This window comes from Manduca sexta, chromosome 7 (genome assembly GCF_014839805.1).
Source record: "Manduca sexta isolate Smith_Timp_Sample1 chromosome 7, JHU_Msex_v1.0, whole genome shotgun sequence".
Classification (NCBI taxonomy): domain Eukaryota; kingdom Metazoa; phylum Arthropoda; class Insecta; order Lepidoptera; family Sphingidae; genus Manduca; species Manduca sexta.
In genome coordinates this window covers 7,741,705-7,996,056 of record NC_051121.1, presented here as the reverse complement: position 1 = coordinate 7,996,056, position 254,352 = coordinate 7,741,705, and the positions used below count along the sequence as shown (strand labels likewise).

The 254,352-nt window shown below is 35.7% G+C and overlaps 8 protein-coding genes across 17 annotated transcripts; 5 read left to right on the top strand and 3 right to left on the bottom strand.

Moving 5' to 3' along the window:
* Positions 1-68,149: 68,149 nt before the first annotated feature.
* On the bottom strand, positions 68,150-77,901 carry LOC115443125 (alpha-(1,3)-fucosyltransferase C). Of its 4 annotated transcripts, none has more exons than XM_030168432.2 (3): positions 77,659-77,901; positions 70,297-71,380; positions 68,150-69,526 (listed from the first exon to the last, which is right to left on the bottom strand). In XM_030168432.2, the coding sequence occupies exons 1-3, from the start codon at positions 77,693-77,695 to the stop codon at positions 69,262-69,264; spliced, it is 1,386 nt and encodes a 461-aa protein (XP_030024292.1). In that variant the 5' UTR covers positions 77,696-77,901; the 3' UTR covers positions 68,150-69,261. The 4 variants fall into 4 exon arrangements, with proteins under 4 accessions (XP_030024292.1, XP_030024532.1, XP_030024451.1 ...); XM_030168672.2 differs by lacking the exon at positions 77,659-77,901 and adding an exon at positions 76,085-76,302; XM_030168591.2 differs by lacking the exon at positions 77,659-77,901 and adding an exon at positions 75,677-76,057.
* A 26,772-nt stretch (positions 77,902-104,673) lies between these two features.
* Positions 104,674-115,383, top strand: LOC115441086 (glucose dehydrogenase [FAD, quinone]). Of its 4 annotated transcripts, none has more exons than XM_030165976.1 (4): positions 104,674-104,859; positions 111,007-111,198; positions 111,868-112,001; positions 112,832-115,383. In XM_030165976.1, exons 2-4 carry the CDS (start codon positions 111,051-111,053, stop codon positions 114,401-114,403), a joined length of 1,854 nt encoding a protein of 617 aa, XP_030021836.1. In that variant the 5' UTR covers positions 104,674-104,859; positions 111,007-111,050; the 3' UTR covers positions 114,404-115,383. The 4 variants fall into 4 exon arrangements, with proteins under 4 accessions (XP_030021836.1, XP_030021585.1, XP_030021752.1 ...); XM_030165725.1 differs by lacking the exon at positions 104,674-104,859 and adding an exon at positions 108,308-108,417; XM_030165892.1 differs by lacking the exon at positions 104,674-104,859 and adding an exon at positions 108,308-108,421.
* A 4,927-nt stretch (positions 115,384-120,310) lies between these two features.
* Positions 120,311-123,152, top strand: LOC115441003 (deoxycytidylate deaminase). The gene is made up of 5 exons (XM_030165601.2): positions 120,311-120,594; positions 120,703-120,852; positions 121,644-121,732; positions 122,335-122,548; positions 122,763-123,152. Exons 1-5 carry the CDS (start codon positions 120,554-120,556, stop codon positions 122,836-122,838), a joined length of 570 nt encoding a protein of 189 aa, XP_030021461.1. The 5' UTR covers positions 120,311-120,553; the 3' UTR covers positions 122,839-123,152.
* On the bottom strand, positions 122,979-238,272 carry LOC115440924 (N-alpha-acetyltransferase 15, NatA auxiliary subunit). The gene is made up of 16 exons (XM_037447733.1): positions 238,094-238,272; positions 237,715-237,799; positions 237,170-237,432; positions 236,442-236,749; positions 236,034-236,168; positions 234,833-234,973; positions 234,438-234,705; positions 233,111-233,267; positions 232,205-232,329; positions 231,269-231,482; positions 134,513-134,610; positions 133,860-133,958; positions 130,909-131,017; positions 130,202-130,365; positions 129,648-129,824; positions 122,979-126,775 (listed from the first exon to the last, which is right to left on the bottom strand). The coding sequence occupies exons 1-16, from the start codon at positions 238,148-238,150 to the stop codon at positions 126,581-126,583; spliced, it is 2,595 nt and encodes an 864-aa protein (XP_037303630.1). The 5' UTR covers positions 238,151-238,272; the 3' UTR covers positions 122,979-126,580.
* On the top strand, positions 214,804-228,796 carry LOC115440787 (titin). 2 transcript variants are annotated; one of them, XM_030165292.2, is made up of 2 exons: positions 214,804-215,065; positions 225,002-228,796. In XM_030165292.2, exon 2 carries the CDS (start codon positions 225,002-225,004, stop codon positions 228,278-228,280), a length of 3,279 nt encoding a protein of 1,092 aa, XP_030021152.2. In that variant the 5' UTR covers positions 214,804-215,065; the 3' UTR covers positions 228,281-228,796. The 2 variants fall into 2 exon arrangements, with proteins under 2 accessions (XP_030021152.2, XP_030021222.2); XM_030165362.2 differs by lacking the exon at positions 214,804-215,065 and adding an exon at positions 224,804-224,921 and having other exon boundaries at positions 224,994-228,796.
* Positions 238,273-238,814: 542 nt separating the features above from the next.
* Positions 238,815-241,707, top strand: LOC115441583. Its single transcript, XM_030166806.2, has one exon. The coding sequence runs from the start codon at positions 238,987-238,989 to the stop codon at positions 239,671-239,673; it is 687 nt and encodes a 228-aa protein (XP_030022666.1). The 5' UTR covers positions 238,815-238,986; the 3' UTR covers positions 239,674-241,707.
* Positions 241,708-242,675: 968 nt separating this feature from the next.
* Positions 242,676-245,767, bottom strand: LOC115440252. Of its 2 annotated transcripts, XM_030164866.2 has the most exons (4): positions 245,542-245,767; positions 245,266-245,442; positions 244,527-244,860; positions 242,676-244,227 (listed from the first exon to the last, which is right to left on the bottom strand). In XM_030164866.2, the coding sequence occupies exons 3-4, from the start codon at positions 244,850-244,852 to the stop codon at positions 243,597-243,599; spliced, it is 957 nt and encodes a 318-aa protein (XP_030020726.2). In that variant the 5' UTR covers positions 244,853-244,860; positions 245,266-245,442; positions 245,542-245,767; the 3' UTR covers positions 242,676-243,596. The 2 variants fall into 2 exon arrangements, with proteins under 2 accessions (XP_030020726.2, XP_037303450.1); XM_037447553.1 differs by lacking the exon at positions 245,542-245,767 and having other exon boundaries at positions 245,266-245,510.
* A 1,566-nt stretch (positions 245,768-247,333) lies between these two features.
* Positions 247,334-252,763, top strand: LOC115446441 (nuclear transcription factor Y subunit alpha). Of its 2 annotated transcripts, none has more exons than XM_037447551.1 (9): positions 247,334-247,468; positions 248,130-248,303; positions 250,083-250,146; positions 250,433-250,558; positions 250,743-250,834; positions 251,094-251,285; positions 251,577-251,659; positions 251,883-251,967; positions 252,579-252,763. In XM_037447551.1, the coding sequence occupies exons 2-9, from the start codon at positions 248,139-248,141 to the stop codon at positions 252,651-252,653; spliced, it is 882 nt and encodes a 293-aa protein (XP_037303448.1). In that variant the 5' UTR covers positions 247,334-247,468; positions 248,130-248,138; the 3' UTR covers positions 252,654-252,763. The 2 variants fall into 2 exon arrangements, with proteins under 2 accessions (XP_037303448.1, XP_037303449.1); XM_037447552.1 differs by lacking the exon at positions 247,334-247,468 and adding an exon at positions 247,485-247,716.
* Positions 252,764-254,352: the final 1,589 nt, after the last annotated feature.

Here is a 254,352-nt window from a genome sequence, read left to right as displayed (position 1 = left end):
TGCGCCACGTCGGCCAATTAACGGAGATTAACCAGGTAAGTAGATATTATAGTGCACAAGTGTGTGCGCAATACACAGGTGTAATCTCTGTTCCTTCACTCTCATAGTCTGGTGAGACGGCAATCCGACATGACTGGAGAGAGATCAGGCGCATAACCAACGGCTTTACGTGCTTACCGAGGCACGGGGGTATCACACCACCAATTTCCTGACCCCGAGCTGTAATTTGTATATTTTAAGATAGAAAAACCCAGTCACAGTTATTTTGGGCCCGAACAGGGTCTTTACCTAGGACTTCAGCACAATAAGCGTACTCGTACCGCGTAAGCGAACGAAACATTAATGTTAAGTCCCATAATGCCCAATATTTATTGGCTACAATGTTCTTCAAACATACCATACTTGCATAATATTGACGGCAGGAATATAAATTACTTTTATTATTGACTCTCTACATTTATAATCTGTGACTCTACCGCCGGCGGCGTAGCAATTACAGACCTAAGAAACAATAAACCGTTGTACTTAAAGGTGTTTCGCTTATTTTATACCCCGTTTGTGCCGCGGAACTTGACGCCCCGGCTCCCTTACTAATTGGTATCCACGCTTTGAACCGTTATTTTTGTTTAAATTCTATCAGACGATAATGATTGTTTACTTCAAGTCGGCTCGCTGTTTTAACTTGGAAAGATTTTGTTTTTGTACCGCGGGTTTTTATTTGTTTTGTTGGTGTTTATTACTTTATAATACTGTAGTAGTTGGAAGAATAAGAGCAGACACTCTTGTTGAAATAAATATTAAATCGGATAATTTAGAAAACCCAGGCGAAAAAAAGAACGCTATAAGCGCTCACGTTTTCTGAAATGTCATTTTGATAAAGTTGATCCTGATATTATTACATATAATAAAATTGTAACAGCCCGATGTCCGAATATTATCGACATTAAAGAAATACTAATAAGCCGGTCTATTAAAGCAACAAAAGCCAAAACAAGACATTATTTTTTTTTGGCTGTCTGTATGTTTGTACAAGCTTCGCGCCAAAACTATTTGCTGGATATGAGTTCTGTTTTTACCAATATATTGCTAGTGGTCTAACTTAAGATATAGGATCAATTTTATTCCTCGATAATATAAAAATCGATTTTTTATCCAAGAATAACCATTTTATGCGGTTGGAGCCAACAAAAAAGAAAAACAAGTACATAATTTCTAACATTCATCATAATTTTTTATAATACTGAAACCATCACAAAATTGAATTCCACGTACAGAATTCATTAACATACATAGTATTATATTTACTCTTAGTGAATGAATCATGAATAAACTTCATACATTCGCCGGTAAACACAAGGTGCATTTAAAGTTAACCTATACAGAAACACAAGCATATTGTTACGGACTGGAAGGTAGTTCCCGTTCATTATAGTTTCGTGTTCCCGCGGGATGAAACGGTAAACCGGCGGTTAAATTGATAAGGAAATTGCTCCATATACGCTGATTTGTTAAGGTTTCTTGGACGTAATTAGGTATTTGATTTAAGACTTGGCTTTTGTTCCCAATCATGTTTTATATATAATAATATCAGCCCTGTATTATATACTGACTCACTGTTGGACACGGGCTTCCTCTACTACTGAGGGATAGTCCACCACGCTGGCTAAGTGCCGATTAGTAGACTTCACGTACCCTCATAATTCCTATAGAGAACTTCTCAGGTATACAGGTTTCCTAACGATGTTTTTCTTGACGGTTGAAGCAAGTGATAATTCACAAAGAATAAACAATATTTAGAAAAGAAAGAGGTGTGTGCCCTTGGGTTTTGAATCTGCGGACATACGTCTCAGCAGTCCGTTCCACAACCAACTAGGCTGTCGTCGCTTTTTCAATAAGAATAATGTTTTAGAAGATCATAAAACGATTCAATTTTGCATTCAGGCCAAGTTCTGTATTAATGAATTGGCGTTTAATGTCTGAAGCATACAGTCGAGTTTTACACTGATCACAATTTCACGAGCTTCATCTAGTTTGTAACCTTTTCACACACACATCTCGCTTTTACCCCCAAAGGGGTAGGCAGAGAGTACAAAGGCAATCAATTTCGCTGTGTATTTTCTGTTCCAGGATGTTATAGGGATTAGGGGGCGAGCCTACCCGTATTCAAGGGCTGAACCTCCTAGCCGAATTTCGACCATGGCGACCAATCTCAACGGAGATCAGCTAGGTACGCAGGATATATTATAGGGCACAAGTGTGTGAAGTCAAGGGCTGAAAATAACACCTCCGTCCAACAAAGGGTTTCTCAGAGGATAAGTAAGGCACCACGCAGACACTGTCGCCTCCATGTGAGAAATATTACACTACTACAGATTACTATGAAATTATTAATGCTTTTAGTCAATAAGTTAACAGTTGTAACAGAAAGGGTAACCTTTTAACGGATTGCCCCTTTTCACATACGTCACGCATTTATCCCAGCAGGAATTACAAAGTACAAACATAGTACCTAATTTTCGCTTGTGTTTTCCGCCGCATGATGTGATGGCAGGTAAACCTATAGCCATATCCGGCGTTCCGTCTGATATTGAGTAGAAAAACCAACGTCACTTTGCTCGACTTGGGATTCGAACCCAGGACCTGAGCGGTGTTATACCGTGCACGTATACAATTACGCCACCGCGGCAGCAATTTAAGTAAAAATCTTTCAATAAATATTCACAATCGGGTTTTACATAAGGTCGATTTTTGCGTCAACAATTTTACTCTTCTGTTATTATTGATCAACCCTTTTTAGTGTAAGTATTAACCTGTGAAGGAGTAACTGTAAGAAAACCGGTCAACGTTTTAAACCAATAATAGAACCCTAGTTCATAGCCCAGCGTGAGAGACTACGAAAAAAAGTGTACGAAACAAAAAATATTCCACACATTGCCATCTATTTGCTGCGTAATGAGCAAAAGCTAGCTAGGATATAAAGTGTATGCTATGGTCTAAACAAGTGGAAACAATGGCGCTCCAAATGCAATTTAAACTTGAACCTGAAACTCAGTTTGGCGTTACAATATAATTAATGCTATACAAATAATATAAAGTATCAAAATTAATTATGGCGTAAATGGAATTAATTGAAAATAATTTTAATACATGGTCTCGTTAGTTGACACTGTTTTATTTCTATCGCCAGGCAGAAGTGATTAGAAGCATTCGTGTTTTTTTATTTAAAATCATTTCCACAACTTATTTTATTAGGTCTGATTTTTACCCTAGAATTGTCACAATACTATTATAAATAATATGTATCTGATCCCCAGCAGAAGTTTAGGAGACCCTTCCTAGCTGTGTAGGCTGTAGCACAGAATTGATATTATTACCTTTATTTTTAAAGTTACCATTCTTTTATATGCTTATACAAATCTTGATAATTACAAATCATATAAAAGTAAGACCAATACCGAAGCTCAAAACCCAAGTCACTAGCGATAAGGGAATCAGTGAGAAACCTCCTCACAATCCTGGAACGCGACACACTTACCTTAGCCACTATAGCGGGTTTTAACACCTTGTGTACGGTTCTCTATCCGGGCTGATATAAAATATATCCTACCGCCAGCAATATACTCTATATTACAGACTCTTCAAGAAAAGAACATAATAATATAATAATAATAATATCGGCCCTGTATTATATACTGTCCCACTGTTGGGCACGGGCCTCCTCTACTACTGAGAGGGATTAGGCCTTAGTACACCACGCTGGCCCAGTGCGGATTGGTAGACTCCACACACCCTCAAAAATTCCTATAGAGAATTTCTCAGGTATGCAGGTTTCCTCATGATGTTTTCCTTCACTGTTAAAGCAAGCGATAACTCACAAAGAATACACACATATTTTTTTAGAAAAGTCAGAGGTGTGTGCCCTTAGGATTTGAACCTGCGGACATTCGTCTCGGCACTGCGTTCCACAACCAACTAGGCTATCGCCACTTTTTAGAAAAGAACATAAAATGACCAAAATCAAAGAGTTATTTGCATGGACCCAGTTCTTTTATCACCATGTCCGATAGGAGTTAAGTGGAGTATGAACTACCACGGAGCGGTTAACACAAAGCATTCATATTTCAAAATCGTCGCTCCTATTCAGTCGATAGTACAGTCGGTGATACAAGTGGGTACGGTGTCGATTTTATTTTATGCTGTAGATTTTTAGGCGCTGTGACATTATTAGGGCGATACCGTCTTAAAATTAACATTCTTAGCAATTATGGAGTCATATGAAAAATCTGCAAGAAACAGTGTATTTTTATACGTCTTTTTTTTGTTTTTATCTTTTGGGAAACAAATTAAAATGATTTATTTGCTGAATACAGGTTACATACATGTTACAGGTGTTATGTAAAAATGGGAGGTCTCGCCATATTCTGCCATTACTGGGCGTGTAAATTTTTTTCACTTTAATTAATATTAAATATAAGGGTAGTAGAGTTACATTACGTCAGTTATTATATAATCACATTATATTACATTGACAAGATTAAACTTATTATGATTTTAAGAAATCATCATTTGAGTAAAAGAATTTATTAATGAGGAAATTCTTATTTATTTATTCTTTATTGTACCAAACAGAAAAAAGAATGATACAAAGAAAAAAAAGAGAGACAAAAGGCACATGTACAAATGGCGGTCTTATCGCTCTAGGCAATGTCTTCTAAACAACCATGGGATGGATATAAAATCGAGAAATAGAAAGGGAGATCTTACGTTGATCTTACGTTTACTTTCAAACAAATTAATCTTTTCCACGTCATCAACAGATGTGAACAGAACAGTGTGAAGTTTTTGATTACGACTAAACATAGGAAACTAAAAAGTACTCTAAACACTTTCCAGCCCGACATCACACGTATCAAAGCCGTACCCAGATTACTGTATGCATCAATTATTCGAATCTGTTGTCAGTATAATCGATCCGAATAGCTTGCCGATTTAATTCTGAACTCATATTTAGCGTTAATTCGAATTGCAATTAAACATTTATAATACGAAACGTTTGTAATGGGCTGACGTTTAATATGAAATAAATTATCGCACTAATATTTAGTATCTGATAGGGAATTGTTGCAATTAGGCGGCTGACACATGAGCTGCGAGTTCATTCTAAAATAGCATTTAATATTGAACAAATTGTATTGGTTTACGGATTAAATTACTATCAAAGAAGGTGATTAATCTCAATAGAGTCCGTCTAGAGTGTAATGGTTTTGCTTATTTATTTTTTATACCTGTACTTGATGGTAAGCAGAGTGGGGTCCAATAGGATGTCGACTGACGATAGATGATTGCTTCTAGGCAGTCGATATAATTATGTTGGCCTGTCAGAACCGGATATACACAGGCTGATTCCGGAACGCGACACAATTACGTGGGCCACTATGGTGGGCTTTAACACCCTGTGTAGGGTGGTCTGTCCGAGCGGAAATAAAATATATCCTACCACCAGTACAACTGCTTACATCAGCCTCACACCAGCTTAAACTTTCAGTAATATTGTCCTCATTGCAGGCACATGGCTACGAAGCATATTATGAGAACGTCTAATGCATCAGGAAGACTTAATTTAGAGCAAACAATACCATCACCGAGGCGTTGTCAATGGAAGCCCTAACCACTTAATTTATGCGTTATTTGTGTTCTACTAAATTCTATATTATTCTTTTTATAAATAAACTAGCTATTGCCAGCGACTCCGCCCGCGTGATGAAGTTTTTCCCTGATAAATATTATCCCGGGATAAAATAGCCTAGAGCACTCAGGAGTAATGTAGGTTATTAATGAGAAAAAAAATCAAAATACCTTTAGTAATTTCTGAGATTATCGCGCCCAAACAAACTCTTTATATATTAGTATAGATAAAAGATCTGAAAGCCCTAGTAATATTGATGTATATTCTAATGATAATACATAATATATATTAATGCTTAGTGTAAATAGAATAACAGTCAGTTTCGCGTCTGCGTAAATATTACCAAATAATTGAGGGGGAACAGTGATTTCAATAACAATACAGACATCTCCCAACACGATTTTTAAACTCCATCTCCAATCTTTAATACCTTCCATACTTCTCTTGAATTTAACCGTTCCACCAGTACACCATAACCAAGGCCTTTATTAATAAACATCTCGACCTCATGCAAACTATAATCCAATGACATCAATAACGCAAACAAAGCTAACACGCTCTGATGCAACCCATCACGGACTAACAAGTAAGTGTAACAGAATTAAAGGGCACTTAGCTGGTACCGTACAATGTCGCATTCAGTTTGCCGGACGGCTTTTCTTGTCCTATTTAATGTGGTTTTCTTTTTGTTTAGTATTACGTGAAGTGAAGATGGATGGAGAGTGCAAAGGACAGGGGAAAATGGAATTATTTGGAAGATACTCTTACTTGATGGGGTCCATGCAAACATGAAAAGTATAACAATATTATTTTTAGAATAAACATAATAAAGCGTTATTAATAATATTATTGGTCAATTCTCTTTATTGTAAAGGATTTTTTTTACATTTTTACATATACATTTAAAAAAAAACATGCATATGAAATTTAAAAAAAAATAATGACCCTCCGATGGCAAAGCTCAAGAATCAGGCCACCGGCGGTTAGGGATTCAAAGTGAGGAATCTCCTCACAATGCGCGCCGTGTCCAGCAATACTGCCTTCTGCATCTGGCCTCCGACCCAACGGCCAATTAAGAGCTTCCGAAGATGTTGGTCGAGGCTCTTTGGTATCAACGCTATTTGGTAATATTATTTATTATTATGAACTAGCTGTGCCCGCAGTTTCGCCCGCGTGGAAATCCGTGTGTCGCACAATTTTTCCCGCGTAAATCCCGACCCATGAGATTTTTTTCAACCACGCCGCCTCTTCAATGGTAATGCACTAACCTTCCCCAGGAATTGCACTATCTTTCAGTAAAAACCGTACAAAAATCCGCTCAGTACATTTTGAGAAAATCAATCACATACAGACAGACTCTCACATGACATTCGTCATGGTCACGCCCCTGACCATGAAGGCTGCAAAGTCTTCGAAACGTCGAGAGAAAATTATAATATATGAAAAACCACGATAAAATCCTAAAAATAGTTTTATTTCAATGCCTAACATTCGCATAAACATCAAAACTCATTATGAAGTAATTTTATTTGATCCTCAGCTGTCAATTTTATAGAATCGTAGTGATTGTTAGCAGCGCCCGCATAATGTCTTGTTTGTGATTTAGTTTAATATTTTATAGGATAAACAGGAAAACAAAGAATTGTGTCAACGTACTTTTCAGCATCAATTGTTTTATCATTTATTGATTCTAGACATACAATTGGATCTAATGTTGGCACTAAACTAAAAATTCTATCACCTTAACCAACATTGATAAACATTTCAGTTTCTAAATAAAAAATATCAGCAAAATAGTTGTTTTTAACTGATGTAAATACGTCAAAACCACGCATGGCTTGAGACTGCTTAACCATTGTGTACCAACATTTTTATTTATATCTTAGAGAGATTCCTGCGTATTTACATGTCAAGAACAGCGTTTGCTGACTTGTTTTGTAAGTTTATATATTGTTTTAAATATTATTTCTTTATACATTATTTCTCTAAGAAATTGTTTTTAGAGAAACATTAGTTTTTTTACGATTTTAAACTATAATTACGCGATTAAAACCTTTATTAATATACAGTTTTATTTAGCTGCGTTAATTGAAGCTGAATCTATTATATTATTTTAATTTATATTATTTTGCAGATAATTTATGATCGTGTCGGTCTGGATACCACTTTTTTAATTGTGTTCCATTTTGAGGGACATTGAAGCTAGCACAATTACTAGGAATTATGCGACTTAAAACTTTAACTTTTAGGACTCAGGGTGACAAGTGCAGTTCTTATAAAACTAAGTTCTGGGGTTTTATGGAATTCTATCTTGCGCATTAAGTTGACTTACCGTTCGATAATTATACAATGAAAAAATGTATTTAATTTTTTTTTATCACTGTTTTTCGGGAAAAGTAGGACGCGATATCCATTTGGACGTGGCTAAGTCCAAATTTATTGAGAACACGACGGGCCATTTTTTACGGATCCCTGTGGCTTGTTGCCGCGTGAAATATGACTCAAAATGGTGGGAAAATTGAATGGGGCTAAAGTACATGGGGAAATGCTATTAGCGCGAACAGCCTTACAATTAGGATAATGCTTTCTTTACGAGAATTCGTATTGATATTTCTTTTGACCGTATTTATTAAGTTGGATTTTTTTTTATATTTTATCGTTAATATAAATGTATTATAATGAAGTAATGCACTAGCAAAGGAAATACTTCGGACTCTGCAATAGATACATATTTTATACCGGCACATATAAAGTCTCACAATGGTGAGATTTTTGTCTGAGGCTGACGAGCGCAGTGCAGTGCTACGCAGTCATGTTTTACGATTCATATTTCTAGATAATATTACTCTTTATGAGCAATCGTATAGCTTATAATTAAGCGAGCAGTTACGTCGTCTCCTCATGTAGTCGATTTTTTTCTTTATTGCTTTGGTTTGAATAGACGAGCTAGCCGTTCGCCTGATGGTAAGCGATACGACCGCATAAACAGTGGGAATACTATCCAACATCTTGAATTACAAAGTGTTGTTCGGTATTCCACTGCGCTCGCCATCCTGAAACATGAGATGTTAAACCTTATGTCCAGTAGCTACACTGGCTACAATATTCCATAAAAATATACTTATTACTTTACATAGATAAGAATAATAAACAAACTCAACACCTTGCTAACCATTAGCTTAATATTAATTTCACTCATCAAGCAAACATTACAAACAAAGCAACAGATCTCATTTAAGCCTTCATTTAAATGCAATTACCGCTTAATAACACCGGCTAATCTCTAAAATGCCCAGCGTAAACGTATTATGGTGTAGCGGGTAACTAACTGTTCAGATAGCAGCTTCCATTTCCTCCCCACCACAGAACGGATATTATTGGAAATGCACGCAGATGCCGTGAATGATATTTTAAATAAACGTGGGAGTGGGTTTAAAAATATGAGAGAGGATGTGTGTTAGGATAGAAGCCAAAGGATATCGACAAGTTATCTTTTCATAGATATGGTTTATGGGCAAAATCTTTACAATAAAAGAAAAATATTACATAAATTAACTAGTTAGGTGAGGTGGAGAAAGTTTTATTGCTTAGCAGCTTATGTGGGTCATCTCCGACACGGCAAAGTACCAATGCACCTAATAATGATTTAAATTCAATCAAAATTCCGTTGTAAGTTTATTTGCTGGTGGTAAGATATATTTTATATTCGCCTGTATAGCGATCACCGAACACAAGGTGTTCAAAGCCGTCATATTTTCATATATTCCAACAGGCCGGCATAATTGTGTCAACTGCTGAGGGGTATTCCTCTCGTCAGTCGACATTCTACTGGACTCAACTTCAACTACCATCAGATGCAGTGGGGTGATATAGCCGTACACGTATCAAAACACCTCTAGATCATAAGGCACTTATAATGATGATTATGAGCATCTTTAGATATATCAAGAACACTGCTGTAGATATAGATGTACTATTGCATGGATTTCTTGATCAAACATTCCATCAATCAATATTGTTATCCTTCCTGATGGCGAGTGGTAGTTTCATTTCCTGGCCTTCGGACGCGCCTTACATTATCGACGCAGATAAATATTTTCCCGCGCCACTCCATAAATAACGCCATAATGGATTCCCGTTCCGAAACGGCTTAGGGTGATACTTTGTGGAGTCTAAAATTTCTGGACAGGGCATGATTTTTTTGTGTTTATTTACTAACTCAGTGACATTGTTTGCGTATAATACAAGTAACTTGCTCATCTTAGGTTAATCGGGTTGGACATGGTGATATTAGTTTTTCTTCTCAGTACTGACCCGATTCTCATATGCCGTATAATATTTTGAGAATACGTAAGCACGTTACGCACCGCGTCGCGTTTAAAACTATATAATTTGGCATATATATCATTCCACACAAATTTCACAAAGATACGACAAAAGGGACACCTACTATTATATGGGAGCAAATATAGCTCAGGAAATGTGGGTTAGAAAAGGGAAACAGAAAGACCTGGTTTAGACTAATCTAGGACTAAGTTTGAAGTCATTCATGCGCGTGCCCAGTATCCTACACCCTCTCTACATGTTATCCGTAACAGCTGCCAAACGGTTTTAAAGAAGAAAACGTTCACACCACATGCAAAGACGCTTGTACCAGTTACGGCGCTGTTTGTGTCCCATTTCATGCTCGTGTCTCCTAAGGAGTTATTAAGGATTACTTAATTTTCTAGACTAGATTTTAAATATCAAAGGCTTTTTATACGAGTATAGCAAGGAGACGCCACCAGCTGATGGTAAGTAAGCGCCCAGATAGCTGATTGAGTGACGACTGGCGATAGATATTCCTGCTAATATTATAATATTATCAGCCCTGTATTATATACTTGCCCACTGCTGAGCACGGGCCTCCTCTACTACTGAGAGGGATTAGGTCTTAGACCACCACGCTAGCCTAGTGCGGATTGGTAGACTTCACACACCTTCGAAATTCCTATAGAGAACTTCTCAGATGTGCAGGTTTCCTCGCGATGTTTTCCTTCACCGTTAAAGCGAACGATAAATTCACAAAGAATACACACATGATTTTTAGAAAAGTCAGAGGTGTGTGCCCTTGGCATTTGAACCTGCGGACATTCGTCTTGGCAGTCCGTTCCACACCCAACTAGGCTATCGCCGCTTTTTATTCTCGCTAGTCAACACTATTTTACCAGCTTGTTCGAAAAATTAAAAATGGCGTTTTCAAAAGACCAATCCAGTCGCAGCTGGTCTACTGAGATACGTATGAAACTGATTTTGCTCTGTCTGCGGCCAACGACGGTCATCCATTGTCATTTAAATGTGATACATTACTGAATGCCGCCAAACCTTTCTGTTATTGCTAGACGTTGACTGTTATTGATATCATACCTGAAGTCTATAAAGCTGTTGTTTAATGATTTATTGTATTCAGGGCTAGGTAGAAAAGGCTTTCTTTTAAAAGATCATAAAAGAATTTTGGTAGTGAAACATACTACATACATACTTAAATTACAACTCTCATTCATTGTAGAATTCTAGTCGGTCAAATCTAGTGCTCGCCCTGTGGTCGAAATTCAACCGTCGCATTCAATATATCTGTAAAACATATTATATTTTGCTGCATTCTTCTATATGAACTTTTCATGCTAAATCTCACACTATTCCGTGCGCGCAATGTGCCTAAAAATGAATAACGTTTTCTTTTCACGTATTAATATAATAAAGATTACCTAAGTCGCTTACATATTAAGACTTAAAGGTCCGATCAAGTATTACGTCAGGACCAAAGGGGAGTGGGAAATGCTTTGCTTATTTTGGTGTCATGGGGAGGGGGGGTCTAAATAGTGTAGTCGACAATATCTATTTCATGATTCATATGTGGGGTATTTGTCGCTACGGATATTATAGTAAGATATTTTATGTAAGTTGGCAACCCCGAAGAGACGCCAACACACACCCGCCATCAGCTCACTAGAAAACAAATAAAAACCTGGCTCATCATCTTTACCAAACGTTTTATGTTCCTTATTTATCCGACCACCATCGAAGAGTACCATAATAGGTGGAACCCACACATACAAATTTTTGAATAAGAATAGTCACTTGAACAGAATTTATAAACATTATTCTTATACTAACGTAGGCATGGAAGAGAGGGTACGAGCATTGCTTACTTATATTGACAGTAATTGGAGGGTAAAAAATACAAATTCTGCTTACATAACACTTGAACTAAAAGACAAAAATGTCGTAAGTTATTATTCTTCGTACAGTATACCATTGCAATCATCTATCCAGTTCTATAGCTGTACATACACAGAACTCAGCAGTTAATCAGCCCGTCTGGAGGCGGACGGATCTCTAAATCATTTATAAAGTCGTCGCTCGCGCGGAGAAACGGAATTTTTCTTGTCTTAAGTAAATAAAAATCCAATCAGAGGCAAATCCAATTTTCATTCCGGCGCCCGTCGGATTCACTCGGGATTTCAGCGGGCTCATTTTTTTTTACCCACTTCTTTTACATTTTCACACTATTTCGTTCCGCCGGTCCATCTTCGGGACGATTTTAACTCGTTTTGTTTGGACGCGTTGGTTAGTTTAAAATGTATTACTTTGCTGTATTGGGCAGATGGACCGCTACCCTACGTGTTTTTGTAGAGATTGGAGTGGATATATTTCGGAGTGTGTGTTAAACAATAAGTAATAACCACTTCCTTCCTAAGTTAATTACTTGTGTCGACAATTTCCCGTCAATTTTAAAGTCGTCGTAAATAAATTTTCATACCTACTAAGATAGATAGATAAGATTAGTTTACTAAAGAAAAAAAACATACATTACGCCTATCCTTGAAAGGGTAGGCAGAAGTGCTCAGACCGCTCAATTCTGCCATGTGTGTTCCGTCATGTTATAGGTGAGCCTATCGCCACATCGGGCACAATTTCCAGATTTCAGGCTGATTCTGAGTAGATAAATAATAAAACGGAAACGACCAAAATATGCATCAGCATCTAATCACAGTTTGCAGTCATCGCAATTAACATAACACAAGACTTCTAGAATTGCCGGACAAATCCAGTAACAATAAAATGTAATATGTAATTCAAAAGCCCAGCGGGCTAAGTTTCCCGCCAATAGAACTGGCTTCGGGCCGCCAGCGCCGCGGGACGCGACTTCCGACCGGCGCCAACGTGCCAAATTTAATCATTCAAACATGCACTCGAACTTGCTCTGTTCAGCTTCAGTTTTGTATTGAATATTTTCGAAATCGAGAAATCAATTTGATGTTACATTTTGGATATTCATATAGGTATAGGTAACGTGCAATACGCCTGCATTGTCTATGTTGCAGTAGATAATAAGTATTAAAGAATATCTGGTATCATGTCTTTCTGGTAACCTTTCATTGAGCGGTCCCTGCAAAATGGAACAACATAGTCAAAATTTACGTTCTCATTGCTTTGTAATATCCGTTACAGGACATTTGAAGAAATAACAAAGTTAGTGACGGCAGTTTTATCGATAACTAATTTAGTTCTAAAACATTAAAGGATTGAAATAAATGGACCTGGAGGAAAACGCTTTGACCAAAACTGTTGTCAAAGGAATTTCATCAAAACAGGCACTGAATATCACGTAGTGTGTCAACATCAGATTACCGATGTTTGGCGCGCCTGAATACGTCGAAAGAGCGGAAAAACACGGGGAAAGTCGGCGAAATTGTTCAAAATTCCAGTGAACTTTCCGAGGGGAGTCCATGAATACATTCGGTTGCATGAATATAAAATGAATAAAAATGTTGGAGAGGCGCGGTTAATCATCGCGAGTTTGAATATATTTTACTCTCCTATACACATCTTTGATAGTAAAGGTACTGTCTTCGCTGAAAAGGATTTTATAATGTGCGAAATTTATATTTTTATTGTGTTTTTTTTTGTGTCTATATTGTCTTTAGTAAACTTACTATTAAAGTAACAATGATTGGCAGCTTACATTTCAAATACAACTAAAGAAATTATAAACTACTACAGTTATATTTAGTTACTATAGTTATATATATTTGATTGATTATAATCATAATGCAAGCACAATTCTGAATGCAAAATCGGATGTCATATTATAAGTTCAGTAGTATTTCATTTCCATTATAATGGCCATGAATCGCAAATTATTGTGTGTATTGCAATGCAATCGGGCGCTATTTGATTCTGTATTTTCTCTATGAATTATGATTAGTCATTCTAATTACTCGTGGGAATTGCGTCAGGATAAAGGATTGGATGTTTTTATAAGTACACGGCAAACTGCACCTGATGGTAAGTGGAGTGGGCTCCAATACAATGTCGACTGACAAGGTGATTACCACTCGACAGTCGACACAATTATGCCGGCCTGTTGTTACTGATATATATAGGCCAATCCCGGAACGCAACACACTTACGTGCGCCAGTATGCCGGGTTTTAACACATTGTACGGTGGTCGTTATCTGGGCGGATATAAAATATATCCTACCACCAGCTTATCTATATATATAAAAATGAATCCCTATTTCCCTTGGTCACGCCATCACGCGTGAACGGCTGGACCGATTTCACAAATTTTTTTTGTTGTGTTTGTTATTGTCTGGAGAAGAATCTTCTTAAAGAAAAATTAAGGAAGTTGAGCGGAACGTTAGAAAAATTAAGAAAGTTTTAGCGATTGACAGAATGCACGCTGCAAATTCATAGTTAAGACGGGACAACGTCTGTAGGGTCAACTAGTATAATTATATTATACGGTGCTATCGCCGCTTCCGAAAATAAACACATACTTCCTAATATATACTTTATCTGTGGTACAATTAATTACAGTGCATTGATGCCGCATCATCCAAATAAATCTCTCACAAATAATTTGCATGATATTTTACCCGTTCATAAATCGGGTCATCGATACATCATCGGCTTGCGGACGTCTTCGACTCTCGATCCATCATTTTACCACAATACACAGTTTTTGCATTAATGCCGGGGCAAAAATAATATTACCATTCCCAGAGCGAGCGCTCTGATAAGAATTTCATTACGCTGCGAATGTTTTGTGAAAATATTTATATTCCTTGTCTAGAAAGATGGTGGTGCTTGTTGTATGATCAGATTTTTTGACTAAATGTCGTTTTGGCAAGCTTTGGCTGGTGGGGTTTTGATCTGGATAATAGAAATTGTCAAGAATGTAAAAAGAACCAGTGTTGATTAAGTGGGTAGTTAATTTTGCCAGATTCAAATTCAAATTAAAAAAAAAAAAAAATCAAATAGTTTATTACAAATCAGACTTACATAAGAGCTTAAAATATACAGAAATAAATAAAATTACAGGAAATTATAAACAACAACGCATTAGATTATGTGACCATTTTTTTGTTAGGCCAATAGGGGTATAACAGGTCTGTTCTGACTTCATTGTTAGATATATCGTTTTGGGGATAGTTATAAATCAGTGCTGTTTAACGTAATTGGAGCAAATACATTGTATAATATTGGTAACTATGTATCTTTGCATATTTTTTTTATATGTAAGTAAAAATGGTTTTGGTACCTTGTTTAAATGTTTACAGCTCGTATGCTTCATACCACATGTATTATTGGCTCAATCTTTTAAACTGTCAAATCGTTAGCTCACTTTTACAAGGTTCTGTGTTGTATTTGATGTGCAAATTGAATTATATCATACGTATATGTCACATTCAAAGACTTTTTCAATAAAAATTTCCTATAATCCCGAGAGATAAACAAAGGGGTAACTATGAAATATTGTCTTTTTTAATTTTTATTAACATAAAAAAATTAAATAAAATTTTTGCAACATAAGTAAATCTTAACATAGGACCTTATATTCAGTCATCGAAATATCACTAAAATAAACTATTCATTAACACACATTGTTTCTCTCTACTACACACAAAACCCACGAATATTAAATACATAGCCGCCATCTTCCAACACCTCTACAGGATTGTTGGATTATAATTCCTTTAACATTTTTCTATCTCCTGTATAAATGTAGATCATTGCGTGAACACCTCATGAATACTGTTAATGCCCGGCAGCTGAATTAATTTGCGCCGAAGCAAATTTAATAGAATCGAGGAAAAAACACGCCGCCCGTTCTGTTTGAATTAAAAATTTCACAACTTTTGTCGGGTTTTGATGTGAAACGAACTTGTTCCAATTACGTATGAGCTCAATACATTCATTCATGAATAGTGCTCATACAGACGTAAATCAGGGCTGCCCAATTTTGCCTTTGTTGTAAAATTTCATTTATGTCATTTCGGATATAGTATTTTTAGTTGCAGGTTGGAGGTAGCATTTTATCATCACATATCGACTACCGTAGTTGTAGTAACTTGCCCATGGAGTACCTTATAATGATAAGTATTCCAGATTCACCTGGTATTCGTGTTACGTCACTTAAGACAGATCTACGTTGGTGACCGTAAAGATACGAAGTGACTTTTTTTTATTGCTTTGAATGACGAGATAAGCTTGCCGTTCGCCTGATGGAAAGCGATACGACCGCCTATAAACAGCAGAAACACTATCCAACATCTTGAATTACAAAGTATTGTTTGGTATTCCACTACGTTCGCCATCCTGAGACATGAGATGTTGAGTCTTATTATGTCCAGTAGTTACACTGGCTACAACGTCCTTCAAACCGGAATACAGCAGTTACTTCACACTGTTGCTTAGCGGCAGAAATAGAGATTGCGGTGGTACCTACCCAGGCAGACTATTACATATGAGAGACTTACCAGTGTCTCGCTTGACTTTATATTTTGATGGTACTCATCAAACAACTTACAGGTCTAGAAAAGTCATTTTCCGTTGGGGAAAAGTATATCTCTAGCCTTTAATTCAGTTTCCTTTTCTAGTTCATTTTTGTAGCAGTTTTTGATCGCCAGCGGTGCGTATTAGAGTCATTCAAGTGTTAAAGAAGGCTTGCCCAAAATCATATTTTCTGCATTATTTTTTTAATTATAATGGTTTTGTATGTTTTTAATATCTCCTGAGATTTCGAAGACTGCAGCCTTCATGGTCACGAGACGGACTGGCGAAAGACGTGATAAAATTCGGAAACTATTTCAATGTCTAACAATCGCGTAAACATAAGTTTTAATTAAGGCATATAAATTCCTTCTATAAAAAAACAATAAAACTTAGCAAAATTGTCGAAAACTAAAGCGAAATCTCACAAAGAGATAAACATTTATATATGAATTATTCTTGTAACATTGCCCGTTCTTTTGCAACAGTCGTAGATTGCAATTTTACGCGGGTTGCGCGCGAATATTAAAAATTAAAGTTAATAAGCTAAAGGCCAGTTGCCGCTTTGTGCCTGCAAAGTGAATTTTTTTATGGTCACGCTCCCATCCCGGACATATTTGAAACGGGCTGACATACTCATTATTAAAATATAATGAATTTCGACTGGGTTCCTTGATTTATTGGAGGTAGGTTAATGTTCTTATGTTTAGTGTTACTCAAACCACTCAAGTAATTTATTGTAAAGTGTTATTTCCATATAGATATGTGGTTTCATTTACTAACGCAATGTCAAAATGACCTGTATAACAGTATAGATTTTATACACCACTATCTGACAATTGAACTCAAAAGTAATACATTTATCACTATACAACTCGACGCTTGAAAGGCAATTATATCTAAGCGACAAATATACCGAAAACGTATTCTATGAATATTTAGTATCGCCATATGTTTCTGCGTCATTTGATCTAGGTTTTGTAGGTCTAGGACAGTTTTAATAACATTAGGCTACATCTTCATAAAATAAAAAGTTGAATTTTTATATTCAAATCGAAACTTTAAATCACTCTACTCAAAAATTTACTGATTGTCGCTTAGATATTTTAGCCTTTTCAGCGTCGAATTGTATACAGAAATGGCGATGGAATCTGTAAAAAATTTAACGACGTTAAGTCCAAGAGTGGTGCTGAAGTGAAGTGGCTAGCGGCTATATATTTTCATTGTGAAGTGTCGCGCCGGCTGCGGACGACTGCCGGAATTATTGCACTTCAACCGACCTATGTGTCCTGACTTTGCGCTAGTGATGTTCCTTATCGATTTGTTATAAAGAACCTGCTGAGAAGAATCGTACTTGAGTTAGATAAATAGGGTTAAAAAAAATAATATGGTAGTTTATAATGTACAATGTGCATTTCTAGTTGGCATTTGTGTTAGATCGATAGGCTTAAACAAAATTATATGGTGTTATAATGTGACCTCTGTATACTGTCCCACTGTTGGATACAGGCCTCCTCTGTTAATAAAAGAGTTCACCACCTTGGCGCAATAAGTACTTCATATAACTTCTAAATTCTTATGAACAACTTCTCATGTCGGTTTCCTCGCAATGTTAAAGTACAATTAAAGTAAACGATAATTCACAAAATATACACAAATAACTTTTTAGGAAAGTCGAAGTGCGTGTCCTTTGAACCTGTGGGCATTCGTTTTAGTCCGTGCCAGTTCCAACTAGGTTATTGCCGCTTCTATGTGGTAGTTTAGGTTCAATTAGATCTAGTATGTTGAATTTTGGAGCTATAATTATGTAGAACTATCTATTTCACTGTCTTTGGAGGTTGTTAACAAATATAAACTTCAAATTCGAGTCCTCTATAGTTTTTAATACATGACCATACAATTGTATAATTGTCCGATATTGAAATGTTTTTTAATACTTATTGGTTGGGCACGTGGAGAGGATAGATGAAAGATTAGTCACAAAAGTTATTTATCGATCGAATATGATTAGCATGGTGAAAGGGGCTGCCTTAGAAGAACGTATACTGAACAAACAAGCTCTAGAAGAACATATACTCATCAAACAGATGATCTCTAAAAAGAGCAGGTCTAAAGTACTCTTAAACTCCGGGACCGTCCCGTATGTGCCCGAGTGGCCATCGCGGCTCTTGGTTGGTATGCTGGTGTGGGGTACAGGGATTAGGGACTCGGTCCAATGCTCGCTCGGATGATGCTATACTCCCGAGTGTCGACATTGAGCCGAAAGACCGGTGAAACCAACATAACCGTTCCCAAGTGATGATAGCGGAAACGCGTTTTTGCCCGGGAAAAAAAACGTCCAAAGTTTTCCTAACCGGCAAAAATATATGAGAACTATGAATGTGGAAGCGAAGGCGTGTCAAGATCGTAGCCTGTAGCGATTAATAGTCTTTGCCTACCCCTATGGGATGAGGGCGTGAGTTTGTATGTTCTAATTTCACTTGTAGTCCTTACTACATAAAGATTAAAATTCCCGATCAATCTAAACCCGGTGGTCGAGTCAACTTAGCACATCACTAGCGGGTCACGTTTTATTGCGGTTAAAAATTGTGAGGAGACAGTGCTGTAAACGGCTATAAGGCTGTGCTATATTGTGAATGAATTGCTAAAAGAATTATACACATTTTTCAAATTAGTATTGTGCCTACTTATTGCATCATATAGTATCATCATCATTTCAGCCCTTGAATAGTCTACTGCTCGACATAGGCCTCCCCCATTGAGCGCCACAGAGACCGATTCTGGGTCGCCCTCATCCATCGGACTCCGGCGACCCTCACCAGATTCGGTCCATCTTGTGGGGGGCCTGCCTACGCTGCGTCTCATATAGTATGAATCATTGAAATCAATATCATTTGCACGCACTCCCTATTTGGCACTGCTAAATTACTGCATATTATATAGAGTCAGTCGCTCTTATACTCCGCAACGAATGAGTCCTATGTAAAAAAACTTGTTACAAAATATTATGTCCTGAAGCACCCATTGTTTTCTTCTTCAATAACCAACAAAAGGCAAAGTATCATTTAGAGAATTTTATGTACAATTTGTGGGTCCGGCAGACGGTGTCTTGCCATAGACCGCATTTTACGTAAACTACTTTTCATCTTTTAGGTCTTGATATCAGCGCCATCTATCGGATCTTAAAGTCTATAACTCAAACTGGAAGTAATTAAACTCTCACAATTTTTTTGAAATTAGATGATTTCGGAGAAGCGTGTACGAAGAAAAATTTCCATACATAAATATCACCCAAATTACCAACTTGTCCCGACTTTTTCCGTGGTTTTTTCAAAAATATTCTTCGGTAAAATCTTGTCCTGATTAGGAACAAATATTAATATATACAGATTTTGTAGTTCTAATAGTCGTGACGTTCATTGGTGAAAAGTTTTATTGATATTCAGTCTTTTACTTTCACTTTAAAAACAATCAGAAATTCGCAAATCATAGCCATAACCAACATTTGGATACTTTAGGAATGATCTATGTTCCCTTTACTAGTGAAAAACTATTAAAACGGAGCCAATTGCAAATGAAGTCAGCACTTCACTACTTGACTGTCTTCAGTACTCGGCCCTGTCAGTATACATTAGCTGTACAGTCGCCGACAATACCAATATTACGGTCCCGCGACGGACGCGTTATCGAACAGTCTTATTCCACTCCATTGAATTAATGGTACTGCCGGGAACACAAGTGAGAAATTGATATTGTCATCAGGTTAGATGCAGGACGTGTAATGGAGTTTTTCACGCTGTTGAATTATTTTGGATTAGGTTCGAGGAAGTTCCAATTTTAGGTGTTGAAATTGCTATGCTTAGAAAGGTCTGTGTCTGAATTATAGAATAGTGAAACAGCTGTTAAACTTTCAAACAGACAAGGTGCAGCGCAAAGTGTACATAATGATTTCTCATGTTAACGCGATTGTTACACATCGAAATAAAACAAATTTCAGAATAATCGAAGTGACAGTTACGAAAAATTTATTATAAAATGTAAGATATTGTAACGTTGACTTTTCGGACGACCAACACCTCAATCGGTCCCGTGACCATGAAAGCCGCAGTCTTCGAAATGTCGGAAGAAAATACATATATAAAAACCACGATAAAATCCGAAAAAATGTTTTATTATTAAGTGTGCAAGCATTTTCACCAAGCTAAATAAATAGTAAGAATGGAACCTAACCTCTTCAGTTAATAAAGGTTGTCATGCCCACCTTCACTAGAGTAATATCACAGAACCTAACTTGTTTGTCTTGTATTAAATGGCATATAGTACAATAATTCATAATTGCACTTAAAAAAAATCACAAAAGGTAAATAAGACCCGAGAAAAGAAGCTCCAAACGTAAACCTCCCAAAATCCAATCTTAAATGGAAATAAACTTCCCATCACGGGAACCCAGACAATACAAATAGCTATTAGTCAAAGCCATCAAGACGAGAAAAAATATAAAACTCAAGTATCAATAATAGTTATTTATGTGGACATCGGCAGACACTTTTCTCGATAATGACACTGGATGCTCCCTCCGCTGGTGACTGGTATAATAAAAAAAGTCATCTGTGATTTTTCATCTCGTTCCGCGGCCCGCCTATGTTAGGCGTACTTTGCTCGCTGTAACACGACATACACATTTTGATACTTTCATATATAAGTCGAAATTGCATTTGTTCCGGAGAATTATTCGGTATAATAAATAAATATTTTGGTATTATTGAAGTGCCAATTCATTCAATTCCAAGCGGCGATAGCCTAGTTAGGGTGTGGAACGGACTGCCGAGACGAATGTCCGCAGGTTCAAATCCCAAGGGCACACACCTCTGACTTTTCTAAAATCATGTGTGTATTCTTTGTGAATTATCGTTCGCTTTAACGGTGAAGGAAAACATCGTGAGGAAACCTGCACATCTGAGAAGTTCTCTATAGGAATTTCGAAGGTGAGTGAAGTCTACCAATCCGCACTAGGCCAGCGTGGTGGACTAAGGCCTAATCCCTCTCAGTAGTAGAGGAGGCCCGTGCTCAGCAGTGGGCAAGTATATAAATACAGGGCTGATATTATTATTATTATTATAATTCATTCAATTGAGATTATGATTTCATTATCTGAGGATTATTTATGTAAAGAAGGTCATTTTGACATTGCGTTAGTCAATGAAACCACATATTTATCGACTTGGAAATAATACCAATAAGTTTCTTGAGCCGTGGATGTAAAATAAAAAAGTGTAAGCTTCGAACAAAATAAATATTAATGAAAAGTAATTTTAATTTTACGCTTCCTAAAGCCACTACTACTATACTCTAAGAGAATTCGTTGCATCGGCAATATCATACTATCAGTCAGAAATACATTCACGCACACACTATACTCAAATTAAACTACAAAATGATATAAAAATCAGATAACTTAAACCAGGATTTTGGCAAAAATACTCTTTATTAATGGGTGATTTTTGGCACAATGTCAGCAAAAGCGAAGACGAGTATGTGGTATATAAGTTTTATTTATTATTATGCAGAGGCAATACCATTTTTGTTAGTCAACATTGTAGTCGGATTACACTGTACTGATTTTAAGCTCCCGTACAAACCATGCCGAAAAACGAAAAATTAAGCATTAAGCAAAATCCATCACAGCTGTATACACATTACAGGGTACATATTAATTTTAAAGATTTTTTTAAATTTAATATTGGGTATACCTCCCAACAATCCCATCTGTTTCAGTATATAGTAGCAAATGGTGAAATTTTCTTCAAGGGAAGCCACATAAATGTACTAATATGCATAAATCCGGTTTTGAATCGTTAAAACATAATTATATTTTGTTTAAATCACGAAAGGCAAGCCGGCAGGTATCGAGTTATATAGACCATTGCCATTGGTATGTACTCCCTTTAGAACATTAACATATACACATATAAAACTTTAATACGTGTATATATTTGAATTACTATACAAAAATCAACCACTAAATTACACGAGAGCTGTATATCACAGATAGCCAAGCCCACTCCGCTGGGCTGGAAAAAAAACTGACACCACGCTCTCTGGTTTTCATTATCGGCGAGCAACAAATCATTGGAACAAATTCATCTATAGATTTTTAGCGTGGATAATGTTTAACGGTCTGATATTTATGAAAGGTGGCATAAATATAGTTAAATAAGTTCACGCCTTTGTACAGGAACGATAGACAAAGACAGCTAATGGATTGTTCGGCGAGTATAATTTTATAATAGTAATATGATAAAAATACCAGATATATCGCCAGAGTAAGTGTAAATTTTATTTCTTTTTTACTGGTAGGTTTCTCATATGCGAGAGTCCGGCTGGGTAGGTACCACCGCAATGTCTATTTTTGCCGCCAAGCAGCAGTGTGTAGTCACTGTTGTGTTCTGGTTTGAAGAACACTGTAGCCAGTGTAACTACTCGACATGATGAGACTTAATATCTCACATCTCAGGATGGCGAGCGCAATGGATTACCAAATAATACTTTTGTAATTCAAGGTGTTGGATGGTGCTTCTACTGTTTATGAGTGGTCGTATTGTTTACCATCAGGCAAATAGCAAGCTCGCCTCGTCATTCAAAGCAATAAATTTAATTCTATCACTCAGATAAATTGTAGGTTCTTATGATAAGTGACATAATATTGTTCCACATATTACTAATTCCTACAAATAAACTCACAATCTTACAAACTCTATATTAGTTTCGATAACCAAATAAGATTCAAGTAAATGAGTCAAACGGAGAACGCTTGGTTGGGAATGCATCGGAAAGCCGAGACGAATGTCAGCAAGTTCCAAACCAAAGGGCACGCAACTGAAACTTTTCTAAAGTTATGTGAGTATTCTTTGTGAATTATCGCTTTAATCGTGATGGATAACATCGTGAGGAAAGCTGCATACCTGAGAAATTCTCTATAGGAATTTTGAGGGTGTGTGAAGTCTACCAATCCGTATTAGACTAGCGTGGTGAACTAAGGCCTAATCTCTCTCAGTAGTAGAAGAGGCCCGTGCCAGCAGTGGGCCAATATATAATACAGGACTAATATTATTATAATATAAACGAGTCAAAAAGTTTTTGCAACATTTAGATTGTAATTGTTGCCACCGACAAGCAAAATAATGGTAGTTGTATCATGCGACCAGGCTTATATTGAGCAACTAATTGATCCCTAACCAAGATGGTGTATGATCATAAAACATTTTCTCAACCAAAAAACCGCTTGACTTCAATTTTAATGGGAAGCGTCTTTATATTTTCTTGTTTATTCACTTAAAAATCCATTACAAGCAAAAAGATCAACTAATAAACATGAGAACAGACCTTTTTACTAAAGGCAGAATGTTCAATTTACAACCTTAATAGGTTAATTTTAGGTTGAAATTCTATAGTTCCGGTCACTTGAGACATTTTAACGCTTTTCAAAGTGTGCCGGGAAGATGTCAGAATCAATTCTTGCAGCCATTTCTCAATAAAGTTGGCATAGGAAGGGAGCGCATGCATCCAGGCTTTTAAACTTTGACGTGTATTGTACGTGTATCGGGCGGCAAACTTTCTTGTGCCATAAACAATATAGACGGGCAGAAACGTCCATATCGCCTGTTTTTTTTCGTTTTTTTTTTTTATTTTTTTTTAACAGAAGGCATAATACAGAACACAAACATTATAAATAACACTTAAGGTTATAGCTTAAGGTCCATTTTTCATACATTTTGTTTCACCTTTAATCTGGGTAACTATTTTAAAGGCCGAAATATCCATGCATATTAATTATTTTTACGTTTTTCTTTCAACTGCGAGAACTAATCACTAACTAGACGTGAATTTAAATTCTTTACTTGTCAATACTTGTTTAGTTACCCAGATTAAAGGTGAAACAAAATGTATGAAAATGGACCTTAAGCTATAACCTTAAGCACTAAATTACATTAAAAATAGATTACTCTCCTTAAATCTATGCCCTAATTGAAATTATACTGCAGAAACGATTCTACAAGAAACAATTCATATTTTTTTTTAATGCGTTAAGTATGAAATGTTCCTACTTATTTTAGCAGTGTTAAGAATTATTGTAGGACTATACTAAACTATAATTTTGAGAAAAAAATACACGTAGTAAATAAATTCATCCTTACCGTCTTTACCAAGGGACAAATTTTAGTCTCATCACAGATTTTTCCCAGCGCTGGGCGTTACCGGAACGCCTATGAGCAGAAAATTACGACTGAGACTTCGACCGACATGACTTGATACTAGTATTATTATAAATACGAAATACAATTAATATTATCGAAATTGTAACCAAGACAAAGGGATTTGGTAATTTGTTTACATTTTGTTAATGCAATATCCCTCTCAGTAGTAGAGGAGGCCCGTGCTCAGTAGTGGGCAAGTATATAATACAGGGCTGATATTATTATTAATATCAATCGGTACAAATTATGTTAATTTTGTAACTTATATATATGCTTATGGGTTAATTAAATGTTAAATATAATTATGGTTTTATCTTATCCATCTTTAACTTAGCTAAGACTACATTCTGGAAAGTAGTGTGTCATTTCGTTTTGTCGTACAAGCAAATAACGTAGAGACATAATCGATCAAATGAAAGCATGAAGACTGTCCATCAGCAGTCTATCTGATGTTTTCACCGATTCAACTGAATGAATCTCTCCTAGCTGAATTTCGGCTACGTCCAATGTTAACGGAGATCAGCCAGGTACGCAAGAGATATTATAGTGCCCAAGTGTGTACACAATACAAAGATGGACTCCTTGTGTTCCTTGTTCTGCTGTTCCTTCACTACCATAGTCCAGTCAGACGGCGATCCAACACGACCGGAAAGTGATCAGGTCCTGGACCAACGGCTTTATTCGCTTTTCGAGACACGTATCACATCGCCAACTTCCTGAGTCCGAGCTGCGACGGAGTCATTTTTAAAATCCAGTCAAATTTACTTTTGGCCAGACCAGGGATTCGAATCCAGGACCTCAGCGCGATTGTCGTTATCGTACCGCGTACGCGTTACAACTACGCCACCGAGGCAGTATGGCAATTCTAAACAATGTATCATCAGATATTACATTTTCTATACAATATAATTATATCGTGTTTTCTAACAATTGTCACACAAAACTCTTATTAAAATTTAATTCCATTAACACACGAAAAGAATTTAATTAAAAACGGTACACTAAAACGAGTCCTCAAAAGTTTATCAAACAAAACTTTCGATTCAGCCACCCTTTCAAGGGTTGCTATCATAAAAAATATTATGCAATCTTAACTCCAGTAATACCCTCTCTAGGCCAAAATTACCCGAAAAATATCCCGTAACCCACCCGATAGGGGAGATAAAAAAATATGCTACGACGCGAAATGAGGAGTGGATCCCTTTTCCAAGCATTTGTAGATTAGATAAATGTATGACATTGTGAAAATGTTACGGCTTTGAGAACATCGTATGGTCTGTGTACCCTTGCTTTACTCGTAAAATTGTTATATCGATAGCGGCAAATGTGTTCGAGAATGTTCTAAAATGGAATATCTATGAAAATGTCTATGAGAATGTCTTTAAATAAATGCAAAAGATTGTAAAGTTTAGATATTAAAAGTAAACGCTGCATACTACAAGTCGTTTGTGTTTAAAAGGTTACGAAGTTTATTAACAAACATAACATCCAAATACGACATCTTTAAAAACTACGACATTTTGACCTAACTCGCCTTTACCCACGGCTGAACCCGCGTAGAAGTTATTTCTGGATAAATATTTTCCCGGGATGAAGAGTAGCCTTATAGCACCCGGTAGTAATATAGCTTTTTATTAGAAAGAATTTTCAAAATCAGTTCCGTAGTTCCAAAGATTAGTCCATACAAACAAACAAATTCATAAACTTTCCTTTTTTAACCGACTTCAAAAAAGAAGGAGGTTATCAATTCGACGTAAATGTTTTTTTTTTATAATATTAAGTAAACATTTAATATATGATATATTTTATATTTATAATGCGTAGTATTACGAATGTTTATGAGCGGCGGTGATCACTTACTATCGTATGCTCGTTTGCCTCATAAAAAAGTATAGATAAAATTGAAACCAAGTTTTAAATATTTTTTTGTTACATACTCGACTGTTATTACTGTTACCCATTCATATATATGTACAACGTACTAGATCTGGCGTTCCGTACTCATTGTGTTCGACTCAGCTGTACTGCAATCCGTACACCTGACTAGTAGAATTTTGAACAAATAGTTTGTATAGTTCGTGTCTATAGAATATACGTCAATGCTCATAATCAGTGATTAAAATCAATCCTCAACCTAAGACGCTGTTACGTGTGAAACCTCTTCAAGTTGTTACACGTCAAATATTTCCAAATAAACCCTAATTTCAGTGTTCCAAAACATTAGTTTCTTTCACCTGCACGGTTTAAAAACCAGGAAACTGACATAAAATGCTCGTAACGTAACGGTGAGTACAAGCGACAACTTTTATTTTACGGTCCCAATAAAACGTCAGCTATGGCCAAGTTTGTTACACGTAGGAGGTCGCCTTGCCCGAGTAATGTCTTGTAGTTTGCAATATAGTATGAGAGGTTATAAGTACTAGTGGTATTATAAGTATTATATTTCATGATTCCTGAGAGGGTTGTGCAGTCGTGAACATTAAAATTCATTTATTACCTATTTGAGAGCATAATCAACTGCTCTAAACAACAATAAACAAAAAAAACGAATTGCAATTTTGTCTCGGTTTTTTTTTTTTAAATCTTTTATGTAGTTTATACCTTAAATCACCGATATATATGTACTACGTACTAGATTTGGGGCATACGAACATTCACTGTGTTCAACTGAATTGAACTGCAATCCATTCAATCTGACTTTAGTATGGACAATATTTACAGCTTTATGGTTGTGTACGGAGTGACGCTCATGATATAAGAACTCGAGTCTAAGTGTAATCTTGGATTTGAATAAAAAATATTAGACAAATAAGTAAAATTATTTGTTATTCAAGTGAATAAACAGGTTAAAACAGTGGCGTTTTCTTTGCCATTTAAGTTCAGATTATTAACTAATAGTTTATATGGACGTTCGTGTCTATAGAATATACGTCAGTGCCTTAAACTGATTTTGAAAAGAGCAATACCAGAGTTTGTGCCCGCTCGTTTCTGGTGAGAACTGCTTTTCGAACTGGTGGTAATGTTAATATTGATGTAATCTAAATAATGTATAGAATAAATTATATACTTATATGTCGCGTTCCGAGATCAGCCTGCGTATATCCGGTTCAAACACGCCGTCGTAATTGTATCGACTGGTGAAGTATAATCATCTCTCGTCAGTCGCCATTCAATTTGAACCCCACTTTGACTACGACCAGGTGCAGCATATACTGTCCCACTGCTGGGCTCAGGCCTTCAATACTGCTGAGAAGGATTAGGCCTTAGTTCATCACGCTGACCTAGTGCAGATTGGCAGACTTCACATTTTTTTTATTGCTGCTTGAATGACGATACGGGCTTGCCGTTCACCTGATGGTAAGCGATACGACACCCCATAAACAGAAGAAACAGCATCCAACACAATAAATTACAAACATTTGTTTGGTATTCTACTTCCGCTCCCATCCTGAGACATGAGATGTTAAGTCTCATTATGTCCAGTAGTTACACCAGTGTAGCCAGCTACAATGTCCTTCAAACCGGAACACAACAGTGACTACACATTGTTGCTTGGCGGCCGAAATAGACATTGCGGTGCCTATCCAGGCGGTCTTTCACACATGAGAGACCTACCACCAGTAACAACATATCCTCAAAATGATTATAGGGAACTTCACAAGTATGCAAGTTTTCTCACGATGTTTGCTTCACCGTTAAAACAAACGATAATGCACAAACAATACACACATCATTTTCGAAAACTCAGAGAAGCGTGTCCTTGTGTTTTAAACCTGCGGACATTCGTCTCGGCAGTTCCTTACACTCCTAGCTAGCCTATCGCCGCTTATACCTTTTAAATAACCAGACAGTTTCTTTTATTATGTCCTCATTACAACCGTTACCATAACACGATATACCTAACTGTATAACTATACAGGAAGGTATTATATAACTAACTTAACAAGACAACTAAAGTCGCATAGTATGTATATATTATACAATTATGGCATAATAAGCTTTAACGCTACAAAATACAGAGTGCAAAACATTAATACCGGGTCGATGCGACGAAGCTTGGCTCACGCACTTTGACACAAAATAAACTGGCAATCAGAGACGAGTGCAATGTCGAGGGGAATCCACATAAATCCGGCGTCGACTTCACTCCACTCTTATTCAATCTCCGGGGGATGGAGGACGAGGGATTATAGAATCTGGATGTGTCATAACAATTTATTAAATCTACAGATCAGTGGCGGAGGGTCCAACCCAATTCCTGCAGGCTTCCCTTTAGTAATTTGTGTAAAATATAATTGTCATTGCAACGATTGCCAGACCGCATTTATGCATATTCTTAGTACCTATATGTTGTGTCGGGTTCCTTTTCGGAAAATTTCACCCTTCGCCACTGCTACAGATATCAGTTGATCTAGCTTTACAGTGATTATTTTACCTCAGTATATAAGTAGTAGACAAAAACATTACAATAATTAATCAATAAATAATATAACAACCGTTCCGATAGCTCTCTACAAATAGCGCTAAATAGAATGAGCAGCTGCAGGCATGACAAATGATGGCTTCAAATAGATCTAATTAGTCTTTAATCTGATTGGTCATTTTTACACTCGATCCTAAGATAGCAATCGCCAATGGTTTATTTAATTTGGTCGCCTAATATTGAAAGCAACATCTGTTATGCGATGAATGAGAATGCGAATAGTATTGATTTTTGATAGCATTTAGGAATATACTGCACCCCTTACCGTCTGTCTGTATTGCATCGAATTTTTCAAAATCTACCGAACGGATTTTTATAAAATTTGGTATAGAGATAATTTAAGACCGTGGAAAAGTTATCTGCTACTTTCTATACCAAGAAAATATATAGCGGGACTTTTAACCCGAAATACTCCTTCATGCGGACAAAGCCAAAGCTAGTATATATGTTGTTTTTTAAATAAATTAATAACAAGATGAACTAATCTCCCGCTTGGTAAGTTTCACAACTAACAGTCGTCTTCAATAGATGACCCTAGTGTCAACTTTGAATCCGATACCGAGAATCAATAAACCAAGAAGATAAATAGAAAAAAGCGATTGAGTTCGTTTATTGAAAAATGCGGTTAACTAATAGCAACACAAACTAAGACTAAATAGCATAAAACTGCCGAGAGCTTCCCACAGCTTATCACCCTAAGAAATAACATGTTAAGTCTCATATAGGTAATATAGTATTATCTGTGACGCTTGCGCGGTCGTACCTACTCAGACGGACTGTAGCATAAGAGATACCTAGATAATCGTATTTCGACTAAACGAATCATAGATGGCGCTGTACCCGAAGCGCATCTAGCAGATTCTAATTCCCCGTTCGTATACTTTACTGCGAGAGGTCGTGTTTCGCGGGGTCCCGATATAAAAGTCCACTCTATAAAGGCTGACCGCGGACGCTCACTTTCCTACGTTTGTCTTTATTTATACAACAAGAAAAGTTTTAATGCGGAACCCGTACAGTTTGCGTTCTCTCAATTGCTTTTACTCCTCTCATTGGACAAGCAATTTTTTAAATGGGTTATATAAGTAGTTTAAAGAACTTTTATACGTTATTTTAAGTTGAGTAAGTAGCCTTTATGGCTTTTGATATAGAAAATATAAAAATTGATAAAATGTATGTAGCTAGCGGTTCATATCGCGAATATTCTTTGTCGTTTATCATTCTAATATCTATGCTTGTGACTAATGGTCACAGAAATTAAGTAATGCGTAAGAAAGTTAAAAAAATACCACCAAAATATATAAATTATTCGTCATATTATTTTATTTTGATCGAAAGCGTATGCAACGAATCATCCTTTCCTCTCTGCTTCTATTTCAATGCTGTATGTTTTTTTTTAACTAAATCAACGTAAAAGTCTGGTAAGAAAGTTTTATTACACATTACAGAATATGTTCACAAATGCATTAATATTAGTTGGATTTAACAAGCATAAACTCACCTAGAACATTCCCAACATATTATTTTATGGCGAAAACAAAGTCTCACATATTTTTCAAGCGTTAAAAGCGCTAATGCCATAAAACATTTGACAAACTACTGACTCGTTTAACTCACTTTCGAGCTCATTCGCTATAAAACATGCCGTTGAACCCTCGCGGGGTGGGAGAGTGCTTAGCAACATGTGCGGTCTAAAAGACCCAATGTTTGACCAGCTTGAATATTGTGTTAACTGCGTTACGTGAGATTGTTAATGCAATAGTTATTTAAACTATTATCTACGTGTATTTTTCGAGCAATTAGTAATCAATAAAAACATTTATAAAAAAGTATTAAATCCATATCAATAAGATTATTAATTTAGCTTGAGTCGAAATATAAGATTTTCTAGAGATTATTTCAGACTATCTTATAGTTGTTATCTTTTCGCCTTAATGGTAGTTGTAATGCGTACGCGGTACGAGTGCGGATACCACGCTGAAGTCCTGGTTTCGAATTCCATGTTGGGCCAAAAATAATTGTGATTAGATTTTTCCATCTTAAAAATGACTTTGTCGTTCGGAATCATAGTTGCGGTGTAATACTCCCGTGCCTTTGAAAGTACGTAAAACTATTGATGCTGCGCATGATCTCTCTCTAGTCATCGAATTGCCATCTAACTAGACTATAAAGGTGAAGGAACAGAGAGTGCACCTGTGTATTGCGCACACATTTATGCTTTAAAATCTCCTGCGTACCTGGCTGATCTCCGTTGCGATTGGCGTCCGTGGCCGAAATTTAAGTAGGATGAATTCATCATTGGGTCTTTTCGACCACAAACTTAGTGATATGTTAACCCGTACTAACACTATAGCTAAGTTTAATGTTAGTGTGCCAATCTCCGTCGCTAGATGGCGGTGCGCGACACGCTCGTAAAGCTTTTACGGTCAGTCACATTGCAGCTGTCGAACGATGCGCACGTTGCCTGGGGTTATTGGAAAATCTATATCGTTAATCGAATGCAATATCCAAGAGCAAGTAAAACAGAGACTACCCATATAAGTACATGAAATATATGTTACATAAAGAATATATTTGTTTGAAATAAATATGTCAATTTTAATTTCCACCGAGTAGAATAGATTTGTAAAAGTGGGTAGATATTTGCTTTCATTTAATATGATATTTGTTTACATGTGATTTTTTTTGAAAGCGCTACACTAAGGTTTATTTTACTTTAAAATCATTAACGTAAATCAAATGAATAACAAGCAATTTCGTAAATCCAAAAAAAATCTTTAATATATTTACTTCATACATTTGTATTTTAGAACTAAATATTAAACCTAAAATCAATAAAGGTACTCCATTCCAAATAGAACGTTAATGCGTTTGATCTAAACTTAAGTTTTCTATAGTTTTTCCTTATTAAACACAAAATTACCGTGTAAGGTAAACACAATTTGCTCGCACAAGCGTGTAATAAAGTTTGTTGGGCCGCGTCGTGTGTTCTCTTTACGGGCCGCCATTCGAGGGAAATTGAATGCAGAATGTGGCCAGAATGCAAAGCGCAGCTACCTTCCATAGAAAGTGAGAAAATAGTTACATATGAAGGCGTGAACTCCTTTGGTATTGGTCATGATAGGGGCTAATGTCATCTTCTGTAACAAAAAGTAATTTAATAATGATTTCTTATGTTTACGCGAATGTTATACGACGAAATAAAATATTTTTTGGGATTTATCACTGTTTTTTACATTATGATTTTCTCCCGACATTTCGAAGATTACAACTTTCATGGTAGCGAGGAGAGCCGAGGCTTTGGTCGTTCGAACAGTCAATTACATTATAATTGTTAAGTGTAATAAACTTTGAATTAGAATTAGAATTTATTTTATTTTTACCAAAATTTTACGATTATACATTTTTTTTAATCGTTAGTAGTTGACGTATACGTTCATTCATTAATTTATGTATATTCTTAATTCTAATTTCAATCGTCATAATCGTAATGGGGTGCGTTACGGTTTGCTATGAACTGTCAAATAACGTCGGATAGAGAATCAGGACCCAGCTCGCGAACTAATCCCCCGCAAACTGTGTTAGAATCCACACAAAGTGTTGCACAACTTGCGGCTTTATTCTTTATGCCATAAGTTATTTTGATAGTATGTAACAATCACATAACGCACCGCGTCGCCTTTAAGACGATGGAAATTAGCATTTACTAGTATTTCACGAAGATAACGTAACACGGCGGTCTTAGGAGTTTACACTGTCATAGTGAACATCCAGTCTACTGCCAAATATCCATGATTCTCTCGGTATTATACTCAAAATACAATAATAAGCACTCGCTTATGAGTAGTGATAATTCAAACAGTGACCTTCTTACTCGTTTGATGGACTTTACTATAAAAATCAATTGCTCCATCCAGAACCATATTATTTGTAAATAAAATGACGTATATACGTGGTAGAGTTAATATTGACGGAATCTAAATAATGTATAACATTTTACAGATTCAATTAAATCATTTCATTTCGTTTCATTTCATTATAAAAGATCTGTTTGACTGTAAAAACTACTACTAGTGGTACTGGTTGTAGTCTTGGCAGGGTCGCCATGTAAGGTTCTTACTGGAGAACGTTTAAATGAAACGAGTGTTGGCGAAATACTACTGTTTATTGGCATACACGATCCTTTTATAAAGTATCGAACATACAGAATAGTTTTCATTATACGAGGAAGGTACATACTACATATATCTTAGAAAATATATTGGCTGAACCAAGAACAAGCCACTGTGACGATTTTGTATAGTGTACAATCGTAGATATATATCATTACTAGGGCTGCCAATCGTTCGGAATTCCCAAGATTTTTTCTAGTTTGAAGGGCATGCGGGGGCCATTCGGTAGGGGTTTTTAAAAAGGACACTTTTTTATCAGGGAAATCCATTTTTTTAATAGATAAGCGATAAATTGAAATAAGTGTTAGTTAAAAATTCATTCATTATAACCAAAATACCTATGCCCCCGCGCGTTGCTAAAATATTTTTTCTGAGGTGTCCGAAAAACCTATATTTCGCCGGATTTTTGCCGTGTTTACCCAGTTGGCAATTTAGGTGATGGCAGCCCTCATTACTATGTCACAGATTGTCTGGTGTCATAGTTCGTATTGTGCATAAAACTAGCGCGGCGGATCGTAAACCCGGCCGCGCCCGGCGCCGAACGACTCCTATAATGTGTCAAATAAAAACCTTATATATAATTGCCTTTATATTTTTATGGGGATCTAATAAAAATGATAGGAAAGAAAGGGAGCGGCTGAACGTTTTGCATGGCGTGTCAATAAGACATTTTTGTATAGTTGAGTGAAATTCTATGTTTTATATTAGAATGCTCTGGATATTTGTGACTTCGCCAAAATAGACGAAATAGGTAGGTCTCTCATATGTGAGAGTCCGCCTGGGTAGGTACCGCAATGTCTATTTCTGCCGCCAAGCAGCAGTGTGTAGTCACTGTGGTGTTACGGTTTGAAGAACATTGTAGTCAGTGTGACTACTGGACATAGTAAGATTCTCTATTTCATGTCTCAGGATGGCGAGCGTAGTGGAATACAATACTTTTAATTCATGGTCTTGGATGGTATTTTTACTGTTTATGAGCGGTCGTATAGCTTAACATTAGGTGAACAGTAAACTCCTAGCGTCATTCAAAGCAATAAAAAATATATACACTTCAGTATACATGTCAAGTCTTGAAGCATCATAGCTCAGATATTTTCTACATTGCTTAGTACTTCGTTCTAGAAGTTTCCGGAAAACATTCTATAGTTAGAAAATAAAACTCATAGGTAATACTTTAATCAATAAGTATTATATTTTTAACTTATACCCATACTCATAATCCTCATAAATAATTCGCCATCTTAATGGTATTTCACGAAGTTAAAAATGGAAAATTGTTTAAATTTTCCAGCACAGCCTAAGCCTGGACCTATCCTAGGCTGGAGAGCGCACGGTCGAATGTTTGTTCTTATGTCCCGGCTTGTTTGTCGACCACTCGTGCGCCGTGACTTAGCTTGTTGTCCGAAACCAACGCATTTCAGTGTTTTATCTTAGATAAAAACATGGATATATAACGTACGTGCGTATTCGATAATTTAATACTTAATAATAATAATATCAGCCCTGTATTATATACATGCCCTGTATTATGTTGCTGGACACGGGCTTCTTCTACTACTGAGAGGGATTAAGCCTTAGTTCACCAACCTGGCCCAGAATGGTAGACTTCACACACCCTTAAAATTCATATAGAGAATTTCTCGGGTATGCAGGTTTCCTCACGATGTTTTACATCACCATTCCACACCTAACTATCACCACTCTAATAATATTTAATACCAGGCACCAGCCCTGTACTACATACTATCTAGTTCAGAGCACGTGCCTCCTCAACTGATAGCCTTTTTTTATACACACGCGACAAAGTAACTCCACTGGATCTGATGTTAAGTGGAGTGGGTCCATTAGAATGTCGACTGACGTGAGATGATAACCTCCCTGCTGATAAAGCCTGTAGGATTTTGAAAGGTTAAAAACGTCATTCATTAATAAAAATCTAACATCCTCCTTAATCGATTTTATTTATTACTCTTACTCCAGAAAAATTGTACTAAACAGCGAAATTAATTTATTACGTATCACTATCTATTCACTGGCATGGTTTCAAGTAAAACTAAAGTATTTTACACGCAGTGATATTCTTGAAACTGGAAAAAAATATTTTGCTATTACTTATTTATATATCTAATTGGAAAATATTTCTATTGTGTGTCTATGATGTATAAAGACTAGATTTAGAGTTTTGTGAGACCTATAAGTTTAAGTAACTAACACAGTATAGCAGATAAGGGAAGACGATTGAACAGCCAAAAGCCGCGGTTTAAATCCACCCCGGGCTATCAAACAACTACATGTCAATATTTACTGCTCACTTTCCGCTATGCCGAACTTTTCATCGACCACCAGAATCGTAGGGTTGCCAAATGCCAGCATAAGATGATATGACAGCCCTGGTTTTATATTTTAATGGCTTAGTTTATATTATTTGACTACTTGGATAATTCGGCAGTGAAATATTCTTCACTTGATTCGCAGTTTGGGTATGAATTTTGTCATGTTTTTTGATGTAAGCCTAATACTGTGGTAGGCTCGTCCTTATTACATCACGGGATTACAGGTCTCAGCAAAATGATGGCGCAGTTATGGGGCAACTACTTGACTAATTGGGATATAATGAGTTACCTTATGTTTCCAGGAGCATATTTTCGCCAGTGTTCTTTTACTTTGCACTCTCGGATCTGAAAATGTACTTGACACTATAAACTATAACTCAAACTATAACTTATTTTTTTTTCGTTTTAAATCTTTATTTGTATAGATTTTTTTATAGATAGGGAAAAGTGATCACACAGCATCTGATGGTAAGTGGAATGGGATCCAATAGAATGTTGACTGACGAGAGATGATTACCCCTCGACAGTCGACACAATTATGCCGGTTTGTAGGAAATTAAAAGTTTATAAAATCATTCACTATTAAAATCTAACATTCTCCTTAACATATTTTCTTTATTACTTTTTTCTCCAAAAAAAATATCTGAACAGCGAAATTAATCTAGTAGACACGTATCCTACATAATATTGGAAAAGCCCTTAAATCTAATATATAACACTGCCTAACTATAATTAGTAATATGTATATCGAGAATATTATATGAAGGAGGGAACCAATAGATCAGAAAGGCCCTCGGGCGAGGACCGACTGCCTCCGAATCTTAATATCAAACGCCTTTTATTACTCGCAAGCTTGCAAGACATTATTGAGATTTCTGTCATGAAATAAATAAGGTCATGTTTATAGAATTATTTTAAAATCATTTGCAGTGATTTCGGTGGCCATATTTATAAAATATTTACATTGAAAAATTGAATATTCTACATGAAAATTTATTTCTAATTTTCTAAACAATTAATTAAACAATTTATATACTAACAAAATCTTTCTTCAAACTTATTTTAGACTAATATAAAATATAAATCCTTATTATCTAGATATCATTCTTACACTTTTCATTTAAATCAGTTTATTTTGCTAAATAATATCGATTATGTAGCCTCGTAGCAAAGTACATATTATTAGTGTTTACTTTTTGTTTGATTTCTTCAGTGTACGTACTACTTTTTAACATGTCTAAAAGGCCCAAGGCACCAATATCGCAAAGCGATGCTCGAAATTGGATGCAACGAGGCAAAAATCTCAATGGCACACTACAGAATTGAAACCAGAAAAGGTTCGAGTAAAGACTTTAAATAATTATTAAAAGTAGTTGTTCTATATTATTTATTATAACTATATCCTAGAATTAGTGTCAGGCTGACTAGTAAATGAAACAAAATAAGAATGAAATAACATCAGTTATTTCATCAATATTTCTTGATAAAAAATATTTTTCTGCCAAACAAAAAACTCGACTAAAGCGAGATGAACTAAAACCAATATAAAAAGACTCCAAATGAAATGACGCGGTATTAAAACGATCCAATCTCGCAATATGTAATTCTATATTTCATTCCAATTTATATATGAATGTAAGAGTTCCGTTACTTTTATATACCAAGATATAGTGGTAATAAACCATGGTCGCGTATAGATTTATTTATGAAGTGAACACGGACGGCACTCATAAATATCCAATCTGAAGATTGCCACGAACCACACGTCTACTTATAGATATTGAGCCATAAACCATGCTTAAATAATGTCTTGCATTTATCCATTTGAGTTGAGTGCATAATTCGGATGATTGAAATGGTAGTGCTTCGATTTATTCGTAATATATTTGATTAAATGTATATAAGGTGCCGCGCAGACGTTGTCGACTTGTTTCTAGGTATTGGTCTCTCATATGTGAGAGTCCCCCAGGGTACCACCGCAATTTCTATTTCTATCGCCAGCAGTGTGTAGTCACTGTTGTGTTCCGTTTTGAAGGACATTGTAGCCAGTGTAACTAGTAGATATAGTGAGACTTAACATCTCATGTCTCAGGATAGCGAGCGCAGTGTAATACCAAAAAATACTTTGTAATTCAAGATGTTGGATGATGTTTCTGCTGTTTATGGACGGTCTTATTGCTTACCATCAGGCGAACGGCGGGCTCGATTCGTCATTCAAAGCAATAAAAAAAAACTCTTTTAGAACAGACAGTTGCTTCAATAAATATAGCATCTCCAGCAGTTGTGACAGTAAAGTGTTTTAGCGATGATTTTCGGTAACTATTTGATTTTGTGCGACGCAGGCATCGGCCTTGTATAAATAAACATTTACAAAAGATTCTGGACTAAATAATTAAATTTAAATTTTAATGCCATTTAAAATGTATCTACGATAAATATTATAATTAATATCCAACTGTTCATATCATCTCAATAGATGTTACATAATTTGTAAACAATTTAATTCTTTATTTTTGTGATGATCCTGTTCATATTTCGTATAATTAAAAAAAAAACTGAAGAGAAGACGGTAACATTAAAAATTGAAGTTTATTAAATGCCTTGTTGGCTTAGTTGTATTACACAGTACGAATGGTCTGAAGTGCCGTGTTCGAATTCTGGGTGAGGAAAGGGATATTGAAATTTTGTACTCAGTATGAGCCTGGAGTCCCTAACTTGTGCCCGATATGGCGATAAACTCTCCTTCCATCACATCATGCAAAGATACATTCGGCGAAAAGCGAAAAATGAAATTTCTATCTCTAAGACCACAAAATCTAATTCGAAATTCACAAAAGAATAAAACTTTTATAGTACGTACATAATCACTAAAGAAACTAAAGTTAAAAAGTCCTCGTGTACGTGTTTCGAGTGCCAACAATTCACTAGTAAAGTGGAGTGAACTATCTCACTTTCAACGGACCTCACCTCTCACAAAATAAAGTAGCCAAGTTAGGACCCTTGAATGTCGAAGCCGCTTGAGCTACGATCATTGGATGCGGTAAGAGTTTTGTGAACAAATATTTTGTAGAAGGTAAATTAATTTATTAGATAATCATTAATAATATATAATAATAATAATATCAGCCCTGTATTATATACTGTCCCACTGTTGTGCACGGGCGTCCTCTACTACTGAGAGGGAATAGGCCTTAGTCTACCACGCTGGCCGAGTGCGGGTTGGTAGACTTCACACTCCCTTGAAAATTCCTAATAGAGAATTTCTCAGGTATGCAGGTTTCCTCACGATGTTTTCCTTCACCGTTAAAGCAAGCGATAATTCACAAAGAATACACATATATAATTGATATCTATCGAATAACATCGATATATAGACATTTAATAAAGAAGTTTTGGGGAAAGGAATAGGGGATGAGTTAAATGATCGTCATTCGTCCACTCATTGGCAAAGTGTTAGCGTCTTTCAAAGAAAGTATCTTGTTCAACCACAATGTGAATGAACTGATGGTTCTATATTCATTTTTGCTTTGCTTTCAATGTTAATCTATCATCATTATTTCAGCCGGGAATCGTCCACTGCTGGACATACGCCTCCCCCATTGAGCGTCACAGGGACCGGTTCCGGGCCGCCCTCATCCATCGGACTCCGGCGACCCTCACCAGATCGTCCATCTCGTGAGAGGCCTGCCTACGCTGCATCTCCCGGTTCGTGGTCGCTACTCCAGAACTTTTCCTCCCCGTCTCAATCATCAATCTATCATTTTATATGTTTTTATTTACATAATACGTTATACTTATCGTACGTACGTATAAGTATCTCATATTCTTTTTACTTCAACCGGTCAAATAATCTATGCGATAATTCTTAATTATAAAACATAATTAAATGTTGTACGTTTCATGTTGTAATTTGTTTCAAGCTTGGTTTATTAGTTTGTGGCGTAATTAAAAACTTTTCAACATGTGTAATGTACTTATTTCCCAAGCGCTGTAAATTTGTGTATATCGTTTTTTTAGTAACATGGATAAGTTGACGCTTTTACCATTGAAAGCGTAGGCAGATAAGGTTTAAATTGAATCAATCATTATTTTTTATGTATCTTGATCTTGAGAGAGTAAGTGTCGTGTTAAATTTTTATCTCTACATCTAATATATGCTTGTTTTGAAAAATGAGTTTTTTTCTATTAATTTTTCTCAGCATATTCCTTAATTTGATACCTATATCATAAGCGTGCATAAAAAATAACTAACCATCACCTTGGGCCGTCCGCCATTTTGGATTTAGAATGACGTCACTTAGGTAAATATGCGTTGTCATCTAAAAAAAATGTGTGTGCAAAAGTTCATTTCAATCGGTTAAGGAAAACTGGTATAATTTTAATTTGCAAGATTTGACTTAAAAGTACATACAAACACTGCAAACTAGTAATTGCCTGTAAAAATACTATCTAAAAACAAACAGGTGGTTGGTGGAATGCCGAGACGAATATCCGTAGGTTCAAAACCTAAGGGCACAAACCTCTGACTTTTCTAAAATCATGTATGTATTCTTTGTGGTTTATCGCTTGCTTTAACGGTAAAGGAAAACATCGTGAGGAAGCCTGCATACTTCAGAAAATGTCTATTAGAATTTTGAGGATAATATGTGAACCGCAATAAGCCAGCGTGGTGGACTAACTCCTAATCCCTCTTAGTAGTAGAGGAGGCCCGTGCCCAGCAGTGGTACAGTATATAATACAGAGCTGACAATATTATATAAAAAACAACCGCATCCAAGCACCTTAGTCCAACCCGTCGCCGCTCGCGATGCATCAGTATGCGCGCCGCGGATCCGAAATGCCGGACCGACTTGCAATACTTATAGCAGTTTAGTGCTGGCCCCGAGTATTGTATTACAGCGGTATTATGTGTATGGCTAGTGGAGGGTTGAGTACGTGACTCCGCGCTTTGAATACATTCAATTGAAACTAACCTTTTGTTTATTTCTTCAAAACGTGAACGTTTCGTGTGGAAGTCATTTACTGTATTTACAATCTCTGGCTGATGAGTGACAATTACTATTGTTTCAAAAAATAGAGCTGGCAGTAAAGAAGAATAATCTTATGATTGTACACCGCTCATACGACATTTGTGTGATAAGACACATATTTGCGAATTTCTGGCGAACAAACTATTCGGCTAGGCTAGCCGGTTTGATGTTCAAAACTTAACACGAGAAATTGGCAAGAGGCCTTTTTGTGGAATAATTGCAGGCTTAAACAAGAAAAACAAAATCCAACTATCCAGAAAATGTTACCTAATTGACATTACAAGGGGAAAAACTTAATATAAATATGTTGTTTATGTAGTAAATAAAGGAGGAATGCGCCACGCTGCCGCGCCGCCCGGGGCGGTCGGATCGGCAAATATTTGATTATTTTACCCTCGCTTGCTGCCCCGCATTTGATCTACCACTAAATTATATTAGCTAATAGCTAGATCCATTGTTCTATTGCTATTTTTTTTATTCTATTATGTGCTGCGTTTAGTTGGAGGGCATTTTTTAAGTGTTCGACTCAGATTATTTTTTTCATGTATTATCTAAATTTATTAAGGTATATTTTAACAATATTTTTTTTTTAATGCGACGCAATGCCTGCCTTAATGAAAAATAGTTTACATAGTGAAGACTAACCACTTCAGAAATCACTTTATGCCTACTTATCATATAGGGTTACACATACTACTCGTCCACGCAGATGGAGCTCTAATATTTAGGTTCAAGTGAAGATATATGGGAGATTGCGTAGATACCTATATGGCAAAATAATAAAAGCCAAGCAACCTCCCTTAAAACATCATAATCTGCCCTCAGCTCGATTTGCTTCATGATTAATGTTGTTTTGATCACATGACTCTGTTTCGCTATCATTACAATTGTTATTGAGTCTATTTTTGATATTTGTCTGCTTCCTTAGTTATAACGTAGTTGTGTCCACCTAGACCTGTAAGTTACTGAACCATATCATAAATTTTGTATGTACGTTATACGTATCATCTAACTATTTTATCATCTGTTGGTGGACCAAATAAAATCATAAATAAATATATATGTTTTTATACAACTGCATATCTATTGACTAGTCTCACCTTATAGTAGAACCCGATAAATAGAAATGCAACTTTTGAATAAAATTGGATTGCAAAGCCCCGCATTAGTTGTAAAGGATATTATGTGAAAACATTCAGTATTTTCCTTTATACACATGTTAATACATTCAAATGTTGCCTCTACATCGAAATTTCAATAAGTCACCTATAAAATTCTTCGTTGGGAACGTCAAAGACATAATCCGGCGTGCGGTAGACGAGAGCCAATATCTTAAAAGTGCAGCTCTCAGCCTCCGGGATATAACATTACAAACAAGCTTCTGATGTTTAAAAGATTCCGACTTCGTAAGAATTTTGGGGCTGTATTTATTTATTTTTATATAAGACCAATTTGGCATTACGCAGGAACTTTTTAAACTAATTGACGTGATTAAAATATCTTAATAGTGGAGGCACTCAGAACATTCAATTATGAACTTTATTGACTTAACTATTCTGATTTAATATTAAATGTGGTACTATATCATTTTCAGACAAGAAGAACCTAAAATAAATATCTAAGCATTTAATTGGAATCTTTTAGATACTCTCAAGATATTGAATTCTACAGATATCGTCACTTTGTCAGTTCTTACACCCTAATATGAGATATCATTAGGTTTTTTTTCCTTGTAGGATATAATCGGTAACAATTACCAAGCAACTACGCACCCACCGACACTCACGTTGTACGGAGTTATTTAAAGTTTTCCTTGAACGGGTGACGTGACGCGGGCGCAAAGGATCCCTTGCCCGAACCGTATAGATTACCTAATTCAGTTTCCTATTGTGAGTTTTTAGGTGACACCTTTACACGCACGTGACTGGATCTTTATCCTAAATGCATTATGGCGACGCGCAGATACTGTTTTTTTAACCAACAAAAGTCTGGAAAAGGATATTCTTTTTTTTATTTATTTAACAAAAGAATAGCACAGAACACAATCATTATAAACAATACTTAAGCACTAAATTACATTAAAATTCTGAATTCGACATGTATTTTTTTATGTTTGTTACCAGAACTCAGTCATTTATTAACCGTTTTTGTTATTGAAATAATATGCGTTTATATTGGTCCCTTTGAATATTTATCAAAATTGGTTCAGTAATTTGGTTCTAACCTAAAATAATTTATTGTCAGGATAATCCTCGAAAGAACTTAAAAGACTCTTAAAATCTTAGGCGGCACGCAGACACTCACCTTTTTTTATTGCTTTGAATGACGAGACGAGCTTCCCGTTCGCCTGATGGAAAGCGATACAACCGCCCAAAAACAGTAGAAACACCATATGACATTTTATACTGTAAAACTAAGGGAATTAAATGCTGAATTTACTAATTCAACTATATTTATAATAGGTAAAAATAAAGCGTCTGCATAACGCCTTAACGTAAAAATATAGGACTGAAAGACCGAGAAGCACTTTTACTTACCTTTTTAAAAACGCCGTTACATAAGATGTGCCGTACGTAGTACATATATATCAATGGGTGTGCCTGTATGTCCAATAATAAAAATCTTTTAACCCTTACACGTATCGCAATCAACAAGGGCCTATAGTAACCCTTCAGCGGGGTTGTTAACTCAACTGACCGTCTGCCTCACGTAAGCTTGTTTACTAGTTGTTTTCGGTTCGTTGGCAACGACAAACAAAACTGTCGATTGTTATATTTATATTTTGTTTACCTTTTTAATTTTCTGGACAATTTTTTTAACACATTTTAACCCTTCATTTCACAACGTGTAATATACTATACATATACTTAAAAATTACACACTCAATTTAACAAAATAATTTATTTCGTTTAACGTTTTCAAAGTTATACCTGTAAAAAAAATTTAATTATTATTTATATTTTGAAATGACATTGACATTCGTTACGCAAAAGATTTTGAATATGTAATAATGTATTATATAGTCTAGTATCGTAAGCCGATATTGGACGTAATTATCTTACTGGCGATGGGATTTGCGAAAATCAGATACAATTTCAAATGCCGTATTTTAGACTCCATTTGATTTTGTAAAATTATCTATATAAGCTATTAATTCCTTATGTTTACGCGAATGTTAGACATTGAAATATAACTATTTTGAGGATTTTTTCGTTTCGGATGACCAAATCTTCGTCCGCCCCACGACCACGATGGCTGCAAAGTCTTCGACACGTCGGGAGGAAATTCGTATAAAAACCGCAATAAAATCCGCAAAATAGTTTTATTTCAATGTCTATAAGCTATCTATAACCTCGCTTTTTATGTACCGAACCGAAAATCCTGATAAGCTGAGCTATATATTTACTACGTACAGTATGCGATAGAATATAATATAAAACGCGCAGTACCGAATTCGAACTAGAGTCATCATAAGACAAAACGCTCCCGATTTGAAATCGAATCTCTCGCAACATTCTTTCTAAAAATAATAAATTTTTAACCCTCAAATGTTGACTTTTCAGATCGTATCTGTTATAAAGAAGATATGTTTGCACAAACGCGAAAAGATAAAAACGGTTACAGCCGCGGGGGTCCGAATGGCCAACATTCCGTTTTATTGGGGCCCGCGAACGGTTGAACGCCGATGCTTGGTCGATAAGACCGGAGCAAATGTGGCGGCCACTTATCAGCTGCCGATGTCGTCCCGTCAGCTTATAAAGCGAACGGCAAAGATGTCGAAAAATAGATTGTATAATATTAAAAAAAAAAACAAGTTTTTCATATCGGCCGTTGAAGCCAATACATATTTAAAATCAGCACTTTTTTCTATGTTTTTTTATATTAGTTAATAATTTTCGAAAAAAAATATCGCTTAAGACAATTAGCCTTTCAACTATCAATATCATTTTTGATATAGGAATTTTTAAACGACATGATATATAAAATAAACATTTACAAATTCCAAAAAAGTATTAAGATTTTTTTTCCTCTTCATTTTTTTATTAAGGACTTTGAGTCGCTTAGCGACTATGTCAGTCTATTAACAATTTAGTCTAGTATTCATGGCATTGATTCCTATTTGTTGTGATCGTTTCGTATTTGAAACTTTTTATCATTTTTTACTTATTAAATAGGACGTCTATTATACACACCAGTATACTGAATATATTTGAGACGGAAAAAACAAACAGAAACAATTTAACCCTTGCAATGCCGAAAACTCGTTTCAGCCGTCCGGTCGGGTTTCGCCGAAATCGCAGCAGTAACCCTTTGTCAGTGTTTATTGAGGTACCAAACACGAAACTCTAAGGAATCCGACACCTTATATCTCAAACGACTTGATTGAAAACAATTCGACCATGATTCTTTTGTTTTATGGCGATTTTCTGATACATTATCATGAGCCAATGACAAGGCGTAGAAAGTTATTTTGGTTAATTATAGTTACTATACTGCTATGCTAAGCGCAAAAGCAATATGTCAGTGAAACCTTATTTCGAGATAATCGAAGTTTTGTTAATATAGTTTTATAGTTTGAGTGTAAAACTGAGAGAGAAACTCTTTTACGTTTTTTTAACAAGTTCTAAACGAGATACCTTTATTTAGGTACATTGATTGGATGGGTATTTCTTTAAGCTATTTGACGACATAAAAATCAAGATTTTTTTTTGAGATACCGCTTTTGAGCTTAGTACGACAGTGCCGACATACCATAATATACAACAGTTCATAACTTATACAAAATGTTCAATGAAAGTCGTTGCATAAAAATGTTTCTGAAAAAAAAATCTGATTATGTAATATTAATATCGTCAATGGTTTAAAGATGATTCGTAGTATCCCAAAAGTATATTATAAAGATCGAGAAGTCTCTTAAGGTTGAACCACAAATAAAAATATATGTTAAGTGAAAATTTTCTGTACTATAAAAGTATAAGGCACCTGGGAAAATGTATATCTATCTGGTTGTCCGCTTAGTGATACTGCGATGTGATGCTATCTTGGAATGCACATGGTACATGTTGGTATTCAAATAAAGATCGTTAACATAGGGACAGCATACAATAGTTACCGGTTTCGTTAAGTCACGGGCAAATAGTTAATTGTGTCAACAGCCAAGGGGTAATCATCTCTTATCAGTTGACATTTATTACTCCACTCAACTTACCATCAGGTGCAGTGAAGTTAATTTATCACGGTCGAATAAAAAAATACCGAAGTGCTAGTAAAGTTAATATAATTCTTACAATCTTCGAGTGTTAATGTAAATAATAGACATGAGGTTTTAATATTTAGGCCTTATCTAATACACCTCAACGTCTTGCTAAAGGACACTTACGCCTCATTCTATTATACCTCTAAGTGTTGCCAAAAACAGGACACTTGAAACCGATTAATAAACAAAACATAATGTGACAAACATTAAAGCAAAAACACGGTATAAACACATATAATACTAAATCGTGATGATATCTAAAACGTTGTTTAACGACTTAAAGCCTACACCAGTAGCGCAATTTTCAGATTGAATTTTTACGACGCATCCAACAGTCGGATAAAGTGATAAACAAATGTATAACCGGGGAGGCTGAATGACTCAACTGTGTTATAAAACGCAAGTGAAAGCGTAATGCATAAATTTATTAAACGGGCTCAAGGGGCCCACGCATCTAGCCGAGGGTTAATGCCGATTTTTGTATGTATTTTTTTTACGGAATAATGCTGCATTATGAATGTGAATGCCATATTAATAAAGGTTAATTTTGAATGACAACGGTAAGATTAAATATATTTTTAAAGATAATAGACATCATTTAATTTAAATAAATGTGTGGAAATGTATTTTTTATATCCAATGGTTTTGAGTGAGGTTATTGGTATAAGGACGTTGCTTGCCTTGAAAAATGTAGTATTAAAGTGTCAAGCCATATAAGAACAAATCTATACTAAAGTGTTTGTTACTCGGCTTTGCATGTTTTACAAAATAAACCTAATTTTAACAAAATTTTATCTCGAAATCCAAGTACGAATGAATTTGGAAAAATAATCCAATTCTCTGGTACAAGCACTCGTGTATGAATGTAAAGTAATTGTGCAATATTTCTGAACGCGGGCCTGTAGCCAATTTAATAATGTCGTCTTGTAAGCTTTTCACTTGATGTAGGTTTTTCCTTGAGGCATCAAGAACCTATTGTCTATTTATAACCTTTCAAACAAGGTGTAGTTTAAAGAAAAAGTTTATTTCCTACAAATGAGAGACATTCGTATAATGTGAACCATTTTTCTTAGAAATAAACTCTAATTGTGAATTTTAATGGTTAAAATATAGCCTTTATAATGTTCATTAATTTAGGACTGTATAACAACGCGTGGAATTTCATCAAAACCCATTCAGCGGTTATACATCAACTTTGACATTCAAATTTCCAATCATCATAAAATATCATTTACTAGGAATTTTCTAGAAAATAAACTATTTTCGGTAGCACATACTCATAAATAATTAGGCCGAATGGAATTGAAGTTATGTGAACATTTTAAAAGGTAGAAAGTAGTGTGATGCGTCTCGTTGGTCTAATTTCCCATGAGCGTTAAGCGAGCATTCGCGACGTTTCGTCGCTAAAATTAAAATTCTCGAAATACCTCTTACATCACCATCAAATTGAAGCAATTAGGTAATTTAATTTTTAATCGTGGTAATTATTTGTAAGGAGCAATTAATCAATCTCAAGTTTAGGTAGAATTTCAAGTAGACATTTTATGTATTGAACTATTTTTGTTTGTTTTTGAAGTTTATTTATTTAGTATTAGTATCAAAGTACGTAGAACTATGTAGCAAATAATGGCTTATTCTAACTTATTGTACTAGTAGCGGCTATATAATCGTGCTTAAAAGGGAAAACCTGAGCTATAAGCACCAGCATATTTAATATATTTATTTAATAAACAAAGCTTAAACTGTCCCTTAAGAACGCTCTCAGCAGAGTCAGCGATTTTTAACAAAACTCAGGTATTAATAACCGCCATATAAATAAGTTATAACTTAAGATATCATTTGAGATATTATAAATAATATTAAATAGTGATGACCTATAATACTACTTATACTTTAAATTGACAGCGTCTCAGCTGTCATCGCACTTGAGCGTGAGACTGAGATGCTATTAATACCGCCCTTAATCTAGAGTCAATCACTTATGTTAGTAATTTATATGACATCAGGGCCCTTATTCTGTATGGTAGTGTAAACGCGTAACGCGCCCGTGTCATGTTATCTCCGTGAAATGTGCGTGGAATGGTATTATGTAAGCCAATTTCTGTAGTCCTAAACATGATGCGTTGTGTTACGTGCTTGTTACGCACTGTTAAAATAACGTGCGGGATAGAGAATAAGGCCCCTGTCCTTTATTGTATACTGTCGTACTGCTGAATTTTGTTAAATAATAAACATGTTTTCCTATAAATAAAAGCGACACACTAATCTTATGACATCACAAAAGGTTTCAACAAGTCGAAATTATCCTTCTAATATAGTTTCTCCATCGAAGTCTTACAAACATTACGTAAACAATCAGTGTAAGCGAAGGTTAGTGTTAAATACAGACTGAAGATAGTAATATATAGATAGAACATACAGATTATGAAGTGGCAATAGTCTGTGGCTGGATGTCGCCCGCTCCGGCTGCAGATTAAACAAATATTACTCGGCGAGAACGTGCACCTAACAATCTATTAGAATTGGTAAAATTAATTTAAATAGTCACTTGAATTCATGGGTTCCTTTCTGTTAGCAACTAGTATTAGTTGCGTAAGTTTACTTGATATTAACAATGTCAGAAACATTTCCCGCAGAGCTTGCATCATATTCAAATATCATCATCATCATTTCAGCCGGGAATCGTCTACTGCTGGACATAGGCCTCCCCCATTGAACGCCACAGGGACCGGTTCTGAGCCGCCCTCATCCATCGGACTCCGGCGACCCTCACCAGGTCTTCAATGAGTTTGCCAAAATCAAATTAATCGTTATATAAAAATCATCACACCTTTTTCCCTTTACGTGGGAAGACAGAAAAGTTATCATACTGCAGTTATGATAGGCCATATGACAGGGGGCTTATTACCGCTTACAGGCTAAGATTCCAGACTTCGATCTAAAACTGGGCAGAAAACCTAATATTATTGCATCCTATGCGGAGTTTAAACTCGAGGCCTCTTATAACAATCCAAATGTTCAATCTCGAATCCTCGCAGCATTATAACAATCCAAATGAATGTAGTATTTCGAAAATTTTAATGCCGATTCTACGAATTAATAACACTACAACCGCCAGCAGCTTTCGGCGCGTAATACCAAGCAATATCAATACTGGAAGTCGAACCTGAGAAATGAGCATCGCCTCATCCCACGGTTCGCCAATATTATTGTAAATTTACTGCCGATCGACTACGTCATTATGTTGGGTAATTGTGGTGGATTTATTGACTTGTTTATCGTCAACTGATTGCGTTTTGATCTTTATTCATGCGATATTCAGCGTGTATTGCATAGCCTAAATTCTAACGAAAGACAACATAATTATTTATTATAGGTAATTTGTGTAATTACGTACAGTACTTATAAGTACGTATATACAATTTTGCATACCGTTGAAACGGTGAAACATGCTGCACATGTAATATATTTAACAGCATAATTTATACCATGTTTTATGCAAAATAAATTGATTTGATTTGATTTAGAGACATAGCTAAAAGTTGAGCGCAACTCTACACTATGTAGAGCTTGGAAATTTAAAATTACGTGGTGTTTGTACTATTTATTTCCAATCAGCCACGTAGCATAAGCTTGCGGCTTAACCTTCTCGTAATTTTATAGCATGTATTATTTTCTTTCGTTTTTCATTACAGTTTTTGGTCTTACAAAGTACGTGTTAAGTTTTTGTGGGTTTCAACATTATTTTGTGTCTTTAGGGTCCAGTGCCTCATATTTAGTAACTTATAGGATCACTTTGGTGTCTGGCTGTCATGACCTAACCTTTTATAGAGGAAAGGTATAAGTTAAAACTGATATCAAACACTAGGATCTACGGTCTCTTTCAGCTGTAAAAAATCTAACTTATAAGTTAACATGATCAAAAGATATGATCGTTTATTTCACATGTTTCCGAATATTATGCGATTTTACAAGGAAATCAACATCTAGAGGTTACTTTCCTTTAATCTGGAATCATGAATTTTACTAAGACAATGTGTTACAGCACAAGCAAGGGAAAAATTGGAAACCATAAATATGTACTTAGATACCTTACCTACAAGTTTGTCGAAACACTTGGCGTGAAAAAATAAACTAGACTAACTCGTATTTGTTTTTAAATAATTCGGTTTTCGTTTAGAATATATAATAGATGTTAACTCATGTAAAAAACCATTAAATTGCGTTGCTAAATGGCATGGTTTTAACTCAGTGGTGGGTAGACAAAAATCTCATTTCCTGAGGTAGAGTGGGACGTAGGCACCGACAAGATAACGAACGTAAGGTACGCCTTCCCCATTTAACATTCACATCGATTGTGTACTCTTGTATAGAAACAAAAACGGGAAACGAATCATTAAGGTTAATACTGAAGTTTTACCATTTGGTAGTGGCAAATATTGATTAATTAAACTAAGAACTTCGAATAAAAATTACTGATAACTTATCACACCGTGAAGAATGAAACCTACGTATATTAGATATACAATCTCCTCATTTACCGCCATTTTTCGAAACGATCCCAACGGCTTTTTTCGATTGATTTCAAAAATGGACCAATCAAAACAAAGCTTTTTTTGACATACTTACAAATGATTTATTTTGATTGGTTCATTCTTTGAACCGGATTAAATATTTAGATTGTGATCATGAAAACGGCTGTTAATGATACAACTATGAGTATATTATATGCACTTACCTTCCTGATCCTGAAAAAAAATTGGCATTGGCATGGTTCAAATATTGGTATTTGTATTTATATTGGCGTACAATAAAGAGTTTAATTCATTCATTCACAGAGTCCGGATTATTATTTTACAACAGATTTTAAATTTGGAAGCTTAGAAAAATATCTGTAAACCAATGAGAATTAGGGCAGTATTCTACGAACTTTTTATATTATTTTCTATCAGTAAGATTCTATTTTTAAATTATAATAAATTTCGTACGGCTTTCGTTGCTCCATAAAGTATCTGAAAAGGCATAAATAAATACAGAAGTGCCAACACTGAGTTAAAGTTTACCATCCACACAGATTTCCGCCGGAGTGCGCTGTAAGATATTTTTCTGCGGTTGGCTATAGCGCGCTCGAGACGAGCCCGCGAGACAAGTGGCCAGTAATGGATATCTATTAGCCACAGACGCATGGAGTCACCGCAGGGCTACCACAACACAAATTGGAAGTCAAACTTTTTGGGGATTTGTATGAATTGCAATGTTATTGATATAAAAAAATCGTTTTAAATCAGCCCATCCTTAATTCCACCTGTTTTAAGCTCTGCCGGATATGTTACCCACAGAACTCGCTTTATCACGTATGTTGCAAGAATTTAGATTTTACGACCGGTCGGTTGTAGAGTAAGGGTAAACGGAGTTGAAAACCTACACAATGGGCATCAAATCGAGAACTTGGTTTAATATATTGATTACTTTAGGCCGCGGCTTCGCCCGCGTGAAGGAGTTTTCCTGGATATTTTTTTCTGACTTACTTGATATGTATCGTATATATGATCAAATTACACAAAATCATTATAAATTGTAGCCTATGTGTTATTTTGGTGTATAACCAATATTACTGTCAAGTTTTATCCAAATCCGTTCAGTACTTTTTTCGTGAAAGAGGAACAAACATCATCAACATCCATACATCCATCCTCACAAACTTTTGCATTTATAATATTAGTAGGATGTTGTAGGAAATAGATCGCCTAAATTGTCTAGTAAACAGTTATTATACGTGCTTATATAAGTTTCTTGTTTAAGCAAGGAGAATAATTTACCAAGTTTGAAATAAGCCCCTTTAAATGTATAACTTGAGCCTCAACTTTGAAATTACTACGCACGTACTTAAGTCTTGAAATGCATTCAAAAAGTTTGACATACATTTAAATTTATATTGACCTGCTATTAAAACTAGTACTGTAAGACGAGAATGCCTGTTATCTTAGGAATATAATGAATATATTAATATTTAAATAACCCCCGGACAAATATCGTCTAAAAATTTAAAAAAAAATACGTAAGGGTTTTTCTTTTAACTATATTATAAGTATTTAGTAATATTTTTACCCAAGCGTTCTACGTCAGGGTATCAAACCGCGGACCGGGGGGATGAAAATACTTCTTTAGAGGTCAAACATATTTTATTTATTTTTTATAAATATTATCGTATCTTCGGTGAGACATGGGCACATTTATTAAGAAAAAAACATAAAATGAGTAAAGTATGCCAATGCGCCTTAAAAGCATCCTTTTATCCTTTGGATATATAAGGAATAACGAATGAAAAAAAAAATTTAAGATTAATATAGGCACAATAACACGATATGACTCAAAAATGCTTCAAATATATCTAGTTAAAATTTACAAAACATCCAATTGTGCCTCACCGAGGGTACGTTATGTTCTCCACAGAGAGTCTGGATCATCATTTATAAAACACCTTTTCATGGAAACCATTTTTACGAGACCAAACACGGCATATATGCCTTGTTTGATGTATTTTGCACACTATTTGATGCTAGCCTGCAGCATCAGCACCAAGCTGCTATATTGTGGACAATACGTAGCACGTACGAAGTAAACAATACAGCAAATTTCAAATCGGAGTTGTGAAAGTATGAAATGAGCTGATGAGCTTTACACGCCTGCATAGTTTTTTATAAATTATAGTAAAGGGCCCTGGATCACGCTAGATTTCAAACAAAAGAAACGCGTCAAAATCGGTCCAGTCGTTAGAGAACTACAATGCCACAGACATACACATACACAGACATATCTTAAACATTTAAAACCCCTCTTTTTCGGTCGGTGGTTAAATATGTATATGTTTATTGTAATTAGGAGTGGATGCAATGATGGGACTTCCTAACAAAACCTTATATTTTGTAGGACAAATATTTTTTCCCGTTATTTAAATAATTATCTCGATAATTAACAAAGAAAAATTCGGTAGGTAATAAATTTTTAAAATTCGTCAATTCAACATATTTTATCCTTGCTACCCCTATTAAGCTACCATTTACCAACATTACTGTAAGGAAAAACTTGGGCGTCTAATCAAAAGGAAGCTACTCACGAAAAATCAACTTGATAGTAATAAACGATGAAAAGTGTTCCAGGGATCCTGTTCTAGTATTATTTATCTAGAACAAAATTAAAGACTAACCCCCTTATTCATAAACGTGTTTTATCTAAGGACGGAGTAAAGCTGTGATAACAAGTCTGTTTTTCAGTGCTCAACGGCACTAAGAAACAGACATAGGCCTTTGTGATTGGCTAATATTGTTGTATCTCAATATTAGCCAATCACAACGGCTCTATGTCTACGCACTGCGAGGGCTGTCATGCCGTCAGCACTGAGAAACAGACTTGTTATCACAGCTTTACTCCGTCCTTAGATAAAAAACGTCTATGAATAAGGGGGTTAATGTTCAATGCCTACGCTGAATAATTCTAAATCTCTACTTACCATCATCAACATCGATAATATCATGACCATCAAGCTGGGTAAGGCTTTACAAAATAGTTTCGTTGAAAAATACACTTTTGTCAATTCTAGGTTCGTTCGAAACGAGAGCTCTCGTAGAGTTTGAAGGTGCTGTAATCCATTTTTTTTCGTGTAGTAGTCTACAAAATACTGCATCTGAAAAATGCTATAACGCTATTTTGAAATTAATAACAAAGCATGACAGTAAAAATGGTCTGAACGCCAGGCTGAGTTAACCAATTCCATGTTGTATTTAACAAGCATACACAGCATTAATACTGGTGATCTAAATAACATGACAGCTCTTTTTCTTAAGGATTTACGTTAAGAAGCCAAACTCCTATAGACAGTTTCATAATGAACTCTAAAAGTAAAAGCCATAACATTTGTCAAAACACAAACATCATAAATTTAAAAAGAGAACAGAGTCGTTATTGTTACTGACAATAAAGAAACTGGCCATTAAAACGTAAAAATATACTTATTTGTAATGTTGGCAGCCCTGCAACATAGCCTCCCATCCATTACAGTGATTTCCGACACTCAGGCCCTGACGCAGCGCTACGCATCCACTTGTAAGAAGATCAAAGAGTCTGTTTTACTCCCAACCACGAGCTAAGTGGCCAGGTAAATGAGTATAAAGGACGCTTTTTTGTGCCTTTCGCTTTTCCCTTGCGTAAAATAAATAAAAAAGATAATGTTTGAGGGAAAATTGCGGTTAATGCGAAATTTGAGATTACAACGCATTGTTTAGAAATAAGAGATGGGCGCGATTAAGAATGTGTAGTGAGAGGCAGGTGTGTTTTTTTATAAAGATGTAATAATAATATTAATATTTAAAATCCTTTGTTTGACTTTTATTTACATCCCATCTAGCATGATTAATTAGCGCATGATTCAACCAATCTATCGGCAAAAACATGTGACATGAATATTCACATGCCACCTTTCTACCGCCAAATATATTTTTAACTGATTTTATAATGTAAACTTCATTAAACTGTTAGTGAATTGCGTGTGAACAGTGAGGATGTGAGTCCAATTCCCCGACCGTCCAACGCAAAAGTACATCAGAAAATAAAAATATTTTAAACCAAAATCTTGTAGTTTCCAGATCTCTGCCATATTTTTTTTAGCTTAAGTTCTTACTTATTATATAGTTACCGTATAATACGACTGAAATAACACCGATGCTATAAATAATGAACGTACAGCGCCGCCTGTCGGTCGGTAATTGAGTTACTTGCCTTGTTATCAGAGGTTGAAAATTGTTCTACAATTGGTTGGATTACTAATTTAGAATTGTTTCTGGGAACCTCTTTGTTCAATATAATTGTTTTATTTACTAGTAGGTTAGGCAGAAGCCCAACTAGTGTGGTCACGTTTCACCTAATTTATTTGTAATAAATGTCCCAAAATATGATGCGAAACCAACCATGTATTTGTAACATATCCTTGAATTTTAGGTGTTTTTTAGATTCATAAACAGTCAGCTGTGAAAACCAACCTTAATATTTTTTATATAGATACTGAATCTTTGATAAAACGTTGCCTCGACAATTCGGAGTAAGAAAGGCAAATAGAAGCAGACTCAATATAGAATTTTTAAAGCCTCTGATACATAAAAAATAATCCGAATTTTCTGCTCTTAATATTGATGAATATATTATCTAATTTAACAGATCAATTCTTCCTATCACTATGCTGCACGCCCATGCACGGGAGGATATTTATCGCGGCTTTAGATAAACAGTTAAGCGTGTATACCTCATGTTTGCCAATTCACATTGAGGCCGATGAGGACTCGCGAACATTTCATGAACTTTTCAATTCCTACTATCCTAAAAGCGTTCCTTGTCCTTCCTCCACACTTCCTTCCCCAGATATTCTCTCCAACTTTTTTTCAGGTCTGCACCATCCTAAGAGGGTTCCTTCTCCTTCCCTCAGATATTCCTTCCAACTTTCCTTCTGAGCCCCGCAGGATCTAAGCCGGGGGATTCCGGTATCCGATTCACAGGATTCCCCAGATAATGACTGCGAACTCCGATACAAAAAAACAACACTATGCTTAATATATTATGAAATTACTTGTCACAAACATGAGTACAACAGCGTCTATATTTACCGAATGACGAAATCAATACTTAAAAGGTCCGATAAGAAACATTAATCGGAAAGCCATTAACACCTGAAACAACCGTATATTTCCGTCAAAAAAGGCATGCGTGTCGATCGACCGGAAATAGTAGCGGTCGGTATTTACAACTTCCGGTGGAGGGCCGGGGGAGACCCGGGGCCAATTAATAACTTTTATAGTTTCCGCTCCTGTCGGTCGAACAATTAGTACGGCCATAAAAATCTTCGCGGCTGATTGAGCCCGGTGATTTAGCCTTTTTCGAGCTTGTTTCGTGTCTCCAATCTAGTGTTGGGATTGCGGCCATCTTGTTTGAGTCATTATTTTACCAGCCAGGATTGCTATTTTCAGGGACAAAGATTCGTTTTATAGCGGAATTGTCGCGGAAAGAAAAACTAAACGTATCTTTGAAATTACGTTTTTGTATGCAAAGTTAATGACGCTAAATATAATAATATAATTAAAGAGTATATGATTTCCTTCCTTAAATACAATAGACAGGGTCATTTCGACATGGTTTTAATAAAAAAAACCACATACTTGTCTTTACTTCTGTTAACATTGCGCCAAAAATCATCCATGATTAACGAATATTTTCACCAAAAATCCTACTTTTAAGTATTTTGTAATTAGTGCGAGTATGACGTGTGCGTACTGCGTGGTGTATTTCTGACTGAAATGTGATGTTGCATCCTCGACATATTCTCTTAGAGTAATAGTAGCAACTTTAGGGGACGTAAAATAATTGTTTTTTTTTTGTTAATATTTATTTTGTTCGAATCTTTACTTTTTTATTTTACATCCATGATGATAATAACTTATTGTAGTGTTATATTCAAGAAAACAAGTATGTGATTAGTAACACAGATTCAAATTAACCCTGTATAGTAGTGGGGAAAAAGGATGTAATGTTCAGTGGTGCATTTTTAATTCGAAGATATAAAAATTTTGATCTATGGAGTTAGGACCTGATCAATGATTCTTTCATAAACAAACGAAGCCAGAAAGACATGTTTGCGATACTGCCCTTTAATTAGAAATAGGATTTATAGACTTGCCAGCTTCCATTCCATCTCTAAATCGTTTTATACTAGATCCTTTGACGTATATTCTATAGACGTGAACGTCCATATAAACTATTTGTTCAAAATCTGAAGTTAGAACTAAAGTTCACTACAGCGCTAAAACATCAATCGTCGTCTAACCAAACTTTTTAAATATGCAGTGCTAAAGCGCTTCAAAATTATAAGTAAAATGGCGACCAAAACGTCACTATTATAAGCTATGTATTCACATGCACAACAAATAATTTTACTAAAGTCCAAGTAGGACTAATAATTTTTTTTTACATCCAAGTTTACACTGAGACTCGAGTTCTTATATCATGAGAGCCGCTCTGTACATAACCAGACGCTATAAATATTAAAACCATACTAAAGTCAGGTAGGTGTACGGATTACAGTACAGTTGAGCCGAACACAGTGAGTGTTCGGAATGCCAGATCTAGTACATCTATCTATATATAAAAAAATGAATCCCTATTTCCCTTGATTACGCCATCACGCGTGAACGGCTGGACCGATTTCTCTATTTTTTGTTGCTGTGTTTGTTATTGTCAAGAGAAGGTTCTTATGAAAGAAAAAATTCAAAAAATTAAAAAAAATTAAGAAAACTTAACGAAAATATCTGTCAATTGTTTAAAATAACTGTCAGCGATTGACAGAATGTGCGCTGCAAATTCATAATTAAGACGGGACAACGTCTGTCGGGTCAACTAGTAGTACATATATATCGATGACTAAGATCATACACAGGTTGTACATCATCAATCCATAACTACTGTACCGGTTCAACATCACGGAATTAGTCCTTAAAACGAAGTCATAACCTTTGCTTTCAGAAGCTACTTACGCCATAGAGTATCAGCCGAAACTGATCACCATAGTTATATCACTCTCAAGTCTGACGCGGTTATCCGCGTAGCCCAAATAAAATGGTGTAATTGAATGAGAGCAACGTGGCTCCAAGGGTTGCTCGTGTTTGCGGGTGCCTCACAAATCTACTTACAAGCTCTTTGTATTGACTGCCGGTGCACACGAGGTACGAAACCACGCTGAATATAGAGAAAGAACAATTTTGTTTCCGTTCTCCATGTAAGGGCTAATTTTTTAATCGTAAAAATTCCCACAAATAAATTATAACCTGCCTGAATTAAAAGTGAGACAGTTTAACGTCATATATACAACTGTCATTTTTAATTCATTTGTATTGTATTATATCCTACGAATATTTTTTATCTAATGATGGAATAATCTGCTCTTAATGTTATTTATTTTAAGCAATTTCAAATTACGAATCTTATTTCTTATTTATATTATAAACTAGCTTTTGCTGGCAGCTTCGCCCGCGTGAATATATTTTCCCGGGATTACAAGTAACCTATTGCCTTCCTCCTATTCACTATCTCCATAACAAATTTCATAAAAAATCCTTCAGTAGATTTTGAGAAAATCGATAAAATACAGACAGAAAAAAATCTTTATTTTATACTACGTATAGATGAGAAAGCTAGTAAAGACTTCTGCACTGAATGATTCTGAGCTGAATGGATTTTATTGAATACATAGATACACTGTCCTAAATTATCACAATATTTGCCTTTATCCCATAAAAGTCCACAAGAGCCGCGAGTAACCCGACGTAAAAATATAATTGAAAAAATAAATGCATTTTTTAAAGTTTTAGTCTAAATGGAAATGCTCGTAACTCGCGTGCTATCGGCAACGCGCCCGGGGGCCTCCGTAATGACATCACTGAGCGATAGGCACTCTCCCTGTATCCGAGAGATTTTTATCTAAAACGCTGCGCGTGTACCATACATCTATTGTATTTGTGTCAGCTTTTGAAGCCATACTTGTAGTAGTTTACTTGAAGTTAATTTTTTTTTGCAGTTAGGCCCTTCGCACATTTGATATATTAGAATGAGCATAACAAAAACCTATTTCGTTGCTACTCTTGCTTTCAATTCGGCTGTAATTAGGTATTCGATAGGATTACGGTATGACTGAAAACGAGTAATTGTGCTGAGGAGGTAACGATGCTAGATTTTATTTGGACTTGAGAACTATGGTGGCTTTAGGGGATAGCGACCATGGCAATCACCCAGAGCCTCACGATCGAGAGGCCTTTGTAAAGGGCATAAAACATTACCTACCTTCGGCAATGAAAAACAAGCTTGGCAAAAATTTGTCACTCTAAGCAACGTATTGATTAAAGTCCCTACTGCTAAATAACGTGACTGCACTTCAAGGTTATGGACAGTCAGGGACTTTACAGCTCTGTCATTCACGTCACTATGCCGGCTTAACTAATTTTGATATTAATAGAATTCGTCTAAAATGTAAATAAACTGATGTTTATTCTTATTTACTTTTGATTTGTGTAAATTTCAAGATAAAAGTGAAATTAAGGGCACTTTCAAATTAGTCGCTAACACTCGGGCGCAGGCAGCCTTGCCGCAACGCGATAGCCGCACTGCAGTCGCGCATGGCTTTTTTTTAATATGTAGCGTGCAGCGCGGCAGCGGCGCGGCTAATTTGGAGACGCCCTTAGTTTTGATACGCTTTTCAAATTAAACAAGAATTAATTTTAAGCATATTTTTATAAAAATGATAAATAAGGTATCCGATATAGCGAAGCTCATAGAGTTTCTACAGGTCAAAGTTTGTTAAAGAAATACTTTTTGTTACCTGTTCCCGATCCCATAAGGAGTCCGGACACGCACGTCCATGGTATGGGATGGAAGGGAAACTTTTCTAATTAACTTGGACTAAGTTTTTTCGTTAACGTCTCGCAGCCGCCGAGTGCCTTTTGTTGTAGTTTTAATGTTATCTCTACTTTTCTAGAATAGTTGTTGTTTGTATCTCATGAGATATGAGGGTTTATATTGAAAATGTTTGAATATTAACATTCCTGTCTTTGGTATCTCTCTGGTGTTTTGAGTTCTAACACAGCGACTACTAGAGTTTCCGCATAACCGATGTACTTACAATGTTTTGGAGATTTATCGACATATGCATGAATCCCTTTTGACAGTTGTGCCATTTTATTATAGAAATCTTTAACCTAGCTCGTTTTTAGATTTCATGTAAGAATAAGATTTGTCATGGATCAAATACCCGTCCCATTTTAAAATCGTGTGCCAATTTATTGAGGGCAGTTTTTCTTTTGGTATTTTTAACTTTAGAGGCGTAATGATTTATGTTTACGCAAATGTTAGACATTGAAATACTATTTTAACATAAAAAACTGTGTTAAAATCAGAAATATATTTTTATTTCAACTTTATAGGCGGTTATATCTTTCTCTCCTCTTTTTTAATAGATAGGTATATAATAAAAAACCATATAGCACAACACCTGTTATATTTGACTTATACAAGTTCACTTTATAATCAACTCACCAACAACTTAAGGCTTATGTTTGTAGAGATTCCACAACACTTATACATATGTAAGTTATATCCTTAATTCTATATTTTTTATTTTAGTAAGTACTTATCACGTGATAAACAAACTACATACAATTATGCAACAAGGCATATCGACAAAAAAAATAATAAAAAAATATAAAGAAAATGTATATCTATAACACAAATATGAAGTTGAAAAATGTATTTTTACAAAAACATATAACATTTTACAATGATTTTTGTTCACTTAAATTAATAGAAAAGTTTGAAATATCTAATCCGCATTGCTAATAAACGCTGTTCACGCCTGTGAAAATTACATAGTGTTTTGTCTCGTCTGTTGACTGACACAACGTCAGAGGAAACGAGATAAAACATTGTATTATGTAATTTTTTTATTGATTTAGATGACGAGACGAGCTTGCCCCTCGCCTGATGGTAAGCGATACGACCGCCCATAAACAGTCGGAACATTAAGTTACAAAGTATTGTTTGGTATTCCACTGCCCACCCTGAGACATGAGATGTTAAGTCTTAGTACAGTAACACTGGCTACAATTGTTATCAAACCGGAACTCAAGAGTGACTACACACTGCTGTTTGGCGGCAGAAATAGACATTACGCTGATACCTACCCAGGCTGACTCTCACATATGAGAGACCTACAACTAGTCAGCATACATACATATTGTACTATGACAAACGTAAACAGCAATTATTAGTAAGCGAATTGAACAACATTGTGGCCGTTTTTATCTTGCGCCGAAAATCAAAAACCTTACCCCATGGTAGCAGTAAAATTAAATATCCATTGTTGTACTAAGCAATCAGTGGAATAGGTTACCACAGAAGGGCCCTATATTTGTTAGGGGCTCTCAGAGTAGTGCGCACCTTTGTCCGCCCTCTTAAATCTAACGTAGGTATGGGCTAAGAGGGCCCCTAAAGGTAGGGGGCCGTTTGATACGGCTGATACAGTAGTAGCTATGCTCCAGTAAGCAATATATGTGGGAATGCCTTTATACATTTTTCATATTTCATCCTGTATTGTTTGAGGGAGGCCAACGACTTGCCGCACAACGCCATTACTGTAATATATCTTTATTACATTTTTATTTATACAATATACATACACATTATAGGTACTTTTATACAACATTAAACATTACAACTTGTAACAATGATTACACTTATAAACAATGGAAGTACAGAACTTCGTTATAAATTGGTTCAGTACTGGCCTTAATAAATATAACCCTCTTTTTTTAGCCACCCACGAAGTTAGAAGGAAGAAGACACAAAATATCTAAAGACAAGATGTTTGTTTCTATCTCGTTCTAGAGACGTCCTTTCTCTTTCTAATTTGAAGCACACGTCATGTACTAGTAGGCAGTCCCTATTACTAAGATCTGTAAAGCAAACTTGTACTTTACTCGGTCGTTAATCAACGTTACCTAATTTCAAATTAATTTTAGCTTATACTAAACGAAATCTAAACAGTAAAATCGATAAAATCCAGATAAAAAGTTATAATGCTCTGCTCTACCACTGATTTCTTCATGAACTGTAAACGCAAACACTTAAAGTAAATGCGACAGTATTAAAAGTAAAATTCGAAAGTGTAAATACGCCTTATAGATCTCAGCAATAGTTACAAAACACACTGTCAGACATTATCTTCACCCACACCAAATATCAGTAGCAAATAACAACCAGTGGTGAGGCTAGGGTAGAGCTAGGCAGCATTGCACCGCCTAACTCCAGCGCCCAATACCAGGGGCCCCGGACCCTGACCAGTGACCTTTCTTTGTCACCGGTCTTCACATCGGTTAAGCACATTGCACACTCTAGGGCGAAAGGGCCTATTTGTGTTTGCAACTTGGCCCTTGGTTACTCGCAACAGTTGCACGCCTTTAAAAACCGTCATCTATATTAATACTTAATCGGCTTTTGTCCCTATCCTTATCAAGGCTTATCACTGATTTAAAATGCCTATTGTTTATAACACAAAACTAAGTTTGATAACCGGGCAATGCAATAGCCGTATGCACACTCCGATACTGCATAGTCTAAAGAATAATGCAGTTTCGCGGAAAGAAATGTACTTTCTTCGCGATGTGCACTATTTATTTAAGCAAGCACTTTGTAATCTTCGAAGAACATTCGAAAAATCTGTGTTGACAAACGCATTACATAATATTATCCACATCTATACTATTATATAGAGCTGAAGAGTTTGTTTGTTTGAACGCGCTAATCTTAGGAACTACTGGTTCGAACTGAAAAACTTTTAGTGTTGGGTAGCCCTTTATTCGGGTAAGGCTATAGGCTATATATCATCACGCTATGACCAATAGGAGCGGAGCAGTAATAACAAATTTTGCAAAAACGGGGAAATTTATTCCTTTTCAGAGCTTCCGTTGCGTGCACTGCGTAAAAGGTTAAAGTTATGCAATTATGATGTGTGACCGTATTGTTCCTCTTAAAAAGTTCTAAATAAATATATGATAAAGTCCCCCACCGCATCTGTCTGTCCGTCTGAACGCGTTCAACTCGAAACCTACCAAACGGATTTAGATGAAATTTGGTATGGAGACAGTTTGAGACCCTGGGAAGAACATAAGCTCCCGGGAAAATATATAGCGTTACTTTTATACGGGAAACTTTAGCCCGGAAAAACTTTATTACGCGAATGGTGCCGCGGGCAAGAACTAGTTGTGATATTTCTAGTAACAACAAGACATTGTTGTTAATAAACGGTTAGTTGTCAAACATAGAGATTAACCGATACATGTAGATATAAAAATCTACTAGAATGAGGCCTGTTATCATAATTTTATCGTTTATAAATACAACACTTTATCTGTTGTGATAAGATAGTTCGCATCGAGTTGAATTCAGAACGATAAAAGTTTTAACAATAATTGCGTTTGATATATTTTTGACATTATAATTATGCTATGAGTTTGTTAATATTCAGTTAAGTACACAGGATGGTTTTGTCATGTGTTTGACGACTTGTGTCTTAAAATGCGCACGATGTTGCCATTTTCTTAGTACAGAAACCGGTTATAACGACTCCGGTTATAGCGACGTATCGGTTATAACGACTAAATAGTAAGGTCTCTTTAAATAAATTCATATAATACTTGGTGCCTATGGGACCACTTCAGAAGTATCCGCTTTCAAACAAAAAAAATAATTTTAAATCGGTCCCAATTGGCGGAGTAATCGCGTAACAAACACAAAAAATATATATAGTGGAATTGAGAACCTCCTCCTTTTTTTGAAGTCGGTTAAAAACGCGTATCGTTTATAACGACTGTCGGATATAGCGTCACGATTCGGTGATGTTTTCGATATCGTCATAATCGGTTTTTTATTATTTTGTATCAGTTACATTGAGTTGATTTGTTTATATATATCTTCAATCGAAAAACAGCCGAATTGAGAACCTCTTTCTTTTCTAAAGTCGGTTAAAAATAGGTCAAGAATTTTACTCTCCACTCCCGCGACGCAGTATGCATGTTTTTAATGCTTTGTTTTCGTTTAAAACCGGCCACATTGAATCACGAATAACTTACTCAGAAAAATATAACTGGAGTTTGAACTCAGAACCTCCCGAATCACAACCCGTTTATCCTACCTTTATACCAGCGTCGCTTTAAAAATAAACTAAAGGACAGAAGATATATATACAGTACTAAACATTTTATGAATTATGTTTAGGAAGCATTAACAATTATCTAAATTAATTTAAAGCATATTTTGTCGGATATATCAATAAACACTTATGTAGTTATATATATTTATAAGTACATAACATTTTTAACGCAGATAACTAGCATCGTCGCGTGCGCAGCTATGTACAATCATCAACAAAAGTAGCTGAACAAATTAAAAATTTCATCGCCTATACACCATCAGTTTAATTGATGATAAAAAATTCTCCGAAGCCGTTTCCATACATCGTGGTGGTTATATAAACATCATTGCATCTATTTTTCCACATAGCTATGTAGTATATACATATATAGGTAACTTCACAGGTATGCAGGTTGTCTTACGATGTCTTCCTTCACAGTTAAAGTAAGCGATAGTTCACAAAAAATACACACATTTTAATAGAAACGTCAGAGACGAGTGCCCTGAATATGAAAAGTGAAACAATAAATATGCCGTTTAAATAAAAACTTTGGTGCAAAACACTAACCGCCTTGCTAATAAACGCTGTATACGTCTCTTAGTTATTCAGTGTTTTATCATGCTATGTTGAATGACATTTACTTTCAGAGCAAGCGAGACAAAATATATAACTATGACAGACGTATACAGCGAATATGAATAAGGTCCTGAAATATTCCATATTTATAACTTATGTGCGTCACGATTTCATAATTCATTTGGAAATATCGAATATGGCCTTCGTTACAACATTTATAACTATAAATATACGCCACGTTGATTACGTTTTTAACATAACATAACATGTATACCAGGATGTTACATTATAATTATATCGATAATAAAATTAATAGCGTTTTTTTTTCTCAACACTAAAGGTTAAAAACACGCGAGATAATATATTTTACAGGCACGGCCATGTGACACCAGTGCATCTGATGGTAAGTGGAATGGGGTCCAATAGAAGGTCGACTGACGAGAGATGATTACCCCTCGGCAGTCGACACAATTATGCCGGCCTGTTGGATCCGGATATACAGGAAATTTCCATTCATTAAATTGCTATGTTCCTCAATAATATTTTTTTGTTATAAAATGGTGACTCACAAACTACATTCGTAGTGGCTCTGCTAATCTTAATAGCATATCAGGATTTCTATCCTATGTAATTATTAAAAACGCTTTTCCGTTTTTAACATTACTTCAATAAGCTTTAAATGTTCCACTTATATATGTCATTATTGAAACAATATTTCTGGCACATTTCAATAAGGTGGAGTTTAGTATTCTTTTATTTAATATCAATAATAACATTCATAATCGCCATGTACAAAATTAACAAGTACTGTATAGCAGATGTAATTGCTATATTTAAATTAAAAAAAACATAGAGAATGAACAATAAGGACAATTTGTTATTTAACACGCTATTAAAATTATGATTTACACTTCTCTAGCTTATCAAATAAAAAAAAATATACCAAAATACAAAGGAGAATGCCCATTTTTGTATGAAAGTTGGGCTACGCTTGCGTCTGTACAAAACCTTCACTAAACTATAGGGAATATATCCTAGTTTTTATAAAAATTTAAAACAATTGGATATTCGATGGGAGTTCGGAGTAATCAGATTTTTTATAGCGCGGTTATTTTGAGGTTAAGTATGGACTGCAATAATGTACGGTAGAAAGTACTTACGTGCCTAAGTAAGTTCAATATGGCAGTATTGTTATTGCAATAAGCAATTATTGGATGTTCTTTTCACCTAGCTTTAATTGCCCTCATAAGAAACTGATAGGTACTAACATATCTGATAAGACGAAACTTCAATAAAACTTCTAAGACAGTATGACGGAATATTAGTTTTTCCACGGAGGATATGTTACCTAACCTTTTGTGTATATATTTTTCTGAATAACGACTTATTCTATTACATGGATTACGTAATCTTTTTTTCCACCTACCATTATCGCACTCCAATCGTCAATACTTGTAGAATAGATTCAGCTTAACTTTTATGACCGGCTGTATGCCTGACGCTAACCGTCTTTGGAGGATTCCGATCCCAGGCAACTCACTTCACAGCCTGATTAGGCTAATAGTTAATAATCATCGGGAAAGAACAATAAAACGAGAAATACGATATCCGATGTATATTTTTTATATAGATGTACATTTTTAATAGAGGTATATATTCTTGGCATCCCAAAATAAAAAAAAAGAATTTGATATAGCTGCAGCAGGTTTATATATACTCCTGAAGTGAGTGAATGACTTCTTGCAGCGTTGGCCAGGTCATGTCATGTTGTTGTCTGTGAACCTCTCTATTAGCTGATCTCCAGCAGGCAGCACAAACTCATTTCAGCCTTGAAACCTAAAATATAATGTAGAAGTTGAGTAAACATGTTTCTATTATTATTATTGTTAAACTGTTTTCTTTAACTTTGGCAAGATTTTTCCCACATTGTGGGTATGTTAATAATAATCTACATAACTTACAAACCGGACAGCTCGTCCAAGAAATATACTTATTGCTTTGGCACCGCAAAGGTGCAGTTAATACACCGCCGGGTTATGTCGTCTCGATTAACAGTCCTGGGTCTAGGCTCTAGACGACATTGTGTTGCTAACTAAAAGCCTTCCGTCTCAAAGTTCGAAACACACACTATACACGTTGTTTTTTAACAGAGGATTTCTCGACTCAACATTAAAATACATAAGAAAAACACTCCGATTTTGAGTAAGATAAAATATTAAAATATAATATATAATGATTTAACATTCAAACAAATCAGAAGTGTCAAAATGTCACTAATTTCAGTTGCCAGTGTAATAATAATCTGTACCCATATTTTTATAATTAAAAATAAAGTCCAGATATGTTTTAGCTGACTTTAGTATTTCTGTCAATACAAGTACAAGTCGCCATTTGTTTGTTTTTGGAACGATAAATATTTTCTCTTTTTTACCAGCTATTTGGAGTTTGGTCATAATTATTAAGTAAAATGTATTATTTTATAACAATATATTTGAGATGAATAAATATATTGTTATAAAATAATATACATATATATTACAGATTCAAGTACAAGCACATTTATCGTACTTATTTGCTTTTTTATTACATTTAAAATGGGAATTTGTTATAAATTGGTATCATTTCGCCTTATCGGCAGTAAATTATCCGGTGTTTCATTTGCAACAATTAAACAACTTTTTTTTCATATCTTTTAAACCCCATTCGCTTACGACTGAAATAAATACAAATGAAGTAATAATTAAAATGATTATTTTTCGTGGATATTTGGTTAAGACGCATGACTGACGCAAAGATAGCCTGGTTTTGGGCATTGTCCTTTAAAAATCTGATTGTTACACGAGAAAAAAGAAACTAAAAAAATAAACTTAATGTACTTCTACATCTATGTAAATGCAAAAATCTTACACTGTTTCCATTTTTACTAACAAAAAATGATTTCGTCTAATACTCAAAACATACACCGTAAGGGCCGTATTAACAAATCAACTTAACTTTTGTGTAGGATCTCAAGTACACATTTACAGTCTTACTTATAAACTTGATTTAGCGTTAGGTGGTTAAGAACTGCTCAGATAGCTGTCAAAAACATCACCGGTTCTTAGTTTAAATCTACTTAAGAGGCAAGATGGCGAGTTTTAACCTACAGCTGATCGAGTAAATATATGCTTTGAGGTTAAACATTATTGTAAAAGCGTACTGTATTTTTTATCAGAAATTAATTTCGATAATTATAATTTGCTCTGTTATAAAGTTCGCTATGTGTTGCTTGGTAATTATTAACCGTTTTTATTTTTATAGTCCAAGTTTTTGAGTAAGAAAATGTTAAGCACTGATTAAAAGTTTAAGAACAGATTAGTCAAGACTGCTTATAAGTAAGACTGAGTATTAAGGGCCATGTTAATAAATCAACCTCGCCTTTGAGTACGATCTCAAGTACACATTTAATGTATTGAACTTCTTTAGTGAAGTAAAAGTTGTCATTTAAGAGCCTCTTCTCAACTAAATCAGCGTGTTGAATAAATAAAAATCAACTGTCAAAATTCGCCATAAGCTATGACTTAAGATTTGTGATTCATTGATTTATTAATGACGACCGTAGTGTGCTGACTAATTTGATATCGTCTCATTGGTATCTCATCTCTCAGAGCGAAATTACTTTGCATCCATTAGTAGGGCTCTATATTACTTAGTTACAATATACTTGTGAAGTAAATAATATGAAAACATTCAAGGCAAGAAAATAGCCAAACATTTAAACTCTAGACTAAAAACCCTTTTAGCAACTTTATTTATAATCAACATTTAAGTAATTTCCTTTTATTTTTAAGGCATTTGATGAAGGCAGAAAGTATAAAACAATGATCACTTATTTCCATAGAGTAGTTTCCTACATTTGATTTGTACGTTATTGTAAAAATAGGATAATTATCAAAAGTAAATTCTTCTGTGAAATTTGCTCAAAATTGGTTGAAAAACAAAAGTTATTCGTACTTGAAATATTCTTGTGTGCAAAAGTGATGGGGTTATCGCGCTATCTCTGTCTAATGCCGTAGTGTTGTGGCCGATGACGCTCAATGACACAAGTAACTATTATTTGACAGCTACCCCTTCGACCAATTTTTCTAATTTGAAAGCTCTATAACAAAAAATTTATAGCGTGGATTTGAAAGTTCTTTTTCACTTAAATTTTTAATGACATAATATTTTGATAAATGTATTTTAAAAAAGTAGGTAACTGCCCTATTTTTTAATGAATATTGTAACTAATATTTCCTCTTAGCTGATCACGATTTCGAACTGACATCAGCTCAAGTAACCTTGAATTTATTAATAAATATTTGGCCATCGTACAATAAATACACATTTAACACGAACAATGTAACGTTAATCATACTAAAATCACAAATTAGACTAATGCCAGTTTGAAACTGTCATGATCAACTAAAAGGTTTACTGTTGGAAATTACCTACAGAATATTTTTTCATCCCACTCGTTTAGAAAGTCAAATATCTAATAACTTTATGTTTAAAATGTATTTTACTATACTTATATTTGGTTTATTTAATCGTTATTGTTTATGGAAGTAATTCAAGTTTTTAATATTTGGATTAAGACTGCCACTATCCCAGAGTCTGCTTCAGAACAAAGAACAATTGGCAATAAGTTAAAACTTATGATATATAATAATTAAATAATACGTAACATATCTATTTATCCTACTTGTATCTCAGTCTCCAAAATAAATACAGAATTAATATTTAAAAGAATTAAATTATTTATACAGTTTTAACAACTATCTAGTAATCATTAACATCCAAAAACCGAAGCAGCTTTTATACATACAGGATCCCTAAGATTCATGTCAGTCCTGCTAGCACCGTGATTTAAAGTAGGGATTCCACCATTGCCTGAATTTAGGGTACGTGCTGTTGGAACTCATCATGTGTTTGTTGTTCAATGCTGCACAGACTGCACAAACATTATCTGTCTCGGAAGGATCATGGTATATATAGACATTTTTCCATCTGAAGAAGTCCCAGTACAGCTTGGGATTGTTCATCAATGTTACCATGATGCCAGCGAGATCTGAACTATTGTATTTGGTGCCGTCAATGAAGGAACCTGGAGGCAAGAATCTGCAACAATAATATTAATATTACGCGTTAATGGCTTTATTAACCATATTACAGAACTTATATCTGCATGTCTTTTACATAATATACTTCAAATAAACATTTCAATTTGATAGACGAAGATGATTCACGTATCAGTTATAAGATTCAGCATTTCTTGCTGGCCGATATTTAATCTGGACTGGACTCCAAGTTGAGTCCTATATGTCCAGAATTTACAGTTATAATGACGTTCGGGCGGAAGAGTCTGTGCCCTCTGCCTGGTGACAGGAAAATACAAATCTGTGGAACCTATCCAGAGTTTTATAGAATACATATCAAATTACATTCGTTCCGAAAAGGCCACAACAAAAACTGGTTAAAACATTTGTTCCTACCATTTCGGTATCAAGGATACAAACACATTACAATGTATATATAACGTACACATACGATAAAAACTAACAGCAATTCACTTGCATCCTGTCGATAGCAAATCGGCATTTTAACACGAATTATAATCTAATTTATTTAGAAACTTGCCAAGTGCAGACGTATCAGCCATGAATACGACTGTGTAACAACTTATTACTTTCAGTGAGCAAATTGATCTATATTATAAAAACTTTGCGTCGTATGTTCCCTTGATCTATGAAATTAATTTAACATTACCAACATTTAACCCTATGAATAAGGTTCTCAGATAGGATGTGACAGCACATTCATGAAGACTACAAGTCTCATGAGAAAGTCAAGTTTTATAACAATAAGAATGATAATATTATGGAACTTACCTTGAATAATTCGCTTCACCAAAGACAATGGGCACAACATCGTGCTGAAGCGCCGTGAGAAGTTTCTCCGTGACATAATCCTCGGCAAATGAATTCTCCAATGACATATAAAAATAATAATCCCTCTCTAACAAAGTAAAACAATCAACTTTTTTGTTCCTTGGACATTTTAAAGGTCCACAATTGCCGTAAATGTCGACGGTATATCCATACACCTCCAAAGCTTTCTGCAATTTTTCAACAAACTCCTTCCTGCCACTTCTACTGTTACAATTGGAAACAAACCACGCAGCTGCCTTAGATTTATTTAACAACCTGTAAGAATACTCCTCATCGATCTCCGGTAAGTCTTCTAGCCAGTTCATATTGATCTTAGGCCCTACAATCTCGCCGAAATTATTTCTAATTTGCAAATACGCGAACGGTATGTCAGAATCGAGTTTATACGTGGCTGTCCAATTGAAAAAATTATCAAAACGCTTGTTACACACGGGGTAGTTGTCTGCTGATTCCATGTTAAAATATATGTATTTTTGTGCCATCGTTCGGTTGTTCGGCAAATCCCATGGTTTCATATTACGCCCGTTGAAAGCGATGGCGTCAAATTTGGTGAGATCACCGTCGAAGAACTTTCTATCGCCAGTCACGTAGCAGTTTATCACCGAACAATTGTTCCTAAGGAAAGCCCTCTGGCCATTCTCGAAAAAATAGAACGGCGCGAAGTCTTCTCTTGTCCACAGTAGCATATACTTGAGGTTTTTAGGAAGTTTGCTGGTCTTTCTATAAACATCTGAATAGCGGAAGTCTCGCGCGCCATTTTCGAGTGCTTCTTGGACCAGGCTCTCGGAGACGGAGTATTGCTCTGGTCTGTTGGTAAATTGTATCCACACAACAGATAACAGGAAGCTTATACTGCTGACTAGAAAGAAGAATTTGACAGAGAGCATCTGCCTTAAGATGCTTTTGAAGAAGCCCGAGATGCACGGTGGCATGTCGGTCGCCTCATATTCAGGCACGTTGGTTGCAGTTCGTATCCCGAGAGCATTTGGCCGTTTGATTTCAGACGCACCGTAATCTTGAGTACCTGAAACAGATAGAAATATTATAACAATTAAAACCAATGTCTGCTATTATCGAAAAGCATTCCGTGTCTTTTTTTATAGTGGCTCGCCAAAAAGACCTCTATGGACCTGATGATAAGGAACAGATAGAATGTCAGCAACGATCTATATGGGTCAATGTCATTTTTATCACCAAACAGCAGTGCGGAATCGCTATTATTTTCGGTTCGAAGGACTTAATAGTGGAGGATATAACAGCCAGTGTAATTATTGAACATTGAGACTTAACGTAATATGTAAGTTGACTAGCACAGTCCAGCACCATGCAATGTATTATAATTCTATATTGATTAATATTATTGTTTATGGGCAGAATGTGGTGCTTAGCATTAGGCACATGAATTTTTTATGAAAGTTTTTCAAAGTATTTTAGACCCTGTTTACTGATTACTTATCGAGACAATAATAATGTAGTAATATAGGTACTTGGTAATTAGCACTTTGAGCCAGACAGTATGGGCAACTCAATCGATATCAATTGGCCTTGATTACATTTCAACAGTTGTAACGTAATATTTTATTTCCTACTACTTCTTATTATTAAGTACTTACTAATACGATAAATGCGAAAGATTGTCAAAATATTAAATGTCAGATTAACTATTAAAACGTTTAAAATAATGATTTTTTATGTTACGCGAATGTTAGACATTAAAATAAAACTATTTTGCGGATTTAATCACAGTTATTAAGTATATTATATTTTTTCCGACTTTTGGGATGACCAACACCTCAATCCGCCCCGAGCCATGAAGTCAGCAGTCTTCTAAACGTCGGTAGAAACTTAAAATATAAAATCTGCAAAATAATTTTATTTTAAGATTTTCAATATACTATTATATATGGTTGGACGGTTGGTTATATATGGGTATTTTTTATTTCTGTAATTTGCATCCGTGGGGAATATTTTTTATATTTAGTTTTCTCAATAAATGATCTATATTAATCTAGGACATGGTCTATCTGTATGGTCAAATCCATGCAAATCAGTTCAGTGGTTTATGCGCTGAAGATAAGTTCTGATTTAAAATAAGATTTATTATAAAAGGTCATTTCGACACTTCGTTATTAATGAAACCACATACTCGCTTTTGCCTCTGCTAACATTGTGTCTAAAGTCATCTATGATTATCAAATATTTTCACCGATATCTAAGTTTAAAATTAAGTTACTCCTGCGCACGTTATGACAGAATAAATATAACGTGCGCAGGAGTGTATTTCTGACTGAAAGTGTTATGTTTTTGCCCCGACGAAATCTTTTAATGTAACAGTGACATTCCGAGGTGTAAAAGTAAAATTACTTTTATTGATAAGTCTTCATTTTGTTCGAAACTTACACTTTTTATTTCTCATGTATAATTCGAGTAACATATTGTGAGGTGTTATTTTCAAGAAGATGAGTGTTTGGTTTCATTTAGTAACACAATGTCAAAATGGCTGTATAGTAATTACAAATTATAAACATTTTCTTTACGTGACCTCCAATTAAAATATTAACACGTAAACATTTTTCGCCAAACCTATTTAAGTATTAATACACGACAACACCAACCTTGTTCATAAATCAATAGAAGCGGCTTTTGAATGACATGAAATCCGTTAATGTAGAAAAGTGATATATGCGATTTTAATGCATATACTGTACACCATCACGCGTTATTTCCTTTTAAGGGGTAGGCAGAGCACACTAAACATAAATACTTACTGTATGGACAATCAGCTTTTATACTGCATCAAAAGCAGCTTTAGGTATTTTGATTTTCCTTATTAAAAATAGCAATCGAAATTTTGGGAAGACCTAAACAAATTATAAAAGTAGGTAAGACCTAATCCATTCTAAGATGTAGTGCTGAAGAGTTTGTTTGTTTGAACGCGCTAATCTCAGCAACTACTAAAACGATATTGATTTATTTTATAAGCAGCTCTTCAGTGCTATAGGCCGCTTTATATCCCGCAAAATCTTTTCACGCGGTGGAGTCGCAGACAAAAACTAGTACTTACATAAAAAGTACTTCGGAAAGAAAGTTACAATACAACTTAAAACAATTAATTAACTACACGTTTATGAAATGTTACGAACAGCTAACAATTACATTTATGACCTCAATTGGCAAGTAAACATAATGTCTGTACATATTTCTCGTATCGTAGAACGAATCTACGTGAAATATTTTTTTAGAAAAATATGTGACATGCACACCAAATGGATTCCATTAGTGTCATGTTGTATACGTTCTATAAAATTTTACTCCATAGTTACCAGTAAAATAAAATATAATTCAACACAACATATTATGTATAAATAGAATTTTACCTGACTGTAACATGAAGAAAATGTAACAATACTGAAATAATGACACTATAAAAACACAAATTCAAACATCCAGCACTCCGCACATTAGAAATACCCACTCAATACTACTGATAAAATACAATAGAACAAAGATATACACATCCCGCCCACAACGCATGTAAAACAATACGCTTCGTACAATACTAATACGTTACTCACAAATATTAAAAAAAAAAAACTCAAATGTCAACAGGAAAAAAGAATTAAAATAAGTTCATGGTGGGGTAAAATTCACGTGATTATGTGAAGTAGCTGCCGTTTAGGAAATAATAAAATGTTACGTTTGCAGAAGTTTATTCAATAACTTCAGTTGGCGGCTTTGCGCGCGCGTCATTTAACAAGATATAAGTAGGTGCCAACTAAGTCAAGGAAAAAGTATTTTGTCATACCCTTACATATATTGTAAACCGATGCACACATACTCACGCCTTTTAATCCCAAGAAGTATGCATAGTCCCAACTGATGTACCCACCGTCGTGTGTATGCCATATCGGGCACAAATTCTAGACTCCAGACTGATATGAACTAGAAAACCTAATATCACTACACGACAGATCGAACCGGAGACATCCCTACAGTCGTACTGTAATATAACTACGCCACCGTGGCAAGCAGTCGAAGAAGGAATTTCCAGTAAACCTGTATCAGGTTATGTGACTAAATGATCATATGTATTTTGCAAATTTGCATTCAAGGATAAAGAAAAATGAATTCTACAAGGAAATTATGTATCTATAATACATTTACAGTTATAGTTACAGTTAGTCACAATCATTGTTAAGTTTGTACCTATAATATTACTAGGACGTACTTACATAATACATTTAAATAAAGGTCGGCACCCATGATTACTTAATCCTAACATGATCCAATCTATCTATAAAGGTTCGAAAAATATCCTTTGTTCTTGTAATTCCTCATAAATCTTAAAATTTACTATCATCAGTTTAAACGACATACCAGCTATTACAATAACAGATCTAACTCCGTACACGAATTTATAGATACAATTAGTAATCTAAACCTTTGTTGGTATTTAGGCAGTTCAGCTCCCATAGAATGTAGCATAAAACACGATACGAACGTGTTTAAATGTGACTCGCGCGATAGTCACACAACCAAATACATGGGGATGATTCGGATACCCCAAGGGATGCTCTAGCTTTGAACCTCCGCTTGACACTATATTTGGGACACCCTGTATAAGTACTAATCCAGGACAAATTCTATGTCCAAGGTCAATGTGCCAAATTCAATCGAAATCCTTTTAGCATTGTATGCGTTCACATAATCTAATAAACTATTTTTTATTTTTCATAATAGTAATTATTACTAAGTAATTAAGGAAAACGTATTATATTTACAAAATTAAATAAAAAATGTTCATTATTCGAGTTTTATTGTTAATGTCAAATGAATTGTAGTTGACATAATAAAACAAAATTAGATTCGAATAGGTACATAACTGAAATCATTTTAATGAATAACGGTCTAATTTCGATAATAAGTTTTTAATATTAATACACCTTGTCTTGCATCATACTTGGATCAAACAAAATGCAAAGTAAATTATTTTTCTCCTTCTGTCACCTAGAAATGCAAAAGCTAGGGGAAACTGAGTCTACCTTGCCCTAATTTAATTTTTTTTTAAATTAAACTAGATAATATTATCATGCCCCTTTGTAAATAGTAATATGGACATCCAAAAGCTTTTTCATTTTTCGAACACGAAATATAATATCCTAACACATGTTTATTCATTTAATTTCTATTAGATTTTAGTTCATGTCATTTTGGTATTATACAAACGAACAAATAATCAAACAAATACAATAAAGAAACAACATAACCTAAAAACATAAGCCTGTTACGCAACTTTCATCCTTATATCAAATATACACACCTGTTGTTATGTTGAACTCACATCATTTATTAACCGACTAAAACGAGAACCACGACACCAGCACGTAACTGTTAATCAACACGAACATCACAATTCAGCCGGGTTGGCATGCACATGCGCACTGGAGTTTCGTACAATCATTTTATCGGATATTTTCCTTGGGTTATGGAACGTGCCTTTAAAATGTCGCTTCTGTTGTTTATATTTGGATTTTTGTGTTGTTTCTTACAGCACGATGGTGTTCCGTGTATGCTGTGTTTATTGTGTTGTGTCGCGTTAATGTTCGATATGTATCCGCGTTTAAAGTAGGGAGCGCGGGGGCCGGGCGGGTAGTGGGCTTAGCGCACGCTCCGCGACTGAGCCGGCGGGCAAGGTCACCGGAATATGGACTTTACTGGGATGACTCACCTCACTGAGAAAAAACTAGTCCAAGTACACTGACGAGAGAAAAAAATTACGAGCGTCTCGCAATACGGAACAACACGCACTGCAAGTATTCACGCTAACACTGTTACGAAACTGTTTGTGGGAATCATTAACCGATCGAGTAAAACGCGTTTTATATCATTCGAGAGTATATCTAGTTTTTTATTCGATTAAATGCAGTCTGTTTAGGTCGAAATCGTGGCCATGTTTTTATGACGTAAAGTTTATAAATTGTACGTGACGTCAGATGGTAATGAATTTGTGGACCGTGTAAATTAACGATGCATTCGAAACCATGCTCTAAGTCCAATGGCAAACGAGCGTCAGTCGGTTGACAACACATTTTGCGTAGACATGTGACTAAGTCACAATAAAACATTCAAATGAATGCGGCATTAATTTTGTACGTGACGCAAAATCATTCACTCAATACTGCAATTTTATGAAGACAGAAATGTAGACGTTGAAATGCAATCATATCTAAACGACAATCAGTAAATTTTTGAGTAAAGTGCTTTAAAGTTTCGATTTTAATATGAAAATTTATAAAAATTCAACTTTTTGTTTTATAAAGATATACTTACTTAGTCTAATAATATTAAAATTATCCTAGACCTACAAAACCTAGATCAAATGACGCAGAAAGAAATGGCAATTCAAAATATTTATACAAGTCTTTTTCGGTATAGTTGTCGCTTAGGGTATGATTGCATTTTAGCGTCGATTTTTTTTTTAAATCTGTGAAACCCTTCGAGTCCCGATTAACAAACAGAAAACTATTGTAACAGATGTCTGCTGAGGTAGCCAGATACTTAATTAATTCCAAACGGCAGATTGGGCCAACGGAGCGACATTATCATAAAAATACGAAGTTCCCTAAATAAGATAAAAAAACGGCAAATTTTAACTAACGTTAGGTACCAACTGCTATAATTGCGATGGAACACACACTCATGGTTTCCTACCTTTGTGCGGTACCACTAGTAACTAAACCAACAGAGCTATTTATCGATAGGTGTTAGATATCGAATATCTAAAACAACGCCCGTACACCTTATCTATTGTATAGATAAAACAAATAATACACAAAGTTAGGCAGATCTTTCATAAACTACATTTACATTGTTAGTAGTTACACTTCACAACAGCATTAAAAAAGCAATCCAGCGGCTATTAACCCAAACCATTGCCGGTTGTCTGTATAGCAAATTAAGTGGTTGGTAGAAAAAACAATATTACAGTACAAAAACTAGACTTCTATCATAGTTGCCTTCTTGAAATAAAACAAGTTTTCAAATTTTATTCTGGCATTTTATATTTTAATTTTCTTCAGAGGTTTCTGACTGCCTTGTATTGTATAAAATGGAGGTAGATATTTTAACTTTGAATTTTTGGACGACCGATACATCAGTCCGTCCCGCAACCGTGAATGCTGAGGCCTTCTAAACATCAGGAAAATTTAAATACACAAAAACCGCGTCAAAATAAAAAAAAAATCGACGTCTAAAATTCGCGGAAACATAAATGATAATTATTATTGCAATTCTTTGACTCACCTACGAACCATAGAGGTGATTTTAATGCAGCAAGCATTCTTATGCCAATTTTACTCACTTGATTATTATAATTTTAATCATAATCCACTTTATACTTTAGATATAACATTACATCACAGAAAACACTGTAAGCCCCACTAAAATACACAGACGTATCTAATTTAACAAAATAACACGAATAATACAATAACTAAGTACTAAAGCAATGAAAGTAACATTTCCATTTCGCCAAGAAGTAAATGACAGTCCGACGCCGCACAGTCGCGACGGTATTCTTTTCAAACAATTCTGTGCTCTGATACCATTTTTATCGTCTGTATTTCTGATTTGATATAAATTATATCTTTATCATAATTTATATACCTATGTAACAAAATTTGTTGTTAGGCAAGTCTTTAATCAATTATTGTAGTTAATTAAGTATAATAATAAGCTACAGTGGCAAAAAATTGAAATAGTGTAAAAAATACAAAATAGCACTTTAAGCTGTATTGTCCATATTAGGAAATTTTGTCAGATTTAGCCGTACTTAATCTAAAAACAACGAGATTTCCCTGTGATCCGGTATTACCCCAATGCAGGGTGCATTGGGGTAATACCGGATCACAATTTAACTGTAGGTAGTGCAAATTTAATGTTCACTTAGACGTTATAATAGTAAATTATTTATTAAAACATTTTTATGTAGTTTACAGTTGGTTGCTTTATCTGTATTTTTATGTTTTTCAATTTTGTTATTTTAATTATATTCCACTCACCTCTTTGAGTTGACAACGTATTATAGGGAATTTTTTTTTTACATTATTAGTGCATACACTTTACGCGTGCATCAATACTTAGGACCCTAAACACTCCACATACCATCAGGTGCGAAAGGGTCATCAAATCCGGGCGGGCCAACGCCGGATCGTAAGGTACGGTGACCCCAACGTAACCGCTCAGTCGCCTTCCACGAAGGCTAAGCGGTAGTAATAAGAAATTAAGTAAACCCGCGAAAAAAAAAAAAAAGTTCAAAAGGGTGACTTTGCCTTGCCCTAAATTCTGCTTGTCAACCAAATCAGCCAAATTAAAAAAAGAAAGCGGATTTTATTTTATTGCTTTGAATGACAAGACTTGCCTGCTGTTCGCCTGATGATAAGCGATATGACCACCCATAAATAGTAGAAACACCATCCAACAGCTTGAATTACAAAGTACTGTTAGGTATTCCACTGCGCTCGCCATCCTGAGACATGAGATGTTAAATTTTATTATGTCCAGTGTTTCACTGGCTACAATGTCCTTCAAACCGGAACACAACAGTGACTACACGCTGCTGCTCGGCGGTAGAAATAGACATTACGGTAGTACCTATCCAGGTGGACTCTCACATATGAGAGACAATCCATCAGTAAAATACATAATAAATCCAAAAAAATACTGTGTTTTAAAAATAAAGAGTTTCTAAAACACGGCATACACAAGCCTCCAGCTAAAATACATAATAAATATAAAAAATACTGTGTTTTAACAATAAAGAGTTTCTAAAACACGGCATACACAAGCCTCCAGCTGTGGCCGATGACGTTAGTCTTTATAAGCCTGTATTAATTCAAGGCGATAGTAATTTTTTTTAATACATTGTGAAGAAATTATCATAAGTGTAATATTACCACAGTGTTTACACCTTAGTAATAAAGAAGTTAATTAGGAAAATATCAAATCAAAAAATGTAAGTAATCATTAGTAAGTTTGTAATTAATATAAAACGCATAAAACATACTAATAACTGTAAGCGGCGATAGCCTAGTTAGAGTTGAAACAGAATGCCGAGATGAATGTTCGTTAGTTTAAATCCAAATTGTATCGTAAGGAAAAATATTTTTTTAGCCTGTTTATTCAAACTTGTCAATACATACACGTCTCGAGGCTAATATCGCACTCACGCCTTTTTTAATCAAGGCGTGGTAGGCGTAGGCGGAAGCGCAATTAGTTGGTACAAATACAACATCAAATTTAAAAACTACTACTAAACTAGGAGCTTATTCGAAACTATTGAATTTTTTTTTTCCATATTTCGAATATTTCTTTTATTATAATAAACTGTAAAGTAGCTAATGTAGTGCAGGCTAATAAAAATCATTTAGATACCTATATTTTTTGAGGAAGAGGAACAAATTTCGATCTTCGTCGAATCAAATACATTTTAGGCATGTTACCCTTCTACTACTTTAACTAAATATACCTAGTCTTGCCATAAATATTGTAATAAAGAAAAAAGAAAATTGTTAACTGCAAATAACATTTATTACTTTTACAGTGTGTCAGTTTAATACATAAATATAAAACAATTAAAAATATAAAAGCTTATTCGAAGTGGTCTCCATTGGCTGCAATACAGTCCTTTAAACGATGAGGCCAGTTATCAATAGAAGCACGCACTCTTTCCATGGGAAAATTCTTCACTGCCAATCGTATAGATTGTTTTAGGGACTCCAAATTATCATGGCGTTTAGAGCAAGCTGTACTCTCTAAAACTGACCACAAATCATAATCCAGCGGATTAAGATCGGGACTAGACGACGGCCAGTCTTCAGCTCTGATGAAGTCCGAAACGTTCGATTCCAACCAAGACTGCGTGGACCGAGCTTTATGACCCGGCGCCGAGTCTTGCTGGAAGGACCATACTTGGTTATTGAACATGGTGATGTTAAGGGGCTTAACTACCTTCTCAAGAATGGTATCTTGATACACTTGTGCCGATGTTTTGATACCTTTTCACAAAAATATGGCTCAGTCACTCCTTCATAGCTAACACCCCACCAAACCATCACTGAAGTCGGATAATGTCCACGTTGCACTCTGTCGACTAATTGGGAAGCTTCCTTAGAGCTTTGAGCATAAATACGGTCATTTTGTTTGTTAAAATGTTGCTCAATTGTAAAAATTTTCTCATCCGTAAACAAAATTTTTCTGTGACCTCCCTTTGCGTACCGCTTCAGTAGTTGTTTCGATTTTACCACCCTATTCTTCTTTAAATTATCAGTTAAGAAATGGCCAGTGCGTCTCTTATAGGCTGCAAGTCCTAAGTCATCTTTTAAAATACGCGACATGGTTCTAGGTGCTATCTTCATTTCCCGAGATAAAATCTTTTGCTTTCGGACAGGATTTCTTCGAATTCTTTCCCTTACTGCTTTGACCACCTTTTTCGTACGAACACTACGTGGACGGCCAGATCTTTTCTGTCACAAACAGAGGAGGTCTCATTGTACCTATTAATAGCCCGGTACACAAACATTTTACTAATACCAAGTGTATGGAGAGTTTTAAAAATTGCATTTGGCTCCATACCTACTTTGTGTAATGCTATCACAGCGATTCGGTTCTCTTTATCACCCCACACCATTTTAATATCGCAAAATATTTTACAATGTATTGGCGCCAAAATGAGAAAACACAATGAACAATCGTATAAAAATGACAGATTCGAAATTCAAATGTAATATTTTTTTATAATTAAGTGTAACAGTATTTATGGCCAGACTAAGTATAGACGGCTAAATTGCCATGAATGAAAGCAGTTTTTAAATTAGGTTGTAAGAAGAAAAAAAACATCAGTAATATTTTTGATCTAAAGTCATTTAAAGTTTTGGAGACTATTATGCAGTTCAATAATTTTCATAAAGATTTCTCTTTAATTTGCGGAACTGTTATGATCATTAGAAAGGCTAATTTACTCTCAATTGAGTAAAAAAGGACAACTGCAAAAACGATTGGATTAAACCATTGGACTTTTATAAAAAAATTACACAAACCTAAATAAATTTTAAATTATGCAATATAGGACAAAATGCATGAGGATTAAATCAATGCACTTTGAGGACGTTTATAGACCTGCTTCAATTGGACACACACACACACAACATCACGCATTTTATCCCCGAAGGGGTATGCAGAGGCGCAACCATGGCACCCACTTTTCGCCAAGTGTGTTCTGTCCCATGATGTGATAGGGGGCGAGCCTATCGCCATATCGGGCACAAATTCCAGACTCCGGGCTGATACTGAGTAGAAAAACCCAAATATCACTTTGCCCGACTTGGGATTCGAACCCAGGACCTCAGAGCGCTGCCGTACCGCGCATGCAGTACAACTACGCCACCGAGGCAGTCAATTGTACACTCTATCGTGTTATATTTTATATCAAGTAAGAAAAGACATACACATGATAATCTAAGCTGAACCTCATTTAGACCGAGCAATAGTTTGTAAGCGAGAAATCTACGCAATTATTCGTAGCAATAATCCATAGAAGACTATCGCGTCATATTGATTAGACGCAGGCGCACTAGCAAGAACTAAAAACTATTTTATATCCTTTCAAGAATCACATGTGCGAGGCGACATTACTCCGTCTAAGTGACGCTTTAGCGTTAAAAAAAGGTATCTTGTTTGCAATAGAACACTCTTGTCACCAAAGCCATAACATTTTTTTTTTCTAAATAAAGAATCTTCTTCAATGCGTAGTATTGATTTGACGTGACACCAGCCTAAAATTCCTAAGGGGCCATGCCATTTGTGGCCCAAATAGGACGGAGAGATATTTCCCGTTATCAATTGTGGTGGATAAAAGAAATAACAATAAAAGATAATGCCTCTTTGTAATGACGAACAGAGCAGGGGACGAGAAAATTTAAATTCTATTGTACACAATAGGAAATTGTGTTGAACAAAATACTTTTTCTGGTATACAGGTGTTTGCTTCTTTATTGTGTGGCCTAAAGTTTGGCGTGTTTTGTACCTTCCATAATCTTTATCTTTTGAACAGATGTCGTCAACCTTTTGACCTGTTATGTCACTCGATCTATAGAAAAAATGTACTGAATAATTTTAGACTCAAGATGTCCCGTGGAGCAAAAAAGGTAAGATATAGATTGATGTAATCTATGATCATGGAACATCGCTTAACATCTACAAAGAGCGCATTGGCGTGCAGTATTTTGTAATTCAAACTCTGTATGGTGTTACTATTTATGCGATCGTATAATTCACCGTCATAATAACGCCATTTGTTTATTGTCTTAGTAGGCAAAGGAGCAAGCGGTCTACCTGATGAGAAAGAGTATCCATGGACTTAAGCACTGCCAGAGTCATAGTCTTTGCCTTTTTAAGCCTCGTTTAAAAACAATTCATAGCGCTTGGAAAACACTGATTCTCGCTTCGTAATTTAATAGTAAAATTGAATGGCTACAAATAAAAACATAAGGTGTGATATCCCTACATGCACACCGCCTTAGAGCAATAGTTTTAATAGTTAACGATTGTAAAGTCCAATGGAATGTAAGTAACAATACGATAAAAAATTTGACATTTAATATCGCTATAATCGCATCGCTAAGACGTTACGATCGTTAACTTATGAAATATTTAGCCGAAATATATAACCTCATTATAAGACGCAGTTACTCCATGTTGCCGTCAATGGCGAAAAGTAAAATTTTCTGAAAGAAAACCCGACACAACATATAGGTACTAATTTGCATGAATGCGGTATGCAAATCATTCTAATAATAATTAGATTTTACATTAACGGAAGCCGACAGGAATGAGGTTAAATTGAATCTTCGCCACTGCTTGTCGTTATATGTATAGACTGGCTTATTATGATGTTACCGTCACTAACTTCATTGCGATCTTACATACTGAAGTTGGTTGGCTATAAATACGGGCTTGTTTATTTACATAAACAGGAGAGAAGTACATTCAATACTAGATTTTTTTTCGTGCAAATTATTGCAAATAAAGTTAACATGCATTACTGTCGATCAACCAGTATCGTTTATATCAGGCGGGAAGTGACGAATGACGACAGTTATGGCGGCCGGATGTGACCAACGTTGCGTGCCAGTTTCCGGCGCGCGCTGTCACTACACCGGAAGTCACGGCGGCTATCTATTGCTTATCTACGTTCTGTTAGCTTTGCAATAAAAGTAGTTCAAATTGTTTTTCTTAAATGCTATATTTTGTCTCCTTCTATTGCTTATTTATAAATTTTACAAAATGTAAGATCAAGTAGATAATAATATCTAAATTGTTAACCGGATATATAAATTATTAAGGTAGTTAATATTAAACAGATTGACAGATGTCATTTTGATAGTTTACTTCGCTCTGCCATGGTTGAGACAGAGCTCAGTTGATCGCCAGCCGTCGCATCGAACAGTCGTCGTAAGGAATTGTTATTGTGGTACAAATTCTACTTGAATTTAGATGCGAGGACCTGTTTAATCCTTTTAAAAACAAAGTCGCCTTTTCTGTCTGACTGTACGTTATCGATTTGATCAAAATCTAATGAACAGATTTTTATGAAATTTGGTATGGAGATAGTTTAGGACCCTGGGAAGGTTATATATAAAAGATATTTAGCGGGACTTTAATCAGGGAAAACTTCTTCACGTGGGCGAAGCCGCAAACAAAAGTTAGTCCGGTTATAAATAAACAAGATTCCAACCCTACGAAAGCCGATGAAAAGACAAGATGTCAAAAACTAAAAAGAGACGCAATTTTATCTTTGCGACGTCATGGAAATTACGATGCGCACGAAAGAAAGAGATGAAACTATCGTTTCACTATTTGCCTAACTCATTACAGTATTTGTAAAATGAATTATTGCTACCATTTTTAAAAAACTGATAATACTAAAGACAAGGCGAGATTTCGCTATACCTACGCTTTGATAGTTATAATTATAGTTTTTTCCATTCAAGATCGTTAGTAAGCTTTCTATATTATCTTACTAATATATGTATGTGGAAATGGTCCGATGAGTGTTAGAAGTAAACGCGGAAACCGCTAAACGAATTCATATCCTGGAGTAACATATTATAGGCATTTAATTCGGATAATTTGCTCCCGTAGGATATAGTGGTATTTTTAAACAAATTTGATAAGTGGTGCTAACATCATATAAATTGCCAAGGCGATTTAAAGACTTGCAGTGGGAAAAGCTTTTCACGCGGATGAAACCGCAAACATTAATCTATAAAAAATTCTAATCTATTAAAAAAAATGGACTCCACAAGATTGAAATATCAACCGGAATAAATAATTAGTAAGCAGACCAGTTAAAACGGCATAGTGTTATTAATAACTAGCTTTTGCTCGCGGCTTCGCCTGCGTGAGAATTTTTGTCGGGATAAAGTTTTCCGGGATAATAGTCCGACTATAATATTTTCCGGGATAGAAATATTATTTGTTGCCTAATTTTAACCATTACGCAAAAGAAACTCTTCCTTTATGTAATGGTATATAGAAGTATAAATTAATGATGTAGAAAACATATTGATTGGCGTATAATTGCGTATTAATTAGAAGCTCTTCAAGAGCGCATTGTGAAATGATGTCTTTGTAAGTAGTAATACAGTTATGGATCAGTTAAATAGAATTTAACAATTAAATTTGTGCATTTTTAAGTGATTTCCAAAAGATCTCATATTATTTTGTGCTTCTTGTTAAATATATTAAATTATTAAATAATATATCCTTAGTGGCGAAGTTGTATTGCGGCACAATTGCGATACTATGTTCCGGGTTCTATTCCCGGCTCTGGTAAAAATATATTGCGTTTTTCAGCTCAGAGTCTGCCGTGAGTAAGTAATTTGTGCCCGATATAGCAACACGGTCGCCTACACATCATTAGAAGGAATAGGTATGGCAAAAACATGAAAAGGGCGCTTCTGCCAAAACCTTCGGGGTGCAAAGACTGTGTATATTTAAAAATGTCATTTTTGATAAGGTGTACAAAATAAAACTATTTTTCGGATTTTATTGTGTTTTTTTATATTATGATTTTCTCCCGAAGTTTCGAAGACTTTGCAGCCTTCATGGTCACAGGGAAACTGACTTGTTGGTTATCCGAAAAGTCAGTTACAATATCAACATCATTTTACAATTATATTTTTTTTCAATAAAATCCGAAAAATAATTTTATTTCAATGTCATGTATACTGGTGGTAGATCTCTCATATGTGAGAGTCCGCCTGGGTAAATACCTCCGTAATGTCTATTTCTGCCGCCAAGCAGCAGTGTGTAGTCACTGTTGTGTTCCGGTGTGAAGGACATTGTAGCCAGTGTAACTACTGCCTACTGGACATACTAACACTTAATATCTCGTGTCTCAGGATGGCGAGCGCAGTGGAATACCAAACAATACTTTGTAATTCAAGATTTTAATTGATGTTTCTACTGTTTATGGGCAGTAGTATCGCTTACAGACGAACGGCAAGCACGTCTCGCCATTCAAAGCAATAAAAAAAATCGCGTAAACATGAGAAATCGTCACATCTATTTGAGATACGTTATTTCGGTTCTAACTGTAGTGTGCACCAGGCTTTACTCTCGAGAACGAAGTGGCCATATCACTGGTCGGTTGGGGGACAAAGCGGTCCGACTCAGCCCGATTCAGGATTATCCACACAAAGATTTATTGTGTCCTGCCTTGCACAGTCAGCGGACTGACCGGACACTTTTGCGAGGATTATGGTCAACCCGCTTTCGGTAGAGGATAAAACTGAATTCGAATCAAATGAAATTATTTGTTATATGAAATTTATTTTACAAATACCTCGTTAGTAGTTCAATTGATTGCAATTGTAGATAAAATTTGTATTTTAAATATTACATACACTCTAAGCCTTTATTTCTGAAATAGGCAGAAGTGCAACCAGGGCCCCTACTTGTCGCCTGTGTATTCCATCCCATTATGTCATAGGGGGAGAGTCTCCTGTAATATTGGACACAAATTTCGGACTCCCGGTTAATGTTGTGTAAAAACGCCCAATTTTATTACGGGATTCGAACACGGGAGCTCAGAGCTGTATCGTATCGTGCACGCAATACAACTACGCCACTCAGGCTGGCATATATGCCATTAAATATATTTAAATCTATACTATTATATAAAGCTAAAACGTTTGTTTGTTTGAACGCGCTAATCGCAAGAACTACTGGTTCTAATTGTTTTTTTTTTGTTGAATAGCCCATTTATTGACGAAAGCAATTGGCTGCGTAAATGGTTAAATTTATGCAACAATCATGTATGACGGAATCGTTCCTCTTAAAAAGTTGTAAAAAGTATATTATAAAACAAAGATCCCAGCCGCATCTGTCAGTCTGAATGATCGCGATAAACTCAAAAACTACTCAACCGATTTCAATGATATTTTGACATGGGATAGTTTGAGATCCACGGTAGGACATAGGCTACTTTCTATCCCGGAAAATATGAAGCGGGACTTTTATCCCCGAAAAATCTTTCGCGCGGGTGAAGGCGCTAGTAAAAACATCTATATAACCTATAATATTGATACACTAGCTGACCCGACAGACATTGTCTTGTCTTAACTATCAATTTGCAGCGCACATTCTGTCCATCGCTGACAATTATGTAAAGTTAGTAGTGTCGTTAAGTTTTCTAAAATTTTCTAATGCCCCGCGCAATTTCTTTATTTTTTTCTTTCATAAGAACCTTCTTCTGACAATAACAAACAACAACAAAAAAAAGTGAAATCGGTCCAGCCGCTCACGCGTGATAGCGTGACCAAGGAAAATAGGGATTCATTTTGATATATAAGTATAGATAAACACCAATGAATATAATAATAATAATATGAGCCCTGTATTACATACTAGCCCATTGCTGAGCACGAGCCTCCTCTACTACTAAGAGGGATTAAGCCTTAGTCCACCACGCTGGCCTAGTGCGGATTGGTAGACTTCACACACCTTCGAAATTCCTATAGAGAACCTTTCAGATGTGCAGGTTTCCTCACGATGTTTTCCTTCACCGTTAAAGCGAACGATAAATTCACAAATAATACACACATGATTTTAGAAAAGTCAGAGGTGTGTGCCCTTTGGAATTGAACCTGCGGAAAAAATTTATATAATGCATTTATATTTTTAAATGTTAACCATGTTTACAAGCAAATTGACTCGCTATATAAGTTAGGGAAGTCAAGAATAATCAAAACACACATAGGCACCTATATCTTACTAGGACATCATGTGTAGATAAGAGTAATTGCCTCCCTTGGGTATCGCGAGCTCTTTATCTTGCGTCGAGCACAATAATGAGGGCTTTTTTGCCCCGCCCTGCCTCAGATTAACATGGCCCATATAATCGGATGAACTAAACTCACGTAAGTGGAAATACTCCTTGCTATGCACTTGTATAGTCGATAATATTATATTGCACACATCGGCCAGTTAATTGCGGTAAATGTTTTTTTTTTCATAATTAAATTTGCTTGCGGCTCCGTTCGCGTGATTTTTTTCCGGGACAGAGACTTTTTCTCGGGATAAAAAGTAGCCTATAGCAGTAGTAATGTAGCTAGATAACTACAAGGAATAGCTGATAAGAATTAGTGAAAAATAAAGGCCATTTATTTGTTCCTAAGGTTATCGGGTTCAAATAAACTCTTCAGCTTTATATTATGAGATAGATACTTACTGTCTTTATTTATAGTAATTATGTTAACTTGTGGTTGACTAATTGCATATACACTAATTTATTCTAACAAAAAAAAACTCATGATTATTTTATCTTGATAAGTATCACTGCGTTCTTGCGCAGCGCCTTATATATTGAAATATGATTACAATCCTTTGTGTAAACTTGAAACATGAAATCTATCCCATAAATTTTGTTTGTAAAATAAACGAATATTAGCACTGCGTCAACGCAATATGCGTTTAACCCACAAAAAATACAAATACGATATTTAAGAAAAAATTACGTGATCGGATTCGCGTGTAAATAATCGTTTAACACGTGTAGACACATCATTAGATTCGCAACAAATCCGGCAACATCCCGCGCAGCGACATCCGCGGCACACGCAGTTTATTCGTAACTTCGTACATTTTCGCAATATGTCGCCGCTCGGATAATATTCCACCTTATTTTATTGCGAGACTTTTCAATAATTTATGTCATAACACATGGCGGACGCTGACTTCGAACTGAACATGCCGATTGGCGTTATGTAATCTTTAAATCCGGCGACATGAATATCAAAATGAAAATGGCTCCAAGATCTTTCAATATCACTTTACATTGTTTTGATTTATAACAATGTTTTTTTTAATGTTTTCCAGAAATCGGTAAATAAGCCCCCAACTGTATGGGTGTGTTCTCTACCTTTCCCAAAAAACGGATATCAAGCTACTTTATGTGTGTTTCCAATAGGACATCTAATTCACCCAAAATATTCTTCGCACATAACTTTATAGTACATATTGCTTTGCTACCGTAGTGTAAGGTTTGATAAAATTAAAAATGAATGTTAGATTTTATAAATTTTTATCTAAATAAGAAAACAAATTAATCTTACACTGGCAACACTATTTGGAGACCGGCTGACCGTCGAGAAGTGGGCGAGCAACAAACGGCAGTTCAGTTTGGATATTGGAGGCCGGAGTGGACGTCCTGGATAGTTTGGTTATTGGGTAAATATTTAGTTATTGATTAATAGGATGGTTATATGATTACTTGGAGGTTGAAATTATAAGTTTTAGAACGCTGTACAGTTTGTATTTCTGAGATACCCTACAGTAGATTATTAAATTCTGTGAGGAATGACAATATTACTTAACGCAAAATTAGAGAAGAAATATAGAAATTCTTGATTATAATGTTCTTTTTAGCTCTTTTAATCCTCCTCAACGTCGGAATTGTCTAAGCAATTTTTTCGTCATAAGCATCTACAATTAACTAATAATCAAGTAAAATTAAACTATTAAGTAAAGGAATCCCGCAAAATGCTCATTTCAAAAGCGAAACGACGAAATAATTTTGTACTTTTCATCAAATACTCATAGCAAAGTGCAATCGTATGAGGCGTTATTTTTGTGGCTTCGGCTTAAAGCGGCACTATTAGGAAGTCCTGCGAACACGGCAACGAAAATTGCAGGGGAAAAGGGGAGATTTACTCTGAATGCAACCAAGTCTCGAGTTAGAGCGGCCCGGATCAAATCTACTTTAAAGCGCCCGTGAGTCTATGAAAGCATATAGTTGCTCTGTCCATAATTTGCTATGAGAAAGTGAATAGGCGTTTAACTTTAAGTAAATGCTGTAAATGCGTGAATGAAAATTAACGTGACACAACGTAATGATTTTGTTTATAAATAAAAATCTTGGGCAGCGGATGATTAACTTTAATTATAACTCCTACCTACTCTGTATTATTACTGTCCCTTCTACTGAAAGGCTAAGTAGATATTAGTCCAACACGATGTAGCATACAGTATAGGTAAATACATTATACCCGCAAATATTATTTATTTATTTGCATAACAAACAAAACATGCACCATCTATACCTATTTGTTACACGAAACTATAAGCAATTTTTGCTGTACTGTTCTAGTTACAGGCTGTCACAGCATGAACATATTACATAACAATAAACAACAGTATATTCTAAATATAAGACTGAATATAAAACTAGATTTAAGTTTCAACAAGCGAGTTCAATATTCAATCATTATAAAGTTTAGTTTTCAATATATTATATTACTGCATAAGTTTAACAGTTTATTGTAATTGTACTCATTGAACTGATGCTGTCGACACCTATAAATGTATGAAAGTGTTTTTCGAGATAAAGTCCTGCTATATATTTTTTCGTAATACAAAGTCTCCTACATCCTTCCCAGGGTTTCAAACTAGCTCCATACCTAATTTCACCAAAATCCTTTCGGAAGTTTTTGTATTTATCGTGTACAAACAAGCAGACAGATGCGGCTCGGGACTTTGTTTCATAATAGGTCCTTACTTATAAAATTGACGTTTTGTATGGGAGGAACAGTCAAGTCACAAAGGCCATTTTTTTTTTGTAAAATTTAATTATTAATCAAAGTACGCTCCGTTGATATCTATGTACTTTTGCCATCTCATAGGGAGTTTATTGATACATTTTCTAAAAAAAACTATGGCGGCGAGAATCAATTAATTCTCTGAAGACAGTTTGGACAGTAGCAAGATCAGAGTCGTTTCTTTTTCCTCGTAAAAAGTTATCCAAATTACGAAAAAAGTGGTAATCTGTTGGAGCAAGATCCAACGAGTACGGTGGATGTCGCAGACGTTCCTATTGCAGCTCATCTAGTATAGCGACCGTCTGTTGTGCAGTGTGTGTTATAGCGTAGTCCTGAAGCAACAGTGGCCTAGAGCGATTGACCAGCCTTGGTTCTTTAGCAGCTAGTTCCTCAATCATATCCGTTTGGAAATTCCGTGATAGGTACATGATTGTTGCGTAACTTTAACCGTTTACGCAGCGCACGCAATGGAAGCTCTGAAAAGATTTTTATTCCCTGTTTTTGCAACATTTTTCATTGATGCTCCTATCGGTCATAGCGTGATGTTTTTTAGCCCATAAGCTTCCTCGATAGACGGGCTCTCCAAACGATTTTTTAAATTCGAACTAGTAGTTTTTGAGATTAGCACGTTCAAACAAACTGTTCAGCTGTTGATAATAGTAAGTATAGAAGTATATAAGTAATTTTTAAATATAAAAAACACTATCTAGAAACCATTCAAGCCACGTTAAGAAATTAAATTGTATATTAGTGAACGAAATAATTGTTCTCCACGGTCTGTATTTATTACACGGAAGTTACCTTAACTCCAAGTTTAATTACGATTGTCTTGACATTTCGATAGTCGAAGCGGTTGATATTACACGAGCTTACCTCCCATTTCCCACTAATAACACCCCTTACAAGCTCCCTGCTGTAATTGAAAATTCCACTATACGTAAATGAATCGATTGTATAGAAGATCATATAGTAGGTACATTCACTATGTGTCTCATTCTGGCCCTACAAAATCACACACGCCTTTAATCCCGAAAGAGGTTTGCTATTGGTGGTAGGATATATTTTATATCCGTATACCACCGTAAACAACGTGTTAAAACCCGCCATTGTGGCCAAAGTGTGTCGCGTTCCGGGATCAGCCTGTGTATATCTGGTTCTAACAGGCCGGCATGATTGTGTCGACTGTCGAGGGGTAATCTCTCATCAGCCGACATTCTCGACCACACTTCACTTATCATCAGGTGCATTGGGGTCATATTACTGTGCCCGTATAAAAAAAATGTAGGTAGAGACGTAACAAGTGCACCCGTTTTCAGCCGCGTGTATTACGTCCTATGATGTGATAGAAGGCGAGCCCATCGCCATATCGGGCACAAATTCCAGACGCCAGGCTAATTAAATACCCAATATTAAAAAAATACCCAATATTAGTTTCCCCGCCTGAGGATCGAACCCCACACAGTACTGCAGTCGTACCGTAATACAACTAATTACTGGGGCAACCTTATAAAATGATCCTGAATAATTTCTATGTTAACTAGGTAGGTGGTGACCACGAACCGGAAGACGCAACATAGGCAGGCCCCCCACGAGATGGACCGACGACCTGGTGAGGGTCGCCGTAGCCCGATGGATGAGGGCGGCCCGGATCCGGTCCCTATGGCGCTCAATGGGGGTGGCCTATGTCCAGCAGTGGACGATTCCCGGCTGAAATGATGAAGTTATTTTGAAAAAATCAGTTTTTGGGTTCGATAGCAAGGGATAATGTGGATGTACTAAATAAATTGCAGAAAAATATTTGATTAGATACTTTAACTCCTGAAGATACCTTACATATTGACCTGCACTCCACTATGAGTTATGACACTCTGCCCATAACAAAAGCTATACCTTAGAAATATTTCAGGTTATATTTTTTTTAAACTTTGGACAGTTCTAACATGTGACGTCAGCCATTTGTTTAACTAGTCATTTAATTCTGTATAAAAATTTGGATAGATTTGTCTTTATATTAGTTTTTATTTAACTTGCAATGTTTAAGTAAGTATATAATATATCCATATATAAATGAATTTTAAGTTATCCTCAACCCATAAATGTGACTTTATGGAGACACGTTTATTTTGAATGACAATTCACGGTTAGCTAAGTGACGTCACTCTAAATTCAATATGGCGGACGGTCCAAGATGATGGATTTGTTTTTTTTGTGTAGATAATACAATATTTATATACTTACTTAAATATTTTGATGTTGACAAAAGTAAATCTGACACCACGTTTTTACTTCTTAGTACATTATGTAAAACAAAAAATAATTCGATTTAAAGTTTATTCGTCCAGAACATTTAAAAAAAAATGTTTTTTTACTATGATTTTATTTCTTACATTGATTATGACGCAGGTTAATAGTCATTCAATGGTTCTAAAGTACAAGTCGATCGTTCACTGGTACAAAGCACTCTACGAATCATTGAAGCATTTCAGTTCCTAAGCGCCCTGTACGAGCTGACATCAACCAATGTCCAATCGCGGTGCGAGCGCAATAACTCTCGCCGGATCCGTCTGCGGAACGAGGGCGGACGCGGATGCCTCCGCTTTATTTATGCACGCGCCCTTAACCGTATCACCTTGCCAGTAAAACTGATTGAATTCACTTAGCCTGTGCTAAGTGATGAGCGGAGCGGGAAAGAAAGTAAAGTAGCATGAAACTAACCATATTTTGAGACGGTAAGAAGTAGATTTTTGATAATTTGCCTGTATATATAATATGTCAGCCCGTAAATGAAAAGTCCCAGATGGAAACTGGAATGGTAATGATGGACCCGGAAACGTAGAGCTCCTGTGACATTTCTTGTACGGGTGTAAGCTTAAGTCCAGAAAATTCGTTAAAGTCTAGGATTGACCGAGTTCTAGAGCACGGCGAGGAGTCGACTGCCTAGAGTTCTGCTGTACACTTTCACGAACCGCGGCGATGTTGTCAAATCTTGCGTTCCTTGAACGTACCGAACCCGTCGTTTCAAACTTGGCACCAGTGTGAAGAGTGTGAAGAGTCACCTACCGTAAAATGGGCGCAACGATTGCATTAACGAACACTTTTTAATAATAAAGTTTTATTGAAATTGCTGTTCAATATTATAACTTTTGAAAGTGCTGTTGAATATTGTAACTTATGAAAGTGCCGTTCAATATTGTAACTTGCCATTGATTTGGCATAAGTAACTGAAATCGACAAAATAAATTACAGATGACACCAAAACAAAATGGCCGCCACGGGCTAAATCTGCCAGCACTAATTGGAAACCCCATATAAAACAACGACACTTGTATAAAAAAACGCTCGCCATTTATCGCTTGCTTGTGGAATAAAACCTTAGTACCGCGAGCGTTATTCTGCGGCCTTACATTATTCACTTCGCTGTGCCGACCCACTGGCATTGTACTTCTGTCCCCCTAGAGCTCGGACTTACTGAGCTACTAGGAACAATTGCATTGAGATAATATAACCTCTTGTAGTACCTTAGCCATGACGATAATCTTTGTATAGCTGTATATTTTACCCCACTGCTACAAAGGAAGGTAATGAGGTTAGCTGTGTGCAGTTAGCCACAAAAGTAGCTGAACAAATTCAAAACTTTAAAACCATTTCTACACATTGACTTCAGTTGAAATATTCTTTATTTATTTAAAATAAAGTAAACAATTTAAAATTTATTTTAGTGAAAAAATATTTTTGTTGATACGGAGAAAAAAGCTTAAAAGTGATGTGAAATATTCATTTTATTCAACTATGGCTGACTTTACTTTGGTGGAGGATTTTGGAAACGAATGAGCCGATCGCTATTATACCGGACAGATGATTATTAAAAGAATAATAAAGGCTACATTTTATTCCTAACATGTGCCTGAAGATGCAAAAAAAACACTAATTATAATATAATTTCAGTAATAGATATTTATATTTGTAAACAGGTCATTCAATATAACCCGATATATACCACCAAAAAAATATTTTTAAACAATAAATTATACCGCCTTCAAAAACCGCTAAAACCCAAAAAAATAATTAATTTAACATTACCTAGGTACGTACTGGTTACCAATTTTTGAGTCGGTCACTAATTAAAATTGCTAGTTAAGCTAGATATATACATGAACGGACGTACGAAAACAATGTTTGATTGTTATTAAGCACCGACTTCAAAATTGGTAACCAGTATATAGATAATAAATTATTTAATGGCTTTTAATGGTTTTTGTAAGCGGCGATAGCCTAGTTAGGTGTGGAACGGTCTGCCGAGACGAATGTCCGCAGGTTCAAATCCCAAGGGCACACACCTCTGACTTTTCTAAAAAATCATGTGTGTATTCTTTGTGAATTTATCATTCGCTTTAACGGTGAAGGAAAACATCGTGAGGAAACCTGCACATCCGAGAAGTTCTCTATAGGAATTTCGAGGGTGTGTGAAGTCTACCAATCCGCACTAGGCCAGCGTGGTGGACTAAGGCCTAATCCCTCTCAGTAGTAGAAGAGGCCCGTGCTCAGCAGTGGGCGAGTATATAATACAGGGCTGATATTATTACTATTATATTATTTTAATGGTTTTTGAAGGCGGTATAATTTTTGTTAAAAAGGTTTAATTTTTTGATTTTTGTGTTAGTTCATCATCATCAGCCGCAGGAGGTCCACTACTGAACATGGGCTACCCCCAAAGATTTCCAGGTCGACCTATTGGACTTCGACATTGTGTGATAGTAAAAATCAGTATACGTAAAGGACATCATAGTTGACGACATCGTTTTAAGAGTTTTCTGATGTATCTCTGAAGTCAAGGGTCCTACTACATTGATGGGAAGCACCACCATACAAATAAAAAAAAAATCATCAAAATAGGTTCATCTAGTCAAAAGCGAAGTAATAAATATAAAAAAAACAGTCGCTATTGAGAACCTTTAAGTTTAAGAGTTAAAAACAGGCCATTTTGATAAATAATTATGTGTAGCTATTCCTGTTCTAAACTGTAGTAATATTATAAATTGTAAAACATAATATAGCCATGAACCCGATGCATTTCCATTTCCTATACACCGTAACAGAGTACAGACAGAATCAATCTACGTATAAAACATAGCCGTTCGGCAGGTAGATGGAGAGATCAGCTCGTATTACCCCACCCAAATTGGATGTAAGGCTAGACAAATGATCGCAAGGAAACAATACACTTAGCGCGTGATCGATAGACCACTCCGCAATTCGTCTGGATTATATTTGTTACGAACGTGTCTTGCGGATTTGCCACTGCGATTTCTTATACGATTTTTCTTTATTCTGCTGTCTCAATTTAGTTACACTGAATTTAAGAGTACACAGGCTTATCATTAGTAGTACGTTAGATTTTGCACATCTATATATATAAAAATGAATCCCTATTTCCCTTGGTCACGCCATCACGCGTGAATGGCTGGACCGATTTCACAATTTTTTTTTGTTGTGTTTGTTATTGTGAGAAAGTTGTTATGAAAGAAAAAATTCAAAAAATTTCGCGGAAAATTAGAAAATTTAAGAAAACTTAACTAAAATATAAATTTTATATAACTGTCAATTGTTTGAAATAATTGTCAGCAATTGACACAATGCGTGCTGCAAATTCATAGTTAAGACGGGACAACGTCTGTCGGGTCAACTAGTTATTTTATACGTAACAGTTAATAATACAAAAAATAAATACTTCTGTGAAATCAGGATCGAAATTGGTTGAAAGATAGAGCAATTCATATTTGAATTGTGCGCAAAAATGGGTGCGTGGTGGGGTTATCGCGCTATCTCTTTCTCACGCACGTAGCGTTATGGGCGGTGATACTCGATGGTGTCACAGTTTGCTATTACTGTTATTTAACGACTACAGCTTTCACCAAATTTCACGGCTTTATAAATTTGAACTATTGCATGGATTTTAAAAATTCTTTTTCCGTTAAATTTTGGATTACATACATTTTTAATAAATGTTTTAAAAAAGTAGTCAAGTTCCCTATGATAATGTCGATCAACGAGAAGCGCTGCGTTGCAAAACCAGAATAATGATGTCTATCTAATTGATAATTTACCGGCTTAAACGGCGCAAGCTACGATGTGTTCTCACTGTGCACCAGTGGAGAAGAGTCTTTATAACCCTATTTCGGCCGGCTTCCCTTTATGTAGAATTTCTGTAGAATCTTATTATCAGTACGATTTGCAGACCGCTTTTATGGATATTAGTACCTATATGTTGTGTCGGGGTCCCTTTAGGAAAATTTTACTTTTCGCCTCTGCTATGCACAATTGGGGCTATCCAGTCGAAACGTAGCAATTTATAAAGATAGATTTCAAAGGTACGTAGCCCTATATCAACGCAGAAACCGCTGAATAGCTTTCGAAGAAAATTTCCCAACTATCCGGCGTATGCATAAAAAAGTCGGCAAGTCGGGCTAGACCTCCGAGGTTTTTCTAATGTCTTTGTACATTGAGTAATAAAGGTCAGTATAAATCTGGCAACCGAAAGAAATAACATATCTTGTTGGTCACCATGACGTTTCAAGTACACAATACTTCCTTTTTTTGGGAGCCTTCGTGAACTTCACCGGGGGTACCCTACGAACGGTATACAGCCGATAGCTTAGCAACCACAGCGGTCCCTGGGAGGCAAAGGAAGGGAGGCCAGGAAAGAAAGGGATGAAATTTATAAGGATGACGGAAGTATGGGACAATACTTACACTTAGACAAGTCAGCCATTGTTGTCAGGATAAAACAACTATGCCGAGCTGCTACTGCTTCCGTGGCGTATTTAAAGTAACTACGCGGTACAACTGCTATGCTGATGTCTCGCTTTGGTTCTCGGGATTAAGGTATTCAATTTCACTGCAAGACCGTAGAAAAAGGAAAATAGGCTCGCCCTCTTACACCGGATCTAACATAGGTGGCGAAATGTGGACATGATAAAACCTCTGCTTACCTGGCTCCTAAGAAAAAGTTTATATATTTTTTAATGGATTTAATAATACACCGTACTTAGGTAATAAAATGAAAGTCGCTGTTTTATCGGATACGATAGTTTACTAAGGAGCGAGAAGTGAATGTGTCAGTGGCGAAGCGTCCATATAAGCCGATTCCTACCAGCTTTCCTTTCATAATTTATTTAAAATCGAATTATTATAGGAACGATCTGCAGACCGCATTTATGCGATTATTAATACTTATAATATGTTGGTTTGGTTACCTCTCGGAAAATTTCACTCTTCGCTACTGGAATGTGTGATGTTATTTATTAATTAAATGATGAACGATATATCTCATACAATATTTGACAAATAAATATTTGTACATAATTTAGTGTGTAACAGAGCAGGGAAAGTTTCGCGAATAAGGTCGTTTCGACGGGACCCAATATCGTTTGATAACGTCGACGGGTGAGTCTTACGAGGTGACAAAGCGGGCGGGTGCATTTTATGCGCGCCCGGTAAGGACCCTCCACATATTGCTATGGTCGCCATCTTTGACGTCACAAAACCAGGATATCTTATAGATACCTACTTACTACTGTGAATGTACGATATACGGGACTTAGGATTTTTTTCAAAGTTTCAATTCAGGCAAATTAAAGTTCTTATGACACTGGCGAATTGCAAGCCAAAGCGAAGGTGCTGCACGCTTGTCCAGTGTAATAAGACATGAACACGAAACAACAGAAACTTATTAGCTTTTTCCAGATCTTATTTTTTTTTTTTACTTCTGACTATTATAAGTATTTTTCCATATCACATTATTATATTTTTTTGTAATTTCATAAAACTATGTTGGTAACATTATAAATGTAAGTGCGAAAAGAAAGTACATAATATGAGTTTAACAGATGTAGTATACAAGATTATTCATCTGGAACACAACATTGCTCTCAAAATATTGCTTGGTGGTAGATATACATTAGTTGTGCTACTCAGCCGGATCCGGCTATACGAGAAACCTACCGACTAGAAATTAATATATTGCACTTATTGACAACATCAAGCCTGTTGGTACCTAGTGAAGGTTTGATAAGATAATTGCACCCTATCTAACGGGCACAAGTTCCAGCCTCCGGGCTGATACTGAGCAGAAAAATCCAAACTTCGCTTTACCCGACCCGGGATTTGAACCCAGGGCCTCAGTTTGCTGCCGTACCGCGCATGCAGCACAATTACGCCACCTAGGCAGTCAAAAACAAATCACATAAAACTATATTTTATAATGCTACATACATGGTTAACAAGTTGATATTTATTTTTGCATGTATTTATAATAACTGGTTGAAATGAAATGATTTATTTGAATCTGTAAATGTTATACATTATTTAGATTCCGTCAATATTAACTCTACCACGTTCGGAAAGCAGTTCTCACCAGAGAAGAACGGGCATGAAACTGTGGTGTTGCTCTTTTCAAAATCAGTTTATTATCAGGTTATCAGGTAAAGACTACAATACATGATAAGGAGAGGGGAAAAAAATACAATAGGTTTTTTATTGTTGTTTAGAGCAGTTCATTTATTTGGTTGGTTGGCTTGGTTGTTACCTAACATCTTATGTTTCAGGACGAGCATAGCGTAGTACCTTACTTCTTTTTTATTCGAAATGAGCGTGGTATTGCTAGCGTTGGGCGGTCTTTCTTGCCATTAGTCAAGCGGATTGCTTTCTCGTCTTTCTAATATATAATATATAAAATTGGAAAAATCCGATAACATCCACACATATGTGCACCGTACGTATAGGAAACATGTGTTTGGACCGTAACATAGGTGAGGTGCTCCAGTTATTTTATTGTTCGCCTTATTTATCGGCGATATATTTGTAGACAAAGTTATGAACGGAAAATATTATATCTACTAATTAATAAAAATATATTTAAGAGAAATGATTACTATCAAATATGACATAAATACTTCTCCCTAGCCTCACGCTAACTGCCCCACTGCATTGTAGGGTCGCCGCACCATTTTTTTTCAAGCAAGTTAAGTTAACTCAAGTTAAGTGGCGATAGCCTAGTTGGGTGTGGAACGGACTGCCAAGACGAATGTCCGCAGGTTCAAATCCCAAGGGCACACACCTGTGACTTTTCTAAAATCATGTGTGTATTCTTTGTGAATTTATCGTTCGCTTTAACGGTGAAGGAAAACATCGTGAGGAAACCTGCACATCTGAGAAGTTCTCTATAGGAATTTCGAAGGTGTGTGAAGTCTACCAATCCGCACTAGGCCAGCGTGGTGGACTAAGGCCTAATCGCTCTTAGTAGTAGAGGAGGCCCGTGCTCAGCAGTGGGCAAGTATATAATACAGGGCTGATATTATTATTATATTATTAAGTTAACTTAAGTCACGTTAAATGAAGCCCAAGTAAAATGTAGGCTAACAAGGTATTTTGTTGTATCCCTAGATCAACTCAGTAATCCCGGCTTGCCTAATTGTTTCTTCGCTTCCCCCTCAAAGGACCCAATATCATAGGAAAGAAAAATGAATTTAACTAGTGTTTCAATTAGTATTAGAAAATCACGTAGTGTGTTGCTCGATGTAGGGTTCATATCCAGGACCTCCCAGCGGTCCGCCTATATGCGCTACCACGAGACTTTGCGAGGCATCATCATCATCAGCCGCAGGATGTCCACAACTAAACATGGACCTCCCCCAAAAATTTCCAAATTGACATATTAGAAGCGGCCCGCATCCTGCGACGTCCTGTGACTTTTGTTAAGTCAACGTTCCACCTGGCCGGTGAACATCGGCCACTGCGCTTGCCAGTACGTAACCTCAAGAACCTTCGTGACCCATCGGGCATCAGTTCCGCGAGCTATGTGTCCTGCCCTGCCCACTGCCACTTCAGCTTGCTAATCCGGTGGGCTATATGCGATGACCTTCGTTCTCCTACGGATCTCCTAATTTATTTATGGGGAGGCAACAATGTGACATAAATATCATCTGATACAATATCAAATCACGCCCGCTCCCTTTATTGAACTATTCTACTGCTTTGGTATGAATATAATATTAATATTCAATGACTACAATGCGATATGCATTCAGTTAGCTAGTTAGGCTCATGGCTGCATTGTTTGGCGATTTTATCAAAACTTCTGTGCTTCTAAGACGAATATTATATCCAATTAGACAAAACTTTAAACTAAAACTCAAAAGCTTACGATAAAGCCATGAAAACACAGACAGTTTACTTACTTGTATAAATATTTAAATTCGTCAAATCTCCTATATCAGTGATGGCGAACCTTTTGCACGCGTGCCAGTATAGCGCGATATAATAATTCAGTCACGCCAATGATAATTAAAAATGTATATATGCAAATAAAAAAAAAATCTTGGGACCTATAAAAAAGATCGTCAGAGAAGGGGCGCTCGATTAACTAAGACCACTGGAGGGCTTGTTAGAGAATCTTTTTTTTCATAAATAACAACACGTTAACCAAAAAAGGTTCGCCATCCCTATATTCATTAACTCATGTTAGCTGATCGATGGAGGATCAAAGTACCATCAGTTTGCTTACGACTTGTGACAAACAAAACGTAATCTCTGTAAAGTGATTTCTCGCACGAAATTAACTTTACATTTAATCTCAGATTAGTAGCGTAGACTTACACGGTAGAGCATTATTATGATGATACTACGTGTCGTGACTTACTCCGCGTGATAATAATTTCCCGGTATAGAAGTCTAGTGCTAATGAGTGTCTCGGTGGCGCTGTTGCAGTCCCCGATCTTGAATTTTTTTGGAGGCGGGGTAAAATCTGGATATTGCCGCCCCCGATCACCTATATTTTTACCTTTGTCATCATCATCATTTCGCGCCTCGCGGGAAGTATCTATGTGTTTAATGTCCTGAACGTCTCAGTAGTCAAAGTTGCGTTTATGATGAGTTTTGTATGCGTCTGGCACGTTTAAATTTGCCGCCCTATGAATTCGCCACCCGGGGCTCGGAACCTGACTTGAAAAAATCCGGGGCTGCGCTGTGGTGTTACAGTTCTCCAGTGCTGAAGTCTCGCGTTCGATCCGCGATTTGGACAAAGTGATATTTTGTTTTTCTATTCAGTAACAGCGTGGAACATAAAATTTGTGCCCGATATGGCGATAGGCTCGCTCGCATCACATCGTGTGATGGAATACATACGGTGCAAAGTGAGTGCACAAGTTGCCCCTCTCCGTAGGTGTAGACCTTCGAGGATAAAAGGGTGACCTATCAACAAATAATCATTTCGAACTAATATCCTAGTGCCTTTCAAGTTACATTATGTAACGATTTTAATCGCTTACAGGTAACATAAGAAACACATTTAAAATTGGATGCCGTGAAGTAATCCGTGGGTCAAGGCGTCGTTGTATTATTTACAGAGATCGCGTGTCTGCGGCCTTGCTTTCATCTCATACCTTCGAGCAGCTGGTGCCACCGTCGCGAGATGCTATTGTTACCAGGTCTTAGCTATTTGGGCGTCCTCAGCGAATGACAAAACATTAGGTCTATTATGATGTTTGTGCCGAGCTCTATCATCCTCTTGAACCCTCGGCATCCTTCTAGGATCATCCGTTCTGCTCTATTTCGTACTGAGTGTAAGAGAGCAGTAATTGAACTACCACCCGACGATATCCTACGCGAATATAAGTTAGGCATTCATTAGGCATACTTACTACGTACGAGAAACATTCCCACCTTAAATAAAACTGCGTGTATGGCCTAGTCTCAATATAGCATAGTACACGACCCTAGATGTCGATCGATATAATAGTGACATGTGACACAAGTGCTAATATAATATTATCTACTAGGTATGTCATTTAAAGAACATCGATAAAAAATACAAAATGAACACTCTGGGATAAAAAATTATCAAAATATTCCGGCTAGTACGCCGAGTACCGGAGCAAAAAGCAACACAGATTCAAACGAAACGGTTAATCGTCGCCATTCAATTGTAAAATAAACAACGGATATAGGATTGCCAAGAAATTAAAACGAGAGGTTGCCTTTTCAATCATAAGATAAAAGTATTTAAAATATATTAAAAAAATCATTTATACTTTTAAAAACTAAGACACCGTCAATTATCAATGTCAAATATCGATATTACAATCTTTGAGATTAAAATAGATACGTTACAACTGTCACGTTCAAAGAGAGAGACAGAAACAAAGAAAACTGTCACTTCACTTCTTTTTTTACTGCAAAGCAAAGGTCATTGCGTTTTGAATCGTATATGACGTCATTTGGTGCTTACGTCGTTTTAGAATAAAACAAAATTCAAAGTGAATATCATGAATGAAAATATCTAAATTCTTAAAAAAGAAAAAATATGTGTCTCGTAATTTTAGATCCTGTTTCATAAAATATAAATATATGAGTACGTTGAAAAAATAAAATTGCGATTTTTTTTTCGTTTTAGAGCCCGCAGTCATTATCGTGAGAAGCTCGCGAATGGCGTACTGGAATCCCCAGGCCTAGCGACTACAGGGTTCTAGAGGAAAGTTGGGAAGGAATATCTGGAGAAGGAAGTGTGGGGAAAGGAACGGAACTCTCTTATGGGAGGGGAGAAGGCCAGGAAATGTTCGTGGTCCTCATAGACCTGAATGTGTCTCATGTCGAATGGCCTTGACAAATATCTCCCCGAGCATGTGCGTGTATTCGCTGTAAAGATCGAGCGGACAAGAATTGCCTCGGGGCAGAGGGGGATATAATGGCTATTAGTTACCTAAATGCGCTAGAATCAGTATATCTTAAACTAAATGAGAACTTGTTGAACATTAGAACGGAATATGCCCCAAGTGGCATTACCAATTTCTTTTTCGAGGTTAGCTTAACCTTTCTTATCAGGATTCGTTATTTTTCTATTCTAATTTTGAACTGCAATAATCACGCTTATTAGCAACTACCAACCCGCATTAAAAACAATATGCTCTTTATTTACGTAATTTAATTTGCCTAACGATAATTATTTCATTAAGTATACATACTTGACATACTTAAGACAACCTTGGGTTTTGATAGCAATTATGAGGCTTTTATTAGTTGATGTGACGATTTCGAAATACCTATGGACCTGTATTTTAATAAATTGTTTTATAAGTACATTTCTTTCTTTACCGGTATTTGGTGCTAAAAGCGGCACTTTATCCATACTTATATAAGCGAAATATCTGTTCTTTCATGGCTAAACCACTGAACTGATTTCTATAAAACTTGGTATGGAAAGGACATAGGTTCCTTTTTTCCCAGAAATATAAAGTCACGCGAGCAGAGTCGCGAGCAAAAGCTAGTAAGCTCCGGTAAGAAAGTTATCGTTGAGTTGGAGGACGTTCGAAATATTTTTCTTATAAAATATTAAAGTGACACGAAATAACATTTTTAACGCCGTGTTTCCGTGTTTTTATATTTATATGCATATAAATGAAGTTTGTCATACTTCATTTAATTTTATTATACGTAATATCTCTATGGCTTTAATGTTGTTTCTGTTTTCAGAGCAATAACATATTGCTTTTATTTGTAAATTCTATTAATCAGGACTATTGAAATAACATATTCATGCACACTAATCGTACTAGATGCACACAAAATATTTATTTAGAGTCTGTTCCCAATATAGGATGCTAGCTGAGCTGAGTATAAATATTCATTATAAAATAGAACCGCCTTAAAAAATGCAATTGATATAAAAACAGGAATACGAACAATAATTAAATTGCTTTTATTCTAGAATTTTCTCATTAACCCATATATTATAAATTAAAATTTCAATGAAGTATTTAGTATAATTACCAAGGCTGTAAAACTAGGCGAGGCCTTGATCTTGAGAAACCAACATACGAATAATATAACATAAGGAAACTTTATTTGAGTAAATAAATGTACAAAATAAGCAATTATTTGAATAATAATATATTTTTTTATAGTGGAATGTTTTTTTATTGTTTTCAATTTTTATATACAGAAAATAACAGGAAGCTGGTAGGAATCATGTAATATGCACTCTTTGCCACAAACAGGTAGTTGACATTGAATTAAACACAACTTTCCATTTGTAACTAAAAATGAGCCTAGTTTAAAATCAGTAACGATGTGTTAGTACACTCATTCTGTTTGTATTATATAAATAAATAACACTACTTTGATCACAACTATGCTCTTTAAGGGTTTTGTAAGATAAAGTAGAAAGGCTTGTTTACTTTGAGAAATTAACTCGTGGAAAATACTTATAAGTGCAATTTAAAGTTGAAATGCATACTAATTTATCTTTGTTAGACCGCGTACAATGAAATTTATTCTTCACCTAGTAAGACTTTCGGTAAGTTATTGCTTATATAACTCATAATAAAATAATCTAATAGAAATTATTTGGAAAATAAATCATTTCCAAAATTGTCTTTTCTTAGTACAGATAAAAGTTTGTTAAATTCTTAAGTATCCTCAATACAGCGCGAAAACAGTTCATGTGCGTGACTAGTGATGCCTCTAAAAAGACCGAATCACGTTTGATGTAAGTAGGGTCGCCAGATTTTTTTTCAGCCTAAGGAACAAATGCCTAAATGGGAAAAAAATACGGGATTTCAGTTTTTTACCCAGAAAAAATAAGAAACAAAATAATTTTGTGATATTTTTCCCATGATCAAATCAGTTTAACATATTTTTATTCGTTTTAACATATTTATAACATGTAAAACAATTATAATCATATTTAAAAATCGACTCGCTTTTTACTACATTTATTAAAAACCGAGTCTTATCGATATGTATGAGAAAATGCGAACGTGCTTGCGTGAGTACTTGTCAATCGTAGATCGATCGATTTACGGGACAGTCTGTCCCGCTGGGATGTTTTAAAGTGTGCCTAAAATACGGGACGTCCCGATATATACGGGACGTCTGGCAACACTAACATTAAGTAATAAGGTGAAAAGTTAATGCTAACTTATCTTACGTTAGTAATATTGTAAATGCGATTAATGATTTCTTAAGTTTAAGGGACTGTTAGACGTTGAAATAAAACTATTTTTCGGATTTTATCGCAATTTTCTCCAGACGTTTCGAAGACTGCCTCGGTAACGTAGTTGTACTGCATGCGCGGTACGGCAGTGCTTTGAGGTCCGGGGTTCGAATCTTGGGTCGTGCAAAGTTATATTTGGATTTTTCTGTTCAGTGTCAGCCCGAAGTCTGGAATTTGTGTCCGATAGGGCGATAGGCTCGTCCCCTATCGCATCTTGGAGGGAACACACTTAGCGAAAAGTGGTTTGCACTGGTTGCGTCTCTGCATACCCTTTCGGAGATAAATGCGTGATGTGTGTGTTTTGTTTCGAAGACTTTACAGCCTTCATGGTCACGAGAGGACTAAGGTGTTGGTCCTCCTAAAAGTCAGTTACAATATCTACCTATATTTTACAATTATACAAAATGTTTAAATTTTTTCGGCTGTTGACCGCCCGATCTACGCAGTTACCGAAACGTCGTAAGAAAATTATCTATACTTATAATAAATCTGTAGAGAGGTCAATTCTGTACATGAAATATATTTCCAAAATAACTATCATGGGGTGATTAGGGATTGATACTGATGCCAAAAATGCAATTAGTAAAATTTTTGTCTGTCTGTATAACCGTTATAGAAACAAAAACTACTCGACGGATTTTAACGAAACTTGGTACAATTATTTTTCATACTCCTGTGCTGGTTATAGTATACTTTTCATCACGCTACAATTAATAGGAGCAGAGCAGTGAAGGGAAATGTTGGGAAAACGGGAGAAGTTACTCCATTTTTAAGCTTCCGTCGCGTGTGCAACCTTAATGGTTAAAGCTACACAGAAATCATGTATGACGGAAATGTTCTCCTTAAAATTATGTAAAAATATCCCACGACAGCATATGTCTATCTTTTATGGTTGACTCACAATAACACGTGTAACTCCCGATAGCTTAGCAGTTCGAAGCTTTCTCATTATATTTGTCTACTCTTACGTTTATAACACTCTCAGTCATCCCTAATTAAAAAGTTAACATTATTAAATATTCCATAAAAAAGAATCATAGAAATCGGTATAGAAACACCAAAGTTATACATGAAATACGCTAATAATAAGCCATCACGCGTGAATACTGAATCATGCTATATGTTTCCTTCGATTTCACTAGGATCCCATCATCAGACCCTGACCGGACAATCGGACCACCTGCATACAACCATACATTAAAAAAACATCCCGACAAATTGAGCACCTCCTCCATTTTTGAAGTCCGAAATCCACGCGGGCGAAGCTGCGGGCGGAAGCTAGTAATATAATTAAAATAATTTTAACAAAAAATTAAACCGCCTTCAAAAATCACTCAAAACCAAAAATAATTTCTCATAACAGGTATATATTGAACACCAATTTTGGAGTCGGTGCTTAATTAAAATTACTAGTTAAGCTAGATAAATACATGTGTAGATAGAAGAATACAAAATAAATGCAGAAACAAGAATTGTTTAGGGCTCCGTTGTATAAGAACGGATCACGTAAACCTAATGCATTGACACTATTATGCGTATCACATCTTTATTAGCATATCCTACCCTTGGACTAAAAAACACGTGTGCGCTCACCACACCGCGGTCCAAATTAGGACATTTGTATCATATTTAGTGCAGCTTGCATTACTTTACGATTTGCGGACCTTGAAATAAAGTCTCTAATATTACAATCTCAGAAACCTCCAACATCAATGAATCCTCAGGAGCCATATCCAAGATGACTTTACAATCGTTAACGCTATCGTTATGTATGGGAATGGTATATCCTAACGATTGACTTATCTATAGTAAGTACTAAGTATATATTGTACCCATACGTTTTCCTGTTTTCTCTTAGCGTTAAAGATTGGCGGCATCTTGGTTACCGGCGCACGTATGTAGGCGACGATAATAAAACTTCCAGCATTAGGAGAAAACCGCCTCCAAAATTATCCCGTGTACAAAAAAAAACCACACCGATATGATCATAATCATTGATGTCTCATCCTCTCTCAGTGTCCGTCCAGAGCCGAGGTTCGTCACCCGTTTGTAGTTTTTTTTTTTTTTTTTTTTCTATTTCCCCTCTTTCTAGTATAAGGTCTTGTTTTTAACTTTATTTTTATTATACCATACAACTATTTTATATCTTATTGCTACTGTATTTAAAACTAAAATATAATCATAAAATTTAACTCTTATTTAACCCGTTTGTGGGTTGCCCTCACCATAATTTCCAAGGGTTGTGAGCGTCTAAAACGCTCACCCAAAAGGTGTGTTTGTATAAGCCGGCCCTTGCCAAGCTATCAAACGTAGTGTCATGTTAAAAAAATCCGGTATGATCAGCAAAAAAAACCGCGATACGTTTGTAACATGTTTTAGTGATTGTTTTTACATCCATAAAACCAAACACTATTGGGAAACAATTATTTTCTAATTGAATTAAGAAAATCGAATTTAGTTATTTGGTTCTCCAGCTGACTAAACAATTATTAAAATATTATAACTTATAGCTATAATGTAAACCCAAGTAATATTATTGATAGTATTAATAATAACAGTATTGATATATGGATTTAATTATTACTTAGCTTACAGCCAGCTATAAGTTGAAAATAGCTAATCCGACAAAAAACTTACACCACTTACATTGAAAATACATTTGATTTTTTTTTCCAACTAAATACAATATCAATGTCACCATACTGCAACGATATAAATGCCGACTTATTTACTTGTGTGGCATGTCTAAGCCGAGCACAACCCTTATTATAGTTGCCGAATTTAGTTTGTGGTGAACCGTCAATCAGACAAGTTTAAAAGTCGCTTACGTATCGAAAATTTGACGAATTCGTTATGAGAGTGAGTGAGTTAGTCGTATACTTAGTTTCATTTAAAAAAGTGTTTCATATTATTTAAAATTCTTTTCGATGACATAATATTTTTATACCGTGTTTAATAATGAAAATTATTTTGTATATTTATTTTTGTGGAGATGGAATAACGATAATTCATATAATATTGTGTGTTCCAATTGTATTAATCATTTATTAGTAATGAACCTATCATTTATAATTATAAACTGACTAATGTTATAATATCTAGCAATAATAATCAGGGTTCCCAAATTAGTGGTTTCCCCCCAAATTTAGGGGTATAAGTTGTGTGAAAAGGATTTTTTAGGCTCTAAATATTTTTAGAAGTAGCTATTTTTTTTTATATATATATTGTTTCGCAATCGTATTTATTTGTTGGCCTGGTGATTAAGTGACTTAAGGATGAGTTAAATAAAAGGTAAATATTACCAATTTCACTTAAGAAATACGAGTTTATATATAAAAAAAACTGTTAACTACACTCTGTGGTGACAATTTACTTTGCTTATATTAGGAATAACCATAAATAGGTTGGTTCTTGTGTGTGTGTTTTTTTTTTGGTGCTGATGGAATAGCGATAATATGAGCACCATCAACTACCATTTTCATACCCAAATTATGAAAGTTAGGAACTAGAAGGAAACTATTTTTAAGTATTATATCGAATCTCTTTTGGCCATATTAATACTTTTTTCACTGAGCTAAGGTAAATAATTTTTCGTCTTGGTAACCCTGCTATTACTGAACCCAACGCTACGTAGTAACTTATAACAAGCTTATTTACGATGTTAAATATGAATAAATGTTAAGGTACTATTATTGATTCTTAAATAAACATTTTATTTTAGTACACAATTAAGTACTTAACATTGGCGCACAATGCATAACTGAAACCTATTCATTTATTAGTCTGAACCTTGAAACGAATTCCAAATAGCACTAAGATTTTAAATTAAATCGTGCGAGGCACAGGGATTTATAAAATAATTAATTTGAGCCCAAAAATAGCTTTAAATGTATCAGTTTAGTGTCCAATACCATAGTTTAAGTAATTTATGTTGGAATATATCCTTATACTACGCAATATACGTGGTGATGTATAAATAAGGTAGTTTCGTGTGTGCACCGCGTGAAAACTGCGTAACGAAATAACCGACAAAATACATTTTTGCAACATTGCTGAAGGACATAAGCAATTAATTTATGATTCTTTAAATAAACGATTCCACTAACGCAAACTTAAGTGTATAAATTTGTTACAATTTTATAAACAGATGCATGTAGGTTACAATGTCAGTTCCGGATTAGAGGCTATGCAAGGAAATCTTAGTAAATTGAACGCGACAATGAACAAAATTAAGCATTGCTGTGTCGAATAATATAAAACAATTAATCAGATATTATTATTTAATACAAAAAGTATGCTTTATATATTTGTATACCTACCCATTCTAAAATATATATAAAAGTATACATAACACATATCAATAGTCTTGCGATAATTCGTTATATTTTTATTTTATTCTTCCTTTCTCATTTATTATAACATATATATTCTATTGTTTTTATACGTTTACTCGTGTCTGATGCATTCCCTAAAGATTTCTAGACCGACCTGCATCCATAGTTCATTTAAGTCGGGCCCCCCAAGGCAATTCTTGTGCGCTTCGTCTCGGCACCGTATGCACGCCCATGCACGGATGGACATTTATCGCGGCCCTGGCACACAGTTAAATGTGTATACCTTATGTTTACCAATTCACATTGAGGCCTATGAGGGTTCGCGAACATTTCCTGGCCTTCTCCCTTCCTCCCATACTAAGAGGGTTCCTTCTCCTTCCCCCACACTTTCTTCCTCAGATATCCCCTCCCAACTTCCCTCCAGATCCCTGCAGTAAGCTAAGCCAGGGATTCTAGTTTCCCATTCGCAGGTACCCCAAGTATTGACTGCGGGATCTGATATTAATAAAAACCTTCACCAGTTCGTCTGTCCACTTTGTAGGTCAACGTAAAAAACTGCGTTTGCTGGAAATATGAACGAAATGTGACACATATAGACCTAGTATATACCTACAGTTATTTTATTGTTAGATAGATTTCGGAAAATGCCACGAGCAAAAACGCGCTATACATGAAACACATTAAAAGAATAACTTAATATATTTTTGTGCAACAGACGTTGGTTATCGGCATGCATCCGGAACTATGCAATGTCCGTGAACTTGAAATGTTAAGGTTAAATAACAAAACAACATCATTCACATTGACCTTCTATCTCCAAAATGAATGTTATGTAATTTTATTGCAAAATATCTATTTTATTGTTAGGTATTCGTCGGAATGTATATTCTATTGATTGAAAATAAACTAGCGTTCATTTACCGGTTAACTCAATGGGAATTTGATTTTAACCCATGTTAATTATCTGTCTTTTACTTATTGGCACACGCAATTGTTACAAAAATTCATTTGAAAATACACAGTCATGCTATATTATAATATTACTTAGGTATGTGTGTTTTTTATCAAAATATATTTAGTGGTATTGGCATCAAACTATTCCTCTTTTTTACAGATTGGCGTAACATCAAGTAAAGTTCATTGACTATTAAAGTTAAGATGTTGACATTAAACTCCGTGGCAAATGAATTTCTGAAAGTGCTGCAGGCGTCATCAGGCTCTCCTTTGGTGCGTTGGCTGCTAAATGCACTAGCTATATCTAGCGCCATTCTACCCACTGGATGGCCTGATAACTACAAACTAACAGGTATAATACATATTATCTGTACACTAGCTTTTGAAGTATTTGAGCAAAAGACGACGTAAAATCAAAAGAACAATACTTTTTAGCCAACCTATTTCAAAAACTCAAATGTTAATAATTTTATTTAAATACCATTTCTCGGATATGAAGATGCCAACGGCAAAGAGGCTGAGAGCACCCTTCCAAATGTCCCTAATATAGGCTAACCAGGTCGCCATATCGTTCACGTCGACTTATACAGGCTCATTTTAACATTACATTAATAAATGAAACTACGTACTCAGCTTTCCTTAGAGGTACCTGAAGACGAATTAGGTACTAACTAGCGTAACATTACCTTCGCCAAAAGTCATCCGTAAGTACATTTTCATCAAAAAACCCAATTTTACTTTTCTGATTCTTTGGTCATTTTGCAGTTTAGTTTACGTACAATGTGTGTTTTATTACGAATATGGTGTGTAGCATTAGTGGCATAAGAAGGCTACAAATTGAAATTACTTTTTATTTTACATTTACGTTTGGAATAAACTTATTGTAAGATGATATATTCAAGAAGATAAGTACATGGTTTCGTTTTGTTAGGCAATGTCAAAATGACCTTGTATATGTGCTTCTGTAAAATATCTACAATTTAGATGATAAGTCTATGTATTTTGTAGTACATTTATACAGATGGTGAAAGGTTCGACTTCATCGTGGTAGGATCTGGTTCCGCTGGAGCCATTGTTGCGGCGAGACTAAGCGAGTCACCATTGGTCAATGTCTTGCTCATCGAAGCCGGTGGTGATCCTCCACCAGCTAGTGTGGTAAGTTCTGAGTTCAGAGTGGGTGCTGGCGGAATCCAGGGTAGTGTATTATGAATGTGGGACGACTGCCTCAGTGGCGTAGTTGTACTGAGGTCTCTGAGGTCCTGGTTTTTTACCCCGGGTCGTGCTAAGTGATATTTGGGTTTTTATGCTCAGTATCAGCCCAGATTATCTGGAATATCTAGAATTTGTGCCTGATGTGGCAATAGGCTTGCCCCCTATAACATCATGGGACCATTGACACTTGGCGAAAAGTGCCCTGGTTGCGCCTCTGCATACCCTTTCGGGGATAAATGCGTGATTATGTGTGTGTGTGTGTGTGTGAATCTATGATCACAAACTTCTTTTTCTCACAAATTAAACGTTGACGGCAGATGTGTATCACACCTATATTTCATCAACTATGTTAAGTCACCTGATACAGCTGGAGGATTCAGGCCCAATGCCATTTACCGGCACCATACAGACCCTACTCTGATAATCGTAAAAGACCCAATATCACTTTACTTAAAACGGAGATCGTACCCCAGCCCTCTGCAGATGCAGTCAGTTAATTTCAATTGTTTACAATTACAATTACGTCACTGCTGTATATATAAATTATAAATTAGTTTCCTGTTTACCAGCAATTAATAAAAGGAATTTTCCGTTCTTTATTGTATTAATATATAACAATAATAATAAAACCAGCCCAGCTGATAACACTCTATCAATGTTAAGTACTCTGTGATTCTAGATTCCTCTTCATATAAGAAGTTTAAGAAACGTATCGGTAGTATTATGCCATTAGCCCTAAGTATATTACTTTATGGCTTAATTTGTGATTTCAGGCACCAAGCTTATTCGCTATTCTTGCTAATACCGAATACGATTGGGGTTACAAAGGATACCTCGATGATGAAGTCGGCCGCAGTCATCCCGGCAGACAGATATTCATGACGCGAGGCAAGATGCTAGGCGGCTGTTCTTCAAACAACTATGAAATATATTCTAGAGGAGCACCACAGGATTATGACGACTGGGCCCAGGAAGCTCCCGGTTGGGACTGGAATACTTGTCTCTATTATTTCAAAAAATTAGAAAATATGACTGATGCCACCGTTTTTCAAAATCCATATAATGCTTATTTACATTCCACTAACGGGCCGGTTAAATTAACGCGGCCTGACCCTAACCCTTACGTTTCAGCAATAAACGAAATTGTCCTTAATAGTTATCAAGAGTTGGGAGTCAAGGTAGTATTAGAAAATAACGGCCCAGAAATAGAAGGCGTTTCGCAACCTCACTTCACTTTTGGAAATGGTCGAAGATCAAGTACTGCAGAGGCTTATTTAAAACCTAATAAGGATAGACCTAATTTAAAAATAGCAAAATATTCAAGAGTATTCAAAATATTAGTGAATCCATACACATTGAAAGCTGACGGCGTTGAAGTTCTTCTACAAGATGGTACTTTATGCAAGGTGTATGCCGATCTGGAAATTATAGTATCAGCTGGCACTATCGATAGTCCAAAACTGTTGATGCTCTCAGGGATAGGACCTAGAGAGGAATTACAAAAACATGGTATAAATGTTCTTTTAGACTTGCCAGTGGGTAAAAATTTACATGACCATTCATACGCACCTATTTTATTCACTGGAAAAAAAGGATTAAGCAGCGTAGTCCCAAATCTTTTGGTACCTACTGAGTTAGATTCCGTACCCGTTCCAATACAAAACGGTTTCTTCCGTCTTAACAACACATTTAGCTCTCCAAATAAGCCTCAATTTCAATTCTTTAGTACGTATTTCGGCGCCACAGCGTCTTTAGTATTGCAATATGGTTGTAAAACCGTTATAAATTATGATGACGCGTACTGCACGTCATTGGCTGAAGCCAATTTATTTAGAGAGGTATTTCTAACTTCTTTGTTACTCCTGCATCCGCTGTCCCGAGGCCAAGTAAAATTACAAAGCAGCAGCCCTTTTGAAAATCCCTTAATAGAAATGGGATATTTTCGAAATGAAGAAGATTTAAAAACGCTGGTGAGAGGAGTGAAATATATATCAGGTTTGACCAAAACTTCATACTTTAGAAAAGTTGGTGGTCAGATGTCTAGACTTAACGTTCCAGCTTGTAAAGAATTTAAATGGGGTTCAGATGCCTATTGGACCTGCTACGTCAGGAACACTGTAGGATCACTTCTCCACCCTGTGGGAACTTGCAAAATGGGAATCGATGGCGTGGTAGACGAAAGACTTAGGGTGCATGGGATCCATGGGTTAAGGGTTGTTGATGCGTCTGTCATGCCTCGGATTTCTAGCGGCAACACAAACGGCCCGACCATGATGATTGGTGAGCGTGCGTCGGACCTAATAAAGGAAGACTATAGTCAACTATATTTGAACTACTTCCAATAACAGAAATAGATTAAATGAAATAAAAAAAAATCAGCGCCAAATGCCAAGAGAAGGCAACTCCTAAAAAGAAGTACACCCCATACAAGACATAGTTTCAGTTATGTTATTGCATGACCGCCTTTAAAAATTATCGGAAATGCTGCGTGTGATTCTAAGTACGCTATTAGATTTCTATTTAGTTCAATTATTGAACTCGCATTGGAGATTTTTTTACGATAGTACAGGATATGGAATACACATGTTTTCTTATAATAAACTTGTGATGCGACATATATTTACAAAATCATTCGATACAAGTCGTCTGATAAGTCTCGTTGCGCCTACAGCTTATGGACTTTACTATTTTTTTGGGATCTGCCGCGGTTATCACCGGGGGTACCCTGCTAACGGTGTACAAGCGATACCCCGGCTTAGCAACCACGGCAGTCCCAAGAGGGGATAGAGAGAAGGAAGAGAAGAGGAAGGAGTAGGAGTTTGTTAGGATGGTTTGAAGGGAGAGGGAAGGGAGAGGGAAGGGAGATGTTCGCGAACCCTTATAGACCTCAATGTGTATTTGGCAACCAAGAGGTATACACATTACACTTTGTGCCTAGAGGCGCGGCATAATGTTCCCCCGTGCAAGCTTATGGACGTTAGGCAAGCAACTCATAAAACTAAGCCAAAGTCGACGTGCAAATTATTCAAAAAGTATGTCTTTCCAACCCCACCTTGTAGTGGAAAAACAGATAGAAAATATTCTGATAACTGATAATTAGCATTTATTAATACCATTGTTGGAATTCATGTGAATAAGGAATTAAGATTTTATGTATTTAGTAGGTACGCGGTACATTATTTGTTTACATTTCGTGTTTAAGACTGCTAATTTCATTAAAAACAATTGTAAATTGAGTGAGGTAGCATGTTTAGAAGGGTTAATTTAAAAAAAATCGTTTAAGACATGATGTATTTTAAAGCTAGTCATAAAATTGTATATGATTTTAATGCTTTTTATTTTTAAACCCGTTTTAAACATAGTAATCGTTATCCTAGCGAATAATAATTGAACCAATTATTCGTACAGAAAAGCAGAATTGACGTTGAATTACTTCTATACAGTCGTTACATGATAGTACTATACGTGAAAAAGATAAGTGCCGGTGAATGGTCATTGCCAGAGTATGCAGGTGGTAGGATATATGTATTTTAGATCCGCACGGATGGCAACCAGCAGGCCGGCATAATTATGCCAACTGGTGAGGGGTATTCATCCCTCGTTGGTCGACATTCCATATGGACCCCAATAGTCCTGGATTTGTAAATAGGCCGCGACCTATGGGCGGCAGCCTCTTAGATTCGGCAGATTTCAGAGGACGCTCTCTCGATTTAATTAATTATTCGTTTATTTAACTTTAGTGCCATATACAAACAATAATATAAATAACTGGAAAATTATTAAGTATTTTAGAAAACTACATACATAAACCTACCTACGAGGGGAGGCGGAAATAAAGTGGCCTACAGTTATAAAACATATAAATCCGGCACTGGACCCCAATCTGCTCACCATCAGGTGCAGCGGGGAACTGATATACCCGTATAAAAAAGAGTTTACTGTTAAACAATTTGATGTTTTTACGCGCCTAATATTCATACATCATACGAACGAATTTTACACTTACATAGAGTACCTGAACAGGTATGTAACTTAGTAAACTGTATAGTGTATACCAAAGATTACTAGCATGAAGTGAAAACAATACTACAAATACAATTTATAAAATGGTATGTAGGTGTAGCTATTAGCCAGAGTGTCGCCGATCTCCTCTGTACATAGTCTCTACTTAACAAAGTCTCTACTTAACAAAAAATATCGGATCAGCATGCTTCAACATCACATTTATTCAGATATTAAAAAACTCTCAAACAAAAATATAAAAGCATGGCGCGACTCGCTCGTCATTACCATATCTCGTTGGGGGTCCTTTATCATGTTAATGATCGATCCTCAACCCCCTCCTCCTGTCATCTCACAGCACTGTAATGAACCTCTTAACATTCCCCTCTCTAATTACAGTATTGTCTTCTGTAGTCGAGATAGTTAATCGCACGCAAATGTTTGTTTATATAATGTATATTATATCTGCACATGGTACGTGTAGAAGCCGACTCATGGAATTGTTTTGTCTTCGCATATCGTTATTTTATCTTTATTAACAGTAGGTGCACTTCTCAAGAATATGAAGTAGCCTAGATACATCTAGGACTTGTTTTATCTGAGTGCCCAACAACAAAATTCAATATGACGTTTCTGCTTTTACATCTATCGAATATCCAGTCACCACCAGTCCAAATCCTTTTCATGATTTTATAACACAACATATGTTTGTAACACGATGAATACACATCATGATACATGAAGAACGTACTCGTTCCTTAGAAAGCTGTTTACGAAGAGGCATAGTTCTGTCGACTGGTGAGGGATCTCATAATACCTTTAAGCCAGTTGCAGGTGGCTAGGCACCACCTTAGCTATGCGAGCTAAACTAAACGAACTTAGTTTAGCTCTTGGTCTGTGACTATCCATAAAAGAATCTGTGGAAATGCAACTATCTTGCTTACGGTTTCTTTTTGTAAGCATACCTGCAGTCTACAGCGGAGGTACCTGCAAATGGGATACTGGAATTCCTCAGCTTAGCGACTTCAGGGGCACGGAGGAGAGTTGGAAGGAATATTGGCCAAGGCGCCTCTCACCCGAGCCATTACTAATATAAACGAGATGCATGTCAAAGCAGATGTTTTGACAATAAATATTATATTTGTGGGGGAACGATAGGAACCCTCTTTAGGGTAGGCGGAGGGGAGACGGAGGGGAAATGTACGCGGAGCACATTATACACCTCAATGTGAATTACCGACCATGAGGTACACACACTTTACTGTTTACTTAGGGCTGCAATAAATGGATCCCACCGTGCATTTGGTGTGGAGGTTGGTGGGGTGGACCGAGCGGTCGCTTACGGTTAGCCAAGCTTGCTTCTGTGTCTGGATAGAATAGATAGTATAGGTATCCATCATGCCTTAATATCACCATAGTTTATTGGATTTCGCCTTTTAATGAAATCATGAAAACTTGGTAGGTGATATATAAAAATTAAATCTCTAACTACTGCGCCGTAATGAATACATAACAAATATTGTCTAAATATTTATATTAAACGACGAAACTCATTAAGCAATGTTTTATATTATAATATTCAAGTCCGGTGTAGTCGGAACTCGGAAGGTTGTAAAATCGCTCGTTTACATCACAAAGACTCGTTGAGTATTCTTGTGGCATGATTATCCGGGCCTGACGCTACTACGCTTTTTAGTTTCGTTTCGTTCATGAATGACAACGCATCGAGTCCAAAACGGTAGTAATAACCGTACAAGGAGATTATTCTTACGAGGTGGACACTTTTTATTTTTTGCTTTTAATTATGAGCCGAGCTTGCCGTTCGCCTAATGATAAGCGATACGGCCGCCCATAAACAGTAAAACACCGTCCAACACCTTGAATTATAAAGTATTGTTTGGTATTCCATTGCGCTCGCCATCCTGAGACATGAGAAGTCTTATTATGTCCAGTAGTTACGCTGGCTACAATTTCCTTCAAACTGGAACACAACAGTGACTACACACTGCTGCTTGGCGATAGTAATAAACCTGCCCAAGCGGCCTCTCGCATACGAGAGACCTACCAACAGTTTCAAATAAAAACATGATTAATACAATAGTTTAGTAAAAATCAAGCGTTAATACAGACTCCGAAATTCTTAGTCATTGCAATAAATCCAAGTATGAAACCAATGCAACTTTTGGCCAATAAAATTGTTCATAACAAATAATATAACAAAAACTCTATACTTATTTGATAAAAAAAATGCGTGTGGGTGGAACGAGGCTTTATACTAGCCTTTAATATTTCACTCAGTCCGCAATTTTTCCCAAAGAGAGGCTTATCCGCGATGTAATTTGGCTGAGCCTGTTCGCCTCGATTATTCAATTTAATGTATAAATGCGCTATTTCGCCCATTATTACTCACATTAGGCAAATCTTCGGATTCCTTAATTGTTGCCTCATTTTCTTATGGATAACGCTATCCGATGCAAACGTTTCTACCTACCTGTATGGTATTAAAAGTACCTTAATTTGAATATGGGAGTTTGAATATCATTGAATATACTCCTATTAGGTAAGTACTAGTATATACTAGGTATGTTGCAGATACTTGCATCCGCAATTGTGGAACTTCCGCATTATTTTAACATCCGCATCTGCATTAACGCGGATATTGGAATATACTGGGATCCAAAAAAAAAATGTGACATATTAAACTTATATTATTTTTAATATTTCTACAAAAATCTAGAACAAGATAAAAAAAAAATTCGGACATGTCCTTTCGAATGTGTTATTAAGGATTATATTATATGCAATATGCATCACTTTCTGTCATTTTATCCAAACCATAAGTGCAGTATCGGTATTATGTATAATATGATTCCAAACTCCACAGTTTGGTCACTTAATTATCCAATAAGTTTGAAATTGGTTGAAATTTGATCGAAATAAGAACCAGCGCCCATACAAAAAGCGGACAAGTTCTTTACAAGGTTGTCGATAGTTTTCACATAGGTATTTGAAGTTTTTGTGATCTATCTCGGAATTTGTGTTGAGTATGGCGTGTGCAGTTGTATGTTGCAAATCACAAACGAGCTGCAAAGAAAATACGCCTGGGTAGGTGACTTTTCGAGCAAATTTTTCATTTTTTCTTAATCATAAAATAACAAGACTTTCAGAATAAGCTTTTAAATTAAATCAACTGTAGTTTTTACATAAAGTTCGGGCTATTTCATTGCATTTTAATGGAAATATAGGGTAAATTAAACATTTAGGCCGGATCCACACGTTGATCCCAACGCTCGAGCCAACGTTCGTTAATCTCGTGAGTCGTCCACACGTTAGCTTTTATACTAGTCTTAACTCGACAAAGTCAGCGGAAGAATGTCAGAAACAAAAATCGTAATTGCTCTAAGCGCTTTTACAGTACTCAGTTACAGTATTTTTATTCTTATGATCCATGCGAGATGCGTTCCATATTATAGGATGTGGTTGGTATTGTTCTACAAATTCTATAACTTTTTCATTTGTCCACGCGCGGGACGATTTTGTGGATGATGACATTATCGCTCGACGTATGCACTTAAGGCGTGTTGCAACAGGACTGAGCAAATAACCAATGTGTGGACGGACCGCCAACGTTGGTGCAGATTCCTTTGATCTTTTGTCAAAAAACTGACACGCGCCGGCCCTCAATCAATGCTTAACAACGCTCATAACGCTCGCTCCAACGTTGGAGCCAATAGCATTTCCTTGATCCACACGTTGGATGACTGCCGTTAGGGCCAACGTTTGGGCCAACGTGTGGAGCTGGCCTAATATATTTTACTGATTCTATGCGCTAATAGCAGCTCCATTCATCTGGCAACACTATTTAAGCCTTTAAGTTTCGGCTGAAGGACATGTATCCATGGCCAAGAATAAAGTAAAAAAAATTTTAGGTTAGAATTTAAAAGTTATAACCGCTGTCATAATAAGAATGCAGTGTTGCCAGAAGGTTACATTTCTTACATTTTTCGTTACTTTTGACCCCCTCGCATTACATGTAAGTAATTTTTATATTTAAGGCACTTTTCGTAACTTTTGAGAACAACGGGATTTGTAGTACAAATTTTTTATTGTAAACAGTTTAAGAACGCATTTCTATTCAACGCACCTAAAACTGGCGGGTCTAAAAAGTATTTCACTCCATATCACACTTAGAGATGGCTTTGCATATATTAAAACTTTTTTTTGCTTGAGTGTGCGCGCGCACATTTCTTACTTCGCGAGTCCCCGCGGTTTCGTAGCTACATAAATGCTTGCCCAAAAACGCGTAAATTTAAAAAAAAACAATAATGTAACTTTTGCAGCAAAAATGTAACATTTTAGGAAACGAAATGTAACTTACGACTCGAGGGCCCTGGCAACTCTGTAAGAATAGAAAGTAATCGAATAATTAACTGTGGACAACAATAACAATTTATTCAATTATTAATCTAAATTCTAAAACAAAATAAATTATTATGGACCTGGTGGAAAAAATCAATGACTTGTGTTTACAAACGTATGTGTCTATAAGAACTGGCGAAAGGCCTAGCTATGCAGCAAATAATACTTAATAGGCATTCAAGTTTCATTCTCTGGGTTCTATAAGTTAAATTTCATGTTTTAGTAACCAAACAGTAACAAAGAGAGAAGGATACATCGACTGGTGTGAGTATTTTATGGCGGTAGCAGTATTGGCGGCAAAACGCAGCAAAGATCCTAGTTGTCAAGTGGGAGCATGTATCGTAAACAAGGATAATATCATAGTTGGTGTTGGGTAAATACATCCATAACCTTACAAAATCTTACATACGCTTTGTAATCAGAAATAATTTGCGGATGAAAATTGTAATCTTTAATCAAAATAAAAAAAAATAACAAAATAAGGCCTTTCAAGCGTTTTCAGAATAAAGATGACTGTAATAAAACAAGAGCTTGTGTTAAAAAAATTCATTTCTTTCAGTAAACTGTCTTGCATAGAGTGCTTTGCTTGCTGATATCTTCTAAAGTAATATCCAATGCTTAGATCCTCCAGGGATTATGTTACTCCTTCTACTTATTACAGTTGGTGAAAATTATATTTTAAGTTCATACCACTCACATTCCAATTAAGTCACAATATGGGGGTTATGACCATAGGTTTTTTAGAAGACAACATAATTGAAACTATCATTATTAATTTAAAAAATCCAAGACTTAATTAAATTGCACATTAATCATTCAGAAAACAAGAAAACAGGATGATTATAACAAAATAAACATATTTTTCTTTTTATTACTGTTGGCCAAGTACAAAGTCAAAAGGGCGAAATGGTCAGTTTGTAAATTAATAATACTGGTATTATTTAATTTTTTTTCTGTCAATGCATGCTGTGACACCTTAAAATGTTGTGCATTTAAGCCTCTTATTACTGTTATATTTTATTGGAGCTAGTTATATTGTAACAACTACTGGTTGTCCCGATTATAAATAAATAAATACTGTTTAACAACTATTTTCTTTTGCACTTATTTCTGGACACTTACAATTAATCTGCGACATAAAAAAAATGTCATGGGTTTTTCCAGGTATAATGGTATGCCAATTGGCTGCAGTGATGATGAGTTTCCCTGGTCAAAGAATACATCATCACCTTTAGACAATAAACATCTATATGGTAAGAAAAAATATTTATACAATATACACTCTATAATTGACTTACTCAGAAGCAATGCGTATAATTTCTCAACCTCTTGAAATGTCTTGAATAAGATTTATTAACTTGAAATATAAATGTACTATGGTGTTCCACAAAGTAATACTTCAAAAAAAAATTTTTGTCATTTGAAAATTAATATGTAATTTTTTTTTTAACCTACAAATTATTTTATTTTAAAACAATTGAAATCCTATTTAATGTGTCAAGGAAAAGACCCCAACATAGTCCTGATTCCTTATTCATGAATGATGTGCCTGAAAATAGCAAGTAATATTGGGAAATAATTATGGCACGTCTATGTTTTTTATATTGATATGGCTTTGACTTCACTGTACCTTATGAAAAGTTCAGTGGTGTCGAAATAAAATGTTGACTGACAGATTATTATCCCTTGACTATCCAGCTATTGATTTCTTTTTCTTGGTGTTTTTTTGTCATTAGAACTTAAGAAAGTTACTCTGTATAATTTTGTACTTTTATTACTTATTAATTTCTTACTTTTTGAATCCATAGAGTAAATTTGCCTAATACGTAAAAAAATGTGTTTATTTTTTTTCTAGTATGCCATGCAGAAGTAAACGCTATACTCAACAAAAACTCAAGCGATGTTAAAGGGTGCAGCATATATGTGGGCTTGTTTCCCTGCAATGAGTGTGCTAAAGTGATCATACAGTCAGGCATAAAAGAAGTGGTATATCTTAGTGACAAAAATGCACACAAAATAGAATACATTGCTTCTAAAAGGATGTTTGATTCTGCTAAAGTTATATACAGGTACTTATTTATCATATACATAATATTATTAATACATAAATGTATTATTATAATTTTCTTCTGAAGTCTCAAAGACTTTACAGCCTTCATGGTCTCGGGGCGGACTAATGTTACATACAAATAAAATAAATGTGGCTTTAATATATCATAATATGAATTCTTTAAATTATAATCATATATTTTTTTATAATTATGGTATTTCCTTTTGTTACAGACAATTTATACCACAGAGAAGTAAGATTGAAATCAATTTTGAAGTTGACTGGGAATTAACAAGCCCTAAAAAATAATTTTAAAATTTCGTAATAAGTATCCTTTATAAGTAAAGGATAGTATGACATATTATAGATAAGAAACGTTGCTATTTTGTTTTAAAAAAATGAAATATTAACACATTGTATAAGAAATGATTATGTAAATAAAACATAAATGAATTTTTGTAAAATAAAATTTTATTACTTTATGTACAAGGTGGAACGGGTACAAATACTCCGATCACTCAACACAAATACCATAAAATCAACATGGCTTTTAACTAGTTGAACAATTGTGTGATAATTTTGGGGGTTTTCTTCAGAAATAAACATTTCAATTTTATAGGTCAATACTGAAGTTTTACTCCTAATTTTCAATATAAACGACTGGACTGTGGCAAAAAGTAAACACGATCTAAAACTATGGAGCTATTTGCTCAACATCAGAATCTGACATTGTGAATGTTCTATGTTGAAAACAGTGTTATTTTACAATAAAAATAATCAATGTTGAAATTAGTTAAGTCAGACATATTTTTTTTGTTGTTTTCATGTTAGGAGGAACATCAAGGTGTATGTATCATGGAAACATACCTAGATATAAAAAAGTACACTGTTTTCAGTAGAAAGAAAACAAAAACTCAATAGAATATAAATGAATGCCACCATTTAATTGTGATAAATAGAAGGCACACACCCCCGTCGTGCCCGGCAGCTGCTCACCGATCGCAAACGATGCCATTTCATACAATTTGGAGTATAATAATTACAATTATTGTCCAAACTTTACACATATCTACAAAAATGAAAAACTAATCCGTTACATTTGAGTCCATATTTTATCAATCAAACACGCTAGCGCCCCGCACAGTCATCGAATATCAAGTCGACAAACACTTTAGAATTCTAACCATATTGTACAATACAAACTTAAAAATAAGAATTATTTACAAAGCGTCAATTCAGTAAACAGCAATCAGTACCGCGTGGAGGTTCTACTTTGCCGCAAACTTTTATACACATCAAAACCAGTCGTTATTGAATCGATCCTAATATTACAATTTGATTATTGAACACTTGGACGTTGCACGTTGTCAACTTCGCATAGAAATTAAGAGATTACATAGATTTTTAGACCAAATCACTTATTATAATTATATTGAAATTTACACTAGTTTTATTAATGAAGACTTTATTGTACAAATTGCTGCAGAGGACGCGTCGAGACCGACGCGCCATTTCTCGTGGATCACAGAACGGACGCAAGTACCAACACTCAAGTACCGGTCCCTAACTTCTTTGGCGAACCTATTGCGTTCAACATTCAAAACAGTTTTTAAACAGATCACATGCCATTTTTTTTAAACTACTATTTTAGGCCCAACCCACGTTAAGGAGAAACCGTCAATAGTACAATATGACACGATGCTTAAGCTTTAGTCTGTGTCGGGACTAGTCTCAGCTATATCGAACAATGAAAGTTTTATAATTGTCACCTTGAAGTTGATAATGACATTACAGAAGTTATGTCCATCGGTGTGGTCAAATGTAGTGCCGTATTAATAAATGCAAACCAGTTTCGCTCTCAAATGTGATATCAGATGAGAAGCTGTCAAACTAAGTTCGGCATCTCAAGATGTCGCTATTAATAACTCATTAACATCACCTCACATGACATTATAAGTCACAATATAAGACAGATTTTGACATCTGACTTTTTTTAACAGCGCCGATCCAGCTGAAAACTATTAAATAACAGCTTAACCCTCGTTTTTTGAGTTCAACACATTAAATATTTACTTAAATTTTTGTTCAAAAGTGGGATTGATTTGTTAACACCGCCCGTTGTGTGCCGATGCGGTCTCGAACACAGCACTGTCTTTCAAAATATATACGGCCGTGATATACGTCAGGTTAGTTTATAATAACAAGTAAACACGTACATGAGTAAAGAAAGCAATAACAGTTAAGCGTACGCAAATTTTAGACGATCATAGCAAAGAAAACCTTAATATCTAAACGAAAAGGAACATGCTTGATGATGTCTATTTAAGAACGCTGGCGTTCCAACGGATTTATGAGCTGCTGAATGGATTAATAAATATCGTTTCCTGTTATATTGTGAAGAGTAATTAAAAGTACGTACATAAATGAAACGTACAACTATATACTACGCAATGCATAGCGATCTCTTTCATTGTAAATTTTTTTTTACCAGTACAGCTCAATGATCTCATTTCGATATAAAAACAAAAACCGATGCAAACCCTCAAAAACCACACCATAGTCTTTGTGACATTCTTCCAAGGGTTATTCACAACAAACGGACAAATATGTCGGCAGTCATGGAGAAAAAAAATCTTCATACATGAATAGTAACGACATAATATTATATAGAAATACGAGAGTGACCACTTAGCAGCATGTTCCGCACTAGGAACAGATAAATAACCCAAACGAAATACGGAACACAATATGGAAATTAAAATAAAACTATTTTGCTGATTTTACCGCGGTTTTTTATACTATAATTTTCTGCCAACGTTTCGAAGACTTTGCAGCCTTCGTGAGTCCGCCCCGTGACTACGAAGGCTGCAAAGTCCAATTCTAAGGCGAAAATTATAATATAAAAAACCGCCATAAAATCAGTAAAAAAAGTTTTATTTTAATATCTAACATTCGCGTAAACATAAGAAATCATTACAATATGGAAAGACTATTTTTCACGACACTTGGCATTTCAATAAAATATACTGACAGATATGTCCTCTTTATGAGAATTACCCCCTCTAATATGACAGACTCCAAACGATCGGATCCAGCATACATAATATTAGTAGATAATGTAAAATTTTATTATAAATAGGTTTTATATCGTGGTTGAGAAACGTTCCAGTATTAAAATTGCATCATTAACTTCACTTAACCTCGATATGTGAGCTCATAGCTAAATACCACTTCGTGTATTTTTAAATTAAATTAGACATGATTCAAATATATCGACTTACCGCCTTGTCATGCTATAGAATAGTTTAAAATTTATAATGATAATGGTTGAATGTGTGTTGAACGAATAGGCGGTATTAAACTAACAGTTTAGCGTATCGTGCCACGATAAAAAAATCATTGTAATTTTTTTTCTGTTAGTAATAATCAGTATCTTAGATCACGTGTAAACCCATACAATTAAGAAAGTACCTTACTTTAGGTTCAGTCGAGACCGGCACAAAAATTTGTTTTTGTTCAATTCACACAGGAATCGGAAAAGTATTAGACTACTCACACATCGAGGTCCGTCTCACAAACAGAATTGAGATCGAAGAAATAACGTACTTACATTTAGAAGAAACACGATCCATCGAATACGGCAGTCTTAAAACTATCTAACATTTCATTGAACATTTTTCCTGAACATCAGAGATATGTTTAAAAACAGTACTTACTTAACACGTTTTAGATCATATGAGAACAAACAATTTATGGATACACTGCCACTTTTTAATAATACACTATGGATAGTCACACAAAGTCAACGAAATCCGACGTTATAAAAACGGTCATTTTGACATCATTCATGTCAACGAGGTTTGAGGCTTTGGGTTAAAAAATTGCCACAAATGCTAGAAACGTAATATTATATTGTTAAAAAGCAGCCGTGCGAGAGAAGTATGAGCATTGGTACATCGGTGGACAGATCGTGCGTACGAGCGTTCGTTTGGTTAATTTCGTCCGATGCCAACTCTGCGGTGGTGGTGTGGAGATGTGGTGGTGAGGGCGGCTAGTTGGCGACGGGGTCCTTGGCGGGCGGCGCGTCGTCGGCGCCGTCCTCCTCCGCGGCCGGCGCGGGCGCAGGCGGCTTGAACGCCAGCGCGTACGGGAACTTCGCGCTGCACGCTTCCATGTACGACGAGATCTCTGTCTCGCACGGACCGAAGTCGCCGTCGCGAAGACTGTCCAATACTTCTACGCATCCCTGTAATCAATAATAGTTAAAAAAATATTTACATGGGATCATTCATTTATCAGGATAGTTCTAAACAATATTATCAACGTCTGCGGCGTTTTAAAAAAAAATACCAGGGAATAAAATTGGAGAAGTCTTCTAAAAACCTATTCTCTGTACGAATACCTTGATGTGATGGGTCATCCGCCCCATAAAAAATATGTGTGCGTGTATCTGCGTAAATGTGAATGTGTGCCTGTGTGTGAGTATTTGTGTATGTGCGTATAAGTGTGTGGGTGTACGTGCGTAATGTGACTGTGTGTGTGCGCGTGTGCGTGCGTACATGCGAGCAGCACGTGTACGTGTTTGTGTGTGTGCGTGTAGTGTGAGGTGTACCTGTATGGAGAGGTCGGGGTAGTGCAGCGCGGTGGCGAGCGCGAGCGCCTGCGGGCGGCGCGCGGGCAGCACGTGTGTGTGCGTGTAGTGTGAGGTGTACCTGTATGGAGAGGTCGGGGTAGTGCAGCGCGGTGGCGAGCGCGAGCGCCTGCGGGCGGCGCGCGGGCAGCACGTGTGTGTGCGTGTAGTGTGAGGTGTACCTGTATGGAGAGGTCGGGGTAGTGCAGCGCGGTGGCGAGCGCGAGCGCCTGCGGGCGGCGCGCGGGCAGCACGTGTGTGTGCGTGTAGTGTGAGGTGTACCTGTATGGAGAGGTCGGGGTAGTGCAGCGCGGTGGCGAGCGCGAGGCGCCTGCGGGCGGCGCGCGGGCAGCACGTGTGTGTGCGTGTAGTGTGAGGTGTACCTGTATGGAGAGGTCGGGGTAGTGCAGCGCGGTGGCGAGCGCGAGCGCCTGCGGGCGGCGCGCGGGCAGCACGTGTGTGTGCGTGTAGTGTGAGGTGTACCTGTATGGAGAGGTCGGGGTAGTGCAGCGCGGTTATCAGCGACTGAGGCCTGCGGGCGGCGCGCGGGCAGCACGTGTGTGTGCGTGTAGTGTGAGGTGTACCTGTATGGAGAGGTCGGGGTAGTGCAGCGCGGTGGCGAGCGCGAGCGCCTGCGGGCGGCGCGCGGGCAGCACGTGTGTGTGCGTGTAGTGTGAGGTGTACCTGTATGGAGAGGTCGGGGTAGTGCAGCGCGGTGGCGAGCGCGAGCGCCTGCGGGCGGCGCGCGGGCAGCACGTGTGTGTGCGTGTAGTGTGAGGTGTACCTGTATGGAGAGGTCGGGGTAGTGCAGCGCGGTGGCGAGCGCGAGCGCCTGCGGGCGGCGCGCGGGCAGCACGTGTGTGTGCGTGTAGTGTGAGGTGTACCTGTATGGAGAGGTCGGGGTAGTGCAGCGCGGTGGCGAGCGCGAGCGCCTGCGGGCGGCGCGCGGGCAGCACGTGTGTGTGCGTGTAGTGTGAGGTGTACCTGTATGGAGAGGTCGGGGTAGTGCAGCGCGGTGGCGAGCGCGAGCGCCTGCGGGCGGCGCGCGCGCGGGCAGCTCGTGTGTGTGCGTGTAGTGTGAGGTGTACCTGTATGGAGAGGTCGGGGTAGTGCAGCGCGGTGGCGAGCGCGAGCGCCTGCGGGCGGCGCGCGGGCAGCACGTGTGTGTGCGTGTAGTGTGAGGTGTACCTGTATGGAGAGGTCGGGGTAGTGCAGCGCGGTGGCGAGCGCGAGCGCCTGCGGGCGGCGCGCGGGCAGCACGTGTGTGTGCGTGTAGTGTGAGGTGTACCTGTATGGAGAGGTCGGGGTAGTGCAGCGCGGTGGCGAGCGCGAGCGCCTGCGGGCGGCGCGCGGGCAGCACGTGTGTGTGCGTGTAGTGTGAGGTGTACCTGTATGGAGAGGTCGGGGTAGTGCAGCGCGGTGGCGAGCGCGAGCGCCTGCGGGCGGCGCGCGGGCAGCACGTGTGTGTGCGTGTAGTGTGAGGTGTACCTGTATGGAGAGGTCGGGGTAGTGCAGCGCGGTGGCGAGCGCGAGCGCCTGCGGGCGGCGCGCGGGCAGCACGTGTGTGTGCGTGTAGTGTGAGGTGTACCTGTATGGAGAGGTCGGGGTAGTGCAGCGCGGTGGCGAGCGCGAGCGCCTGCGGGCGGCGCGCGGGCAGCACGTGTGTGTGCGTGTAGTGTGAGGTGTACCTGTATGGAGAGGTCGGGGTAGTGCAGCGCGGTGGCGAGCGCGAGCGCCTGCGGGCGGCGCGCGGGCAGCACGTGTGTGTGCGTGTAGTGTGAGGTGTACCTGTATGGAGAGGTCGGGGTAGTGCAGCGCGGTGGCGAGCGCGAGCGCCTGCGGGCGGCGCGCGGGCAGCACGTGTGTGTGCGTGTAGTGTGAGGTGTACCTGTATGGAGAGGTCGGGGTAGTGCAGCGCGGTGGCGAGCGCGAGCGCCTGCGGGCGGCGCGCGGGCAGCACGTGTGTGTGCGTGTAGTGTGAGGTGTACCTGTATGGAGAGGTCGGGGTAGTGCAGCGCGGTGGCGAGCGCGAGCGCCTGCGGGCGGCGCGCGGGCAGCACGTGTGTGTGCGTGTAGTGTGAGGTGTACCTGTATGGAGAGGTCGGGGTAGTGCAGCGCGGTGGCGAGCGCGAGCGCCTGCGGGCGGCGCGCGGGCAGCACGTGTGTGTGCGTGTAGTGTGAGGTGTACCTGTATGGAGAGGTCGGGGTAGTGCAGCGCGGTGGCGAGCGCGAGCGCCTGCGGGCGGCGCGCGGGCAGCACGTGTGTGTGCGTGTAGTGTGAGGTGTACCTGTATGGAGAGGTCGGGGTAGTGCAGCGCGGTGGCGAGCGCGAGCGCCTGCGGGCGGCGCGCGGGCAGCACGTGTGTGTGCGTGTAGTGTGAGGTGTACCTGTATGGAGAGGTCGGGGTAGTGCAGCGCGGTGGCGAGCGCGAGCGCCTGCGGGCGGCGCGCGGGCAGCACGTGTGTGTGCGTGTAGTGTGAGGTGTACCTGTATGGAGAGGTCGGGGTAGTGCAGCGCGGTGGCGAGCGCGAGCGCCTGCGGGCGGCGCGCGGGCAGCACGTGCAGCAGCGCGCGCGCGCCGCACAGCGCGGCGGCTTGCGAGGTGCGCGCGGCTCCCGAGACCCACTGCTCCGCCATCTGCACGCACGACCGACCCGCCACCATCTGCAACATAAACCACTCAAAATTGAAACCACTTCTCAACTAATACATTACATTTTTGCAATCTACAATCATTTTAACATACAATGTCCAACGTGTAATAACTTTGGTACTTGGTAAAATTTTAAATAAGCCTTATAACAACCAAAAGTCAATATACTTTTTGGCGAAAATTGTACCATCTAAAAATACAAGCATAAACATGATTTCATTAATAGACGCCACAGAGCTCATTCAAAATTTTACAAAGTATTGTACCTATTCTAAGTCTGTAATCAAACTATAACTTCGCAGCGTATTTATTGGCGTGTGTCTCATGTCGCGTCGCCTAAAAGCTGCCTACGACCACGTGAGATGACAATGCAAAAAATTGTACATACCGGTTGCGTCTCTGTGGTGAGTACGGTGGCAACGTCAGGATGTAAGGACGCAAGCGACTCGTCCAACCACCTCTGGAACCGCACCAGGCACTCGTGCAGGTGGTGGTGGCCGCTGTCCAGCCGCCACGCGCGCTTTATACTCTGCAGCATCAGCAGGGGCTTTTCTGCAAATGTTGTCATATAAATTATTATTTTGAACACACGTATACACGCGTGACGATCACTAGCGAATGCGCAATCAAATTGTTCAACAAATATATTTCGCCTCAATGTGATAGGGGACGGGCCTATAAATATCGGGTTCGCATTAAGAGAAAATTTCAAAACGCTTAAGTGACCCCGGGATCGAACCCAGGACCTCAGCATGGCAGAAACACCACAGCCCGTAACACAATATTGGATTGGGATAAGATCAAGTGGAATATTTATCCATCAACTGCACTTTCATTTATTCCACAATATTCAAAGATGCTGCATTCTAGCTAGACCTAAAAAAAAAAATTTCGTATTATTTTTTATGTACAATACAGATAAGACCTTAATTTAAATATTAAAAATAATGACGTATTTGAAAACTGTATATCTATTCGATTACGTTTCTTGAACACCGTAGTATGGTTAAACTCGCCTGAGACGCCTTACAAAATGGACGCGTAGATTTAACTAGTCTAAAATGTGACTATATACTCACTATAATATGACTATACCTTTTCTATAGTATATTTCGAAGGCCATTAAATGTGTGTCTATTCTGTCCGCTGCGAGCGTCCGCAGTGGTTGTAGGAACTTGAGGGCTTGCTCTAAGGGATCCTCTGCCTGCAATTATGAAATGAATACGCACTTACATTCCATGATTTAAATAAAAAAAAACGTGTGTGTGTATGTGTGTGCGTACTTATATACGCATGTAAGAAGTTATACTTGTTATATATAACTTCTTGTGTGTGTGTGTTACTGTTCCATTGAAGGGTACAGGGCACCTCTATTAGTGAGAAGGTAAAAAATTAAGAAAACCTTAGACCGCCAGGTTGTCCAAGAACTCATTATTATTAACGCCATCAAACGTTATTTAAAATAAGTAATGGATATCGATTAAATTAACAAACAACGGGCTAATGGCCGATAGATGTCATTATTGAGTGATCATTAATTAATAAGTTAGCTATTATAATTATTGTCCAATCTGATATGTTGTAAATTTAAATTTACCTATTAAATATATTGTTTAGTATCACCGAAAACCTAAAAGGGAAGCCGGTGGGAATCGGCTTGTATGAACGCTTCGCCACTGGGGATTAGGCCTTAATCCACCACGATGACCTACTGCGAATTGGCAGACTTCACACACCCTCAAATTTCCTATAAACAACATCTCAGGGATACAGGTTTCCTCACGATGTTTTCCGTTAATAATATTATGTTTCAAATACATTTTCTCCCTAATATAGCCGTGAACTAAGACAAGTACCTACTAGGTAAGGTAGCACCATAATAAGGACACAATAATTTTGTAGACGTTTGGTTATTATGTTTTTTTTTTTTTTTTTTGTTTTGTTAGTAATTCAAAATGGAAATCATTTAATAAGCTTTGTGCATATTTCATTTATATTCAAATGCGGAGGCTTTTTATTGGCAATAGTTGTTATTTTTAATCTATATATATAAAAATGAATTGCTGTTCGTTAGTCTCGCTAAAACTCGAGAACGGCTGAACGGATTTATCTTATCTTGGTCTTGAATTATTTGTGGAGGTCTAGGGAAGGTTTAAAAGGTGAGAAAAATTTGAATAATTGCCGGGAAAATCCTCAAAACAGCATTTTTCTATTTCCCATACAAACGTTTTCTAACTAATACGTAGAGTCAATTTGAGCTTTATTGCTATTGTATAAAGTTCACTGTTGTCTAAGCAATGTAGGTGTGTTCCTAACATCAAAGCAGTGTGCGTTGGAGCACAGAATATAATAATGTAATGTCGCGTTCTGAAACTCAACAAAAGTGATATCGCGGACCCGACTAAATTGAACAGTCACAAAAATTAATATATCATTAGTTATTTGGTTGGCTTCACGATATTATTTCTTTTGTTTTACTTAAAATGCATGTTTTCGTTATGGACAATTTTTGAGCTACTTTTGCATATCTATACTTATAATAAATCTGTAGAGAGGTCAATTCTGTACATGAAATATATTTCCAAAATATTTTTAAGCTTCCGTCATTTCGTGTGCAACCTCAATGGTTAAAAGTTCCTTCGATTTCACCAGGATCCCATCATCAGACCCTGACCGGACAATCGGACCACCTGCATACCACCATAAATTAAAAAAAACATCCCGACAAATTGAGCACCTTCTCCATTTTTGAAACCCGAAATCCACGCGGGCGAAGCTGCGGGCGGAAGCTAGTATTATATATTTATTTTGTTTATTAGTCTGTAAGCCTTCCTCAAAATTAAATAAGTAAATATTCTTGTATGCGTAAACAAAGCCATCCTTGCAAGCTATTTTTGCAGGCGTATGGTCGACATCGTGACTTGTCAATCGGTTTTAATTTCATACGGTCGATTGCTTATATATCAATTATTAAAAATAGTTCATATCTTTGACGTTACATACCGGGTTGAAAAAGCCAAGGAATACAATATGTAAAACATTATATAAAATTAAACTCACAATCATTATAAATATATTGATATATGTATAACCTGGAGTTAGGATCAATAACGATTAATGTCACTTGCACTGTGAACTCACTTTTGCGTGTATATAGAACAAAAATCAAAATGGATGACTATATTTTGATATTAATTGTCTATTATTTTACAATATTTAACAACTGCATGTGAATCCCTCGCAGTGGATATACAGTCCAATAACTATCAAACAGCCTTAATACTTATTGACGTCATATATTTTTAACCGTTATACTTGTCATTTCGGCGACCTATTGTTCGGTTCACTTTCCGACATCCACTTCCCCTACAGAAAGTAATTAGAGGAAGTGTATTCAAGAACACGCACGTATCGCAATCAACCGACAACACATAACGGCATATAAACTGAAAACAATATGATTGAAATTTAATTATATCTTGACATATCTAAATTAAAATTAGTTAATTAATTAATTGTTATTTGTTTATGTTATTATATTTAGATAAATGATTTCCGTGTCAAATGATAAACAGCATTGCAACTAGCACAGTATCTGAGAATTTAACACCAGTACCCTTGCAAGCGGAACCTAAGAAATGCCCAGAGAGCAGAGCAAGTTTTGTGTCATGCATGGGCGCAGTTGTAGAAGCTGGTACCGTTCGCATAAAAGGCTACGGCTGTTCGTCACCCCATCGCTGTTCTAGAACGACGCGTGCTGGCTTGCGGCACCACAAATCGGTGGTGTCTTCCATCTCTGCACGAACCAAAAGGTTCCGTAATTCATATCTGTGCCGCACCATCAGGCTGTGGAATGGTCTGCCAGCACACGTGTTCCCTCCTTCCTATACCCTGGGGTCCTTCCAACGGAGCGTGAAGAAGCAATTATGCAGGCCAGCATGACTGTGCCAACCGTCAGAAATGCTTGTGTCTTTGGTCGGTCGGCTCTTTCTATAGGCTTCACTTCGCTTAAAAAAAGACGGAACTCTGTATACTCTAAGACTCACCCTGGCTAATTTGTCTGGCACGAGCTCGTCGAGCTGCGGCGCCTCGGGGTCGCCCTGCTCCTGCTGCTGGCGTGCTTTGTGATGCTGCTCCCGTTTTACCTGCAACACGGGGTATAATTTAATTTAACCTGGAGAGTCCCTCAATGTAAGGTTTCCCAGGATCTAAAGATTATATGAAATTCGGTGTATAGTCTATATCTGTGTACCAAATTTCATTTAAATCCGTTTATGGTTCTAATAAACATCCAGAGACCAAAACATGTACGTAACATATTTATAATAATAGTAATATTTAGCTATTAAAATGTTTATTTATATGGTACACGTAAACAAACTTCTTTCAGTGCTCTAAACGCCAACCTAAAGTACATAATGACCAGAAAAACGTTAGTATCAAGAATATAAGTATATGGTTTCATTTATTAACGCAATGTCATAATGACCATGTAGCAGTCACTAAGGTGTAAAACCCGTCATAGTCCAGGATCGAACAAGTAAATCCGTTTACAATTATGCCGGCATATTTGTGTCGGCTGGCGAGGGATAATCATCCCCGCTATCTATTTCACTCACCATCAGGTGCAGTGACGTCACTCTTCCGTATCCGTACATAATACTAGATAATACTTTGGCTGTGCATGAGAGCATATTACCTGAACTTGTGCGGCGAGTGCACTCTCCTGTTCCGCTTTGCGCTTGGCTTTCCTCTGTTTGTTTCTAAGCTTTTTTAACTCCGACGGCGCCAAGTTTTCTGTGAACAATCGAAAATCACGAATTTAAACAAATATGAAATGATTAATGAATGATGAAAGATGTAAAAATATTTAATCCGCGCATCACGTCTCCAAAAATAAATGTTCTTAAAACTATTCTTTGTTAATTAATTAATAATGGTCATTAAAATTGATGCACTATAGCTGCTGATCATGTTTCATAAAGTACTAAATGCGCTTTAGGATACGATTACTCCGCTTGAGTACACAAAGGCCTGATTGTATACAAATATATTTTACCGCAGCTTTCAATAAACGCCCCCAATCACTTTTTGGTAAACGGCGAAAATGGACCAATTGAAGTTAATAATTCTTAGATGTACAATATTACTTAATTTGTTTGTTTTATTCTTGAAATCAGATCGAAGAAATAGGATCGTTTATTAAAAACGACCGTTAAACAAACTAATACACTGCAAGATGCCATGCAATTATCGATGTATCACTTGCAATTATATCACTTCATCTAGGGTCTGCGCAGGCGTCGACAACTCGACGTCCCGTTACCTCTTTCGTTTTGTTGTAGATCTTAGAAGACAACATTGAGATTCGATATTAAAACCCATTATTGAGAAACCTTAGTATCAGAAAATGCATTGAAACGAAGATTCAATAAAATTCTGAGTACTGTCAACAACACACAGTTTAAGAAGGTTGATTTCGAGGTGTGAAATTGCACACAAAATTGGCTTACACCTCATAGATGAGCATTATTTTTTTTTAATCCATCATAAATATCTTAGCAGAGGTCTACGGTCAAATTCGATCGACCATGGCTGTTTTTTTTTATCATAACGGAAAATTCAATGCACTGATTATAAAATCAATAACGTCATTGACTATGATAGAGAACAGGATGGTAAAGTCTTAAAGGAGTGATCGTGAGTGAAGGAGGGGCCCGGACACGCGCTACACCAGGCAAGGTGACAACGGCACACCCGTCGCGCACGACTCTTAAACTTATGTGACATGGCAGCTTCGTTATGTTTAATTGTCGAAATTGCATTCGTTTAATAGTTAACACGGAACATTAGGTGATTGTGACCTTAAATTATTGTCATAATACGTTATTTATACACATTAGCATTTCGCAACAGAGCATCGGTATAAATATGAAATAGGTTTTGAACTAACCCACAGCCGTGTCATGAAAAATGTCTTGTGGTAGCCAAAATAGATGCATGCACCGTATATGTTTTTTATTTATTTGCATTTTATGTACGTATATTTGCGGATTTAACGTCAAAGGCAGTTCCAAGAGGACGGTAGAGCGAAAACTTCTGTATCCACAATGACTCAATTAATATTGTCCAGTGGAACCATACCTACTATCATATCCAGTACTTTCTTCAAGTATGCTAGTTACGCTACCGGTAAACGGGACACTTTAAAATTTACAAAGTAATTATGCATCATCAAATGCCCATCACATATAAGAAACATAAATTATCATCTCTAAATGACTGCGAAAATACACACCAAACATGACATAATTTTCATTGTTTTGTATAAATCCGTTACCTAAATAATAAGTAGCTTCCAGCACTCTTGGATAGTAAAGCTTCATAATATAATTACCTACGGCGTTCACATAGTTTTAAAATTAACACAATAAGAACAGCAGTAGGTACACAACGCACTCGTAACTTGCTATATCCATGACACAAATAACTCCTCGGCCAAGGTCGCCAAGGGTCTATCGGTGGAAAGTGTGCATTTCTACGAGCTGTGTGATTATGTGTGGGACACAATGGTCCCTCTAAGGCCGCTGACCATAGTATGGAGACAATTTCGCAATGTCGCAATGACAAACCAGCACGGCGCTCGCCTGAAGTAGTCGAAGCCCGTGAGCCACGGGTGTCCATGTATATACTAAAATTACGAACTATGGGCTATATGAAAATAATGTAACTAGACTTTAAGTATAAAAGAGTAAAACGTAGTAAAGTCGACTACCTCGGTGGCGTAGTTGTATTGCGTGTGCGATACGACTTTTGCTCTGAGGTTTCGAGTTCGAATACCGAGCAACGATATTGGGTTCGTCTTATTATCAGCACGGAGCCTAGCATTTGTGTCTATGGCGATAGGCTCGCACCATATCACGTCGTGTAACGAAACACATGTGGGTGTCGTGGTTGCCCCTCTGCCTACAATCCGGGGATAAAGGGCGATGTGTTTTTGTTTGTTTGTTTCTAAGTTTTACATAGGAAACCACAAAGCTTTTCCTACATTTTAATAACGCAATGTGTTCTTTTTCAAGCATAATAAATTGTGTGTGGTGCCCCAAATGCAATGACGTTAACGGAGAGCCGGATCCCTTCTACCTGCAATATATACACTCAACCTGTACAAAATTTGAAAACTTAACACAATCTTCTCATAAAACAGATCGATCCTATTACAGACCAACAGGTTTGACGCAGAAATACTTTCAAATACTTAAAGTTGTTACGTATAAAGTGCAATGAGATCACAATTGGTACATTATGTTGGTTATCGATGTCCAGTTTGTAATATTAATGTATTTTTCTTATGCTCATTTTCGGAACAAAGGCCGTTTTTTTTTCATGCGGAAAATCCTCTTGGATCCCTACCTACTAATGGTAAACAGGATATGCCGGACTTTTACCGGCTAAAAACCCCGAGTTAGTCTCCATCTGCACCTTGGTGAAGCTCTGGGACCTCAAAATGAACACGCCAGAACTCCACCAGTGCTTTGCTGAAAGCACTGTGTCGGTGGAGGAATAAGAGCTCTTGCTAATACCCCCCACCCTCAATACAACCTATCTGCAAGCTGTTAAGCAGATGTACCAGGGCGATGGACACGACCGCCTTGGCGTCTTCGTCTTCGAACGGGGTCGGCCCTCTCCCCGGAACAAAGGCCTAGAGTCACGATTTTCTTATTATGAATAGGCATAATTTAAGACTCAGATATGTAGGGACCAGTGACGAAATCTGAAATTTTTCGAAAAGAAACCCGACACAACATATATGTACTAATATGCATCGATGCGGTCTGCAAATCGTTATGATGATAATTAGATTCTAGATAAAGGGAAACCAGCATAAATAGGATTATACGGACGCTTCGTCAATGGCAGGGACCTATAAATTCGAAAGAACTCTGTTGAAGTCCATGCACCAATGCCTTGTGATGCATTCTTGACAGGCTGTTCTCAATGTCTAATCAATGAATGTTATGAGATACCCGTGTAGGAACATGTAGTAAGAAATCTGTAACAGTGTGTTTTCCTATGTTTAATTTGTACATTATTCTATAGTTAATAGTAAATAGTACGAAAACCACTCCTATGATTACTGCATTAAATTTGGTAATATATAATATTACAATAAACTGCATCTTACAAATAAATGAAAAACTTACAAATCTTACAAATGAGAAAGATTAAAAAAAAATGTATGTTTGTTAGAAGTAAGCAAAGAAATTAAAATATGGTTAATACCCTATCTACACATATGAATAGTTATTTCCTGTAAAGCGAGCGACCTGAACTTATCATTGCATAAAATAAAAAATAAACCTTCGTGCGACGATCGTGTTGGATAAATTTCCTTTTTTGCAAAGATTTGAACCAGACAACCTGATCTAATACGGGTTTAACAGGCTCCATATCTTAACTCACGTTTGTTGTAATACCCACGTGCAAATTATTGTCTTGTTCAATGATCTACCGATTCGACACACCCACATTAGACCATACAAAAAACTAATATATCGCTATAAATCTTTCACGTTAATTAGAGACTAAAACATAATTTGCTTTATAAAAACTTTGAAACTTATAGGAACCGTGGGTGATCAAGTTTCGGCATAATATTTATTTATTTTATTCGAAACACCATTAGGTAACACAAAGTACAACTATCTAGATAACTTCTCTGATATGCAAGTTTCCTCACTATGTTTTCCTTAACTATAATAATATATAATGCCACGTGGGTTGCGTCCAGGATCAGCCTGTGTATATCCAGTTCCAACAGGCTGGCATAATTGTGTCGACTTTGGCATGCCCGTATGTATATAACTTTTTAAAATTTTAATATTGAAGAAATCGTAACAAATTCTCATGACAACAAAAGACCACAAAGAGGTTACATTCCAACGAGATGAGACAAAGAAAATGCACAGCATCCACTTCAGCGTGGTGTTTACGTAACGGTATTGTGCCTAAACTGCTTCTAGGACACGTCGCACACACAAATTGCTGCTCTAATTCGCCCGTGTTTCGCAAAACTAATGAAACAACGACCATGGAGCCAGCGACTCGGGGGCGCTCGGGTCATTCATATAATTAAACACCCAAAACGGACACCGCAATACCAAAACGCACCGTTTATTAGAACGGAAACTGTACGCCGAATAATAGATTAGTATTTAAATCTGCAAAATTTTAATCTAGGTATGAATTCCTAGTCTCGATTGGTTAAGGCCGCCAATGTTTTGAATGAAGCTAAAAAGGCAATTCTCTTATTGAAGTTATAGTGCGCCTCTACTATAATTAGTTTTTAATAACAATTTCTTATGTTTACGCGAATGTTAGACATTAAAATTAAACTATTTTTCGGATTTTATCGCGGTTTTAATATTATAATTTTCTCCCGACGTTGAAGACTTTGCAGCCTTCATGGTCACGGGGGGGACTGAGGTATTGTTCATCCGCAAAGTCAAAGTTACAATATCTACCTACATTTTACAAATATACTACTTTTTAAATTTTAGATGTTTGTGGTCTGATCTACGCGAGCTAACAGTGTCTTGAAGTCTAGCAGCCGGTCTTTTGGGTAAGTTTAATTTAAAGTTTTTAATAACGTTTTAAAATTCTAATATCCGAGGAAGTTAAGGCATTATATAAGGTTGTCAGGTGGGTATTAAGCGTATTAACATAATGTATGTTTGTTACGTACATAATGGAACTGTTGCAAAGGAGGTGACATTATATTGCCGAACCAATCCGACCATAATAAAAATCCAAAAAACAAACTGATTAAGTCCAGTAATGCACGTTAGAGCACATAACACGGAATACATAATATTTTTAATGTGACGTTTATGGTATTCGCGTATATGTAAATTCGCTTTTCCACACATAGCACACATAGCCAGTTGACTTGATAAAGCAAAAAGGATCTAATCGACAATTCGTTGCTTTTGATACGGTATTTTTTTCCTATCTAGTCTAACATAAACTATGTTATCATGCCAGTGAGACAGCTAACACTCCACAGCCAATGCGGCGCCGCTCTGTAGGGCTCTGTGTCGCAAACACTAATAGCCTACCTATAGTCCACTCGATCGGACGGCTGCTTTAGTTCGGTTGCTGCTAATATTTATATTAGCTTTTGAAACACCTTGGTATTTGTATATCGAGTATGATACTTATAGATCAAGTTATAACAATACTATGAGACGTATATCGCTTGCAATTTATAACCTATATATATTATGATTAAACATAACCATAAGACAGAAATATGTTCTACGAGATTAACAACGGCCAATAATATTAAACGATTATTTATGGTTAAAGTTCAGGAGCACAATATACCTTACATTAATTTAAGAACGACATAAAATAAATCTACGAATCAATTAGTATGCGATACGAACACACAAAGCCCAGGAAAGGTTTCCGGTTGACATTAGGCATTTATCCTCCTGGTTTTCCCTAGACCAGCAAAGGTCTGACGTGAAATGCATACAACTTCGAAACGCCCTTGTACGGGGTCAAAATCAAATAAGGAAAGAAAAAAAAAACATAAAAGGTGTCCTTAGGTGTATAGCTTAATTTTTACGTAATTTACAAAAGACGTAAACCTTTGCTTTGCAGTAAAAAAGAAGTGAAGCGATCGTTTTTTTGTTTCTCTCTCTCTTTGAAAGTGACAGCTGTGACGAACCTATTGCAATATTGACATTTGACATTGACAAATGACAGTGTATTAGTTTTTTAAAGAAATAGTAAGATGCATCAAGGAACAACTTCATTCAACCGTATGTATGACGTCATCAAGCATTTTTGTTTATTTTTTCGAATTTAAGTATCAAAAAAATATAAAAAATACATAATCAAACTCTGAGTAGAAAAATTAAGAAACAGTATTTTTGTTTTAGGCACGTTTAAATTTTGAAATGTCGTCAATTATATATATCACCGCAATAATTCAGATCTTACTACTTATTAATTCGGCAAACATTACAGTATAGATTAAAAAACATAAACTAACTGGAAGATAAATTTGAACCGGTAGTAGGTGAGATCGCAGCAGGTGGTTTCATGTCTAATGATTAATATTATGTTAAAATGACAGTCGACCGACCGTTCCTCCATTTCACCCTCTATGTACCGTTACAATACAACTTGTCTCTACAGTAAATTTATATGTGACTTGTTTTATGCGCTACGATAGAATTTGATACTTCGACATTAGAACGCAAATTCGTATGCCAGGAATACTAAAAACTCATTTTTTGTCGTAACACAATAATCTTCTAACTATCTGACTTGGAACCTTCATACCCAGCAGCAATATGATCTTAATGCACAACAAATCCAACTAAACAATTTCACTCAATAAAAACCATTAAATTATCTGTGTTAGACAAAGCTAGCAACAATTCACGAAGTATCGAACTGGTCGTAATGAAACCAATCATTTGATAAAGATGCTTATTGCGTACTTGAAGCGTGGTTATATAAAAGAGTCGCCATTGTTACAACTATATAAACGTTATAAACTTTACTAATCGTCAATTTCACTGGAGACTCATCTCTTTTATTGGAAAGACTCATCTATATATATAAAAATGAATCCCTATTTCCCTTGATTACGCCATCACGCGTGAACGGCTGGACTGATTTCACTATTTTTTTTTTGTTGTGTTTGTTATTGTCAGGAGAAGGTTCTTATAAAAGAAAAAATTCATAAAATTGCGCGGAAAATTAGAAAATTTAACGACAATATTAATTTTACATAACTGTCAATGGTTTGAAATAACTGTCAACGATCGACAAAATGCGCGCGTGCATTCATAGTTAAGACAGGACAACGTCTGTCGGGTCAGCTAATGTAAGATAATAAAAACAAATTTGAAGTACCACAAACACTGCTGCACTCACTTTCCGCTTTGTGTGTATTCTGTCGCATGATGTTATGTGGGCAACCCTACCACCTTATTGGGCACAAATTCCAGAATCCCAGCTGATACTGAGTAGAGAAATACCACTGCACGACCCGGGGATCGAACCCGAGACAATATTAAATACTTCATTATGTATCACACGGAGCACTACGTATCCAAAAAATAATCACATTTGCTCCAGTATTATTAATGGTACGAACCAATATTATAGAGCACAAATACTTAGATTTAACCGGCTACATTTATTCGATTGTAGTGTTCGATTCATTAACAAATAATAGCCCACGAAATATCGATCGTGCTTTACTGTAAAGCCACACCTGTTGTGTAGCAATGCATTTTTGTTGCAGAGCTAGCATTGCTATCTATGTAATTGTCTATTTCTGTCCCTGGGTGTCTTACTGTGTGTAAGAAGTGATGTGTTTAATTAGAATGGTATTTTTTACCAGTGTGGTTTCTGAACATTGTAAGAATTGATATCTGATATCATAGGATAACAAACGCAGTGCCAATGCTTTCTAATTCATTTCTACTGTTCATGGGCACTTTTTCGGCTTACCATTAGCAGTAGTAAACAATTTTGTTATCATTCATTAAATCTCATGCTGAAAACTCATGCTTAATAAGTTCGTTATTTTTCTCGAAGCAGATATTTATTTGACTATCAAAACACTTATTTACTTATTTTATTACACTTTATTTACACCAACACTATTTTATATAACCGTCAATTGAACTCATATATCTACTTATATTATTATAAATTGAGCCTTGTTTATAGTATTGTTTTAGTACAATGTTTACATTGTATTTATTTGTTTGACGACAGAGTAATCCGATGCTTTCTGTTCCACATACGTCGACATAGCTTCAATACGTTTTTACTACCCACACAATTATTATGCCGATTGCAGACCATAAGCTAAGTGAGCATAGTTTGGCTCGCTTGGCTAATATTTTTTTGATACTTAAGTGTAAAATGTAAACTATATAAAAATCCCCCCGAGGCAATTCTTGTGAGCTTGGTCTCCACACCGTGTGCCCGCACTGGGGGACATTTGTTGGGACCCTAGGCACACAGTTAAGTGGGTATACCTCAAGGTTGCCAATTCACATTGAATCCTATAAGGGTTCGCAAACAGTTCCTAGCCTTCTCCCCTCCTCCCATCCTAAGAGGTTTCCTTATCCTTCCTTCCTAGATATCCCCTCCCAACTTTCCTCCAGGAACCTGCAGTCGCTTAGCCGGTGGATTCCAGTATCCCATTCGCGGGTTTCCCCCTATGTTGATTGCGCGGTCCGATACCCAAAAAAAAACACTATATAAACTTAGGTTTGTTGAATGTGTTTGTTTCCTATGTGAGCTAACTTAAAGTAACTTAGCTCAGTTCGTGATCTGCAACCCGCTTTAACTTTTAGCAAGGGCCTGTATCTAAGTCATACTTCTGTCAAATGTCAAAACTTTAAACATATTTTCTGTGATTGACGAACACATATAACTTAAAAATAACATTCAACAATCAAACCACGTCGATCACCTTGCGAAAATCAAGGTCTTAAATATTTTTTAATCCATCAAACGTGCACGACACGTGATTCCGCACATCAAACGCCATGCCATAACTTCCAGCCAGGAAACACACTTGGTCCATAAATATCATTCAACATGTCAAAACGTTAAATGTCTCAAATGTATTTATATCAGAACAATCTATTTTCGGACACGTGTATTTTCAACAAAACACCACAAATTGATATTTATAAATTCATTATTTGCCAATCGGCGCCAACCGCTGGCGCCTTAATTTGACGGAATGCGTAAAACCGTTTCAACTGTTATTTTATATTTTTTTGCTAGATCATTTCTTAGGAATTATGCATATTTTATTAACCTCGGGTATAATTTAAAGTTTTTGTAGTGCGTTACTAAGGTTTTTTTTTTATAAATTGCATCTATTTGGCGCCAATCGGTTATTTATAACTAATGGTCCTTTTCCTTCGTCATTATTTGTTTTGATAAATTTTATAAGAAATGTTTTGGTCAATAATTTACTTGAGAGCTAGGTATACTATAATAATTTATTGATTTAAATAGAAACTTATCGTAACAAAATAAATAATATAAAATTGGTTAAAAACAAGATTGTAGCATACGACTAAATTCAATCCAACTTACTGTTAACTACAGTGGTATCAAATGTCAAAATACTAAACAAAGATTTTGGGCGTTCAAAATATATTTTGATCCGGAAACGGTGCCAAGGACCAGACGGCGGCTTTCTGTTTCCCGCCATCGTCCACAGAGCCGAACTATTGCGACTATTTATTGTTAAAACTAATTTGTTTTTCTCCGTTAATAAAATACATGAAGGTTTCATCAAAGTCCTCTACATTTCCGATTTGCATTTATTAGAACTTTAAATTTATTGAAGTTTAAATGACGTAAGCATGATCGTGAACGGGTTGTCAAAGTTTAAGGGAAACAACGAAAGATACACGTGTAAGTTGTAATTAAAATAAGCCTTTAAGCACAGGAAACACCACATTAAACTTGTTTAGTTCTTGACAGTCTAATAAAACGCAACGAATTATAGAAAGAATTTCGGTAAGGCTTAACAAAACTTGACATAAAAATGAGTGACGAGTTATAGACAAGTCAACCGATAATTCTGTGTGAATATTTATTTGAATAGTGCGATATTTACTGCCCAATATTGTTTTATAAGGGGACGATAGCTTAGTCGGGAATTGATGGGACTGCCGAAAAGTTTATTTAACACCCAATGCGTACACCTCACGTATGTAGTTTATCAAGTATATATCGGTTACTTTAACTGAGTATAACGTGCTTTACCACTAACAAATATGATATCAAGGAATTTTTCAACAGATCACGAGGAAACTTCGTGTCAAATGATTGTAATACAAAAATAACATTGCACCCGTCGGCGGACACAAAACCTACAACATAATTATGTCATCGTAATATATTTCATAATAGTGTACACATAAAGTGTAAAATTGTTTGGACTACAGAGCTGAACCGGAATTAATATAAATGTAAAAATATGATGAATAGCCACGTGGTTCGTATTAAAATGGTTTGTTTTTAAATGTAGATACGATCTCTGCAGCGTTTAATATTCAGTGCATCACGTAAATGCACATAAAAAGTAACTGTTACAACTTGTTATTTTTATATTATTATTTGAACAAAAATGTTAAAGCTAAATAAGACGTAATTTTCTTATTTATATTCCACTTGAAATGTTTCTAACAATTTATAAGACGCAAAAGTGATATTAGGCAAAATCTTATAAGCATTTTTAAACGATCATAATTTCGATCTAGAAAAAAACAAACAGAAGCTTTAATCTCTATGACAGTATAAACTCGAATAATGGTCCTGTTACGTTATCGTGGGATGGTATTATGTATACAAATTTCAATTGTAATAAACGCGACGAGGTGCGTTACCTGTTTGTTACGAACCGACAAAATAACGTGTGGCATAGGAAATCAGGGCCCACAATTAATAATAATAACTATAATATCAGCCCTGTATTATACACTTGCCCACTGCTGAGCACGAGCCTCCTCTACTACTGAGAGTGATTAGGCCTTAGTCCACCACGCTGGCCTAGTGCGGATTGGTACACTTCACACACCTTCGAAATTCCTTTAGAGAAGTTCTTAGATGTGCAGGTTTCCTCACGATGTTTTCCTTCACCGTTAAAGCGAACGATAAATTCGCAAAGAATACACACATGATTTTAGAAAAGTCAGAGGTGTGTGCCCTTGGGATTTGAACCTGCGGACATTCGTCTTGGCAGTCCGTTCCACACCCAACTAGGCTATCGCGGCTTTTTTTTACAAATATTTATTCGATCCGGAGTGTAGTGAGTGAGTGAGTGTGAGTTTAGTGCCTATAACGTTAATCGTGCTATTAATTTCTGCAGCGATAAATGAACATCGACAATTGTTGCAAACTTTCCTTATAGCATATATACATTTCATCGCCGTATGCGTTAATTTAGACGGCCTACTTGCATAACAAACAAATAAATTAACAATTCCACGTAATTGTTGTTCACACAATACTGCACATGTAAACAATATGACAACTATAAATTATGTTACGACATGTCTATTTCAATTGAAAATAAATAAAATGAGTTTAAGGAATTCGGCGATAGCCTAGTTGGGTGTGGAACGGACTGCCAAGACTAATGTCCGCAGGTTCAAATCCCAAGGGCACACACCTCTGACTTTTCTAAAATCATGTGTGTATTCTTTGTGAATTTATCGTTCGCTTTAATGGTGAAGGAAAACATCGTGAGAAGTTCTCTATAGGAATTTCGAAGGTGTGTGAAGTCTACCAATCCGCACTAGGCCAGCGTGGTGGACTAAGGCCTAATCCCTCTCAGTAGTAGAGGAGGCCCGTGCTCAGCAGTGGGCAAGTATATAATACAGGGCTGATATTATTAAGGAATTCTATGATTACAAATACTTTACAATCACTACTTTCATACAAGGCTATTGTTGTTTTTAAAATAACCAGAGGCTCATCAGCAAACTATGGTTTTATAGGGGGTTAAAGGTAACCCGGGTCTTAAGACCGGGTAAGGTACCCGGTCTTAGGACCCTTAGGTGATTGCCTAAAATAGCCCCAGTCGTAATTAAAAACAGCATGACATTTAAAAAATAAAAATGCAGTTATTAATTATGCAATTTTTAGAGCACGCTCGGGCGTCACAAACCGTCCCGTGTGACGATCTCGTTTTATTTGCAATGTTCAAACGGGTGGCATTAAAATATCAAGGTGAGCCTTCATAACGCCTTGTAATAATAAGTAGAGTGTAGTAAAGAAATACTATTTTTAAGTTTGTATGAAGGAGCTATGCTGTAGCCTTTAACTCCATGAACTGTCGACAGTTTTCTTCGTTGTTGTACGAAGGATAATATCATGATTTGTTACTTTAAAAAAAATCCAAGATAAACGTCGTACATATTTCTTACTCAAACCAAACGCAGTAGTTGTAAATAATCGAATAGAGAAACACAGACAGATCTCGGTCGATATTATGTCCGTATTATATATTAATGTTTGTTCGATGTTCGACAAACTAAGATGATGAACTGATCTTTAACATTACGTAAATAATATAAGAAACTAAGTAATAATTATGATATAATTGAAACAGAAAAAATTATAAATAATCATAGAAATCTACACTAGAAAGATACAAACAGAAAAACAATATTACCTTAGACACTTTAAAGTTTAAACACATTCTCGTAAAATATTGATAATATTCATATTTATGGATATTCTCATGTAATTTATACAATCAAAATGATACCTTAATTATGTTGAACGATAAATATTTCTTCTTGACGATTGTTCAATGTTAGATGATAAAATAAAAAACATATAGAGATGTCATTATGATGTTTGTGAGTGTGGAATATAATGGTTTTCCTGATGGCGTTATTATTCTCACATGTGTCAATAGAAGTGCCATCTCAATTCTTGGAAGATAATGTTTGAAGTATTAAGCACAACTAAGGTTATTATTCTGTTAAGAGTTAAATAGATAAGTTCCACTAAATACAGTCTCATGTTAGATGAGGCATTTGTACTACTTATTGAGGTATCTTTGTATTTTTTCTCATGTAAAAAGAGTTAAATAGATAAGTTCCACTAAATACAGTCTCATGTTAGATGAGGCATTTGTACTACTTATTGAGGTATCTTTGTATTTTTTCTCATGTAAAAATATTAAGTGTTGTGTTATATAATCGGCATAATAATGCCGGAATAAAAAGTTGCCTATAGAACTCAAGAGTAATGTAGTTTCCTACTAGTGAAAAAAATCAAAATCGGTTTAGTAATTCTTAGCATTAGCACGTTCGAACAAGCTAACTCTTCAGCTTTATATTAGTATACAAGTGTGTATTAAGTCCTTGGTAAGTTGAATTATTAATGAATGTCCTACGCCATCTGACAATACAAAATCACAGAACCATAAATTATTGCGCTGTATACGATTATTATTGCCTACCTCATTAAATTAATTTCAAAACCTTATTGTATATTATAATTAAATTTTTATCTCATTATTATTTCTGTTAATAAAAAGAGGGTAGGATTGTGAAATTTCACTCGTGTAAATCTAATTACCATTTACTCTTTGAGTGAAGGTCAAAAGTAAAAACGAGCGTGTATGACATTAGAACACCGGAAATCTTTGAGGCCGTACTTACGACATATATAACATTAAATTTCGATATTTTTATTATTTACATAAAATTTTATGCAACCTTTATAAATCTAACAGCATTTTCTCGCGCCTTCGCCCGCGCTAAATTCGGCTAAGACAAATATTTTAAAATGCTTATTACTTTATTCAGATTTAAACTTCGTCGAACAACATACAGACAGGGTTACTTTTGTGTATTTATAATATAAACATAACAGTAGGTTTCTGCCGGGATTTTTTTACCACAAAACTATGGAACCGATTACCGCCAGCAGCATTTCCGACCAGGTACGACCCGGCGATCTTCAAAAAAAGATCGTATTTCCCCTAAAAGGTAGACAACGCTGTCGATACCCTATCTGTCTCTCTATATTCTATGCTCCCTATACTCTGGTATTGCAGATGTTCATGGGTGGTGGTAATCACTTACCATCAGGTAAACTGTATGCTCGTTTGCCCCCTATATTTGCCCACTACAGCAACCACGATTCAATATGATTACATTCATGTCAAAAAAGTATCTCAATTGATTCTAAAAAATAAAAATAATTCCACCCGTTAAAATTAAAAAAAACATTGCAATAATATTTCATAGCTTTCTGTAACTACATTATGTTTGTTTACAAGTAAAGGCAATAATAATAGATTGTATCGGTGAGGTAATCTGTGTTCAATATTCCATTTTAGCCGGTGCACTGGTGGCCCACAACCGACTATGCCTTAAACACATTGGAGCTAAATGGTTCCGTGTTGCCTGTCGCCCCACTTTTATCTCGTTGATATCACTTTCTATAGATAAATAAACTCATCCAGTTAAAACGTCCGCGAGTCTACAACTATTATACTGCAGTGCTAAGCGCAAAAGTGGTATGTCAAGGAAACCATATTTCGAGATAATCGAAGTTTTGTAAATATAGTTTTGTGTTTAAAACTAAGATAGAGAAACTCTTTTAAGGTTTTAGTTTAACAAGTTCTAAGCAAGAACTTTCTAAGCTATCTGACGATATACAAAACAAGACTTTGATTTTTTTTTTTGAGATACCGATTTTGAGCTTAGCACCACAGTATACAGTTCTCTATCGTTTACAAATTTAATATTTAAGAATTTCGAAGACACATGCAGTGAAGTCTGCCAGCACGATCAAGGGCATGGTGTTGGATGAAGGCGGAAACACCTTCAGTAGTTGATCAGAACTCTTTCCAAAAGTGGGATAGTAAGTGCCTTTATCATACGGAAGCCTTATTCTCTATGACAGTGTAAACTCGTAACACGATTGCGTTACGTTATCTTCGTGAAATTAACGTTCTGTATTCCTATTTCCATAGTCCTACACGCGACGCGGGGCGTTACGTGCTTGTTAAGAACTATTAAAATACCGTTTGGCATAAGGAATAAGGACCCTGGCCTGGTTAAATATGCATAATTAAATGCGTTTTTAACAAAACTTGTAACATGTAGGTAATAAAAAAATAAAAGTAAGATTAACAACTCAAGCAAAAGCCCGATTTGTCACAACGCCAACATTATAATTTAGGCAAAAGTGACAATGACTTTTACTGTTACTGTTAATGAAGGAAGTGGCCGTTAGAAATAAAAGTACAATTAATATGTCTAATGCTGAATTCAGAGTTGGAATAACGTTCAACAACTATAATGCTGCGATGTTCTTAAACAAAGCATAATAAACATAAAAGCAACCCCAATTGCTCTGATTTAATACAAAAGGCATAACATTACAATGAATAAGTGATATGTTTACGTTATTCTGAAACGTTTTAAGTCATCACAGTTGGATGGTAAGTGGTGCAAAACAACAATTATGACGGATAGCCAAAATAATAAAACGCGAAACCGTTCCACAAATGAATGCTGCGACGTCGAACAGGCAGATATCTTTGGTCTCGTTTAAAATGTAGGACACACTATAATAAATCTAACGTCTATAAAAAAAAACACTAAATTATAAAGTAACTGGATTTTCTAAATAGGCCACACTAGCTTAGTGTCTACCACCTTTACTGTACTAATACATTTTTGAATATCTCAATCCACCAAATTAGTAATTTACTTATATCAAATACCTATATAAACCTGAGTAATCGATACTGTAAAAATTAATCGTTTAAAAGTTGTTTTGTATGTCCAGAGACTTCAGAAAAAAGTCCTTTGGAATATCTATTCAATATTATATAATGTGATTATTTTTTTGGCGGTAGCGACCATATCAAGGTGCAAAAGAAAACAATAATACATGTAGGAAACAGGACAAAGTAAACTCCTTTTTTAAACAAATTATGTTCCCGTTGCCCCTCTTTCACTTTGCGCGGTTTTACGAAGACCCCGTCCTCGTGCTGTCAATTTATTTTAACCCGCCAATGCACCCAGGAAGCCAAAACATTCAGCCTACATACATATTTTTTTATTAGAGGTTATCATTATTGTTCATGAGATTGTGATGATTCACATCCACAAGATGAAGTATATTTATTTTCTTCCCATTATTGGATCAGTTAAAACACGACAGAACTAAATATCCCACATAAATCACACTGGATAAAATCAAATCAAACATTAGAAATCATTACACCGGCCGTAACGTTACGACATTTGCAACCTTATTAAATATCCGTTTATATTTATTTCGTATACGCGTTACATTTTGCAACTGTTTTGTAAATAAATATGGCAATGTAAAAAAAAACATGCAACAGTAGTTTATAGCTTCTTTAACATTTTCAAATTCAATTAAAAGTAATTTATAATTGTAAAAGTGAATGACTGTGTGGCACGTACGCGAATGCAAGTTTTATATCACCTGCCTGACCTTTTGCAAGACACATTGATATAACGGCAGACTTCGGCCATTGTAGGAAACACGTAAATATTTCACACTTATCGATTACTATACAATGAACCCAAGGATGCCGTGTATTTATATAAATTAAAACTACGATCGCCTCTATCTGACGAACATTATGTGCGTTAACTAATTTATAATAAAGGTTTGTAATGACCTATTTATACGTGCTTACAGTTAAGAAATAGTTATTAACGCATTATACTTCAAAGCAAACGGTACATAACATTATAGTTCGCGTACTTATATAATTGGACACATAATTAGTTCTGAGACTTCGGAATTGGCTTCTAATTGCCAATATAATTATTTAATCTGTGCAACATAATCACGGCTTACTTTTAAAAGGTTTATTATTGAGATTGGAATAAAATTAGTCTTATGATAAGCATGAATATTAAACACCTAGTCAGAACTTAACGATCTACATATCGACAGGTTTAGGGTCGGAATCAGGATCAGTCTTAGCTATTTGGACGTCCAGGACGAAAAAAAAATTAAAGCTCTTATCCTCAACTTTTATGATAACAAATATTCTGATCCGAGGCACCGAAGCAGAAAAATTTGTTGAATTGTCATTCCTTTGTAATGAAACGTAAGGAGGTTAATCCAGACTCCTGCCGTTCAATTTGTCTTTAATATTACAATTACAACCGAGATTTAACATAATCGTAAACGGCAAGACAAATAGTTTTAAGTTTAGACACAAGTCAATTGTCATCTACATACAACGCGTCAGCGAGGAATGTTGGCGTTGGAAATTAACAACGGTTGGCAAATCTGAAAAAATACCATTACGTGTACTATGAATGTAACTACGCATTTGTGTGCAACTATACATCCGTATTCGGTTAGCAAGGGCACCGACCCCGACCAAGCTATGCAAACTTTATTTATCAATGGCTAGCTGGCCCGACAGACGTTGTCCCGTCTTAACTATGAATTTGCATCGCGAATGCTCTCAATCGCTCACAGTTATTTCAAACAATTGACAGTTATATAAAATTAATATTTTCGTTAAGTTTTCTTAAATTTTCTAATTTACCGCGCAATTTTTTGAATTTTTTCTTTCATAAGAACCTTCTCCTGACAATAACATACACAACAACAAAAAAAAATATTGAAATCGGTCCAACCGTTCAGGCGTGATGGCGTGACCAAGGGAAATACGGATTCATTTTTATATATAGATAGATTAAGGCTCTACTCGAGCAAACCTTGAGCATTCATTCCTTATATTTACAGCGCACAATTACCGACGGGTATATGCAAAAATTTACGAACAATTGTTTAAAAAAAACAATTTTAGATCGTTTTGAAAATATTAAAATACCTAAATGTTCTTTATTTATTTGTTTGTCTTATAGTGTTTGTTGCAAATAAATATCACGTGTCCTTTAGCAGATGCACGGAATCAACAACTTGGTGGCACTTACATTATAAAATGAAGGAAACAATATCTACATTACTAAAAACTTAAAACACAAAGTAAAGATCACATATTGCAAAAATGTGGTATTATTTTTTTATTTCTATACGTATTTCCTTCTTGCCTGTGTAACAGCCTTTATTTAGTATTTTTATTACAGTATTTATGAAAAATGTAACTGAAATCCCTTTGCTCTATATTGTATGTAACTTCAATTGAAATAAATTTAAAACATAAACATGTACTACAAATCCGCGGATATACGCCAACAGTTCTAAAATTACTGATGAACGTAGACTTAAATTTAAAGTCAAACGTCGTATCCGATGACAAGTGAGTAAACAATACACAGAAAAACCCACTCGATTCCTGGACGTGTCCAATGGAACACGCGGCAGTGTGTAATATGCTTATCAGGTACATTATAGACCAGGAGCCGCACTAATCAGATCTTAAAAACTGCCTTTTATTTCTTATTACTTATCAGATCTTAGACAGGGTACTTTTGAAATTGCGTTACTAAATGGAATCAAATACTTATATTCTTGTATGTTAATAATAAGTTGTTCGAACTGCAGAGGTGAAGAAGAAAACTGAGATTCAAAGGAAGTAAATATCAATAAAACATCATTTTAATATTACACGCCCGAATGCCACTATAAATACACAAGAAAAAAATTATACCTACGTCGATTTAAAAATTCGTCGCAGAGGCAATATCACACTTTCAATCAGAAATATATGTACTCAAATACCCGACATTTTCAGACGTAATTTTAAATTAATTTATTCTTTGATAGAAGTAAACTATCATGAACTTTTGGGTTCTGAAGTATTTTCTACTGCTTTGTTGGTATTTTTTAATGTTTATTTTAATGGATATACTCAAAAACAACTTAACCGATTTAAAAATATATTTTAATGATAGCAAACTACATTGCTACCACTACATTTTTACCCACGAATGAGCGTTAACACGGGCACAGCCGCGAGCACAAATTATATCTGTCGATTTTAAAATACGCTTCCACAACAACGCTAGTCTTTTTTTTATCAATTTTTGCACAATTTTGTTATTTAACATTTATTATTTTAATCTATATCAGGAACGTCTCTGGCTGCCAGTGTCAACGCGAGGCAGTACGTAGGCGACGCACGTGCCGCGCATACAGCCGCGCTCGGCCGGGCTACCGTCGTCGCGTCGTAGGCGTGACGTCGACGCCGCTCACTTTGCCAAACCGCATGCATCACGCACAGATCAGCGCCGTGTGATAACGTGTCAAGGACAGATACGCATCTTGGACATTGACCTGTTAACCAACTAATTATAAATGTATATTAATACATTATATGTGGGTACACACAAATGTATAATTAAATGTGTAAAGTATCTTTTAATTTACTTAGTAATGACACGATCAGGTCAACTAATAAAAGTCAATTGCCAAAAATAAAGAGTAGCAACAGATTCAGAATTTGAATTCGTAAAAATTCATGACACTGCATTACGCGTATCATTCTGAGGACCTCAAATATTCTTAGTATATCGAATATCAACAATAGTTATCCTATACAGCATTTTTCCTAAACGATTTAACATCATCCAAATCATGCTCATGGCAAAAAATCACAACGCACACATTTCCACGAATCAATTCATCCCGTTTGCCGAGTGACGCGGTGAAATATCCAAAAAAACAATAATGCAAACATTAGCAGTCACGCTCGCGTCTACAGACCACAATGACATCATAATCTCAAAAGCACCTGCTGTCGCACGCACGTCAGAATTCACAGCATATTTGAGTGATGAGTGAAGACAAGACGAGCCGAACTCCAGTGAGGGCACCATGACTCACGATCAGAATTACTTAAATGAAAAAAAAAATCTCAGGTGACCGGTTATGAGTAATCATAGATCGGGCTTTGTCACGGTCCAGCATTACGTAATACAAACAGTGGCGACCTTAACCGACGGGAGACCCTAGGCGAAAATAAAATAAGAAACGGCGTGAGGCGTCGGGTGAAGCAAAATACAAGTTTCCCGGTTTTAACAGTTTCGCCGGTAAGATCGAAAAAAGGTCCTCCCTAAGCACTGCGCGAGGCCCCTGTAATTGCGAAGGCCTGAGCCGCCTCCCCTAAGGCCGTCTCTAAATACAAATTACAAAAATATATATGGAGTGTTACGGATTTGATAAGAAACTCCGAAAAATTGGGTAAAAGCTCCATCACCAATTTTGCTATCGCACGATCCTGAGGCTAATTGTGTTTACTCTATTATCAACAAGTCAACATCATTAGATTTACACATTTTCACATCATATTATACACTTACAACATCATTGGATATTGCATATAGTTTCAACAAACAATGTTCTATATCATGTCATAAAACCCATTAAGAACATATAGTATTGATTAGTTCACGGACACAAGCACGGGTGCGACACACGCAACATTACCGGACGTAAATTAACTAATAAACACATAACAGATAACGTTTAGTGTAAACAAACTAATAACTGTTCATTAGGGAGTAATAAAAACAAAATATTATCTTTGGATTAACATAACATAAAAAACTTTACCTAGACAACGCATGATAGATTTCGTAAATAGTCTTTCATGTTGATGTATCCAAATTTAAGAAAAACAAAAAACGACCTATGGCACAGTTCAAGGAGCAAGTAATTTTATCCGGACATTAATATTTTATAATTCAAAAGTTAACTAACTAAACTGGGCATAAAAACAAGGATATAATTTAGTGAACCGCGCGTAGGCAATACCGACAAAATAACTTATTTATATTAACAAACGCAATCGCAACCGGTTCCCTTTGAAGGAACCATTAATTACTAAAATTATAGCATTGCAAGTGTTTACACGTCATACAAATTATAAATGATTATGATCATATGTCTATAAGGAACTACTATTAATACATATTCAAGGTATATTTCTAGAATATGTGTCACATATTATCGATTGGTATTAAAAAAAAACTATATAAGGTGAGAAGCAATGAGAAGCAATTTGCATTGGAAATAACTATTTCTAACGAACGGCGAAGAATGATCAAACGCCACACGAGACAGCCGACAGGATATAAAATGACAAATTGTTGCAGCAGAAACACGTGTTGTACTAATAGCAAGATCATCGTACACTAGTCATCGACGGTGACATCTACCTTACAAAAACACGCATGGACATTTAGAAAATGATTAAATATAAGTGAGGATAAGTGTTTTAATAACTCGTAAAGTTTGGTTTCACATCAAGTTGACAATATAACAAAATATTATTACGTGATAAGCGACATATTTACGGTAGAAATAAAATAAATATATTTAGGTAGTGCTTAATTACAACATAATATTGAAATTGTGTGTTTAAAATCAAACAAATCAAAAAAAAAAAAACAACAAATAAATTAGAATTATGTTTGTTTAAAATAAGATACAGCAGAACAAAAAAAAAACAATATAGAAACGCTCTTTCAACCCGGAACTTAATTTGCAACACATTCATATTAATGTTCACAATAACTATTATTTCAAGGAAACCTATAATTGCCAGTATGCAAAGAAGAAACACATTAACACTAAGATATGACGGAGGCAACACCTCATCGAGTCTGTGAGAAACAATTAATCAAAACAGGATCAAGGACGGCGGCTGTTATTGTTCGAAACTTAGAAAACGCATTGGATTTTCCATTTGATGCAATCCATTTGCATAGAGCATTTGCAAAGAATAACAAAAACGTGGTTATACCGAACGAAATGTCCGCATTCGTGTCTTTATTAAGGTTCGCATGACACTGACTTTGCAATGAATCACATTTCGCCTGCATCGCACCTTATTCGGAATTCAGAGACGCATTTCGTCCATAATAAAATTGTTACTTTGACACGACTATTTCGTCACTGCTGCGTTTATTTGTAAAACGTAATAAATCTAGGTACAGGCATTTTGCGGATTGTTAATTTTAACTGTAATCCTCTTTTTGAGCTGCGAAATATTTTCGTACATTGCAAAAATGTTTGTTAGGCTGAATGTTATGAGAATTACAAAATTTTACTAGTGGCACCATAAACTTTACGTTTTTTATATCGTGAGAAAAGTTGTGCAAATATTAGGTCTTACCACTACGATTACCAAAGACGGTACTTATAGCACCACTTTGTGTACTGGTGAACCAAAATATCAATTTAAGTTAAATCTTTAATCCAGCGCCATAGCTGTTATGTAAAAACTTTATAATTGCATCAAGTATCAACCAAGGAAACCAGAGTTGTTCACCAACGATCAGGAACATGATCGCCAAACAAAAGCCCTCAAATGCCAAATTTCCTAAGAATCCCACCAAACAACATGCGCCACCACAATCAGTTAACGTTAACTCCTTATTTGACAGAGGGCAACATCGATCGTGAGTTAAATATTCAATAGACGCGTGGTCGCATGTGGTCGTTGACTCCACGACTGCGATGAGTACACGGCAATCGTGATGTTTGGAACAACCATCACTCACCGGGTTTTACCGTAGGATAACAAAACAAACATACGAAAAAAAAAAATTACCTAACGGCTACATTGGAATATAACTAGAGTTTTTATTTTTCTTACAGAACTACAATTTTGATACCAAATTTTACAGACAGATATTCCAGTGTGCAATCTAAAAATGCTGCGAACATTTGTGGAAACCTATAAATGTTCGGTAGAAACTCAGAAACCAGTAAAGGATTTAGATCAAGTTTGACATCGAGATAGGTCAAATCTTGCACATTATCTTTTATTCATGTTCTCATTGGGACCTTTATATCGGAAGAATACCGTAACACAGGCGGAACCGTTAGCCAAAACTAGTGTTCATGTTTTCTAAGTCATGTCATGCTTATGTTTCATAATATAGCAAAGGTCAACATCAAGTCCAAAGTCCTATAAAATGAATGCGAAGGTCGTTAGTTGCTCACGTATTGCGTCCGTCACAGTCACAGGGGGACATAACATTAAAATTAGTAATACGCACGTTATTGCAGACGATAGGTTACTTTGTAATTAAGTGGAACTAAGCTATTAAACATTTTATACATTAATTGAAAGACCCACGGATTATTATGGTTAAAAATATAGAGTTAAAAATGTAGAATTTTTTCTACGTATTTCACCATATCTTTAAAACTACTTCATAACGAGATGAGCTCATAAACCCTACGCCCTATTCCCCAGAAAAATCACAAAGACCGGCCATGAACTGCATTTCTCTACACATTATTCTAAATAAATTGACTTCCGCTAAACACGCCACTACCAAATTAAATAGAACACTAACAAATTAAATAAATTAAAAATTGAATAAACAACATATATTTCTTAATCAACAGACATAAAATTGCTTTATGAAAAATTAAACGCGTACGAAGTCGGACCAAGATTACGCCGGATAAGTGAAAAACAATTTACATTTATATTGCAAAATAATTACAAATACAATGAATGCTCATTGTTACAATTATTAACAGTCACCTCTGTTAGTGGTGGACGCTGGATGCTGACCATCAATCATCGTCTAAGTATCTCTTACACGGAATTGTCTCAAGAACGCAGCGTTTCCTTCAAGTATTAATATGGGAAATCGCCTTTGCATACTCACGTAATGTTATTATTAATTACACTATTGAGAAAAAAATGCTGTTGAGATATTTCCCTATCATTATAAATCCCATACAGCTATTGAGAAATGTTTGTATGAGTCAACATTCACCTACATTGATATCATAAACTAATTCTGTTCGTTGCAATACAAAATCACAGTACTTTGGTTTCCATTAAACTTAACATATATCAGTGGCGAAGGGTGAAAATTTTCAAAAGGTAACCCGAGGAAATATTTTTTTCTACAGTTAACATGTAATACGCTGTTCACAATAAATTAAAATCAATATAATATCAGCCCTGTATTATATACTTGCCCACTGCTGAGCACGGGCCTCCTCTACTACTGAGAGGGATTAGGCCTTAAGTCCACCACGCTGGCCTAGTGCGGATTGGTAGACTTCACACACCTTCGAAATTCCTACAGAGAACTTCTCAGATGTGCAGGTTTCCTCACGATGTTTTCCTTCACCGTTAAAGCGAACGATAAATTCACAAAGAATACACACATGATTTTAGAAAAGTCAGAGGTGTGTGCCCTTGGGATTTGAACCTGCGGACATTCGTCTCGGCAGTCCGTTCCACACCCAACTAGGCTATCGCCGCTTTTTTTTAAAATTAAAATCAATAAAATATTATAATACATAATAATTTCCTTCTAACATAAACATTATTTCTAAACTCTAAATTTAACAAATAATCACATATTTTGAACATAGGTACTTATTTAAAAGAGCCCAACAAAATTAATAAAGCACACTATACACCAACACTAATATTATACATTCTAAATTATTAAAAATTTCGCGCCAATGGCCCAACATTAAGCCGCAAATTCTCGGGTTACCCTGAAGTACACATACACGCACGCACACATGTATTTTTACGTCACTTCCAAAAGATTAGACAAAGACACCGCGCTGCGTGTGAAAGAGACAACAATATCGCGAGGGAAGCTATGCGCGGCCGGGTTCACTTCGAACACTATAAGGCGCGAGCACTGAGCGCGAGTTACGATTTAACGAATTGATAATATGAACTATGTACCGTAATCGTTGAAGTATTGATTTAATGAAATAAGTATAGGATGACTTGTTTGAATACACTATTATTATATAGTTATGTTTATCATTTATTATTTTAAGTTAATTTACAAAAGGTAACCCGGTATGAATCGGTTTGTATGGACGCTTCGCCACTGACATATATAGGAATATAACAACCTACATAATATACATATTAATGTCACAAGAACCATTATATATTATTTAAACCATAACTGAATATTTATTAAGTTCTAAGTATTTATGTTATAAGTATAAAATCGACAACGATAGATGGGATAAAAATAGTCGAAGAAAACTTTACAAGAATTTCGTATTTCTCAAAACTACGCAATCTGTCAATACACCTATTTCAAGCGAAAAATGAACGAACGTCTTGTATTACGAAAGGTTAATTAAAAACTCTTAATTCGCATGATATACCTTTATTATTATAGTTATAGTCTTGCCGTTCGGTAACCCCTGCCTAAAAATATTCACAGTGTTTACCATCAAATAGTTAATGTAGATGTATTGTGATGTATTTTTGCTATCTACACATTTGATGACGAGTAAAATACAGCATTGAGTAATGAATATTTTAAAGCCCACAATCGACGACTCATCGCCATGCGACCACCTTACACATGTGATCAGCGAGTTAATACCACTGAGTTTACTGCAGTCGACGCGCGATACGTTCAATTAAACTATGTATTTAAAATTGTGGAAATATTTATTTGTATAAAATTTCATTTTGACTGGTGACAGGTCTCTCATATGCGAGAGTCCGCCTGGGTCGGTGCCACTGCAATGTCTATTTCTGCCGCCAAGCAGCAGTGTGTAGTCATTGTTGTGTTCCGGTTTGAAGGATATTGTAGCCAGTGTAACTACTGGACATAATAAGACTTAACATCTCACGTCTCAGGATGGCGAGCGCAGGGCAATACCAAACAATACTTGGTAATTCAAGGTGTTGGATAGTGTTTCTACTGTTTATGGGCTATTGTATCGCTTACTATCAGTGGAATAGCACATTCGTCACGTCATTCAAAGCCATAAAAATCATTTCAAACAGACGAGAATGGACCTATTGAGACAGATATACGTCTCCATATTACAGAAATCTGTAATCATTATCAAACAAAACATGACTCCGACATAATCTGACCAATCATCTTGTTACATGTAAAACAAAAAAGTATACGCCGGCAATATAACTGACAAATTTTATTCTCTATCAAATATAGAACATAGTGCAATATATTTCGCACCTGCAACATATATTTACTTAATCATCAATTATTATAGGCTTAGATACATCCAGTATATCATATAATTAAGACAGGCATGTCACAAATTGATAATAAAGCATTACGCACGGCACTCACGAACGACACAGTTGCATACACAATGGATACGCGCGACGCCGGCGTACAATTTACAACATACAATTATTTATCGAACAGGATATCCATCTGTGGGAATGTATAATTAAATACGTATAACAGATGTTGATGCGGTGTAACAACGTTGAAATGGCAATATCACACCGTATTATAAGTAATACTAGTTATCGCATGTGATTTCATGCGGTTACAATGTAGAAATGCGAAATTACTTTTTTAATTCATTGGTTATGCGTATACCGTGTAATGTCATTTTCGCATCGATATATATGTAGTACGTACTAGATTTGGCGTTCCGAACACTCACTTTGTTCAAGTGAATTAAACTGTAATCCATTCAAACTGACTTTAGTATGATCAATATTGACAGCTTTTGTTTGTGTACGGAGTGGCGCTCATGATATCTCGAGTCTAGGTGTAAACCAGGATTTGAAAAAAAAATATTAGTCAAATAAGTAAAATTATTTGTTGTTCAAGTGAATAAATAGGTTATAACGGTGACGTTTTGGTTGCCATTTAAGTTCAAATTTTGAACAAATACTTAGTTTATATGGACGTTCGTGTCTATTGAATATACGTCAATGCATTTAGATATACTAGTGGTCGTCCAGGGGAATAAATTCGACCGTCATAATTCATATATGCATTACAGATATTATACATCATTTTATTTTTCTACATTCAACTATATGAAACCTAATTATGCCGAATCACTCCTCCGTGCAAGCAATGTGCGTGAAAAAGGGCACAAAGTTTTTTCTTCACGTATTAATGTATAAATAATATATTGGACACAAATAATAATAATATGAATAATAAATTGAACAGTACAAATTATTTCGGAAATATGTATACATACAAACATTATATTTACCTTATTTAATATATCCATAAGTTATGCGCAACAAAAAGATAAGAAAATTCTTCTATTTATGCACAAAACAAACACCTCTAGGATATCATTACAAATGTCATGTATTTAAATGGCAAATCATGCAACATTATGTAACGGATACAAAACAAAATTATTGTTAAATAATGTTAATCTTTGACTTGGGAAAACAAATTCAACTGCAATAATATATAATATAATCAAGTGCTATAAAGAAAAACTCAGTAATTTGCATATTATATAAGACAAGAAAAAACTAAGTTTAGTTCGGACATGAGTCACAAATTAACAATGCTTTTAATAGTATATATAAAACATATACTATTAAAAGTTATAATAATCTATATATAAAACATCGATATAATAAGTATAACTTGGTCACAAAATTGGTATAAGTATTGCTTCATAATTTACTAAACGATATAATCCAAAAATCAACAGACGACGATAATATTTAAAACAATGTATAAGGCAAGGCAAAATATTATGAAGTCAGCCACAAAAATAGTTGAAGAAATTTAAAATCGCTTTTTACCTTTTATATCCTTATTAACAATAGTATTTAATTCAAAAATAAAATTCAAAGTGTAGGGCTTTGTTGTAGAAAAAAAATCGGTTAAAGTCAATGTTTAGAAACGTAGTAAAGTTTAAATGTGTTCAAACACTTTTGTACCTAAGTGTACAATACATGCACATAATGTGCGTGTTATAAAAAATTAAATCCGCGAAGATACCGAAATACCAAAGAATTAACAAGAAATTTAAAGATATGTTATATTTGCAAATCAGCACTATGTCAACCTAATCGACGAAAACGTAAAACCTCTCAGTAGTAAATAAAAATGAAATAACCAATAACAAGTTTATTACTTGGACATTTATCAAAAACAACATTTACAGTCCACCATTCCTACTCATTAAAGCAATAATACAAAACAGATTCGTTTAAATCATCATCAAGCAACCGTGCATTAATTATTCAATCACAGAAAATGTATTGACAAGCGCAAATGTCGCACCGGCAAGCGGAACATCCGGCTAGCTCGCTATTATAACCTACCTAGCTCTATTAGCGCCTGTCTTAGCGTCTACATGTCGGCTCTCAGCCTCGACTGTACCCCAACATAACCATAACATGTGACACGATGAATATGCAATATTTATAATGTTGGAAATTTACTGGTTCATACGTGTATGGTTTTTCTAATGTTAATTTTATACTATGAAACACCATAGGTATATAGGGTTGTCTCGTTGCGTTGTTACTTATACGTACTAATATATTATGGATGTTTGTTTAAAATTATTTTCAACCAAATTCTAAGCTACAGGATGGACTTTAGTCATTGTGTCCGAAAAAGTTGTGGATTTTTATTCTGCTGCGTTCGTTCTTAGATAGACTATTTTTCATAACATAATAGTTAAATAAAATCATTTTCTACACGAATACGTATACTCATTATTTAATAATAATCCTATATCCTCAAAATGAATCCTATAAAACAAACTGATAAAACATTGTAGAGCTATAAGGAATGAAGAAATGCATTAGGAAATAAAATTGACGTGTAATAAAAAAAAATTTACCTACATCTCAAGTTATAAAAATCGGATAGCAATAAAAAGCAAAATTTCAATTAACTGACCGCAATCATAATATTTTACGATCTTTTATTGCACTCAAAATTTGATGTGCATTCATTCGGCAGAGGTAAATTGTGATGAATAATCTTCCGAAAATTCGATTAAAAGAATATAACATATTTTTATGGTGTGAAACGTATCAGTATGACAGGTATGAAGGTAAATGAAAGTTTTTAAAGTCAAAGATCTGATGAAATTATGATTGAAAACGTTATGTCTGTCAGTCACCTTTGTGGAGAGAAAACGCGACCCAAAAAACGAAAAACAAGTAATTATTAATGTTCATTTTAAGCCTTGCCAGTAATAAAATCAGAATTCAATTCCAGTGTTCCGCAAAAAATATAAATTTTTGTATTAAAATATTTAAACTCTTTTAATTAATGCAATTTGCTCATCGGTATTTCTTATCTATCAAACTATTTTCCTCGAGTCGAAACGAGTCATGAAGCCATCACGAAAAAAATCATATAAAAAATACAAATAGATAAATAATATGGTTCATTCAGATAGAGTAAAAATACCGCTTTGAGACTGCGACTCGTCTGTACACTCATATACATATAACAACAAGATTTTACATTTTTTTTGGTCCGGAGATAGCTACTAGCTATTTTGCCATAAGCTTTACAAATTAAAAAAAATAAATAAAATGTTCAAAACAAATTAATAGTACAAGATTTATACCGATCGTTTGGGATCTCTAAAAGCAATATTTAAAAAAAAAACATTAAGAATCTTATATCATAATGATTGTCCATATTTGTTTTACAATCAAAAACGTTAATATTGAAGAGTTTCAACATGTTGTACCGTACAAGAGAATTTAAAATACATCATAAAAAGGTAATATTTTTAATTATTGTTTCCTTGCATAAACGCGTAACGACACTGAAAATGCTCTACACGACGCTTGATGTATGCTCTTCTAAGGTATTCACCCACCAGTTCCGTAATCACCCTATTTTAATTTATGATTAGTTTCATTGCATAAACAAGAAAATTTACACGAGATCGACAATTAAAGATTTGAATATAACATTACTGACGTCAATCATTATATTGGCAATAAATTAAAAATTAAATACATGTTTTTAACAGAAATAAATCAAAGTATTAGGTAGTTATCTACGTTCGTTGCCTTATAAAGCCTATCTAAGGAATTCGTTATAAATAAATAAATAATATAGAAGCCGAATGACGTTGGAGGCAGATCTGGTCACGAACTCGGCATGATGTTGACCCCACCCGTAAATTATTTGTGCCCAATTAACACTCAACGCGAAAACTTAATTTAATAAAGGTAAAATATTACACCAATTAATGCCGTCATGCTTTTCACGAACTATTCAATTGTAATAATACATTTTGTTTCTAGTAATTTCTGAGCGTTGCACGCGATTCCTTTCAATTTATGAAGTCTGTTATCTGCATTTTAAATAACTTTATTGTTTATTAAACTCGACAAGTATATTAAAATGTATATGACATTTACAAGACACGCTGATAATAATATATAGGTGACACGAAGCGATTAAATAAATTAATTTGCAATATATGTCAGTGTTGCAGCGTCCGGTTCATTCAAAACAGCAATACGATCGACTCCCAATTACCCTGCTGTCAATTCATAGACAATTTAAAGTGAGCATTACATGGAAAAATCCAATAAGCACCCAGTTAAGGACCTCATTTAAGAAAGTCCATTTAACACATATCTGCACGTGTTTTATTCTAAGGCGTCACTGGTATACCCTAAAATCCAAATAGGTCTCATCGTTGACAGTTTGTCTGATCTATATGAATATTCAACATGTTGCAGCTACAAAAGGCGTTGTTTATCTATTATGAAGATGATTATGTTGCAACTAGCGTTTAATGGTTATAAATCAGACATTTAGTCGCGATGAATGCCAGGGAAACGTGGCTGCAAACCGCCAGGCGCGGCAGATGCGCTCCAGTCAAGAACAAAGGTCAGCCCCCTCTTACAGACAGTCGCAAGAATACTGGCACCATTATTTGTAGAAACGCTTTCAATTCTTGGTAAAACTAATCCATAAATGACAATTTAGCTGCATTAATAGAGCTTTAAAATTTTATAAAAGTTACAATAGACATTCTAGCCGATAACACAATGCAATAATGTTTCTTGAATCTACACACAAAACGACAGGCGGCAAATATATGTGACAAGTGGTGCATTTAACAAATAAAATTGCTAACAGAAGTATTTGCGACTGTAACATGTCAACGGGCTATAGAATAAAATAACGATGAATCCTATAAAATTGTCACATTACTCTGCATTTGAATTTAATAAAGAAAAAGCTTACAACTTTTATTGTGGACAAAGTAAAGAAAATGTCATTCTCATTGTATTATATTTGCATTTATTGTATGTTTATACGGAAAGTAGAACTTGATAGTGTTACGAACGCGTTCAAAATCCGAGAACATACATTTCAAATGGATACACGCTCAAAATGTCTAAAGATTTAAAACCAGATATCATGTATTTTTAGACGCGAGACAAGTTTTAAAAATGATAAGAGCTTATAAAAATGCAGCCATTATGGGAAAAACCCCCACAGACTACGGAGTTTTGAAAAGTGGGACAACAAGATTATATCTGAGTAGTGTGTTCCACGCAGTAAGCCACTGTCGTCAAGAGAGTGCGTGACAACCAGCATGAAATAAAATTATAAAAAATACACAATATTTTTTATAAAAAAAATATATACTTGGTATGCTATTAAACAAACCGAGAAATTGGTAATTTCGAAGAGTTAGAATTAAGTTGTGGTTAATACAAGATGTTAAGGTTGCTTAACAAACTAATAATTACTTTTAACTTCTTTAAAGTAGTTAAAAGCAATTACTTTTTTTTAGTTATAATTGGCATGCAAATGCTTAACGGGCAATGGAACATATTTAGAATACCTACATGTGCTGTTCTTGAAATACATGTTTGTTTTTCAAAAGCAACACATATGGGAATTTCTATTGAATTTTACTTTACTAATGAGTCATTCGAAATGATTTACTTTATAATATATATTGAAAGGTTAATAAAACAGAAACTTTCCATATCAAAGCTATCATCTATTTATTAGTCTTCCGTTATTTTCTCAATGGACAAACTGGTCAAGAAAAGTTTGCAAATATATAGCCTTGCATACGCGACGTCCACAAGCTAGTAACATTGACCCGGCACTCGCCGAACAGTCTTCGTGTAACGCAAAAACAACAAACATTAGGAAATAACATTATGCAAATTACGACAAAAACTTATCAACCGCCATTGCATCAACTGATTCAATTGTCTGTTTAATTTATACAAACAGATTACAAGACGCGTACTATTAACTATATTTAATGGCAAATTAATTTGCATAAATATTAATCGGCCGTTAACATTTTATTTGATGTTCGTTCAACATTGTTTTATTGTGTTTTTATGTCGTTTTTAGAACAATGGACACGATATCAATACATGTGCGACTAGTTAGATTCTAGATCACGTTAATCTGATTAAATATGAATAATTTATTCTATAATTGTTATGTGATCACCTCATTGGTCTTGCAATGCGCTTGCGCTTTAAACCACGAGAATTTGGATTTGATTCTTACGTTCATGAACATTTATAGAGATGAAAACCGATCATTTTGTTGCACCAGCCTTAAAATTTATAATCTTAATTATATTGACCAAGATCTGCGACAAAATATGAAATGAAAATATTATGTTTGTAAATGTGGGCGTATGCACGCTGTACACTGACTGTTTCATAGTTTTTATAATTTTTTAGTATTATTGTTTTTTTTCCGTTAGTTTTTAGTTATTGCTAAATACTTTTATGTGGATTTTCTCCGCAATTTTACGGTGATGTGCGTGTATTAGCTTATATAATTAATCAGACTTTGTATAGAAAAGACTTATTAAAAAAATATATATATTTAATAACAATATTATAAAAGAATGGACAATTGATGACAAAAAATAAAGCCCGGAGTTTCTTTCTGCCTTTCTTCTTCGGGTAGTCATCGCTTAGGTAGTTAGTGAAAGGCTGGTAGGTTAGCTAGGTTAGGGCTTTTATTGTCCTCACCGGTGAGGATCGCGACGCGTTTCTCCCTTTTGCATATTAAAAAATACATACATACATAATTTTATTTCTTCTTCCCTGCCAGCCCGAGCTGGCTTCTTTGTTTACTAAGTATATTTTTCATTTATTTTATTGTCTTTGTTTATATAAGCTAATCTAATTAAGTAATAATTGAATATTCTCATGTACCTTGACTTATCATAAGTGCAACTATGTTCGCCTACGTGATGAATAAAGCATTTTTATTTATTTTATTTTATTTTATTATAAAAAGCCCACATGAGTTGCCCTATATTAGTTTGTGCGAGATGGAGCGAAACGGTCAGCACCATTTACTGATGGTAAGGCTCCTATATGTGAGAGTCCGCCTGGGTAGGTACCACCGCAATATCTTTTTCTGCCGCCAAGCAACAGTGTGTCGTCACTGTTGTGTTCCGGTTTGAAGGACATTGTAGCCAGTGTAACTACTGGACATAATGAGATTTAACATGTCACTGATCTCGTCTCAGGATGGCCAGCGCAGTGGAATACCAAACAATATTTTGTATTTCAAAGTGTTGGATGGTGTTTCTACTGTTTATGGGCGGTTGTATCGCTTACCATCAGGCTAACGGCAATCTCGTCTCGTCATTGAAAGCAATAAAAAAATAATTTGTGGGATCAACTTGAATAGTCTCATAAGTGAGTATTACTTCTAGATGGAATAGGGCCCGAGCCGATACCGACTAGGGCCACGCCTCAACCAAATCAGCTATCAAATAGAACGTGGAGACGGAATAATGTCAAAAATTGTTACAGCACATTGTTTTAACTAGCTTCTATTGTGACAACTTTTCCCATAATCTTTGTAAACAAACATTTCTTCTTTTACGTAATATATGCTAAGACGACATATTCTGCGACACACCCACGCCCGAGTGCGTTTACACAATACAATGTAAACATTTTGATAAAATTTCACACTCTCATCTAAATTAGGTAATAATTGTGTTCGGTGTTACAGTGAACGGTTGCGTAAGTATCAATTAAAAAGGCGTAATATCATGCAATTTGTTACGTGGAAAACGTTGGCGGCAGAGAGGACGTGAAAAACTGGCCAAGTGCGAATACTTTGAAAAGTTATCAGAGCGTTAGACTTCATGCAATCTTCCTAAAACTGTTATACATCAATAACACGTGTACACTTCGACTTGATGCATGCAACATACTCGAGCTGTAAACTTTCATTAGACATGAAATATATTTTAATAAGTACAAATGCAGTATTTTTATAATTATAACTACATTGGATGACTTTGTATAATAAAGCAAACATTATAATATTTATATACTTTCATATATGTATAATATTTATACAGTAGTCTATACCATAGTAACAATAAAACGATATATGAAGTAATTTTTAAAATTGTTTAAATCTTTTTTTAGGAACGTTATCGGAAAGCGTATGAGTATTAGCTGCTTTTAATCTCACAGTAACAACAATAGCCAAAACATGTTTACATTAATCAAAGTAGTTAAATAAAAAATTAAACCCAACGATGTCCTAACCACGGAAATCACTATCATCACAGAAATATTTGCATAACGTTATATTGCACAGTAAGCCTGTGAAGTACATCTATTGTGATTTCAACAATTAATTTCGTATCATGTTGTTGATATTTGATAGTATATAATTAATTGTGTAAATGGTACAAGAAAGTTATGAAATTGTCTTCAAACAAATCAATCTTTTAAGATGGGAAAGAGTTTAGAAAACAATCTATTATTTAAATATACTATACAACTGCACTTAAAAGCGACTATGAAATATAGTAAAATTTTATAACATTGCGTAATATTAGAACGATCGTTTCAAATAAAAGAAAAAGTAAAACATTTTATTATGTTTAATATATTAATTTGACGTGCTAACATTATGATAATGATAATGTGTCAATAAAAAACAAATGACCAGTAATAACTGAAAAAAAAAACTGTTTCTAATGTTGACGGTTTTGTTTTGTCGGGACGTATGAAGTATCACAAGATTAATTGTAACGAATAAATAAAACAGGATGCCAATATAAAGCATATTATTAATTGACAGATTGAATAATGGAAAATGAATAAAAAAAATTATGATAAAATAAAAAGATAATTAAAATTGAGTTAGACACAAACACTAATGGGTTTTCCAGTGTACTAGGGCTACTCCAAATTATTCGCGCGTCTGTAGCGTCATCATCTCGCGACTTAATATTTTCATAAAAAAGCCAGTGAAATAAAAGACCTAAATACATTTACCGCTTAGTGCCACCCGGGTGCAGCGCGACAGCCGCATGACTGCAACGCGGCAGTCTTTACTATATGTATTTACGTTACCGCGCGACTAATGTGAAGAAGCCTTTATTGCATAAATACTATTACGAAATGTATACTGTTTTTGATATTGAATGATATTTATATGTAGTAAGTTATATGCAGCAAGTCACATATATTGTCAATAAAAGTAAATACAAACCTTAAAAATTCATATTCCACAAATGCAACACTCATTCCACTTCACATCTCACCAACGTACAAATCATTGAGCCTAAGACATTCGCCCCATTGAGATATAAATAATTCGCATCTCTACAATTAAATACAAATATAGATGTGAGTAATTATTTTATACAAGCAAAAGTAACGATTGTTAAAGCCATGGGAAAAACTTTCCTTATATCTCTACAGTCGGGAAAGTGGAAGTCGGCTTGCAATGGCACTTTCCTCTCGCAATACTTAATAACATACAGGTTCACACTAGAGCTGATATAGCTGAAAAGTAGGTATAAATACATGAAGAATTAAATAAAATTTTATCATTATCAAACAAGCAGATCAAACAATCCGACTGTTTGAATAAAACAAAACTAACAATAAACTATGATGGTTATAGGACAGTATAACTCGTTTTATAATGTTGTTTATTATATTAAAAGAATCAGATCAAATAATCCGACTTTTTGAATATAACAAAACTTAAAATAAGCTATGATGGTTATAGGACAGTATAACTCTTTTTATTAAGTTGTTTATTACATTATAAGAACCAGATCAAACAATCCGACTGTTTGAATAAAACAAAACAATAAACTATGAAGGTTATAGGACAGTATAAATATTTTTATAATCTTGTTTATTACATTAATATACGTTTTAAACGTAGTTTAAATAACTGACAGTGCACAAGATAGGTATACTAACGAAAATACTGTTACAAGCATATGCGCTTGATATGTATCGTATGTTTAAGATGTACAAAGTTGTTTAACTGTATGTAGCTGCATACGAAAGTTTCACTTGACTCTGATGGTCAGATTGCACTCACTGTCGCGTCGTGAGCGGTTTGATATTCACAGCACGCGCGTCATGTCGAAAACCGCGCATCTTGCCAAAGTTTTCTCCGATACAGGCCGTAAATAACTATGAAAACATATAAAGAATCCGCAGCTTTTCGACTAAACGTTCTTAAGTACAATTTTATAGTTATTAAGTAAAACTGAAGTGGTAAAAACAAAGTATTAAGAAAGCCCAACCGAATAAGCATGTATGTTATTCGGCAATACATAACCATTATAAATGTAATCCTTTTATTCCAACTTTTAAGATACTATAACAATTTCCATTGTTACAAACAAAAGTCTACGCTAACAGCGAAAAATTAACACGAACTATGATTGAAACAGTAACTGCACAGCCACAACTTAAAAATGCTATTCGCTATCATCGCACTCGACTTCTTCCTATTCTCTGTGACATAACAAGTCGAATGCACGACGATTACAGGGAACAATTAACGATTTAAACTCACCATTAGTATAATTAGGACTATTGTTCGCTAGCAGTTATATGCGTTTATTAACACGTAACAAAATACATGAGCAATTAATACTAAAAAAAACTTGATAGAGCTCAAGACGTCGTAGAATAAAAAAAAACTGCACGATTTGCGTCGATTAATAAATGCCTGTCTCTAATTGTATTCTTCTATTCTATCTCTTCACTGTTATGTAGACCTACCTCAATTGACGTCTTACTGACAATGAATAGAAGTTACTGGAAAAGATTATCATCGTGAGCGATTACATATTTAATGAAGTGCAATGTAATTACATCTATTATATCGGTTCAGTATCAGACATTACTTTTCGAACATCATATTAGCTGTGTTAATAGAATACAAATAATTTGAGGCAGAAATTATTCACAAGTATTCATTTAAGTAGCAATCTTATATTAGACTTAAACATGCTAATGTGTTTATTTAAACTTCGCATAATATACAATCTATATATATAAAAATCAATTGCTGTTCGTTAGTCTCGCTAAAACTCGAGAACGGCTGAACCGATTTGGCTAATTTTGGTTTTGAATTATTTGTGGAAGTCCAGGGATGGATTAAACGGTGACGAACATAAATAATAAATAACGGAAAATACTAAAAACGACAATATAAGTTTTCAATACAAAATGTTCCTACCTGTCAAACATTTCATGTCTTTTCTCTTTTTAGAAATAAAGAACTGTAACATATATATATAGATGTATTCAGAAATAAGTCTGTTTCATAGTTGTAATATGAGGTCCGATTTCTTTGGTTTATTTTGTTCAAATACAAAACATTTCAGAAATAAATAAAGTGTAAAAGTGTCAGTGGGTTCTTAAAAATAGAAAATAAATAAATCAATTTCAAGACTATTATTAAAATCTATCATCAATTTGTCAGTGCGTGAGAACTTTATTTATTGTTATTGTCGCAAAATGCCACGGAGAAGATGACTTTGATCGTCGAAGTTAATCAAATGTGCGACAAGCTACCGCACGCGTAAACCGTACTCTCAACTAGCGAGAGACAGATAATGATAACGTACGTATTGGTATGGCAAAATTGCGTCCCACGATGAATAATAATAATAAATGTATGTAGGTGATACGAAGTTCACCGGGTCATCTAGTCATAAATAAAAAGGACAGATTAAATCAACAATCCTCCCAAACCGTCACACTTCATTGATCATGATCATTCATTCATCACGGATTTTCCGCAAACAAGACATTATCATTTTACAGCTTACGCAATTCGTCCCCGCTGAGCTATTCATTTTATGCTATTTTAAACCAATGAAAAGAAAATATTCCTTTCCTCAGAGAAAAACATAGTCTTTCTAATTGTCTGTTTGTTTGTTTTTAACTTCTTTCTAATGAGAAAGACCATCATGTTTCTTATAAAAAATATTTCTAGGCGACAAAATAAATAAATTAAGTGGAAGTCATTAGATAACTACGGAATGTGGTGAGAAGTCTCCCATGCGTGCTCGGGGCTGTCTGTTTGTCTGTCAGCAGTCCATTGTTTCTCTTTATAGACTACGCAAATATCAAGTGGACGCAGGCTGCGTGTCCAACCACGTAATTACATAAATGCGCCTCGGCATTTGCATTAGGAATAAACATTCATTAACTTTATTTTTTCGACGCAAGTACTAAATAATGATAATTATTAAACGTCAACACGCGGTTTTTGTTTGTGTTTTAATGTTTAAGTATGGAGGTTATTAAACAAATGATTATAAGTATGAATCTAATAACAATGTTTTGATAAAGGTAATTTTGACACTGTTCGCTGCAAATGTTCATACGATGAAAATAAATGTGACCTTAATTCGCTGTGAAATTAAAGCCGCTAATACCTTAAAGGTAATTAAATTTAATTAATTTCAATATCTAATCTGTTATTGAAAAAATTACCAACGTGCATAACTATAAAATAGAAACTATTCTCGTGTTTATATTATATCTGCAATCAACTTCGATTTGAAGACATCCGGCAGCATCACGGATGCTCTTCAGAATACTCAAGAAGCAGGAAAGGTTTAAAGATATTTTATCTCGAACAGATAATTATTCGATGCATAACTGATACGGCAATAATAGCTGTTAGATGCCACTAGATTACGTAACTTGTAACTTTAAACGCAATAATTAAAAATTCGTTTTTTTATTAGAATTTAATCCTTGGACTTAAAGGTTCTGAATTCGATTTCCAGATCAAGCATCAAAATTTGAACGCATTTGATTCGAACAACTTCAACTGGTTTGGCCAGGAATAGTATTTATACCCAATATGTTGTTAACCTGTATCTATTTAGATATTACTTATGGGAAATTTGCATAATTTAAAAGATATAGCCCACAGTTTATATTAATAATACTCTGATACCGGAATAGTGCGTTAACGTATATTCCCACGACCCACAGAAACAAAGAAAATTACACATGAATATTTACTTACACGCCAATTGCGGATGTAATAAATCAACCCGCGTAAGTGACGAATTTCATTTGGACATTTCTTACGTGATAAAACTATCAAACAGCGCAATTTTACCGTTCTTTTGCAAAAAAAATATATTATTGACGTAATATTATACCATGTGCGAAAAACCTTGCTATTTGTAGCTAGAAGATATCTTACAAACGTGTCTATTTCATTTTGTTGTTATAAAGAACATGATTTTTCTAGACGTACGTAGGTGTTATATTTTGATACCAGAAGGGAAATGCCACGATCGGTCAAATCTAAGTCAAGTCAGTCAAAATAAAACAGTGACAACTAAATATCACACCCGATTCGTGATCTCATATATATCAAGTCATTAGATAAATGCTCACACAAGATTACTACTTATTGCCAATTAATAATGTCATTAATCAACTTTCAAATATATGTTTTAATAGCATAACTTAAAGGCTAGATAATATAAATGTTTACCAGTAAGAACCACATTTAATATTGCTATTTTAAACGTTATTTAAATGCATATGGATATAAATAAACGTCGATAATTATTCTAGCTTTTATATGACAACATTGTAAACAAAGCTATGAAGGAAGCAGGAAGGCACATCTTAGCGACAAGCTCGCCCGATCTGCATGTCTGCCCGGGCGTCTTAGCTTCACTTAAACACATTTTGTATGCAACTGCACATTTAATTACGATTATGTGATGTGGCATTAAACACACTACAATATCCAACGGCCTTGGATTCAAAACATGGTATGTGTTAAGATCAAATTAAGAATAAACATACGTACACCCATCCCTGCTTGGACGGTCACCTCTTCCTTTATAAATAAGAATTAATCACCAATACAAAACCATAAATTATCATCGTTTAAATATAGGTTATAACTGATTTATTAGCAGATATGTCGTATCACATATATTCAGATTAAAACAGATAAAAGGTGTAGTATTGACATTTTGAAGCAGACGCATAAATCCATCTGTCATATTTTCTTTTTGGAATAAATATGTTTTGAAAATAAGTATATACTTTTTTTACTCCACATATCCTTAAGATATAAAGGGAAGCCATGAAGTGGTAACTCGTCACCACAGTTTAGGAAAATTTTAAAATTAAGTATAGCAACGAAAGTCCAGTCGACATTAGCATCCCTACAAACAAAAACACAGACGATACTAAGTATACGTGTTACATAGAATATTTTATTAAATCATACGACCTTGCTAGGTCGTGTGTGCCGCGTGCGTGATATACCGAGTGTTTTTTTTTTCACTCGCGTAACATAAGTTGTACTAGGAAAAACTCGCATAACTTTGCGGTTTAGAGAAAAAAAACACTGACCAGTAGAAGGAAAAAAACTAGTGATTACGGATTCGATGAATACTGAACGCAGTCTGCGGTGATTTACAGAAGTTCCTATTGTGATTTGTTGCCTTTTTTTTTAAATATTGCATCAACCAAATAGGAATCGAAAATTTTTATAAGAAAATTCATCATCCTTTTTGAAAGCATAAACAGCATGACTATAATACGTGAAATAATTAGTATTTAGGATTACTAAAAAAAACTAATATTGAAGATGCACTTACCTTAAAATACTCACTAACGTTATAGCGCTTATGTAAAAAATAATGAACGTACCTGAAACAATACAAAATAGGAAATTAATTTATTAAACACGTGACACTAGTGGTAGGTCTCACATATGTGAGAGTCCGCCTGGGTAGGTACCACCGCAATGTCTATTTCTACCGCCAAGCAGCAGTGTGCAGTCACTGTTATGTACCGATTTGAAGGACATTATAGCCAGTGGTACTACTAGTCATAATAAGACTTAACACCTCATGTCTCAGAATGGCGAGCGCAGTGGAATACTAAACAATACTTTGTAATTAAATGTGTTGAATTGTGTTTCTGCTGTTTATGGGCGGTCGTATCGCTTACCATCAGGCGAACGGCAAGCTCGTTTCGTCATTCAAAGCAATAAAAAAAAACATACTTCAAAGCTCTCAAAAATAAGTCAAAACAACAACCTTACAATTAGACGTAAATTCAAACATTTGTTTAAAGGTTACCGTTCATTAATAAGGCAAAGGATATATAAATCACGTCTAAAGTACGTGAAATGAAACCGCATTCAATTTGAATACGAAACAACACTATCGCAATCATTTTCTCTGTCGACCACCCCATTGCATCCACGCGGCGTGGACCGACGAAGTCCATTATAAATATAGTTTAGAAACTTTCTTTTCGGCCTACTTTTACACTAGAAACGAGCTTCGTAAATATATGCCGCGGATTAAAGCGATAATTTCCCATGGCAACGTTTAACCAATGCACCCGTTCTACACTGGAAATATTGCTAAGGAACGTGTATACCATTAGATTGTATACGTCTAGCGTTAATTAAGATACTGCGTATAAATGAAGCGGATGTTTAATTCTTATCTTGTCCACTTTCAGTACCGATACATTAAAATTATGGAATAGACAGACAGACAGATATGGAATAGTAAATCAATAACTAAACAGTTATAAAGTCGATTAAACGAAGCCAATATTATTATATTCAGGGTAGGAAAATACTAAACGGATACCCACAGTTCACAAATTCTCCAAACATAATTATTCCTATTGTATTTACTTTAATTGATGGATAACAAAGTAATTATTTCAAATGTGGATAAAATATGTATTTATATTAAATTATCTATCTCTGAATACGGTATTGTTAATTTAATGAAGTGCCACGTAGTAATAACGCTAAGCCAATTTTCACTAGTGATAAACTATTTATAAATTATATTTTAACAACTGTCTTTCCATACTTGAATATACACACACACACACACATCACGCATTTATCCCCGAAGGGGTATGCAGAGGCGCAACTAGGGCACCCACTTTTCGCCAAGTGTGTTCCGTCCCATGGTGTGATAGGGGGCGAGCCTATCGCCATATCGGGCACAAATTCCAGACTCCGGGCTGATACCGAACAGAAAAACCCAAATATCACGTTGCCCGACGCGGGATTCGAACCCAGGACCTCAGAGCGCTGCCGTTCCGCGCATGCAATACAACTACGCCACCGAGGCATACTTGAATATGGTAGTCACGAAGGTAGTAAAAACAGTATTTAAAATAAAACACACAACGGCATATTCGCCACTCGAAAACAATAGCAAAATGAACTCGTGGGCGTAACGTTTAGAGTAATTGTTTGATGAAAACAAATTCAATGTAAGGACGCAATATGATGATCCAAATTGTATGTCTTGGAAAAAGGGCATCTAAACAGCTGGGAATTACCAGCGGTATAGTTTTTCAATAGTTGCCTCTGTGAATTCAAACGTCATGTTTACCGACGTCGACATATTAACCTTTGCAATCAGGCGCCTGTCTGTCCTTTTGCGGTGGGATCTTTTTAAATGACGCCACACTTATTCATAATGCAATAATTATAAATATCCTAAGACGCATTATGACGTCCGCTTCGACACATTCTTCCTGTTATTTTGCACCATTTCATGTACTTTTGGAATAAAGCCACTTGTTCATTTTCATTACGTGCTTCGATATAGCAATGTCGAGCTGTTTTTTACAACTTGATGCTCCGATTATCTTCACTTATAATGGAGTATTCCTGTGCATGTAAAATACCTATTATTAAGTAGTAATAATATAAAATTAAGAGTAATGAACATAAAAGACAATAAAAAATAAAAATCTAGGTTTTGACCGGCCATTGTAAGCGCCAAGCTACAACATTCCTTTAAATCTACAATCTAATTAAAGTAAAAACACGTTTGGGTAAATAAATGTTTCCTATCAAACTTTGTAATACAATAATTAGTTATCAATACGTAAAAAAATTAATGGTAATGTGTAATACTGTGCAATGTTTGACGATAACTCATGTATTTGATATATAATACTTTATTCCCATCAATTAAATGCGGTCACACATCTTTATTTAACATTATAATGTGTCACAATTTTAAGCATTATATAAGTAACCAGAATGAAATTTGTAAACAATAAAAATAGAAAACCACCTTAAAGAGTAAGTAAAGATTAAAGAAAAATCGGACAGCCTTATTTACGAAGAACAACTGCAGCCAATAACTAGGTCAAACAATATCTCCGAGTCGTGAACAGACATTCTCAGGCAAATATCACATTTATAAAGCGCACACAATTACATAGCGAAGTCGTGTTCAGCCATGACGAAGGCGGCGTGGTACCGCCCCGCATACTGTATGATGCAAATTTGACAACTCAAGTCTAGCCAAAACCAACGGAGGAAGATTAGAATAATCCGTTTGACTAAATTGAATAGAAGAGGCGGCGAGTGAAAAGAACGAAGCGGTAAAATAAATTATTGACATTGACAATCGTGCATTCATAGACGATAACAATGTTTGAGAAAAAGCGACAGTGAAAGTTGATTTAGTTGTAGCAAAACAACTCAATGCAAATGCACTGTTCATTCTTGAAAGCGAAGTAGAGATGTGCTCTGAATATTTATCGGTTCGCACAAGTTTAAGAATACATGGAATCGAAACTAGTTTCTATTCCAAGGCCTAACACAGTTTTTAGTTGAATTTTGGTGTATCAGTCCCGACATCGAACGACCTACGTAATGTACCCAGATCGACTAATCGATGTTCTTCAGTATTGACCAAAATATCTATGAATAAGAAGGAAATTTATAAATTCGAATGTATTTGTGATTAGCTTTTTGATCTTAGTTTCTTAGAATTTTCTTCGTCACTTCGAATTTCGCAATAGCGCTCTCGATACCAAAAACTGCCAACTAAACAAATATAGAATTTAGAGTTCACAACTATTTTAACCAATTATGGTTAATTATACTTAATAAAATCAAAAATATTAAAAATGTGTCTAAGACGTACAATAAATCTACAATACGAAATACGAAAATGATTGCTAAAATAAATCGCAATAAATTACATTTCATTTAAGAAAAAGTATGACTGCGCTAATTGTTGTATTTTTTTTATTCTACTTTTCAAACACTACCGAATTGGTCTATATCATTTATAGACTACGTACGTTTCGGTGAAGACAGTGAATCAAATTCAGCCGTGTAGACTTTATTTTATAAAAAATATTTATATATACTTTTCAGTTTAGTTAGAAATCGGGTTCTGCGCTACGGCAATGCGTACGGGGGGATATAACAGGGTTAGATAAATGTAATTTCACAGAGGCAAAATTGTGATCACAGCTAGTAGTGAACAAAATATCCCCTCAAAAACATGATGAAAAATTTGACTCTTTTCCATTACGAATGTAAATATGGTGTTTTGGATGTAATGTTGCAAACATTCCTGGGCTACACAAAAGCTCTCCGAGATATCATATAACCTATTCCGAAATCTGTAAAGGTACATTCAATATATACAAAGAAACTCAAGCCCTCACAGCAAAAGAGCAAAGGTCACAGAGTTAACAAGGCAAACTTATACTATGAACAGAAAAACTAATAAAGACAGATTGAATCGTAAAATTACATACATAACTACATTTCTAGTTTGAGTGATGTTCTAGTAACGCTTGCGTAACTGAGCAAGAAATTGCACAATTGAAATATAATTCAATTTGAAAGCATAAAAATGTTTTTATTCCATTAACATCAACAGAAGCTCGGTGCACTAGACAAGAATTACAAATAATCATTAGGTCTCCGCGGCACCGAGAGACAAAGGCCGCGCTTTCATAACCTTGCTGTTACCTACCCACAATCAAAACATGATTCATAGACCCCTGTCTCAAATCATTTTATGACTAAACAAACACACGTCAGGTGCTTTTTGACGGCAACAATATATTTCTGTGAATACGTTTGAACCGTTCATGACGACGAAACAATAAGACGTCGTTTCTGAGAAATAGAAAGCGCCAGCTGTGTCAACCACACACAATTACTTGCATTAACAACACTGCTGTTAGACGGAATATGTAAAATTTCGCAACTTATATAATTACACGTTTGTTTTCAACTGAACAAGTCGCAGTGATCAAAATTACAGAGGAATTGTACTGTTTCAAACAAGAATACCTTCAATTATTTTATTATTATAACATATATAACAATTCTATGTATATGGTACTATGAGTATAATAAATAGACATTAAAAACAAGTTTAATGGCGTAAATTAAGGGTGAGCCACAGGGCGAAAAATAAAAAAAAATAACTTATCAACATCTTGTTAGCATACACATATAAGAATAATTATCTTATTTTACTCTTGCGTGCTAATATTATAAATGCGAAAGTTTTTTGAAAATATTTGGTTGTATTTTTTTTGTAAAAATTTTGGTTGTAAAAGCAGATACAGCTGAACTGATTTGGATAATATTTGGGCACCCGGATAGGCCATGTCCTGGACATAACGCATAGGCTAGTTTTCATCCCTTTAATTTGTTCCTATGGGCAATAATGGCATTTTTATCTAGATTCCTTAAATAGTTAGCGCTAGTGTCCGACAGGGAGCGCTGTAAAACGCTACATTGTTTTAGGGATTTTTGTAGTGAGAAAAGCTTTTTACGCAGACGAATTCGCGAGCAACACCAAGAATTTATAAGGTTCATATAAATACCAAGTAACCTTCCTAACACCCTCTTTAGGATATAAAAGCATATGGCGACTTGCGCTCGATAAAAGACGTTACGTATGAACATTGCTGACCCTAAGCATTTCAATTCAGGATGCAATGAGTAATGATAAACAAAGCGTGAAACTTTACACAAATGTTTTATAATAAAACATAATGACTATATCAAAAACATTGCACGTATAAACTCGTTTTTAAATTAAGTGTATACCTGTGCAAAACAAAAATGTTGTTTCTTTGCCTCGGAATACAATAAAGATAAAACTTATAAAAACCCAAAACTTCCGTCACGTCTCGAGTTATCAGCAAATTGAAGTGAATAATAATATTAACATAATGTGATTATTATACGGCTAGTATTTTTTGGGATTTCAGCTGTACATTAATATAGAAAAAATAGAATTTAAAGTAAATAATATAAGTATTTTAAAATATAAAAATGTCTACTAACAATGTCCAGCATTCACATTCACTTAGTAAGGTCATGAGTTATTGTTAGAAACTTAGAACAACAGTTATTCTGGAATTGTAAGAAAACGAAATAATCCTTTAAAAAATTAAGAAATCGTTCAAACCACCTGCCTGTCACGTTTTAACATTCAGTCTAAGAGATATTGATTTGTTTTTATTTATATGTAATTATACATATGTACTCTTTATGATTTTGTTTTTCTTTTGCTCTGTTTGTTTCTGTGCATATCCATCTGTGACAAATAAATTACGTTTTATTTTCTTCTTTCTTTCATATTTTTCATTTCATGCAAAGTAACAATGTATATAATTATAATATAGTATTTAAATTCCCTGTTAAAATTTAAGTACCACGAAGAAAGATCCATTACTACTTTCGGTATGCAGGTCAATAATAATCAAGATCGAGGGATAAAATGTTTGAGTAATCGCGTCTACGTTTTTTTTTCCCGAGTCTATTAACAACGAGCGAGTCATTTGAATGTTAAACATAACGAGGTTAGTGCGGTTCTCATTATAAAATGACTTGCATTATGCATCGAAAATTCCCCAACACGATAACTAGTGTTAGCTTCGAACAAATCCTAAATTACGTGACAGAGTGTTGCGACAACCTGGTGATATTACCTTTAATGAAAAACGTACCCATATAAAGAGTAGTACGATTTCAAGTTTGTATTATGTAAAATGCAGCCACAATTGTTTGGTTAGCGATTCTGGCCATTTCACACTAATATTTATAAAATTTTGTCTTAGCGTATATAAGTTGATTTATTAACGGATCTCATTTTTATCTTATATTGGAATTTGATTGTTTTTTTTTTTTATCTTAGAATATACTGTGGTTGCTTGTTATTCAAATTGCAATTAACCCATTATTGTTTTATTTTCTTTCTTTATAGTCTTTATAGTCATTTGTAGCATTATTTATTTTGTTGGCAATCCTTAAAAGATAAAATAATCATTATAACCGCTTGTGCCGATTTTTGATTTTTCAGAATTCCTACAACTAGAACTGAGCAACTCGTAGATTTCTTTGTAAATTACTTCAAACAAAAATCTGAAATCTTCAAATAAAGGATTAAGGATAAAAGAACCCATATTCATGTTGAATTCACAACACGTCAACTCGTTTAAGTAACCACCCACCTAAACAATGAATCAAACGACAACAATACAATTAATTCAACAACGATACACTTAGAAACCTTGAGAGCGCTTCAATTAAGTAATCCGATAGAAATTTATAGTGAAGTTAATCCACAAAAAGCTAATTCGCAGTCAATACACAGCTGACCTAATAATAACATGACAAAACAATGTACCGCAACATTGTAGGAGGCATGTCACGATTTTTAAACTCCCCCGGACCCGTTGGGTCAATGACTGTCTTCGAACCTTCAAAACTTAGGTAAAATAACCAAACAGCTCAGTCACGTATGAGTGCTGGCCTGTTTCTCAGGTTTTTTACATCATTCCGTGGCATCCTTATAAGGTGCGTAGATACGACCTTCGAAGAATTATGTGTGGAGCAATTTGTCGCTGCCGTGTGCAATGACGCAAACTTGGCAATGTCACAGAGTGCATAAAACGAGGGAAGCCAACGGTTAACATCCTTTTCAGGTATTGCACCTCGAACGCAAGTTGCATATCACCAAAGAGTTCTAAGATTATATAGAACTGACATTGGCATGCAAAAATTTTGCGTTCATGCGATAATTACCTAATCTACCGTGAAATAGCAATACACCAGTGTAAAATACTTCATAGCGCGATTAACACATTTTTAATGCACATATTACTTTCTATAAATATGTTATTTTTGTATTAATATCTACGGACGTCGTAACATCGATATTTCATATAAGACAACGCCTTATCAATAGATAATAAATTTTGGAGCACAAATTGGGTCCTGATGTCCGCTATAACTAACTATACTGTTGAAAGTCTTCGCATGTGACCATCATTATAAAACCGGCTAAATTCATACAAGGACGTCCAATGAGTATTGTTACTCGCGTGAAGCTCAATCATATTGTTCTACGGTTGTCTTTTCAGAAGGTGATTTATTACGCATTAATGTCGTGAAACCATTACGCTAACACACACAAATTGATCATGTAACACAAATCATAATCACAATTCCCTTGTTGATAAATGTTTGTGAATTTACCCAATACTAAATTTTATACTGCGATGTTTTATTAGTAATTAATGCTCTTGGACATAGATTCCTTTACGACGTCTGGAAGTTAAGCGATTAGACAAAACTATGATTATTTTTTATTCACGTGCAAGAAGGTTTTACATAGTTTGTTACAGCATTAGATGTAAGTTTTTTAAAGATAACATATTAAAAGCACTAAATTCAATACTTTATCCTCAAAACTATCTGCTTCATGGGAACTGATATACGGTTTCTTCGATTTCTTTTTAACGAATCTCTAGGCCGACTTTAATAATAAGGCATTGGACAAACGTTGAATCTATTCCACCTTAAAAGACAAAGACAATATAAAAAGACATTGTTGAACACACCTTTATAAGATGATGTTATGTACCGAGTGAACTTAGCAACAAATAAGGATAACGGTTAGCAGCCGATCTAATATCGAAACATGTTTCTAAAAACCCTTTTTTATTAGGCGATATAGTCGTTAAGCAACAAAGCCTTTAATTAAAAAAGGAACCCTTTTATGGCAGTATTACCGCCCACGCGTTGATTTAAAAACGACATTCTATCGCCGCGCCGCGCCGCGGTCTCGATACAATATTTTTGATCTGAACGTTGGTTTGCTTGTCACTGTCATGAACTGATCGAGGATTCTGGCCATGTATTACTACAATTACTTGAATGGACGAAAGACAACGCAGCTATACGGTAACATGACGTATAATGGAGGGAGCTCGAGATAAGACGAGCATCTATGACAACGTCAAAAAAGGTATTGCCAATTATGGCGGTTACACTACGGTCACGTTATTCATCTTTGAACCAAATAAACGATTGATTTTGCCTTAAATGGTATGTAATAAAATATTGTATTTATGCGATATATTACGAATAAATAATTATATATGAAAAGTGAAGATATTTTTTACACATTGCAAGTATAAGTTTCCTGATCGATTTCACGCCTTTTTATGACACATCAAACATGACATCTATATTATAATGATGACAAGGTTACTTTATTATCATAATATTACACTCATAATATTCAAATAGCCTACGCATATAAATACGTATATCAAATACAAAATAAACATAATAATTGTTTTGCAGCATGGGAATTTTTATACGCCTTGTTTATTAATTTTATGTCACTATAATTTTCTATTAATGTTACTGACCTACCCTGACCTGAGTGGATTTTATTACTTAAAACCAATAAAGTTGTATTATTTATATTTAATAAACACCAATTAGATTGTCCTTCATAATGTTGGAATTATTTTGTCATTGCGGTAATTATTAATGTCAGCACACCAACGAACACGACGTACGGTTAAAATTCATATTTAATTTACGTACGAATAGAATAATCGTGACAACGTTAATTGAACAAAATAAGAATTAAGTAGTAAGTGTATAGTTTGTAGAAAGAGAATGTAAATTTCGTAATATATTTTATGTTCCATGGTGTATATGAAATGTGAATAGTAGATCGATTGGTTAACTTTTATAAACCCCTGGCTCTGGTCTAAGCACTGCGACACCAGCAATGAGGTTGACGTGAGTTGGAACTCAGTGCCCACCATTTTGAAACCCAACAGCCTCTAATAAATTCAAGGATAATATAATTACTGGCATATCAAAACATGACCTTAATCAAAGTCTACTAACCCAATAAATATATCAAAACTATCCCATAATATAATAACATAGAGCTGTACTGACGGAATGAAAAATGCACATCGATTCATTCGGTTTCTAAACGTTTCTTTTATCAAATTACACAGAAATCAATGTTTACAATTCTATATAAGCAATTGTGACATAAAATTCGCACTTGCTCGGTAATATAGCGAAGATCAAGTGCATTAACCAACCGGTGACCAGACGATGTTATCTGTTTCAAAATCATAGAGCGGAATAGCGGCACGCCGAAGGCTTACCGGCCCGCGGCTCGTCTGCGCGGTCGCATCCGTAACCGCACCGGTCAAGTTCATGGCGCCGGCGCCGGCCCATTGCGAGCATGGCTTTACATAGACCGGTACAGCATTTGTGATTTATGGGCCTTTGTGACATTCTGGCGCCACCGACTGCCATCAAACATAGCCTGATACACGGCCAGCATAAGAATTATAATATTTATAATAATCGATGTCTATCACTCTTCAATGCTTTTGATTTTTTATATAGTTGAATTACTGTGTTGTTTAACGGCGATTAGATATAAAAAAATGTTACGTATTTATTTAAATTTTCCTGGAGCAATACTTAAAACCAGTTTCCTTAACAAGGGTCTTTCGGAAGAAATATCAAAACTTTTCCTCGACTACTGCTGCGAGTATACTGCGCTGTATTTACTTGCAACGATTACGAAATCACCGAGCCATTAAAAACCTACAATATTTTACAACATTTTACCATACATATACGACAATAGATCATCGCCGGCATGACATTCATCAATCCGTGGGACCTGTTGAAGAGTACCGTCAGAGAAAACAAAGCCCCACTTATTTCTAGACCTGCTCGTATGTTTCACTATCTGCCGTCGATCACTTATTGCATAAAAACTTGTCTTTGATGCGATCGCTCGAAGAACTCTTAACTACTTAAGTTTGCGTAACGATCAATATGTGTAACAAACACGATATGTTACTCATTAAATAAATATTAGTAGTGTAGACGTTAAAAATTATATTTATGCTTTTTGCTCGTCATATTTTCGTTATCTAGTAGAATCATTAAATACATTGTGATAAATTAAAGCATACAGTCTAAATTGGGATTGATTGAATTAACACTGTAATGGGCCATTGTAAAAAAAATGGCAATAAGTTATTCTTCTGCTACAAACTTATTCGGTGGACAAAAAGCCAATGTCTAAATTGTACAATACTATTAAAAATCCAAATTAACGGATCAACACAGCTCTACCATTACATTCGCAATCGAGTTATACAATCATTATTTCAATTAAAAACCTATTTCTCGAATTCACCATCAAATAGTCAAAATTTCAATAGATGTATACATCATTTACTATACACCTTATATAAGCGCTAGAGGAACTGCAATAAAATATTGTCATGATTGCAAAAGACCCAAAACCGCTGATTTATAACCGAATTTATTTACTTAATATTGATGTCTACTTACAACATTTCTATAACAAGTTCAAATATAGATATTGTCTTCTGAAGTATGTGTGGGACTGAAGAAAGTTGACAACTTTAGCAATGTAAAATCCTTCTGATCTAATTCCTGCGTGTGTTACCGTTATAACCACATTACTAAGTGCCTAATAAATATTTTGAAGCACGAAAGACCTCAACATTTTCACACACTGGCACCAGGCCAATAACGGAACACGGACGATAGGAATCTCGCATGTCACAAAGTTTCCTTTCGAACACGATGACAAAATGTCAAGCGAAAACGGTCAAAAAGCAAAAGGTCAAGTTCAAGGTGAGGGACATAGCGGCATATTCATAACACGGTCTGTTGAGCACAGCATCTATTGACCCAGTCCCCGCATCGTGGCACAGATACACCGACCTAGGACGAGCAGCTGGCCGATCGAGAGCCGTTAGCGGCAAATCAACTAATTTGTTGCCTGTTTAGGGTACAAACACCTCTGTGAAATGGAATTAAGATGCTATTCATCTGCATGACTTCTTTATACAACTATTGTTACGTAATGCGAGTACAAGATTACTCATTTAAATAGCACATACACATACGCCTTTATCCCAGAAGGGGTAGGCAAAGGTGCAGCTAGGGCATCCACTGTTCGCCATTTTTCATAGAAAGAAAACTCAAACAATCGCAAAATTAGTCAAGCACTCAGTAACTTCGTGTGCGATGCCTAAACTGCGATCTTCAAATCAGAGTAATCCCATGTTTATAATTTCGATTCGAATAATCATGACTTGCAAAGGAGTTTGTTAACGTCAAATATGGTAAATAGGCTCACACACACACACATCATGAAACCGAAACTATAATTCTGATGCATATTCCAATTACAAAACTCACAAAAACAAGTATACACATACCAATTCGTAAATATTTGCTCGATATTTCAATGTCTCATAGGCAAAACGCGATCTCCAAATATGTATTCTAATACATATTGGCATTATGGTTTTTAAATAACACGTACGTGGTTTTTAAATAGAACTACTGCGCATTAATATTTGCGCTATTTTAGTATTTAGAGATGTGTGCAACACTTGGTCATGACGATTCTAAAGCCCAAACATCTAAGAACTAATAATAATATCTTAATCATTATACCAATTGATTTAACTATAGATGCAGAACAGACTGCGAGAAAGAAATTTCAATTTTTTTAATTATCTGAGGAACGATATTGTATTTCTCGTTCCTTTTAAATACAAAAATATTCAAACTATGACCAATATATTTTTCTTCGAAGTGACACTGATATTTAAATTATTTATCAATGATTGATAAAATAATTATAAAGACAAACGTGTTGCGCCTCTCTCAGCACGTCCAAAACCCACGCGTGTTGGATGGAATGAAAGGTCTCCAAATAAGGTTAGGTCAAGGAGAATTCATCGACAATGTGTTATTATAATAATTTAAAATAAATTTGACTTTTATAATAATGCACATAAGCGTTATTATATTGTTATGGGACAAGAAACTCTATTAACATTCCAATGTTAATAACCCGTTACGTCTAGGCGGGCGTTAAGAAAAATAAACGAAAGCATTATTGTGACATCCAATATTTTCTTAAATTATATTGTGTATTTTGATGAAAAAGCTTAAAACTATCAATAGACATAATATAATACTTTGTATATGACGGCGATGATATTTTAAATGAGATAACATTCTTAGATATATCTTAACAAGACATCGGTATCTCCGTGTCCAATTTAAATGGGCATCATTTGTTAAGAAAATCATTATTTAATACGTTTATCTCATTATGCAAATGATGAGATACAATTGTGGTCTAAGCGAGTCTGTAAAAACTTAGTGTACAAAAAACATAAGACTGTTATAGTACGCACATACCAAAATTGTTTTCAGCGACTTCATGTTTATAAAACAAATCATCCATTTATCAAATTTCGGCGCCAAGCCAAAATATTCGTGGCGTTTTGATTACTTTCATGTAAAACCTGTGAAATAGGTACTTGTTTTTGTAGGTCGACGAATACATTTGCAGCAAATATGAAAACGTGAAGGTAAACTGACTTAAAATAAAAACGACACACAGGTAAATTTCCAGCCGTATCTAAAATCTTAATCGTTGTTATCTTGAACTAGACCAACCAGAAAGCAAAGAGCACAAGCATATATACATCCGCTTACTTATTTTTGTGATGTTGAAAAACAAAAAATCATAAACCCTTCAAGCGTTGCGTCTTGTACAACATTAAAAAAAAAACAAGTAAACTTAAGTAAATTGTTATTAGTCATGTTGATGAGCAAGATATGACACAATTTGAACAGTCAAACAACGTCCAGTAAAACAACCGCGTGTTTTCCCACATTTTTATCCAATTCATTCATCGTGCGGACAAGTAAACAAGGTAAAATTACGGACGTGTACTGTGCAGCTCACGTAGGCCATACGTTTAATGACGTTGATGCGTACTGTGCCGTCACATTAGGAATTCGTCGTCAGTCATACGTCACCGGTTATACCCTTTGTCTCATCTTTAATTATACGTATCTAACCATTGAGCCAAACAAAAACTTACGTGATGTATGTCACGCTGTTCATAGCGATTAATTCGTTTATTGACATACGAAATTCCAAATTCCTCGAGTGTTAAATCATTTTCTGTGTGTTTTACCGTATATATTTTGCATAAAATACTTTATTACTATCATCTTTTATTCTAATTCGATATAAATAAAATGGAATGCGTAGATCAATTTGCTTGTACTAATTTATAAAAATTTAAAAAACAAACTACACGAAAAATAATTAGCATGTTATCGCAACTTATTTTTTAATTTTAATTACATTAAATACAAAGGTAAAAATAAGGTCACAGCTCGACGTTTTTTAAAGTCGCTGTAAATATGTATTTGTTATTAACTTTGAACTGATTATAATCTTGAATCAAAAACGCAACAGTAAAGTAATTATTTCAGTTTTTTATCCCAAATAATCTCTACTAATATATAAAGCTGAAGAGTTTGTTTGAACGCACTAATCTCATTAACTTTTAAATTAAATGTTGTTTATTTTTTCACTAATAGGAAGCTACATTACTCCTGCTCTATAGCAGTAGAATTAAGTGTATTTTCGGTATAAAATTAGTATAGACAAATTTTATACCGATAATACATTTCACGCGAACGGAACCGCAGGCAAAGGTATTATTAATGCGTATAAAACACGAATTTATTAGATACTGATATTAGTCCCTAATAATGGCAAACATCTAGATATAAAGTCTACGTTACCACAATACAAACATCACGAAGTGAGACTGATTTACTTTGACTTACAACAATCAAGTTAAAAATACCCCATCAATTATTGCTATGGAGTATATTAGAGGAAAGTTTCGTCAATTTATATAAATGAATAATTGCCTGTTATCACATTGATCTGTGGTGTCGCATAACGTGTCTAATCGTAAGGCAACGACCTCGGAGTGTCATACTATTAGATCATAAGCACACATTGTGTGTGTGTGTGTGTGCTAACTGTGCGAGATCACGAACAGCCGGCAGTGTTTTCTATAATGCAATTTTAATTTTGTCTCACGTTTTTAGGGCTTTTGTAGGGTAAGTACTTCACAGAAAAAGTAAGGAAAATATTTTATTCGAATAAAACATATTTAGCTAATAACACTATATTCTTATTTCAGGACTAAGTCTAGATCTTTCTGCAGTATTTTATTCGGTAATGTAGCCATTTATCAATACTCTAAAGTTTAGCATATTATTTATATTCTTGATACGAAGAATTCTTATTTTCCAATTTAAAGATAAATATTTTTTTCACTTTGTTTTGTTACAGAATCTATATCTATACTGATATAATATAAAGATGTAGTTTTTTTTAACGCGCTAATCTCAGGAATTATTAAACTGATTTTGTTATTTTTCACTAGTAGAAAGCTATATTACTCCTAAGTGCTATAGGCCACTTTTTATTCCTGAAAACTTTTTAGGCAGACGGAGCCACATACAAAAGTTAATAATATATCAAAAGTATGATACCTTTCGCAACAGCCAGTCTCTTTCGTTAATTAAAAAACTCCATAATTCGTTTTTAATTATGAAAGTGTCATTAATCATTTACTTTTTCTGAGGAAACTATTACATAAAACAAAAGCTAGTGTACATGTTTTTCGTCACATACAATACGTATTCATACAGGGGCCTTATTCTCTATCCCGCACGTTATTTAAACAGTGTGTAACAAGCACGTAACACAATGCATCATGTTTAGGACTATAGAAATTTGGCTTACAGAATACTATTCCACGTACATTTTTCGAAGATAACATGTCACGGCCGCGTTACACGTTTACACTAACATACAGAATAAGGGCCCAGTGTAGTTCTTATTAACGCATGTAATTTCCTTTATATGACACCGAGAGACGATACGATCAACTCCCTCGTTGGGTCTGCCCATATACAGAAAGAACATAACTCCAAATTTTAATTACAAACCACGGTTTAGCGCCGCGATGCACTCGAGTCAATAGGGTATTTGACATAGTAAAGAAATAAATAAATTTGGTATTGAACATTATATAATTTAAGGTGTTAATTAAGAATAATTGACTTAAATTACAAATAAAAATTATTTAATATTTTATTTTCCTAAATAAAAATAAGAGTTTTTGAATCTGTGCATCATTTACAAGAAACGTCTCAAGCCAGCAAGACTAGAGAACGTGACGTCACGATGTATTATATGTAATGTCTTGTCTATTGGTCTTGTAATTCCGAAAAAGATTTTGGCGCGCTTCGCAGGTTTCATTAATATTTATTTGATTATTTCGTGTCCAAAGTGCACTTCACCGAAAAACAAACATGGAAATTGGTTTTATTCAAGCGGACAGTGCAAATTTGCCAAAAATTGTGTCTTTTATGATAGCAAATTTCTTTGCCTCAAACTCGGACTTTTGTTCTGCAGAATTGAGGAACGTGAAAACTTCATTGTAAGTACAAAACTATCCTTTTCTGATATTTTGTTCAATTCACAATAGATTACAGTTTGATTTATGTACTTAGCCTTATTTTGTTTTGCTATAAAATAACCTTTGTGTCATGCATGTGATAGGTACATGTTTACTTTGTAGACTATAAATACAAATAATACATTTATTACGTTACCAATAAAATCATAACTTATGAAGAATCTTACTCTGGTTAGGTACCTGTTATTTGTGTAAAATCTTTTCAACGAAAAGTTTCTCGTATTGTGACTATCTGTGATGCTTTATTTCTATTTTTACAGATCATCAAGACAGTTGTATGGTGATGATGCTAATTCATATGCTAACTCAAATCCTAAAACATCAAGCTGATTACAAAGTGCCCGACATTCTTCAGTTCTCGATGCATTATTAGAGCATCAAGCATAAGAAAGGAAGTGACTGAAACGTTTTTAGCCAAAATTAATGGTGTTTTTCACAAGAAAATATAAATTTTGTGGAAAGTCTGACTCGAGCACAACACAAAATTCAAGCATGGCATGAGTTAAGGTATTATTTATTTATAGGTATTTGATTGCATTTTAAATGTGATGTTGCCTTTTTAAATGTGATTTGATACTGTAAGGATTGAACTAATAAGATATTTAAAATCAATGAGAGCAAATTGCAAATTCTAGAGCAAAATTCCCAACTTGGGGTCTGTGGACATATCTAGAGTCGGCTGATTTCAATGTTAAAGCTATATGAAGTTTCAGGTTGTGCTTAAGAGAAGCATTTTATTGTGATTTAAGGAGGTCTGTGGTGATCATCTTTGCTCATTTAGTGGTCCACAGCTAAGAAAGGTTGGAAAATGCTGTCTTAGATTAATATATATTGGAATTATATGTTTCCATGCGAGATGCAATCTCAAAATGTAAATTAGTCTTGTAGCTTTACTAGTCTTTGATGTTTGTGTTCACATTCATATGTGTTGGGCATCCATTCTACAGGGCATCCTAGTGGGGAAATAAATGTATATGTGGCCACCAGGCAGTCACTAGTTTAACATTTTAAAAAAAATGAATTTTCTTTTCAGGAATAAAAGCATCAAAAGCATTTGATGTTTCACGATGCAAAATAACTGTTGGATCCTTGGTTGCCTTAATAATGGGAGCTAAAGTACCAGATACTCCAACCATGAAAAGAGGAAAATCATTGGAAGAAGTAGTAAGAAAGGAGTTGGAAAAAAAATATGTCAAGATTGCAGACTGTGGTTTTATTATTAGCCAAAAATTCTCAATGGTAGCTGCATCGCCAGATGGTATTTTAAAGGGTGACACAGTTATTGAAATTAAATGTCCAACAAGCCAAAAAAGTTTTATATATTATATATGTAACAACACAATCACAGAAGAGTTTGCAGTCTAAGTTCTTTTGCAAATATATGTGAGTAATTTAACAAAAGGTTTATTTTGTGTGGCAGATTGGGAATTTGAAAAAAATAATAAAGTCCATGTAATACCAATAGAGTATGATGAGATCAAAGTAAATGATATTTTATCTAAAGTTGTAAAGTTTTGGAAGAATAATGTTTACAATTTATTGTAAAAACTTATTTTTATAACTTAATATAGGAAAATAAAACATTATATTCTAAAATTTGTTTTTATTCGTCAAATGTTTTTAATTAAGGAGCCTTGTAAATTAATTAAGGCACAAGCAATAACAATGCAATCGTCCAAAAACTTAATTAAATTTGTATTGACAAGTGAATGCGGTTTTAACATTAATAATAATAATATTTTTTTATTGTAAATAACCGAATTTGTTTACAATTTCAATGGTTACAAATTACAAACTTATTATAAAAAACATTGAGAACTCCCTTAGACGTCGGATGACTCTTTAAAGCAATGTGTATCAGTAAACTTGCTATCTCCTTAGTTTTTGGAGCTTCAACTTTGGTTTAATTAGACTTACTGATACACTTAGCGGTCTCACTAAACTACATCCCTTTTGTAATAACAGTTGCTCAATATGCTTGAATCCTTTATCAGCTAGTATAATCGCACTAGGTTCCCAATGATCGAAAAAGTTGCAATTTTCAACCAAACATACATCGCTAATCCTGCCACCATAACCAGGAGAAATGTAGTTAATAATACCATCAGGTATGCTACTTATAAGGTATTTTATTGTATTGGCCTTTTTATAATCTTGAATAATAAACGAATCTCACGTATTGTTTACATTAAGACTATTACATCATGACGTCACGCCCTTTATTTGTCACGTGACTTAGCGTTTCAGCGGGAAACACAAAATGTATTTATTAAAACTGTCTTTTAGCTATTAAAATGGCTCTAAATATAAAAAAAACAATTGTCAAGCGTATCTTTAGTGACTCTAGAACATTTTAAAGTACTTTACGAAAATTTGTCAAATACCCAATTCTTCTAGCTACAATATCCTTCGAATTGGAACACGGAAATGTTAAAGCAGTGTTGCTTAGTGGCACAAATAGACGAGCAATGGGACGTACACAAGCGGGCTCTCGCATATATATTACCGGTGGTAGTAACTAGTCGGAAAGTAGCACGTATTTTTTACTTATGGAATGATTATAAAATTATTATATTATATGTAATTATTTTACTAACAGGAACACTTTTTTCTACATATAGTGACCAAAATTAAATTAAACGTGTTAAATGAACTGTGGTTGGACTGATGCAGTGTCCACTTAATTTAACGAAGCATGGCAACAGTACAGAAACTTATTTACATTCCACGTTTCGTTTCCGTGCCGGCCCCGATACAATACCAGCGTATTATACAATAGCCATTGACCTTTGGGCTTTATTGCTTAATGTGATCCAATTATATGTGCCAGGTATTATATAGATTATAATCACTGTGCAATAAATGTATACGTTAATACATAATATACATGTAGTAGAGATGTGAGTGTAACACAACGAGAATTGAATTTAACGTAATTTATTTGTTAATATAATTATTGCGCATTTGGGAGTGGACACATTTACAAAATTTCATAATTTACTAGATAATACACTGGTACACAAAAAATAATAATTTAAGACGCATATGTACTGATCTTAAAAACAATTAAAATGATAAATACTCAAAGTCGAAATAAAAAACACATTCATCACTCGTAACGCTAAAAAATCGTTCACTAACAAGTCTCTTAGCACATTAAAAACTTGCACAAAAAAAACAAATCTCATATATATACCCAACAATTTTAATATCACAAAAACCATTGTAAATTATGCACCCAAACTTAAAATGTGGGTTTCCCATTTAAAATGAACACAAAAACGAAGACTACACCCGCAACATTTTGTAATTATATTGTGACAAGTAATAATTACTGCGATTCAATACTTTTTTGTATACCCCTGTACATAATGCAAATTTACGAGATTACAACTAATTGCAGTGTAATCTAACATCATCCATTTTTCACAACATTGAAATAAATAAAAGTCATTAATGAATTCCAATTATGTTTACAGATATTTTTATATTTTTTGCCGGTTTTAAGTCGGTTTAGAAAATCCTGACGTGACATAATTAATAACAGCGCTTTTAAAATATAAACACAACCAGTACTAGTGCGTTCCGTATAATTTATAGAATTATATAGTCAAATGTTAGTACAGACAAATGAAACTACAAAGCGTGCCACAATTTACACCTCTATAAACTTTCAAACATAAAGGCTTCAGTTAAAATTTTATAACAACTCATCAAGGACCTCGCAAAGAATTAGCAAACACTCTCGGAGAAATGGCAAGTATGCAACCGGTACCATCGCGTTGCACAAATACCCCACTGGATATAGATTACACAGCATTAGCTCACACCACTGGTGTTACTATTAGCAACGTAATACAGAATTACCGTCGAACAACGCGTTAACGCAACCACAATCATCGCGACTTAATTATTTCAACAGCCGACAGAGCCACCATCTTGAAATCAATACCATTGCAAGAAAAATTGATAACCGTATCGTCGTTAAAATAAACACATAACAGTATTATCTTAATGGCTTCTTGATGGTTGTTCTGATGAGAAAATTCTTGGCAATTCTATTTTAAAATTTAATACAGTCTCCTTATGTAACACTGGTACACAATTTCGTTCGTCTTTAAATTTACAGGTGATTATAGAAAAATACCTTCATCAATTGGCGATATATTTCATTATTTTAATCATCAGCATTTCTGATACAGTATATTGCCTTTTTTACTATTATTTATTTTATATGACCAAAAGCCGATTAAAATTACGGTTGAAAACCGAAAAGTTACGGCGGTCGTAACTTTTCTAAATACCTACTAAATGTCGTTCTTGATACTAATATGCATAAATATCGGCACCCGATAATGTTATGCATTTAAAAAAGCCGTTTTAATTGACACGTGATATTTATTGATAACGCAACATTTCCATCTGGAATTAAAGATGTGTATTCATAGCTCTCAACCTCTGCCCATATAAATTTAACCTTGCTCAGAATAGATCTGATCACTTTTATCAACAATACTTTAACAGTATTAAATGGCTATATATTAACAGAAAATAGTCACAACGAATTTTCTTTAATATAACTACATGACATATTATTTCTAATAATAAGTCGATTCTAATTATATAAATATCTATAACTTCATAACAAATCCAAGATAGATTATCACGCAAAAGTTGACAAACTCGCATTCGTAAAAGGCTACTTGTATTGAAACGCGCTAATTAATCAAAGTGTTCACAATCAATCACAATCATCGGACGAGCAATAAAATGCCACATACAGCATTTTAGCCAGTGAAAAAATCAATTATAATATTAAACGTGACATTGACGAATATACGTGTTAACTTATGTAAATAATGTTTTGGTATTTTAATAATATTGTCCTAACGCGATATGCCTATATAATAATTTTATACTATATATATATCCGTAATTAATTCCTGTATACCCAAATACAACTAGATAGACAAACAACTTTACCACAATATATGTAAAACGTGTCTTAAAACTTATCTATAAGGTAAGCGCTAATCGCTCTTTAGTCATCATAGTAAAAGATTTCAACGACATCCCGTTTTTTTTTGCATAACATAATACTATGATCACTCAGTAATAATGAAAAAACAAATTAAAATATAATCAATAATCAAGCATTCAATTCAATTTCGTCTTTTTTCCTGAATAAGCAGTAAAGAAACAAGTAATTTATATGACGGTAAATGATTACCGCCGTCATAAAACCCACAAATAAATGCTCACTTAGAAACCGTCACATCGAGGAAAGCTGCCGAGACAAATCTATACTTACATATAAAGCTGAAGAGTTTATTTGTTTATTTAAACGCGCTAATCTCAAGCGTTGCTGAACCGATTTTGATTTTTTTTTTCACTAATAGGAAGCCACATTATTTCTGATAGGCTACTCTTTGCCGGAAAAATATGTAACCCGGAAAATGTTTTTCACGCAAGCGGCACCGCGAGCATAAGCTAATCCAATGATAATTGCTAGCGAAAGACGCTTTCTGGTTGTTGATTCACATTGTTTTACATTACCCATTGTCTCGAGCACGTACATTTACATTTATCTGGTTAATAACTTTGTTATATAACCTCTGTTATTATCCTACGACACCTGACCGGGGCGGATACTGTACGGGTGTTAATTTACATGCAGCTAATATCGTTCAATTATGTCGTAATACCTATGTTTGAAACTAAGTGTGATAAATGGCGCATCTATCACCTCTTTGATCTTAAAATTATAGCTTAATCACTGTTTGTATTATCCCTTTTGATTATAATACACGCACACCTCCTACACCAAGATTGTTTGTCAGTTATAATACTAAATATAGGTAGCAATTAACGTAAGTAACTTTGAAAAAAAAAAAAGAATGAACTTTTTAAAAATAACTACTTTTCTACTACAGTTTCTCTGTATACTTACTGTGTCCAAAGTCAAGAGCACTGAAACTCCTGAAAGCTTTGCGATGTAGTTCTGTTAATGTCGTAGTTATGTAACAATGCAATAATAATAATCTACCTCCATAAAACACTTACATCCTTCTACACAAAGCAACGATATCAAACACTTTCCGTATTGTCCGAAAATTTTTATCATCACCGACAAATTAAATAAATTACTCATTGCACCCGACTTCGGCCGGTGCCCTAAATACTTCCAGATAGGAGAGAGAATAGAATATAATACATAAAGTCATAATAATTATTTATTTGTATCAAAACAGACAAACGTTACAAAACTCGGTTGGTGTACAGATGTTACAAAATTGTTTATTATTATTTTTTTCATTACATTTGTCACAATATGAGAATGTATCTACTGATACGTATGCTAGGAAAACCTGTGCTATAGGCATCATTGAAAAATGTGGAAGAAATGTGTTAATTGAGACGAAGTGTTACAGACTTTCCCTAATATTGGCACTATTACAAAACATCAGCAATTCTTCAATACGTCTTCAATATCACGAAAAACTGATAGCACAATATTTCTTTTGACTACTTCTTACGTAATTGACCAGACCCGATATATATTTTCAAAAAAATACAGAACCTAGACTAGCTTTATGCAAAATAGTAGCGTGGGCGCGGCATAAGTTCAAATGTGACACGACATATTAAGTCGAACATTTTTCTAATTAACATTCCCTGAGACAGCAGCTACGTCTTGTTTATAATAACTAAAAATAAATGATGCAGAGTTGTGATCTTAATAAATTCGATTTAAATAATTTGCTTATAATGTCTCGCTTAAAGTAAAGTCTACGTAAAATTATTAGTACACATGTAACTTAGTGTTTGATTAGCGACTTTAGCCATGTCAAATGCAGCACGAAGTATTGATTTCCTTCCGAAAATATCACCTTCACTCTAACAGCCGTTTTCAATAAACGATCCCGATCTCAATCTAAAATCAAATTTCGAGAATGAACCAATCAAAATAAATCATTTGTAATCACGCAAAAAAAACATTGTTCTGATTGGTTCATTTTTGACATAGATCGATAAAGGCTGTTAGAATCATTTACTGAAAATAGCGAGTAACCAGCAATCATATACGCATATAATATTACTACGTTCTATTAATTGATACAATTCTCGTGGGGTTTATGCAAATTGCTCAAAGAAAATGTAATAACTTTCCCGCAAGGGAGCCCATTGTTTGTTGGATTACGATCGCGCCTCGCACGTCCGCAGCATTGTGCGCCGGTGCGGGAAAGTGGAAAGCGATCGGGGTTATGACATTGCCAGTGTCTAGGCCGCTTTGCATCGCCCGTGTCATCTTCCCGTGTGAAAAATGAAAATATATGAGTAATTATTTTCAACGTATGATTGCTATACAAAAACGAAGAAAACAATAAATATTTTGCATTACCAATACCCACAACAACAGATAAAAATGATAAAAAAAAATAGTTAAAAGACATTTCCATGATATAAAAGTTCTTTTAAAATATATTCATTTGTACTCAAAAAGTTTTTTTTATTAATTAGGTTTTGCTCGCCGTTTTGCTTGCGTGAAAAGCCTTTCGCGCTACCAAAGTCCCTAACATATCGTAGCTATTTATAGCACCAGGTATACAACGCCAGGGCCTTATATTAAAAAATCTGAAAAAAAACAATACTTCCCATAGGAGCTAATTTGTGGAATAAAACATAGCCCATGTATTAATTCAGGACATGGTCGACCCGTATATCAATTTTCATTCAAATCCGTTCAATGTTTCTGCCTTTACTTCTAACAAACATGCAAACATTATCAACTTTGGCATTTATAATATTATTGAGAAATGAGATTACATCAAAATCTAGACAACTAGTTGCGAGTGATACAAATATTTCAGAATTCGCAATATCTCGTTTCTTAGACATTAAAAATACGGAGGTCAACATAAAGTATTTGTACATATTATGTGCAAAACATCATACATGTACAATTTATCAGTATGCAGCAAAAACATAATAACAGCTCCTATTCAAAGTTGAGAGTGAACATTATGCTTTTATTATTAATTAATTGCACCTTAACGCTGATCTGCAATCATAAACAATAGGGGAAACTCGATGAAACTATAAGACCCCATTTTCAAAACTTTCTCGTATCATGATTATTGCTTTGGGATAGTTTGAAATTATTATTACTGGAGATCAATAAATCGTCGACTATAAATAATTATATATTTTAGTAAGTAACTGCGATACGGTATAAAAGTGAACAATCGAATTGTTTACTTGAATTTCTATGAATAATTTTTATATATATTTTTCATTAGGTTGATTTAATAATTTCAGGACGTCATACATAAAATAAAAACCTATTCACTAGCGTAGCATAACTTTGAATAACATCTCCTCAAGATGTCAAAACCACAAAATAATTTAAATATAATACGCTTCATAACTTGTATCCAGTAGGTATGCCTGATCATTTGGATCACAACTAAACAGATCTCCTAAAGTAAAGCGATCCAATTACAGCAATAAATCATATCGGAATATGCCAAACATTTAAATGACACTAAATTAACGACCAAACTCGTCAACGATCGATATTGCAATCAAACAACTAAGACGTGCCAAGTTTGAATTTAATTATGCAACTCCATTCTAGATATCCTAAGTGGAACCGACATCTTATTCTACAATGTTCTAGATTTAAAGAATCGTATGTTATTGTATTTTAAATGAAATAACAGCTTATTTTATTTTGTTAGACACAGTCTAAATTTATATATTTATCATTATAGTTTTATTCCTTCAAATTGATTATATTATGATCGTGTATTTTCTCCAACAAACTGACTTTATATTTGTAGCAAAATAGATCACTTAAATTGCGTAATCGAATGTTTTCTTTGTCACATATCACTAACTCATACAATTTATTTGCTCGCGATTTCAACTGTGCATAAACGTTTTTCCGAAATAAAAAATAGCCTATACCACTCGAGAGTAATGTAGCTTCCTATTAGTGAATGAATTTTCCTAGAAACAACCATATAAACTTTTTCTCTTTATATTAGTGTAGATTTAAACAAAGAATACGCTCGCTCGTAAACTTAATATCATTTTTGATACATTTATGGTCAACCACAAAACCATTGCTCCACATAAAAAGAAAACAATATTATACCCCGACTCATTAAAAAGTATATTATCGTCACTTTAATGCCACACACAAAGGTCACGCAAAGATCTTTGTCGTTTTTCAACAATTCCAACATATTTGGTCGATGCGTAGGAGTATATTTATTTCAAACAACACCTCGCGTTCATTTTCGCATTGCCATTATATAATACACTAACCATAATAAATATTCCATGCGATAGACTTAACAACATCTCGATACTACAACACAAACAATAGACAACGAATTATGTCGCAAACAATATTGTATTTTCTTCTTCACAATCATAGTAGGTAGCTCTGTTAAACTTATCTCTCTAGTTCGATGCAGATCTAACACAGAAGTCGTGTCTACCGCTTGCCTTATTTAGTAAATAACGAGTTGTTTGTAGTTGGTCAACATTAATCACGTTCACGGCCAAAATATCTCTTGCGAACACCAAATCGGCAACGATTTTGTGGTCAACATTATGTTATTTTTTTTTCACATTGGCGCCATGGCCTTGTTAATTTAAATACATTATTTTTGTTACAAGCGACGTATATTTCAGCTGATTAATGTGATACGATATTCGCGAGTTTATTTTTATGGAAAATTATGGAATTAATAAAACGTTAAACTATAATTCAACACATATACATGGAATTCACTAAGACGTACGACACGAACGGTTCGAACCGCGACCGTACCACGTTCGAGCACAATCTTTCTGAAAAATCCACATTAACACAACATTAAATTTGTGCATAGTGACAGAACCGTGTTATTTTGCTCGAAACGCGCGAAGGTTGTTTGCGAGCCGGGCGGGAATTCCGCTGGTCATCCGACGGCGACGCATGCGGCCGTCCCCGCGTGGAATGCGGAGATGACCGCGCTTTTCGGCATGTGCCTTTCTGATTAGCATAACGCCGGCTCGCCGCCGCCCAAATTTACCACGATTGACGTTCTGTATGATAATAAAGCGCCGACCGGTCCGGCGTCATCATTAAACTACACTCGAGTCGACTGCGGACCGTGGACCAAATCAATATTATTGAATATTCTTGATAAAAGATATCAGCTTTAAAACTGTTGAGTGTAGTGGTTGAATGGGGAATAGTGTAATATAGGAGCGTGGTGTTATGAAGAAAGAACAATGGTATGTTGAGATAGTTAACATAGTGACAAGTATGTACGAAGAAATAAGAGAGTAGGCGATAGTTTGAACCAACCCCCGTCTTTTAAATCACAGACAGATAGATCGAAAATAACATAAAAAATTCTCTTGAATGAGAGTCAGCGACCATATACTCGCTGGTGAGAGTACACGAAGATAAAGAGTATCCTTTGTAACAACCTTGTGTAATGTAAGACCATAGCGTACATGATGCATGTATGTATGTTGTTAGTTACTGTCGACGGTGTGGAAAACCAATTTATGGACATGATGCTATCTATTGATACACGAGGTTGCAATGAGATATAACACAGATTAAATGCTATAAATGCAGTGAAACGGAAGTGAACACCACAGCATATTAACGACAAAATAACAAGTGCCAACTGTATGTGCGTCATAAAATAAGTAAAGGAAACGCCGATTTGGCAATTCTAATGCATTATAAACAAAGCTGAGTCAAACTGCTAAGAGTGTTAGAATAATTTATGTTATTTAGCATTACCATTTATATAGACTCATGTAGTAATTCCAGATATAGATCTGATGAATTTTTATCCAAAGATGTTAATGTAGGATAGGCTAAATATATCTCATCGTAAAAAAACAGCAATAATATATCTTAGCAAAGTTATAATTATACGAGATTTTCATTATAATATCAGTGAAATAGTTTCTTAGGTCGAAGTAATGTGGCCGTGGCCGCTTTTACCATATTTATAACTACATAATATTACATATTTGAACCGTGTTTACACAGGTTATCGTTATTAATTAAATAACAATACTTTTAAACATTAATAAACGTTATAATACAAAACTTTACTTTTATTAAAATGAACGGTAAGGTCAACAATTTTTGACTGTTTTCAATACTTTATATTCGTATTTTAGCACTATTAAAATAAACACAGGTAACGTTTTTTCTAAAGTGTCATACGTTTACTCTCGATAGAAAGCGAACCGGGATTTACTGACAATTCCCAAAATATTTACCGCACATCTGATAAATTAGTAGGGCGTCTCTGGCTCATCTAACCGTAACAACATCCATACAACTGTATCCGTCAATACTACTTACTGCCAGATATGAGACTTTAGGCCAAATCGGAAACTTGATAAGGATAAAACATGATTTTATGCTTCTACAAGGAAACCAGAGATAACTCAATAAATTATGAACGCTATAAAATGTATCTTGTTAATTTAATATGAATTACTACGAGGAAACTAATTATTAATTCCGTAAAGACATGGAACAATATATTCCTCGTGTAAAGTCGGTAAACGTGTTTATGTTACGAAGCGTGTCGTCTAGGATTATCTGTACAAAATACGTGTTGCAGTTGATTTGCAAACAATCATTGTTCGAGCCATCGACGCGTTCTTGTGAGCATGGGCAGGTATCCGGTGCACTCTGGCGCTGCCATTATCATACCTAACGCGTATTAGCTATTCCGTCCGAAGAATGTTTGTGTAGTACGGAAGGCGCCAGCGTGAATTCTATGTAATGCCGAATAGTAGATAAGCGTCTAGATGCCGAAATTATAGATGTGAACTGACGTAGATATATTCTTTATTCAAATAGTTGAGTATTTAAGTGTTGTTTAATGCAAGTGTGATTACTTTTCTATATTACTCGGATAATGCAGCTTCTGGAGTAAAATGTGAAGGGAACGTTACCACAGCTTAAGCCTTTAGTATCAATGTAAACCATACACATTCAACATAATATAATGTTCATTCAACAAGTAAACCGCAATCGTGACCAATACAATTACGAGGAACAACAAGTTAAGGGACATTATTAATAGCTTTGTGCCCGACCCACGGATGAGTGCGTGTCACGTGACCATAAACTTGAGATGACGTTGAGGTCACCAAGTCGGCAGATCAGCGCGCTCCCACATAGCAGTTAACGTGAAACGGAACGTGACTCAAGCCCTTACGTAAACGGTTAGATATGCGTTTATCGGTGGTGAACTGGACGCCCGCGGCCGCGCTACTCCGACGCATAGGGTCAATGGAGCAGTTATTGCGAACTATCAATATCGTGTCATCATTGTGCCAATTTCTCAGTACGTGCGATAGTATACAATATGCATATGAGTCGATATTCTTAAGATAGCAGCGCAGTAGCTGCGCAATAAGGGGACATATTACTTTCGAAACTATCCGTAAAATGATTATTATGTAGAGTAGCTTCTCACGACATCAATAAAATTTAAAATTATATAGTTAAAAAAAGGAATTCTTTCAAGTACGGTAAACACAGTTTTGACAACTCCAGTAAGAAAAAAACAAATTGGCGAAAGAGATTGAACATTGATGAAATATTGTAAAATTATTTCAAATACGCGAGAGCACAATAATGTACCTATATAATTTAATTTCGAAATAGAACGAGGAACTCCATTATTTATGCTATTTTCATTGCCAAGTGTAAACAGTCGTAAATAGCAATTTTATTGTATAAAACGTAATTGTGTTCGCTCCAATATTATTTATGGCATTTAGTGGCATATTCTATCTGGGTTACCAAATTAATAAACAGATATTTTACCCCATGTTAAAACAACACGGACGGACAAATAAAGTGGTCTGTATAACTTATAAATTACTAAACAATACAGTACCGTTTGCGATCATACAGTACTCTTTAATGGTATTGTTTTTACAGCAAAAAGTTTGAAACATGTCACGTTCCCACTCTAAACTCAAAACAATACCAAAGAAAGGTATCATTACTTCAATACAAAAATATATCGGTTATTATAAATCATTGAACTGTACACTTCGCACGAATAAAGTAGATCTGAAGAAATAATTATGATTGTGAGCGTAATAGGTCGCCGGGTTCAAACATGCATACAGCGACGTTAAATATACGCTTGGATATATTACACACACGAACTGACCGGTCGTGTGCTTTCTAGTAATTATACTTTCACTGACGAGACTAACATTAGGAGAACCTGTGAAGGTTAAATCTATAAGGTCTTAGTTACGTATGACATTCAATTCATTGTTCTTTCACGCGATATCCGATGATATTAATCATTCACTCGTTCGATCATTTTGACATAGCTAAGTGTTTTTAAACACGTTTTGTACGACTTTAGGATCGGCGCAAAAATTACGATTAACAGAATTTTTATATTTGTATTTTATACATTGTCAATATTACAACTTTTCAATTTCGTTTACACTTCGTCAGTGAGGAACGGTAAAATTTTCCAAAAGGGAACCTACACAAGATATATCTATACTTATATGCATAAATGTGGTCTTCAAATCGTTTTAATGATAATTAGATATTACATAAATGACGAAAGGGAAGCCGGCAGGAATCGGGTTATATGGACACTTCGTATTAAATTCTTTTGAATCACAAAATTTCCAAAGTAGATATTTATTAAATGTACTATTAGTTTCAAACACAAATCCCGCTATGACGTGGATAAGGTAATGCTACAGATAAGTGCAGTACCATATTTAGCTCCCTCATGGCTTAACAAATGAGATCGGATGACTGGATCACTGACTAATTCATAATAAAGTGTCATAGTCACTACTACTATTTAATTACTTCGCGTAATGACACATCTAACTACTCACACATAACACAATCAATAGCTAATAACAGTCGCATCGGATGTGATTACAGACTCTATTAGACACGTGTTAAGCAAACAAAGTGCAATGAACCAAGTCAACCTGACGAAAAGGCGTCAATTTCGTGAAATAACAATTACATAGTAACACACGTCGCTCTCTCCGCAAAGGTAACAGAATAAAACCATATCGAGTATAACTTATCTGTATTTACAGTGCATCTGAACCCAACTGTGTTTGCTAAATATTCGAATGTTTTTGGCAAACGTAACGGCTCTTGTGTTTATGCGTCCTTATATGCAAAGTTTACATCACCAATCTGTGTGGCGAGCTCAAATACTGTACTCATATGCGCTCCAAATTTGATTCGTAAACCAATTCCACATATATGATTACCTGTTATTTATGATTCGATACAAACTGTGAAAGATCTCAATCTAGATACGATAAAGATACCGTAGGATAAAAATTCCACGGAAACGTTATTTCGACTGTTTTATTGCCTCATAAAGTTCGGACAAGCATTGGCCACAAGTGGACCACATAGCCATGAGAAATAACGCATCCTATATTCGCCAATAAGTAGTATCTAAGCGTGTTATTGCGTCTCAAATTGTATTGTAATTTTAATTTGAGAACTTAATTTAAAAAGTGGTAGAGCCACACTGTATTTAAATATGATGCACTTGTCTAATAATTGTCCGCCTCGACTAGGGCAAGATCGCTGTCATCGCAGAAGTTTACAGGTGGCCAAGAAATGACATCAGGGGCCGTACCCAAAATGCCTTACTACAATTGTTAATGCTAATATAAAACAGAAGTAATGTATTACATGCCGATAATCGGTCGTTAGGATACGTCATTCCCATACATATTGTTAGAGTTAACAATTGTAAAAACGCATCTTGACTACGGTCCCAGATGACCATTCGTTCATCACTCGGCCTCTGCTATAAAAATATCGACAATCATTCCAATCAAGCCACCACAACCTATTTCTATATCCAACCTTATAGCTTTACATTTCTCCGTCGTAACTTAATGTAATGAGAAACAGATATCTAATTTTCTCACGTTAAACACAGAGCCGCTTGAACGAGCGCGAATAAAAAAGAGTTAGCACGAAGCCAATTAAAATAAGTCCGCGCCGCGCGTAACGGATGCACGGGCGATATCAAATGATATCCCTTTCCCTTCGCCAGGGCCACTTATATTTTCTACAATCCACTTTCCATGGAGCCATGTCCGCGGGAACCGAGACGTCAGTTGCGTAACTTCGTCTTTACAGTCCCATCTTCGAGTACTAATGTCGTTATTATCCAATACATTCTCAGGAAGCTCGTAACACGCACTGGTGCTAACTACTAACTCATGCACGGGGTTTAGTTTTATATATTTGTAAGTGACCGTAATGATTAGCAATTTTTTCTTAAAATAGCAATATAAAATAAAGAAAAAACTAAAATGTTGTTTTAGTGATGCCAAAAACGCTTGATTTACAGATATAAGGAATAAAAGCTGGGGAAATACGCTTTCCGGCCGAACATACTTTTATGTTGCAAACTAAGAGCTAACGTTATTGTATAAATGAAGTTTTATAATACCGCAAACAAGTATTTATGCTAAGATCTTAGAGAAACAAGTTATATTTATAATTAGTAATCAATATGTTGATATAATTAAATAAACTGCATACCAAAGGATACATATTGCATGCGCATCATTAAGCCGGTAGGTAATTCATTCTAGTTCTTACTCATTATATAATCATACTCCGATGATATTAAAGTTCATTAGCATTTACAACCGCATTCCTATCACGACTTACATCGATTATATCGATAAGTGAGCACATCGATACGGAGAGAAGTGAAAACGCTTTGGTATATCGCGTAATACGGGCAGCCTAAACCGGCGACTCCATAAATTGGCCATTGGTAAAAAGAAGTGTAAAAAGGCGCCACGGAGGACGCGGGCAGCGCGGTCCGGCGACGCGCCGACGGCGGCCAGGGATCCGCGTACATCCCACTCGTTTGCATTTTATTTGTTATAGTTCGGACGCGACCCGGCCGCGGCCGAATCCGCAATCTCGCCAGTGCGACGACCTTGCTCTTTTATGAGCCGTTATGAATAATTCGCAAGGGCATCGGCGAGCTGAGAGCACAGGGGCGGGCGGAGGGATTCACATGTTCCATTGTTCGCATTTAAACTTTTTTGCGATGATTTTATTAATAATGAATATTAATATAAAATGCTCTCAATTAACTTTTGACCACAAAACGTAAAAGATGGTGTTTTGGCGCCAACATAATGGCATTCTTTATGAGACGCTGTCGTTATAACTTTTCTATTGTTATTGCACAAACAAAACATTTAAAAGTTGGCTGCGCTCTCGGGTCACAGGGTGCAATCTCGTTATCACGTTTAAGCATTTAATGCCGCTGATGACAAACTGTGCATATACATTACTTGTCTATTTATCATTAGTTACACGCATAATATTCGAACATAGGGCTAATCGGTAATGACACCGTGTCTGAATAATAACATCATTATGCTGCCGAGTGTCGATTTTTAACGCTACATTCATCACAATCTGACTTAAATGTCGCATCCGAACCCGAATTGTTCATAATAAGAGCAAAACTGTTGAACACAATAATAAAAATAGAAAAAAGCGATAAATTGATTTCTATAATAAGTCATATTTGGTTGTTGTTGGATCGAATTACCATAAATTCCGGCCTTTCCCACTAATTGCGTAATAAATTTTATGGTTGATTGATTAGACTATTACGTTTCTCACTGGATACCAAACTAGATCTTTATCTTGGACATAGTTTTTTATATAAATACTTTAAATATTTCAATATTTCAAATTTCAACACGTACGGGTTTTTAACATTGAGTAAACATTGAAGTTTTCATTAGTTTAACTATGCACACCTAAAGATCCCTTTATGTCGGGTGCCGCCCACGTGAAGATAAGCATAATCTAACATTGATTACATCTGGATCTGAGATAAACGTCGTTGAGGAAAGGCACGACTAGATCTGCATGCCTTAGAGGGCTTTAAAGGGCATATCCAATTGGCAATGACGCAATCATCATTATTTTATAAACTAAGATACGTTCCTACTCCTTACTGCTCAGCCTTGTAAACCGAGCTTTTGTTACGACAATGCGTTTTAATTCTGTACTTTTACTTGTCAAGTTCATAAGGACCTAAGTTTTGCAGGTAAATTTCAATCATTTATAATTTACATGTAGCTTTGTCCGCCCCTTCTTAGAATTTCATAAGGAAATGCAATTACTGAATTTATCTACAAAATAAAATGTTGCTTTAACCTTACCACAGTAAGCACTTTATTCCGTGGGAATTTATTTACATAATATTGGGTATTTGTACAGATTGGTAACACTTCTGGTCAGTGGCAGTCGGGACAGTTTTGTCTGTGAATTTGTATAGATATATAATCCAAACCCAGCTTGTCGCACGGCTAAATTATTCAATATTACACAACTAATTCTAAGTATCGTTGCATTCTCTAGAATAGTATAGAGTATAGACAATAAACTGAAATGTATTTCTTAATTTAATATTCATAATAAAATAATCCCAAAGCTAAAACTAATTAACAATTATTTTTTTACTAATCATTGTTTTGTCAATCTAAGAGAAAGTTTGAATGCTACAAAAAGTATTACAAACAAGCCCTAAACTGTTACAGAAATCAGATATACAAATTACTTTCTGGAAAAACATTTCTTATGTATAATAACTTACCAATTGTCCAAGTTATTTAAAACGATATTTAAAAAATGAAAGTCACTACAACTAAACAACTAAATGGTCACTAAGCAAATTGGAACATAACTTCCATTAAGCAAGTTATTGGTTAAGATTTTGCAACGTTATACCGACCGGAAACTTTCCTAACAGCCCCATAAATCACGTAGTTCGCACACAGGGACTAAAGGATCCCTTTAAGACCTAAATATTGGTATATAATTGGCGCTTGCATAATTTACGGCCATGCGCGCAAGACGCTAACATGCCGACGTGCTAAAAGATGTGCCAAAACTAATTAGAACCAGGTATTGCGACAGAGCATGAGAAAATAACCAAAAAAACAACAATGAATTCAAAATAATTCAGATGGGAATACTAAGTGGTGTTCGATTACATGTTAAATATGTTTGGTACTGTAATAGACTTTATGCAGACTTAACAGAATTTAGTTAGGACTTCAATTTAATAAATGACTGATGCATTACGTTGAAAATAAGTACCGCCAAGTCACCCTGGTTTGACATCTTTGACATCAAACCATGTTCAATAAACAATCATCATTATATTATAATGCATTGTACATTGCAATTTGGCATAATGCCTTTTTCTTAAAAAGAAACCAATATTATTCTTATTGTATAAAAATTGGTCGACAGTAGTTGAACTTGTCACACTATTAAAATGTTTACGAATTTAGCGAGAAACTATTGGCATTTGAAATATTTCGCACACACCTACGTAAATAACAAACGTCTATTTTACATATTAATATTCACAATAATAAGACGTTTGATCACGAATTAATGGATGCGAGTCCGTCACGGAATAATTTCATGTTGCCACAAAATTATATATTCTAATTTTAAACTTCGCGAATGATAAACAATAACGATTTTATAACTAAAACGGATTATTTCGTATCAAAGAAAATTAACACATATCTAATGAAGTAACATAAAAGGTTTGCGCGTGCGTCGGTTTGTATACATATTGATTAAGGGACCGATGTCATTGGTAGAACTATTTACACATTATATATCATGTTTCTGTTATGAATCTACAGCAAATGATACGTACACGTACATAAGGTCATGTCGAATAAAAAGAAGAATAAAAGATTTTTATTACAAAAATATGTAATAGGTACATAAACATTGTTACTGCCCCTTATTAACGCTTTTCTAAATGGATTATTTGTACCGCCTACGTACACTTTTTAGTTTAATAAACTACGACTAATAAAGGAGATAGAATGTTTTTAGTGTTTGAACGTATACTACTTGTAACTATGTTTGGAAAACGTATGTTATGAAAATGCAATTATCACTTACAATACAAAAGAGGTTAATCTGGAATTGCAAATAAGTACGTAAAATGGCAAATTCAAACGTTGCCGTGTACCAATAACTCTTCGGAACTTAATAAACACTGACACACCACGCAATCGGGATAAATCCGATACAAAATGACCTGTCAGTAGAATAAAAAACATATACATACACTCGAATCATTATTATTTTATACTTTGACTATAGTATTCGAATTTTGCTACAAAGACTATTTCTCGTATCTTATTCCTATAATAGGAATTTGAAAACAACACATATTATATAAATGTTATTGCCAAACATTACAATAAACATGAAATATGTCATAAATACATTCGTATGCTATGATATTATGCAGCCTCCGCAATATTAATGTCCTATTCCCAATACGAACGAAGTAGACGAGTCTATGAGTGTACCAAAGAAAAGAATTATGCCTACAAGAATATTGTTGCAACTATAGCGATTTTAAGAAAAAACAAAACAATAATAAACAGTCATAATTATCCAAATTGGTATTAAATGGAAATCATTTCACAAGAAATAATGTAATATACCTGCCTACAATAAATGTGTAAACACGATTGTAACAAAAAAAATTTTAACCTGTCTATAAATAATGAACAAAACCGCGTGATACAACTAGTTCTTCGGGCAAGAAATAATGCACCCACCAAAAAGGTATCATGAATATTCGATTACATAATTTAAGTGGATGGGCGATTTTGGCGGGCGCGAGTCCGCCGGCGCCTGCGCCGACATAAACACCCTACCAATGTAATCACGTTAAGCTTATAGCGAGACACATCTCACGTAGCTTTTATCGACAACAATAACTTTACAACGCACGAAATCGACACGCTGAGTATTAGTTTACCACTAATGTTTCTTTCGTTAAATACATATTATATTTATTATACATCGATTTATTAGATGCTTACATTGAAACGAAACATACAATTTAATGGGAGGCAAATTAGCAAACAGTTATTTTAGACATTTTATGCAACCATCAAGAAATAACACATTAATAATTTTATGTGTACCCGTCAGCCGCAACTCAAGCGCTTAATTCAACTTCGTAGAATAAACATTAAACACAGCTGTTTCATTCATTTCAGTACATCGACTCCTTGCTATGCGTAATCACAGCCCTAATATAATTCTGTGAAATCACTGGTGACATTGGGACTATTAAAAGATATGACTACAACGACGGCCTAGACTATAGAAATACAACTCAATTAAAAATTGGTTTTAGTATCGAAGTTATACAAGCCGCGGAAATTGTTACGCGACACAAAAATAACTCGACACTATCAAACAAAACACAAACGCTAGTGTTCAAACTCGAATAAAAAATGAAACAAGCAATCGACTCGACACATGGTAGGGTCGACCGAATTATGAAGTGGTCAAACGGTCAGAGCCGGCAAGCGCCTCGGTGTCGCGGAATGTGGTACGGACGCGCCGCGGCGACACCGCCTAAACATGATTCTGAGAAAAAAAAAAATGAAATATAACAAACGAGCAGCGCGGATCGCTCCCACCGCACGACCACTGGTAGGAGCGCAGAGAACAACTGACCGTAACGACTCGACTTATCACACGACCACGTAACTTGTGTAATGTGTGGTGACAAAAATATCACACATATGTTGGTGTTTCCGTTGTTTATAAAAGTGTTTTTAACGTTAATAACAAAGTTCTCGACGTCTTCGGACCGTGGCAAAATGAGCGTGGTCAAATTGCCAATTTAGATAAAAATGTATATCACAAAACAGATTGCTACAAATGTAACAATTTAACGCCGATAACCATGGAATAATAGGAAAAACTTGTCAGCAAAAATGCCAATACCAAACCACGTGATATGTACGTGCAAATTTTCTATACAATAAATCTAATTCTAGATGATTACTAAAAAGTATCAATGTATTTTTAAAACAAACTCTTAAAAAACAAAGAATTATCTAATCCGGCAGTATTAAAACCAACCGGCTAGATATTCTCAGTAGTAGTATAACAGGATACGGAGCGCGTGCAAAAGAAAAAAAAAAGTTGTAATCTGGACCGTGGCTGTCTGGAATCTCGCTGTGTAGATCGTAATCAAAAGGTCCCCTTAAAAAATAGATCCGGGACGTTTGGACCGGCGCTGCGGAACGTAAATAAACAAATTGATACACGACGTTGATAAAGCCGACACGTCCAGGGCTGGCGAGCGGTAAAAGATTGCGCTTTCTTGTTGTATCACAAGAACCATAACGAATGTAGTTGCAGGTAGTATGGTACAATTCTCTTTTGTATACTCTGCAAATTCTACATTGAAATGTTATATAGTGGGCGAAAATCTTTAAGGAAACAAAGGACTACTAATTGATTTTCGCATCAAGACAAATGTTTTTATAATTTTTAAATTTTAGTATCGAATCTTGTACGACCAATCTGTTTTTTTTTTTTAATGTGACTAGATTTTCAAATATTCATTTTTAATGACTGTTGAAGTGTGTTATTGTCATAGACGTGGCCGCGGCAGCAACCCTGCAATGTTATGGTAATGGGCCGGTCCCGTACGGACTCCACGGCGACCTTCCGAGGACGTCGGCCGGTGTCGATGACTCGTCTCCGCCTTGCGCAACACCGCTCGACCGAACACAGACCACATAAATTCCAATGGCACATACTCTCATGGTTAAATTTGGAGGAACGTAAAGGAAACTTTGAAAAAAAAGGCGCAAGGGCAGCCTATTTAAATTTAATGAAAAATAGCCTGAGAAAATCAATAATTTTAACATTTGCAGTTAACAAAATCCAAATTTATTTTGAAAAGAAAATTATATCTGATCAGAATTCTTAATATTGAAGAATTGCGGAAACTTTTCATGATATAACAAAAAAATATCAAATACTAAAATTTAGGTACCGCTGACGCTTTTTATGAAATTAACAACAAAAATATATATCTTTTTGTTAATAACAAAAAACCTTTGCCAATTTTATGCTAAAAGGTTTTTATTATTTAATATTATTAAATTATATTACACTTATTAGCCATTACGACCAAGTACATTGTTGATTTTTTACATTAACACTAATTTAGATTTTAAGAAATAAATACAAGTTTATATCAAAATCAGTTATTTTTATTTTTCCAAGACGTGTAATTCAGTGACCGCAAATTATCTTGGCGTGGATTTACTAATATACGTTCCGGGTGAGAGTTTAGAGGGTCCAAAGCTTGCGATACTTGCAAGGACAGGAAAATCACTTCAATTATTGATACCTACCTATATTTATTAATTGCGTATACATTTCTTCTGAAATTCGACACATCTTTAAAATATAACAAATTAAACTACGTTATGATCAAAACTTGCCGTAAAAAAATACCTATTTAGCACAAAGGAAAGGTTTGAAACGAGGTATCCCAATGTTCCGGGGAATATTCCAAATCCCTACATTAGGTAGGTAGGTAGGTAAGTCATCGACCATTCAGTCGGTCAAACAGTATGGGTATCGGGACTTCCACGCAAATGCAAAGTTACAAAAAAATCAAAGTATTGTAAACACATAATTACTAACGAGGAAAAAACTCACTTCATACCTAAAATGTACAAATTAATCGAACAGAAATCGTACTTAAAAACGTACGAATCTGCGCAGTCGACAGGACAGTAATCAGGAAACATCGAGAAACAGGAAACTTGAAACCGGAAACAGTGGCATACGACACGAGGACTTGGGTACCATTTATTCGTGATGGCCTGAGTCACACAGAACATTTTGACCTTACGCACGATGGCACAGGGCGACATCGTATCGGAGACAAATCAGTCATCTGACTCAATATGCCGTAGTTATTTTCAGAGACGACATATCCTAATGCCATTTTCAATAATACATTGAAATTCTTATGACTAACCGGGAATAAATATGAATGAGCAACGTCAAGGTAATTATATCATAGGAATTATTGTAGTAGAGGAATTAATTTACATTTAGAAACATTGATATGAAAAGCTTATACCACACCATCGTGTAAATATTAATAAATATATTTCGCATTTCAAGAAACATACTTAGAACCGAAATGCAATTAAAATTCTGAGCAATTCGTGGTTTCATTAAAAATGCAGACATGAAATATGTAAAAAAATTAATTTCCGGAAATACTCAAAAATGTAAAAAGATATTAGACTTTCTACAGGCCAGATGATCATATCTCTAAAATATGCAAAAATAGGAAATGACGTTAAATACGCCGTATGAGCTCAGTTAACCGCAGAGTTAAATGTTTAACGTATAACCACTGATTCGCTTTCTAGTTCCATAAAATAATTATTTGTTATATTAATATTTATAAGCTTTGCCGACAATACCTTTAAAAGTAAATGCTTTATAATATAAAATTTTGTTATCAAGTATATTCCCAGCCCCAGTAAAGTTGTGAACAAACTGAAGTCAAATCCCTAAATTAAGACACAAATATCTAAAAATAACCAAATCTTAGTCATAAGTTGACGTGCTAATAATAAGCATCCAAATAGATGCCGTACACGACAAAACATGAATAATTCAAGTGCGCGCGCGTAATCAAACGGTTACCTAAACACGAGATCCGTTTGTACACGAGGAGGTTGGGGTCCTCCCATCGATTTCATGTGGTCGTGTCATCAAACGCATCACGCATCGGAGGCGCTTGACAGTCAGTGAGTCCGGCGACGGAGGTGGCGTGCGTGTGTGTGCGCGGGCGCGCGGCAGTGTGCGTGGGCAGCGCGCACGCGCTACGCCGCCGTATTTACACCGGCGCCCCCTACCACCGGCGCCACTCATGCGCCGCGCGACCTAACGAACACACGTGCACCCCACTACCGGCGCGGACCGCGGTCACCCTCCGGACTCTACGACACTGCACCGCTGACATACCCGCGACACCACGCAATCAACCCCACACTATGTGCCAGTGACTGAACCAGTGCAAAATAAACTCAAGTGCCGTGACTTTCGACGTGTGATGTTCTGAAATTTGTTCAAGAAAAGTGTTTTTCAGCCGCAGCCTCAACCGTTTATCAGAAAATGTAAGCTTGTGTTTGTTTATGTTATGTCACATAGGTGTTATTAAAAGCGTATGGACAATCGAAAACCAGCGGGCTTTCGACCCAAATCCCACGGGCTAGGCTCCGACGTCGGCTCGCCAACAATGAGCCGGCTCCAGAGACAATGCTGTTCATATCACGACACAAATATTATAAGCACGGTTTCACAGAGCTCAGCCTTCGACATGAGGCTCAATGACGCCAGAACAGAAACACCTGTGAGAATATCTAAACAAAAGTTTCGCATTCGAACACTACCCATGCTTTGTGAACGTGTAATTGCACGAGAACGTAAAAATTCGCTCCGAATAATAATATAATGTACTCGCCTAGTTTAAACCGCGCAATGTCAAATCGACGAGCTTAACATATACTGTAGTGGGAATATTATTTACATCACACGCAACACCTACAAGCGATTAGCCCACGCGAAGTAATTCGGGTGTTGGTAAATAGGGTTTTGTGAATGAACTCTTTATAAGTGTGAATATCTCGAGTCATGAATAAGAGTGTCGAGCCTCCCAGGATGATAAAACAAAATGTCAAGCAGTGTTCAATAAGCGCGGAGACCGTCTCGGTCGTTCAATTGTCGCGTCTTCAATTAATATTACAACCGTAAAGTAAGCCTTCGAAAACATTAGTCACCGATAACAAGTTATTATTGTAGCTGTGAATAAACAGGCGTCAAAAAATTCAGGGAATTCCAATAACGCACAAACAAAAATACTAAAGCCTTGAACGAACGTGAAACATTACGGGGTCTCCAAGATATATACACATAACGGAATTCTAAATCAACCGGACCTACATACGGACGTGTGCAAAATGTTTAATCGATGACCCGTCAAATATTTTAACATGCTCGTTTTGAATTCCAACCGGCAATGAGGCATTAGATCACGTATTGATTCGATCGACCGATTAATTGATCCACAATGAGACAAATATTCGTGATAGAATCTAGTTTTTTTTTATGTGAAAATACCATTTACATTTATTTACAATAACAACACGCGGCAGTCGAATGACACGTCGGAATCAAGTATTCCGAATTCTAGAATATTTAGGCGAGACAAGACTTCAACGACTTTGTTTATGTGGTTAACGATAAATTTCTATTTACCATCTATACCGCGTTTTGCCTAGAAACAAATTTGTTTATCGCAACAAAATATTACTTACAGTTAGTTGATTTGTAAAATTCCTAAGCTTTTGAATACGGCTTTACTTTGCGATAGTATTGAATACAAAGACAAATTACACTAACAAGAAAATAGTGTGTTTACATCAAAACATCGAGTGTTACGAGTAAATCGTCGGTTATATCATAGAAAATCGTTATCTTCCTACGCGGTAAGAAATAAAATCGAACGAAAGCGTCGCGAGCGCCTCGAAAATTTAACATGTAACGTGACATAACTTGACGCGTACGTCATGCGAATGCAATAAAAACAATGGTTTCCTGCACGGATATTGTGAAGTTATTTAGAACGAATCATTCTGCCAATGATCAGCACATGTACCGCGATAAATAAATCGTCCGGCAAGCAAATCGTGAGAACATATCAATTAAAACGCGGACATGACCAATGTCCGTGAGTGAAAAATATTTTAGCCATTCATAAGTTTAGTTGAACCATTATACGAAATCACAAGTTAGAATATGTCGCAATGAAACATTGAACCGCTCGATAAACTTTCTATGCAAAGAAAGAGTGAACTGAAAACATATTGCTAAAAATAACACTTGTCGGGTAGAAAGTCAAAATGTGTAAATCGCAAATCCGAGCTCATCATGGGTCATAACTATATTTTAATGTCAACAGGTTATTACAGATTCTTATAACACTTGTAATTTAAATGCCGTGCTCAGTTTACATAGTAGTCTTATATCCTGTTATGCAACACATTAATAAAATATAGATAAACGCGTTGTATAGATTACCATTGCCAATGCCACGTCCTGTATGAACAACTCGACTTTATAATTTAACATTTAACATTAGAATTACATTTGTGCTGATTCTAATACATTAATAAAATAAAATGTCAATTGGCGACGGACGTCAATAACCAACAGCAATAATTATAACACAAACTTACGACACTGTTTTCTAAGTGTGTACTTGTTTGCAAAATTTCTTTATTTTTTCTGACAGCATGAATGCAATTTGTAAAATAATTGTCTTATTATAAATGATATTAGGCAGTGTGACGATGTAAATACAGTAGGGCAACTACACAATGATCATGCGGCTAACAGTGGGAATGGTTCTGTGGTGACACATCGTTCACAATCGCAGGCGGTTCACCTTTACAATCCCGGAATGCCGCGTGTGTTGTGCACAATCTGAACTCGCCTTGACCTTACAGACTTGTCGTTTAATAAAATAATGCATAATCAACTGGTTGATACAAAATAGCAATCAAAATACAACACTGTTCAATTTGTTATTCAATCATAACAGCATAAATCGCATTTAATTGCGCATGCGCAGATCAAAGCAAATCCCGTGTGTATTGAAATCATTCAAATGCAAGATTAAAAGGCACCTAGAGATGCGCGAGTCGCGACCTCAATGCGAATCCGTCAGACCGTGAGAATTTACAAATGTAAGCACTTATATTAAAGTGCCATCGGTCCGATCAAGTGTGTACACAACATATGAAAACATTCAATTGCCGGCGAATGTACACGATTCATGATAACATAAATAAAAGCTCGCGTCATCGGTCAATCCGTACGCGGGTCAAGAAAAAAACGTATCCGGCTCGTGCGATGAAAACTCCACGATAACAGGTGCAGCAAAAAAGGGGCAATAACACTTAGATGAAACCGGTCCTCATATATTTTACGTATGTGCAAGGTCTACGAAAATGTAGAGAGTAGAACAATGTACAATGACAATTTGTTTTACGTGTGTAGCAACCTGTTTGTCGCTTGAACAATAGGCGCGCTCTCAGCAATTAGTTGCGCCCGCGCATCGTCAGCACCAAGACACTCGCGCGCACATTTATCGCCAACTCACAGCAGGTGCACACCGTAACGGACATTAGCCATACTAATGACCGCCCTTAGCAAAACAAACTGCCAATTTCACCTTGAAAAATAATTGCATTAACCGATTATCTTATAGATAAACGGAACGATCGCAACTGCACAAAAATGTTACAAAATAATTCGCTATTAAAACATGCAGCTTTTCCTCGCACGACTCGGAGCGAAGGACTCGGGCGCAATCTAAGGTTGCCTATTATCCGCCACGCTCCGAAAATCACAAAAAGGTAACACCACCACAGCAGCGGAAAAATTTTGAAACAAATTGCACAAGAGGTGGCTCATATTAAACAATACACTAACTAATGGGCGACGAATTATCTATCCGAAATCAGTTAATTGATGTTTACGTCACAAATGGTGCGCGGGAGAACCGCCCACTCCGATGCGATACAATTTAATCTGCATGCAACAATCTCACTTACTGACGAGGTAGAAACGTTGGCTAAATCACTTACCTGCAACAAAAACGGTCGTATGTAAGTAAACAAAACATAACATTATTCCACGATATATACACAAAGTTCAAATGTTAACGAGACACATCGCGAACAAGCCCTCGAGCGAACGTGCGGCCGGCTCCTCATTACACCTAACTAAATGTGGAAAGTACTTTAAAAATACTTGGTGCGGTAATCGTGGTTACCGATGACACGTGAAACACCGGTCATTACACGAGACATTACGTACCTCGGGAGCATTTTGTCCAATTACGAAACAAAGAACATGAAAGTTACAATACAACAAAGCAAAAGAAAGCGTCCACATAACGAAAGCGTATCACGCGCTGATAAATATATTTAAAAGTAACCGCTTGTGAATATTTAATAGAACACATTTAAATAGTCGCCGTCCACTAATATGGATCTTGTTTTTTCTCAACTTCCTTCATCTCAAGGATATTTCGGATAGGTGCATAGACATTATAAATAAGAGTATAAAGACGCCCGGTGTGAGACGCGACTCGGAGACCAAACCGTACACTTACATGGCCCGCCATGCGGAAGCTCTGACATTTAGTCGATACGAAGGCTATTTTTAAACTCAAGGGTGGGATCGAGAGCATTGTGTGCGTAGATTGCATTATTTATCGACGAAAACTATACGGCGATGGCATATACCAGTTACAGATAAACTTGTTCTCATAAACAATGCGTACAACTCAGATTCAAAATGGTACATTAAAAAATATGTCCAACCTTGGGTTTTTTATATTTAAAACGTTATTTACCGTAAATAATGCGCAAAAAATGCGCTATGGTAATAATATGACAATTCACTCAGTATAAAATAGTCTGAAATATTTCACTACGAAACGACGGCAAGACGGCGTGTGCGCCACTATACAACCGCAACCGGTCACGACTCCGAGTATCGATTTTTTTACTGGCGACCTTAAAATTCCAATAACAACAATAGAACCTACTGTACAACGTAAAAAAAACTCAGCTGTATAATCATAGAGCTGCTAATGAAATAGAATTAAATCGGACGTAACTTAGTAATAAAATCATCATCACTACGCGACCGTGTGCTGCTCAAACACAGTACACGTAATAAAGCATGTCATGAAAATTGTGCAACCGCACACCGACCATATTTGCACAAAAAACACAATTTACTGCAACACATTACCAAATTCAGCTTTTGTGATAATCTAAATTAATTCTTGGGAGATTAAGAAAAAAATTCCCACATTAAAATGCGAGGTCGCATGAACGAGTGGCTCGTTTTATGTTACAATCATAACAAGGCATTAAATTCTATGTAGATTATGCGAGAACATGTACTCGGTGACATAACAGCCGACAGTCGCGTACCATTTCAAACTGGTTGCGAGACTAAGATGCTCCCTCCTTGGCCGAGAGCGACATCTCAGCGCCACAATAATTGCTGCTAAGCCATGACACTATTAACATTTCTCAGCGCAAATTCCAATGTAAAACTATTTGACATTTAAGGTGGCGACGTATACATAACAAATTCTATCCACGTCTCACTACTAAATTCTTTAATGCGCTATCTTCTATTTATATCGTTTGTTTTTTGTACGCGTCGCATCATTAATAAGAATTCATTATTGCATAAGGCAGTTATTTTTTAAACGGTACCAGTTAAGGTGTGCCACGCGGCAATCATTAATCTACGATACTAACAAAGGCGCGCAATTCTCAAAGGCTGAGTAGACACAGGTACTGAATAAAAGCGCACTTAATGAGGTCATAGATCATTCGACTGGCACGCGCCTCTTTACGATTGGGAAAAAGTCAGGGTTGACGCTGCAAAACAAACCATCCTACTGAATGTTCAAAAGAACAAATTATGCTAAGGTGAATTATTTGAGCAAACAATGTTTATAAACATTTATTTTGCAATAAGCGTCCAATAATGAAGTTTAAGATAAAAAGTATTTGCGTAAGTGCAGCGATTTACTTACATACAAGGAAAATATTGACTTCATTTCAAACATAAACTTCTAACCGCAACCATAAAGTTTCATTTCTAAATCGATTATGAATAACTGCAAGCCATATCTACAACGACATAAAATGTGAAAACGCAACTCTTGTATACTGTTCTATACTATTATAGTTATGTTTCTAAACTTACTACAATATTAATTTATGACCGTGTATCAATGTGGTTATATACTCAGTCGCTTAAATAGTAGCGACCTTACTAAGGTCACATAAAGCTACGGTAAAATAATTCCATTACTCTACTACAAATATTAATATGAAATATTTCATTTTTACTAAAATCATACTTTAATAATAAAAAGTATAAAGTAAACTTGATAGCGATAACCCTAAGTTAAAACTAACGATGCACGCTCGAATCCTATAATCGTTTCGATCTGGTTACCGCTTCTTAAAACTTTTGATTAATCGTCATGCAAAGCCCGCACGTGTCCATACCCCATTGTTTCATAGAGTTAATATAAAGGATAGTGTAATGATATAAATGGAACGATTTGCGGCGCTCGAGGGCCCCAATGCCAAAACTAGGCGGCAATTCGTTACAGTTTCGTAAGAAGTCACAAACACGCCGCGACAAACTGGCTTAGTGAAACACCAGGGTTGTCGCGCGCACGTATCGTTTAGTAACCAAATATTATAACTAAAACAAATGTTACGTCGCATTGTTGATTACGATAACAAACCAAAAAATACCTGTAAAACTTATTCTTGTTAACTTAAATACAAAATTTGGTTTACTTAGCTATACTTAGTCTGGCCATAAATACTGTTACACTTAATTATAAAAAAATATTACATTTGAATTTCGAATCTGTCATTTTTATACGATTGTTCATTGTGTTTTCTCATTTTGGCGCCAATACATTGTAAAATATTTTGCGATATTAAAATGGTGTGGGGTGATAAAGAGAACCGAATCGCTGTGATAGCATTACACAAAGTAGGTATGGAGCCAAATGCAATTTTTAAAACTCTCCATACACTTGGTATTAGTAAAATGTTTGTGTACCGGGCTATTAATAGGTACAATGAGACCTCCTCTGTTTGTGACAGAAAAGATCTGGCCGTCCACGTAGTGTTCGTACGAAAAAGGTGGTCAAAGCAGTAAGGGAAAGAATTCGAAGAAATCCTGTCCGAAAGCAAAAGATTTTATCTCGGGAAATGAAGATAGCACCTAGAACCATGTCGCGTATTTTAAAAGATGACTTAGGACTTGCAGCCTATAAGAGACGCACTGGCCATTTCTTAACTGATAATTTAAAGAAGAATAGGGTGGTAAAATCGAAACAACTACTGAAGCGGTACGCAAAGGGAGGTCACAGAAAAATTTTGTTTACGGATGAGAAAATTTTTACAATTGAGCAACATTTTAACAAACAAAATGACCGTATTTATGCTCAAAGCTCTAAGGAAGCTTCCCAATTAGTCGACAGAGTGCAACGTGGACATTATCCGACTTCAGTGATGGTTTGGTGGGGTGTTAGCTATGAAGGAGTGACTGAGCCATATTTTTTGTGAAAAAGGTATCAAAACATCGGCACAAGTGTATCAAGATACCATTCTTGAGAAGGTAGTTAAGCCCCTTAACATCACCATGTTCAATAACCAAGTATGGTCCTTCCAGCAAGACTCGGCGCCGGGTCATAAAGCTCGGTCCACGCAGTCTTGGTTGGAATCGAACGTTTCGGACTTCATCAGAGCTGAAGACTGGCCGTCGTCTAGTCCCGATCTTAATCCGCTGGATTATGATTTGTGGTCAGTTTTAGAGAGTACAGCTTGCTCTAAACGCCATGATAATTTGGAGTCCCTAAAACAATCTATACGATTGGCAGTGAAGAATTTTCCCATGGAAAGAGTGCGTGCTTCTATTGATAACTGGCCTCATCGTTTAAAGGACTGTATTGCAGCCAATGGAGACCACTTCGAATAAGCTTTTTATATTTTTAATTGTTTTATATTTATGTATTAAACTGACACACTGTAAAAGTAATAAATGTTATTTGCAGTTAACAATTTTCTTTTTTCTTTATTACAATATTTATGGCAAGACTAGGTATAATAGTCAATATAAGAGGAAATTATTCTGAGTTAATCGGAATCGATTAAAATTCCCCAACCATTGCCAACAGATTGAATGATAAGCTTATGCGTTTTCCTCTATCTGTTATACCCGGATTCAGTGTACGACAACCCTGCACAGGTACGGCGGCCATATGCTCGTTTTATTGATTGTCGATTGAAATCATTATTACGTATTGCGCAATTTTTACGTTTATATCGCGACATGCATGCCGGACATTAAGGAGTGGTCGGCAGTTACTAAACCTAACAAATAACTATGTTACAATACTGTGTAATAAATAAAAGGCCCGTTTTCCGTCGTTCCGCGAACTCAAGGAGAGCAATGTATGCAATTACCTACTGCAACGTACTAGACCTTAATTTGCCGACAACTTATCTTGATAAATACAAGAATTACCGCCGCCGAGTTGTTCAGTGCGCTAACATTACACGGATTATTGGTTAAAGTAAATACAGCTTTTGAACAGTTTCGTGAGCGTCGCGTGCCATCCACACATCCTGACGTTACCACCGTGGCTTTGAACAAACAAAGAGCAATAGAAAGTTGCCGCGTGGGCTCCACACCTGACGTTGAATACAAATAGTTGACAATGCATCACCCGAGAGAATTTCCCAACGCTGTCACAGTGAAACTAGAGCGCTAAGAAAGCTTTTTTTACTGATACATTTGAATAAACCCTGCGCCGTTGGTGATACGCACGGCGCAAGGCTACGGACATTGTTGTAAGCGCGAACACCGCGACTCGCGACACTCCCAACCGCTAGTTGGTTAATCATTTCACGTTTTGTGTTGACCGCAAAAAAATCGGGCACCTTGCCACCGCAAGGCCGCGCGCCGCTTGTCTTAGTTTCCATCGCTCATGTCCAATAATTACAACAACAATGCTATTATATTGTTAGCTTTTAAGTTCGAAACGAGTGCGACAGAATTTTTACGAAGGCTAACTGGATATCGCAAACGAAAGGATGCGACCACGATGAGCTCAAGCCAAATGTCAAACTGCGATATTCGCAATGAACTTTGCGATTCACCTGTGTGCGCGTACAAAGGTTGCGAGCTGCGCGCTTTATATAAACTGCAATCAGGCAATTCTGTACCATATTTATTGATTCGCCCGTAATGAGAAAGTGAGTACATGTTGCATCAGTGTTCAACGGAGCACGACTTTGATAAACTTATTGAAACTATCATAATAATCAAGGTTATCATAAATCACGCACACACCGTGCTCGACTTCGCTTGCTTTTCGAAAGAGACGGCGTACCTTTCTGAAAACAACAAGACGTAATCAAACGTAATATTCGCCTATTGAAAAATCTGAAATGGCATCGAGAGCACAATCGTAGCCAATTATAAGGTCGGTGGAACGCAAGATTGCGGGGCGCGTTGGCGTCGCCGGCGGCGGCGCGAGCGCCACTGCGAGTTGTGACTAGTCGCCGCTGCACCATTTTCTTGGTACACAGCGCACCGCGATCAAGTTAACTAGTATTTTATCGAAGGCGAAATCAAACGAGTCAAGTGACCGCGCCTTTCACACAACTATGGTGGGCACACCTACCTAAACACAATCCACGATATTGCATTTACCGTCCTTATAGTTCAATATCTAGTCATTACATCGTCACTCTACCACATTTATTTAGAACTAAAATGTCATAATATGCAACATTCCCTTGTAATAGACTGCAATAGAACACCGAGGCAGCTAAATCTGCAACGAACTGTTTGCTAACGCGGCACTGAGCTAGCGCAAAATATATTTTGCAATGAACAATTTTCAATTAATGCCGAACACAAAAAATAAGACATCATTAGTGATGATATTAACGTCGCGCATAGTAAAACTTCACTAGTTATGGGTTAATAGTTCATGTATGAATTATATTTATTCCCGATGGGGTAACGGTAAATCCGTGGCGCGCTGGAACACGTAAAACATGACAGCTCGATTTTTTGTTCTTAATTAGACTTCGCGGCCTTCCTGTCTCGCTAGCGTTAATTCGCCATTCAATTTCCAATTAAACGCTTGATTCTCAATGCCAGCCGGGTCGGAGGTGGTCGTACAACAAACTTGATAAAAGGCGGGTGGTGGTGCGCGGCGCGCCAGTACCCGAATCACTGTTCGAGGTTTTTGTCTCCGCCGGTCCTTTCACTTCACTTCGCTCGCTCATGAACGACGTCGGAGCGCGTTTAAACGACAAAGAGAACCCCACTTAGATAAGTTTATCGGCCGTTACAAAGTGTTGTGATAATTATTGTGCAATATAACTAAGAGACGATGTGTTTCAAATTTTCAGATGGTAAGAGGGGCGGCGTTGGCGCTTACGCTGGCGCTGGCATGGGCGTGCAGCGCACAAGCAAGCGTGCTCGTGCCCACGTACGTGCTGCCGCCCGACTCGTTCGTGCGCGACCAGCGCAGCCTCGGCGCGTCCGATACCGACGCGGCCGAGTCCACCAGGACCATCAAACGACTCGTCGGTGGACATCTCAAGATTAAACCCGACAAAGAGTTTAGTTCCTCCAAAAATGCCATATCGTTTGACCAAAAAGGTGAGAGCGGCAAGTTCGCCGGTGTTATCGCGCCGGACCAGTCGGGCGGCAACGTGGGCTGGAATCAGGGCATCTGGGACGACGGCATGCTCATGTCCAGCGCCGGCGAGGGCAAGGACGGCCCGAAGACTAAAGAAGATGACGAGGACAAAAAGACATTATCCGATCAGGTGGCCGAAGGCAAATATGGTCTGATACAAAATGAAATATTCTCCAAGACACCCAAAAGGCCGGGTATAGTGAGTTACGAGCCAAACGCTGAAACGAGGGCTAAAGACAATTTGCAAAGCCTCGGTGGTTTAAAGAAAGATGAAATTTGGCTCGCTGAAGACCACCTTTTGGTTCTGAAAGGAGGCTCATTCCCGGAGCGCACCAAAGAGACCGAACGCAGACCATGGCCACCGATTGACGACTACGAGGCGCCTAACAGGCAAGTAAAGCTACCGCAGAAACCAAAGGTGCCACCGCCCTTTCCGGTACGACTCTCCGACGACGGACCGCTCGTTTTCCTCACCCCAAATGGGAGTGTCCCTGCGTCCCTTTTCCCTCCCTTCTTTACGAGAGAGAGCGAAGGCTTTCTATCTTCTCCGCCATTCCCCTTCCCGCCGGGAGAAACCTACCCCCCGAGTGATTATAAGGGAAACTCTACTTCCGGGGGAGCGCCGCAGCCAGGTCCTCCGTTCCCATTCCTACCCGGGAATGCGAGCGAAGGAGCATTCCCTTTCCCCCCCTCCATGAACGGTTCTCTTCCAGAAGGCTACCCTCCGGGCGCAGCGTTTCTACCACCACCGAGCAACCAGTCAGACCTGTACGACGAAGACGACCCTTCGATCTACTATCCGCCGCCCTACAATTTTTCTTACCGCGCTGACTACAACAATAAAGTTCCCGCTGGACCATTAGTACCTGGAATAGTACTACCGCCTCCGCCAGATTTCTTCGCGCCTTTAGAAGAGAAAACAACGACGGAGACAATCAAGACAACGACAAGGCCGACAACTTACACGAGGCAAAAGACGACCACGAAACCGGTGCCCACACACACCGTACACCGCACCAAGTACAAGACTCGCCCGACGACAACCGAGTCTGTTCGAACCACTGAGGTGCCGACGACATTCACGACCCCGCCTCCAGTGGAGATCGTTACTACACCTAAACAGAGAAAACCACAACGAGTTCCGACAAGACATCCCGTGCGCGTACACAACTTGCCAGACGAAATCAACACGAGACCCAAAACTGAAAAGCCTGTTTACAAAAGCAGAACCAAACTTACATCTAAGCCGTTATCTGTGTCAGTCATATATGACTATCCGGAACCAGTGTACGATGCGCGCCCGCCTGCGACGTCTGAAAAACCGTTTGTCGTCTATGTCCCGCAGAAAACACACCCAAATGTGGCCAATGACGTAACTTCAACCGCTGTGCCATTGAGGGCTTTCTATTCTAACACTCAAAATGACGTGCCTACAACGAAATTGCAGCCGGTTTATAACAGAAAACCAAGCGACAACGCTTTGGCATCTTTCTATTTCTTTGATGAACAACCGAAAACGTCACCATCACCTGCGACTTTCTTTGATGGAAGAAATTATTACAAAACCGTTCCAGTTAATCCTCAACACTACTCGCCGCAACAAGTAAACACTCAAGCGCAGTACAGTCCAGCTGTCGATGTCACATACGGCGCTATAGATCAAGCAGATGACTTTTTCCTGTGGCCTCAGAAACAAGGTCCTAGAACGCTAACACAAGAATACTTTAGTATCCAAAAGCCAAAACCGCAACCAGTGTTTGTGCAGCAGCCGAAGCAAAGACCAGATTTTTACCAACAGATTGCCGATATTCAGCAAACCATAGATTACTACACGACGAAACGACCCAAAGTACACTCACACAGGCAGCACACGCATAAACCAAAGGTTATAACATCCAGGCCCGTTTATCAATTGAATTATCAGTCCAATCACCGACCTGAATTGCCTTTCCGTGCTCCAAAATTGGACCCAGAACCCTTCAGGCCTATGGTCAGCTACAGCAAGCCCTTTAATTTGGAAGACTTCAACGCCATCACGCCATCAGCTTCTCCGGGCTACCACCAGCAATATTTAATTGAAAACGTTCCCGTAACAACAGAGACACCCTCTTCAACAAAATACTATCCAAAATCTAAAACGAGGGATGACGATTACGAAGACGTCATTGTGGAACGGGACGTGAGAACGCAGAGCAACAGAAACAACATAATACAGAACGACAAGCCGGCAGCCGTTGTTTCTCACCACGTGACCCGGTATCCTAGCACCACGCCCAGCCCGATCAGCCACGGGTACTACACCAAACAAGACGAGAGGTACTTCGATGACATCACCAGGAATTCCTTCGATATCTTCGGCAAGAAATTAGAGGACAGCACGCATGACATCCACGGCCTTGCTGTGACGGCGCCTCTAGAAACTGTAAAGACTCCAGTGGATAATAATATTAATCTTCAATACGCCTACGACATCGTAGACACGCAAAGTCCCAGCCCAAACCCGCCATCCCTGGAACACGACACTCTTGTGAACGACAGGCATCCGCGACCACCGATTAACCCAGACAGCGAACCATTCAGACAAAACGCTGCGGTGGTGCAAGAGAATCCTCCGTCACTGGCTGACGACACGCTAGTTAACGACCGGCTGCCCAGGCCCACCATAAACCCCGACAGTGAGTTCATACCGATCGCGAATCCGCACTACAGGAACGCTCATTACCGGGTGGCGGCGCCGCAGTACACGGGCGAGCAGGACGACCTGAACCAACCCCCGCCGCCGTCGCTGGAGGGCGACACAGAGGTGAACTACAAGCGGCCGCTGCCGACGCCGAACCCGGACGCGGAGTGGATCGGTCCAGCGGCGGGTGAAGGCCGGCCCGGCTCGCTGGTGTCGTACCGGCTGCCGGGCGAGGACGCGCACGTGTACTTCCTGACGCCGGCCGCGACGCGCGAGCGGTACCGCGCGCCCGACTACAACCGATGAAACTCAACCTCTAGTCTGGACTGTGCACTGTTCAAGTGTTGACGAGTGACGCGCGACACTGCGCGCGACACCCCGCGCGACACTCCGCGCCTACCGTGTAAATAATAAAGCGCAAATGTGATGTTATAAGTGTCCTAAGTAGTGTTAGTGATGAAAGACTAGCGGGACGGCCCGCGTTGCCATAATATTTAAAACGAATGTTTTAGTTATTTTCTAGCGATGTTTTGAAAACGGACGCTGTACTTTTGATACGTTATTTATTAAATTATTGTTAAGAGACTGTGGTGCATGCATAATGTTAATTAATTTATTTATGTCAGTATTCTCGACGAACTGTAAGGAATGATGTGATATAAGTATGCGGCGTTAATTGTGACGTTGTTACACCTGATATGTAACGATGGCAGCAATTGTTATTGTAATTGTTATTTAAACAAACTTATGACAAATTTTTATGTGATTTATATATTGTATTTTTAAAACAAAGAATTATTAAAATAAAATAATAAAGCATTATTATTGTATGTGGTTTTTGTCGCTCATTATCCCTAACAAGTGCAACTTAGGTCTCCTTACAAGGTGAAACACGACTATGCACACGCATAATAAACTTAATGCCATTGACACGAATAACATGACAATTACAGGACGTACCATAAACAGTAATTGTAGACAGATATAATTCAACTTGAATCAAAATTAACAGCTATTATGCGTTAATTCAAGGTTACACAAACTAATGAAATGAAAAATATGGCTCGGAATTTGATATTTTAAAAGTAAAATAAATAAAGTCTAATACCTACTTAATCAAATTTCATATAATATGCAATATAAACGAAATAATATGACAATACTTGAATCTAACAAGTAAATGTCTTAAATTTCATGTGATAATTAATATTCAACGAATAAATTTAATATCAAAGTCTAATTCAATTACGAACCACCACAATAGCAAAATAATAATAAAAAATCCATCACCAAGTTGTTTTTACCGTCACTAGCAGACCGATTAAAGAATGCCGTATAAAAACTAAACTCGTTCTAATTTACAGGCAAAAAGTTCAAAACAAAAACCCCAAAACCGTACACACTACAGTGCGCATGATCTACGTAATAATATTCAAGGAAACAAGGTACATACTATTTTCTGTTGTATCTGTTTATTTGCTAAAAATATATATAAACCAACCGATCCGACAGACGTCCTGTTTTAGCTACGAATATACCATTCGAACTGCGGTTTTTCGTTTAGTTTATACTCAAGACCATTTTGGGAATAAAACTGATATTTCAAAACTCACATTCACCAAACGCGCGAAGTTAAAATAGTCGTTAAATTTTCTGACATTATCCAGTTTTTTGAGCAATTTTCCTAATTTTTCTTTTGATAAAAACCTTCTACAAGATATTAGAAAAAAAAAATGAAATAGGTTAAGCCGTTTCCAACTTATGGCGTAACTAAGGGAAATAGGGATTCATTTTATATATGAATAAATAGATCTCAGGTAAAGATCTATAAACATTTAAGGTATAATAGATCTCCGTATATGAGATTTTGTCTCAGTATTACTACCGCATTATCCATTCCTGCCATGAAATAGCTGTTCAGGTGCAATTGTGTTCCATCTTGAAGGATATTGTAGCTCATTTAATTACTAGGTAATCTTTTTAAACATCTTGTGACAAGGGCAAGGCAATCACTAAGTGTATTATAATTAAAATTACTAGATGGCTTAAACATAGTTTGGTAGTTGTGACACTCAAGATCAGAAGAGAGTTGAACATTTAAAAAAAAACACAGCCATAATGTATCTTTTTTTTAAATATTGTCTAGTTTTTCAATCTTTGCTTTTTAAGTATAAACATTGAACGTAAATTTGATCAAATTGTGCGTATTTAAAAAAATATATCTACTGTTTGCAACACTCGTGTAGATGTTTTTATACTCTTTATTTTGAAAGTTATTTTGTATTATTAATATTTATCTAAAAACTTTAATACATATAAAATAATTTAAAAAATGAATCACCTTTGATGGCCCGTCTCGGGACCCCACCACTGGTCATTGATTCAAAGTGAAGAATCTGCTCAAAATGGCCCAGAAACCAATTGAGAGCCTCCGGAGATAACGGCCGAGACTCTTTGATTTCAACTCTTGGACAGAAATGTCTATCTAGACAATAATAATTGCAAAGTCCACATCCCACATGTCAGTAATCTTATGTGTCAAATCTAAATATCTAGAAATTTGCAACACCCTTATTGATTATTATTTTAATCCATTTTTTACCTAACACAATCGCGGAGCATAAATATATCTATCGTATGTAGTTTTACACTAGATATATATTTATAAATAATCACTGGGAGCATTATTTAAATGCAATTGTGTTAACATTTATGATAGAGGACGCACTATACAAACCTATTTCCTTATTAGAAATATCTTAAATTGTATTCGAGATAAGGAAATGGAATAATAACGAAAGGAATAGGAATGTTGATACTGTAATGATAAGTACATTTCGATTCAAACTTCTTGGCAGCTGTGAAGTTAGCTGTAAGTGCAAGTCCGCGTAAATACAATCGAGTCGACAATATGTATAATATTTAGATGCAATTGAAATTTCATCATTGAAATCAAAATTATAAAATACTATTTTGTTTTTGTTATTTCATTTTGAAATATACAACACTCCTTTTTATTACATTATATCTTTATTTTGTAGAATGTTAATGATATTGCTTCCAATTTCCAAACAAATACCTTTAAGAATTTTTCCTTGCAAGGATCATTTTTAATTATAACGTAATGAAACAATAATAAAAACACGCGCGTCTGACAACTAATATAGTATTTAGCGCACCGGAACGTGCGATATTCAGACCCGTCAAGAAGTTTGAATTGCACTGCAAAGGTTGTCGACCCTGTCGGAGATGAGCATATGAAGTGCGTGGGGGGGGTGTGTGTGGTATGCGTACCTGTGTCGGGCTCGGCCGTCTGCGGCGCGTCCTGCAGCGGGCGCGTGTGCAGGCGCAGGTACACGCTGATGGCGGCGCGCGCGCAGCGGAAGTAGAACGGGTGCGAGCGCAGCACGTCCTCCAGCCGCAGCAGCCCCACGTACGACCGCAGCGTCATCTTGCGCATGCAGTACGAGTGGAAGTCGAACTGGTCCTCCATTATTTCGGAGAAATGCTGCAGATAACAAATAACAAAAATTAATTTGGTTCATATCAACACAAAATATTTGGAAAATAAAGAAAAATCTTACTACCTATATATTCTAAGTACATAATATGCATCAGCTTAATAGTTACATAACCATGATCTAAATCAGGAAACATTAAACTCGATATGTGATCCTTCGATCATGAAAAACTAATATAAGTCAATTAATTTTGTCACATGTCAGAATTAGCAGTTTAACCCGTGAGGTAGCTGAATGTTTGCCGGCAAACATTGACAGCTAGGCGTGTTACGGAAAAATAACCTTATTATGTAGTATATATTATGTAGTATATAAGGTTATAATCCCGTGACACACGCAAATGTCATGTAGCTGTCTTGGCTCGCCGGCGAGCCACGAGAGACCAAGAGTTAATGCTTAAAGCATTTATATTTTAGCCTGAAAGTAAGATATTTGTTTCCGGAAAGCGAACATCGCACACCAGTAACAAAACATTCCATACATAAAATATAAAAGCTGACGATAATGTATCGCGTTCTGGGATCAGATTGTTTATATGAAATACAAACAGGCTACCATATTTACGGTCACTGACGAGATCCGAGATCAGTTTCTGTACATGAAATTCGAACAGGCCAGCATATTTGCGCTCATCGGTGAACCATACCATCAAACACAGTAGAGTCACTCTACCATGGCCGTCTAAAAAGAAAATTAGATGTTAACTCACCCTATCGACTTCGTGCGCTTTCTTCAACGCCTCGCCCCACTGCTGTAGACGCTGGTACGCCGCCGCCGCCTCCGTCTGGAACCACATGCACTGCATTTCGTTCAGATTCTCTGTCGCGGGTACTCCTGGAACATTTACAAGCATATTAGGTACGGAAAGTATACAATTTTATTATATATAGACTATAGAAAACCTGTTTTTCCGTCGCCACTTTTGTTTTCTCGTTTTAAACTTAACATTGCCAGTACCAGTAACCAGTTACTAGTAATCGGTTCCATAATATTTTAGAACAACATGGCGATGTTTATTATTTTCTTGGTCATGTTACAATCAAATTAACCAATAAAACTGATTCGAGCAAATTTAGAGTTCAAATCCATGTTATCTGAAGATCCATTTAACAATTTGCCTTTAACTAGATTTCTAATGGAATTGACGTGACGCAACTGCCGCTCGTATTTTTATACTAACAAATGACGAAACGAGAAAGACACTCGGCTGGATGGCAAGCAACACGAATACCCATAAGTAACAACACTGGCGTAGCACAGCAACTCAGTGCTTGTAGCCATATACTAGAAAAAAATAATAGCAACACCCAAAGTTGGAAATACAAGGCGTAGGTTTGCTCCAAAGTATTTTATCAAACCCAAAATCAAACGTTGCCAGGAAATTATGTCAAATAATAACAATTATCCAGTAGCTAGGATTAAGGCTAATTTCATTTACATACAGATATTGTTTATATGTGAGATAATAATAAAATAGTATAAGCCATATTTAGGTTATAAGGTACTATGGGGTTGGCATATTCTAGCTGGATAAAAACCCCGAAATAAATAAAGATTTAAAAAAAACATCCAAAGTTTGCAACAGCACTACGCGGGTGACGTGAGACATAAGTACCTTCCCTGGTGAACTTGGCGCACATGTCCTCGGCGCGCTTGACGTGTCCGGCGCGCAGCATGTAGCGCGCGCACTTGCTGTTGACGTAGCGGTCCGCCGTGTCCATCGCCTGCGCCTCCTCCACCCACTGGTACGCCGACACCGGGTCGCCGGCGTGCTGCAATATACATACATACAGTTTACATTTACACGCAATGTCCAACAGAACGGCATAATTGTGTCGAATGATAATTATATTAGCCCAGTATTATATACTGTCCCACTGTTGGGCACGGGGCTCCTCCGCTCCGACCTTAGTCCACCACGCTGACCTAGTGTAGCTTTGTAGATTTCACACACCCTCGAAATCCCAATAGAGAACTTCTCAGGTATGCAGGTTACCTCACGATGTTTTCCTTCACCATTAGAGCAAGCAATAATTTACAAAGAATACACACATAATATTTAAAAAAGTCAGATATGTGTGTTTCGAATCTGCGAACATTCGTCTCGGCAATCCGTTCCACAACCAACTAGGCTATCGCCGCTTTCTATCGACTGCAATGTGGTAATCATCTCTCATGAGTCGACGTTCTATTCGACCCCATTCCACTTACCATCGCGTGCAGAACGGTCATTTTACCGTGAACATATAAAAAGAAAATACTCATAAAATATTGTTTTTTTTTTTTATAATTACTTTTATCAAAAATTTACCGTAGTCAATAGCTCATATAGGATTATCAAATTGCTTTAGAAATCAAAAAAATGTGGTATCTTTCTAAAGCAATAACAATTCGCACAGACATGTGTAACGTCACTGGTGGTAAATAGTCGTAATTATGCGGATATAAAAAAGAAATGGAAGAATATCTCTACTACACGCTTACTTTTGTTCATTGCAATATTTCTACTAATTTCCCATAGAAATGTTATGCTATTTTCTTAAAATTGCTTCTTTTTGTTGTTATTAATGATTAAGAATAAACCATTATGCACAATCAAATATAGTCTACCCCATTATTTGCCTATTCTTAGTCTCAAACTTCTAGTTAAGTATGGTCAGCATAAATGCTGGCACCTCTATTGGTACTTATGTCTATTGGGACTTCATTAAGCTAGCCTCTTTATGATACTTACTCTATACTAAAATACATTTCATACACTATTGTCATCAGTAATCAGATGTTTTCTTACATTGTCCAAAGTTTTTTTCGAGACCACATGAAGCATGTCATAATGCATAATTTTGTTTCCAAGTATTTAATAATATTTAAAGTTCGTAAGTGTAGAAAATATTTAATAATATTTAAAGTTCTAGACCCAAACAAACAATGCACACACATACCTTGTATATCCGTCCCTTGACAATAAATAGTTCTATTAAAGTAGGTGTGTGTTCTATCGCTGCGTCGATATAGTGTAGCGCTCTGTCCGTGTCCTTCTTGTAGTCGAAGTGCTGCGCCGCATAGTAATACGCCCAGAGAAGCGCGCTAGCCGGCTGCTTTACTTCGCTCGGCTCCGGGCCAAACGTACCAGTCTTTGTAAGATTCTCTATGTATTGTAACACTAATTTCTCTATTGTGTCCGATTTACTTTGATCCTCGTATAAAGATCTGAAAAATAAATATTTAAACATGTTGATTCAATGCCTTCTTTATTGGTATTAAAATGTAAAAATCTGTGTTTTTAATATTATATTCAAATGTAAGTTTAGCAGATGTGCCCATTGATAATATGTACCTTATATCGACAAATAGCGGAGGTATGCCTTTGTGCAGGCCGTGCCTCAGGTACTCGTCGACCAGCCGCTCGAACACGGGCTGCGACTGCGCCTCCGTCAGCTGCAGCCGACGCGGCGCTATTGCTTTGGGATACTCTTTCCTGGAACCAACAAAATTTATTTTACACAAACAAAAAACACATCACGCCTTTATCCCCGAAGGCGTAGGCACAAGTGCAACCAGGGAAACCTCTGTTCATTTATGTGTTCGGTCCGATGATGCGATAAGGGGCGAGCCTATCGCCATATCGGGCAGATATTCTAGATTCCGGACTCACACTGAACAGAAGTACCAACTGCCTAATCTGAGGTTCGAAACAACAAACTTAGACCGGAGTCGTTCCGCACACGCAATTCAACTACGCCACCAAGGTTTACTTCAAACATACTACAATTATTACGAATGGCGAAGGGTAATCACCTATCGTCAGTTGAAATTTTAGCTGGACCTGTCTGCTCACCATCAGGTACAGTGGTGTCACTTTGCTGTGATCATATAAAAAATATACCATACTTATATTGTTGTGTAACATGATATATCACAGACCATATTATTATCATTACCTTCCAACAGGGGTGATTATAGTGAATCACTTTGTATACTCAATAAAAAAAATGTTTACACACCAAAGTTCACATATTAATTATGGCTGAAAATAATATTTCCCATTGAATAGAAACTACACAAGTATTTTAAGCAAATACTATTAGTCTTTAGATAATTATTGCTACAATTTAATCAACACAATACAATATTTCTATGTATGTCAAATGTAAATTGGGCTCAGTGGCGGCCCGAAACGATGCGAGGCCTCAGGCCAAAACAAAAAACTATGCGAGGCCCCAGGCAGAGCAAAAAAATGTTGCCCCGTTTTTAACAGTTTCATAAGTACGACAAAAGGTCAACCAAGGCACGACGCAAAGCTCTTTAGGTTCTAGGCCCCGAGCGGTTGCCCAGTTCGCCACACCTTTTAAGCCCACCTCTACTATATTAAGTCTTATAAAGCCTTCACAGAATGATACAGATTATAATGTAATGATACTTTCCCATAAAATATGAATAATAACCAATTTAACATTATACTTTTATCAAATGCCAGATGTAGTTTCTACACTATATAATAAAATAGCAGAGCATATCTGGACCACATGTTAACTTACTTATATACATCGTAAAAGGCCACTTTTTCATCAGGATCACTAAGTTGTTTAGCTTCTATAAGTTTTTCATAATACATCACATTCTCAGGATTTCTCTTCAACAAATCCTCATACACCACCTCCGCTTCTTTGAACCTGAAGTTTGATCAAACGAAACTTTTAGAATGAATGGACAAATTGTAACACTTATTATTGTAAAACATGCAGATTTTTTGGCATATTTTGTATCCATTTCAATCCTTGATCCAATAAATAAAAATAATATCCATGAAATAATTTTTAAAATCAGAACAGAGTGGATGATAGATTTACCAAATAGACTTTACTTAAAAAACTTACATCATGATTTAAACTCATAAATACCCACACCAATAATAGTGTTTAAATATCATAAAATGAGTAACTCACCTCTTCAATTTTAAATAATATTCACCAGAGGTCTCTTTCACAGATAACTTATCAAGAATTTGGCTTTGGAACTTATGTAAATGTTGTAGAGCTCTGTCATACTGTCCCGATTCTGCTAAAACCATGTTCTGGTATAAAAGCAGCTCTGAATGTTCATAGTCATACGGGCCTTTCATCTGATGAGTGCGGAATGCATCTAAGATGCTGTTCGCCATCTCATAGTCACCTAGGAGGTGATAACTCATGGCAAAACCGATCCATGATGCTCTTTGTGTTGGTCTTAGCATGAAAAGCTGGTATCGGGTATCCTGTAATAAAATTATAAATTTTCTGCTATAGAATTATTAATTACAGAGGTCAATAACTAATGTTAATGCCAAACAGAGACTACACTTTATTAGAAACTGATAATTTTGATATGAATCTCAACAGAATTTTTAATTTAATTTACTTATATAGCTAAAATAGTAAATAGCTCTACTTTATAGTAATCTTTGGCTCCATAAGACTTTAAACAAATAGGCAGAGCCAATAAAAAGCACAGGTTTGATCCAAAAAATCTAGGGCCTTTCTCCTAGTTACTATAAAAGTAAAATCACAAATACATAGATTGGTTTATTGGGGAGGTGGAAGTTGTATAAGTAAATTTTAAAAAAATTAGGCCACTCCCATCTATTAGATATTATTAAACAAAAAAATATTCAGTCCACAGCAGAATTTACACTCACTTTGTAACCTTCCAAATCCCTCATCTGAATTTGAAGTAAAGACAGATCTCTCAAAATTTGAATATTCTCCTTTTCCCACTTGAGGGCATTACGGTAGCACTTAATGGCCTCATCATACTTCTTATCAGAGCGTTGGAGCAAACCGTAAACATGCCAACAAACTGGGGACTTCAGGTCATTGCGGAGGCCACGGCGAACATATTCATATGCTTCTTCTTTACGACCCAGACAATTTAATGTCAATCCTTTCATTGCCAAAGTTTCTGGAATATGTTAACATTTGATTAGCTATGCACATATACTACCAACTTCAAAATGACTAACAAAATATATATTTACAAGTATATGCATTCATTCAAATTACTTAAATTATCATATTGGTCCCTCGATATATCCAAATCAATGTTTTATACAGATGAAACTCATTTAGATTACTTCATTGTTATGTTTAATTTTTCTCACATTCATGAATGAAATGCTTCCCTGTACTTGTTTGAATATAATGGTATTGTGTTCATTTTCATAATATTTATAAATTGAATTACCTCCATGCTCTGCATATTTAGGGTTGGATAGAATCTGCTTGGCGAATTTCAACCCATTTTTGTATTGTTTATGTTCGTAGCAACGCTGGAAGATAACGAGAGGCTTATCACTAGAGTGTTTTAACCTATTATTTATTATTAGATGCAGCTCAAGGGTGCAAACACTTTTCCATTTTTTCCATGCACAAAAAATTATATATCTGCTACATAGGAGCCTATTCGAAAATACTATATGTTGTTTCAGTATCAAGTAGTAATGGGAAGGATATCATTATTATTTTCCGAGCCGCATTCAAATGCATTCTTCTAAAATTCATCATAATCACTTGGGATGACAGGCTATACAAAATCAAAATTGAATGTTTACAATCATACTCACCAAAATTCTTTTAAAAAGAGCATTTTCTTTAGGTGGCAAAGGATTGCTGGGTGGCATTTTGTTCGACGAAATTGTGGTGTTTTTTTATTATTTCACTAATAAATTGAAATATTTCTAAAAACCTCGTGGCTATAAACCAAAGAAGTCGATGAAGGATTTTATTGTCTATGACACATAGAAGTTGGTCACGTGATCAAAGGTATTGCATGCCTAAATAAGATCAATTTACATGTAAAAAATATTACTGATAATTCAATTCTCGTGTAAATTTATATAATTAAAAGGTACGTAAAAATAGTGTGACGATGTAATTATATGATTTCAAAAATGATCGACTACAAAATATAAAGAGTTGCACCATAGAGTATGTAGGTACCGCTGATATTTTGCGCGCGTGATGTTTTCCTACCATCTAGAAAGAACGCGCCACCATGTGCAATGTGTATATTATTGCAAATAAAAATTGTCACTTACAATGTAAGTACTACATAGAAAATGCAACATACATACTTACTAGGCCATTTTGTGACGTTATAAACGCATACATAATAAATTGTAAGCACTTTTCTGTTTTACGCACACTACAACAGATTTTTATAAATATTTGATACAAGCCGCATTTTTTATACATTTTAAGAAATTGTAACGTTACAATCCGATATTTTATTCAATAATTTCAATATTATCCATGAGCAACCCTATCCACAACACATCCGTCAAAATATGTCAATTACCTGTCATGTTAACTGTCATCGCTGATCGCTAAAGTGAAATAGGAGTTGGGAAATTGTTACTTTATATAAAAAGTAAAAAAAAAATCACTAAAATATAAGTGACACGCAATTCTATTTGTGTTCCCACTTATAGTTTTTATTTAGAGTAGATTTATTAATATGGGTATAGAAAACATGCGTCGCTGGCCTATGTACATTATTTTTGCTGTGTGCATTTTGTTGATCCTTTCACTATTAAACAGTTGGAGTCTAGAGAATGAGTTACGAAACAAAATCGCCGAGGTGAGTACACAACTTCAAGAATGTTCAAAACAGCAAACAACATGTATGGAGGAATCTTTAACTTTGCTCGAACAGCGCGATGGCTACGTCACGAAAATAAACGATTTAGATAAACAAAAAAGTAAACTAGTCGACGATGTTGCGGAATACAAAGATAAATTGGCCAAGTCCGAAGTTCAAGTGAATAGTACTCGCGTAGATGTAGAACTGTGTAAGACAGAGTTGCAGTCCTTGAAAAACTTGCAAGAAAGTAGATCGGCAGTCTTAGATAGTTTACGTGTCGACAGAAACACCTTAACAGCTCGACTGGCAGAACGGAAACAGAGAGTTGAAGAGTTGGAGAAAGAAGTAGAGAAACTCAAGAATGCATTAACTACGAAAAGTGTTCCCAATCCATCTGTAGCCCCCAAGGTTACTCCAGCAGCTCAACCTCCCAAACTGAGTTCTGCATTGAATGTTAACAATCCAATTAATGAACCAGTTCTTGAGAATAATGCTAAAGAAGAATTAGAAGACACAAATGTATTAAATGATGGCAATGATTTTGATTCACAGTTGCAGTAACAAGTCTGGTAATACATCATTTGTAATACACAACAAAGTATCTGAAACTGTATTGCATTTTATTCCATATGTTTACATTTTTGATATGAACATTTTTATGTAATATTTTTACAATAATTATGTTAATTAGCAAGGTTTTAGTTGAAAATATTAGAATTGGACATGTTTTATTGACCTAAAAGCTCTCTTGTAATTTGCAGAATGGTCCAAGGCTAATATTAAATGATCTTTATCATACTTTCATACTATTTTATGATAGCTAAGAAAAATGCAATAAAATTGATTGGAAATGGTCATGTGGCATTTTAAAAATACCAGCCGACTATACATTATTTTATATAAGTTTTATAATGCTTGGAACATTTAATTGGACTATAAGTTGCATATAAAATGCTTGTAGCCAGAAACAAAGAAATCTCTTGTTTAATAATGCATAGTAAAATATGGATTTAACCTTTTGACCTTATATCTGTTGCAATACTCCCTGTTATATCATTAAACCCTAAACATTCTATTTACATATTTAAGTATGGCAAGTTGTTATATAATTTAAAGTTTTGTTTGTTAGTAATATCACACAAATTAATGTAAACTATATCATGCAAAAATAGGGTTAGCAGACAAACATGGAAAGGTGCTCACTTGAAATTAATATTATATTGTGTAAGTCAAAAGGTTAATATTTTGATTATGCAAAGACTTAAACCTAATTCTGTGGGAAAAGTGTTTGAAGTGATAATATGCCATCACATTTGTTGTGTGTTTGAAGTAATTAATTATTGTTTTGTGTACATGTATTGTCCATTATATTGAATGCTAGTAGAATAGATGTAAGTAACTCCTTTTAATTGGAGACAGCAGAGGCAATATACACTAAGTAAGTAGATGTGTAAAAAGTCAATCCAGCAATATAGTGTGGGGTATTGGCCGAAAGGCTATCGAAGAAGCCAAGACACCATACATTACTTTATTCATAATAAAATATAACAATCAGTTCAATTGAAATAGCTTTCATTTAAATTAGCCTCACATTGAACCATACTGAAATATTGTATACATAAATATGTTCCAATAACTGCTCAGTGTGATTACGAGTGTGCATATCAATTGAAAATTTCATGCACATTTTAAATAAAGTACCTGCAGACTTTTTTTTTTTTAGCGAACTTAACACTCTCTTGATGTCCTGTGAAATAACTATCAAGCAAATAAAAAAAATCATTAGCACATTTGATCCAAAATAGTTAATTGTGTAGTAAAAAAAAAACATGTCTACAGGAACAATCATGCAACAAAGCAATGACCCTACTTGTGTGCAAGCATTAAATGTATGAAGCATACCATGTTAAGATGTTGAGGAAACTTAACATATAGAGTTATAGTTACAAATTGTCTTCACAATTTATATAGTATGACATTTTCAGTTTGTAAAATTAGTAGCTTTTAGTTAGTCATACAAGTAGATGGACGGTGTATGCCATTATGGTGCCACATATTTATATGTTAGATCTGAACCAGTATTAATTGCTCAATCTGGATATTTTCGTAATTCATAGTGAAATCTTACTCATACTGGTTTAATGTGTCCTTTTATTTTTGTAGGGATATAAAAAAATCATATTAATGTACCAATATTTGCAATTATACAGAATTATCTCATCAGGAGGTAGTAAAGAAATATTGGTAACATTTAGCCAGCAATTTTGTGTTCAACTTTTTACAAAGTTGCTTCTTGAGATAATTCGGGACATTATCGAGGTCACAAATGCAAGAATGGCCCAATTTTTTGTATTCTATGAGAAACTGAACATGTAAAATTTGTTTCAAATATTATTTCAAATAGTATAGTATTTAAGTTCGTACAGTTTCATAGAGAATTATAATAAATATACATATAAGTAAATATATGTTGACAATTATATATGCACATAAGCCATTCTTGCACTTATGGCACATCCATTTATTTATTTATGTATGACTATGTCTAAGAATATTTCAAGATTTCCTAAATAATACAAAATGTTTATTTCTAAACATGTTTTATTTCTTATACATCTCTACCATAATGAAAACAAAAAAATCTCCCCTTTCATTACTTCACAAGTAATGTTACAACAACATAAACCTTAATTATAATATCTAAAATTAGTGTCATACCAACATTTACAAAGTCCATTTGCAAAACATACTACTTCACTTTAGTCAAATATTTAAGATAAAATAACATATGTATTATGTAAGGAAATTGTTACACAAATATCAAATAGTCGTAGTATTAGGGGTGCAATTATTAACTATTTGCTAGTGCCTGACCAAAGCCTTGGCTTCATGTTCAGCCACTACCTTTGGTAAAATAACGTCTTCAGGGAAACCTTCATTCACATTATATCGATATTTTTTTAATTGCATTTTTTTTAATAATCTACGAGTCTAGACCATCAAGTGAATATAAACCAATTTAAAAGTTTAAAAATAATTTATGTTTAATAATATCGCGTGGCTCGCGACTTAGCCTTTCTTTCCTGTATCAAAAATCCCTTAACCACTGTACCGATGCCAATGGCGTAGCACAGTAGGAGCCGCCCGCCCCGTCGCGTACATTTACAGAGGCGGCAAATTTTTTAATTTTAAATACAAAACAAGGTATTTTGCTCTCGCCCGTCGTCTATGGGCCGGCGCATATTTGACGAAGTGCAGCGCAAATAATTTTCAGTTTCAAACTATTATAAACATTGTCTTAATTTAATCTATATTCAAAATAATTGTCTACGCTCGGCCGTATATGCGTTGGCCCTTAAAATGGCTACTTTTAGATCCGCCAAAATCTCAAGCTATACCAGAGCGATCTAAAGCGACATCTCTAGAACGCCAGCGCCCTCTACTTAGAAAATCATACGAATTTCAGATACTTACGTAAGCAAATTACCGGGGTATAAAATAGCCTATGTGCCAATTCAGGACATGTTGTAGCCATGTGTTAAATTTTATCCAAATCTCTTTAGTAGTTACTACATTTACTTCTAACAAACATTTCCACGAACATTCGCATTTATTATATAGTGTGTTAAGAAGCAATGTAAGGTAACATTGTAGCTTGTAGCCAGTCTTGAACTAAAACTCTTGAGTTTTTAAGTCCTCGCTTTTAGCCGAAGGTTGTGACAATCGCCTATTTATCAGCTTCGTCTAGAAATCGAACTTTGGTCAAACACTTCTATTATCACTGGGTCAACTTTCGGAATACTTGTACTACATAATCATTATATTAACTGTATTAGAACTAGGAAAAAGCTCATGAAATATTGCATTTCTAGTGTTGCTTTATAATGTTGCTAACTCAATGTTTAATTATTGTAGTATAGATGCGATATACTCAATAATTCCATTGTTCACAATCATGGCAGTGGCACAAATTGAATTCAGCAAACATCACAAATTGAAAGACAATAGCAATCAATAGGAATGACTGAGAGAATAGAAATAACGCTAACTTAAACATTTGCGACGTAACTAAATCTACTATAACCTATAGTGTATAAAACTATACCTAATAAATAAGTCGGTGGTATGGCGAAACGCGGAATAAAACAGATCTTGTGCAATAGTTTACAGACAGTTTAAAGCATGCAGAAGATGTAAAATTAATTCCAGGGACAAAAGTAAAGCAAAGACGGCTGTTACAATCTAAAGCTGACAATACACAATAACAATGAACATTACATGTACAAAAATAACAGTCTATGTAAATTGATATAATACTTGGAGGTACAGCCTGGTCAATGTGTATAAGATAAAAGTACATAAAAATATATGCTATATAACATACAAAAATATATCACATAGTATTAAATTATTCATTGCAGTAGTCCAGCTTTGCTATGAAACTATCCCAAAAAGGAGTCAACATTAATTAGGAGAAAATAACATTATATATTTTTCAGTCCATCCTCTCTGGCAGCTTCTTCAAAAGCAGCCAGCAAATTGCGTCTACATTTACTTTCATCAATATATCGTACAGCCCATATAATATATTCACCAACATTTAAAGGATCTTCTGAATAACTTATTTGTAATTTGCATTTTCTTTCCCATTTCATAGAATCCGAGCTGCGATTGTTTCTAGTTCTTGTGAATTCAATATAACCATTGCATTCTACTGCTAATTTGGGCAACTGAGCATTCAAAGCATCATGTGACCTGTCCGAATCAGTCCCACTAGTGGATGGGAGGCAGTCTCCTTGCCCCACCTCTTGGTTTGGTGGTGTTATGGATACACATTTTCTTTTCACTTGTTGCCCGATGCCATCACCATTGTGACTGATTTCAAGACTTTCATCTGGATATGGCCTTTTTAAGCTTGGATGTTCTAGCTTTGTACTGTCAATTTCATGATTCAGTTTTGATCTTTTATTTTCAACTACTATTTCTTTTTGAGGCTGGCATCCCTCGGCCCACTCAGGACTGTTACAATTGGACCTTAGTCGTCTTTTACCAGGTCTTTCAGGTTTTATCACTTCAGGTGAATGTAATGGACTAGCCAATTCAGCTTCATCTTTTCTGTAACAATTTGTCAGGTTTTTAAGATGATTGTTATTATATTTGAAAAATTTTACTAGAAAGTAATTTACTACACAATTCATTGTTATTATTGATAGTATGTAAGGTTGGGTTTGGAAATACTTACTATATTAAAAATAAGAAACAAACAGTGCTAAGTTTTTTTTACATATAGCAAAATAGTAATTATTAGAAAAAAGGACTTTGAATGTAAGGTCGGCAAATAAAAATGAAGCAATATACTGATGACAAACTATATTAAAATATGTGCATATTACAAAGTTCAATGGTACACAAACCTCGGTAGCCGGTCATGTCTGTTTTGAATCTGTTCAATACTCTCCACAGAAGTAAAATCATGCCTTGAACACTGCATATCATGTTTTAAAAATGATGTGACTTTCTTTCTGGTCTTTATTGTTCTCCCAAACCATTCTAGACTGGCATCATCAGCCAGATAGAGTGCTAAACTCTGTCTCTCATTGTCAATCATGCGTTTGTACCATAGTATAAATGTCCTGGCCTGCTGTCGCTCTGAGAATTTGTTGTTTGTATTGTTGTTACTTTCGTGTGTGTTTTTTATAGATCTTGGATTTCTTTTACGTGGTGTTGGTGGGGAGGACATTGTTAACTCTGAAATAAGTGATTTTATATTATAGATGTTATATATATCTTCCCATATTGACCCTAATATAACAAAATTTATTTAAATTTTATAATGATTATTATAGTGAACTCTTGAAATGTCGTAAGTAATCATTATAATGTGCTTCAACAAAAGATAATACCATTGATGTATCTAGTTAACGTTAAATAAAAAACATAAACAGTAAAATATTGCAACCAAAATATTACAAAATTCAAAATATTACCCAATTCTGGTCTCGTCATTTGCTAAAGCCGATATGAAATCGGAAATGAATCATATTCAGATCTGTCTTTCTATTTTCTATCATGATCATGATAGAAAATAGAAAGCAGTCATGTTGGTTAGTAGTTGGTTATGTTTTGGTTAAACTTCTAAAATTTTTTACTTACATTTCTCCGACAGAATATCAACCACTTGATGAGAATTTTTAGCCTCGTGTGCCCAGTCCAATCGGAGAGTTTTTAAATGTTTTTTACTTTCCTCGATATAGGCAGTGACTGAAAGATTTATTTCTAACAACTCTTTGTGTAAAGTTGTTATGTTTCTGTTATTAACGAAGATTTCTTCTAAAAATTAAAATAAGTATTTTCAGTTTTCACAAATGACAAACAAATAACAAAACAAATGAAACAGGATTGAATTCCTAAATTAAAAACATAACCTACTAAAACACTTAGTTGCTTCTATCGCTAAGTTTTCTCGGGTTAAATCATCAGACACCGTTGAATTCATCTTACACTTGCCACAAATATATATTTACATTCACATAGATATTATGTCTAGAAAATGATATATGATGTAATTCAAATTAGAAAAACAGGAAACGTTGATTATAATTTCGGTATAGAAGCGTCGTTTTCGCAATACAAAATGGCAACCATAAACTAAAAAAATACATAGAATTACAGCGCTACAGCTTATACAAGTTAGCAATCATAGCATACAATTATTTTTAGAAACTTTTATTTATCGATTATCTACATGCAACTTTAAAATATATATATTTGCGGCATATTATATATTACTAGCTTTTGCTCGCGGCTCCGCCCGCGTTATAAAGTTTTTCAGGCTAAAGTTTTCCATTATAAAAGTAGTAGTTTCCCGGGAGCCTATGTTCTTCCCAGGGTTTCAATCTGTCTCCATACCAAATTTCATCTTAATACGTTGGGTAGTTTTTGAGTTTAAGACGTTCAGGCAGACGGATGCAGTGGGGGACTTTGTTTTATAATATATTTTTTTAGAACTTTTAAGAGGAACAATCCCGTCATACATCATTGTTACATAACTTTAACCGTTTACGCAGCGCACGCAACGGAAGCTCTCAAAACTAATAAATTGTCCCCGTATTTGCAACATGTTTCATTACTGCTCCGCTCCTATTTGTCAAGCGTGATGATATACAGCCTTTAGCACCCCACAAATAAAGGGCTATCCAACACAAAACGAATTTTTCAGTTCAAACTGGTAGTTCCTGAGATTAGCCATTACTGCTCCGCTCCTATTGGTCATAGCGTGATGATATATAACTTAGAGCACTCCACAAACAAAGGGCTATTCAACACAAAAATAATTTTTCAGTTCGAATCGGTAGTTCCTGAGATTAGCCATTACTGCTCCGCTCCTATTGGGTATAGCGTGATGATATATAGCCTATAGCACTCCACGAACAAAGGGCTATCCAACGCAAAAATAATTTTTCAGTTTGGACCGGTAGTTCCTGAGATCAGCCATTACTGCTCCGCTCCTATTGGGTATAGCGTGATGATATATAGCCTATAGCACTCCACGAACAAAGGGCTATCCAACGCAAAAATAATTTTTCAGTTTGGACCGGTAGTTCCTGAGATCAGCCATTACTGCTCCGCTCCTATTGGGTATAGCGTGATGATATATAGCCTATAGCAATCCACGAACAAAGGGCTATCCAACGCAAAAAGAATTTTTCAGTTTGGACTGGTAGTTCCTGAGATTAGCGCGTTCAAACAAACAAACAAACAAACTCTTCAGCTTTATATAATAGTATAGATTTTTATACTTATCTCTTTTTCTAAGTCACAGACGCAGGTGTAAAGCCCGTTAATACAATAAAAGAAATCTATAACTGGCCGCACATTCGCTTTATCTCTCTTTTTCTTACTTTTCACAAATAAATAAATTTGAAGACTAATTATTATTTTAATATTAATTAATTCCCCGAAAATTTGGAGAGAGATCCTCCAAACTTTGGTACCATATAAACATTTAAATAATTATTTCCTTACATTTTTGATTTTCTTAAAAATCGGCTAAATAAAATCCAGTAAATGAAGAACAATGCTTAGAAAAATGGATATTGTATAAAGAAATGTATACCATGTAATATATTTCAATTTTCATTTCATTTTCATTACTTCGTCGGTGAATAATTTCGGATAGGCTAATTTTGACCATAGACAATGTATTAATTACGAGAACGATTGGGTAGTTGAGCGGACCTGCTACATTGGGAGTGGTAATACCTCGAACCAATCTACTGCGTCGCTGCGATCATTGACATCGACCATTGGTCTATCTTTTGTCAACCAATCATTGAAAAACCAGTGAGGACCCAATGTAAGTTTACAATTTATTTTCGTCGAATATCCCTTTGAGATGGTTGTACTGTTGAATTATCAGAAAATTTGTAAAACTTTCGAAGTTTCTTTCGATCATTCCAATATGTCCAGTGAAATTACCTGAATAGCAGCCATTTTGATTACGTTGCCCTATGTGGCCTCGTACTCGTGACGTGTTGCAAAATTTTCATGAAGGCACTGTGAAGTTTTATGTTTTCTTCAGTTGGCAATCTAAGTCTGGTTTAGGTATATTGAACGGTTACAAGTTTGGAGAAGATATTCAGTAGAAATCTCTATTCTTCTTAGTACTCAGCCCTTATCACTATGAAAATTTCTCAGAAAGTAATGGGTACAGAATTTCGGGCATTTGAAATATTTATCAATTAGAAACTCTTCTGATCTTCTTGACAAAACCAGCTTGAAGTTGATCTTTCTAGAACATAATAATAAGTGCTTCTTTGTGTTTATGTTATACGAAATAAATAAAAAAAAAAAAATCATTTTTTTAATTTCTCGAACTAAGTGGTTACAATTGACATTTCCAGTTTGTCATTGTTAACAGTTTCTTTACACTTTTCCAGTTTTTAAAGTAAACATTCTATATTGTTTATAATTATATTTTAGCTGTGGCGAAGTAAACAAAAATTGTTTTTTTTCAGTACGCAACCATGGAGCATGCTCAACTCCAGAGCTCTGATGGCACGCAAGTGATAACCATCAACGGACAGCAGCTGCAAGTGGTGCAAATGAACAACTCCCCACATATGATACAAGGCCCCAACGGCCAGCAGATCATGGTGCACACAATACCATCTACAGCACCTACAATACAGGTGACCACATTTATATATTTAGTAACTTAATTTGTTTAACATGGCATTCATCGCTAGGCAGTTATAAACATGAATTGTCGCTACTGGATATACCACAGAAATGAAATACCACAGAATTAAAATATCTTAGACAGGGGCTCATAATAAAAGCTAATAGTGGATAAGTTACATTAGGTGATCTTAATCCATAAACGAAACAAGAATAAGCTTATTTATCTAAAACTTATCCATGAAATATATTTCAATATCTTGAATGAACCAATTTTAGATTTTGGTTGAACCAATTTTGATGATTCTTTTTTACTTGAAACATAAATAATGTCTATGAATCAGGGGGTGAGGAACTTTAACAAAAATGATAATTTGTTTTAAATCATTGCAAACTTAAGGCCCGATCAGATAACAAGCGATAGATGGACATAAACAATTATATGTGCTAGTATGTTAGCATGTGAATGTCCCGATCAAAATACATTCAAAATATGTGTAGTTATAAACATGTCTTTTTTCATCTATATGAACCTAAAATCTCCTCTGTGCATTGTGTGTACTGGTGGTAGGTCTCTCATATGTGAGAGTCTGCCTGGCTAGGAACCACCGGAATGTCTATTTCTGCCGCCAAGCAACAGTGTGTAGTCACTGTTGTGTTCTGGTTTGAAGGACATTCTAGCTATTGTAACTACTGGACATAATGAGACTTAATATCTCTCGTCTCAGGATGGCGAGCGCAGTGGAATACCAAACAATACTTTGTAATTCAAGGTGTTTGATTGTATTTCTACTGTTTATGGGCGGTCGTATCGCTTACCATCACGCGAACGGCCAGCTCGTCTCGTTATTCCAAGCAATAATATGTGTACATAGAACACATAGATCTCAAATTAGCAATGACAAAAACGAAATTTGTTTAAATTTAATGGTATTTAAATAATTTATATTGTATTTTAATTGTGTTTTTCTAATTGCACATGCATACAGATTGGTGGCCCACAAATCCAGGTAGTTGTATTTTTTGTATTTTCATTTAAGTCTGAATATTTTTTACATTTAGATGTTGGACATGATATGTATACTTACGAGGTTTTGCACTGTCAAACCTATACCATATACCAGGATTGAACAAATAATTTAAAACGAATAACAAAAGAATTGTTTAATATCCCTATTATAAAAAATATGATTATGATAATTATAGTGCAATGCCATTTTGTTTTAGCCCTTTCCATTCCTGAATAATGAATATGGAATAACCGCTGGTGGGTGAGACCTAGCCATTAAAGGGAGATAATTGTTATTTAAACATTCAAACTTAATACAAACACATATTTATCTTCCCCCTTTAAAAAAAAAGTATATTTGAAAGGACAGAGAAACCATGTTACCAAAATATTATAATATTGTACACAGAAACAGAATCTAAAAGTTTATTGTGCACCAAAATTATAAAAAAAAAAATCTTTACTAGCTTATGGTTATGATTGTGCCCGCGTGATTCATTTTTTTCGGAATAAAAGTCCCGCTATACATTTTCGACTAAAAGTAGGCTATAGCATTCAGAAGTCATGTAGCTTTGTATTAGTTAAAAAATATTTGAAAAACAGTTAATTAGTTCCTGAGATAGGCACATTCGAAGAAACAAACTCGTCAGCTTTATATGTACACGTAAAATCATTATCTATGCAAAGTACAATAAAGTATAGTTCATTTAGAACTGTCACCATTTGGAGCATGGAATGCAAGGACGCAATTGGTTTTAAATTAAATTTGTTATATTTATAGGTGGCGACACCTAATGGCCAACAGTTGCAACAACTACAAGTTTTGCCCATATCTGGCATTCAAGGTAACTCATTTTTTTTTAATTCTTATCTCTAATTGCCAATCAGAATGCCTATTAACAAAAAAATTGTTAGTTCCCTTAATTACTAAATTAATTCAAATTAAATTATTTCTTAATTAAATTGACATATTTAAAAACTTTTTTAATCACCACGAATCTACCACCGCTTCGGTATATCGTGTTATTGCTATGAAGAAGAAGAGGCGCAAAAAACTGTCTCACAAAATGTCAAAGTATGGATATAAATATCATATAAGAAAGATGAAAAGTAATGTAAACAATGTTTCAGGTGCAAGTAACAACATACAACCCATGCAGTTGGTGCAGACACCAGACGGACAAACATTTCTGTATCAGCCAGCGGCCAATACACAGCCCACAATAGATCAACACCAGATCTTGCACCAACCAGCAGGTAAGTGTTTGATTATAATTATTGTATAAGTACAAAGTCATTCTACAATACAAGGGATATTGGTCCCAAGATACTTTCAATTTGTTTTTATTTTACAATAATAAAAAATATTTATATATCTAAATATGATAAAATTATGACCAAACTACATTTTTTAAATAAATGTGATTTGATAAATTTTCAGTCATCAATTTGAATGGTAACTTGGTGCAAGTTGCGGGGGTCGGCAACACAGTCCAACCTCAGCAAATTGTCAATCAGCCCAACATTGTTATGGTGAGTATATATTGTAATAACAGAATCGTGGCATTTAAACATTCATCATTTTCATAGCTTATTATGTTGAAATATCATTAGTTCATTTATTCCTAGGTTGATCAATTATTAATTAAAGATTGTGTTATTACATGCATAATCTGCTTGGGATTCAATGTGTGTAGATCAGTATTAATACAAATATTGTTGGATAATTATATTATACGTATTGTATCTCTATTTACTCTGATCGTAAAGTTGTAAAAATGACTATTTTCAGATGGTGAACAACGCCAACAACGCAGCGGCAACAGAGGCCACGACGGTGGTTGAGGGGCCGGGCTCCTCCGTGGGCGGGTCTGACGAGGAACCACTGCTGTACGTGAACGCGAGGCAGTACAAACGGATACTGAAGCGTCGTGCCGCCAGGGCCAAGCTGCACGAGCAGGGCAAGATACCTAAAGAGAGGCCTGTGAGTATGTCATGGTCAATTACACATAGCATCATGCCTTTTTAACTATTCAAGGGCACGCAGAGGATTGTCAAATCAATTACTTGTTAGCATTGTTAGGTACTACATTGTTATGTATTGGGAATGAGCCTACTACGATTTACCTGGCACAATTTTAAACAGCATTGCCTTACATCGCGCATTTTGTATTAGAAAAATTCTAATATCGCTTTACCCCAAGATATCCTCACTATTTACAATATGGCTTAAAATAATAAAATAAATAATACGTTGCTATATTTTGTATTTCAGAAATACCTACACGAGTCTCGGCACCGACACGCAATGAACAGGATACGCGGCGAAGGCGGCAGATTCCATTCGGGCAGCCGAAAGTAAGTCTATGTTGCTACTTGTCATAAAAATAAAGTTCACTATAAGCCTAGGTTACTCAGTTTACAAGGTATGTGGTCTGTAGGGTCATTGTTGTGTCATGAAAACATGTACCTACCTAATTAGTTGACTGAAGCTTGCAGAGAGTGATACCTAATTACTATTTCTTAAACCAATACTTTTAAATAATTTCAATATTACTTATAGAATAATGGATGATTTCAGGAATATGAAAGAGGAACATCTAACAGAAGAGCAGAAAGCTATGGAGGATATCAAACCAGACACAGTGTCTATCACAATCATACAGGTATGTAATAATATTTACATTTTTATATTTATTTATTTATGCTATGTAAGTTTGTAAAAAGCTATTTAATGTGGAAAATAACATAAAAATTTTTGTCCCTGCCTTTTGCCTACAAAGGAATCAGCAGAGGTATATATTACTTTGTATTTAAAATTGCTGCTTAAGATTACTAATTATAAGTTCTTAAAATAAAATAGGTTTTAGGTTACACTGTTTATATACTTAAAATATAGGTTATTTTTGCAAAGCAAATATCAGTTGCAGATTGTTACTCTATTTATGTGCATTCTACTTTGCAGCAACTAATGGATATTTTGCTAAGTGTAAATGCTAAGTACCAATTTTTCTCGGTATTTCAACATACGCTTTTTCATAGTATTCCTATTTCCTATATTCTACACATTTATCTTATGTTTCTGTGTCGTGCGTTGACAAAAACATGCACAAAAGAAAAGCTTTATACTTTAAATAAAATTTGTTTGCAAAATCCGTTAATTTATGCAAAAATATGAAGGAAATCTATATCCCACTAAGAAAATCCTCTAGCATTAAGTCTGCCCCTTTACTTCTCTTTATATAATCTGTATAAATAAAATATGTAATTGTCGCAGGATGATGAACCTCAGGAGCCACAGCAGACCCAGTGGAGGCGACTGGCGCCGCACCAGCCGATCCAGTCCGCGTAGCAGATAACCGTCGCGTACGTGGAACACACAGACTCACTGCCAAGTGAATAACATGAGGATATAGCAATAAGTGCAGAGTGTGCGCAAGTGAAGTGAGAACATATTCAAAACGGAAGCAGTGCTTAAACATTGTACAGTAATTTACAGTGCCTATGTGATAAGTTATTAATATATACCCACTGTAAGATATGGACTTTGTGAATAGCTAGAAATGTGGGTTAGAATATGCCTCTGTGTTAATGCAACTATACTTTGTGATTTATTACAATGTTAAAAGTAGTTTATAAATTATGTTGTATGTGGAGCAGTGTCTCCATGTGTAAATCGAGAATTACTGTGTTGCAAGGGTAAAAACATTGTTTCTAGACAAAATCGTCATGAATTAGTAAGTTCAAAATATCCAGAAAGCGGAAGCAAAAAAGGTACTTATTGATATGTAATTTGGGTAAATTTTTTACAGAAATGTGGCAATCAAATATAATTAATACATTGGTAATATAATGACATGGTAATACATTGTCAAGGTAATATGTTATTACCTTAATAATAGATTATGATGCATCTAAATAAATACACTGATATGAATTATGAAAATTATTGGTAGAAGTAATATTGAGAAATTTCTTTATTAAATCTATATATATATAAAACAAAGACGGGTTTGTTACAACACTTATAACTCGAGATCTGCTGAACCAATTTTCATGGTTATTGATTCGTTGGATTTGTCTCCACCCCGAATAGCAGAATACATCTTAAAAACAATGAAAACTCGATATATGTAGTAATACTTAATCATTTCAATAAATGCTCATTTTTGTTTATTACATGTCAAACATTTGTTGTCCAATCCTGTCAAATACTGTAACAACTATTCATGTGTGCGTTCAGATTCAGTTCAGTTCCATCTCGAATAGAAGTGTATAGACAAATCGAGAAAAATCTAAAATAGCTCGGAATAATACCTAAAATTTATTCTACAGGTTAACAAAAGTGTAAATGTCTTTTTATAGGTTGTCTATGATTTTTCTTGATAAGCTATTGTCTGTCACTGTTATTATATTCGGTGATTTTATGTGGTTTTGTGCGAGTGCATATTCAATATTACTATTAATAACAATGCCGCGTCCTAGAAGATCTAATCTTTCCCAGCGGAGCCGTAATGCAATTAGGCAACGGAATATTGCGAGCCAATTATCTGATGAAAAACGAGAAATTGCACGAGAAGAGTGCCGCGTTAGTATGGAGCAAAGAAGGGCCTTAGTTCGTGCTTCTCAAAGACAAGAGGCAGCCCGTGAAACGGCTAGGTTAGAAACGAGAAATCGTCGAGCTTATCGTTCAGATGAACAGAGGAATAATCTTCGAAGTGCAAGAAGAAATGGTTCAAGTATTGATTTGAATCGAGCAGCGTTTCTATAAATGATTGCACCATCGACTACAGCTTGCATCGTTTAGTTTGCATTGGTCCAATGGACGTTGTTTGCCAGCATTGTGGCGCATTGAAGATTGCTGGTGAAACGCCTGGTTTGTGCTGCCTTAGTGGTAAAGTGAAATTGCCATTATTGGTCCCGCCACCAGAGCCATTGTGTTCCCTGCTTTATGGCGAAACACTAGAATCACGACATTTTCTAGCGAACACTCAAAAATACAATGATGTTATGGCATTAGCTATGGTGTCTCCACCGATTGTGTTTTTAAG

What these genes read in the sequence shown, in the direction of transcription:
- LOC115443125 (XM_030168432.2), bottom strand. Translation starts at nt 77,695, where the DNA reads ATGCTTGCTGCATTAAAATCACCTCTATGGTTCGTAG. An exon ending in ATCACCTCTATGGTTCGTAG is followed by an intron (nt 71,381 to 77,658) that starts GTGAGTCAAAGA and finishes TATCTGTTTCAG; the next exon opens with GTACTCAAGATTACGGTGCG. An exon ending in GGTGAAGCGAATTATTCAAG is followed by an intron (nt 69,527 to 70,296) that starts GTAAGTTCCATA and finishes TTATTGTTGCAG; the next exon opens with ATTCTTGCCTCCAGGTTCCT.
- LOC115441086 (XM_030165976.1), top strand. Translation starts at nt 111,051, where the DNA reads ATGTTGACATTAAACTCCGTGGCAAATGAATTTCTGAAAGTGCTGCAG. An exon ending in TGATAACTACAAACTAACAG is followed by an intron (nt 111,199 to 111,867) that starts GTATAATACATA and finishes ACATTTATACAG; the next exon opens with ATGGTGAAAGGTTCGACTTC. An exon ending in ATCCTCCACCAGCTAGTGTG is followed by an intron (nt 112,002 to 112,831) that starts GTAAGTTCTGAG and finishes TTGTGATTTCAG; the next exon opens with GCACCAAGCTTATTCGCTAT.
- LOC115441003 (XM_030165601.2), top strand. Translation starts at nt 120,554, where the DNA reads ATGGACCTGGTGGAAAAAATCAATGACTTGTGTTTACAAAC. An exon ending in AATGACTTGTGTTTACAAAC is followed by an intron (nt 120,595 to 120,702) that starts GTATGTGTCTAT and finishes TTCATGTTTTAG; the next exon opens with TAACCAAACAGTAACAAAGA. An exon ending in AATATCATAGTTGGTGTTGG is followed by an intron (nt 120,853 to 121,643) that starts GTAAATACATCC and finishes GGGTTTTTCCAG; the next exon opens with GTATAATGGTATGCCAATTG.
- LOC115440787 (XM_030165292.2), top strand. Translation starts at nt 225,002, where the DNA reads ATGGTAAGAGGGGCGGCGTTGGCGCTTACGCTGGCGCTGGCATGGGCG.
- LOC115440924 (XM_037447733.1), bottom strand. Translation starts at nt 238,150, where the DNA reads ATGCCACCCAGCAATCCTTTGCCACCTAAAGAAAATGCTCTTTTTAAA. An exon ending in CCGCTATTTGTCGATATAAG is followed by an intron (nt 234,706 to 234,832) that starts GTACATATTATC and finishes TTTATTTTTCAG; the next exon opens with ATCTTTATACGAGGATCAAA. An exon ending in CGAAATATACTATAGAAAAG is followed by an intron (nt 130,366 to 130,908) that starts GTATAGTCATAT and finishes CAACATTTGCAG; the next exon opens with AAAAGCCCCTGCTGATGCTG.
- LOC115441583 (XM_030166806.2), top strand. Translation starts at nt 238,987, where the DNA reads ATGGGTATAGAAAACATGCGTCGCTGGCCTATGTACATTATTTTTGCT.
- LOC115440252 (XM_030164866.2), bottom strand. Translation starts at nt 244,852, where the DNA reads ATGTCCTCCCCACCAACACCACGTAAAAGAAATCCAAGATCTATAAAA. An exon ending in AGACATGACCGGCTACCGAG is followed by an intron (nt 244,228 to 244,526) that starts GTTTGTGTACCA and finishes AAATTGTTACAG; the next exon opens with AAAAGATGAAGCTGAATTGG.
- LOC115446441 (XM_037447551.1), top strand. Translation starts at nt 248,139, where the DNA reads ATGGAGCATGCTCAACTCCAGAGCTCTGATGGCACGCAAGTGATAACC. An exon ending in ATCAGCCCAACATTGTTATG is followed by an intron (nt 250,835 to 251,093) that starts GTGAGTATATAT and finishes GACTATTTTCAG; the next exon opens with ATGGTGAACAACGCCAACAA. An exon ending in TGTCTATCACAATCATACAG is followed by an intron (nt 251,968 to 252,578) that starts GTATGTAATAAT and finishes TAATTGTCGCAG; the next exon opens with GATGATGAACCTCAGGAGCC.